General features: G+C 40.1%; 2 protein-coding genes and 1 long non-coding RNA gene across 10 annotated transcripts; 2 read left to right on the top strand and 1 right to left on the bottom strand.

Annotated features, from left to right (window-relative positions):
- The first annotated feature begins 54,383 nt into the window (after window positions 1–54,383).
- LOC121144319 lies at window positions 54,384–65,982 on the top strand. The gene is made up of 2 exons (XR_005881647.1): window positions 54,384–54,433; window positions 65,320–65,982. It is a non-coding gene; the product is annotated as an uncharacterized LOC121144319 (long non-coding RNA).
- A 33,480-nt stretch (window positions 65,983–99,462) lies between these two features.
- Window positions 99,463–163,300, top strand: Osmr (oncostatin M receptor). 4 transcript variants are annotated; one of them, XM_040757582.1, is made up of 19 exons: window positions 99,466–99,740; window positions 110,978–111,062; window positions 118,501–118,670; window positions 124,706–124,877; window positions 127,446–127,724; window positions 131,123–131,258; window positions 131,918–132,069; window positions 135,205–135,347; window positions 135,965–136,118; window positions 146,702–146,778; window positions 147,550–147,772; window positions 148,364–148,579; window positions 150,088–150,267; window positions 151,253–151,357; window positions 152,423–152,596; window positions 153,464–153,631; window positions 159,421–159,502; window positions 159,918–159,990; window positions 160,614–163,300. In XM_040757582.1, exons 2-19 carry the CDS (start codon window positions 110,990–110,992, stop codon window positions 161,172–161,174), a joined length of 3,138 nt encoding a protein of 1,045 aa, XP_040613516.1. In that variant the 5' UTR covers window positions 99,466–99,740; window positions 110,978–110,989; the 3' UTR covers window positions 161,175–163,300. The 4 variants fall into 4 exon arrangements, 3 of the variants coding, with proteins under 3 accessions (XP_040613518.1, XP_040613516.1, XP_040613517.1); XM_040757583.1 differs by lacking the exon at window positions 148,364–148,579 and having other exon boundaries at window positions 99,472–99,740; XM_040757584.1 differs by lacking the exons at window positions 152,423–152,596; window positions 153,464–153,631 and having other exon boundaries at window positions 99,464–99,740.
- Window positions 163,301–166,911: 3,611 nt separating this feature from the next.
- Rictor (RPTOR independent companion of MTOR complex 2) lies at window positions 166,912–270,534 on the bottom strand. Of its 5 annotated transcripts, none has more exons than XM_005077984.4 (39): window positions 270,436–270,534; window positions 270,225–270,272; window positions 234,329–234,426; window positions 229,880–229,944; window positions 228,873–229,004; window positions 227,574–227,637; window positions 222,726–222,852; window positions 219,329–219,498; window positions 215,925–215,992; window positions 215,057–215,124; window positions 211,841–211,923; window positions 210,525–210,612; window positions 210,004–210,094; window positions 209,844–209,910; window positions 209,635–209,715; window positions 207,801–207,901; window positions 206,006–206,171; window positions 205,271–205,372; window positions 205,109–205,155; window positions 203,625–203,760; window positions 202,070–202,269; window positions 201,581–201,707; window positions 200,912–201,076; window positions 200,676–200,752; window positions 199,712–199,790; window positions 195,176–195,285; window positions 194,671–194,758; window positions 193,386–193,478; window positions 192,895–193,001; window positions 192,341–192,570; window positions 188,947–189,955; window positions 188,598–188,669; window positions 181,857–182,034; window positions 181,069–181,153; window positions 180,128–180,361; window positions 172,612–172,767; window positions 172,147–172,270; window positions 171,355–171,493; window positions 166,912–171,226 (listed from the first exon to the last, which is right to left on the bottom strand). In XM_005077984.4, exons 1-39 carry the CDS (start codon window positions 270,482–270,484, stop codon window positions 171,152–171,154), a joined length of 5,199 nt encoding a protein of 1,732 aa, XP_005078041.1. In that variant the 5' UTR covers window positions 270,485–270,534; the 3' UTR covers window positions 166,912–171,151. The 5 variants fall into 5 exon arrangements, with proteins under 5 accessions (XP_005078041.1, XP_040613514.1, XP_040613513.1 ...); XM_040757580.1 differs by lacking the exon at window positions 270,436–270,534 and adding an exon at window positions 256,812–256,894 and having other exon boundaries at window positions 270,225–270,241; XM_040757579.1 differs by lacking the exons at window positions 270,225–270,272; window positions 270,436–270,534 and adding exons at window positions 256,812–256,894; window positions 259,755–261,627.
- Between the last annotated feature and the right edge of the window lie 10,568 nt (window positions 270,535–281,102).

Below are 281,102 nucleotides of genomic sequence, written 5' to 3'. Positions count from 1 at the left end.
AACTGGGTACTTAGTGGAAATACTGATCAGGAATCTATGAGGTGTGGTCCTGGACTCTGGGTGTTAACAAACTACTCCAGGAGTTTTGCAGTGATAAGCTCCATACATTAGTGGTACTAGCAGACATAATGTTCATCAATAATTAAAGTACCTTGTAGGCAATGTGTGTGCAATCAGCTCCAACACAGCCAAGAAATATCCAGGATGTTCAGATTAGGTGCTCATGAAAATCCCGTTAGGGGAGAGCTTGGAGAAATGGTTAAGAGATTAAAAATACTAGCTGATCTTACATAGGATTCAGGTTGTGGTTTCTTATCCCATATGGAAGTTAGGGCTCAAAGAAACAAAAGCCAGATGAATAAACAACCCTCCCCCCAAAAAACCCAAAGCAACAACAAAACAAGATAGACAGGGCCTGAGGTGCAATGCCTGAAGTTAACTTTCTGGCGTACACATGTGTACAAATGCACTCTCACATACAAGTGCATCCACATAAGCACATACACCCATGCACATATACCACACTTAATTTGGGGAATCTAAACTGGAAGTGGGGTGTAGGTATTCTAAATGTTCCCCAGATGACTGAATTGCAGAGTGGGAAATACAGGAAGAGATGATACAAACCCTAAACCAAGAATCCATGACATTTCTGAGAAATGAGAAATAAATGCAGAAACTCTCAGAATGTCATTTTCATATATTTAGTGATTGATCTAAACTGCAATTAACCTCAAAGATCATGTTAGGACTTGGTGACTAATAGCTATTTCTGAGTCAAAAATGAAATCACGTTTATTTTCATGATGTAATAAAAGTCAAGTGAGCATTAACTCAGACCCCATGAATCAGCAAATGCAGCCATTTGAACAGAGCCTGAGTCAAGTAATCTATGAAAATAGATGTGAGGTTGTCACACAAGATTTTGAGATTTTTGGTAGAAATTTTTAAGCTATTTAAGAAAAAAATTGAGAAGGGGTCAGTCTGCTAATTAAATGAGTAACATCAGCCTTATGTTTGAAACTATAAGGAATTATAAGTAACTGACCAATTAGATTTGGTGGGGGAGAGGGACCTTTGTGACAGCCAAGACCCCTAAAAAATGAAGTCTAATTAGCTCATAGGTTGCAGATTTATGAGCCTGAGTCAGACTAGGAACCATTATAATAGAGATATAAATATAACTACAGAGTTACAGAGAAGGGGCCAGAAAGGAGTTTCAAGAAGGGATAGTTTCAACAAGGGGTGATCATGGAAACATTTTAAAGGATAGAGCTGTTTTCATCATTCAGTTTGATTTTAAAACATGTTTCATTCTGTGATTATTTCACACATGAACAGAGAAAATAGTAGGAATGCCTGTGTGCTCCTTATTAAGATTCTAAATATTAGCATCACCACTAGCAAATTTTCTCTGATATAGTAGTATTATCTAATCGCTATACTTAACTGTCACCAATTGGTAAAGCCCTTATGCCTGGAAACATAGGTTCAATGCCCAGTACCACCCCAAAACCTAAACCAACCAAACAAAACCCAGATAACACCAACTGCCCTGTGCTATGATGCCCTTTCTTGTTCAAGACCCATGTCATGAAAACTGTCCTTCCAAGTTTCCTTTAGTGTAAAATAGCTGTTTGTTTTGTGATTCATGACCTTGACATTTTAAAGGGTGTTGCTCAGTTATTTTGTAGAATAGCCCTTAGCTTGGGTTTTTCTGATTGCTTACAATTTAAAACCAAGTAATAAACTTTAGGGACAAGTAGTGAGGGTAATACCCTATCTACCCTAGTGACTTATAGCCAAGGAGATGTTATGGCATGTGAATTTTTATTGTTCTAGGAATGTTGGTTTTCCTTTGCTATTAATATTGCACTGGTCGGTAGGTATTTTGAGATTATATTGTCATTATGTTTCTTTTTATAGATGTAGATATTTTTAGTTTATATATGTAGGTGTGTTGCCTGCACACACATCTTTGCACTATGCATGTACAGTACTTGCAGAAGCCAGAAGGCATCAGATCTCCTGGAATTAGAGGTGGTTGGTACACTTAATGTGGTTGCTGGGAATTGAACCTGGGTCATCTGCAAAAGCAACCAACACTCTTAATCACCGAACCATCTCTCCAGGCTCCAACACTGCTTTTTATACTTTTGTCTAATAATTTTGTCACCCATAGTGAACCTTTCTAGAAATAATTACAATGGTGTTTACAAAAGGGTGATTTTTATATGGTCATTTATAAGATTAAATTCTACTGTATCATCTTTTTTTATGCAAGGGGTATTTATTCATTCTATTTCAGTATAGTCTCATGGCTACAAGTACCAATATATTATTATCAATATTTGTTTTGTGGCTTAAAGTGTCCCAGATGGAACTATTCTAAGTTCCTTCAAGGATATATATGGGTATGTCTTTGGCATTGGGCAACATTCCATGTTAATCTGTATTTTTTCCTTTTAGGCCTAACATCACTCATTTTCCAAGGAACATTGGTAGTTTTTATTGGAGAATGAATTCAAGTACCAAGATCTGGATCATCATTGTGTTTATTAACAATGGACACCATTGGTCCTAGGCTTGGTACAGAAAGAGCTAGGGAGTATGTGGTGAAGACACAGAAATGCAGCTATATTTACCCATCACTATATTTCTACATGTGTCTATCAACTTACACATCTAAAAACCATGAGTTCATACTTCTATCTCCAATGTTGATCTAACATCAGAGTTCATTCTTATTTGTAACTTCTCTAATTGTGAGAAACCTGGCTCTCTTTTTCCATTACTACATTAATTTAATCTTACATACGCTTGAAATGGTTAACAAAAGTTACATATATTCACTTTTCATAAACACATTTTCAAAAAATGTTCTTTTCTGTGTAAATGACACTCATGGTATGCCTAACAAATAGACAACTAAACATTCTACAGTGCTTTGACTGTATAGATTGAGGCTGACTTGAGTAAGAAGAATTCTAGTAATACAGAGAAGAATTGGGTAAACACGCAAATGCACATACAAGCATACGTGTGCCTGCTCACATATGTGCACACATATGCATGTGTGTACATGCACATACACATTAGCCATAAGTATCTACAAGACACAGTTCCCATGGGATGGACTATGACTTGTGCATGGACTATGACTTAAAGAAGTCCTATCGGGGTGAACCTTCAAGCTAACTTGAAAATGTCAGCCCTGGTGATACTCGCTCTTTCTTTCAATATCATGGTCTCACAAATATCTGGCCCTGCAGGCATATTTTTGGCAGTCAAACTGGCAGCTTCATTCTTTCTTTTCTGGGAGCTGTTTCTTTGTCCATTGACCTCTATAGCCATTTGTGGAGTTTTCCTTCAAGTTGGCTGTATCATTTGAACATCCACTTTTCTGTGAACATGACTTAAAACAACCTAAAGTTTCTTAGGACTTGTTACTCACAGACTGGTTATGTAGGACTTATTTATCTAGTAGTGGTTTAAAAGAAAACAGAACAAAGGCAATGGCACTATTAGAAGGTGTGGCTTTGTTGGAGTAGGTGTGTTCTTGTTGGAGGAAGTGTGTCACTGTGGGGGCAGGGTTTGAGATTGCCTATGCTCAAGCTACGCTATTGTGACACAGACTCCTTCTGCTGCCTATGGATCAAGATATAGAACTCTCAGCTCCTTCTCCAGCACCATGTCTGCCAGCATATCATCTGCCATGATGATAATGAACTAAACCTTTGAAACTGTAAGCCAACCCCAATTAAATGTTTTCCTGTATAAGAGTTGCTGTGGTCATGGTGTCTCTTCACAGCAATAGAAACCCTAATAAATACATCTAGCAATACAGATCCATCAAAAATTTGCTCACCACTGTTGACTAGTCACTCTTCCAGGATAGGAACCACAATCACAGAGCTTCTCTCTGATGATTGGCCACAGAGGTGAAATATCATGGGCTAGAACAACCAATGACAGTCCTGCTAGTCATGTTGGAGAACAGTTGGAATCTGATTGATAAAAGGAGACTGGTAGAAACTGGGAAGTATATTCTGATACTAGTAGTCTTTCAACATTTTCTCCTGCCTCACAACAGACTCTGTTGTATTGCCATCCCTGAGAGCCTCCATGTAAGGTTACTGCTTTTCTATTGGCCATTGTCTCTGGGAAGTTCTCACAGTCATCGGGAGAATAGTCAGTTTCTCATAGCCGCCGTGTCTGCTGTGCCATGTGGAGGGTACTTAATGAGAAATATCAGGGAATGGCTGGAGGAGTTAGGTTTGCTTTCTCCCCAAATCTTAGTTTCTGACTGGACTTATTCAAACCTTACTTTGGAAAGGACTTTGGTCTTTGTTGACTTCTAGAATGTAGTCATTTTGGCTTGCGGTACATGCCTAGGAAGGGTCTCCCTAAGTAAAGCCATGCATTTTTTGATTTGCTTTTAGATGGCTATACAATTTTGAAATTATATCTTTATTTCAGGAGTCTCTCATAATTCAAAGTCCTGAATCTCTCCTACCATTTTCCTGGATGTACCTTGTGGGCATACAGTCTGAATCTCAATAGGTAACCTCTGTTCAGATAGGTCCACATATTGATGGTTATATTTAATAGCATCCCACTCCTGGGACCAAATCCTGTGTCTGCTAGAGAATTTTATATCTACAATAAACAGAGGGCTTGGATCAAATCAGCTTCAGCAGAGATGAGGCAAGACTCTTACTTCTTCCTTCAGTGACGGATTAGTTTATCTATCTTTCCCTCTATGTTAATTCACTCATAAACTTGCTCCATCCCATTGACAAAATAGCTCTAAGAGTTTCCTTAACATCACCATCCTCTAATTCTGTGAGGAAAAGCATAAATAATATTTTGATCAAAAGCACTGCATACTAGAGACTGGTGGGACTGCCTAAGTTTCTCGAGCATGGTAAGTAAATGGGAGGTTGAACATCATGGATTAAACCAACCAGTGGTAGCCCTCCTCATGGTAAGAATAGTAGGAATCTAATTCAGAAAAGGAGACTGTTAGAAATGAGAAAGTATATTCTGGTTGGTAGCTAGTATTCTTTGTTAACAATCATTATGTTATCAGGCCTTCAAAAATAGATTTATATTATTTTATAAAATGATGGCATTGGAGGCTCAGTGGATATGATGCTTGCTGTGCAAGGATGAGGACCTGAGCTCAGATCCTATCACCCTTACAAAAGCTGTGTGTGGTGTGCACATCTGTAACCCTAGCCTTAGGGAGCAGAGATGGCATATCCCAGGAACTTACTAGCCAGTTAGGCTAACATGAACAGTGAGGAGCTCCAGATTTAGTTAGAGGACAAGTCTCAAACAATAAGGTATATAGCAATAAGAGACACACAACATCAACCTCTCACCTCTGCATGTGCATGCACAGGCAAGGGTACCATCATATTCATGGATACACACACAGAACCACATGCACAAAACACATACAATAAAACTAAATGACAGAAAAGAACAAAATGACAGTAATCTATACTTTAAATGATCTTAGTTAGTCTCAAGACCCCCTGAATCTGGGTGTCAGTGAGGAGGCCTAGGTAATCTATTGAGCCTTGGGCAGAAGATCAGTACCCATCCCAAGTATACACACGGACTTTGGACTCCCATAGAATAATGTGAAGTGCACTCTCACCCTGAACTCTTGGGGAAGGGTCTAGGCCCTGCCCTATATGAAATGACAGACTATGGACACCCCCATGGAGGGCCTCACCCTCCCTGGGGGAATGAGGGGATAACGGGGGGGGGGTTTGGGGGAGGGCACGGGAGGAGGGGAGGGAAAGGGAGAGGGACCTGGAACTGACTTGTGAAGCAACCTTGTTTCTTATCTAAATTTAAACTGGAAAATAAAATAAAATAAAATAAAAAGAACCATAGCTGCTATTAATTTGTTTATAGTACAATGCCTAGCATTCAATAACCATTTTCTTTATGAATGAAAAACAATGCATTGTATTTACCCTGAATCTCTGAAAGCACAGTGTCTCAAACCTCCAGTTCACAAGGACTTCATTTGTGATGTTTGCACATAAAGCTTCCCAGCTGGTAAGTAAATAGCTAAAGCCTGGACTCAGACTTGCTGACTCTACAAATGCATGTCAATGGCTCTAAGCTGCTCTGATGTGCTAAAATAAGCCCTCCGGACTTTAGCACAGCTGTGTTCAAAATACATGAAGGAAATACATAAAACTTCTGACAGACAGTATCCAAAAAAGCATTCTGGAAGATCAACAAAAGTCTGAAATTGGCTTAAACTGATCTTTGCTCTACTGATCGGTAGCTATCAAAGCAAGCAAGAATATTGATACAAAGACAGAAATTATCAAAGCTTTTTTGCCAATAGGATGATCAGAGCTTGTAGACAAAGCAATATATAGAGAAAGAAGAAGCAGGATGGATTCTGCTCACACACTGACTCAGAATATTTCTTTGTCTCTGACTTCAAAAATAAATGTGTTTCTTTATTGGCTCAAAGTTAAAAATTGTATCCTGCCATGAAGTTAGAAGAGCAGAATTTACCTAGTGTGGTTTCTCATTTTGCTATGGCAATGACATCAAACACACTACAATTTTGATGACTGTGTTGCTTCTGTTGACAATAACCCTTCTGATATTTAGTGGAGAGACATGAACAATAGAGAAAAAAATGTAACTCTAACTGATCGTCCAGCATGAGTGAGGTATCTCATTCACTCAGTTATACATTTCCATATATGTCTATTCATTGAGTATTTATTGACTAACTTCTGTGTGGTGGCCATCATGATAGTTGCTAGCACTCTAAGATGACAACCATGCTTCAGTTAAGATGCTTCAAGATCAACAGTCCCAAATATCTGAGCTCAAAGGCCAGCTTTGACATAGGCTGTGAGATGCTGGGCATACATGGTCAATCAACTTACCTATGTCTTATTTTCTTCATTTCATGGAACTGCATATGCAGTTGCTTCATGTGGCTTGTGAGATAATACGTTGTTGTGCTTGCTACTTCTAAAATCATTCCTAACCCTTAGTTCCATGTTATTTGTGTCACCAGCTGGTCCCTAACCTCAAAGAGCTTACAGTAAAGTAGAACAAACAGAAATAAGTTTGGACACTTAATATTCCTTAAAATGCACTGAGATAAGTGTTACTTTCTCTATTTTTGCATGCAAGGAAATTGACATTTCTGTAGTTCATTCAAGGCCTTGGTTCATGAGAAAATGGGCCAGAATCTTAAAAATTGCATTTGAGTTTGAAGCCCATATTTTCACCAACTTTCTGAATGAGAAATTGAGAGATAGGGCTTCGAGTCTTCATATTAGACCAATAGAAAAGCCCTAGAGAGCTTTTGTAGAGTAACAGACACCATTTGCTTAAATGAGGATATCAGAAGTAAGTTCAAAATCTCCTGGAGATTCGAATGGGCACTCAACCCAAGAAATTCCCTTAAGAAAAAGCCTGATATAAGATAGCAATAATCAAAATGAGACTACTCTGGTAGAAGCAGTAATATTCCAGAACTTTTTTCCTCTATGGTTCTATGGTCTGGTCACCTCTACACAAAGTAGGAAAAAAATCCATTGTAAATAGTTCTACCTTTGCTGAAAGCTATTGCTATGAGGTTACAATGGATCCTTAAGTACCCGTGCAACACCCCCAGCACTGTGTGGGTGGGTGGGAAAGAAAATGGTGGGAACCCTCTCTCCCCCATCCATGTTGGACTGACAAACTAAACATCATCCTTCCTTCACACTTGGAGGAAGGAGCAGCTTGGGAAATGTCCCAAACAAATGCAGCTGTTTTCTGTTTCTGGAGAGGATGCCAATAACATTTTGTTCCTTGGGGCTCCCAAGAATGAAAATGCGTGCATAGCCATAAAAACAAATAAACCCATAGGGATAATTATCATATTAACCAATATGTCATATTGACTTTTATTAAAGCTCATTAAATAATAGCTTATATTCTGATCTTTATTCTTTCTGAACTTTCTGATGAGACCCAACCAAAGGAAAGAGAATGGTTTATCAGTCACAGATGCCCTCTAGGATACACAGTCCCTCAGGGGTTAAGTTTCTGTAGCTTCTTGAACTGGGATCATTTCAGGAACTCATACTGGAGCCTAGTTTATGACAGTCTACACAGCTCAGGATGACCTTGAGCTTCTTACTCCCAGCCTCCTCTTTCTGAGTGACAGCATTACAGGTATGTACCATGCCTGGCTTATGCTGTGCTGTGGATCAAATCCTAGTGCAAGCTAGGAAGCACTCTACCAATTGAGCTACATCTCTAACCCTGCCTGCAGACTCTAAATTCTCAATTTAGTCATTTGAGTAAAATGAAAACAGAGATGTTCCAATACAAACACAGGCATTGGGTTCTGGTAATTGTTACTACTGTGGTCTTCACTATTTCAACTCATCTCTGGCATCCAAGAAGGATACACATGAGGCTGACAGGTAACTGCTAATATGGTGGGGATGATTCTTCCTCATTACTTGTTGCTTCCCCCTAACTCAAGCAGTAAACAGTGCGAAGATTTATAGAATCCACAGTTTCAGCACAGACCAACCCCGCACTATTCAGGGGTTGATTAAAACCATGGTTACCCATAAAAATCAGCCAGCCAGGGAAGAGTGTCCACAAACAGAGATGGGTTAGAATATTCTCTAGACCAGCACTATCCAACAATAAAATGATGTGTGCCACATGTATGGCTTAAAATAGTCTAATAATGGTAATATAATGGCAATAGTGCATTTTTTAATTGGCTCAACATATACAAACTATAAAAATGAATAATGAGATAGTTTGTTGTTACTGGGTCTTTAAGATCCAGTGTGCAACTCTGGGATCTCCTGGCCTGGGGACTGCAGTCAGGTCTACTCACCCCCGGCGGACCAAGCAACTGCAAGTCTGCTGATACTGCTGTGCTACTTCCACCCCCACTCAGGGGAGTGGTGAGCTTGGGCCCTTGTCTTAGGCCTGACTTCTACTTGCCCACTCTGGGATCTTCTGGCCTGGAGAATGCAGGCAGGTCGACCCCTCAGCGGACCAAGCAACTGCAAGTCTGCAGACATCAGTGTCCTAGTCCCCCTCCCACCCATTGGGAGAGGGAGTGCCTCAGACCCACCTGCACCCACCATGAGACCCATCAGAGTACTGGACCTGCTTGCAGCCACTGGAAGAGAACCTTGGACCAGTATCCACCAGGAGATGAAGAGACCCCACCTGCACCCACTGGAAGAAGGGGTGGGAAGACAACAATATAAGAACACATTTAACAACAGAAAAACCAATATGATGCGACCAGAGTCTAGGGACTCTATACCAGCAAGACCCGAACCTCTCAACACAGATGAAGGAGAAGAGAACAACCTTAAAAACAACTTTAGGAAGATAATAGATTAATAGATACCCTAAATTAGGAAATGAGAAAATCCTTTAAAGAAATGGAAGAAAAGACAAACCAAAAATTGCAAGAAGCAATTCAAACAGTGCAAGGATTAAAAGCTGAAATAGAGACAATAAAAATAAAGCATAGTCTGAGGGAATGCTGGAATTAGAAAAGATGGGTAAATGATCAGGAACGACAGATGCAAGCATAACCAACAAAATACAAGATATGGAAGTCAGAATCTCAGGCCTTGAAGATACACTAGAAGAAATAGATTCATCAACCAAAGAAAATCTTAAGTCCAACAAATTCCTAACACAAAATATCCAGGAAATATGGGACACCATGAAATGGCCAAACCTAAGAATAATAGGTGTAGAAGAAGGTGAAGAAACAGACCTCAAAGATGCAGAAAACATATTCAACAAAATCACAGAAGAAAAATTTCCCAACCTAAAGAAAGACATGTCAATGAAAGTACAAGAAGCCTATAGAACACCAAATAGAACAGACCACAAAAACGTCCCCTCGTCACATAATAATCAAAACACCAAACATACAGAATAAAGAAAGAATATTAAGAGCAGCAAAGGAAAAAGGCAAAACTATCATAATTACACCTGACTTCTCCATGAAAACTCTGAAAGCCAGAAGGTCCTGGATACCAACACTACAAACACTAAGAGGTCACAGATGCAAGTTCAGACTCTCAATAAAACCTAGAAAAATTCTCAACAACTATAGATGGAGAAAACAAGATATTCCATGACAAAACCGGATTTAAACAATACTTATCTGCTAATCCAGCCCTACAGAAAGTACTGGAAAGAAAACTCCAACCTAAAGAAGTAAACTACACTCACAAAAGTATAGGCAATAGATAATCCCACTTTACCAAAAGCCAAAAGAAAAAGTGGAGTCAATCCACACACAGTACCACCACCAACAACAACAAATCCAAAACAAACAAGAATTAACACTCAATGGTCCTTAAATCTTAACTTGCCTATAAAAAGACACAGACAAACAGAATGGATACAAAGACATTATCCATTCTTCTGCTGCATACAAGAAACACACCTCAACTTCAAAGACAGATATTACCTTAGAGTAAAGGGTTGGGATAAGATTTTTTCAATAAAATGGACCCAAGAAACAAGCTGATGTAGCTGTCCTAATATCTAATAAATATGACTTCAAACGAAAATCAATGAAAAGAGATCAAGAAGGTCATTTCATATTCATCACAGGAAAAAAATCCGTCAGGTAGAAGTCTCAATTCTGAACATCTATGCCCCAAATACAAAGGCACCCACATTCATAAAAGAAATATTATTAAAACTCAAATCACACATAAAACCTCACACAGTTATAGTGGGAGACTTCAACACCACACTCTCACCACTAGACAAGCCCACCAGACAGAAACTTAACAAAGAAGCAAAGGAACTAACAGAAGTTATGACCCAATTGGTTTTAACAGACATCTATAGAACATTCCATACAAACACAAAAGAATATACCTTCATCTCAGTGCCACATGGAACCTTCTCTAAAATTGACCACATATTCGGCAACATATCACACCTCAACAGGTACCAAAAAATTGGATTAACCACCTGTATCTTATAAGCCCACCATGCTTTAAAGTTAGAATTCAACAACAACACAAATTGCAGAAACACTACAAACTCATGGAAATTGAACAATGCGCAATTGTACCATTCCTGGGTTAAGGAAGAAATAAAGAAAGAAATTAAAGACTTCCTAGAATTCAATGAAAATGAAGACAGACACAACATATCCAAACTTATGGGACACTTTGAAAGCAGTACTAAGAGGAAAGTTCATAGCATTAAGTGCCCAAGTGAAGAAACTGAAGAATAGTCACACTAGAGAATTAACAGCACATCTGAAAACTCTAGAACAAAAAGAAGCAAACTCGCCCTGGAGGAGTAGATGACAGGAAATAATCAAACTGAGGGATGAAATCAATAAAGTAGAAACAAAGAATCAATGTAACCAAGAGTTGGTTCTTCCAGAAAATCAACAAGATAGATAAACCTTTATCCAAACTTACCAAAAGGCAGAGAGAGAACATGTAAATTAACAAAATCAGAAATGAAAAGGGGACATAACAACGGACACTGAGGAAATCCAGAAAATCTTCAGGTCATACTTTGAAAACCTGTACTCCACAAAATTTGAAAATCTAGAGGAAATGGACAATTTTCTGGATAAATATCACTTACCAAAATTAAATCAAGAACAGATAAGCCATTTAAATAGACCTACAACCCTTAATGAAATAGACACAGTTATCAAAAGTCTCCCAACCAAGGAGGGCCTAGGCCCTGCCCTGGATCATACAACAGACTTTCGAGATCTCCCATGAAGGGCCTCACCCTCCTTAGAGAGTGGAGTGGGGATTGGGGGAGGGGTTTGGGAAGGGCTGAAGGGGGATGGGAGAGGAAGGGAACAAGAGGGACCTGGGATTGACATGTGAAACTTGCTTCTAATTTAAATTAAATGAAAAAGAGGGGAAAAAGTCTCCAGCCAAAAAAAAACCAAAAAACAAAAAACAAAAACAAAAACCCAGGGCCAGATGACTTCAGTGCAGAATTCTACCAGAAATTCAAAGAGCTAATACCAATACTCCTCAAAGTGTTCCACACAATAGAAACAGAAGTTTCATTGCCAAACTCTTTTTACAAGGCTATAATTACCTTGGTACCCAAGTCACACAAAGACACAACTAAGAAAGAGAACTACAGACCAATATCCCTCATGAACATTGATGCAAAAATACTCAATAAAATACTAGACCCCTGATCTAGATACCCTGAACATGTGTGTCAGTAAGGAGGCCTTGGCAATCTATGGGGTCTCTGGTAGTTGATCAGTATTTATCCCTAGCATACTAATGGACCTTGGGAGCCCATTCCACATAGAGGGATACTCTCAGCCTAGACACACGGGGGGAGGGCCTAGGCCTTGCTCCACATGATATGGCCGACTCTGAATATCCCCCATGGAAGGTCTCACCCTCCCTGGGGAGTAGAATGGGAATAGGATAGGAGATTAGTATGGGGCAGGGGAGGAGGGGAAGGAGAGGGAACTGGGATTGACATGTAAGACAAGCTTGTTTATAATTTAAATTAAAAAATAGAAATAAAATAAAATCCAGTGTGCACATTAAACATACAGCATATCTCAGTTTGTCCCACTGTAATTCACATGTGCATTAACCACTTATGCTTAATTAATACCTTATTAGACAACACAGGCCTAACCCATCTCAACACAGATGTTAGCAGAAGCTCTTAATACATACAACCATGTAGCACATGAAAATTTATGATGCTTTCTCATCATTTGGGGTTGAATTTGCAGCAAACTGTTCTCTGATTTGGTGTGAAGAATTGGGCTTCAGCTTTGTGAAAGAGAAGAAATTTCATTGTTAACAACCGTCTGGAAAATACAGTTGGCCCTAGGATCACAGTAGTGATCAAAGACTACAGAGCTGAGGACTCTCCTGGATGGATGTATTCTAGCAAAGGAAAACTGTCTGTCTGAAATGTTGAGCACCCTGATCCAGTTAGGAGCACTTGAGGATGCAGAGAGAGCCAGAAGTGGAGAGTATCGAGAGTTTAAAACCAACACGTATCTGAGCACCTGTTGTGAGCTCCTCACTGTCTATGAATGGTGGTTTATATGAAAAATGGATAAGTTCAAATGTTAAGAATCTATTGGACTTGCATGAAAAATAAAGGTGTCTTGGGTTTGGTTCCCCAAGGTTCCTCTCTAAACAAGGATTTGAGTTTATAGACAACATGATCTGAAGAGACCAAGGAATGGAGAAGTGAGAGCAGATAGACTAATTCTGGGTGTATAAGTAAGATACTGCCCTGGGCAACCTGTGCTTGATCCCCCTGGGTTCTTCCTAGTGATCGTGTAGAAAGCACTTCAAATGGGAGCTAGTGAGGACTACAGGAGTCAGGGTATTTATCCTCCACTGCTTCTCTCTGGGTTAATGCTAAGCACTTCTGGCCTGGTGAACTCATTCAGATGGGGGCCAGCCCCCTGAGAAGAGGGGCCTCTGTTGACTGGCCTCTCACAGCCTCTCAGGCCCTTGTCTGCTTCCTGTAGGCAGAACCTGGCAGAGGCGGGGCCTGTCAGATTGACTGTCCCCTAAAGTTCCCTCTCAGTCATTGAAGACAGCCTTGCCCGCTATCCATGAGCATCCCCTTCTGAGCCTTACCAGTGGGTAGGGTAGCCCCATCAACCTTTCTCCCATTGAATTTTTGCAAGCCCTGTACTTTCCCCAAACTTGGGAATGTTTAAGAACTTTCTGACTCCTTGGCAATATTGGGATTCTGAAGTTACACACATGGCTAGTTTAGGGAGAAGCAGACAGGGCTTAGATTTATCCTCTCCTCTGGTCAACACCTCACACTCTTCCCCTTCTCCTCCCCCATCATGCATGTGGTTTGAGTTCAATGACAGGAATAACCAGTGTGTGCAAAGTAGCCCTCTCAGAACCTCCCATCAACATGGTTATTCTACATGCAGGTGAAGGTACAAGGTTCTCTATGGGATTCAAAGAGGTTTCTGTCCTCTTAACTTAGTATTTGTCCGGTCAAAAATCTGTGGACATCAACTCTGGGACATGTGTCTGAAGTGGGACTTGATCTGTGGGACATCCTATGACAGACTCAGAGACAGCTACCTATCCAGGTCAACATTTTAAGTGCAGTCCTGCTTAGACGTACTGGAAGTAATCCAGCTTCCTCAGTCTCTCACAACTTTCAGGTTTAATTTTCATAAATTTAACATGCATTACTTTCCCCTGACAATTAAAAGCAATTCCTAAATTGTTTTAGACGTGGGAAAGGTATTTTTCTTTCCTTTAGGCTTATGAAAAAAATAAGTCAGGTGCAATATAGAAATCAATCTCAGAGCCCTTTCCTCCACCAATATCCTAGTCATTTAGTGATTCAGAAATCTTACCATAACTGCGATATGAACATAAGCATTGGAAAACAGCCCTCCCTTTCTACAATAGTGCTTAGCCACAAGAAACTTGAAATGAATTAAGCTGGATTCTCACACTAAAATATTTCCATTTCTACCCCCAGGGAGTAAAGGGAGGACTATACCATGAGAATATATTTTTAAATGCCAGTGAGACTTCAAATTCAAAGTAATATAAAATCTCTCCCTTTTTTTGATGTATGTCAGGGAGGTCTATGCTAAAGCCATTCCCTGTGTGCTTTCTCCTTTTTCCCTCAGAGTCTGTGTGAATCATCAGAGCTATAAAACTATTATGACTGGACACTGATAATTACACGACTTCTAACTGGCAGAGAACAATGGCTTCAGCTCTCGGATGGAGCAGACTTTACTCAGCCATAGATTTTCTGTCAGCATGCAGTCACAGGGTCTGATGTTCTGTCTCTGTGGAGGACTTGGTATAGAGGTCTGGTTACCACCAAGGCCAGGAGGGCAGCTGGCTGGAGCCTTCCCAGAATTCCTGATCAAACTAGGCTGCTCCCCAGACAAGGGAGGCAGCTCTTTCCAGAGCTGGCACTGACCAGACTCCTGCACCCCCCCCCACAGAGTGCTGAAGCCCTCCCAGAGACGTGCCCTTTGAGCCAGCATGGTGGCAAGATGCCCAGCCATGGAAGGACAAGCCTTCTCTCCTTCCGCTCTCCCATGACATCAGTCAGCACAAGTGCCAAAACCCAGGAGATGGGCTTAATAACTATGATTTAGTCTTTCCCTCAAAATAAAAATAATGTGTTTTTCAATGACAACATGTCCCCTCAACAATATTTAGCAGTACATTTGCAGAACAGAAGGGCTGGTGTTGACTACTAGCACGGCATCTTCCCTCCCATGACTTGATCCTGCTACTCAATGGCTAAAGCCGATCAGGTGTGGGTCCCACTTCCGTCACCCTGCTTAAAGACATGGCAATGTGTGCTTGCTGGGGATGAGATTTCCTTCCAGTCTCAGAGCCCGTAACTGTCAAGAGGCGGTTCTCCTCCCTCACCCTCAGAGTTCCACAACCTTGAGGGCAAGAATGCTCTGCGCCATCTTTTAAAGGAATGGTTTATTTATGTATGTATTTATTTATCATTTGTTATGAAAGCAATTTGTGTTCATCATAGAAGACTGGGGAAAGACAGAAAGCGTGAGAGATGAAAGGAAAGTCATTCATTTTCTCAGCTAGACATGATTACTGGCAACGCTTGAATGCACCGTCTCATAGGCTTGTTTGAAAGGGTGCTCACATAATGTACACGGGTCTTAACGACTCTTTTCGTCTTCTTCCTACCTATAAAAGTAATACATGCTTATTACAGAAAAGACAGGAAAACCATCATAAAAAAAGTCAAAAGCATCCAGCAGTCTCACCCAATAAGAGGTAACAATTATAAAGCAATTTCATTGAGTCTGACATTCAAAAACTCAAAGTTGCAAAAACCTCCCAGGCAAGGTCAAGAAAATAGTCCTTTGCCATTTTGCGTTTAGAAGCCTGACGGATTTGTCTAGGATATCTCTCTGTTTCCTAAGTATAGGCTAGAGTTTCCAATTAACTTCACAAGACTCTTTTTGGGATCAATACTATGACATTAGATGGGAATTTACATCGTTCTGAAAGAAACCTGCAATCTCGAGGTCATGAACTGCATTCGTTCAGTTTGGGTTCCTTCTTGCCAGGCCAGACCACAAGAATCTGCATGAAAACAGAAGAAGGTGGTGTGGCCAGAGATGCACAAGCAACCTTTATCTAGGGCAGAGAATGAAAGGAGCTGACACAGCACGGGGGTGTGTCAAAGCTCATCATGTCCCCCTGCATCACCAAAATCACACAGGCCAAATTCCAGAGCAGGTGCTGGAGGCACTGGGAAAGGAGTCAACTTCCTTTGCTCAGGACTTGATAACTAAATGTCTCAGAAATTATTTTTCCTTAATTTCTAACATTATTTTAAAAATTGATGGTAGGTGAGGCGATAGCTTAGTTGGTAAAGTGTCTGTCTTCCAAGCACAAAAAGGCCCAAAGCTGATTCCTAGAACTACAGTTTAAAAAAATGTTGGGTGTGGTAGCATGCACTTGCAATCCCAGTACTGGGAGGGGGGTGGCAGACACAGGAGGATCCCCAGAGCTTGCTGGCTGTCCTGCCAAACTTCCATGGTAAGTTCCAGATCAGGCCATTGAGAAGCCCTGTCTCAAACAGATAAAATAAAAAATAAAATAAAATAAATGGTGATGGCATCTGATGAATGACATTTGAGCTTGTCCTCCAGCTTCCACATTTGTGCCCATACACATAGACACACACATACATACACACACCTATACACACATACATACACACCCATACACACACACACACACAGAGGGAGAGAGAGAGAGAGAGAGATGGTAGGCATGGATAATGGTTCATCATTACGCTGAATAACTACCTTAATTATGTGTCTGTCCATACATAAACTGGCCTCTGTGACCTGATCCGCTAAACAGAAAACAGCATGTTTAGAAGGTCAAAGTATTCTGCTACTACAGGACAAGAGGTCGTCACATCAATATATAAAACAGATGGCATTTTGAGACATGACTCCCAAGACACACCTAGATATTCAGAGACACAGTAAACTAGAGAAAAAATAACCAAGAAACAATCAAATAGATGAAAACATTAGGTACATTGCCAACATGTTCCAACCCACTGCCCTGTCATGTAATGATTACCAGAGTTTCTTACAACCTGACGCCTTGTAGCATGTTCTGTGGAGACAGAGGGAGTGGTGTCACCATCCGCACTGCTGCACCCAAGTCAAATCCTTTGTCCTCATTCTGGACACCTTCATTTCCGTCTTCCATATCCACTCAGTTTCCTGATCCCGCTTCCTAGCTATTTCTCAAATGTTTTACTTTATCCATGCTAGCTCTAAACAGCGTCCCTGAAGCTTCAGCCCTCTCTCTAATGTGTAAAGTCCTCACTGGTTTTCATCCTTTTCGCCTGAGCCACCCTGATTCTTCGGAAACAACCTGACAGTGTGACCCCACCGCTGAAAACTCGCCCATGGTTTCCCATAATTGCTTTAATTAAAGAGTAATATTCATTTAGAAAAAAAACACTTGAATGTGTGCTTGTGCCTGTTTTGATAGATAGAGTCACATAGCCACCTCCATACGAAAGTGGTTCTTTTGAGTAGTTAAGATAAAGCAGTTATAAATACTCACACAGTTTTTGGTGTGAGTATAAGTTTTCATTTCACTTGAGTAAATACTAGAAGTATCTATGGGTTGTCTGGTTAGTGTGGCTTTAACTTTGTAAGAACCTGCCAAGTTATTTTCCAAATGACTGTACCAAGCTTTTTCTTTTGGACCGTCAACCAGCTCCCAAATCATGGTATGGAGACTGACTAGTTTTGAATGCCTGGCCTTAGCTTAGCTCATTTCTGGCTAACTTTTTTTTCTTTAACTTAAACTACTCTGATTCTCTTCATCCATGTTTTGCCTCCTGGCTTTTTACCTGTGTTTCCCTCTGTCCTTCTGTGTGTCCTACTCTACATAGTTGGCTGATGGCTGCTTGGCTTCTGACCCCAGGCATGTCCCTCCCTTCCTCCCTTGTTCTCCTTTTCTCCTCTTCTCTAGATTCCTCCTCCTATTTATTCTCTCTGCCCATCAGCCCTGCCCAGTCATCTTCTGCCTAGCTATTGGCCGTTCAGCTTTTTATGACACCAGTCAGATGCCTTAGACAGGAAGGTGAAACAAAGGCAACACATCGTTACAAAATTAAACAATTATGCAGCACAAACAAATGCTACCCATCTTTACATAGTTAAATATTCCACAACACTTGTATCGCCTTGTTGGTAGGATAGAGTCCTAGCCCCTCCTTACGTTTTCAGGGTCCTCCACATCTTTCTCCTATATGTGTTTCCACATGTTGCCGTTGTCATTCTACCACACTTGACGGCTTCCAAGCTATTACGTATTTCCAGAACTCATTACATGCCACATCTGCAGAAAACACTGAAGCATTATTCTTTACCTAATAAATGTATTTGCTTAAATGTCTCTGGCAGGACTCCTACGTGGTTTCCTCCCTGTGTTTCTCACACTCATTATTTAGCAAATGTTTGGTGCGTGACAACAAACTGGCTTTTCTCTAGGAACTGGAGCTATAGCAATGGACAGAACAAAGTCCAGGTTCTCATCAAACTTACATTCCTATGGAGAAGATAGACAAGGGCAGGGGTGTGTGTCGCAGTAGTACAGTGCTTGCCCAACCCATCCAAATGCTTAGGTCCAATCTCCATACTGCAGAGAACAATAGACTTTTCAGTGCCACATGGCAGCAAGTGCTATCGAAAGAAAGAAAGCCGAGTGGTGGGAAAGACTAGAGAAATGCCTCCAGCCTCTGTTTTAGTTGAAGGACAATGTAAGTGGGTAGGCCTGCAGACATCCTGGGAAAAATCATTCTGGGCAGAGAGAGCAGCAAACACAAAGGTGTCAAGATGGAACACAAGTTGGCTAGTATGTTCAGGAAGCAGCTTAGAGTCCAACAAGCAGGAGCCTAGCAAGCCAAAAGAGGGGTGAAGACCATGTGGCCAGCCAGAGGACAGATTATGAGTGGCTAGCACATTTGCCAATCTTTCAGGGTTTTTAACACTTTGCATTGTTTCTGCTTTCTGCCTTGTTTTTCTGGGTTTTTTTACAATAATTTTTATTTAACTTATGTAAATTAATTTTTATTTACAATTATTTACAACAATTTTTATTTAACTAATATTACTCTCAGTTCCCTCCCCTCCTCTCCCGGCCCCCCAATTCTCCCAACTCCCTACCCCACTCCATTCCCCCTCCACTCCCCAGGGAGGGTAAAGGCTTCCATGAGGGATTTTCAGAGTCTGTCATATCATCCCGGGCAGGGCCTAGGTCCTCCCCCATGTGTCCTCCAGGCTGATAGAGCATCCCTCCATGTGGAATGGGCTCCCAGAGTCTATTTGTATGCCAAATACTGATCTACTCTCCAAGGTCCCACAGATTGCCGAGGCCTCTTCTCTGACACCCAGGTTCGGGGAAGAGGGTGTCTGGATCAGTTCCATGCTGGCCTCTCAGTCATCAGTCTGGGGTCCATGCATTCCCCCTTGTTTAGCTGTGCTTGAGAGTGTCTCAGACCCATGTGATCTACCTTGTTTTTCCTTCCCTCCCAACCTAGGTGCGCTGAGACCAGGTCTGTGTTTATACTTCAGTGCCTCGCATTGCAGATTTCAAGCACTTAGCATGATGTTTACTGCACTGTTGTTTTAAAATAAATATTTGAATGAGCTGATGGAATGACACAATGATGTTCTGATTGAAGGACAAGTCCCTGAGAGAGCATGTATTGTCAAGGAAAAAACAAGGCTCATATTATTTACCTGGTCTTTCTGAGGGTAGAAGTAAGTGTCTGAAGCTGGAATTCTGAGTCTTGCTCAAAGCTCCTTTTGCTATATTGGAACCATGGTTCCTAGGTCATGAGTTAAGGTATGAGGAGATTCCATATCCAAAGAGCTGTCAGTCCCTCCTCATTCTGTCACTTTATTTGAATTTGAAATAATCTCTTATGGAATAAATGCTGTGTCTTTCCAAAAGTCATATGCTGAAACCTTATCCCCAAATGTTATTGTATCAGGAAGTAGGGATTGTGGGAGGATGCTAACTGAGGGAGATGCTATCACAAATAAAGTGTCCCTGTAAGAGTCCTTAATGTCCACTGCCCCTTTTCTGCCGCATGAGGACTCAAGGAGAAGTGAGTCTGCAACTACAAGGCACCTAACACGAGCGTGGCTGATCTGTCTCCTGGTCTCAGACTCCTAGTCCTGAGATGTCTGAGAAATAAAAGCCTGATGTTTAGAAGCTCCCCAGTCTGTGGTTATTGGTTCTTACAACAGACTAATACAATGTCTCAGCCACTCTTGGGTAATGGTTGGAGGAGAAATAAAGTAATCTAGGATCTCACAAACATGTTTTATTAAACCGATATATATGGTCATGGAATATAGCTCAGTGGGTAGAGGGGTTTTCCACCACTGTGAGACCCTGAGTTCAATTCCCAGAACCACAGTAACTATATGTAGTTCCACATATAGTCATAGACACACATATATGTCTATAGTATGAGCACTGAGAAGATGGAGCAAGCAAGATCAGGAATCCAAGATCATTCTCAGCTACTTAGAGAGATCGAGAGCAGCCAGCAATATGTAAGACCCTGTATCAACAATAATAGTAATTGATGATGATGATTATGGCAGCAGTCATGATGAGGATTTGACCTACATAATGACTAAGAACACTAGGACCCATCATCTTTTTTAAACAACATCAACAACAACAAAAACATCAGATCATGCAACTGGAGAGATAGCTCAGAAATTAAGAGCACTTGCAGCTCTTAAAGAGGACCTAGCTATTTCCAGTCCCCACATCAAGTGGCTACAACTACCTGTGACTCCAGCTCCGGGGGATCTAAGACCCTCTGACCTACAAGTACATGGTGTATATAAACTCACTAAGGTATGCACACATATACAAAAATAAAAATAGCAAGTAAATCCAAAAATCATGTTGTGTGGCTTACCCAGAATATCTGAAGATGTGGTAATATTGATTCCTTAGTGCCTCATGGGAAACTATGGACCCGAGTAGCTACTGTCCCTTTGTAGATGTCCCATGTCTAGTTGCTATAGTTCTCAGTACTATTTTGTGTTTTTACCTGCTCCATGTAGACCCCTCCCATGTGGGTTGATAAAATGTAGTTAAATGCCCTATAATAAGAATCTTAAATGCCCCAGGTTTATGGGCTTCGGAGACTAGGATTGGTCTACTTGTGCGCTCCATTGATCTTTGGAATACTCTTGAGTGGTTGAATTCAGACTGGAAGGACTCTGCAGCATAGCCTATAGATCCCAAAGTCAGGACACAGGGTTCTGTCCTCAGAGCTTCACACAGTACTGCAGTTTGGAAGACAGTGGTGAGAGACATCCCCTCCCTTTAGCACTGACTCTGAGCCTCATTCAAGGCACCTACCTGCCCCATGATCGTTTAACTCAGCATCCCTGCCCTTGTACCTGCTACATCACTGTTCTGCCCAAGTTGCTCATTAAAATTGTGTGTGTCAGGCAGTACTAACTCATCAGAGATAATTCTAAGGGAGTTAGAAGAAATTTTCCATGCCAGGTTATGTAATCTAGGGTCTACCACAAGTCCTGGCACACAGTTGCTGGATAAATACTTCCAGGAGATGAATGAACTCTGTGAAAATTATTTCTCTTCCTACTTTTTAAGTTGTGAGGTTTTACTTAATCTTTAAGACCCCACAGTGCTCTGAAGTTCAGGTTCCAGCTACTCACATATAAAATAGAGGTCAAGTGCTAAGTGTCAGGGGCCCAGCCATTTCTAGGAGGGTAATGAAAGCAGCATAGCCAAACAGGTTTTAATGGTGGTAGAAAGGAATCAGGAAGGCTCTAGTTTTTCACTATTGAGCTGAGATAATGCCATTTGTCATAGCTGAGTTTCTTAGCATTGATGTGAGAGCAGATAAATCAAGAGTTTACATTCTGCACACGAGTCGAGATTATTTGCCAAAAATGAATTCATCACAAATTTGCCTTCAAGACTCAAGGAATGTGGCTGTGATGAGTGTGAAACACAAAGGAGGCCAGCCTGCAAGTCAGGGCCAGGTGACTGGGTCTGCGTGACTAGTATAATTTAAACATCACAGACCAACCCCATGCCCATCAATTTGCTTCTGCTACCCCTGTCTCCCAGCCAGAAATCCCCAGCATTAGTCACACCTTTGAGTTAAGGCCTTGAATGATGGACTCCACATGCTCCCATATGCTAAGAGGGATTTTAAATCAATGAAGTTGTAATTGTTACTGTGTGTGTGTGGTGGGGCTATATAGTGATTCTTGCAATCCATTACTGAGCTGTAAACACTATACCAAGCACTTTACCAGCTGGGCTTTATGTTATCCACACAAACACCTGTGTAACACATACTACACCCAATTCTGTTTCAAGAGGTCACACAACCCTGACAGGACTTGTCGTCATACCTCCTGAAAGCCTTGCTCACATCCTAAAGAGCATCTTATAAACTGTGAAGTGCACAATGCTAAATACACAACCCAGTCAGTGTTCTCTTGCTCATGTCTTCAAATCACCCTGATCAAAAGATTGAACACTTATTACTCTATGAGATTCCTCCAGGTTCCCTCCTGGTCAATGGCCCTAGGCATGGGTAGCTCAGGAAAGGTCGGAAGCATGAAAGTGGGTCAAGACAAAGACGGTGGTGGGCGTGCAGGAAGAGCCTTCTTAAGCTAGGCAAGGGTTTGGTCTAGGTGCCACCTACCCTGCAGTACCTTCAGCTACCGCAAAGGTAGCTGAGACAACCCAAAGCGCCCTTTTAACAAGCCACAGCATCAGTGCGGGGCTCTGAGCCCTCAGAGATTATGCAGGGGCTGTCCTGCATATCAAGCAGTGATGGTCTCTCCCACTGCCGGGAATCCCGGTCTCTAACAAGAAACAGAATGCTGACAAATGAAAAGGAGATGTGTTTGCTGGCAAGGAGTCCACAAAGTGGGAAGGCGGGCCAAGCCTAGGATCCCACAGGAAGTCTTGAACCCACTCTCTGATTCTTAGTTTAGCTATCATTAACTCTTCCCAGATCCAGGGTCGTGTTTTTCAACTGGCAAGTTTGAATGACGCTTCTCATATTGTCTTTCCTTCTGCACTGCTCTTCAGGCTGCGGGTTTGACGTTTAGAAGCCCCTGCTGTACAGCTTTGTGCCATTAGCTGTGTCCTCTTCAAGAGAGCCCTCTGCAAGTTGTCAAGGCCTTGTCAGAAAGCTAATATTTGATTTTTTTGATATCAGTTCCCCTATCTCCAGATCTGGAATCCTAAATAGTTGGCATGCTTAGGAGATGCACCTCAGGGAAACCCTGTGAGTAAGCCTGAGCACAACTGGAGGCAAAGATCAAAAGCTCTGGGCGTAGATTTCTGCTGACTGGGAAAGCACTGAAGGAGGGAAGAAAGGGGGAAGGGGAGGGGAGGAGAGGGGAGGGAGGGGGAGGGAAGGGAGAGGAGCGGGGAAGGGAGGGGATAGGAGGTAAGGGGAGGCACGAAGAAGGGAAGAGGATTGAGAAAGGAAAACAGGGATTTATGGAAAAGATAATAGATGAGAGTGAGAAAAGCAGAGCAAGCCTGGGGACAACAGTAGACTCTGTTAACACAGATGGATAGACGTTCTAAATCTTAGTTATCTATGTTAATGGTCGGCAGTAACCAAATAGCCAAATATGCTGAATGTCTACGTCTATGCCTTTGTGTAACCGTCTCCTCCAAAATTGAAACAGTCTATCCTGCAGGGAAGCGCCTTGAGCGGGAAGGTAAACAACTTAAAATAGCTTCAGGAATTCCCTGAAACCCACCAGATTCACTAGCCCCTCCCTGACAAAGTCAACAATAAAACCTGAGAGACCCCTCAGACAAAAGTGAAGCTGAGGGGCAGAGCAGACTCTCTGAGGAAAAAAAAGCCATGAAGATCATGTGGAGACCAGGGCAGCTGCCTGGACGAGGTTTAGTACAATTGTGGCTCCTAGAAAAGGCACTCTCCAACTTGCTGCACTGTCTACAGGCTGAGCAGTGGGCTCCAGGTTCCCAGCTTTGTGAGCTGTCACCCATGCTCGGGCGGGCGTTGGTGTTGTAGCTGTCTTTGAGTCATTTCTGCTCCTCTAAGTAATCCCTAACCCACGTTCGTGTAAGCAACTCCAATAAAACTAGCTAGCCAAGTTGGCTAACCAAGTTGGACTCTGGTGGCATCCATACTTGGTCTGTCATGTTTTCTTTATCTGGAGTGAAGAGATGTGTGTGTTGTATCTCCCCAGGAAACATTTTGTCACATGACAGTGCCTATTGAACACTACCCAGAAAAGATTCCCGACGTCAAATGTCTTGCCCTATGTCATCTATAAATACCAGTAATGAACAGATAAATAATCATGAACTCTGGTCTGTTCATGAGTTACCTTGTTTTACATATCTTAAATATTATTACACATAGGAAAAAGAAAAGAATATCAGAGGTATCCATTCTCTTTTTCATAACGCCATCTGGAGACGTTCTTTTAGATGAATCAGCTGTACTAAAACCAGCACTGCCTTTCCAGAACATCCTATGGAAGAAGTCTGTGAATCAGAAATGTCCAGTAAAGCTGAACCCCTCAGGTTTATGTGTGCCCCAGGAGTTCCCAAGTGTCTCCCCACATACACATCACGTATTTGCCCTGGTGTGACATGTTCTCTGGGCAAGTCATATGTTTACTGGTTAATTCCTGAAAGATTTTGTTGATACATGTTGAACACAGACTCTGTATCCATCTCTGAGGATATGGAGAGTAAGGTCTCGTTTTCCACCTGAATTTCCTTGCAGAGTGTACAGATGACTTAGAACTAATTGTTTCACAACTCACTGATGTTCTACCTATCTCCTCACTTCACAAGTTAAGTGACTCTGATGTTATTCATCTCTCAGTGCTATCTGGAGCAATTCATGCCACAGGGCACTTACTCAGAGTCTATGTTCATCAGAAGAAGGAGGTTGATATGAAAAGCTAGCATTTATCTACTACTTACATCTACTATCTCGTTTAGTCCCACAATAGTCATAATGAGGTGGTTCCTGTTTCCCTCATGTTGTAGAAAGGGGGGTTAAGAAATACCAAAGGCCGCATAACACAGCCAGCCTCATATCCAGGTGCTCTGTAGTCAGAATCCATATTCTTAGCATCTGTGGTGGTACATGCCTATGTTATTTTCCCAACATGAGAAACAGAGACCTGATATTTTTTAATCACTCTACTAAGCTACTAACTAATGTAAACAAATGAAGAGATTAATGATGGATTCATTTAAGTAAACCACAGGCCCTGGGTTTTCAGAACATGAAGATATTGGGCCAGAATCAATATTATTGAGCTAGTCCACCAAAATTTAGGAAATGTTATGTAAAGTGGCTTGATAACTTTGCCAGATTTTCGCCAGACACTTTATTTAAAATTATCTGGCTATGGGTGTTAGAATTCATGGCTCATAGGCTTCCTAATATATCCCTTCATTTCTGCTACTATCATTTCAGGTGCTTTATTCTTCAACCTGTTTATATCTTTAGTAACATATAATGACACACGCTAATTAAATATTTGGATATGCATAGCATGCATACAAAAATTAAGTTCAGCCACTGTTTCTATAAAACTAAGTTGAGAGGGTGGTAGATGGTTCATATACAAGAGTAGATTTTTGTCTGTATGCTTGAGACATTTTAAAATGAACAATGACTGTTAAAAGCTAAATGTTTTGCAAGTTTTTGATTCATGCACGTCATTAAACATTTTTTTCCTGATAATATGTGAAACAATTGTAATGATTGTGGGAGACCTAAAGACCTTTTACTTCATTGAGTTCTCTGGCGGCTTCGGTTTCTCACACAATGTACTGTGATCAGCAAGAGGGACAAAGGAGGAACTCCAGCTGATAAATCCAATGGAACAGAAATCCCCTGGGCTGATGGTGAAAGATAAAGTAACTGAATTGGAATTTACCAATCCAGAGATAAAAACCATAACAGGCAAGAGTGCTTTTCCTTCTGATTCCTCTATTTAGCTAACATTATAGTGGCTGAATATGGGTTGCAAGAAGACTTACTTTTCAAGCTAAAGATTAAGGATATTGCACCCCTCTTTATGAACCCCATCTGATACTGATCACCAAGGACTGTGAGCACACTGTAGAGCACCTCTCCTTGAAGACCAGTGGTTTCCTGTGACATGCTTTGACCAATAAAATGTGTCTGCAAATAGCAGATGCCACTTCCAGACATCTGGTCCATAGCCTACTCCTCTGAAGCAAAAGGACAAGTCCTGGACATTTTCCTGACTCTGGATCTTGGGATGAAGACAGTTTGGACCCAGTTCCCAGATGACCCTGTCAAGCATATAATATACATGAGAAATAGGTTTTGATTCAAGGCCATTAGGTTTGGAAAGTTTGCTTACTGAAGCATACATAATCCACCGGATGATTTAGCTTACAGGCATAATGTAAGTGTATTTTCCATGTGTCTAGATAGATTTAATAGCACTTTTGAGTGAGAGGCCACATTAATGTAGGCATTTGTTATACTATCCATACTGCTTCCCCAGTGTGAAAAGCACAGCACCCAATATTCCCTATGGACAATGTTTTCAAATGTTGACACCATGTCATGCTATGTAAGAGGACAAAGCAGGTCTGTAAAGATTGTGCTTCTGTCATATACCTAAAGCATATAGAGTTAAATTAATTTGATTAGCAAGATCTGGTTGTGAAGCAAGTGATTAGATTGCCACAGAGTCAATCTGATTTGGCTGCTATTGTTTCAGTTGATTTGATGAGGGAATTCAATGCACAGTGAGCCAACTGATTGCCTTGGCCATTGTCCTACCAACTGTTGGTCACATAGCCACACTTTGACCTTAAGACAGGATGTGGAATTAATTGGCCTGAATACTAAATTCAAGATTTTTTTCCTGTAAGCAGTTATGTGTCAAGTACTGTCATGCAATGAAACATAGTTGTCAGCTGTAAATATTTAAAATTTACAATCTTCTTTGTATACATGCTACACCAAGTAGCTAAATACTTTATAAAACCATAAACTTCGGGTCAAGTATTAATTTTAAACCCTGTGCATCCCTCAAGAGCTTCAGGTCATCATTCTTTATGGTCAGAAGTCAATCATTCTCTACCATTCATGACAACTAATTCTGATTCCATTATTCAAAATGAAAGTGGAAGAATGGACTGTAGATGCCAGGACTGGTGACTTACTGTTATATGCATGCAAACAGCACCTTGGTTTGTTTTATTTACTGGAAAACTGCAGCATCTGTGGATAGTGAATAGATGAATAAGTGAACAAGTAGTAATGACAGAAAAACATCAATTTGTCTTTGTTTCAGTTCTTTTCCAAAAGTGCAGGAAGTGTTCTTCTGAACATTTAAAGCAGTACCATTTCATGTTTAAGTAGGACTCAGCTCTTGGAGAGTTGAAATCTGGAGGAGAAAACAGGTGAAGAGAAGATATTCTTGCACAACAGACACACAGAAACTGAGCTTTAAGTTACGCAGTAGGGAATGGGGTAGTGGAGATGCTAGAGAGAGATGCTCATGAGAGAATAGCAGGAGGATTGAGCTGGCTTTTTCTAGGCAGCCACATTGACAGACAGAGAGCTAAGAAGTCACCATACTTAGAGGGTGGTGATTGCTTCTAAGGGACAAAGGTCTGTGCTTCCTTGGGAGAAGTTATTTCTGACTAGTACCAAGCTTTCCTCTTGGTGACAGTGCCACAGCAATGTCTGGAATTTACAGTGCTTTCCATTCTCTCTCTCTCTCTCTCTCTCTCTCTCTCTCTCTCTCTCTCTCTCTCTCTCTCTCTCTCTCTCTCTCTCTGTCTCTCTCTCTCTCTCTCTCTCTCTCTCTCTCTCTCTCTCACACACACACACGCGCATGTCTTTTCTAAAATAGAGAGTTGGGAAAAGGAGTTAATGATCCTCATTTCTTCTTTAGCTAAACTGTGACAAGACAAAATATAACCTTTCTGAAGGTTATAATTAGAAGAAACCTTAGTTACCACAAATAATCCTGACAGTACCTCCCCAATTCAGGCACATGTTGTCCAATTGTGAAGATATCTTCTGAGAAGTTCATTTTGTCATTGTGTCATCATCACAGAGTACATCTACAGAAACCTAGATGGTATCCATCAACCACACCATGCGACTTCTTGATGCAATTGAGATATAACAGACATGAGAGGTGTTGAGGCTGGTGCCCCCGTGGTACACATTTTATACGTAAATGAATACATATTACAGAAATGATTAAATGTGAAGAACAGTAAACATGTAAGCCTGGAGCATAGCTCCATCATCAAGGATTATGTGCTACACTTAATTTCATGTGTTAAACTTGTGTACAGAGCAGTGCCCAGTGTCACACAAACACCTGAGTAATATATCAGATGTTACAGCAGTCCCACATCATTGGGTGATTGGAAATGTTCACTTCTACTATAGCCTTTCTGGACCACTAGTATTGATTGAGCTATGATGATATGGCACGTGGCTACAATTATTTAGTTTTAAATGGCCCTCATTTCCTTTCATTATTCCTTATGCCTTATAAACAAAAAAGGCAAGTGTCCACTTCCATTTCCGTTTTAAAGATAAGAAAATTGAGTCTTGGCATAGTGTGGCTTAACCAGCTCAGGCCATTGGAAACAGCAGAGCAAAGGTGGAAGGAACCTTGGTCTTTTCTCCTGGTCTCTTCGTGGGTTCACATATATAGCAGGAAATTAACACATGATCTTTGGAGGTATAGGCTTACACAGCACATTTGCTACTTTTCTCATCGCCGTAACCAATGTGAAGCAATGTGAAGAAGAGGTTTAATTTGACTCAGATCGAAGTGATATGGACCATCACGGCAGCAAAGCTGTAGGGGTAGAGGAGTGAGGCCAATGCTCACATTGTGTCTGCAGTCATGAGGCAGAGACAGGCAAGCACTCTGCGCTCCTTCTTTTACTCCTTTTATTCAGCACGGAGCCCTAGTCTGTGAGATCATTCTACTCACATTCAAAGAAGGTCTTCCAGCTGAAATTGAACAACTCTGGAAATATCCTCATTTAATGTCTGTTCCAAAACAGAGGGAGTCAGGAAACAGAGTAAATCATCCTCATTTCCTCAACTAAATTGTCTTCAGGTGAATCAAAGTCTAGTCTAACAGACAGTGAAGATCATCAACCTTCACAAATCCACCCCTTGTCAACTTGATACCTCAGCATCACTTTTTTTAAATTGATGATTTACATTATTTTTTTATTTTAATTTTAAATAGCTTGTTTTACATGTCAATCCCAGTTCCCTCTCCCTCCCCTCCTCCTGCACTCCCCTTCCACCCTCCCTCCCACCCTATTGCCAAATCCTTCCACATAGGGGATGTCTAGAGTCTATCATTTTACTCTTGGTAGGGTCAAGGCACTCCCCCTAAGAGTCCAGGCTGAGAGAGCATCTCTCTTTGTGCTATAGGCACATGAAGACAGATTGTATACCAGGGATAGACACTGATCCACAGCTCAGAGCCCCATAGGTTGTCCAGGCCTTCTCACTGACACTCACATTTGGGGGGTCCAGATCAGTCCCATTCTGGCCTCCCCACTGTCGGTCTGGGGTCCAAGAGCACTCCCCCTGTTCAGATCACTTTTTAAAGTATATTCTGCCCTGGCTTTCATGGTCATCTCATAATGAAAAATGTTGAGCTGTAAGTCTCCAAAATCTTTAATAGTTCTCATTGTCCAAAAGCCCAATGTCCAAAGTCTCTTTTGAGATTCAGTGCAATCCCTCGTTAGCCCTTGTGAAACAAGATCTTTCAATTTACGTACCTTTAATATAACACAATGGTACAGAGTTATCAGTACCATTTCAAGTGGAAAGAACAGAGGATGAAAATGCAATGTAATAGGCATCCAACCTTTCAGGTCTGTGATGTCCAGCATCTGAGACTCATGATGATGCTCTGCTCCAGCATTCTGTGCATCTCTGCTCATCCAGTTCAGTTACCTATGACACATGTGGTTTCTTTCTTAGGCTTGCTTGAATCAGTGCCTACAGGTTCTCTTGATGAACATACCTTTCTGCCATCTCCAGTATCTTGGAGTCTTTACTGAAACATGGGCTTTATGTTCATAGCTTCATCCACAGTTTGCTCAAGAGCTCATACAAGGAAGTCAACTATACATTGCCTCACTTCATCTGCTTTCTGGAACCTGAATACATGTCTCCAGGACCTAATAACTTTTGCATCTTGTATGCCTGAAAAGAAATAAAACAATGTGAAAGATAGCAAGCTCTGCTATCTGATATAGTCTATCCTACTCTACTTGGACCACAACTATGGTGACACATGGGTATCTTTACTGCCAACTTGGGACAATACTTTCCTTTGAAGCAGAAAGCTCCTGTAGTGACATTCTCTGTTCAGACTCTTTCTTTTTTTAAAATAAATTTGTACTTTAACAAGCTAGAGCCTAGGATGGATGGTCTTGTCCTCAATGGGTATTTTTTATTGTCCAAGTACAAAGGAGACAACATGAAAACATGAAAGTCTTCTTCTTCTTCTTCTTCTTCTTCTTCTTCTTCTTCTTCTTCTTCTTCTTCTCCTCCTCCTCCTCCTCCTTCTTTGTCTTCTTCTTTTCTTCCTTTCTGCTCCTCATCTTCCTCCTCCTCCTTGTTTTTAATGTCTATGCCTGTATGTATCTGTGGAGGGTAGGGTACCTTCAGAGGCCAGAGGCCACTATATTCCCTTGAGCTTGAGTTACAGGTGGTTGTGTGTTGCTTACCATGGGTTCTGAAAACCAAATTTGCATCCCTGGAGTAGCATCAAGTGTTCTTAACTTCTAAGCCATCTCTCCATCTCTCAAGCTTTCCTCCTAATATTTTAATCCCTTCAACCATCGTGACCACACTGTCAACACCCTCTCTTATCTGCTCTGACCACAGTCTTAACTGTGCTTATGTTCCTTTCCTCACAGAACTGTGTAGTTTTTCATATTTTCCTGCTTTGAATTCACATTATAAGTCTCAATAAATTCAGTGAGCAATAATCATGTACCACAATCTGCACATTAGGATGTCTTGTAATTTCCTCCACCAAGAATTTTAACCATTACTTTTGAATTAATCATGCATTCTGGGGCTTCTTTAGCTTGTATTTCCAAGTTCTCCTACATTTCTCCTACAAACCACTTTGAAAAGCCTATGAATCACATGCTCAGATTTATCTCAGCAACAAGCCCTCTTGATGTCATTTTTCTGTGTTAGTTATTGTTCTTATATTTGTGAACAAATACCTGACCAAAAAAAAAACAACTAAAGGGAAAGGGAATTTATTTTGGCACATAGTTTAAAAGTATAGGTCATAGTGGCATGGTGCATATTGATAGGAACACACAGACCACATCTTGACATCTCAATAGATCAAGAAATAGAAAGTGAGGAAACCTGACACTCAGGTGGCTTTCTTCTTTCCCCTTTTTATTCAGTCTAGGACTTGAACCCACGGATAGTGCCATCCATATTCAGGGTTGTTCTTTCCTCCTTGATTAAACCTCTCTCAAAATAGTCTTGTAAAAATGCCAGGGGCATGTCTCCTAACTTAACTCAAACCCCAGTCCAGCTGAAAATGTAGGTTAACCATCACATACAGTCACTGAGAAACTCGTGATTCACGGGAAATAATCAAGAAATACATTCTGGGGTAGTCTAGACTTCCAGGTAAAAGAAATGTTCAGGGCTGTTTTCAGCCAAGCTGTGGCAGTTTCTGATCATTTGATGTGTGAGTTAAAACAATTTGCAAATACAGAATGGTTGTTAATGGTTCAGAATTTAATATTACCAAATACTTAAATTGTTTTGTGACTCAAATTGCCCTAGTCTGGTTCTAGGATGTCGTGGGGACTCACGCAGAAGATAAGTGTAATAAGTAAATGATCAAGGTATCAAGTTTTCCTACTCTCCATGTACTCCCCTGGAAGTAATCTGCAGTTTGACCCAGCTATGAAGTGGTATGATCACTTCCATTGTCTTTTCTCTTGCCTCTCCTAGACTAGAGTTTTGGCATCTTTATTGTGTCGTTAATTTCCGTAATGTTCTGAGCACAGAGTGAGGAGGTCTTCAAGGCTACGGGTGACTGACAGTGTTTAGACAAGTCCAATTAAGTTTCTCGTGTTTGGAGAATCTTGGGAGGATATATAAATCACCAGACTTTAATTATGAAAGCCAGCATTTGGCAGTGGAGACATTCCTCCTGGGAAAGTGATGAAGATTTATGTTGGAGAGAAGGGTACAACTAGTTGATCATACCCTGCCAGAAGAGCATTTAAGTCACGGAATTAACTGAATGAGGGTCCAGTTCAATGTTCTTGGTGCATATCATGGCTCTTCCTGTCTCTTCCACATTGTCGGCTTTGTTTTGTTTTTCTAAATTTGGATGGGAACCAAAGATGCTTCCTTCCTTCATGTTCTTAAGGCAGTCATTTAGTGAGAAGGCAGCCAACTCACACAAGTCAGTCGCCTGATACCCAGGGTCATTCACCCATCCTGGGCAATTCACCATTTCTACTTTAAGAACAACCTTAATGTTTTTAAGTCTTTCTTTGGGAAGTAACCTCCTTTCTTTGACTTCTATTCCAGGTATCTTCTTATATCTGCTGGGCATCTGTGATGTATGTATTGGCTTCAGAAACCCTGGGAGGAAGAGAGAGATCTGGATTTAGACCAATTATTAAATGCCTTAAGGCATCACATTAATTTTGTTAGATTTGATAATTCATTGGTGATTATGTAAAGTTTTTGAAAATTTATAGAATTTGAAGGTGCATTCTGAGCTACCTGGAGCTGAAGTGGCATGATGCCTGAGTAAAAAGGAAAGAGAGTCTGGCAAAGGTGGCACGCGCCTTTAATCCCAGCACTAGGGAGGCAGAGGCAGGCAGGTCTCTGTGAGTTTGAGGTCAGCATGGTCTACAGGGCTAGTCCAAGGACAGCCATTACTAAACAGAGAAACCCAGTCTCAAAAAAACAAAAACAAAACAAAAGATGAGAGGGAGGTGTAGCAGTTGCTCTTGTTTAGAGATGGTGATACAAAAGCTGTAAGACAGATTATAAAATAGCCAATTAAATTTAAATGCCAAGTAAATAACAAATAATTTTCTTGAGCAAGTATACCTCCATGCAGTACTTTGGTTTGCATGTAATAAAATTTATATTTATTGTTATCTAAAATTGATATTTGACTGGGTATCTTATTTGTTTTTTTACTAAACCAGACAACCCTATGTATTAGATGTTGAGAACAAAAGGCTTGGTAAGAGAATAAAGCAACAGGAACTCAAAGTGAGGTTCACATCCAAATAGACAATGGCCGTTCAGTGTCATGAGTGGTAGGATGGGCACATGCTGACTTGGTTACACAGATGAAGGGAAAGAGGAGACACTTAAATGATCCTAGGAGTTTGATGGGAAGAATGCAGTTAAATTATGGAGAGATAAATTGGGTAGAGTGTTAATTCAGGGAAGATAAAAAATGTACGAAGACTGCAGAGTTAAAAAGAATACTTGAGAGGTTCTAGTTAGTATGATGTAGACAAGAGTAAAGAATATATGAATGAGAGGAACAATGCGGCAAAAAAAATTTCCAGATTCGTGGGGGCTTACATCCCATGCTAGGAACTTTGGAATACCCCAAAGGTTATGAATCTCCATGGGAAGGTGTTAGATTTAACAACTTACTGTTTTGGGAAGAGTGGCTGGAATGTAAATAGATTAAAGAGGAACCAGAGTGGGTACTGGAGAAAGAAACAAGACTATAAACAATATGCAAGGTAAATGTAGATAGGGAACTAACATGACATAATGGCTAGGAGTTGGAAGCAGCCTGAGAGATAAGGAGGTAAAAATAGGGTTTTACCCAGACTCATGGCTGAGAGGCCAACAGGGGACTGATCCAGACTCCATGAATGTAGTGCCTGGGAGGAGGCCACAGAAAACACTGGGGCCTTGGGTAGTAGATCAGTGTTTACCGTGGTTTATGAATGAGCTTAGGGAGCCCATTCCAAATAGAGGGATGCTCTCTCAGCCTGGACACATGGGGAAGAGCCTAAGTCCCGCCCAGGATGAAATGACAGACTTTAGAGATCCCCCCAAGGAGGGTCTCACACTCCCTGGGGAATGATGTGGGGATTGGATGGGGGCTGGGGGGCTGGTGGAGAGACAAGGGAGGAGGGGAGGGAGAGGGAGCTGGGACTGACATGTGAAACATTCATGTTTCTAATTTAAATAAAAACATATATTGAGAAAAATAGGGTTTTATCATGGGTTGGGAGTGTAGCAATGAGAGAGAAGGCAAGGTGAAAACTTACTCTCACATTCCCCATTTGTAGCTTCAGCTGAGTGGATGGTGCGCTTGTTCACTGAGATAGAAAATGCAGAAGAAAATTTTGAGGAAGTGGATGCTAGGTTGTGTTGGGGGTGCTTTGGTGTGAAAATTCTGAGGTCCAGCCAAGTAAAGGAATACATTATGCAGTTGGACATGTGGCCTGTGAGTCCTGACTTTTCAAGATCTCGAACAAAGATGTAGCTTCGGAGTTGTACTTTGATTTTGGTGTTTAATTTACTTTCTGCTTCTCAAAAACAAATATATTTGAGTTGTGGTAAGTTTCACCAGTACATTCAAATGAACATTATCTCTTGAATACCTTCCCCTATCATTACAACTTGAACCTGAAAGATGCCCCCCAAAGTTCATGTGTTGAAGGCTTGACCCCCAATACAGTGATGTTTGCTAGCGGAGCATCAGGGAAGTGATTCAACCATGAAGGCTCTGTCCTCGTCAAGTGGATCAATGGATGCTTGGAAGTGTGGAGTGGTTGACTAGATTTTGTTCCTGGCCCCTTCCTCTCTTCCTCTTTCTGCTTTCTCAAGAGGTAAGTAGCCATGGCCTCCCATCATGACCTTCCACTGTGATGTTTCTGCTTCTCCATGGTGTCAGACAACTATGGACTACCCTCTGAAACCAGAAGCCCAAACCAAATTTTTCTTCTTTAAGCTATTTTTCTCAAGTGCTTCGTCATAACTGATGAACACATGCCTTGTGCTTGTTCCCCAACAATAACTACTATTATTGCTTTCCCCTGCACTCTTGCAAACCTTATATATCTGCGTATCCTTGCTCTGTTGTTTTATGAGTTGTTTGCTGGCTTGTTTTCTTAAAAGGTATTGGACTACCTTTGGTCATATCACTGAAGAATTAGACTCTGAGATGGAGAGAAATGTGTAGAGGTGGGGGTTGGTGGGTATTTCTGGAATAAGACTGGAAGAGAAAGGAGGAAGCAGGGTTAGACAGAACAAGTTGATGTATGACACAATGTCTCAATTACACTTATGAGCAACAAAGCTAGGATAGGTCTCCTGAGTTGACTCAGGTAGAAGCAAGAGCCCAACCCCTTGTATTCATTAACCATCCACTGACTGGAGTAGGAGGCATAATCTAGAAAATATGTCTCCCGTTAGCCAGAGACAATTCCCATAAAGAGACTCTGCTTTGATCCTGCAGGAGTCTGTGCTCCTGGAGACTGGAGAAATAAGTACACGAATCTTGAAGGGGGGATCTGGTAAACTCAATACAGCACCCCTCCCAGCTGGACACAGAGTTCTGAAAGTTGTTTTAAGTTTTAAGTAGGTCCTGAACAGCTATACCATTTAGGAGCAAGAATGCCCTTATTTTCCTTATCTACTACAAAGAACCCCAATAGTGATATGCCATAGTGTTTTTAGTCATATTCTTCATGAGACTCCTTCAAGTTGCTTCCAACATGCAATGTTACAAACAATACTACAGGTCAAACAGAAGCCTAATTTCTGGTAGTGATGGAATACATTCCTCTCAGATAACATCCTTTTCTCTCCACCTACCCCACAAAGAAGCAGTGATAAGAGATACAAGACAAAAACTACTACCTGAAGTCCCTAGAGCATGGAAACTGAATACTTGACAAAGGAAGTGTTATTAATATAAGGTCCCCATTTCTGCAGCACAATCCCATTTGGCATTTAGCAAGTCAGGAATAAAGGCACTTATGGAAAAAAATCACAGACTGTCTAGGAAAATCAGCCAAGGAAGCTGGGAAAAGACTACTAAAGCAAGCAAGCAATCCTGGAGAGCAAAAGCGAAGAGACAGAGTAGATCTCTAGTTATGCCCATCTGTTTCTCAGACTGATGGTTCAACAAAAGAGCCCAGCTGAACAAATAGTTTGAATCAAGGCAGGGGCTGCTGCCCAAAGAAGCAGAACTCAGACTTTGAGCCCATCCAGGCAAAGTGCCTGTTAAAGCAACGAAGTTAGCAGTTTGAGCGTCTCCATACTTCACATTCATACAAGCAAAGATATAATCCAAACAACTGTATATATGAAGGGTCAAGAAGATGAGGCACCGTCTCGGGAGAAAAGAAGGCCACCACATCTGACTCTGAGATGACCCCATGTTGGGGCTGTCAGGAAAGGATCTCAAAGCAGCTGCTTTCAGTATCTCTGATAAAGTAGAGCAAAAATGTGTTCTTGATGGATAGAGAGAGAAGAAAACTCGGCAGACATTTAAACAATAAATGTAGTCGAATGGAAATTGTAGAAATGAGAAACACAAAAATCTCCAAACTTGGAGGACTATTGGAAGATCTTAGCATATGGAAAATTTGGAAGAAAGTAAACTCAAAGAAATAAATCAATAAAAATCATCTGAGGAAATGAGCAGGAAGAAAAAAGTGTTGGGAAAAATTAACATGAAAATTGTCACTGGGCGTTGGTGGTGCACGCCTTTAATCCTAGCACTCAGGAAGCAGAGGCAGGTGGATCTCTTTGAGTTCGATACCAGCCTCATCTACTGAGTGAGTTCCAGGACAGGCTCCAAAGCAATACAGAGAAACCCTGTCTCAAAAAAACAAACAAACAAAAGAACAAAAAAAAAACAAGAAAATTGTCATGTCATGTCATCCAATTCCACATACAAGCAGCTCCAGAAAGAGAGAAGAAAAAAAAAACATTTCTTAAATTTGTTGGAAGACAGAAATGTAAAGATTCAGCATTCCCTGTCAACACCAATGATAGTAATCACAAAGACTCTGACATTAAAACACTTAGCATTTTTGAAAGGAGGGGGCAGGAGGTGGCAGTGCTGTTAGCTCAGTGGTAGAGCGCTTGTCTAGCATGTCCCAGGCTCGGTGTCAATCCCCAGTGTGACAGCCCCAGGGAAAAAAAGTTCCCATCATATACCAGCGAAATGAGTATACGTGAAAACTGAATCATCATCAGAAAATTTTAGTGTCAGAGGCCCGCCCCTTTCTGAAGAAAAATAGAGGAAGAGGAGGGGATGGGGATGGGGGACCAGTGAGGGAAGAAGGGAGGGGGAACATTGACTGGGATGTAAAAACAAACACATAAATATACAAACATTGAAAGGAAATCATAAAAAGAAATAGTCATAACCACTTTTTGAGAGGTGTTAGAGCCTTTTATGCACACTGTTAGAGAATAACTTCTAATCTGTAACTTTTTTCCCATTTGTTTTCTTACAATTTCTTTTTTGTCTTTTACTCAATTTTTAAAGACTTTCTTCATGTTCTTTTTAAGGAACTCTATCATCTTAAAGTAATTTTAAGGTCATTTTCTTGTGCTTGCACTGTGTTGGATTGTTCAGACCTTGCTGTTGTAGGATAGCTGGAGTCTGATGATGCCATATTGCCCATTCTGATATTGATTGTGTCCTTGCACTGTTGTTTAGACATCTGGGGTTCCTAGATCCTGCCTGGCCTCTGGTAAAGCCAAAGACTTCTTCCGAGTAGTAGGCTGGAATATGAAGCCCAGGGGTAGGGGTGCGTTCTGGGGTTGTTGAACAAGTTTAAATGAGTTTATGGGCAGTAAGCAGTGGGGCTTCTAGTACCAGCCTGGGCTCTGGTAAAGCTTCGCTCATTTGATTGTTGTACACCACGCATATCCATAGAGTAAGATCATTATATCACCAATGGTAATATTTCTCCAGGCAGGTTTTTTGTTATCAAAGTAAATGTTGATAGAATTTCAGATTATATTGCAACCGAATTAATGTTCTCCATAAATACAAGCAACAAATTTTACTATCACTGTTCATAACTGAGTTCCTTCTTTTAGAAAGTAAAATTTTCAGTTAAAATTGTTTTACTCACAAATTGAACTTACTCCCACTGCTGAGTTCTAGAACACTCCAGCAAAGCTACCTGGGACTTTTCTTGTTAGTGTTTCGGGTACTGAGGATGTGAATTTTATAAATACATTCATCTCATGTTAGTAGATATCCTGTCAGATGAGCTGAGTCTACTTCAAAATCATGGGGGAGGTAGACGCAGTGTTAGAGGCACGGCAGGCACATGTAGATGGAACAGGAAATAGAAAAGCAAGGATTTATCCTGAAGGTAACTTCCGGCTCATTGTGGACTCCAGTTGTGCCCATCAGAGATTTCACATGGAATTTCATGGAATGAGGGCCTGACAGGTGTTTGCCCCTGGACCATGCATTTATTTGCCCCCCCCCCCGCCTCCTGTCAGAATTCCCATCATTCACAGTCCCCGACTAATGCTGGCCCTCTCAGGCATTCATTACCCCTGCATTCACCTTGGGTTCTATTTCCAGACACTGGGTCTGTATCTCTGCCACTTCCCTGTTAAACTAGAATTACGAATTCAGGACTGTCTATGACAGAATGCTAAACATAGTACTTCGTTAGGCATCTGAGCACTTCCAAATAAACTGTAGACCCTGGCTGAAACTTTGTACAAGTTCCATTAAACTATAAGTAGATCATATTTTTATTTAAAAATGATAGCTTCATCAAAGACCCATAACTGGTCAAGCTGCGTAAAATAAGGGACTGGAGTGCTATGCCTAAATGGGACACCTATATTACATCTCCCTCCCCTCAAGGCCTAGGGATTATTGCAGGATGGAGGTCAGCATGATTCTAAGAGTCAGAGGTCGTCAGGGAGCCAGTCACGGTGGCTGTGACTGCATACACAGACCTGCATGAAACCGGGACATACCCAATTCCAATTTGGAGGAAGAAATCCTCATGAAGTCCTTCTCCTAGCTGAGGAGCTATTGGCAGCTAGCAGTTGCTGGGGAAGGAGCATCCATTTCCTTCGGATGCGGCCCCCAGATGTTTTCCATGCTCCAGTGGATGGCCCTACACCCATGCATATACAAGAAACAACTATTGGACTCTGATTTTAAAAATACACAAAGTTGAGAGGAAGATCAGGTAGAGGAATTTGGAAAAGGTTGAAAGGGTTGTTGGAGTGAGTCAAATAATGGTGTTCCTAGTGTAGGGATGAGTGGTACAAAGGCCTGCTCAGCACCTCTGAGGGATCTTTGCACTCTTCAGCATCTTTCTCTTCCTCTGCACCGTTTGTGTGGTAGTACTCTGGCTGCAGTTATGTTAGTGTGCATTTCCTGCTCTTTGTCCTGTCCGAATTTTTTAGTAGAAGATCAGTAGCTGAGAACTGGGAAAAGGAAATGAGGTTCCATGCCTCTTCCAACAAGCTCCCATTCATAAAAATACCTGCTTCATAGTTCAGGGGCTTTCTCCCTGAACATATGAGACATAACACACACGCCAAACACACATGCACATGCTGGTGGAAAGATAAAGCATGCCCCCCCCAAAAAATAGATGCCATAGTAGGCGTTTGGACCCATGTTCCATATGGCTTCTAGGTGATAAGGGTGTTCTGTCAATGTCCAATAAGATAGCTGAATGTTTATTCACTGTCTTTATCAGAATCATTATAATAATATGGGTTATATTTAAAGAAAACCACAAAAATGCTGGTGCTGTACTGCTTATTAGGTTTGGATTTGCCAAACAAATCTGAAGGTCAGAAGAACAGTTTGACAGCAAGGGAATAGAGGACCTTTTTTTTTTTTTAAATCAACATTCTTTCAGAGCAGAAGGCAGTAGGAGAGGTACATGGGAGTTCCAGAAATGGATGGTTGCATGAAGAAGATGGAGTCAATTCAGAGCACAGCCGTGTACATGGAACAAACCTCATTTCCCTCTGCACTTCACAAACATTTGCTTGGCTGGTATGCAGCTCCCTGCTCTGCTTCAGAAGGCCATTGTTTATCTTTGCAAGGAAAATTAAGTGGCAGGAATGTGTAATATAGGGAAGCCCTGCCAAAACAAATGGCTCTCTTCAAACTTTATGGAGAGGTGGGTATTGTTGCTAGTGCTCCCACAAGTCAGAAACCACTTGCTAATAGCTTAATTCCATTTCTCTGCAGACAAGCTGATTCTATTGCAGAATAGGGACCATGTGGTCTGTTGCCTAGAGGAAAGTCCTGGACTGGGAATAGACCGTGTTTTACAGCATAACTGAGTGACTAACTCACTGTGCTAACCTAGGGGTACGTTGCTTAACCTCATGAGGCTTGTTGTCCATCCAGCTGGAAAATTTGGTAAGATGTGAGGTTAGGCAGAGAATCATTTGTGGTGCAATGGAGCTGCATTTTCACAGGGTACAGGACAATGATGCCCATGACTGAGCTTTTTGGTTTTTTGGGTTTTTTTTTAAATACTGTGGACTGTGGCTGGCAAAAGTTAGACTCACAAGATGCAAGGAGAGTCTGTTCAGGTTGGCAATAATATTATATAAAGGACGGAAGGATGCGGAGAGATGCTCCTCCCTGATGAATAGACAGATGAGTATTTTTATCTCTGCCCACATTTTGGTTGCAGTAAAAAAAATATATACTTTTATTTACAATGGATATTGCATCCAGGAAGTTACCCTGCTCCTTGTCTAGCAGGGGGTGCGTTCTGAAGTGTTCTATGTGTTCGTTGGTACTGGACCAGGGGAGGATTAGTTCTGTTGATACAGGGATGAGCTGACAGTCACTGCAGAGTAAGTCATTCCCTTCTCTCTGAAGGGGAGGTAGTTTACATTGAACAGATGTGCCTGTGTGTAGTAGATTGAAAACTGGCTGCTTAAAAGAGAAAACACATTGAGGAAGGGAATGTTTGTCCTTCTGCAAAATTTGCAATTAACATTGCCTTTGGGTAGGGCAGGGACACTAAAAGTTATCCCTGGAGTGTTGGCTGCAGATCTAAAGTGTGGAATTTATATTTTTGTAGGTGCAGACTGGCCTTAAAGGTGAGGTTTCTGATAAAACTCATAAAAGCTCAGCTTGTACATCGTGCTAAATCATGAAGAGGGTTTCAAACAAGCCTGGGAAAGTGAAAATGGTACTTGAGTTGACACCTTACTCCCAATATAGATAGCATTTATTCAGTGTTTAAAATAGTTTTCAGGTGAGATGGGTCAAAGGAGAATTCTGTGGGACAAATAGATGGAAACAGAAATAACACAATAGATGTGACTACTTGGTGATAGAATTACAGACACCAGCTGACAGTGTGGACCATATTTATGTCTTCGGCCCACTGCAGATGAAAACTGCCTCTCAGCTAAAAAACTTAAAAGATTTCAGTGGCCAAAAGAAGTCTTCCCTCTGCTTCATTCATGCATTCATTCATTAATTCATTGATTCATCCCTTAATTTAGCAATTGCTGATGGAGTACCTTATGTGCCTGGCCCTTTGCTAGGATTTGGAAATTTAAGAACAATAAGAATGTGTCTTTGTCTTTAGTACATTTATAGCCTAGCCTGGAAACATGTGCAAACAAGCAATTGCTGAAAAGTACTAAGGTAAAAGTATCACTTAATATTAGAGATAGCAAAAACTATGCATAAATATATAAGCTTAGTTATCTGTCACAGTCACATGGGGCAGAACTATGGATATATTATCCCAGGATTAGATATATCCTAGGATTATATGAGTAAACCCACTGAGGATAGATAACAGCACTAGATTTCTCACTGTCAAAATAGGCATGTTGGAGGCATCAGTATGAACTCATAGTTAGCACTACATTTACATAAATAAATATCTTAAATCTACTTAATACATGCTTGGGTTTTTAAGAACAAAAAGTAGAAGTAGGCATACATTTATTTTATTTCTACATATCTATGTTTATATAGATGATATACGTGTGTGTGTGTGTGTGTGTGTGTGTGTGTATGTGTGTGTGTATGTGCCACTGAGAAGTCTTAGATGCTATGATCCCAGTAGCAATCCTGGGTTTGGATTCTAAATACCCACCATTCTTCACATAAGAAACCAGGATCCCGCCGGACATCGGTGGCACATGCCTTTAATCCCAGCACCTGGGAGGCAGAAGCAGGTGGATCTCTGTGAGTTTGAGGCCAGCCCAGTTTACAGAGTGAGTACCAGGACGGACTCCAAAGCAATACAGAGAAACCCTGTCTTGAAAAACCAAAACAAAAAAGAAACCAGAATCATTTAAAGAATGGATAAATTCATGACTAGACCCAGAAAAGTAAATGAACTTAGAATGTCATTTTGTGCAATAATTTGAGGAAATTTTCAAGGAATAAAGGCACAAGAAGTATGAAGGATCTCATGTTGCCAAATTTGGAATAATTTGAGCATAAGAATAAATAATATTAGCCAAGTACAGTATCATACACCTGTAACCCCAGCACTCAAGATGGTAAGACAGAAGGATGATAAATTTTAATCTATCCTGGGCAATAAAGCAAGTTTGAAAACATCGGGCTACATAATGGTAACCTCCCTAATAAATAAACAATACTTACAGGAAATGGTAATAAATTAGTTCATGGGATATAAATAAATGCATACACGAGGGCAACATTCTCCTGTGTGGAATGCTATGAAATACAGAGGCAAAAAAGAACTTTCCAAGTCACTTTAGAGTTAAGTACAATAGTATATGCCTATAATCTAAGCACTTGGTCATCCAGAACTTTCCAAGACACTTTGGAGCTAAGTACAATAGTGTATGCCTATAATCTAAGCACTTGGTCATCCTTAGCTACATAGAGAGTTTGAGGCAACCTGGGCTACATGAAATCCTATCTCATTATAAAGATATATTGTGATCATTTTTGTAAGAGCCAACTCAGCAAGAATTATCACTAGATGCTAAAACTATCAGGCAAGAGTTTGATGAAAAATGGTAGATTATACCTAGTCTTTTATAAAATTAACCTTTTTATTTTTATTTCTGTTATTGGGATGCTCTGCCTACATATGTATCTATGAAATACATACATGCAGTGCCCACGGAGACCAGAAGAAGGCATTATGATCCCCTAGGACTGAAGTTACAGATGATTGTGAGCTGCCATGTTAGTGCTGGGGATTTAACCTAGGTCCTCTGGAAGAGCAGTCAGTACTCTTAATCACTCAGTCATCTCTCCAACTAGGAAATGGTAGCTCTCTATAGCCTTAAACATCTTACTGTACACATGTGTATAGATTACATACGCAGGCAAAGTATCCATATATATAAAATACAAATAAAATCACAAAAGTATCTTCTTGTAGAATACTTAAATAACAAATCAAAATGGTAATTTAGAGAAACAAAAACTTCAAAAATGCCTTTTGATCCTTACAGCCCAACTAAATGACATCAATAACAGAACAGACTGACACAATTTACCTTCTTAAACAACGTATTAAGAAAGATAGCTCTGATGCTGTTGAAGACATATGCTTACTCATGGTCTTCATCTGCAAACACTACAGAACCCTACATCAGATTCTCCTTGTTGTGCGGCCATAATACTGACTCTGTTACATGTCTAGTATTGCTTTTGTTAAATGAATTATACAAATTCATGCATAGAGTTTGCTTTCACCTGCTTTGTGCTTCTAAGGGCAAAGAAGAGAGTGTTACTTAGCCCCGAACACCTCTAACATGTAGTGTCTTCTCAGCATGACTCTGTGATAGCATTAGTTACCCAGTGTTCTCTCCTGCTTTGTATTCGTAGAAAAACAAACTGTGCCTCAACTGAGAAAGAAGGTCATTTTGATTATTCTATAGAATGTTAGGTCTGGAAGTAGACAAGCAGAAAGCTGTGTCTGTAGTTCAATGATGAGGGCACTTGTAATCACTTCAGTGAGCGGGCTTTCCTTAAATCCTAAGAAGACTGATACTGCTCCTATCATCATGGTCTCATATAACAGGAACCCAGGAAATATGGGTGTCAGTTTTTCTTTCTTGCTTTAAGGAAAAACCTTTCTCAAGCCATAGACATCTAGCTCACTTTCACTCATATGTTCACTCCTGAACAATTATAGGCCACCCAGTGTGAACACATCATTGACTAAAACAGGCTCTATTAATAGGAAATGCAGGTACATACTGAGAAGGAAGCATTTGTTCCTGCCATCCTCTACTTGACTACAAATCCTTTCGTGTTAGAAATTGATTTTTATCATTTTCCTCTTGCCTACCCAGAGTATAACATGCCACACAACAATAAATGTTCAATAAATGTTTGTTGAATGAAATATACATTTCACACCCAGAGATATCCCATTCAGCCCTCTCTGGCCCAAAACCTTTTAAACCCACAACTCCTCTCGCCTTCTGACTCCTCATATCTATACTTCTTACACACCCACCTTACATAGCTCTCATGCCTTGAGGACTCACCCCTATAGCCCTCCCACCCACAAACGCACAGAGTTCTCATGCACCCCTCACACCCACAGCTCATGCAGCTCTCGTGCCCTTAACCTTCAGTCTGCTCCTTGCACACCCCTCTCACATGCAATGCTATCATACTCAGATGTCATGTACTCACATAGCATAGCAGGGAGATGAGTTCTGAACTTTAGGATCAAGGAGATAATTGTCAGAGTCTGGCACATAGGAAATGCCTCATCACTAGTCTTTATATACAATAGGATGGCATGCCCACTCCTGAGCCAGAGAAACAGTATGAGCTTTACCAGCAGAGTGGCTACCCAAAGGAGCATCTGTCTGGATGTCAGTGCAGACTAGAAGTCAGGCTAACAGGCTTCAGAGCGTGAACTTGTCTTGACCATGGTAAAAATAGTTCTGAAAGTGGGGTGTGAGAGATATTTTGAGGAAACAGCAGTCATTAGTTTACTATGGAGGACAGAGACTGGGTAAAAAGGGAGGACCCAAAGGCTTTGAGGTGGAATTTCTTTTCTAAATGGATGCACAGTAACAATATAAAGATGGGTAGCCATTTACTTGCTATTTCCAGAAACTTGGAATCCATTTCCAGACTTAGAGTTCAGTTGTGGTTAACAATGAACAAACAAACAAGACTCAAAGAAACCAGCAGAATGCAGGGCTCAGAGGGAGCACTTTATTATGTGGTGAGAAAGGGGTAAGGTCAGCTAAGAACAACACATGCAGTAAATTCATGCAACTCACAGCCACTTTATCACAGAAGTTTGAAAAATGATAAGAAGACCAGTGTTGGGCCTGTTAATTAATACAAGTTAGTTAAGAAAATAGCAACTGGGAAGATGTTCCCTTAAGGTTTTTGAGAAGTATCAGTTTGGGTAGGTATGTCTTTAACTATATACTGTTGACCCAACACTGTAAGAGGAGTCCAGAGAGTTAGGTGGTAGTTCAAGATGCTGGACAATAACCCCAAATTTTACAACAGGGTCATAAAAAAGGGAGAAGTCATCATTTCAAGGAAAAAAGTTGAGACAGAAAAAAAAAGCTGGTGGTAAATCCAGGGAAACTAATTGTGTGGCTTTACATATGTTGCATAATTTCTGCTTTGTTTGCTTTCTGTGGCTGTGATAAACACCATGACAAAAAGCAACTTGGGAAGGAAAGAGACTTTGTTTCATTTTTGAGCTTGTGATACATTGTGAGGGGGAAGCCAAATCAATACTTCCTGCAGACTGAAACTGAAGCTGAGACCATAGAAGGATGCTGCTTATGGTATGTTCACTGGGCTCTTAGCCCAGAGGGTAGCGCTACTCACAGAGATGTTGGCGCCTCCCCATCAATCATTAAACAAGAACCCTTCCCCATAGACTTGCTTGTAGGACAGTCTTATAGAGGTGTATTCTCGATTTCAGGTCCTTCTTCCCAGGTGATCCTAGTTTGTGTCCAGTTTACCAAAAACGAAGTAACACAACTTCTCTGCACAATTATTTCATCTTTAAACTACAAGTAGTGGGGAAAGGGGCTGGAAAGATGGCCCTATCGGTAAAGTGCCTGCAGAACCTAAATTTACATTCCCAGAGTCCATGTAAAGCCAGACACAGTAGACACTGTAATTCCAGTATGCTCTTCTGGGGAGATAAGAATTAGAGACAGATGAATTGCTAGAAGTTCATGGGACAGTTACCCTGACATACAAAGGCGTGAACAATAAGAAGGACATTATCCCAAACACGGTAGGAAATGAGGGACACAGCTGAAGTTGTCCTTTGGCTCGATCTATCTATCTGTATGTCTGTCTATCTATCTACCTATCTATCCTTCTCTATCTTCCTCTGTTCCTTTCCTCTTATCTCCTTCTCTCCCTCCCTTCTTTCTCCCTTCTTGTCAAGGACAAAAACCAAGTCTCACAACCTGAAATTGCTACAGACTCAGTCAAGAGAAGAGCTGATATAGGGATTTGGCAGATCTGAATAAAATCATGCTGAAGTTATGCTATCTTTTATCTCAGAGAACTGGGAGAAGAGGATCAGGGATGAAACAACAAAAATGCTGCTCATTGTATTTAAGGAATTTTGGTGATGGAGGGAAAAGGGATACCAGTTTTCAAAAGGGAGTCATTGTGAATGGTCCAAAAATTCACTACAAAATGAAGCTACAAGTTGTTTCTGTAGCTTACTAAAGGTGATGTGAGTGATCTCATCCTCTTTTCTGAGAGGTTTTCTAAGGCTAGAGTCAATAATGCATATGAATCTAGGTTTCATGAAATAGCTGTCAATGCTGTTTTTGATCTCCCTTCGAAAAAGAGGATCTGGTCTAAGAGGCAGAGATTTGTGTGCCTTTCTGATAGGCTCAACACGTTGAGAAATGGCTGACAGTAGTGAGATTTGGATAGGGTGTCCCACTTAGCAATATATGCCTTCTGGGGGAGACTTTAGCCTAATGTGCAAATTAAAAATAGCTTAAAATGCACTAGATTGTTGATCGTTCCCATACCTGTCAAAATAAAGTTATCTAAGTGTAGGAGGAAGTCTGATGCCGCCATTAAACATGTGACTTACTAGAGGCGCATACAGATGAGGTAATAAAAGGGCGGTTTACCACACCGCTAACCACACCCACTTTAGGCAGGACTAAAGACGTATATGGCTGGACGTAAAGACGTATACGTACGTAGGCGGAACTACGTCACTAGCCAAGCCCACTTTTGGGCATGGCTAGGGGCGTTACGGGGAAGGCATAAAAGACAGCGCACAGGAAGTCTCGCTCTCTTTTCCTGGAGTTCGGCTTCCGGTCCAGTCGCTAGCTGAGATCTGCTGGGCTTCTCGGGGTTTGGTATCTTGTGAGTAATTTTCTATATAAAATACTTAGCCTTATTTTCAGTAATTGTGTGTCGCGTATCGTTACAGCGTCCGTAAAGCCAACAGTTTGGTGTCGGAGCGGGATTGGAATCGGGACCCAGGGCTTCTCTCGGCCCGACCAGGCACACGTGGACTCTCCTTTCGCTAAGTTCCTCACTACTTCGCTCGGCAAGGCACGATTCCTGCCGCCAGGAACCAGCACCTTCTACCTGCCGGTAAGGTTAGGCAGAATTCCAAGGTTTCTCTCGCGGCCACGTGCTGTTTTACTGGCGGCCAGCTGACTCCGGCCACGTGCTCTTTCGCTGGCAGCCTGTTGATTTCGGCCTGAATTACTCCATTGGTAACAAACGTAACTGCTTTATACAATGTCAACAGCTAACACTATGATGCAGGATGTTAAGAATTTTCTTGTTTTTTGTATGGATGGGATTTTAGAAAGGGTTGAGGACCTACCTGAAAGGTGCTTCCTACCCATGATGGTGATTATTAGCTTCATAATCAATATAATTTTGTTAATGAAATGGCTCAAAAATAGGAATAAACTTATACAGGTCATGCAGTCATCGCAGGATAGTTTTGAAATCTTAATACAAAGGATTCAGGAAATGCAAAATTCATTGCAGGAGAGTAAGAAAGGGTTGGTAGAAAATATTCAGGATATTAAAAATGATAATGTAGGTCTGACGAACAGGTTTAAAGAGACGGAACACAAAATTGAATTATTTTCAGGAAAAATGTGTTCCATAGATAAAATTGAAAAATTGGAACATAATGTGGAAACATTTAACGACAAACACGGTTCCATGTTTGATGATTTCACTAGCAAATTACAAAGACTGGAACATAAAATTGAAATGCTAGCAGAAAAGAATTGTTCCATGTCTGAGAGCAATGGTAAACTAACTGATAGAATATCATTTGTAGAAGGCAGTTTACATGCTATTGAGGTACTTGCTAAGGATGAGACTATTAGAAATTTGGAATCACATGTAAACGATGAATGTAAAAAAATGAAAGATTCCATGACATCCTTAGAAAATCATTTGTCCCAAGAACTTCAAGAGCTCAGAGAAACAATGATGAATAGACTGCAGGATTTAGAAGACGCTCAATCTGATACTTCAGAATCAGAAATACAGGCAACAGGTCAGGACAGGAGTTTCCCAAAGCTTCTCAAATGCCAGAATGATTTCCCTAAGGTTGCTATGCGTTCCCCTATGGTTTTTCCGGTATCTGTAACAGAAAAACCAGCAACGAAAAAACAATCAAATGGTCCCATTGCTTATCACTGGGAGCCTATACAGATGAAGGATCTAAAAAATATTAAGGAGGCCATTGTCATGTATGGTCTTCATTCTCCCTTTGTCAGAGAGCTCCTAACCTCATGGGCTACTGTAAATAAAGTAACCCCAAAAGACTGGGCCCAATTAGCCTCTGCAGTACTCGAAAATTCTTGCCAAATTCAATGGAGAGCTTTATGGAGGCAAGAAGCAAAAGCAATTGAGATTCAGGAATTGCAGAAGGGTCATGAAGTACCCCAAGACAAGATTCTTGGGGAGGGTCCTTACGCTGACACGCAGGTTCAATCTGCATATGACGAGCACATGTTGTCTTTGTGCCGTACAGCTGCGTTAAATACCTTGGATAAGGTTTGTGAAACAGGAGAGATAATGCAACCCTACACCAAGGTATTACAGGGCCCAAGGGAAAGGTTCACTGAATTTTTAGAGAGATTATCCAGAGCAGTAGAGGTACAGGTAGCGAACCCAGAATCCAGGCGTCTTCTTATAGAATCTTTGGCGTATGAGAACGCGAATCCTCAATGCAGGCAGGTAATTTGGCCATTAAAAATAAGATCAGTGCCATTGGAGGAATGGGTTCTGCATACAGCGAACCTGGAATGTAAAAGTCAGGATACAGGAGCTTGGGTAGGTGAAGCTATTTCTACAGGTTTGAGGAGGCACCAGGATGCCAAATACCCTACCTGTGATGATATAGAGGCATGGGTAGGGAAGGCAATCTCAAAGAATTTAAATAGGCGTAAAGATGCAAAATGCTTTAACTGTGGTAGAATAGGACATCTTAGTAGGAACTGTAGACAACGCATTCCTAGGAATAATGCTTTTACCAGGAATGTATCAAACAGAAGGCCTAAGCCTCCTGGTCTATGCAGGAGGTGTGGGAAGGGCGCCATTGGACTGATGAATGCTTTTCCACAATAGACAGACAAGGTAGATCTTTACAGCAGGGAACGGGCTTCCGGGGCTCCATGGAGCCCCGAAGAGAAAGATTATCCGGTCATTCCCAGTGACAGTGGAGGACAGCCTCTCCCAGGACAATTAGAAGATCCACTGCCCATTGTAAATAATACGGCACTGGATAATACATTAGCTCCAGAGGATGAATCAATTACATCAGGAGGAGATACAAAACATATATTTTGGCAAACTTCTATACAATATCATAGACCCAAACTTCCGGTTAAGGTAAATAATAGGGTGATTTACGGATTACTGGACACCGGAAGTGACGTCACTATCCTTAATCAGCAGTCCTGGCCACAAAACTGGGCTTTAAAAGAGGTTAATGTTCAATTCTTAGGGATCGGAACCCTATCTGAAGTTAAACAGAGCGTTAGATGGATTGACTTTATTGGGCCAGAAGGACAGAGAGGAAGGTTAAAGCCATACGTTGCAGATATTGCTATAAACCTCTGGGGTCGTGATCTACTCCAGCAATGGAATACGCAGATTAAAATTCCTCCTGTATCAGCTAGGAATTATAGACAAGCTCTTAGTGGTAGTAAGAATATAGTAAGACAGTACAGAAAACAGATGCCAAACGTACAGGCTGTGCAGAAGCAAGATGCTAGTGCCAAACCTACAGAGCAACCAAAAGCTCTACCATTAAAATGGCTGACAGATGAACCCGTCTGGGTGGGTCAATGGCCTATGACATCTGAGAAGTTAGAGGCTTTGGAGAAGTTAGTTCAGGAACAGCTAGATGCTGGACATATTGAGGAATCAACTAGTGCATGGAATTCGCCTGTTTTTGTTGTCAAGAAGAAGTCTGGTAAGTGGAGAATGGTTACTGATCTTAGAGCCATCAACAAGGTAATTCAGCCTATGGGGTCTCTACAACCTGGGATGCCGTTACCTTCTCTAATTCCTAAGGATTGGCCAATTATAGTTATAGACTTAAAAGATTGTTTCTTCACCATACCGTTACAAGAAAACGACAGAGAAAAGTTTGCCTTCACAGTACCTACCTATAATAATTCCCATCCGGTACAGAGATTCCAGTGGAAGGTACTACCTCAAGGTATGTTAAACAGTCCAACTTTGTGTCAATATTTTGTGAATAAACCTCTAGAAATAATTCGTAAAAATTTCCACATTCGTTAATATATCATTATATGGATGACATATTATTGTCTGATTCAAATAAGGATACTTTGGAAAAGATGTTTGAGGCAGTAAAGGAAATTTTGCCTCGCTGGGGATTACAAATTGCCCCAGAAAAAATACAAAGAGGAGATTCTATTAACTATTTAGGTTATAAAATAGATGCTCAGAAAATTAGACCACAGAAAGTACAGATCAGAAGAGATCGCTACCGGACTCTTAATGATCTTCAAAAACTATTAGGAGAAATCTCTCAATTACAGACGATTATTGGTGTAGAAGGGCATGATTTAAAACACCTGAAAATGGCTTTAAAAGGAGGTAAAGACCTAAACAGCCCACGAGTACTATCAGCTGAGGCTGAAAAAGAATTAGAATGGGTAGAAAAGAGAATATTAGAAGCACATGTGGACCGTGTGGATCCAAATCTGGACTGTATTCTGGTTATTTTACCATCTAGAGAATACCCTCAGGAATATTAATGCAGAGGGACGACATCATTCTAGAATGGGTATTTCTGCCACATAAACAGAATAAAAAATTGAAAACCTATATAGAAAAGGTCTCAGATTTGATATTAAAAGGTAAATTAAGGCTTCATCAACTGACTGGGAAAGACCCAGCTGAAATTATTGTACCTTTAACGAATGAGGAAATTTCCTCCTTATGGAAGGATAATGAGTATTGGCAAATAGCTTGCAGTGACTTTTTGGGAAGTATTAGTAATAACTATCCCAAAACAGAGAGAATCAAATTCATAAAGAAAACAATTTGGATTCTTCCACGTATCGTGAGGCAAACACCTATTTCTGGAGTTCTTACCTTCTACACGGATGCAAACAAATCAGGTAAAGCAGGGTATAAATCAGGAAATATAAGTAAAGTAGTTCAAAGCCCTTACAACTCCGTACAAAAGGCAGAGTTATATGCCATTCTGATGGTACTTAAAGACTTTACAGAGCCTCTCAATATAGTCACGGATTCTCAGTATGCAGAAAGAGTTGTCCTGCACATTGAGATGGCAGAATTTGTTCCTGATAATACAGAATTAACCTCATTGTTTTTACAATTGCAGGAAATCATCAGAAACAGGACTCATCCTATATATATAACACACATCAGATCCCATACAGGTCTGCCAGGTCCTCTGGCACAAGGCAATGATGAAATTGATCGTTTATTAGTAGGTAATGTGTTGGAAGCTTCAGAATTTCATAAGAAACACCATGTTAACAGCAAAGGTTTAAAGAAGGATTTTTCTATCACCTGGCAACAAGCCAAAGAAATAGTAAGAAATTGTCCCAGTTGCTCATTGTACACTCAAACTCCATTACCAGCAGGTTGTAATCCTAAAGGTGTTCACAGAAATGAACTTTTGCAAATGGATGTATTTCACTTCCCAGAATTTGGCAGTTTGAAATATGTACACCATACTATAGACACGTACTCAGGCTTCCAATGGGCTACTGCCCTCAGCTCTGAAAAAGCTGACTCTGTTATTACACACCTCTTAGAGGTAATGGCTGTTATGGGTATACCTAAAACAATAAAAACTGACAATGGTCCAGCATATGTCTCCAGTAAATTGGAACAATTCTTCAAATATTATAATATAAAACATGTAACTGGTATACCTTACAATCCCACAGGACAAGCAATAATTGAAAGGTCTAACCGAACCTTAAAGGAGATGCTTCATAAACAGCCAGGGAAAACAAAGACACCTAGACACAGGTTACACAATGCTTTACTAACGTTGAATTTTCTTAATGCTGATGAAAAAGGACAAACTGCAGCAGAAAGACACTGGACTACAGAGAAGACTTCTGAACTGAACCAACCGGTGTATTTTAAGGATGTTATGACCTCAGTCTGGAAACCAGGATATGTGTTACGTTGGGGAAGGGGTTATGCTTTTGTTTCCACAGGAGAAGAAAAGATTTGGGTTCCATCAAAATTAATTAAAATTCGATCAGAACAGAAAACATTTCAGGAGGAGGAAGATAACAGCCCATCTACAAATTCATAGTCCACCATGGGTAAAGGGACCTCCTAAAAGGAAAGAGAAGTGTTTTGTTTTTTGTATTCACAGGTAAACTCAGCAAAGAATACTGGACATATGGATTCCTGTAGAAGAATGAATAGCTACCCTGAGGACCATCAAACACACACTGTGTGGTATCAAAGTCTAAATCTCTCTATATTGCTTTTTCATAGTATCCTTTTATCTTTATTTCTTCACATACCTCAATTCCCATTCATTTAACTGAAGCTGGCTTTGGAGTTGGATTGGCTCTCCTACTCTAAACCCAAGCATGTTATTTAAATACGATTCAGAATTTCTGTATTATATCAAAGAGCCATTGATATAAGACAGAAGAAATAAAATGAGGGACTATTATCTGTGGATTTCTTTTTCTGAACAGTCTAATTTCCTCCAGGTTTTCCATCTTCCCTATTGTCACCTCTTCTGTATGCTTACATATGAAAGTTAAAATATTTCTTTGTTAACAGTAATGTTCGAGTTTTCCAGAGAACAAGGGATTTCCTGACAGCAATCTTCAACTGCTTCCGAAAGAGAATGAGGATCCACTTCCTTGACTTCACCTGATTCGACTGGAGGCATCTGAATTGCCCCACATCATTGACTCCACCTGACAAGCACTATCCTGAAACTGGCTTGAAACTACATCACTCGACACAACTCCAGACCAAGGAACAGAAATAGCACATCTTCTACAATCTGACCAGAGCTTCAAGATAAGAGCTTCAATCAACACTAGAACCTCAGTCAGGAACTTCAATCAAGCATCTCCTGCCATACTGAGACTGTCTGATCTACTTAGATTTTATTATACTAACATTTTCTTTTCACAGGTCCCCATGAGATTATCATCGTCCCATCTCAGCAGGAAGTAGTTTTGAGAATTCCACGCCCCCTTTCCCTACTATTGATATTATAAGTTTACACCTGTTAGTGTTAGTTTTCCATTATTTTAGAGTTGGGATTGGAAGGAGGTGTTCATATTTGGGTGTTTCTTTAAGATAAGTTTAGGTTTAGATAGAATAGATGTTTGATACATTTTGTTCATGGACACAAGTTAGTTGTCCTTTTTTAGACTAAAAGGGGAATTGTAGGAGGAAGTCTGATGCCGCCATTAAACATGTGACTTACTAGAGGCGCATACAGATGAGGTAATAAAAGGGCGGTTTACCACACCGCTAACCACACCCACTTTAGGCAGGACTAAAGACGTATATGGCTGGACGTAAAGACGTATACGTACGTAGGCGGAACTACGTCACTAGCCAAGCCCACTTTTGGGCATGGCTAGGGGCGTTACGGGGAAGGCATAAAAGACAGCGCACAGGAAGTCTCGCTCTCTTTTCCTGGAGTTCGGCTTCCGGTCCAGTCGCTAGCTGAGATCTGCTGGGCTTCTCGGGGTTTGGTATCTTGTGAGTAATTTTCTATATAAAATACTTAGCCTTATTTTCAGTAATTGTGTGTCGCGTATCGTTACAGCGTCCGTAAAGCCAACATCTAAGTCCCTGTGCAAGATTGTAAGTAAGGCTACAGTCACCCATCCTTTCCTGCACACACGTCTTTGAAACAAGACCTTAACAGTATCTCCCATCACAAGATGGTCTACATTTCTGTCCTTTAAACAGCAAGTGGTTACGTAACTTACTATGATCAACCTATGGCAGAAGTGATAGCATAGCAGCTTCAGAACTTGATCCGAAGTGTGTACCTCCAGACTCCTCTCCCTGACAGTATTACATGAACAAACTCAGGCTAGCCCCACCATGTGATGAGAGAAACGTTACCTCCACACCTAACTGCTAGCCAGCCAATTATCAGCATGTGAGTAAGACTATTCAAGACTAGTCCCACATTTGACACATAGACAAGCCCAGTAGTGGTCAGGCAGGCTTGGACCGGTTGGGTAGAATCCTGCAGATGACCCATTGATGACTCATACACATTAACAAAGCTTGAGGTTACTGAGTTTTGAAGATGGTTTGCTATAGAGCAAAAGGCATAAGAGAGGAAAGAGATTCAGTTGTGGAAATGCCTCTATGAGATCCAGCTGGAAGGTGTTTTCTCATTTAATGATCAATGATGGAGGGCCAGCCCATAGTAGGCAGTGCTATCCCTGGGCTGGCAGTCCTGGGTTCTATAGGAAAGCAGGCTGGGCAAGCCATATGGAGCAAGCCAGTAAGCTGTTCTCATTCAAACTTCTACACACCTCCAGTAAAAGACTCAGTGCAACCCAATCTTATTTTTCATTTTTTGAAAGGCAGTCTTATAGAAGACAATCCTATTCTCTTTGGTACCCAAAAATAGAACTCAGGCCAATGGAGTCTAAATTTAAGACAGACATGTGCATGAATTCCCTAAGGCACTTTTCAAAATGAAGTATACAGCCCTCAAAAAATAATCCCCCTTTTTTTCTCAGAGATGATGTTCAAACAGGGATTAGCTGTAAAAGTACCATCAAGTTTGGAAGAACATTTCATGTTATAGGAAGAAAGGGAGTCTCTGTGTGCTTGCAATTCATTAAAACTTGTTTGTGTTTAGACATTTCTTGGTACCACTTCCCACCAATTGCCTGCATTATTATAGCTACCTGTCCTGTAGCTGTAATGAATGTAATTTAAGACAAGAAACGAGAGGTTCTTTTTGAGAACAAGAAGCCAGAGGTAGGGAGACGGTTCTGTGAGTAAACTGCTTGCCATACAAGCATGAAGACATGAGCTTGGATGCCCAGTGCCCACACCAAACAGCGCCTGCAACTCCAGCACTCAATGCAGGAGACAGGAAGAACCTGGGAGTACTTACTGGCTAGTCAGTCTTGCTGAAATAGTGAGCTTTTAGGTCAGTGAAGAGACCCTATCTCAAAAATTAAGGCATAGAGTAACAAAGGGGACACCAAGTGCTGACCTATGTCCTCTACATAAGCACATATGGACAAGTGCATCCACATTCTTGTACGTACACACATATGCACAGCACACACACACACACACACACACACACACACACACAGAAGCCATGGACATAAGGAAACATTCCTCACTCTCATTCCACATATCCTGTCTCTAATTTAGACTCTCTGGTTTTCATTCTATAATAAGGAAGACAGTGAGAAGCTGCTTCTTCCCCCTACCCCCAATAATGACGATAGTAGGTCAAAGAGTTGCATGATGAAAGGTTTTATGTTCTCTGCTCTATCCAGGTTTTATAATTTAATATTTCTACATCATTGAATGATAAGGAAGTGTATTCTCCACCCTGCCTTATAGTGATAAATAACACCATTTCAAAACAAGGGCAGGAGCACATGAAACAATTCAAGACAGAGATGTTGTGGTTTGAGATGAGTTCAGAAAATTGTAGACAGTGTCAGGGCATGCTGGGGTTTTCCAAACAAGGAAAGGGGGAGCTGTTTGGATGGCAAAAGGGTACAGGCCTTGGTACAGTGGGTATTTGATCCTCCAAGGAACTTCTGTTCATGGGGCTTTCGGCTTTGAAATCTTCAACTTATTAAATAACAGATAGGAGAAAGATTAAAATAACAACCATTTTGCCAAATCTGCTTTTATTATAATGACTCCTACAGTGAGATGCAGATCCTATTTCAATTTTGTACTTACTGATTAATTTCCTGTTGATCTGAAGGTAACTGAAAACCTTTCTGGATGAAATAGGAACAGCGAGTGCTTTTTGGTAATGGGATTGAGTCACTGGGGACCAGCCTCTGGGGGGCTTCCTCCCCACTTCAGGTGGTTCGGAAAGTGATAATTTGAAGCTTTTGTTAGTGAGAAACGTGTTCATCTGCAAGTGTGTTTAGCATAAAGTCATTTTTCACCTTCTTCTGGTGTCCTGAGAGTGTCTGTCTCATGTTTGTACATGTCATAGATTTTGATGAATAGTTTTGTTACTTGAGAATTATTGGCCAACATAGGCATCATCTTTAGATCTGGACTAGACATCACCATCCTGAAATTCAGCAGCTATAGAAAATTCTAGTAACATGGAATTATTATTATGGCAATAGCCATTCTGTTCCACCAGTCTGATTGTGTCACAAAATTCAGCTCTCCACATCCAAGGCTGAGCTACCTTTTTTGAGCTGACTTCAGCACATCTATTTGCTCCTTTGCTTATCCAGAGGACCAAAAGAACAGAGAGGGATGGGTTGATGATGAAGATTACACTGTTCCTTTTACTTGGTCACCTTTACAAGTAGAGTTGTGCTCCTCAGTCATGTCTGCCAACTGCCTGTTCTCTTTGTCTCGGTGTTTCCAATCTACTCAAAAATTTTCCTTGATTTCAGTTTTTGCAATCAAATTCATATTGATACCACATACCACGTAATCTCTCTGCTAGATGCTGATGGGCCAGAACTGGAGACTAGCCAAGCTCTACTTAGTGATGAATAAAATTAAAGTCAGCCTCATACTAGCCGGGAAAATGATTGGCTTATGACTGAAGCTCGGATCTCCTGGGTTCTCAACTAGAAGCACAGTAGAATGACCTTAGCCCCATTACTTGACCTCTCTGTGGTATTAGTTCTGAGGGGGATCATGGATCTTGTTTCCCTAGGATAGTAGAATAAATAACTAATGCATACAAAACAGTTGCAACAGTGCATAGTGAATGCTGAATCTCATGATGGCCCAGTGTCTCACGGCCTTTAGGCAAAAGCAAATGAAGAGCCTGTCATTGTGTAGATTTGAAGCCTTGTGAATTTTGCCCCCATTTTTGTTTGGTTGGTTTGGGGGTTTCGTTTTGTTTTGATGCAGGGTCTCCTGTATCCTAGTAGCCCGAGTTAGCCTTGAACTTTTGAGTTTATTATCTCTAACCCCTGATCCCAAGTTCTGAGATTATAGGCATGTACTACCACATTCAGTTTTATGGGGTGCTAGAGGTCAAACCTAGGACTTCAAGGATGTTAAATAATCATTCTATCAACTCAAATTGATATCTGCCAATATCAACTCTTTATCTGCCCAAGATTGTCCACCTTGATGGGAAATTTCAGCTCTAAACTGGTGAGCATATTTTCTCTTAAGCCTCACAAATACTTTGGTAAACCAAACCTTGATAAATTTCATGCTTCTTTATTCAGTCAGGTTTTGTTTGTTTGTTGTTTTGTTTTCAGAGCTGTCATTGATTAAGAGTTTATTATGTACCAAATTGATCACTTTTCACCTATTACCTCACTGACCCAACACAATAAAACTATTAGATAGTATTATAACAGATTCCATTTTACACATATGGAATCTAAGTCCTAAAGACATGAAGTCACCTGTCCACTGTGACGTAGGTGATGTCTGTGAGATTTCAGAGTCAAACATAGGCCAGTAGAACCAAACTGTTGACTTGTTCCAGCATTATGTCCACTGGTTAGCCTGTCTTGGTAATGTCTCTCCCACCATCCACCCATACTCTGAGGGCAGCATGTCCCGAAATGTCTTACCAATACATGACTGCCACCTTCTCAGGGAAGAAGATCTGGGCATCAGGTTCAGGAAGCAAAGAGCATAAGGTTACCTTAGATTGTCCAGAGCAGGATGGAGAAGCCTTGCTTCTGCCATTTCCCACTGTTTCCTTTGTCTCCAAACCTACATGCACCACTTTTTAGCCTTTGTTCTGGTTGTCTAGATTTCAAAATACAAATGATAGTTAAATTTAGGCTAGCTCCAGTGTGTGTTTAAAGGTTTGGGGAAGATGACTGGATCAAAATCTAGCATCTGTTTGTTCAAGTTTGGCAGTGTTTCCCAGGACAAGGAAAGGCTGAATCCCCTTAAAAGGGTTCCAGCACTAATTTGCATGAAATAATCAATGTATGTGGCTAAGGGAAATATGAGTTTTTCATGATAACCAAGTGCTTTACTTAAAAGGAAAATAAATAGACTATGATGATGCCTGGAGCCTTCAAAAGATGAGAAACAGCATTGAGTGGGGCTTGATTGTGGCTGTATACAGTGATGAGTTTTGCCTTAGGAAAGAAAAAAGACTGTATCATAACTAATTTCATCTGTAGGAACATAATTTCTGAAGAGGAGGTGGCATAAACAAGCAAGATTATTTCTCTCTCGTGTATAAGAGGCATGGAAGTAAACCACTCAAGGTTGTCAAATAATCCCCAGCAGGAAGACTTTTCTGTCTTTGTCATGTTCAGTCACTCCAAAGGAAAATTCTTGATTTGAGTGGATGGCAATACCTAATCTCTATACCTACTTTCAGCATGGAAAATTAAAAAGGAACCCATGGCTTCCATTTAAGAACACAACGTGGAATTTACACACACACTTGTGCCAACATCCTATATGGGAGAACAGAACCACATAGCCACACCTAGCTGCAAGAGAATCAGAGAGATCTGGTCCTACATTCAGTTAAGCATCTATATTAAGACTGAACATGTAAGCTGGGCGGTGGTGGCACACGCCTTTAATCCCAGCACTCAGGAGGCAGAGGCAGGCGGATCTCTGTGAGTTCGAGGCCAGGCTGGACCGACAGCCTCCCAAACAATACAGAGAAACCCTGACTCATAAAACCAAAAAAAAAAAAAACAAAACAAAACAAAACAACAACAACTGTTGGGGAAGTCCTGTGTATATGTCAATAATAAAGCACTGTTGGCCAATAGGGAACAAAGATAGGTGGGACTAGGAGTCCAGGAGGACACTGGGAAGGAGAAACACAGAGAGTCAAGATGTAACACCATAGGGTAGGAAGCCCGGAACTATTCTCTGGTAAGAGAAATACTTAGATTAACAATTATGGGGTAATTACTTAAGTCAGAGCTAGCCAACAGCTTCATAATTAATATAGACTCCTGTGTGTTTATTTGGGAATGATGCAACTCTAGAACCAGGCTGGCGGGAAGGCTTCACTCAAAGGAAAAAGCTTCTCTTTACAAACAACAAAGACTGAACATGTAAAGAGTAAAATGCCTTCTAGTGGACAGGTTTAGTGGATATGAACATTTACCAACCAGCTTCCATCTCAAGGAAAGACTCTGCCTCCACTGAGCATGATACAGCTCTAACCTAGGCTCACTTGTATTGATGACTGAAGAAGATGGGTACAGAGAGTCTTCAGCTTCATGAAGGACAACTCAACAATACCAAAAGGGGTGAAAACTTGGAAGCAGCTGAGGCATGTAAAGAGAGGAGAGAAAGAGGAATGAAACCCAAATTAGAGGATGGGACACAGTGATGGGAAAGGGAGGCTGGAGGTGGTCTGTGGGATACCAGAAGGCATGGATTGGGGGGAGGCTGCAGCTGGTGTTCTGTTACAGTCCTGGAGAAGACCCTGAGGACTGGGTCTCAGGGAACAGAGACCACAACATCTATTAACGCACACTGACCAGTGCCAACAATGGCTCAACATCCTTCTTAGATGTGAAAATGTCAAGATCAGGATTACATCATTGAAAATATAAATTTTACTAGAGAGCACAGAGGTAATAAGTTACCATGAGTTCCCAATCAAGGAATTATAAATAATAGTGGGAGATGGGACGGGACATCAATTACTTCTGTATTTCCTTGCTAGGGTGGATCCAGAACACAAGAAATGAAACTTACAAGTCTTAGCTGATAGTTGAGAATCAAGCAGGCTTACACTGATTATGAATATAAACAAATAAAAGTAGCCTGATCTCTCTGCAAATCCAAGACTCTGAGAAATAACATGATTAGTCCAAGCCTCAACAGCTAGTTAGTCATGGCTCAAAAGTCTTGACTCCCATGATGACACCTCCTAAGCATAACTCAAGTTTTCTTGGCACCCCACTTTCCTCCAGTCAAGCCATTTGTCTCATAAAAACAGTATCACATGCAAGTGGGACTTTCCAGTGTTTCCTGATGGTCTAGCAGATTGAATTAGTTACTCTACACTTCTCTTTATCACATACATATTGCATCCTCAGCACTCTTACCAGGCGCAAAACAACAAAGAGGATTCTGCTCATAATCCCCATGGCTTTGGGGCGGGCTCATAAGGCTCCAACATTTAGGGATTTATCATTCCTGATGCTTTACTAGATTATACACTAGACATTTCCTCCAACCCTCAGCCTCCCAGTACAGTGCAAAAGCACTTTAATAGAAGCGGCCAACTCTACCTTCTGGAGATGAATTTACTGATGCTCCTGGCATTGCCACCTCACAGGGGGTCCTCACAGCCCTCCCTACTCCCAGGAAAGTTAATAATCCTTGATGATTTTCAGAAATTGCTAGGAGCAGGACACCCACTCTTTCCAGATTCCCTTGAAGAACACTGACTTCTTTCTGACAAATGTGTTGCTTGGTTGGTTGGTTGAGTTTTAGAGCTTTGCTAATGTTTCCCATTTTATCAAAGCATTTGTGAAAAAAAGAACAAGGAAGCTGGCGAGAGAGCGCTCAGTTGAGGACACTCAGTGCCAAGCCCGAGGACCTGAGTTTATCACAGAACCTACATGGTGGGGAGAACCAACTTTGGAAGCCGGCTTCTCGTTCCCACAAGCCTACTGCTGCAAGTCAATGCAATATTTTCTTTTTTAAAAAAGAGTTAACAAAGTATCCTGTGCGGCGTTTTGCGTCTGGTTTGTGCAGAAATGAGGGTCTGTAACCCATCATGAAATCACCTGGAAGAGGAAGAGGACAAAGCAGTCCGAAAGGCGCACACGGGCCTGGTGGTGACCTCTTCCCATTATCCACTCCCGTCCTCTGGGTGACAGGAGAGCAAGCATCCAAACTCCAGCTCACATGCATGGAGCCTATTCATTTCCACCTTTTGCAGAACCGGACTCTTTCACCCCTCGGAGGGATTGCTCCTTTACGGGAAGAGTCAGTGAGTTAACTGAATTGCCAGCTCGGTTGGTTGAGTGCCCTTTAACATTCAGGAGTACGAGAAAACTCCATCCCACAGATCACCTGGCTCGCCAGACAAGCAGAAGGACTCTGCTACTCTTCCCCAGGCCCTGTTTCCTGACCCAGCTCCCACAGCTCGCTCCAACCTTCCAACCAGTGCCTCCCCTCACCATTCCCTCCCATGGCCCCCTAGCCTCATCTGTCCTACCCCTGCAAACCCCCCTCCCCCGCGTTTCCCATCTGCTAAGATCTTTATGATGGATGCTGTCAGTTGTCTTTAGCCAAAAACACTGTGTCCCCACCCTTTCTTCCTGTCACCTTCCAATTCATTTCCTGTAAGCTATGACCCTTTCTCAGGAACATTAATTAACGTGATGGGTTCTTTTTCTTTTTTTTATCAGAATTCTAGGAACGCCGTATCGGTATGAGTCACACTCCTGCTGTTTAAAATAGGATTTAGTTCATGTTCACGGGCAGATGGGATTCTTTTCCTGGATGCTTACTGTATAAATTTACAATCTCTAACATTCTGGGAAAGAAACACACCCCCGCTTGTTTTAATGCGCCTTTACCATACCGCCCCTGCTTTTAGAGTGTAGACATCTGGAGGTACGCCTTACCTTCTCTGCTAGGAGCGCAGCGGATTTCCTCTACGGCCACAGTTTCAAGAGTAAGGTAGACCTCACCCTTAGCTCCAGTTACTGCCACGCTGCCTGCTAGAAGACTGCGTCTATCTACAAGACTTCACAATCTGAACAGTTGCAAACTGTATTAAATATGCCACGTAAATTTATGTGGACTCAGTTTTAAATTAATTTGGGCTGAAATAAATCAAACTGTAGCTGGGCCATAATTTAATTAAAAATTGAAAATATGACTCATGGCACTTAAGTTACTGATGTTTACTGCCAAAAGAGGTATCATGGCTGAGGCAGAGATAAATGTAGGGAGGCTGTAGATCCCTCGAGGTTGAAACAGATAGATTATTGGGGTGAATATGACATTGTAGCAATGCCTAGCTTGACCCAAACAAATATCTTCCAGGCAGTTTCAGAAGAAAGGCACACGCTGACTCACAGAAACCGGCGCACGTCCATCTTTATGCCTGCTTTTTCCGCCTCTACTTCTTTTGGACTTTAGCATTTTTTCTTTACTTTCTCATGATTATAAATCAATCAGTCTCTCACATGCTCCTTCTCCCTTCTTCCCCTCCTCTCTCCTTCTATCTCTCTTCTTCTCCCCCCCCCTCTCTCTACCTCTCTCCTTCCCTCTCTCTCCCCCTTCCCCTCTTCCTCCCTCCTCTCCCTCCCTCTCTTTGCTGCTGTTGGCAATTTCCCCCAATTTCCTCCTCCCTACTTTAACATTTAGTACACTCTGTGTAGTGTTTCCTCCCTTCTCTCTGTCTCTCAGCGTGTTTTCTCTGCTCTACATTGTATAGGAATTTGTATTCTGCCTCTAGATAGGCACCTTTGTGTCTTAAGGAAGTCTCCTTTCTGGAACGTGTGCTGATATTTCCTCTCTGCCTAAGGCTCCTCTTCAGTCTCGAGTCTGCATCTTCAGATCCAACCAGCAGACCCAGTGACATCCCCCAGGCATGACTGGATCTCAAGGGAGAGTGATAGGGAATGAGAAAGAGCCTGAACACAAACCTGGACACACCCATAAACTACACACAGCACTTATGGGCACCCTGGATGACATCTGAACTTTGGATTCCCCTGGGCAGTTGCCACCGGGGTCCTGCTCTTAGGTTCTAAATGCACTATGGTTCTGCCCAGATTGCAAACCTGTCTTCATGTTCTCCTCTCGGGCCAGCAGCCTGCCTAGACACTGGAACTGAGACCTGGTTCCTCCCGGGGTTCTTCCTGACCACTGCCCTCTTGCCATGGGCTCTTTCTCCAGCTTCTCCAGGTAATACCTTCCCATCACATCTGTATTTAAAGGAATCTTTAACTCCTTAAGGCCAAGAGGTCATCATGAATCTCAGAGCTTCAGGCCTCAACAAGGTGGAAAGGGGATTCTCTTAAGTTACTAGATACCCTCCAGACCACACAGGCCTCCTGGGACCTCAACACCAGGATGGCTCCTAAAGCTGCAGAGCCTGAGAAAGGCTGTCCCAGACCCTGATGCATCAGGACAACATCAGTTGCTCAGGAAAAGACAGGTGGGACTCTCCCCACTCCAGCCCAGAGCTTGCTCAGAAGGTTGTGTATTGGTACAGCTTTGACAGTACTAAGTTAGAAACACAGACAGATAGTGTGTTTTTCTATAATGTAATAACTTTAAAAAATAGCTATAAATAAACAAGTTGTGTTGCTTTGGTTGGCAGCAATTTGCCAAGTAATCTGATTTCCTTTGATAGCTATCCATTGACAAACACAGATTGTTTTATTGCAATCTTGATTGGTGATATTAACTCTTAAATTACATATTACACCTCACACAGTCATTGTAGCTATCCCTATATGTGCAGATAGATGTACAGAATGATTGCAAAGGGGTCAAAAAGGTCAAGCAGGGGTGTGGAGTTCATAGAAACTGCACTGGAGACAGAGAGCTGATGTGGATACAAAGAGGGCCAAGGCAGATGGTTAGAAAATGTTAAAGAACCTGTTGTAGAGCTCACAACTGCTGCAGGTTTGAGCCTGGGCTACAGGTCTGAGTCAGATGCAGGGGACCAGAGAGGTCATAGAAGCAAGGTCCAGGACCTGGTCCAGACTGACATCAGGACGGATGGGAGGCACTGAAAATAGGCTACATTGTGTAGTGGGTACTGAGTCAAGCTAAAACCCCTAGAGACAGCTGGGAAGTTCCTGCCTGTCAGTTGCCCCCACACCGAGAAATCGGTGCCCAGGTTGGTGAGGCCATTGCTATTTCAATGTTCAGTTCCTGTTTATGGGGCCCAGGTGATGGCGTTGCATGCTTTCATTGTCGGGTATGTTTGGTAAGTTCTTGGGCCTGAGTTTTCTGGTATGGTTTGAATGTACCCACGTGTCCATATGTGCCAATCTACTGTGATAAGTCTGTAAGTGGTATCTCTTTTTAAAATAAGGGTTGAGGGGCATGGTGGAGCACACCTTTAATTCCAGTACTCAGGAGGCAGAGGCAGGTGGATCTCTGTGAGTTCGAGACCAACCTGGTTTATAAGAGTTAGTTCCAGAACAGCCTCCAAAGCCACAGAGAAACCCTGTCTCAAACCCCCCCCCAAAGGAAAAAGATTTATCGGTCTGTCCTTTGTAGGCAGACGTGGACAAGTTATGCTATCTATGTACACTAGGAGAGGCAGAGGCAAGGCTGTCACAGTGGAGCAGAAGGCACCTAATAAAACGCAATCACTCAGGGCAAACATGCTCTGAAAGCCATTGTTTTCCACAATGAGGAATCACTTAGAGCAGGGTGCAGCTTGATTTCCCCCAAACCTTTGAATTATGATGTCTTCCTTTGTCTCTTGGACCTTCCTTCCACAGTTGCAGAACACCTTTTGGAAGATTCGGACAGAGAAAACCACAGCATTTCTCACTGAGCTTAAGTGCCCCAGAATTTCGCGAGAGACTGTCAAAGCACGTGGTCAGGAAGCCCCTTCACTGCCAGCTGCAGTCTGTCCAGAAGAAGGGAGTGCTTCCTAAGCTGACAGAGGCCAAGGCTTGGCTAGAGCGCCTCTCCTCCCTTCCATGGTGCTGATATCCTGACTGATGGAAGCAGCAGAAGCGCTTCCTTCCCTCCTCCTCCTCCCACACAGAGGCCTGCCGGGAGCTATCCGACCCAAGCGTTAGCCTGCAATGCCACCTAGCAGACACAGAGTGAACTTGGAGAAGAAGAAGGCAGGTTTAGGGAGAGTTGTTTTGTAACACCAGAAAAGGGAGTTTCCATTTCATTCATGGAGTTCTGGGAAATGGAATTTGTATAAAACCTTTTTTGCTCATGATGGAAAACATTTATTCGGAGCTAATGAGGGAATTTGGCCCACAGGCAATTCTAATCCAAACTTAGGAGGACAGGCGTTAGGTCTCCAAACTTGACTCTCTTTTTAGTTCACCGCTGTGACAATGCAGTTTGTGCATCCAGAAGAACTCCACTCTGCCTTGTGTGACAGGCTGTGACATTAATAAAGGGCTGAATGGTCTTTGTCTTATTTTCCCGTTCGTTTCTTTCCTTTTTCTCTTTTCTTTCTTTGTATTCCTTTTCTTCCCCGGGGCAGGTTAAATTCTGGGTGATGATGTCGTCATGGGAACTGCAGCCTCCAAGAGGTATGGAGACAGTTAATCTTAACTGTTTCCTTGATTGGGCTGAAGTACCTAACACTTTTTAGTGTGTGTGTGTGTGTGTGTGTGTGTGTGTGTGTGTGTGTGTGTGTGTGTAGGGGATCTCAAAGAGGACTGACCAATGCCAAAAAAAACCCTGCACTGAGTATACACAGCACTGTCTGTAGTCTGGGAGTCCAGATGGGCTAAAGTGGAGAAATGACCCCCCCATCCCTGTCCCTGACTGCCATGAAGTGAACAGTTTTGTTCTTCCATGACTCTCTGCCAGTCACAGAACCAGAAACAATGAAGCTAACCGACCAGGCACTGAAACATAGGTTAAAATAACCCTCCCTCCTTTTGTGCTGTTCTCAGGTGTTTGTTACAGTGACAAAAAGACTAACACAAGGGGGAAAAAAGGACAAAATTGCTGGAAAACTCCTGTTTCTGGTGCCCGGCTCATGCATCTGACTGATAATCAGGGACAGCTGACTGATCAGTTGACACTTGGGATAGCTGACTGGTCAACTGACAATCAAATAGCAGACTGATGAGCTGACAATCAGAGATAGCAGACTGATAATTGACAATCAGGGATAGTTAACTGATGAATTGACAATCAGAGATAGCTGACTGATCAACTGACAATCAGAGATAGCAGACTGATAATTGACAATCAGGGATAGTTAACTGATCAATTGACAATCAGGGATAGCTGACTGATTAACTGACAATCAAAATAGCTGACTGATCAATTGACAATCAGGGATAGCTGACTGATCAATTGACAATCAGGCACTGCTGAATGATCAACTGATAACTGGGGACAGCTGAGAAGCTGGCAATCAACCAGGGATAGGTAAACAACTGAAGTTGTTTCCATTATGATCATTTTTATGAGACTATTTTTCTTTTGTCAGACTGGGGTGCAAAGATCCTAGCACTCTGTGCTTACTAGCAACTATAAACAGTTGTGTAGTTTTGAATTAACACCCAGTTTAAAAAGTGATGTTTTTAAAAATCAAGCTAATATGCTCAAGACCCAGCTATTATCAGTCTGTTGAACAGACCGTTCAGTCAAATGAAAACCCAGCCTTCACTCGGGGCATATGTAGATCTGCTCTGACCACTGCCATTGGCTGTGATGCCCCATTCTCAGTCAGTGCCTCACAAGAGTATAATATGATACAACTTAGGGAACAAAGGTTCAAACCAATTCCTGTCTCACAAAACAAGCCTGAAGGATTTACCAGGAAGACTCAACACTGAGTAATGGCAGTGAGAGCCTGCTTTACCTACAGAGGCACACACTGTGTGAAGTAGAGCTGCCACCCAAAGCACAACCCTTGAGCTTCCAGGACCAAGATAAAGGAGGCTGTGCTCAAGCAATGACTGGAAAACAACACATTTCCTCTGTCTAATGTCACCGTAGTGCCCATGACAATTATAGTTAGATATAATTAGGCTTCAAAACATATTATTAAGATTAATTTTCTCTAAGAGCAGTCTACATAAAACAAATGTTTCTGTATGTGTGTGTATGTTTGTGTGCACACACAAAGTCAGAGATCAACCTTAAATGTCCTGTTGGTTGATTGATTGGTTATATGATCTCTTACCAAACTCATCAAATAGGCTAGGTTGATCAGTGTGCCCTTGGATCTGCATGTCTCTCCCCAACGCTGGAATTACAAACATGTGTTACAAGACTCAGCCCTTTTAAAAACGTGTTTCTGAAAATAGAACTCAGATCCATAAGCATTTTACTGACTTTGCAACTTCACTCACATTTATATCAGCACATATAGTTATCAGTCTTATCTGAACTGAATCTACTGACCTTAATCCGGGGAAAAACTTCTGACAAATTCCAATAAGAAGACACAGATAGCTGGGTGTTGGTGGCACTTGCCTTTAATTCCAGCACTCTATGAGTTAGAGGCCAGCCTGGTCTATAGAGAGAGTTCCAGGACAGCCTCCAAAACAATACAGAGAAACCCTGTTCGTAAAACAAAACAAAAAAAATAGGACATAGATAAATTGTATTAAATACAAAGAGCCTTTTGTTGTTGCTGCTGATTTGTTTTTACTACTATGACACACAGTAGTTGCTTTCAGGGCTAGTTGTGATGTTTTCTCCTAGGCACACACACACACACAAGTGCAGCCTTAATGGGCTTATATCAATACACTCAGGTAAAAACAGTATCGAGATTTACTATAGTTTCACTTTATCACAGTTCTCTATAAACGAAGCCTCTCCTGACTGAGCACAGCATCTCCTTCTATGGTATTATCAGACTGTGAGAGATTGAAGCTGGTGAGGAGCCAAAAAAGACCTTGTGAAATACAAGGCTCTACCAATCATAAGTTCTGTGAGCACCTAGGTATGGAGACATATGACTTCATGTGTTCAGTAAAATCCCAAAGTTCCTATCCACTATGGGGGAAACTCACAAGTTAATCCCAACATGTGAATAAAAGATCAAAGGACCGAAAATGGACACATAAAAAGAAGACAATGGGAAAACTGTTCTTCCAGAGACTAAAATTTGTCTGTCACACTTAGGATGGTGTGGTACAGCATAGAAAATATACAGACACACAAATGAGAGAGGAGAGCACAGAAGTATGCACACCAATGTATGGGGTGTCTTCTCTGGAACTGGCATTGGAGATGCTGGAAGGGAATGTGAATTTTTTCAATATATGAATTTAGGGAAAATAAGTCATCTGTAAATTGATAAAAGGAAATTCTACCTCTCCCTCCACAAGACAAGTCAAATGTTGGTGTATTAAGAGTTAAATATAGCCGGGCAGTGGTGGTGCACGCCTTTAATCCCAGCACTCGGGAGGCAGAGGCAGGCAGATCTCTGTGAGTTCGAGGCCGGGCTGGACCAACAGCCTCCAAAACAATACAGAGAAACCCTGTCTCGCAAAACCAAAAAAAAAAAGAGTTAAATATAAATGTATAATTATAAAATGTATTCAAGTTTAATATAGGGTAATAATTTTAACCCTTTCTTGTTAATAAGGATTTTTTTGGAAAAAATAAAACTGTTTTACAAAGGAAATTATTCTAAAGGACAGGGCAGTTACACAGACAAGCACTGGATTGAAAGAGAGGGGGGAGGGAGGAGGTAGGGAGAGAGGGAGGGAGGGAGGCAGAGAGAGAGAGAGACCGAGAGAGACAGAGAGAGGGAGAGAGAGGAAACCTTAGGAAAGTTACTGGCAACATACAGGATTCATATTTAAATTAAACAAGAAACTTTATCAACGAGTAAGAAAAAGCAAAATAATCTCAATAACATGTGGGCTAACACGTGAGCCTTGGGTGTAGCAGCATTTTTCTCATTGCTGACTCTACCCAGCAGAAACAAAAGAAGCAAGGCAGGGTTTGTGTCCCCTCACAGTTTAAGGTGGCTCAGACAATCACAGTGTAGAAGACATAGCTGACCTCATGACAGCTTGTAAGTGTGGCAGTGACAGTATGGTGTGGCAGAACCAAGGAGAGGCTATGATCCATAGGGACCATCCTCACTCCCCTAGTAACTCCCTCCCTCCAGCTAGATTGGCCCAACTTCTAAAGGTCTCACATCGTCTCAAAACAGCAACGTCAGTGGGAACCAAACATTCAAGCATGTAAGTCAAAGGGGGGAGTTTCACATGCATTGAAACTTACCCGGAGTAGAAAAAGCAATGTCCTACAAGCATGGGAAATGACCGTGCTAAAAATTCAGGAGAAGACCACAGTAGAGCTGCAGCAATCAAGTACCTATTTTTAGTTACCACACACAGGATTAAAAATGGTTGAGAATGCACTACAACTTACACTGTTTTGAGAAATGATACTACATTGCCTAACAAACTGAAAAAGAACTTGAACTCTGACCAAATAAGTCTATCCTAGAGAAATGCTCGCACTGCCTTCTAGAAAAAGATGGAAAAGCTGACCAAATAAGGCTACCCTTAGGTATATTCCATAGAGAAATGCTTCTAGAAAAAGATGTAAAAGAATGTTTATGCAGTACGGTTTATAATTTTTTAAATGTTGGGTAGTAGATAAGTTATGCTGTATTCACAGTAAGTACATCAGTGAAATGAGCACAAAGCTACTCACAATGTGATTGGAATTCAGCAAGGACGTGTTAAGTGGAAAAGCAGGCAGTGCAATATGCCAGAATGAGAGCCAGGGAGACAACATCTTTGATAAAGTGCCACGTACACACGTATGAGGACCTGAAGCACAGATGGCACGTGTATGAAACCCCAGCGCAAGGCAGGCAGAGACAGTTGGACCCCTAGAGCTGATTGATCAGCCAGTCTAGCCAAATTACGAGCCCCACATTCAGAGGCAGACCCTGCGGTGGTTTGAGTAAGAATGGCCCCCATAGACTCATAGACTTGGATGCTCGGTCACCAAGGAGTGGCACTATTAAGAAGTGTGGTCTTGTTGGAGGAATTGTGTCACCGGGGTGGGCTTTGGGGCTTCAGAAACTCTAGCCAGGCTCTCTCTTCCTGCAGCTTTCAGATCTATGTTTAGAACTCTCAGCTAGTTCTCCAGCACCATGTCTGCCTGTGTGCCACCATGCCTCCTGCCATAATGCCCAAGGACTAATCCTCTGAAAGTATAAGCAAGCCCCAGTTAAATGCTTTTCTTTATAAGAGTTACTGTGGTCATGGTGTCTCTTCATAGCAATAGAACACTAAGACAGACCCTTTCTCAAGAAATGCTGTAAAGAATTATTGAGGAAGACACATGAAGGCAACCTGGGGTCTCCACATGCATGCATGCATGTGCACCTGAACATACACCTGCATATACACACATGTACAAATGAGCACACACATCACACACACATGCAAACAGAAAGAGTATGTCATAATGGTTTAATTTGCATCACATTTGAGACCATGCAAAACCAGACAACAGATTCCTTGGGGACAGACACAGCTGGGGTAAACATCTAAGGCAGGGCAAAAGGGACGATGAGTATTAGAATCCAGATAGTGGTTAGCAACAGGGACGGGGAGGGGATAATAAAAACATTTTAAAGGTTTGAAAACCAAAGATAATATTTCCTTTGAAGGTAGCTGATAACAGATATCTGCTGTATTCTTACATATATTCTTTAATATGCATATTAGTTCTTTGATCATATTTACACTTATTACCCAAGTCTCCCAAGATCCAGTCCCCTCCCCTATCTATCCAACTTTGTGTCCTTTTTAAAAACCCATCAATGTCAATGTATGCCGCCCAGATATTCTTGAATGTGGGTCCTCCCACTGGAGCATCCTTGACTTACCAGAGCTATATTTTCGGGAAACCGACTCTCTCCTTCTCCCAGCAATAGTTTCCAAAAGCTATTGGTGGGACTTTACACCCATCTCTCCTTTCCATGTTTGGGTGTGGTTTATTGGTCTTGAATGGGCCTTGCCCGTGCCGTCCAGTCCCAACTGCTCTAAGTTCATGTGTGTGGCTCTCCAATTGTGTCTGGAAGACAGTCCCCTTGTAGTTATCTATTTCTCTTGCTCTTACACTTTTTCCACTCCATCTTCCACAATGATCCCTGAAACCAAAGAAGGGGGGGCTGTGATTTAAATGTCCCATTTATAGCTAGGCATTCCATAGTCTTAGTCTCTGCACTGTGGCCAGTGGTGGGTCTCTGTGCTTATCACCATCTACTATAAGTAGACACTTTTCTAATGATGGCTGATTCATTAATCTATGAGTATAATGAGAAATCACAAATAGACATGAGTAGAAGAAACAAAACAGATTCACACAGCAGCACTAGATCTTGGCTAACCAAGCCAAATGCATAAGTCCTGCCTTGCCTTTTATACCTTTCCTTATCAGACTTATCAGCCCTTGAGCATACAAAGTCCCTGGCAGATCTTGGCCTCTTGGTTATCTGGCTGCTCCCAGCACAAAACCATCAGGTCCACCTAAACAGCAGTCTCAGTGCCTTCCTTACTCAGAATCCACCCCATCTGATCTTTAATGAGCTCCTTTTCCTCCACCCAGCCTCTTGGGGATGAAGCCTTTTCCTTCCTTGTGCCTTTTAAATCTAAAAACAAACAAAGCTGTTTCCCTTGCAGGCCCTTTGAAGCTGTTTCCATCTCTCAAACCTGACTCAAGCCAGTCTTTGCTCATTTCACCCTATTTACCCCCAACCTTGCCCTTTTTATAACTAAAGAGTGTAGATCAGTTTTGTTTCCATTTGATAGTCAACAATCAGGCCGGTAGAGGCAAATTTGCCACAGTCAATCGATTGCTTGATTGGTTCTTGGAATCTCCCTCATAAGGGATATGGTATTTCCTCCTACGAACAATGCTAGAATTAGAGGTTGCATTCCTAAGAAAGTTTAGCTGGGATTAGTGAGCTGAGCCTATTAAAGTGTGCTCCTTAGAACAGACATGTGTGTCTTGGAAAAGGATCTCTTGGACAAATGTGTCTGTGTGGATATAACAGGTAACCTTAAACCTGGACTTTGCAAGAACCTTCGGGTCTTCTCTTATTGTTTTGGGGAGGAGTGTTCCTGCAGGGAGCCATCTTGTGCAGAGCAATCAATGACTCAGCAACCCTGGGATAATAGTGTGCCGTTTTACCACACAAATCTAGAAGGGCAAAAGACATCATCCTCCAATTCCTACAGCAAAACACAAACACATTCATGAGCAGACACTTCTGTTCTGCAATGAGATCCGCTTCCACCCTGTCACTTCCCCACCCCCTCTGTGGACCTCCAGGCACAGGTCCCTTCGTGCTTCTTCAAGTGTTGATACCAGAAAAACTTCCCTCATCCATGTGAAGGTCTAGTTTTCATAGAACTCAGCCTGCAACCAGAGTCAAATACCTCTATAGCTCTTGAAGGAGGAGGAGGAATCTTCCTTGCCCTCATTCAGTTTTCCAGAAGAATAAGCTTCATCTCCTTTCATACATTCTACCCATATTTCTGGGGCAGGGATGTCTATGTTACATGCTTTCTGTTATTCTGTTTTAGACATTGACTATTGCCTTTTATCCATGAAGACTGAAGATAGTATTGCATGAGTATATTTGTCGTCCACCTGTCAACCCAACAGACCTAGAGTCACTTAGCAAACACATGATTATGACTACACATAAGCTATAAAACTCAGAAATGGAATCTATGCAATTGCCTTCTTCCTCTCATATTTTCTTTCCTTTAATGTGTCTTGCTTCTCTATTTGTTTACTATTTCATGTGTTTATCATCAGTCTGTTTCCACATACTCTCCCTATAAATCTTTGGATAGAGTCAAGCAAATTAATTGTTCTGCCAAACTCATTATCTTGAAATAGTTTCTTTTAGAGCCCTGTGGACAGGAATTGTTTAGAAGGATTGATCCCTTTGCCTACTTCCTGTTTGCAAGAACCCTCCCTTCCCATTAACTCAAGGACTTCCTGTATATCTTTCTTGCATGAGATCTCTTGCTTCCTATCTTCTTATTCTGGTATCTCACACTTTTCAGTAGATTCCTCTGGGGGGGGGGGGGATGCACAAGAGATAATTTTTGTTTTCTGGAGACCTTGACTGCTTAAAAACTAACATAGTTATCTTTGTACTTGGGGAGTGGCAGATGTTTACTTCCTCCTCCTTTAAGCACATGTCCTTTGGTGAAATCTCATCTCCATTTTAATCTCCTAACGTCTCCATTATTGAAAGCAATCCCTTAATAGAGACTTAACTTCATGGGTTAAACATAGCCTCAGTATTCACACACTTGCAGCTGTTATGCACCAGCATTAGTTAAGTTGAAGGACTAGGCATTTTTTTTTAGAACTGACTACATGCTTATTTCATGATTAAGTTTAGATGTTTTATTTCATTGTCAGTTCTCAAAATAATATACTACATTATATAGATATTAATAACGAACTTTAAATTCCTTCCTGACATTCAGAGGTTAAAAAAATCAAAGTGTTGCATTATTGTGTTTCCTTAGATATTTAATACCTGTTATTCAGCTAGGACATCTGTTGATAATTTTAAAGAAAAGTCAAGAATAATTTCTTCAAAATGGAGTGGACAGGAAAAATGGATAGATAGATAGATAGATAGACAGATAAATAGATAGATAGACAGACAGACCAAAATTTATAGGCTACAACAAAGGCAATTCTGAGAGAAAATATTATATAAATGGATTTTGCCTATATTGAGAAATAAACAAACTAATTTTACAAATCCATGAGCCATTAAAAGAAAAACTAAACTAAAAAGTAAAGATCAGAATAGAAGTGATTGGAATAGATACTGGAAAAACCAATAGAAAAGATCAACAAAAGTAAGAGATGACTTTTGGAAACATAAACAAATTGACAAAATCTTTAGCGGGAGCAACTAAAACAGCACAACTAAAATTAGAAATGAAAGGGGAAATGTTACAACAGATACTACAGATGTGCTAAGCATCATAAGAGGAAACTCTGAAGATGCCAAAATTTGGACAACCTAGAAGAAATGGAGAAAGTCCTAAGAATACCCTCCAGGACTGAATCCTGAAGGAAAAGAAAAATCCAAACAGACTGGTGATGAGCATGGAGCTTGAATCAGTCACCAAATATCTCCCAAGGAAACCCAGGACTACACAACTTTCCTGTAGATGTCTACCAAAAATGTTGAAAGAACCCATAGTTCTTCTCAGGCTCTTTCAAAACAGCAAAAGGGAATGTTCCCAAGATGATTTAATTTCCCTGACACCAAAGCCAAAGACAATACAAGAAAAAAATGCCACAGACCAATATCCATGATGAAAATAAAAATTCTTACTTGAAAAACTCAAGCAATCTGAATTCAACAACACATTAAAATGATCATATACTATGATTGAGTGTGAATAGTCTCTGGGACATAGGAGTGTTCATGCTCAAATTAATAATTGTAAAATACCACATTAAGCCAGGCAGTGGCAGCACACGCCCAGCACTCGGGAGGCAGGGGCAGGCAGATTTCTGTGAGTTGGAGACCAGTCTGGTCTACAAGAGCTAGTTCCAGGACAGTCTCCAAAGCCACAGATAAACCCTGTCTCGAAAAACTAAACCCAAACAAACAAAAATAGAACAGAGGATAAAAAAATATGATCATTCCAAAAGATGTGAGAAAGGCATTCAACAAAACTCAACACTGTTAGCATACAGGCACAGCTGGTCATACTTTGGGGACCTGGCAGAGTGCCCACCCTTGCACGAATGTCAGGCAGTACCCTAGCTCTGTATGCAGGTCCAATGGTCCCTTTACGAGAAGTGACTCTCAAATTCTCTTCATGTCTTCTTGCTGTGGGATCATCATAACTCATGTGCGAGACTTCGCTGAACCTCCCATATCTGTAGTCCTCTTTGCTCTGTGTCCCATGCAACCCAACCCATCTCTCAGGCACCTTCTTTGTGCTGTAGTTCATGCTAATGCTCACATTATACTCACAACTATCAGGTCTTGAGCTTTTCTAGTTCAACCCATTCTTGGCTCCATGAGCTTGGTTCAGAGTGCTAATACTCTCCCAATATCCATCTTGACTTTCTTCAAAAATTTCAAACTTACGTTTTTTGACTTTATTTTGTGTACGGGAAGGTACGCCATGGTACACAAGCGGAGGCCAAAAGATGCTTGTGAGAGTCAGTTTTCTCCCTGTGCCATACAGATCCCAGAGCCTGAGCTCAGGTGGTGTGGTTTGGTGGCAAACACCTTTACCAGATGAGCCAGCTCACTGTCACACAGCTTTCCTTTCAATTTTTAGAAAAAATAAACTTTAAGTCTCAGCCACCAACAAACAAAAAATACCACAGGTGCCTTAGTTAGGGTGTCTATGGCTGTGACGAAATACCACAGCCCAAAAGCAATTTGGGGAGGAAAGGGTTTAGTTGGCTTACCCTTCTATATTGCTATTCATCACTGAAGGAAGTCAGGACAGGAATTCACACAGGGCAGGATCCTGAAGGCAGGAGCTGATACGAGGCCATGGAGGAGAGTTGCTTGCTAGCTTGCTTCCACTGGCTTTCTTAAACTGCTTTCTCCTCCTCCTCCTCCTCCTCCTCCTCCTCCTCCTCCTCCTCCTCCTCCTCCTCCTCCTCCTCCTCCTCCTCCTTTTCTGTTTTTTTTTCCAAGACAGGCTTTCTCTGTAGTTTTGGAACCTGTCCTGGGACTTGCTCTGTAGACTAGGCTGGCCTCAAACTTAAAGAGATCCAAGTGCTGGTGTTAAAGGCATGTGCCACCACCAGAACACAGGACCATCAGCCCAAAGATGGCACCAAAAAATGTCCTGGGCCCTCCCCATTGATCACTAATTGAGAAAATGCCTTTCAGCTGGTTTTCATGAAGGCATTTCCTCAACTGAGGTTCCTTCTTTGATGACTCTGGTTTGTGTCAAGTTGACACATGAATCTAAACTGGTTCACTTTCTTTTCTTTTCTTTTTCTTTTTGGTTTTTTGAGACAGGGTTTTTCTGTATTGTTTTGGAGGCTGTCTTGGAATTTGCTCTGTAGACCAGGTTGGCCTTGAACTCACAGACATCTGCCTGCCTCTGCCTCCCGAGTGCTGGGATTAAAGGCATGCTCCACCAATGCCCAGCTTACTGGTTCATTTTTCTATTGCTGTAACAAAACACCCAAGGCTATAAAAAAAGAAATTTAGTTACCTTACTATTTAAAGGCTTAAATTTGAAGATTCAGAAGCCTCGCCTACTAAACTTCTCATGACATACTTCTAGCTCCATCACAAGATGGCCTATGACATCACAGGAGGAAGCAAATGACATCACATGGGCAATCTAGCTCTATCACAAATGCCCTATGACATCACATGGGGTAATCTATCTCCATCACAAGGAAGCATATGATATCACAAAGGGGAAATCAGATGGCAGGAGAGGACATGGAAGAGATTTGGGGGCCGTTTGTACTCTTTTTAGTAATCTACTCTTGTGAGAAATATCTTTTGAATACACATTAAATCCTTCTAGGCGAGGCACCCTGTGGTTGTAATAGGACCTAGCTAATAGGTTCCACCATGTCCCCATATTACTTTATTGGGCACCAAATTTCATAACAAAAAATAAAAAATCCTGACAGAGTAATGCAAAATATATCTCTATAGAGCAGTTTCTCATGCTGAACCAAGGCTCTCACTCCAACCGCTTTCTTCCCGAGATGAAAGAAGCCAGCTGTAGAGATCTTGAGAAACATATATTAAACATGTTGGAACTGTCCCATCTCTCTGAGCTATAATATTAAAAGAAGGTAAAAATGAATGCCTCGGGAGACTATCATATTAGAAAAATTAAGTGGGACTCAGGAAGACAATTATCACATTTTCTACTGATTGTGGGTCCTAGATTTTACATAAAACATAAAATCATGTGTCTATCACATAAAAATAATAAAATCAAAAGTGAAGAGGAGAATGGAGTGGGCTAGCAGAAGGGGGGATTAAGAAGGGAGAGGATGAGCATGTTAAAGAGAACATGGTCAAAGTATAGTATATACTTATATGAAAATGTCTTTATGTGAGCCAGCATTGAGTTGAAGCTAATAGTAAATCAATCATCAGATGCAGTAAGAGGTCTATGCCTTCACTTTCTCTGCTTAAAGATGAGGCATAGATGTGTAAAGATATTTTTACAAAGGGCCCAATACACCAGATACACAGAGTTGGCATAAACAAGCCTTATAAAAATAGCCCTTATCTTCCAGCCACCCCTACCATGTACTTCCTGGTCTTTTCTTCAAGACCTGACCTTGTGAAGTGATATAACAATGCCTTGGCCTGACCAGTTCTTTGAGTTTTGCTTCTTTTCTAACAACATCCTTGTCTGTAAATATTAATCTAAAATTTGCATGTTTTTCTCCCATTGATCTCTCCTTCTGTTAGTTTAAGTCACACTCCTCCATATACAGAACCTGAGGATATAGTGGAAAAGCTTTGTCTCCCCAACAGATGAAACCTGAATGCAAAGGACACAAGACACACTGCTGCCCGACTGCTGCCACACAGCTCAGGGTGGCTCCACTGTAACCATGGTGTCCTAGTATGGCCTCCACAACTCGTTCTCTTCCTGCTACCAGTCTCCTCTGACTCAAATCCTATATAAAAACATTTATTACCAGTGTCCCTTGACATTGGGAGACTCTGGACCAAGACTACACAGTGCCTATGAGTGTTCCTGGGATCCTTTTCCCTTTAGAAAGAGTATGCCTATTATGCAAAACTCCTCAATAAGATACTAGCAAATCAAATCCAAGAACACACCAGAAAAATCATCCACCATGATCAAGTAGGCTTCATCCCAGGGATGCAGGCATGGTTCAACATACGAAAATCTATCAGTGTAATTCACCATGTAAACAAACTGCTAAAGAAAAAGCACATGATCATCTCACTTGATGCTGAAAAAGCCTTTGACAAAATCCAATACCCCTTCATGATAAAGGTCCTGAAGAGATCAGGGCTAACAGGAACATACCTGAACATAATAAAAGATATATACAGTAAACCAATAGCCAACATCAAACTAAATGGAGAGAAACTCAATGCAATTCCTCTAAAATCAGGAACAAGACAAGGCTGTCCATGCTCTCCATATCTCTTCAATATTGTACTTGAAGTTCTAGCTGGAGCAATAAGAAAAAAACGAGATCAAGGGCATACAAATTGGAAAGGAAAAAGTCAAACTTTCACTATTTTCAGATTATATGATAGCTTACATAAGTGACCCAAAGAACTCTACACAGGAACTCCTGCAGCTGATAAATACCTTCAGCAAAGTGGCAGGATACAAGATTAACTCAAAATAATCAGTAGCCTTATTATATACAGATGATAAATGAGTTGAGAAAGAAATCAGGGAAACATCACCCTTTACAATAGCCCCAAACAACATGAAATATCTGGGGATAATGCTAACCAACTAAGTAAAAGACCTGTATAGCAAGAACTTTGAGTCTTTAAAGAAAGAAATTAAAGAACATACCAGAAAATGGAAAGATCCCCCATGCTCTTGGACAGGTAGGATCAACATAGTAAAAATAGCAATATTGCCAAAAGCAATCTACAGATTCAATACAATTCCCATCAAAATACTGGCACAATTCTTCTCAGACATTGAAAGAACAATACTCAACTTTATATGGAAAAAAACAAAAGACCCAGGATAGCCAAAAAACCCTGTATAATAAAGGGACTTCCATAGGCATCACCATCCCTGACTTTCAGGCTCTATTATAGAGCTATAGTCCTGAAAACAGCTTGGTATTGGCACAAAAATAGATAAGTAGGCCAATAGAATCTAATTGAATACCCTGATATTAACCCACACACCAACGAACGCTTGGTCTTTGACAAAGAAGCGAAAATTATACAATGGAAAAAAGAAAGCATCTTCAAGAAATGGTGCTGGCATAACTGGATATTGGCATGCAGAAGACTGAAGATAGACCCATGTCTATCACCATGCACAAAACTTAACTCCAAATGGATCAAAGACCTCAACATAAATGCAGTCAAGGTACCCTTGAACGAATTGGTATAGGAGATCACTTCCTGAACATAACTCCAGTAGCTCAGACACTGAGATGGACAATTAATAAATGGGACCTCCTAAAATTGAGAAGCTTCTGTAAGGCAAAGGACACAGTCAACAAGACAAAACAGCATTCCACAGAATGGGAAAAGATATTAACTAACCCCACATCTGACAGAGGGCTGATCTCCAAAATTTACAAAGAACTCAAGAAGCAAGTCTCCAAAACACCAAAGGATCCAATTAAAAAGTGGGGTACAAAACTAAATAGAGAATTCTCAGTAGAGGAGTCTAAAAAGGCTGAGAGACACTTGAGAAAGTGTTTAACATCCTTAGCCATCAGGGAAATGCAAATCAAAACAACTCTGAGATACCATCTCATTCCTTTCAAAATGGCTAGAATCAAAAACACCAATGGCAGTTTATGCTGGAGAGGATGTGGAGAGAGGGGAGCACTCCTCCACTGCTGGTGGGAGTGCCAACTTGTACAGCCACTTTGGAAAGCAGTATGGAGATTCCTCAGGAAAATGCGAATCAGTCTACCTCAAGGTCCAGCAATTCCACTCTTAGGCATATAACCAAAAGATGCACATTCGTACAAGGACATCTGTTCCACTATGTTTATAACAGCACTATTTGTAATAGCCAGAACATGGAAGCAACCTAGATGCCCCTCAACTGAAGAGTGTATAGAGAAAACGTGGTACATTTATACAATGGAGCACTACTCAGCAGAAAAAAAAATTGCAGGCAAATGGATAGCACTAGAAGAAACCATCCTGAGTAAGGCAATCCCCTCACAAAAAGACAAACACAGTATGTATTCACTCATATATGGATTTTAGGCTCGAAACAGGGGATTTCCAGCCTACAATCCCACCGCCAGAGAGTCTGGGAAACAGGGAGGACCCTAAGAGAGATATGCATGGTACTCCAGAGAAGGGGAATGAGACAGGATCTCCTAAGGGGAATGGGAACATGGGGGAGGGAAGAGGAGAGAGGGAGCTGGGAGAAAGAGAGAAGGAGAAGAGGAGGGGAGAGGAGAACATGGGGGAGCAGGAAGGTTTAGTCAGGGGAAGAATAGAGGAAAGCAGAGTGAGAGATACCATAATAGAGGGAGCAATTATAGGTTGAGGAGAGATCTGGCACTAGTGAGATTCCCGAGATCTACAAGGATGACACCAGCTGGCAATCTAAGCAGTAGTGGAGAGAGTACCTTAAATGCCCTTCCCTGATAATGAGACTGATGACTACCTTGTATGCCATCCTAAAGCCTTCATCTAGTGACTGATGGAAGCAGAGGCAGACACGCACAGCTAAACACTGAACTGAACTCCTGGAAATCAGTTGCAGAGATGGAGGAGCGATGAGCAAAGGGGTCAAGACCAGGCTGGTGAAACCCAGAGAAACAGCTGACCTGAATAAGGGGGAGCTCATGGACCCCAGACTGAGAGCTGAGAGGCCAGCATGGGACTGATCCAGACCCTCTGAACGTGGGTGTCAGTGAGGAGACCTCGGCATTCGTTGGGGCCTCAGGCAATAGACAAGTATTTATCTCTGGCATCCAAATGGACTTTGGGAGCCCATCCCACATGGAGGGATGCTCTCTCAGCCTAGACACATGGGAGAGGGCCCGGATGATGACAGACATTGGAGATCCCCCATGAAGGCCCTCATCCTCCCTAGAGAGTGGAGTGGGGACTTGGTGGAGGGGTTGGGGATTAGTGGGGGAGGGGAGGAGGGTAGGGAGGGGAGCTGGGATTGACATGGGAAGCAAGCTTGTTTCTAATTTAAATTTAAAAAATCCAAAAACAGTATGCCTATTGTCTTAGTTTGGGTTTCTATTGCTGTGAAGAGAGAGACATCATGACCCCTGCAACTCTTATAAAGGAAACCATTTAATTGGGGTGGCAGCCTACAGTTTCAGAGGTTTAGTCCATTATCATCATGGTGGAACATAGTGGCATGCAGGCAAACATGGTGCTGGAGAAGAAGCTGAACTTGGAGAAGGAGCTATACCTTAATCCACAGGCAAAAGGAAGTGAACTGCCTCATTGGGTATAGCTTGAGTACAGGAGACCTCAAAGCCCACCCTACAGTGACAAACCTCCTCCAAAAAGGTCACACCGCCTAATAGTGCCACTCCCTTTGGGGATCATTTTCTTTCAAACCACCATGTCTATTCTCCATGATCTGCCATTAGAGTCAGCGAGTTTGCAACAGATCCAGGTTCAGCTGTTCCCAATCATGCTGTGTCTCCACCACAAGGTGGCAATAATAATTGCACTTGTCCCTGTACATCACTATAACAATAAGTTTAAGTGGAATGCTTATATTATTCTGATGTTATATCTTAATTAGCATAATATCACAATTTTAGGACAAAATAAAGCCATGCGAACCAAACCGTGGCACTCTCCTTGGATCCTGGGATAATCTTCGCCATTAGTTTCACAGTAAATCCAGGTGTGCCTACCTGAGAGCACTATTGGGGCATGATGTGCCGCACTCACAAGGCCACCAGCACTTAAGGTACCATAAGATTACTTTTCTTGTTGTTGTGATAAAATATCCACTGTAAAAGTTAGAGGACACAATCGTCCTGGAGGGAAAGTCCTGCAGCAGGATCTTGAGGCCATTATTCTCATTGCATTCACAGTCAAAAAACAGAAAGTGATGAATGTTTATGCTCAGCTTTCTTTCTCCTTACCATGCAGAATCGGATTCTGTCCCAGAGACTGGTGCCACTCACAGTGAGTGAGTCTTCTAACATCAACTGACTTAACCAAGAGAATCCCTAAGGCATGGCCAGAGGCTCATCTTTCAGATCTCAAATTGGAACCAACCATCATCGCAAGCACCTTTGTGCCTATTACACCAAGACCATGTTTCCAGAACAGCCCAGGCTGGGGACAAGGCCAGAGGAGCCAGGGCTGGACCTCTGCCTGCATCCATCCTCCTTGCTAGGTGCTTGATACGCTGCAAGAACTCAAAGTCGCTGAGTTGTCCTATGGTTGAATGCACTCTGCCAAGACTTCCAGTTAGTACGCTGTGTCTCTGCAGCTGCACACATAAGAAAACAGGGTTTCTGGACCGTGAAGCCTCTGTCTTCATGCTGAGCCCTGAACCCACTATCTGCTAATATGAACGAAGATTCCTTGGAATTGGGTGGCCCAGCATTTGCCGCTGGCATACGGAATGGTCACCACCAGCTTCAGTGAGCACTTCACAGATGTAGAGGCTGCTTTGGGGTCCTCAGTTCTCCCTTATCTGTGTGCTTCTCGCTGTTTGCTCAGTCTTTTATTACTCAAGGTCATGTTAAAAGTTAACTTTGAGTTTGTCCTCTGTCTTTCATAGGGGAAAGGATCCACAGAATTTGCCATCTGTGAGGCATCTGCCTGCGTTCTTGACTATCTGTATCCATCCTTGCACTATGATAAAGACTCTTAGCCAAACCTGAGGCAAATCCGTGACCCTTCTCCCCGGCACAGGTGTATACTTCTTTGCAAAACCCAGTTTGACCAAAGAATCTTGCTGAGTTACTGCGGCAAAACAGCCCACTCCTGGCAGCTGAACTGCCTGGTTATCTGATCATGTACCTCTGCCTCCTCCATGCCAGGTAATGCTAATCACCCAGGTTGTCTTCACCAAGAACACTGTGAGGCCAGTCTAGCAGAACGCCATGGTATTTCCCCAGTATTTTTCCATCCACTGACCCCACTCTTCATCTTAGCCATGGAGTCCCATTTCTCCATGCTGTATTAGGAGTTGAATCTGCTCTCTTCCGCGAGGCTCATACCCCTTGCCCAGCCCCTTATGCCAGACTTGATGGTTCTGAACTGTTATCTTTACTCTTCAGCAAATGTCAATGAGTGTGTACTTCTTTCACAGTTCATTGAAATGAAATTGAAGTATACCACCCAAGGAATGCTTTTTATGGGACAAGTCAAACAGAGGCTGTCCGTGGGAGTAGGGGCTTACGATAGCTAAGTTTCTTTGCTGGCCACAATCAAGCTTCAGTAGCCTGCTTTCTAAAAAGCAGCCTCTAGGGGGCTCTTTTCTCCTCTCCCTATTCCATCCCCTGCTCTCCTTGTGCACAATTTCTCCATTAAAATAACTACACATTAAAAATATAAGTTGATTAAAGATTAATTGATATTCCTACTTGTTGCATTTGAAAATTAGCTGCCAACACAGGATCTCATCAGCATCAGAGATAGTCACTTTTATAAATTGTTCCAATACGGTAGATTATAAATACATTCTTAGCAGGTTTTCTTGATTTTTATCAGCTGAGTGTATTTTGCCTGCTGAGAATCTGTCATAAATTTATGCCCTGCACAAACATTTTGAATAATGTCTTTCAATCGGTAGTCTCAGTTTACAAAAAAAAAAAAGTGGTTTCTGGAAAGCAATTCCATTCTGAACTTTCCAACCCCCCACCTCCCCTTGGCCTGCTCCTCGGTTCTCTTGCAATCAGACTGTTTGCTAAAACAGTACTCCTACGCTGTATGCTCCCTGCATGGAGGTTAGCTCTTATCTGCTTCCAGTTAGAACCTCCTTAAGGCCAGACCTGATTGTTCGCTTGTTTTGTTCAGAAAAAAAAAGTACACAATTCAGAGACAATCTTGCCCTGCGTAGGGTTTGGCTCCAACTTCTGGAGGAATGCAGCACAGCTAATGTACAGCTCAGAGACAGCTCAGAAAAGTTCCAAGAGGACTGAAACTGAGTGCTGCCCTCTGCTGACCAAACACTTCCAGCGTGCCTAGAAGTTCCTCATCTCACTAAATGCCTTCTTAGAGGAATTTGACAACAGCTTCACTTCCAGGATCACTGGGGATTTTTTCTTCACTTAGAAAAACATAACAAGACAAAGCAAAATGAAGCAAGAAGTCTACAAAAGTATCAAGTTTGTCTTTCACTATCCAACTATCAGGAAAACAAAATAAACAAAAATTGGAAGTCAGCAAGACACTTCAAGAGATAGGGACAGATGACAACAAGCTTAGCAACCTCAGCTCAGCCTCATGACCCCACACAGTGAAACATCCACAACTTGTACTCTTGCCTCTACACAGCGTGGCACACCACACACACACACACACACACACACACACACACACACACACACTAAATGTAAGAAAAGAAAATTTAGCAATTTCTTGGAGAGTATAAAATACATAAACTAACATATAACTTCATCATCTAAAGGAACATAAATTATATGCTTTATATTCTCTCGTAGTTCTTACTAATAGCATGAACATATGAATATACAGGTAAGATATTAAAATATTATTATTGTTTCCCAAAATTAGAGTGACAGGAGTCTATTACTTGCTCTTTTCAATTATCATTGACACTTTCCTGTCATTAACTGCATTTCAGAAACATAATTTTATGAATAAATTATATTGTACTACTAAAACTGTACCACTAATTTTAGCAAAGCTCTGTCTTTGCCTAGACAGTGTGTTCACGTACTCTGTTCACCTTTATTCCTTTGGGGTACACGGCATGTTTCTATCTCCCAGACCCCCTTGCACCTCAGTTGGAGCCATGTGTGTGACTGTGCACCAGCCAATGAAATATGAGTGACAATGACTGGCTCAAGCCTTCAGATGACTCCTGCCAGCCTCCAATCCTCTCATCTCCTGCTCCGAACTCTGAAGGCTGCCTGTATATGGTATGGGCAAAATTATAGAAGCAACTAGTTCCTTCAGCCACCACCTTCCAGAGTGGCATCAGACTTCAACCTGAGGAAGTGACAGATGTCTGTGTGCTGCTGACCTAGCCCAGCAATGTGAATGCACTTCATAGAAGTCTTGCAAGTTGTTCCCGACCTTTCCTTGTCATAAATAAACGGCACTGCATTGTCTATTTCCAATTATGTTGCTATGAAAAATAAGAAGTAATTGGGTTATTTTTTCCAATTGTGAGTGAGAATTAATATTTTCTTTCCGTTTTCATAAACTTTTATCATTTTCTACAGGAATGCATTCTTAAACAAAAGCAAAGCAGTTATAGAAGTAGATAGAAACATGGAAATGTGTCTATTGAATGACCTCTGAAACTTCAGGCCATGGGTCCCTTATGAATGCAATGTTCTCTATGAACATGATTTCTAGAACTGTGACCAGGACCTGGGGGCCAAAATCTCAGACTGCTACTGCACAACACACATGTGACCTTCGCCTCTCTGGCACCCAAGGTCTCCCTGTGTTACAGGGAACCCACCTGTTAGTAAATTTTAGTCTACACATGTAGCATATAGTACCGTAAGCCAGACTTGACCTTTGACAATCATGAAATTTGCTTTTGTTTGGTTTAATTTGTTTTAGGGACAGGTTCTCACTATATAGCCCACGCTGGCCTCAAACTAACAATTCTCCCTCTTCAGACAACTGAGAATCTAGGACCGGAGTAATATATTTTTTGTAACAGGGTCTCTTCTATAACATCTCAGGCTGGCCTCAAATTCAGTACATAGTGGAAGATGGCCTCGAACGTCAGACCCTCAGCCTCAGACTCCTGAGTGTTGAGTTCTGAGGTTGCAAGCATGTGGCACACATATGGTTTATGCCATGTTGGGAATCCAAAGAGGGCTTTGTGCCTGCTAAGACCAAGCTACACCTCCAGGCCCGGATTATACTTTTAAAATTACTTTCATGTGACTCGAAATTCAGTAGATAGAAAGGGTAGAATTGGAACTGCCCACTGCCCTATAGCCCCTCTCAAAAGGAAACTAACTCCCTTCACTCACCTAGCAACATTTTATTCTTTCATTTGCTCTGTTTCCCTTTTCTTTTTTATTGTTTTTTTTGTTTGTTTTTTATGAGACAGGGTTTCTCTGTATTGTTTTGGAGGCTGTCGGTCCAGCCTGGCCTCGAACTCACAGTGATCCACCTGCCTCTGCCTCCCAAGTGCTGGGATCAAAGGCGTGTGCCACCACCGCCCGGCTGCTCTGTTTCCCTTTTCTAAAAACAGTAGCATGCTTGTGGCACGGCAAGCTTGTATTCGTATCCTACAGAATTAATTTAGTGTCATATCTCTAGACAGAATCTGAGATTCGGACTCTGTCAGTATGACTGGCATCAAGCCTTTTAAAAGAACTACAACACTTCAGTAATCAAGACAGGGTGAATACCAAAAACTCACACAAAGTTCAAAACATGTAACTAAATTGTGTGTTTAAATGTGTCAAGTTCTTAAAAATCTCCCAAATGGATTCAGTTTCATGGATGGGAGCATTAATTGAGAGGAGAGGGTGCTGTTGCTACTTTCTGGCACTGATGAGGGCTTTCATGTACTATAACCTGTGGACACCTCAGATATTTTAAGACCATTTTAAGACTATTTGAACAGGGAGGTGTTCAAAAGGATTGTAAACAATCTCAAAATAGTGAATGTGTAGCTAGCAATGTCTCTGGCCTTCTGATAGAATGTTCATGGTTGTCTTCACTTTAAAATACCAAACACGGAGTCACGATGTAGCCCGCCAGAGAAATAAGATGTCCGGAACTTTGATCCTGTAAGAGAAATACTTAGAATAACAATTATGGGGTAAATACTTAAGTCAGAGCTAGCCAGTAAGAAACAAGCAAGGCCAACAGCTTCATAATTAAAAAAAATACCAAACACAAGTCTAATGCTAGGAATCTACCAAGCATATCATAGCTGAATACGAAGTGGGCTAATTAATGTTCGTGCCAAGTTATATTTTAAAAGGGGCTTCAAATGCACCTCCACAGTGCCATAGAAACACCAGACATGAAAATGCCAAGGAGGAGTAGGATGGGCACAGTGGGTCCACCTCTGCCATCTCCCTCTATCGTAAGCTACCTGGCACTCAAGTGACAGAAGTAGGCCAGCCACCGTTAAAGCAAGCACTGCAGTAATCCTTTGTAAGTGTGGGACACATGTGATGATCACTGGGTCAATCAAGTGACACAGTCCGTGGGATAGTCCCCTTCTGCTTTTGTGAAGGAGCTGGGGTATTTTGTTCTAACTTAGTTCACGATTCACCACCGGAGGAAATTTTTAGATGAACAGTAAGGAAACAGTACCTTTATGGAGTGAAGTGTCTACACACCACCTACACAGGATTGACTGCAGACAGGAGCCTTGTGGACCAGAAAAGAAATGAAAGCCCAGTGCATTTTCCCAGACAACCGACAGTCCAACTTGCCCCTACCAGTGTGTGCAACCTTGATGCTGGCAGCCCAGCTCTCTCTCTCTGTCTTCTGTTGGGTCCCTCGAAGCTGGAGTCTGGACCTGAAAAAGATGGCTGCTCTCAAAAACCTTCAGGAATACTGAGAAATTTATTCTTAAGATAAAAAGAAATTTTCACATAACACGCCAAGTCCCAAGAACCTTCTGAAAGGAAAATTAAATAACTAAATTTATTCACAGTGTCAGTAAAAAGTCCTGTGTCAGTAAAACATTGACTTTTAGAAAGGCTGGAGTATGCACACTCAAAACAGAGGGGTAGTTTTTACCAAGGGTCAGATGCCTGCCTTCCTACATGCTGACATGAAAACAAATTCATGAACGGTTTCAGAACTGGTTCCCTTACTCGAATTTTAAAAGATGGAGGGTGTCTGGGAAGGTAGAACAGTGTATGGTGGAACTCAGTGAGGACCGAAGTTTGCTCTCTACAACCCACATTAAAAATCAACACCAAATAAAACAGCTTTTTTTAACAAATGAAAAGAAGATAAAAATGTAATTTTACTCATAGTAAAATTAAAAACACAGCTATCCCCTGGAGACTAATATTACAGCAAAGAGTTAAGAACTGAACTAAATCCAAATAAAATGTCACTGGAGGTTAATAAACAACCAGAGCCTGGGGGACTTGGAATTCATAAAGCAGTGCTTACACTGCACAGACCTTTCTAACACCGGCAACATCACACCCTTTCCATTGCAGGAGGGACAAAGGTTCAATGATGTCCCATGCCCTTCTACCAAAGAAGCTGATGATCTCAGGATGCCAGTCACTCCTTGCCGGTGACTTCAGCCATTTCAGTGGCTGTGGTTGTTCATTCCTTATGCTGCAGACAGCTCACTTTAATGTTGCCACTTGCCCCTTGACTAGTTATTTTTAGTTGGCTTTCTATAAAGGATGTCTAAGTAGACTCCATAGCTAGGAATTACGTTCACATCCACATGAAATGGCGGAAGGACAGCTGAAGAAGCTGGGTTCTGATGGTGACTTAGGATGGCGGCGGCAGCAGCAGAATAGAAGGCTTCAGCAGCCAGATGCCACAGCAGGGCAGTCAAGCAACACTACCCTTCCCTCAGACCTTTTGTATCTGAGCCACCCTCAGGAAGGTGACCCCCTGGACGAGGTTTGGTCTCCTTCAGTCAAGCCTTAGAAATGTCCTCAGAGACCTGCACAGTGGTATGTCTCTAGTTGGATCCAGATCTAAGCGAAATAGCAAACAATGTTCGTTTGTCACAGGTACTCTTGCAGCAAATGGAATGAATAGTGTTCACACATGAAAACGTATTGCTATTCTTCACAATCACCACTTCATCCTGATATTTACTAAATGGAGCAGCATGTGGGACATCTGCAGCAGCTTCTGCGCAGCCCTTGGTGAAGAATGAATGTCTTGGGTCTCCCTGGAGCAGTCTCCTGAGCTCTGCCGTGTTGTAGGCCCCAAATAACACACAAGACGCTGTATTAATTATGAAGCTGTTGGCCTTGCTTGCTTCTTACTGGCTAGCTCTGACTTAAGTAATTACCCCATAATTGTTAATCTAAGTATTTCTCTTACCAGAGAAAAGTTCTGAACTTCTTACGCCTATGGCAGCTACATCTTGACTCCCTATGTTTCTCTGGCCCAGACTCCTCCTGGACTCCTACTCCCACCTATCTTGCTTCCCTATTGGCCAACAGTGCTTTATTGATATATACACAGGACTTCCCCATCAGCTGTAGACTTTCCTCTCCATTCATCCAGAAGCCAAGTGTTCTTGGTACCCTAGAACTGGCAATCTCCATCATCAGCTTGGTCCAGGCACCAACTCGCTGCAGGTGAACCTGGTGCCCAGCAATTTCTCTGCCAGTACGGACCCAGGACTGCAACTTTGTAGAGCAGGGAACCTCAAGCATGCTTCAAAGGCTGCAGCCTCACTTCACAGGTGTGGGCGGGCAATGACCTACAGCTCCAGTCACCCGAGGCAGGTAGTGCATCCATCCTGGACACCTCTGCACTTTGAAATTTCCCTCTGTAAGTCCTTAATCCAAACAGATAAGAGAAGCTCAAGTAAGACAATTTTAGGCTGTTAGCACAACTCACTGGCCTATCTTGAAGAGAGATCTTCGTCCTCTTTGGAGAAACTAAGATGACTTCCATGGGCAGTAACAGAATTTCCAGGAAATTCCTCAAATGAAAAATTACTGGAGAAATGGCTATGAAGTTTAGAGTGTTACTGCTCTTGTAGAAGACCTGACTTGGTTCCTGGCCCCCACTTTTGTGTTCTCACAAATGGCTGTTACTGTAGCTCCAGGAGATCCAATGTTCTCTTCTGGCCCTCACAGGTACCAGTACCCATATGGACATAGGCACAAATGTACATATAAATAAAAAACTGTTCAAATCTTTAAAATATAGTTGTTGACTTGTTTCTCTGTGTAACAGCCTTGGCTGTCCTGGGATTGGCTCTGTAGACCAGGCTGGCCTGGAACTCACAGAGATCCACCTGCCTCTATCTCCGGAGTGTTGGGACTCAAGGTGTCTGCTGTCACCACCTAGCCTAATTATTGACTTTTGGAAACAGTAAAAACAAAAATGTTGTTTGTGAAGAAAGTTTATTCATACCCACCCCCCCCCCAAAACCTGGACTATTCAGCCAGGCCTGCGTTTGCCTCCCTAATACACTCTGCTTCCCTGAATTTGGCTCCTCCTCTGAGCATGGAATGGCTGCCTCTCTGGCTATGAGTAGAAGAGAATTCTTCAAGTCTTCTATGGCTCTCAACAGCCCATTTAACACCAACTTATGCTGAGCTGAGGAGTACCATCTGCCTCCAGGCTTGAGGACCATAGCAGTGTCTGTGCTGGTATGCTGTGCTCCGACCACAGCCCAGAAACTCTGTTTTGAGTAACTATTATACACAATGCTATTCTAGTAAGCACCAGTGTGCTTGTGAAAGCCGTGATTTGGTAAGCATGAATACTGTAAGCCTAAATCTTCGGTCGACTAAACAACTCTGTATTTTTGTTTCTGAGAACAAGAAAAGTATTCAGAAGAAAATCATGAGTTTTGGAAACACACATGTCTTCATCTTTAGGCTCATGCTCCAATAATTTCTAGGAAGACATGTTCTTACTGTTAACAGGGAATTAGTGCTCCAGTTTGTGGACTCATAATCTCGTAAATCAAAGAATTTAAAAACAGACTCAGAAGGAAGCTCGAGGACCATTTTATTAGCATTTGAGAGAGAAACCATGGGGCAAGCAAGTTGTAAATCTCTGCAACTGCTGGAATGGGTGTGGATAAGAATAGGAAAAAGTCCCATGAACATTAGCCAGCCAACGTGTTCCAATGAAGTGAGACTAGGCTCCTCCTCTTCTATTAAGGCTGGATGAGGCAATTCAGGAGGAGGAATGGGTCCCAAAGCTGGCAGCAGAGTCAGAAGCAGTCCCTGCTCTCACTGTTAGAAGTCTCATAAGACCATGTTACACAACTGTAACATATGTGCAGAAGGCATAGGTCAGTCAGTCCCATGCAGGCTCCCTGGATGTCAGTTCAGTCTCTGTGAGCCCCAGTTAGTCAGTGTCCTTGACCCCTCTGCCTTCTGCTAGCCATGGAAGACCTGCCTGTATCTGAAGAAAAACAGTGTAGGAGAAGTAGATGGGGTTAAGGTGGGAAGATGGTGGGAATTGGAAGGACAAAAGGGAGAGGAAACTTTGGTTGGGTTATAAAAACAAAACAAAATGTTCAATGCAGAAGAAGGAGGAGGAGGAGGAGAAGAAGAAGAAGGAGAAGGAAAAGGAGGAGGAGGAGGAGGAGAAGGAGAGGATCCAAGAATAACAGGCAGGTTCCACAATGGAGGAGCAAGCAGCAGGTAGGTAGACTTTGGAGAAAGAGTGAGAATCTTGAGTGTAGGGCCAAGCATGCTGAGTGTTTTGTCTTGTGACCAAGAAGAAGGAGAAAGGGGGGAAAGGAAGACTTGCCCTATTTGAGTTAGAATGTGGAGCAGGCAACCTTAATGAAGATTTGTAAGCAGCTGTCTTAAAGAGGAGCTAACGGTGGTGAAAGTTGATTATCTAATTTAGGGAGTAACTATTCCTCTCATCTCCTCAGCATGCCTTCAGGTGAATGGGCTTCCCTGAGTGGTGATCTTATGGTCAAGTGATTGACAGCCCCAGTTGGATTAACTGTTAAGAGAGGGGATAAAACTCTCTTGAGAGAGTTCAGATTGTCCTTTCTCTACACAGGGCCAGAGGAGAATTGTTCTTGTTTTTTGTTGTTGTTGTTGTTTTTGAGATAGGGTTTCTCTGTATTGATTTGGAGCCTGTCCTGAATCTCTCTCTGTAGACTAGGCTGGCCTCGAATTCACAGAGATTCACCTGCCACTATCTCCTGAGTGCTAGGATTAAAGGCATGCACCACCACCACCAGGCTCAGAGTTTTTTCTTTTGATCAAGAAGTAGGCTTCACTTAATGAGCTTCAACAAAGCCCTGATATCTCCACTTTTTCATTTGGCATCTTAAGTCTCAAGGATGGGCAAAGCTGATTGTAAGGGAAAGGCCCATCCTCCATGCCCCCACCCCTAGCTTCCTACTGTCTGCTTATATAACCAAAATTATGATTACATTGCTTTGTAAGAGCTAAGACAATGGATGGCATGACATTCCTCTTTCCTGGGTGTGCCTTTTTAGCCTGTTCCACACTAAATTCTAAGAATTCTCCCCAGTAGGTTTCCCACACACTTCCCCTGAGAGTGTGCAAATTTAAAAAGTTAAATGCATTATCACACAGCAATATTCTGCAATGGACAAGAGTGCTGTTGTGTTCACATCAGATAGAAGAGGCTGATAAGATGAGTTCAGAAAGTTTGCATTACAACCTAATTAACTTAATCAGAAATGGAATCACAAAGACCTCATTACTTCCTCAAACACTATTTAGCACTCACACAGAGTTCAATGGGGTAAATAATAACATGCTTAACTCACCTCTTTGTTGTTTAAAACTTTCCTTCTAGTCCAGTGCTATCAATGTTTACCCATCTTCATTGCAATGGGTTGTTTAACCCTTATACATTGAACCTTATGTGACTTCAGCAGATTTTTATGTGATTTGTTCTGATCCACTTCCATGTTTAAGTACAAGATAAATATATTCCAATGTTTAGAAAAGAAAGCGAAAGCTAGGCTATTATTTCCTGCTATTGTTTGGATATTAAATGTCCCCTCAAAACCCATGCATTAAAGGCTTGATTCCCACAGTAACAGGGGCATTGGGACTTGTAATAGTGAATGCTTCATAGAAAGCCTTTAGTTCCTTGGGAACACGACCTTGAAGGAGATAGTGGACTTCCTTCCCTCAGTCTCTTCCCAGAAGGGAGAGGTGTGCTTGGTCACATTCCCAACAGGATATGTGGTTTTTGACACATGCCTATCATCAATTAAGTCCACTGATACTAGACCAAAACATCCAAATTATTTCTCTTTATAAGTTGACTAGCTCAGATTTTTGTGACAGTAATAGGAAACTAAGTCGAAAAACTTAGAGGAAAGAGCTAGAAATTCCTACTGATAGATGCTTAACAGATCAAATTATAGATGTAGGAAGGGGCACCCCTAGTCACAGCTGAACAGCTCTGTTAAACTGACTATCCTATCATGGGGGTGCAGGAGAGTGAGTCCCAGAGGCATGAACATGGCAGAGCGGAGATTTGATCTAGACCCTTGCCTGGCCAGAGGGAGAACCAGCTCTGGTGACCTCAGTGCAGGAAATCTGGCAGGCTTACCAACCTCAACTACCACCCAGGCCCAGATCCAAGCTTTTAGGTTGGCTCACCCCAACATCTACCCCATCCAGGTGCTGTTAGAACACTTGAAGGGGCTAACCCTTTGGATTCATACCTGCAGGATACCCAAGAGTCTCTATGTGGGTTGAAGAGACCTAACTCAGTTGGCAAGTCTTGGCAACAAGCATCTTTACCCACTGAGACATTTTACCTATCTCCTTCATTTTCTTTAAAAACTTATCATGCTGAGTTTTATCTTGTCTATAGAAGTAACACACTTTATAACTGTAGTGTAAAGGATACAGGGTGTGAATAAATGTACTTACCGTGTGAACCAGTCCAGTACTTTGTAAAACAGTGAACATGAAGAATATATGTCATAATCTGTAGAGAAACACTAAAGCATGATGTAACAAGGCATATCGAAAAAGTAAAGGGGAATTCTTTTTTTTTAGTTTTTTCTCATATTTTTTTATTTAATTTTTTACACATGTCACTCTCAGGTCCCTCTAACTCCCCTCCTCTCCCATTCCCCAATCCTCCCAACCCCTCACCCCCACTCTATCCCCCCTCCACTTCCCAGGGAGGGCAAGGGCTTCCATGAGGGATTTTCAGAGTCTGTCACATCAACCCGGGAAGGGCCTCGGTTCTTCCCCATGTGTCCAGGCTGAGAGAGCATCCCTCTACGTGGTATGGGTTCCAGGGGCCATCTGTATGCCAGGAATAAATACTGCTCTACTCTCCAAGGTCCCACAGATTACCAAGGTGTCCTCTCTGTCACCCAGGTTTGGTGGGAGGGTGTCTGGATCATTCCCATACTGGCCCCTCAGTCATCAGTCTGGGGCCCATGTGATCCCCCTTGTTTAGGTCAGCTGCTTCGGTGGGTTTTGCCAGCCTGACCTTGATTCCTTTGGTCATCACTCCTCTTTGCAACTGGGGTCCAGGAGTTCAATTCAGTTCACAGCTGTGGGTGTCTGCTTCTGCCTCTATCAACCACTGGGTGAGAGGTAAAAGGGGGAATTCTAAAAGAAAAAAATTTAATCAAATCTAAGAGAAGAGGGAAGAATAGAAAAGCAAAATTAGAACAAAACAAATGAAAAAATAATTAAGGAAGCACATAATGAATGGCAAGCAAAATATAAATGTATTTACATTGCCCTAAATATAAGAGTAATAAAATATCTATCAAATTAAATTGCAGGAATTATTAATAGACTTTTGTAAAAGCCACAGCTACATGCTGTCTATAAAGAGAGACAGATTTCAAAAGTTCGATTGTAGACCTGTGTTAGTCAGCTTTCTGTTGCTGGTACAAAATACCTGAGATCAATAGCTCAAAGGGGAGAAACATTCATTTTGGTTCAAGATAGAAGAGAGATCAGTCATGACTTGGCCTGTTAACATCAGGGCTCTGATAGCACAGTACATCATGTTTCTGTGACAACACATGGTGGAGAAGATCTATGTTCATCTCATAGTGACTGGAAAGTTGAGAGAGAGAGAGGAATGGGCCAGAGTCCTAACAGTCCCTCCAAGGTTGTACACCAGTGACTTAATTTCTTTCAATTGATCCCAACATTCAAAGCTCCTATCTCCCAGTAGCACCACTGGCCAGTAAGGAGTCTTTAACACACGGTCTTTGGGGAATATTTAAGGTCAAAACCATAGTAAGTCATTTTTTTTGATCAATGATAAATAACTTTCAAAAATCCCCCGAGTTCCTATCTAATTCTCCAGAAAGAACTTCTCTCCTTGTACCAGCAATCTGCCTTCTAGCAACCATGACTGAACTCATTTATTAAGTCCCACAATCAAAGGCCTAGAGCATAGAAGCAGCTGTCTAAACAAACATATAGCTAACATTTTTTCTAAAGGTCATGGGAGAAGGAAAGAAATACATCAAAAAGTTCTCCATTTGATCTTATTTCCAGTGATCTCTAAAACAAGATGTGAGCATGATTACAACAAGAACACTTTGAGAATTTCAAAATGATGCTTTCCCTCATGTAAATTCCAAAATGATGCTCTCCCTCATGTAAATTCACCTCTGCTCTGTTCTTCCCTTGGACTCCGTCCTCTGATTACATCTTGGTTTCTGTAGGGAAATTTCAGAAGAAGGACCAAGAGGGTCTTTGTGGCCTTCTCCCATCCAACAGCTTCCCTTTTCATGCCAAGCTCTTCTTTTAGATATTTAGATGGGTAAGATGTCCATAGCTAAAGTTTATGTCTTGCATTAAGATTTAAAAAATTGGAGAAAGCCTAATTATTTTTGCAGTATAGAGAGACAGATTGATAAAATCATAATTTAAGTTCTATTAAGTTTTATTATTAAAAAATGTCAAGATCACTACTGGTCATAATTATAGAAGTATGTTTCACTGAAGACCTAAAGACAATCTATGAGATGTCAAATGTGGAAACAAAATATTCTTATAGATGAAGGTAATTATAAACCATTATCCATTGCTGAGTTATAAAGGCACTTTCTTTAGAAAACTCTCAATTCCTTCAAATTTATCAGTTTCGTGACATATCACCCCATGTGAATTATATTTACAACAGTTGAAAAATCATAGCTGTATTTTACAATGAATTTTACATGAATTTTCATATTATGTATAGCTTTATATTATAGTACATGTGTCTATGTTATGATTTGACTGTAGTAGATCTGCTTTCCCTCTGGAGACGTTGAATATGGTAGCAGTCCATTCCACACATGCCCCTCCTCAGATGACTCCAATGGAGACTCCAATGGAGACAATGACAGACAATAGGTTAAGGACCATTGTTGGGATATGAGCTCCAAAAGGCACTAAATTAAGGCTGGACTATTAATAATGATTGAAGGTTGGAACACTCACTTATAGTAAAAGAACCATGTGAGAAACAATGCAAAATTTGAACTACAGCATACTGACTTTAAGGTAGAAACAAATTGGTCTGGAGGGCAAATGAAGTAATCTCAATGGAAAAGAATATTATAGGGTCATCTGTACACATGTGATCACTGACGTCATACATGAATGTGACAAATTATGAAACTTTGAAGGAAGAGGCAAACATCAATGGTGGGAGAGGATCAAATTCTTGGAGGCAAGTGAGAATAAGAAGTCCAACAAGGTAATAGAGAGAAAAGCACTGTGTGTGGTGACACATGCTTTTAATCTCAGCAAAGGCAGGCAGATCTCTGGGTTTGAGGCCAACCTAGTCTACAGAGTGAGTCCCTGGACAGCCGGGGTTACATGAAGAAACCTTGTTTCAAAACCAAAAAAAATGGGTGGGAGGGTCAGAGACACAAGAAATGAAGAGTGATGAGGGTTTCCCTACAAAAACCATGAGGCAGCCAGAGGACCCAGGAGGAGAGCTAAGAGAAGAATGTACTTCAGCTGTACAGTTATATCTGTGCTAAGCAAGGATGGAGATTACAACCTTCAGTTTAAAACCTCACTAGCATTTTCATCTCCTTTTTTGTGACTATTTTCAGCCCACTTAAAAAACTGACCTTTGGCATATAACCTATGAATATGTTTCCTAGGCTGCTGAAGCATCACAAATTCAATAGCTTTTAACTGTAGAAGTCCATCTTCTCTGGATCTCTGGAGGCCAAGAGAGTGAAGCCAAGGTGTGACTGGCATAGGCTCCTTCTCAGGAACTCACAGGACAATATGTTACATGCCTCTTTCTGGTGGGTGTCAACCATCCTGTCTATCCTTAGTATGAGATAGAATAGATTCAGATTCTGTCTTCACAGGCACACAGTGTTCATCTTGGTTACCTATGTCCAGATTTACATATTCTTAAAAACATAGTCATCGCTGTGTTAATCCACAGTGACCATGTCTCAATTCAACCTGAGAGACCGCTATTTCCAAATATGGTCACATTCTGAGCTTGATGTGAACTTGGGGAAGGTAATACTCAACCCACTACATCCACTCTCTGAGTAGGAACACAAATGTACAATGTGTATAGCTACTAGAGTGTTCATTAAAGGCATATATTTAAGAAATTAGAATAGGATAAAAATAAATTATATGTAGTCAGTATTTTTGACAAGTTATTATGTAGAACAGGCTGACCTGGAATTCACAGAGATCTGTCTGCCTCCCAAGTACTGGGATTAAAAGCATAAGTAATTACTAAAATTTGACATTTTGGTTTCTTCCAACAATACTATTAATAGGAGCCCAAATTAAGTGGGTATTTACACAAAGAACTTAAAGTAAATATTCCACAGAAATCCTTGGATGTCAGTGTTTTATTGAAGCTCTGTTATCAATAGCTGTTATGGAACCAACACAGATGTCCAACAGAGGAATGAGTGAGAAAAACCTGTGTGACTGCACACACAATGAAACTTTTTCTTACAGAAAGAAAAAGACCGTATTACTTGCAGGACAATGAATACAAATGGAGATAATTATACTCAATTAAACCAATCTCAGGAAGACAACTGCCACCAGATTTTCTTCCTTGTTTGTGACTCCTAGATTTTTACATAGATACATAAAATCAAGCATTCATATATGACAATAAAGAGGGATTAGAGCTGGCTTGGGGGACACGGGTGGAGGAGGAAAGGAGGGGAGTTCTGAGGGAAAATATACTCCACATACACACATAAAAACTAAAAGCATCCTTCACATCAATGGCTTTCATTTAACGTGGCTTCTGCTATAAGAGATGCCTCTCTCAACTCTTCCTACACAAGGAGATACTGATACACTCACGCACCATTTTTTTCTGAGTTAAATAGATCAGAAGGCCTTTCCAGTGAGTGAGAACTTGGCTCGAAGGTATTCCTAAGACTGTTCACACGGCCACACTAATGGACTCCTTAAAACTAAGTAATGAAAGGTGTGGCAAATTTATTCACTAGAATTGATGCACCTTTTCCTATTTGTCTACAAATATTTACTGTGCACTCCAGTCTTTGGAGCACCATTAGGTATTAGGTAGTGAGAAGATTAGGATCTTTAAGAAAAAAAAAAACCTTCTCTGACAAGTCATTAGGGAGGAGGAAAAAGCATACACAGACAAGGAAGTAAGGTTTTTGTAATAACTAATGTTTCTGACATTGTTCTGAAATGTCCCATTAACTCAATTACTGATTCTAAGACCTCACCACGTCCTGACCTATCACAGTTCTCAGCTAGCTTCCATTTGTGACTTTTAGGTGGTTTCCAAATGCGAACCGAACGTAGTATTAGCTCCCAGGAACAAGGCGTAATTGTGCAGGTGGGCGGTTCTCCCAGCTTCTGGGCCTGGGTAGAGAGATCTCGATTGCTTCCTGCCAGTTCCCAGAGTCGATCTGATTGCGGACATTCTACCATACAACTATAAAGAGAGGCCAAAGTGTCTTTCAAACGCCTGAATTGGAGAGATCGAACAGCATTTTAAGGAGAGAAAGCAAACCGACTCTCCCTGGACCCAGCCTTCAGGTCTGTGGCAGCAGGAGGCGTGGTCAGTCAGACAGGGCGTTTTCCAGGTTGTTCAGGGGAAACACGCTGGGTAGATGGCTGTTCCAACACGTTTGTCTGGATCTCAACGCCGAAAGTTAACACGATCCTAAGTTTGACCCAGGAGTTTGTCCTTTCAATCACCTTTCTGACAGATGGCGCAGGGTTGGGGCTTGCAGGCAAAGTAGGTGGCTCGGTGCAGGAACACCTGGCCCCGGGCACAGGGTCCCGGCTCCTCCCCTGCCCTCCAAGAGCAGCAGGATGCTACTCTCTGGGCGCAGCTTTCCCTTCCCAAGCCTCTCCCACTTGCCTTCCCACCGGTCCCGCCCACCGGGTCCCGAGAACAGCGCGTTGCAGGGTCCAGGTCATTCCCCCTACATCCCCCATGGGACCAGGAGGCAAATTCCTGTGGGTCCCAGGAGTGCCAAAAGCGCTCGGCGAGACGGGAAATTGCAACAGTGCTGCCCCTCGGCCCTCCCCACATCCCCCCCACCCCGTCGCCTTCCCGTAACTCCCGCCCCTGGACACTTGCCCCGCAGCTGATTCATAGCCCGGGCGCGGGGCCGCCTCCACAGGCCGGGACAGACGTCCGCACCCGCGCCCCTGCGAGGCCCAAGAGCGGCCGGGCTCCGGAGCAGTCGCCAGGCGGGTGAGTACCGGACCCGCGCACCCTCGCCGCCTCCTTCCGCTTCCCCGACGGGGCGAGCCCGGAGTTTAGGTGCCCCGCAGCCTCCTGGCTCCGGCCCCGCGCAGCCACCGCTCCGTCCCGCGTTGGTTTTGCCTCCCGAGACTGCACTCTCAAGCCAGACAAGTGCCGCCCACCTCCTGGGTAACTCTGAAGGACCAGATCCCCTTGGAGTGCCAAGTCGCCGAGTCCAGGCCTGCTTTGAGGTTCACCATCCCCTGGCCTGTCTCTCCAGTGGTTAGGGAAATGTTTACTGAATTAGGATTCCCGTTTCGGCCTCTTTGGCTTCTCTCCCAAATTATCCTGTGGGAGCTGATGGCTGCCCCATCTTCTTGCATTCCCCGTAACTCCCACGCAGCCCTGCCATTTCTCTGGGAATAGGTTCTTCCCTCTCCACTCAGAGGAGCGCTCCCGGGTGAGACAGCTGTGGGGGCAGCGCTTCTGCCCAGGTGGAGAGAGCAGGTACCTCTTCCCAAGCTGTCCCACCTTTAACAGTCAGGGATGCCCAGTGATAGGCTCCGAGACTAGAGGATAGCAGGGGTGTACTGAAATCAGAGTCTGAATGCAGCGATTCTCTTTAACCGTTCTTTGCTGGCTACTCACCCATTGCTGTTTCCACCTGCCCTGCCTGGCATGTGAGTGACTAGCGGCACATGGAGAGGGATCGCTTTCAGACACAGGCTGGATACCGCAGCCGCCTCCTGCAACACCTTGTAAAAGCACTTTGAGATCAAGCTGTTTCCTCTCAAGACACCTGGATGCGAGGGTGGACATAGGCACAGCAAACAGAGTTGTGTAGGTGCGGGCCAAAAGCACTCTGCTGAAGAAGGGGGGGAGGGGCAGCCACAGGTCCAAACCCTGATGTAAATAGACCTGGACCAGGGGCAGCTTACTTTTTATTACTTAATTTCACTTTTCTTGTTTACATAATAATAATGTTTCCTATTACTCTTGACCAAGAACCGTGTACTTCATTTTATCAATGAGGAAAACCGAGGTCCAGAGAAATCAAGTGAAGATGATGGTCAAGTAGCTAGTCAGGTGACAGAGTCACGATTTCACTTCAGAGTCTCATAGCCTCTCTGTTGTACTTCCTATTCTAGGGTCTTTTGGAGTAGGGACTGCGGGTGACCAGAGTCATGGGGGGGTTCCCACCCCCTAAGTTCACAGCTTCCCTTCCCTCAGTGCATAGGAAGTCCATGGGTGCTGATGTTCTGTATGCCTTTGTCGTGAGAAAAGACCCGTGTCAGGAACACGGCTGTGCTTCTGAGTGACGAGGGTGCTGCCTTTGACAATAGAATGGTTTGTGTTTTCCCTGTGAGACCTGGCTGGGTGGTTGCTGACTCTGGAAGGAAATCACAGTGCGCATTCTCCAACTCATTTATGGGAACAGTAGGTTTTGGCCCTCCTCTCTAGACAGGAAACCTTTCCTAGAGAGGAGGGAAAGAAAAGCAAAACAAATAAGCACACCCTGTGAGATCGGAAACAGAACACACAGCTTATCAGGATCTTTGGAGAGCAAACCCTTGCCTGAAGCAAGCTCCCTTGTCCTTGCTTGAGGTTTTCTTTCCCAGTGGTTGATCCCTGCTTCAGTCTTCAGTTCCCCCCCCCCACATTTTACTCCCCGGGTTTTACTTACTTTGCATCACATCTGACTGGTGTACTTTTGAAATAACACAATGACCAACTGCTGACATTCCGACAGTAGGGAAGTAGACGCGATGAAACATAGTCTTTCGTTGTCAGCTGGTGCCAGTCTAGACTGACCGTGAAGTACAGCGGATTGCTTTCTCTTTGTTGTGACAAACACTGGACAAGAAGTCACTTAAGAAATGGAAGGTTGGTGTTTGCTCATTGTTTGAGAAGACAGTCTGCTAGGCAGCAGCTGGGCACGTATTGGCAATCAGAAAGGAAAGAGGGGGATTCTGTTGCCCGACTAGCATCTCTCCCCCAAGCCTCTCTCTCTCAATGTCATACCATACGGGATGCCATTACCCACATTAACAATGGGTCATCCCTCATCAGTTGCCCCTTTTTGTAAAACCCTGAAGAAGCATACCCAGAGATGTGTCTCCTAAGTGACACTGAAGTCAGTCGAGTTGACAATGCAGATTAGCTCTTGCGAGTTTACCATTTCAACATCTTGACACCCCAACATCACTTTTAAGTCATACATATGATAAGTAACACTACAAGATACTTTGTAAAGATTTGAAGAATACACACAGGTTTTTAAAATATCTTTAAATAAGTAAATTTGCTATCTGTAGTGTAAAGCTTTCTTCTTTACAATCCAAGTTGTAAAGCTTTCCCATACTATTCATAGATCTTTTGTCAAGGACTTCATGTTAATCCAAAGCAGAAATAGAATAAAATTTATCTGCCATTCTCCTGATTAATGGGTATTGTGCTTTAAAATTAGTAACAATGCTCCAAGGAAGATAATGCATTGGTCTTTGAACTCAACTGTGAGTGTTGCGAGGGTGTGGAATTCCAGGAGAGCTTTTTATGAGCAACAGGCTTGCCACATACCTCTACTCCATAGATATGTGTACAAGTCAGGGTATGCATTTCTGACAACCCTCGCCACAGTTAACACAAATACATGCATTTTCAAACTTGTAAGTGGGTGAGATCCAGCACAGCATTTTAATTTGCATTTTGCTAATTACTACTGCAATCTAATATCTCTATATATTTAGGAATCATTTGTGTTCTACAACAACCTTTACTCGTTCTTACATTGAATTGGTTACTCTTATTCTTTTAATAGATTTTTTATTTCATTTATGTATTGGGGAGGGGGGTTGTTCATGCCATAGTGGGCAGGGGAAAGCCAAAGGAAAACTTAAGAGAGTTGGTTCCCTCCTTCCACCATGTGGGTCCTTGGTAGGCACCTTTAGCCCCTGAACTACCCCTTTGCCCCCATAGTTGTCTTGCTTTGTTTTTATGGTTGCAGAAACTCTGTTCTGTCCCAAATCATAATAGTCTGTGTATAACAGGTAATGCAACCACCTCCACCATAATGCTGCCTTTCCTAATTTTTTTTAATTGTGGAATGAGGCACATATCATAGTAGTTTCCATCTAAACCATTGTAAGTATAAAGCTCGGTGCCATTGAGTGTGTTCACAACTCTCCCGCAGTCGACTCTGGATTTCTCCCCACTTTTGAGAACTGCAAGTCTGTGTCACGAAATGGCAGTCACCAGTTTCCTTCTCCCTTTCTTGCATCTACTTTCTGTCTTTCCAACTGGGCCTAATACCCATGTAATATAAAACAAAAAGAACCCTGGCACGGTGGCAAAGGCTTCTAATTCCAGTGCTGGGGAAGTAGAAACAGGCAGATTCCAGGGACTCACTGGCTAGCCGTCCTAGCTTAAATCATCTAACCTGTCTTAAAATAAAAGATAGACAGCTCCTGAGGAATGACACCCAAGGTTGACCACTGGCTTCCACATGCATGTGCATGCACATTCACATATGTAACCATGACAACATACATAGAAGTATTACATGTTAAAGAACTAAATTAAAATGGTTTGGACTAAATTAACTTCCCATGTAAATTCAGCATCTCTGTCAGAGGATGGCATTTAGAATGCATTGTTTCAGTGCCTGTATCCAGAGCTCACAGATATTAAACATAACAAATAACACCCACCTAGGCTTATCTAGGTCCTAAAGTTGCTAACCTCTTTCAGATCTACTCAGTTACCATGGGTTAGAATAGAATCAGAAAACGACATTAACTAATTGGTTCTCCTGAAGTATATTGTGAAATAATAGAATTCTCACTGCTTTTGCAAGTATGAACACATGCATGCACACATATACACATACACACACACTTTAAAGAATGCTTATGTTACAGGACCATGTAACGTGAAAAAATGTTTGTAATTCCTTCATCCCCACCTCTTTCCTTCAATCCAAGCTCTAGGTTTGCAAGTGTGAGTAGATAGGTGTTTCCTTCCAGGCCCATTTGAATTATTTAATTAGAAAACCAAAAAATAGTAAAAAGTGTATAGAGGCACTATGGTGGTTTGAAAGAAAATGGCCCCCAAAGGTTGTGGTTCTATTAGGAGGTGTGGCTTTGTTGGAGTGGGTGTGACCTTGTTAGAGAAAGTGTGTCACTGTAGGGGTGGGTTTTGAGGTCCTATATATGCTCGATATAGTGCCCAGTGTGTTAGACCTCTTCCTGTTTCCTTCTGATCAAGATGTAGCCAGCCCCATGTTTGCCTGCAAGTCACCATGCTCCTTACCATGATAATAATGGACTGAACTTATGGAAACTATAAGTGAACCTCCACTATTGAATGTTTCCTTTATAAGAGTCGCCTTGGTCATGGTGTCTCTTCACAGCAATAGAAACCCTAACTACGACAGGACAGGTCGTTGGAGGGACAAAACAAAATGGAGAAGGGGCTGTCAGGCCAATGCCTGCCAGACACCTATGCAGTTAGGGAAGAGGAAATTGAGGACCTCTTCCCACCCCAGAGCAGTTCCCAGAAAGCTTTTGTTAGAGGAGGGGGAGACCTGATGAAGTTACTGCTCAGAGTAGTCCATTGCAGGGAACACCTTTGCTTAGTAACCGGACAGTGTGACTATGGGGATGCTGTTAGTCATGGTGTCCACATGTTAGTTCTTTTGGGAAGGAGCTCTGAGCAGCCCTGTGGCACAGCTGCCATGCTTTTCCTGCAGAGATGCTCCTGTGGAAACACTATTGCAAAACTCATCTTTCCACTCAGTATTTTGGAACATCCTTTCATGTCAACACATATGTCTGGCTTATCCTAAAATACCATATGGTTTCCCTTGGTGGAAATGCATACTAATTAAGATTTCCAGTTCCTTTGAGTGGGCATTTGATATATTTATATTATTTGTAGGGCAAATCTTAACAATAGAATTATAGATTATTTCTGAATCAAATAAAATGCACACTGAAGTTTAATAGATACAGTCAAGCATACTTCTTTGATTCTTAATGAGCAGTGATGTTTGTCTCATGAACGCTTATGATCAAGTGGTATTGAGACATTTTTATTTCTGACAATTTGATGTTACACAGATGTTTGCATGATCAATTACTGCTTGGGTTTGTTTGTGGTAACTGTTTTGAGACAAGGTCTCACTGCATATCCTTGGCTGTTGTGGTGCTCGTTGGATAGCTCAGGCTGGCCCCAAACTCACGTGATCCTCTTGCCTCTGCCTCCCAAGTACTGGTTAGTGGACATCACCACATGCCTGTCTGAAGTTGGCTTTCATGAATCCAAGAAATCTTTCTTAATTTGTTTTCTCTCTTATTATGTGCATTTTCTTCTTTTCCAAAATGACATACTTATGTTTTTCTATAGCTATTTGCATTTTAATCTTATTTTTAGCAGATTTTTGTATACTGGGGACAGCAACTCTTTGCCATATCTATCTAGTTAGTATTAATTCTTAAAATGCATATATATATACATATATATATATATAGTCAGGATAGCAACCCTTATATTTACTGCTTGGGGTTTCATATCATGGCTGCCAGATTACACTAAAAAATGAAGCTATGTTTTATTAAGATGTTTTTAGTGGCTTGTGTCTTGTATTTGTGCTTTTTAGGAGTGTATTTTGCTTGAAGGAGTAAAGCAGTAACAATAATATAAAACTTGCTGAGGTCACTCTTAACCGCGCTATGTCTCCTGTCTAAGGCAGGCTCTTCCGTTCTCACAGAAGAAGCGAGATAAAGAGCTGGTGCTTGGTTACGCAACAACTGACTGCCAGAGTGGAGCTTGACCCTACGCGTCTCCTACCACCGTCCAATACATGTTAGACAGCCCACGATGTCTAGCTTACTGTTCCAGTATCATTTATGCGAACAGCATTTCCCTTCTCAAATGACTCAGACACCACCTTTTGCATTTGGTGTTACCATTTCTTCTTTTGGCTTTACCCATCACCCAAAGACCAAGCTTTAGCTGCAGCTGAGGTCGTTCTCACATCCCTGAAATGTTTAACTGGACGTTGTTTTAAAATGGGATCAGTTGTACAGGAGCTAATTCAACTCCTTGTATCAGGATTTGTGCACTTGGTGGACACGGGTTATCCATTGGAGCGATTCAAAGCTGGGATGGGGAAGAAATGTCAGAACCTTCAGGAGGCATTTGTCCTAGGTGGAGCCTGAGGAGAAGGGGACTGGAGGGAAACTTGGGTCCTTGGTCTTATACAGAGATACTGAGAGCCCTCAGAAGGACTCAGCAATCCTAATGGCAGTGCCCTGGAAAAAAGGAGATGATGAAGACCTGCCCCCAAAGCATGCCCCTCAACCCTGCAGCACAGAGCTCTGGGTATTGATTCCCACTTTTCCTCACTGAGGTTGAAAACAACTCTTGCTATGATTTCAATTTTCAGAAATTCATTGAGACATGTGGTCTATCATATAACCTCTCCTGGAGACTGTTCAATTCTAAAAACAGAACTTTCATAAATGCACGCACATCACACCACACCCCCCCACACACACAGGCACACACCACTCACAAGCGTTTTTAAATGGCATTTGCATATGATAGCAGTGGGTCACCCAGCCTGTTTTGAAGAATTTGGCAACACACCCAGGTTCTGGGAAGCAACCAACCGTTGCTGTTACTATGCCTCATGAGGATTGTCTGTGGTAGAGAAACTTCCCATGAATAAATATTTCAGTCATGGCTGAGCAAGAAATTCCAGTAAGGCAAGGCCCACTATGTATTCCTGAGAAGCGCACTTCATGGCCCATGTAGTAGTCACACGGAAGGACAGTCAGAGGATCTTCAGTGAGAACAGGAGTTTGCACATACGATATAAAGAGCAGCTATGACATTCAGAGAACACAGTAAAGCAAGGCACGTTTCCACAGAGGTTGATAAACACTGAATGGAGCCCAGAGACGAGGAAAGATGTGTTGAGGCAGGAGTGAATGCTCAGGTAGAGTGTGACTATAAAACACACAGCTGTTTTTCTCCCCACCTCCCAACCCGTGTGCCAAAGGTTAGGAACTGGGTAATATTTGGTGACATGGGAAAAAAGGCCTGAAAGGGAATGAATTTGTATTTTCATTAAAATAAGTTGAAAGCAGAGAGTAGGAGAAAACTGGTATCCATTTTTCTTCATTTCCCAGATGTTTCCTGGTTGACAGTTATATCTTAGTACTCTGATGCACAGTGCATCTTAGACTCTGATCTGCTCTCTCTAGTGGTACAGAGTCTATTCAGGAATGATAATATTCAAGAAATAATGGATTGGGAAGAAGGCCTCAGTAGTGCAGACAGACACACCTCTCCTTTCCTTTCCTTACTGGAAATCAGGAGTAGACTACTGTTCACTGGGGTCTCAGAGTTTCTCAGGCTGCTGGGTGAATTTGAGGCTGGGTGCCTGGATGTGACATCCCCTGAGCAATGCTCCATGGGCAAGTTCTTATCCACCAGCACACTCACCCACCTACGGCCATTGACATTGAGAGTGCTTGAAAGTCAAGCTTACCCTGGGTTTTCATTTGTATAGTGCATGTGTGGTCTGGGGAGTTCGTGGAAGCTGTGGAGTATCCCAAAGCTCTGGGCTTGGACTTGTCCTTTTTCTGTACTTATTTCCTGGCTTGGCAATCACATGGTACCATACACACCTGACTTCTTCACTGATGGACAGGAATTCTGAGTATTCAGCTGGCTGGTTAAGGTCTTTTTTTGCAGATCAAATAAGCGTCTTAAACTTCTGTCTGAACCTGAGCTTTTGCTAGAGAAACCCAAACCATCCAACCCAGTCTTCTGCCTTGCTAAATGGTCACACTGTTCTTCAAAGGGCTTGAGGCAAAATTCTTGTAGCTCTGCAGTTAAATTATCTCACTGACCCCACCACACCCTACGACCTCCACCATCCAAACCCTGTCCTCTATTTTCACCTGGACTCCATCTCTCCTTCCACATCTGCTCCTGCCCCCCTTTCCTTGTGAATTTCTGGGCTCTTTTCTGGGTGCATCAACTCAGTACACCTCTGTGATATTTTTGCAATGCTTCACCGTGGCAGCCCAAGCTATTCAAATATAATGCCTTTTCTTTCTGCTCTGTCCTCCACAAACCCTCAGTCTCACCCCTGGGCTTCCTCCGTGCTCATCCCCTCCCCTCATCCACACCTTCTTCCTTTTGGTTCTGGAATCTTCTGGGCACTCCCCCTCTTCATGGTCCCATCGAGAAACAAGTGGTGCCCTCAGGTTGGGGTAACTCGAGAAGGTTCTGTTACACTGCATGATGCTGTCCCCCAGGGTTTGCAAGTAGGTGATGTCTGTTTCTCCACACACTGGCAGCCTCATGCTGTTGCATGGTTATTCCTGAGTGGTTTCTGAAGAAATGCTCCACTGAGTCTCTGAGATGTTGCAGCTGCCAACTCCCATTCTGCCCATTTTCAAGAACTTGACTGATTTTTGCCAGGAGGAGTCCAGACGACGATGAGGACTCATAGTCCTGCTGCCATGGTCCTCAGGTTAATGGTGGTGGTCCAGTGAAGCCACTACAAACTAGGCAGGGCTCCTCTATGTCCAGAGAGTGCACACTCTAAGGTCCCCAGTGGATAACCCAAAGCAGTGGTAGACTCACCCTCTGTATGCACCGTTTTTTCCTGTATTGTACAAGATTATCCAGTAAGATACTGACAGCCCCAATGGCACAGAGCAAGTGTAGCATTAGACTGAAGTAGGAGCCACTTAAAATGTATTAGATCAGGGGGTAGGGGCCCTCGCTGCCAAGCCTGGCAGCCTGAGCTTGGTCTTGGAGTTCACGTGGCAGAGCCTGTTGACTGACCTCCACATGTGCACCACAGTATTAACGTGTACACACATGTACACAAGCACACACGCATGCACACACACATATTCTCTAAATAAATAAATAATTGTAAAAACATATAAACAAGGTAATTATTTCTGGAATTTTCCCAGTTGTATTGTCAGATAGCGGCTGGCTGAGGAGAACCAAAAGTACGGGCACTGAACCAGCAGAAAGGGGGATTACTGTAGCCACTGGGCTCAGGTGAGGACAGTGACTGCTGAGTGGCAATTGCTACCTGTCTGGTGGATGACAAGAAGGGAGGAGTATTGCTGTTGCTCTTTCTCAGTCCAACAGGTATGAGAGGGCAGATGCTGGGGGCACTCCTGTGATACCCTTGGTGGCCTTTTGTGACTACTCATGGTTTCCATTAGCCTTGCCTGGTGACCTTTACCCTCTGATATCTACTCACAATTACTTTTGATTTTACTTCTTGAGATAATGCCATATATTTAGAAATTTTTGTTTGTTTGTTTGTTTGTCTTTCCAGACAGGGTTTCTCTGTAGCTTTGGAGGCTGTCCTGGAACTCTCTCTGTAGACCAGGCTGGTTTCAAACTCACAGAGATCTGCCTGCCTCTGCCTCCCGAGTGCTGGGAGTAAAGGCATGCGTCACCACCGCCCAGCCTAGAAATGTTTTAAATAGCCTAGTCATAGAGAAATCATTTGATGTGCACACCAGCTCCAGAGCCTTATGCTTTCAGACTGTGACATGAGATTTTCTTCCCACAGTGGCCCATTTGTGTTCCAAGAGAGGGTGGGAAGAGACAGTGACAAGTGCCTGGACCCAGGACTGAAGTTACTCTCAACAGAGTGGCAGACACTTCCTGATGGGCCTCTTCCTTTGCTCCCTGGTGTACACACACACACACACACACACACACACACACACACACACACACACACACACACACGCACGCACGCACGCATGCACACGTGCACGCAGAGTCTCTCCTTGGATTAGCTTTCCCTCTGGTTCTGGCATTCAGTCACACCATGTGGTTGTAAGTAGAGATCAAGTATGAATGGACTGATGTGTTTGCCAAGAGTAGAGAACAGTCTGACAGGAAATGTGAAGAAAACGCTGCCTACGTCTTCAGCATCCAGGCAGGCACTGTTGACCCCGTGTAATTGCTTACTTTACCCAGTTCTTGTCTCTGCTGTGGTTCTAGTTTACCTATAAAACACTATTTGAAAACAACCAGAGATGATGGCAGTGGGAACTCATAGCCGGACTCACAGAATTTCTAGCTCTGGATGAGATCCGGGCAATAGGACAGGGCAGAATGGGCTTTCTATGAATCCTCCTGTGTGTCTCCCTGCTGACTCAGAGTCCTGAAGAATAAAGGGAAGATTAACGCTTCCCTAACTAATGGGCTTGCTGTTAAATTGGGAACAAATTGGTCTTTTTCAGATCATCTAGCCTTTCTCCCTCTGCTCTCAGATTGTCCTCTGATCAAAACACCTTATGACTCAGTGGAACTCTTTTGGCCTGCAATTTGCAATTCTCTTCAGAAGCAAAAATAAAAAAACAAAACAAAAAAACATGGAAACCAAAAAAAAAGTGGAAATTGTATTGAACAATGAGAATGACCATTCCCCCTGGAATATGCTAACTTTTCCAGGTTGAATTTCAGTGAGAGGAAGGGGCAAGCATGGAGATGGCTTAGGTGATTCATTTAGTTTTTTAATTTATTTTTTAGAAATTTTAAATAGTTGGTTTATTTTACTTTTTGTGTAGCTATTTTGTCTGCATGTAGGCCTATGTGTCATATTTGTGCCCAGTGTCTGCAGAGGTCAGAGCAGGGTGTTGGACCCCTGGAACTGCAGGTACAGATGATTTTGAGCCACCAAGTGGATACTGGACATGAAACCCAGGTCATCTGCAGGGGCTCCCAATCTCTGAGGTATCTCTCTGGCCCTAGCAAGTGATTAACTAAAACCCAGCCCTTTGGGATTGTATTTTTCCTTTTTCTAATCAGCGTTCCTTTTGTTTAGTTTTTCATTTTTAACTTGCATTTTTGCTTTAATGGCTCTGCTTTCATGAATCAAACGAACTGGCTAGTCACTGAGCTCTTGCCACCAAGCCTCAGTATCCCATGCAGAGGAAATCTTCATGGTGTACACAGGCCCCTTGAGGCCAGGGCTTCTGACTCTTGTCAGTCGTCCCTCATTTACGACCCAAGGAACATTTCACAAAACAGGAAATGTGAATTCTTCCTCGATAGGCAGACGACATGGATACAAGGGGAGAAGATGAACAAGAGTTTAGTCCCATCGCTGACCATGGCTGTCCCGAAAAACCTACCCGCAGTTAAAGCTAAATAAAATTCCCTTTCTTGCAATTCATCTTTTTCAGACAATCAGGCCAATGGCTTTCTCTGCGGTCCTTCATCCAGCCTTCCTCTTGGTAGTGCTGCCCCTGAAGGCATCCCTAAGTGAAGGTAAGAGTCCAAAACAGAAGTAAAGAATGTGTAAAGATGAGCCAACTGGTGCTTTGGAGAAACATGAAGCAATTTCTTTTCCCTGGAAGTTGGTGATTAACTCCCATGAGATGTGGTAAATCTCTGGAAGCCACAGTTGCCTTGGGCATGGCCTCCCTCGTCCTGATGGCACCATTAGTAAGCCCACTCCTTAGCCTTGGTTTTCTGCTCAGTGCTCTGCTAACTTGTGTGGTTGTAAGTGGATCTAAGACCGCAGCGTTTCAGGCTTGCTCTCTGTTATATAGACCATTGCCAAGGTATTTCCTTCCAAACCCTGCTGAGCAAAATGGAGCAGCCCAGACTAGTTCTGGTGCCTGGGTTAGAACAAGTTCTAATGCCCCTTAACCACACTTGCTGAGAGCTGTTTGGCTTATAAAATATGGCTGAAAGCAACTGTGGTCTGGGAAGCACTAGAAACTCTCTCAAGTATGTACAAGGTAATCTGAAGTGCTGAAATCTGTTTACAGCATTGGGGAAATGTTTGTCAATTAGCTGTCCCTAAAAGACCATGGTTTGGAATAAATCAACTTCGTAAATGCACATGCACGTGACTACTTTATCAAATGTGTGTGGATACTTTATTTCATTCAACTTATTGAAACACAGATTCTTAGACTTGTAAGCGTTTCTCTTGGTGAATAAATTTATCCCGCATTTGTCCATATTGTATAAAACTACATTTTTTCTTCCTGTATTTATTCTTTGCTGTGTTTTCTTTTTAACAAAGAGTTCCATGTGTGGATTTGCGAAATTGACACTTGCAAAGAATATGCAAAGAATTCCTCACTTGTCTCTTAGAACTGCAAGAAAAGTTATGTGGGAAAAGGGGAGATTTAGTTCTGCTAATAGCTCGAGTTCTGCCTTCCATCCTTTAGGTCTAGGTTTGGTTTTGGCATGGGGAATATACTATTTCTTCTGGCTTCTTAAGCACCAGTTAATTGAGCTCTTCCATAAGCTGGGGCTGCCAGGGGCCAGGGCTCTCTCACTGGTCTGTCTTGCTGCTGAAGTCAAGTACACTGCAACTAATTAGGGAGGCTGAGCATGAAGAATGTTCTGGCTTAGATCAGAGCCCCTGGTTCAGAGACAGCCTAATGCACCAAGTCCTTGTGGAGAGGCACTCCCGAGCGAGCAAGCATTCACTATGCTTTTGCCAGTTTGTTCCCCTATCAGAGTCCCATGATGTGACCTGACTGGTCATGGCATGTCTTCCGCATGTGAAACCTACTGCCCTCAGGTCAGTCTTTGCAGTTTAGTTTCTATTGTTTAGATCAAACATGTTTCCCTAATTTCCTGGCAACCTAACTTCCGTTTCTGTTTCCAACTTTCTTTACAAAGCAAGGTTTCCTTGGTAGATCTTGTCTTCATCAGAACTGTAGGAACTTTTTTTTTCAATGTCTGCTGCCTGGTATACCTCCACTCACAATAGTGAGCTCACCACTTAATCAACTAACCAGGCTCAATTCAGAGACTGCAAATAATCCGACCTAACCTCTTCCAAGCACTATTGCTTCACTTGGCCCCGTGCACGTTTCCATCAGCCAGAGGAGTTGACTGCAGCATCCTGCTGTACTTTTTTTCTGTCTTTTGTGTACATATATAAAAGTTGTAAATATGTGGAGATTAGTTATTTTACATTCATTTAGAGGTGTCTGTGTGTGTGTGTGTGTATGTGTGTGTGTGTGTGTGTGTGTGCATGTAGATCGGAAGACAGTTGTGTGGGTGTGTCTCTCCCTCCATCATGTAAGTTCCAGGGATGGAACTCAGGTTATCAGGCTTGGCCGCAAGCACCTTTACACACAGAGCTGCTTTGCTCTCGTATATATTCTAATGAAGACTAAATCATGCTGTGTAGAGACAAATATATATATATATATATAGAGAGAGAGAGAGAGAGAGAGAGAGAGAGAGAATAATCTGCCTCCAGGGGATTATTTTTTAATTTAAACCATTAAGTAGAATGAATGTTTCCTTTTGATGTCAAATGTTTTTGGAATCACATTGTTTTAAGTACTATTACATGGTATCCCACTCTGGGAATTAGCCACACATTATTTCCTCCAGCAGTATTGGGTTGGTCAGAGAAACTGTGGGGAAAGTGGGACGGTCTGTGACTAAGCCTAGGATGGAGTCCCCAGTTGGCTTGGTCATACTCCAGTGTCGTGGCATGAGAGCTGGCCTGGGAGCCAGAAGCCCTGGGTCTGGTCTGGTGTGAGCCTAGGCACAGTCATCCATCTACACATTAATCTCAACTAGCTTCTCGGAAAAGTTGGCAGGATGGCATTTATTCATCTCCATGGTCCTTTTGACCTCTCTGGCTTCAGTGGGGAGGAGTTTTAGTTCTTTTCCCCACCACGATACTTCTAATGGATGTTACTCAAGTACCCGAGTCATCCCACACTTGCTGATAATTTCAGGAGCTTCCCCTTTGTTGAAACAACATAGGACAACTGGGTAGAGCTTCCAGAAATAAGGTTAGACAGGGAGTTGACTCATTCATGTGTCAATTGTAGAACTGTGTGTTGCTAATCTTGATTTCCCTGTGCTAAGTAAGACTTAGTCACACTCTTGTTTCTGTTACAACCCTCGGCAGAAAGGCAGCCTATACAACCTGTTGTGATCATGGGTGAGAAAAGCCAGGGGTCAGGCAGACACAGAGAGAGAGCATGGGGAGTATGCTCTCAGGTTACTATACTTGAAGAAAGCAACTGAAGGAAGAGTTTGTTTTGTCTCACAGCTTGAGGCACAGTATAGGCATAGAGGGAAGGAAGGCATAGAGGCAGGACTGTGAGGTAGCTGGTCACATTGCATCAGTAGCCATGGGAGACTGGCTCAGTTTCCAGTACCAGGTGTGATTTCCCTCCTTTTGAGTGGTCCTGACATCTCATCAGGTGTTGATTTCCACTAGTGTGTTAGTTAGACCCCCACCTCTTAATCGTTCTACCATCTTTGACCATCCCCACACTAGAGCCAAGTTTCCAAGAATCTCTGTTGGACACTCAAACCATACACAAACCACAACGTGGAAAAATTTAAGTCAGAACATGTGATTTAAGTTTGACACGTTAGTGAGAGTGAGAGATGACAGGATTCTAGAAGCTCAGCTTATTTTTGTTTTTTATTGTAACCATGTATCTTGAAAGTTTCTATTGAGGTAACAGTCCCATAACATAAAATTAAGTATCTTTATGGTTACAGTGAGTCAATCATCAGTGACACTTAATATTTCATAATATTACTGTAACCATCCTGTGGGAGCAAAGTTACTCTAAATTTGTGCCCCTCCCTTTACCTGTCAGATTATTTGTTCCTCAAGGAATTGGAATTTCCCTGGGAGTCACAGGGGAGAAGAAAGGAAATGCTGAAGCCCAGTGTCTGCCAGAGGAGGAGCTTGTTTCCCAAGAAGAGATTTCCCAGTTCTAGCAACTGTTAGAACACCTTGCAGAGAGACTGGTGTACCAGGATTTTGCCTCTGGGCCACCAACCAGCTCCCAAATCATGACAGAGATTTAATATTAGTGATGAATGCTTGACCTAGCTGAGGCTCGTTTCTGGCTAGCTGTTTTTCTTTAACTTAAATCACCTGTTTCCCTTTCTCTACCTTTTGTCTCAAGACTTTTTACCTTTACTTCTTTCTCTATATTTTACTGTCACTGTTTCTCGTATCTGGCTGGCTGGCAGCTACCTGGCTTCTTGCTCCTTACCCCGGGCATGTCCCTTTCTTTCTCTCTCCTCTTCTTTTCGTTCTTCTCTTGAGCCAAGATTCCTCCTTCTACTTATTCTCTCTGCCTTCTAACCCTGCCTATCCCTCTCCTGCCTAGCTACTGGCCATCCAGCTGTTTATTAGAGCAATCAGGTGCCTTAGGCAGGCAAGGTGAAACAAATGCAACACATCTTTACATAATTCAAGTGATATTCCCCAACAGACTGGAGCTGAGGCAGTGATGGACAAGACCACACTTGACTGGGATGTCTTAATTATGATGATACATGCTTCCTGCCTTCTGTTTAAACCTGTGCCTCATTTCAGGATAGAGTCCCTGGGCCTCTTTGTTCCTCTTCCCAATATAGACAAACTAAATAAACATGCTTTCTCTGCTATGTGCTATTATTTGTGTATTTATTTGGCCTACTGGGGCTGAATGGTTCTTCATGCTGCTAGGGCCCAGATATTCTAACAACTCCAGAAACACAACCTCTGGCTGCTGGAAACATTGGCATCTATCACGCAATAGCTCCTGATTCTTCACTCCCCCATGCCAGACCACTGACTGTTTCTATGACTTTACCTATTCTGGATATTTTGAGTAAGGGAAACCATATAATACGTAACTCTGTGTCTGGATTCTTTTACTTATTACAATGCTTTTGAGTTCCATCCAATGTGTCACATGGATCAGAGCTCTATTCCTTTTCACTACTGAATTATATGTCATTTGCATGCAGAAATCACAGCCTTCAATGTGAATGTCATCCACTGATGACATGGGACTTATTTCCACCCTTTGGTGACTGTAATAGTGCTATTCCAAACATTCATGGGCAGACACTTATTTGAATCCCTGGTTTCATCTGGGACGTAGGTGGGATATAGACTTAGGAGTGAAATTGTGGATCACACTATAATTCAATAGTAAGTTTCTGAAAAATCACCACAATGTTTTCCACAATGATGGGCCATTTTACATTCCACCTGCAGTGTACAGGAACTGCAAATTTCTCCATACCCTCATCCACATGTGTTATTTCCATGCTGTTAATTATTTCTCCATACCCTCATCCACATGTGTTATTTCCATGCTGTTAATGAGTACAGAAGCCTTCCTTGAGAGTGTGAGGTGATATCTCATTTGAGATGCCATCCTGGGTTTGATCTTCCTTTCTTAGTGACTGATAATGAGCATCTCTTCATGTTGCTTTTTGGCCATTTGTTTATTTTATTTGGAGAAATGTCTTCCATGTCCTCTGTCCATTTTTAAACTGAGTGTGTTGCTTTTCTGCTGTGAATTTGTAAGAGTTCTTTATTTAGTGGGAACACTAGAAACTTATCTAACACATGACTTACAAGTATTTCTCCCATTTTCAGTCTTATTTTCTTTATAACACTCTTCAATAGGCAAACTTTAATGTTGATGAAGTTCAGTGTATCTGCTTTTCCTATGTTACTTGTGCATTTCATTTTATATGGAAGGACCCACTGCCAAATCCAAAGTTGAGGTGCCCACACTGAGAATGTCCATCCTTCCCACACTGTATTTGGGAAAATGTCCCACAGGAAGGGGAACCTATAAATAGCTGTCTTTCATGTTATGGGTGTTCTTATTAATGTTACTTCCAAGGAACCTATATCTGCAACCTTCTGTCATATGTGGGCAATACCTTGTCTGGATGTGAAGTCCTCCACTGTGGAAAAGTCACACGAAAGCACTTTATTCCTATCTCCACTTCTGTGGCTCCATCCGGGATCTCATTCTGTCGGCAGTGTCCTGGATGCTGCTGAGGCCATGAAGCATACTTCTCTGGCATTGCATCCCATGAGACCGTGGATCAGACAAGGGACCAGTTGTGAAACAGTGCAGCAAAGGGGAGCACCTGTTTGATATCAGGGAGATCACTATTTAAGTTTTACAGAGCTTTTGTAAGTTACTTAATCCCATGGGGGTTCTATTTTCTTATCTATTATAAAAATTGTCTTATGGTTTTACAGTGTTACCTGACACATCAAAAGCAAAGCAGCTGCTACCATGCCTAGTAAATAACACATGCTCAGGATTGTTACTGATACCCTCCATGAGAAAAATAGCACATGTGCACTGGTGATTTGGGGACCCTCCTTCTTGTTTTGCAGACTGCTAGCATTTTTATTAGGAAGATACTCCCTTGCCTTTGTGGAGGGGAGAGGCTGCAAGGGAACTGAACTGTTGGCTTTATTCATGCTGTGTGTGTGTTTAGTTACCAAGTCACTCCTCCCGTAGATACTTTCTTGCCTTTTAAATATGGTACAGGAAACTTTCAGATCACTAATAGCTAAAAGACTGGGAAAATGTATGCCAAGAAGCACGTGTCTCTTATACATGGGTCAGCATACGCCAGCTGATTTTAGAAAGGGAGTCTTTATCTTTCCAAAACCTTTATAACATCCCCAGTTTACTTCAGACCCTCCTCAGTCCAACAGCTGGAATAGTTGAATTTGCAACGCATAATCCCTTTCTGTTCTCTGTGGTGTTTCCCTCTCTTAAGCGGAAGTCAGTCTCTGGAATTGGCAGTAACCCAAGTGGATTCAGGCTCACACTCTCTCTTGTAGCTGATGCCTGTGTATGTGTGCTATGGCTGTGATGCTATTTAGGGTTTAAAGACAGTTGGAGAGACACTGGGCACTTCTGAAGGTCAATGACCTGTACAAATCTGTTCATGTTTGAACTCCTGTTCTTTTAGAGTCATTACACTGTACACTGTTCTAAGCTTGCAATCTCACCGATTTCTGTGATTTTGTTGTGTCTCTCCAATTAGGCTCTTCCTCTGATTGGGGAACCTTGTCAAAAGTGTTTGTTTCACATTAAGTGCCTATAATTATTGCTGCCTCACCCAAAGAGTTCACCAAATTCTTACTGGAGGTGTGCAGCTCAGCACGTTGAAATACATGGAACCATGTCTCTATACATTATACATGGAACCATGTCTCTACACATTATACATGGACCCATATCTCCATACATTATACATGCAACCATGTCTCTATACATTATACATGCAACCATGTCTCTATGCATTATACATGCAACCATGTCTCTATACATTATACATGCAACCATGTCTCTATACATTATACATGGAACCATGTCTCTACACATTATACATGGAACCATGTCTCTATACATTATACATGGAATCATGACTCTACACATTATACATGGAACCATGTCTCTACACATTATACATGGAACCATGTCGCTATATATTATACATGGAACCATGTCTCTATATATTATACGCTTCCACTTTCAAGCCTTCTAATAAGCCATGGAACCCTGAATTTACAAAAAAAACTGATTTTTAGTTTTAGATTTTAGAGTATGAGATTTTTAAGGGAAAAATCTCTTTGTCTCCATTATGAATTAAAATCCATTAGATTACCCAGGAAAGAAACATTTGTGTAGGTGTTTACCAGCTTATTAATACACTGTGCATTGCTGAGCAAGTTTTCTGCTTCACTGTGGTGTTAATTTCTTCCTCTGCTGATGTAACTTCTAACTGCTTCTCGGTATCTGATGCTAGGAGGTGTACGTAAGCGTACTCTCCAAAGCTCACCAGTGAGCACATTGAATGGTGTCTCTCTTAGATGTGTGCCTATTTAACCATGCCTCCATTGAGAGTTATTTTCTACCTGTTTTTGGCCTTTCAGTCTTGGGCGAGCCTTTCCAGTTGATTCCTGAGATTCTTACTGTTTCTATTCAGTCTAAACTTCAGCAAGTGAATTTACAGTGGACTGTTCCAAACCTTACTCATCAAGAATTAAAAATGGGATTTCAGATAGAGATTAGTAGAATGAATGCATCCAACATCATCTGGGTGGTAAGTATTTTTTTACTTAATATTTTAAAAATTATTTTCCCAGGCCATGATTTGTCTTTTATACCATTCAAAAAAATCTTATTTTTCCAGAACATTCCCCTCTCAGTACAAGTTTCCTAAAGAATTGCATCCCTGTATTTTAGTTAAGACAGTCGTTCTCAACCTTCCTAATGCTGTGACCCTTTAATACAGTTCCTCATGTCGTGATAAGCCCAACCCATACATTTATTTTCTTACTACTTCATGACTGTAATTTTGCTACTGTTGTGAACTATAATAGATATCTGTGTTTTCTGATGGTCTTAGGTGACTCCTGTGAAAGGGTCATTCGACCCCTAGGTTGAGAACTGCTGAGTTAAAACAAAGTAATATGGTCCATTGGGTTTGATGGATTTATTAAAAACAATAGATTCTCTCTGTTGTACTGTTTGCCCCAAGACATTCACTGGGCCTGTCCCTGTAAATACTGGATCTATGTATCCCCTACAGATCAATTATCTTGCTCTTTTCTCCTCTCTTCTTCTCTGTCCACTTAGGATCACCCAGAGCTGGGTTGTCCTGAGTATGATATAATGACTTACTCAAACTTTTCTCACAGTGAGGATTCTTGGGATTCCTTTTACTTGCCCTGTGCTGAGGGCACAAAGGAGTAAATCCCAGCACTTACTATCTGGCCAACACAGAGGTTCCCATGGACTGCATTGGACAATAACTTAGTGCCCTCTGTTTCCTGGAATGTGGATTTGCTAATACATAAATTCATTGATTAAATCTTTCTTGAGAGGTGGAGGCTGGGTGATCAGAAGTTCAAGACACCATATGCTACAGAATAAGTTCAAGGTCAACTTGGACTTCATAAGCCTTTGCATTAAACCAAATGAAAGAAAACCTTCAACTTTTTTTCTGTTTTGAATTATTTGGGATAGACACAATGGATGTGTCTGACACAGTCTCATCTAAGGGCACATTGGTCACAGACATTAGATATTATTATGTGATGCTTCAGGACAGTTTATCAAGGCAAGTTAGAAATATTCTGGAGATAAAGGACACAGAGGAGTGATCTGAGGACCCATCAGCCCTATTGAGGTCCCTCTCCTCTTGGCAGCAAATGCTTGGCATTTAGTAATCAAGAATGTCTGTCCTTCTAGTTAAGCTTGTCACTAATGTTAAAGTCTTCAGTTCTTTTCCATATCCGTCACCAAATATGAAGTCTGAGCAAATGACTCAAGATAAATAAAATCCAGCTCAGTCCACCACTTATAGCAGGTCTGTTGCTTGGCTGTCTTTCCGAGGGCAGTTTCCCACAGTGGTAGCTGTTGAACGTGTGATGTCACCTTAGTAATGCATGTGTGTAATAGTTAGCTGTGCACTTCCCACCATCAGTGTAGCTTCTCATCATCCCACCTTCTGCTAAGAAACCTGATTGCTGCGATTTTGACAGGTATTGGTTGGTGGTTTGGGCCTAAAGAAACATTCAACAAAGGTCCCATTGGACAAAGAATGGTCCCAAAACAGAAGGTGGGGAGAAGTGCGGAGGGGAATTTTGGAACATTAACATTTATCACCATAACAAAACAGCAATAGAACAAGGGAATATTATTTCGTATATCTCTAAAAGACCATACTTATCAGTTCTCACGTCAGGAAAAGCAAGTAGTGTTAGTCATGGAACAAGTGGACCCCATTCTTTGTTTTCTAAATCTGGTTCCCTATTAGATTCACGGAATATAGTCTCTTTGAATGGGAAAGCAGAATGTGGAAATTATTTTTGTGTTTATGAGGGGTTAAAATTCCCAAGGGTGGACTATTACACCATCCAATTATGTCATTTAACTCAAAACATGCAGCTCCAGCCTCAGTACAGCAGTGAGGACAACCACCACACAGATAATTGTTAGCAGTTCCGTCAAAGAGAGGCAGGGAAATAACCTCATTCGTCACCTCCGTGGTCAGACAGGGAAGATGGTCACATGCTGACTCTTCTTGTACCTGGACTTGAGCAGAGACATGAGATCTTCTTCCATTAAGAGTGGGAACATACTTCCTTCTGGAAATTCTTCTTTGCTTGGGCAGTTCCTTGTAGTGCAAGCAAGGAACCCCATTGCCACTTATGCTGAGGGAGACAGATTACAATCCCATTATTCATTGTGACTCCAACAAGCCAGATGAAACCCACACTGGCCTAGATGCTCATAGCTGGGATAGGACACTTCCCTGACAGTGCTAGCCATACAGAGCCCTGCTGACAGCCACACTGTATGGTGCTGCCCCAGGTCAAACTTTGCTCTTTTCTCTAGGACATTATCTGTATTCTTTTGTCAACAGCAAGAGAAAGCAGAATAGCGGCTCAAGCTTGGAAAGATGCCAGGGATGTGAATCATCTAGGGATAGGATTCATGCTTCAGCAATGAGTCATTGACCTCAGATATATTTCTATGCCTGTGTATATGCCAATTTCTGTGACCTACTAGTGTCTGCAAGGGCTATATTCAGATCGCCACTTCAATGACAAAAAAAGTCAAATTCATCACTTTTTTTTAAATCAGTAATTTGATTAGCATAGTCAAAATTTATCTTCTTCATTGACAAAACTATGAAGACTGCAGTGCATAAACTTGAGGTTAGATAGAATCCACAGTGTCTAGGGAAACGTGACTAAATTAGTTAGTTCACAAGGTTGGACTGTGGGCCTACCTCAGGCATTGTGTGAGCATTTAAAAGCTGAGCACACAAATGGGATGTGTGGGATGTAAGGGCCCCTTGTGAATGCTGGGGCTACAGGCCTAATTTTCTGCCACAATTTGAATGAAAGAATCTTTGAGCCAAGATATGAAAGGGGAATTGGAGTGAATTTAGCATGGAAGATGGGAACAAGATCCCTGAGGAAACCCAATGGGAGCTATCAGAGGCCTTGAGAAAAAGGCGTGGGGTGGCTACCAGATTTGAAGGCAGGCTACCATGCGTGAGCTAGGAGCACATGGAAACAGGTTGGGGCAAGGAAGTGCAGGGCAAGACCACCCAAGGCCGTGGGAAAACAATCAAATGTGTTTACCTGGAGAGCAGTAAGAAGGGGCGTGGCAAGATGTGAGAGTTGGCTGTAGGAGACTGCCAGGGCAGAAATGGGTGGATCTAGGGAGATACACAAGGGAACCCCAATTCTGGCCGGCTGACAGAGTAGCAATTCACTATCGTCTAGTTTAGTTTTCTGTCTTCTGTAGTTGTCTAGTGTTTGCTTTATGTTTAACAATATCCAAAACTAATTCTTAAGGCTATTCATTAAGTAATGAAAGTTTCATGAATATGAAACAGGCAGGCAGAAATATGTTTTATGAACCAAGAATAAAGCAAAATAATAAGCTGATATGAAATATTAACACTTTCAAAATTCTGTTCTGTAGAGAGTAGAAAGGAGGCACAAAATTAAAATTACCTGGGTGAACCACAGTGTTCTTGTTCCACAGCTGTGTGAATCTGTTATCGCCATGATTTAAGAGTGGTGATCTGAACAGGACAGGGATGTAAGAATTGTTGTCTACAAGGGTGACATGTCACTCCTGGGCTCCATATACTGAGTACAGACTCGCATTAGCTTCCCCAGGAAATTCAAGGTGCTGTAAGGAATGTGTCTTCCCTAGGGTTTCTATTGCTGTGATGGAATACTGTGACCAAAAGCAAATTAGGGAGGAAAGGGTTTTTTTTTTCTTGTTTGTGTTTGTTTTTGGTTGCTACCCTTCCATGTAATAGTTAACATTCATCATCAAAGGAATCCAGGACAGGAACTCATGCATGGTAGGAACCTGGAGGCAGGAACTGATGCAGAGGCCATGGAGGAGTGCAGCTTACTGACTTGCTCAACTTTATTTTGTATTGAACCCAGGACCACCAGATCAGGGATGGTACCACCCACAGTGAGCTGGGCCCTAAGAAAATGTCCCACAGGCTTGCCTACAGCCTGATCCTATGGAGTAATTTTCTCAGTTGAGGTTCTCTTTTTTCTGATGACTCTAGCCTGTGTCAAGTTGACTTAGAACTATCCAGCACAGACTTGGGGAGAGGGCAGGGGTTCTGGAGGGACACACTAAAGAAAATGTGTCGCGTCTGCTGCGCAGCCTGTGTCCGAGACCGTGCGGAGGGTGTCGGGGACTGACAACACAGAGACTTGTTCAACGATGTAATGAAAACTTTAAACAGGCCCCAAAAAGGTTCAAGAAAACTTCCTAAGAAAGGCTCCCACCAGAGAAGCTTCTGTTCTCTCCTCTACCCTGGCTGGTTCTGCCCTGACCCCAAAAACTGATCTGGGAGTGGCAGAAGAGGCAGTTAGTCTTTGGACAAGGTCGAGGTCATGGCGGTTTCTGTGGGCAGGCCTTTTCTAGGAACTTATTGCCCCCAGGCATTGTATTGTTTTTAGTAAACATGTTTTTAGTAAACATTGTCTTACAGCTGCCTACTCCCAGGCAGAAGGGGAAGTGGGTCTCTGCTCAAGGTCTGGTGTTCCCACAAAAATGAGTTCCTAAAGCTATGGGGGACTCAAAGAAGAAGCAAATATGATCTCTGCTCTCTTGGGTCCATACCAGATTCACAGGTAAATTCCAGGAAGGCATTATGGTGTTTGGAGATGGGAAGAATTTAAAAGAAAAAGCAGAAAATTCTCATAGGAAACTGATGTACAGTTCTACAGTAGAGTTCTCAGTAACCATGTGTGAGGCTGTGGCTCACACATCAGGAGAATGTCTGAGGTATCAGGAAATGAAAGACAAGACGTCTGGCCATTTGTGCTAAGAGAATGTGTGTGCATGCGTTTATTGCAAGAGAATGCACATGTGTGTCTTTATTGCAAGTGCTAAGAGGTCTATCTCTATTGTAGAGAGGGAGCAGCCTTATATACAGGCTTGCAGCACAGTGGAAAAACCCCAAGTGGAAGAGATCATGTTTTCAAAACTAGATGTTGATGTCAGTGGGGCAAGGCCAGGGCAGTAAGCCAGGACTAGAAAGCAGGATGTGCTTGGACTGGAAAACAGGGTGCACTTGGACTAGAAAACAGGATATACTTGTTGGCTGACCAGCAACTCACAGAGACCCCCATGGGGGCTGGGACCCAACATGAGGCACCAGGTTCCATCTTCAACATTGGGATATTTAAGAAGGCTTCATGAAGGAGATGGAATATGACCTGGGCTTCAATAAATGCAGCTAATTCTTAATGCAGAGGAAAGTGGAGAGCACTAAGCCAACAACGCCTTATGAGCAGATACTGAGATGCCCAATAAGCCATCAGAAATGTTGGTAGACTATTGGATCCAGAGAGAGGATACCTTCAGACTAATGGGAACCAAACTGTAGAAGCCTTGAAAGGTAGAGAAAGATGTCATGGAACCATTGAAGTTGATCAACTTTGAGACTAGAGATGCCAATGTCTTAGATAGATTAAGACCTAGTTCACCTGGAGTAGGTCCTTAAAGAACACTATGAGGAAGGAATGCTGTTTGATTTGTGTCTCTAAGTCCTATGGTTCTGACAGAGGGGACTTTATGGAGGGATGTAGTCCATCTGGCCACCACCTTTGAAAGGACAAGAGAGAAAAACAAGGACCACTTCTGGAGATGTTAGTGTTCCCAGAGTGCCATGGAAGATTTCCCTGTTTGTTCAAATTTAGTTGGTCTAATCTAACCCTGGCTAAAATGAGTTTAAAAATATTGCTTACTTCTAAAAGGACAATTCAGTTAATTAGTTTTCTAGAATTTTCTTAGCATGGTCTAAGTGACCAGCATGGTTGAATATCTGTCTCAGATCTTTGGTTCAAGATTTGAATGACTTTTCTTTTCTCTCACTTGATCTGTATGGGCCACTGGGCAATATGACAGTCATAGGGATCGAGGAGACAGGAGGCCATAGCTGCCATTACAGACATCAGAGCAAGGAAGTGATGGATTAGGAATGGACTTAACTTAGCAGCGTGGTGGAGTCAAAGCAGGGTAGAAGTTTGTCTTTTGGAATAATAATTTTCCAGGATGCAAATATTTCATTCATTTTAGGAGGATTACAGCACCACTGTGAAGCGGAACCAAGTTCTGCATTGGAACTGGAAGTCTGAAATCCCCTTGGAATGTGTAACACATTTCATAAGAATCAGGGCTATGGTAGACGATGCCAATTACCCTCCACAGAATTCTTGGAGCAACTGGAGTTCCTGGAAAGAAGTCAGTGGTAAGAAGTAAAATGGTTACAAGTGAAGCGGTCACAACAATAATCAGATTTAGTGTAACTCAGAGATCAGTAGTCAACTGAAGGATATTCCAGTACCTCTAAAAGCCCCTGAGTTGACACGCATTATTTTCATTTGGTCGCAATAGAACTAAAAAGTGTCTTTGAAATTCCCCATGGAGCTCTAGATGGCTGAAGTTTTATCCCTGAATTAATTTAATTATGTGATTTAATTTTGTGATTCAGATAATTTTGCATTCATTTTCCAAATATGCAAAATATGTTTACTTTAAAGTTGTGTATGCGTTTTTATTAAAACAGCACACACATTCAAATACATGCTTGTGTGTGCACATGCGCACTCGCACACACACACACACACACACACACACACAGTACATGTATTGGGAATGTTTCCATAAAGGACCCAACAGTTTCTTTTGAGACTATGGCACTTAAATCTTCAGAAAGCAGCCTTAGACAATGTGTAAACAAATGTGAGGGCAGCTGTGTATCAATAAAACTTTATTTACTAAACAGATGGCACACTTGACTTGGCTCATTGGTCAGTCCTCAGTTTAGAGGCAGGGAGCAATATGAGGAAAAGGAAAGCAGCCTTTCATTACAGTGACAGAACTGTGGACAAATAACCTTAACTCTCTTTTCGTGTTGATCATTGAACAATGTTGTAGGCAAAATTTAGAGTGGGCCATAGATTCTCATGTTCCACGAGGCTACAGGCCAGATCTACAGCAGTAGCATCTCTACTCCTTGCTAGATAGCCTGACATGTTATATAAATTCTACTAATATAATCATTCCTTTGCCAAGCATCAATGCAAATTTGTTAACTGAAACTAGCAACTTATTAACCCAGGAACAGCTTAATGCATACATTGATAGCATTAAAAATAAGTATACATTCTGCAGTTTCAAACACTAAACATTGGTTTAGCTATCACATTAACCCTAAGAAATAGGCTTTATTTTTATTCCCACTTGACAAATACAGAAAATGAGGTCCAGGGAAAGTAAAGAACCTACATAAACCTTGTATTTCACAACTGTGTCTTACTGCTGGAACACACACACACACACACACACACACACACTGCCTAAAATAGTAAAAAAAAAAAGCCATGCATATTAACACATAATCAGTGCTCACTAGGTGAGTCAGAGGTTAACATAAATGCCTTGTATGAATTGAATGTACTATATAGTGAGTTCAAAGCTGGCCAAGAATATGTAGTGAGATCCCATCTCAGAACAAGCAAACAACAGCAAGAGAAAATGAAATAAATGTGCTATAAACAATTTTGGTAAAATGGACTAGATGTCTTCAAAACTGTGACAGTAAAATTTATAAAAGAATAAATGAAAATCCTGACCCTCAGGGGGATGTTTCTCAATCATGGTTGTTCAGTAGAATCATGTGGAGGAAACCTTCAGAGAAGCTAGGCGCAGGGCACTTGGCATAGGTGAGGTCAGTGACAGCAATATCTAGTGGCCTAATAGGTGACCAGCCAGGCTAAATCAGGCTAAGGACAAAGGTGAGGCAGTGAAGTCTGAGTCTCAATTAGGGGAAAGCTTCTTCTAAAAGGCCACCTAGGGGGAAGGTGGCAGCAGGGAGGAAGTTCCTTCAAAGAGGGAGAGCCCTAAGGATTTTTGATATGTCACAGGTCACAGCAAAGAAAAGACTGGAGTAGGAGATGGAAACTGAGTGAGCAGTATTTCTGGGAAGGGGGAGAAGACGTGACTCAGTGTGATAGAGAGAGGCATGGCTTTGGGGCTGGGCAAATTTTAGCTGTGTTTAAGCCATTCAAGGGGGAGATTGTTTGTTCAGGGGTGTAGTCCATGATGGCATGGGTGGTCCGGTTGGTAGGAGCTCGCAGCAGCTGATTGCATCTCACCCACAATCAGGAGACAGAAATGCTAGTGCTTGGCTCCCATTCTCCATTTCATACAGTCCAGGACCCCAGCCAGGGACTGGCGCCACCTGTTGTTCTTTTGTTTAAGTACGCGCTAGATGGGACACGAACCACAGATAGTGTATTAACTATAGAGTTTATTACAGGGTGGGAGAACGAGGGGGGGCAGAGAAAACAAGAGAGACAAAGAGGATAAGAGAAGAGAGAGAGGAGGAGAGAGTGAAGTGGAAGAGTGAAAAAAAGGGAAGCTTGCATATGCGTACTGAGTCCTTATGCAGCCCAGTAACGAGTGATGTCCCGGGTACATGCCCCACCCGTTGTCAGGGGGCGGGGTCAGCCTGGTGTTTAGTTCCAACACCACCCATAGTGAGAAGGTCTTCTCATCTTGATTAACCCAATAGCAACGTCCAATAACCGGAAGTGATGATAGTGATGCTGTTTTAGATGGAACAGTATGACAAAAGGTGATACGGCGGAAAGGATTGGTTTGGACCCACAAAACGGTCCAGGAATCATGTGAAAGCTTAGGCTGCTATTTTCCCAAGAATATAGAATAAAACTATATTAACTACAGGGAGTGGGAGGGGATTTGTCTTGAAATCTGAGTAAGACTCTAACCAAGGTTTTTTTTTGTCTTACAGTACAAGTTTCAGTTGCACCTAATACATTATTAATATTTCCTAAAAGCAAGCTGTTGGAAGAAGGCTCCAATGTCACCATCTGTTTGCTGTATGGACAGTATCTATATAATGTATCCTGTATGTTGCAAAAAGAGCCAATCCATGGAGAACAACTTGATTCACATGTATCATTAATAAAGTTGAATAATGTTGTTTTCCATAGCCACTCAGGGACAAACATCTATTGTCAAGCCATGAATGCCACTAAAACGCCATTTGGTACTGTTCTCTTTGTCTCAAGTAAGTTCTCAACCTTTCTAACGCTGTGAAACTTTAATACAGTTCTTTATGTTGTGGTGACCCCCCCCCCCCCGCCATAAAAATTATCTCTTTGATACTTCATAACTGTCATTTTGCTTCTGTTATGAATTGTAATGTAAATATCTGACATGCAGGTTATCTGATATGCAACCGCTGTGGGTGTCACAACCCACAGGGTGAGAACCACTGTATTAGGTCTGCTTCCTTCTTATTTCCTATGAAACACCTTGGATCTCATGTACCAGGAGGCACAGAAATATGTTCACATGTGGTTTCAGTTTCCTTCAATTTTACAAGTCTTCCAAAAGAGGTTTTGAAAATAATACCCAGAGCAATACTCCCAGGATTTCCTATTGTTTCCTGTTTTATTGCTAACAGTTTTATTCCTAGAACCAATAGTATTAAAGGAGAGAGGTTTCAGGATATGGTGCACAGAGGTCCAAAGACCTATGTTGACCCTGTCTCTTGGCTATGTCTGTCCTCTTGGTCATTTCCTTGAATGGGTATTATGATGGTAGAGAATCCATGAATATTGGTAGCTTCTAGTCCCAGTGTATTAGTTCAACAACAGTGGTCAATATCATTTTCTCTCTCTCTCTCTCTCTTTTTTTTTGTATAAAGCGGTTGGCTGGTGAGTCAGGCTTCTTATTCTTAACCCATAACTACATAATCTATGTATTTCCATGTGATCTTGGCTTACTGGGAATGCTGGGCCTGCAACTCCTTTGCCTGCTACATCTCTGCAGAGAAGAGAGCGGTTTTCTGATTGTCCCTGCTTACATACTGATTCTGCACAGCTATGTCACTTCCTGAGATCTCATGATGACTCCTCTCTGCCTACACTTCCCTGAATCCTCCTTGCCTCCTAATCCTACCTATCATCCTGCCTGGCCAATCAGCATTTTATTCACTAACGAATAAGAGAAACATATATACAGAAGAACATTCCCTATCATCTCCTCTTTTCTGTCTAAGAAAAAAGAAGGATTTTAACTTTAACATAGTAAAATTATATATGATAAAGCAGTTATCAAGTATGAACAGTATTTAGCTCATTAACATTTGGCAAAATTTATAGGAAATATTTTATCATCTATCCTATCTTTATGAATCTAAAGTCTTATACGTAACTTATCTTTAATCCTAGCTAAGGAAAACTATAACCATAATTATCTGTCTACAACTCCATTAAAGACCACAGAAGGATAGTATATAAACTCTAGAACTGACAGAGACATGTCGATACCTGAACAGTCACCCAAAGTTCTTATGAAATGTTGGGGCATCCATCTTCAGCCCATAGGCCATAATGTGTCTGGCAGACTTCTCAGTGAAGCAGGAAATTTTAAAGTGTCTGCCTGCGTTGGCAGTTTGTCAGTCATTTTTCTCTGTGTCCTGCAGAATGTCTGGCAGATTCTTCCATGAAGCAGGAACCCTTCAGGACTGTTCCATTTTGTTTTACAAATCAACAGTCACTTTCCTGTGGGTCCTATATATCTACTTTATACAGCATACAGTCAGACATTCTAGGCAAGAACAATTTCTTGCCCAAATGGCTAGTCTCATCATATTGAAAGCAAATTCCATAATGAGTTTCTTCTATGCCCATCTTCCTCTCAGACTTAATTGGTGTTACCAGGAGCAGTTGTGTCTCACTGTCATGAAAAACCCTAATAAACCATTTTAAATGCTATATTTTGACTGTCTTTGAAAGGTTTGCAGACTATCCACTCAAATTATCTCTGTATATCTAGAAAACCTAACTATAATAAGTTTTTACTATTATAGGTGACTATATACAATCTGTATTTAATTATGCATTATATTTTAAAAGATCTGTGTAAACACAATGCCTAAACAAGAGAAATATACATATCACAAAATTGACCTTAAATTTGTATCAATAAATGAAAATCCATTCCAATACAAAGTATTCATTTCTATGTCATATTCCCTTTTTTCCTTTTAGAAAGAGATTGGTTGTGACCCATAACCATTTATAACCAACCAAATTTAAATGAAAACAAACACTTGTAAACAATATTTGGTATTTTGGGCATCTTTCTCTCCAAACCACTTCCTGCTGATAAGGGGCGCTATCTTGGGGATTCTAAGAAGACCCAGAACTCCTGGTTCTAGTGGTTGGCAAGGCTGCCTTGTTCCAGCTGTTCTGAATGTTGGATCACCTGGGCCACTGTTTCAGGGAACTTGTTTCATCAAGCCATATTAGTCTGGAAGGAATCCATAGCTTTTAATTTTCTGTGGAATCACAAGTAAAATCTCTTTTCCAAAGTAACATATCCTTATACTTAAAATTTGAAATCAAGGCATTTTTAAAGTATATAAATTGGATTAATCAAGCATATTTTCTTTTAGCAGTTGTTGCTATTTCCCCAGTAGTCAAACAACTCAAGACAACACAATAGCATGTAGTATCCAGACTCTGTGTAATTTCCTTCTTTACATGGTTTTTTTTATTACTCTATTTCTTTTACTTTTATTTTTTCCTGTTTTGAGACAGGAATTCTCTATGTAACTATGGCTGCCCTTGAACTCACTCTGTACACCAGGTAGCTTTGAAATCACAGAGATCTGCTTGACTCTGCCTCCCAAGTGCTAGGATTAAAGGTGTGTGACACCACACCCAGATATTCTATTTCTTATTTTCCTTTTTCTTTTCTCTACCAAGCCTACACATATTTTTAAACACACTGTAAAATTTTCTGAGGTTTTTCTTCATCTGAATCTGTCTTTACTGTAAATCTTTTTCTTTTTCTAGCCATGAGTCTTCTACCTGCTAAACATCATTGTTAAATTTAAAGCGCAGCTGTTTTAATCATTGCCATTAACCATAACCATTTAACAAGATGGTGGGGGTATGTTTACTGCCAGCACTGGGAGCTGTGTTCACTGCCTTGGTCTATGCTGCCATCAAGCAGCATGCTGTTGGCTTTGAGCTGTCATTGCCAGCTTCTCATACACATCATTCAATTGTTATCAGGGCCTCTAAAAATAGCTGTGCAGTTTTTCCATTTATGCCGAGTCAGGAAGACTCCCTTAAGGAAGCCACGCAAGTTTCTGCTTGTCTCTATCAAAACAGAGCCCACCAAAGAAAATGCTGCTACTAAGAAGCCATGCTTGACTTTGTTCATTTCTAAAATCCCTTTTTAAGGTTTTGTCAAATTGAAATTTGTGCCTCACGTTGAGGGTGCCATTTTATAATGTGAGTTTTCTTGCCTGGCTGGTCCCATTGCTAGTCTCTGCCCCAAAGAAACACATGGACGCTATATTACTATAAATCTGTTGGCTGGCAATTTGAGTTAACCCATAACTACTAATCTATGTATTATCTTTCATCTTTTTCTTTGTATGGACAGAGGTACTTGAGGAACCCAAGAATTTTTCTTGTGAAACCCAAGACTTTAAGACTTTGAAATGTTCGTGGGAACCCGGGGTAGATACTGCTTTGACCTGGTCTCAACAAGATTCTCAAAACTACACTTTATATGAATCGTGAGTCTACTCTGGTTACATCATCTGCAGGGTCTTCCTTGTTTAATCATGACAGGACAAGCAATTCTCCCTTAGCGAATCGCCCACCCTTAGAGAAGACACACATAATCTTGAATATGTCTTCTTTCTTCTGGATGAGCTTCTGACTCCTACCCTTTTTAGTCAACCCTATATGAAAGTGTCTTTAGAAAATGTCCAAGTCTATTTTACAAAACAAAAAACAAAAAACCATAGAGCACAATGAGAACTATATTGCAGAAAATGTGTACAAATATTTTAGAACTGCCTGCTAGAATCACAAGGAAATCTTTTAGTGTCTATAAGGGGAATAGGACTTTCTACTTGATGTGCTCTGAAAGAACATGTACAATAAAAATAAGAATAATCAATCGTGTATCTTTGTATTAAGATAGTATAATCTATTGATATGACTTTCCCTAATTTTTCTAAAATATTAAGAATATTGAACTAGATTAATACCCACAAGAAAATTTCATCCCATATAGAAAATGCATAGAAATGTTTTTATTATTGGCAACAGAACAATGGTGACAGAACAGTGTATTCACAGCTTAAAAGTTCTAAGGGATCAGGATAAATCTGCTTTGGTGGAAGTGTTTAAACTGTCTTTGTTGTCTTGTTTTGTTCCATTTTTTAAGGTTCTCTGGAAGAAGTGAGCTTTCTGACCACAGAAATTCACATAACTGGAAAATCACTGAAGAATCACAGGAAACATATAACTTCACACTCACAACTGAAAACAACCTAAGGAAAAGAAGTGTCAACATCATTTTTAACTTGACTCATAGAGGTGAGACAGCGATGCCACAGTCCATGATGGATATTAACATACCATTTTGTGCAATGAGATCCAATGAATGCACAGTAGATGTTGGCCTAGTGCACAATCCTAGTGAAGCTCATCTTCATTCATACTTCTATTTGCTCACACATACTCTCTTGAATGTGTACATTCACAAGCACTTGTTTTGATCATATCTCAAGTATCAATGAGTTTTCTAACAAATTTAAAACTAGCATTCTGATGTGTACTTATTGCACAGTCTATTCCAGAACCACTCTCTTTACTCTTCTTCCACCAAAATTGTCTAATGCTTGTGCGTAGGAATTTAGATTTGTGTTCTCATTTCCTATTTGTTCTAAAGATCTTGGAGGTTTTGGTCTTATTGAATATCAAGCCATCTATAGCTATCTAGTAGTTACTTCTTATATAATAGTAAGTTGCCATGATCTGCAAGAACTGGGGCACATTGCTGTGCTCTCTTTGCTGTGCTACTATGTAGCACTTCATGGAAATGTACACTATTTCATTCATCTCTTTCAATGACTTGCAAATTGTATCATGTTTTGCTTGGGGTACTGTTTTTATTACTATTAGAATTTTACATGTATCCATACACATGGACTTCTTTTTTAGTGTGTACCTAAGAATGAACAGGTAGAGACATAGTCTTCCTGAGTGCTTACTTCTCAAACCATGTTCCAAAGTTGCTTTCCTGGTTACACCCTCATTCTATGGACTTACTTATTCTCCCTAAGCTTGTTGGATCACTTTTTATTTTTGCCAATTGAACTGGGCATAAAATGGTATTTCTTGATGGTTACAAATTTAAATATCTCTTCTTATACTGGAAATATATCCATTTTCTCTTTTATGGTGTGCTTGATTCTGTTATTAATTCATTCCTTTATGAGTTGTTAAGTTTTTCCATTGGTGAGAGTTTTTCATATATTCTTAATGCAGACCCTTTGTTATTGGCTCCTATATTGACAATATCTTCACTTAGTTTGTAGTTCTTAATGCATGCCTATTGACAATAAACGATCTCAATTTTAACATAGAAAAGTGTAACAAAATTCTTTAAAGAATTCCTTTCTCATCTCAAGGTCAAAGTCAGAAATACAGTCATTTATAATCTTTTACTGAGTTTTAAAAGTGTTTTTAAATATAAATGTCTTATTTTGTATATCAAATAAAGTTGGGATGTAGCAATGAAGTTTTTGATTATAGAAGAACCACTTGTTCATTTCTATTTATTTAGTAGCTTTTATTTCCCAACTGATTTAACAGGCCAACTCTTCCTGTTATGAACTCTCATATTGGAGTCATAGACTCCTGGACAGTTTCTATCTTCCCACAATAATACCCCCCTCTAATTTTGTGGACTTCAATTGCAGTGGGTCTGGATGATGCTAAGTCTCTCGATGCCCTTTGCCAGGTAGGTTCCTGTCATTGCAGTTGTTATACTCTCTCTTGTACATAAACCCTGGGGCTCACTTGTCAAATTCCATGAAAACCTCTTCTGGCACTTTTTGATTTACATTAAATCTACAATTGTAACTTGGATAAATTAGTGTCTTTGTGATACTAAGCCTTCCAATGCATGGAACATGATGATTTTTATATTTGTTCATAATACTTTAAAGTTTTCACATTTAAAAATTTATAACCACTCCAGCAATTTCTCTGTAGACCAGACTGGCCTCAAACTCACAAAGATCTGCCTAACTCTGCCTTTGCTGGGATTAAAGGTATGAGCCATGACCACCCAGCTGACTCCAGAAATTTCTAAAAGATAATAAGTCTCTCTCATCTTATCTTACAATATTATATTTGTATTTATATTATTCCTTTAAGAAACATTGTTGGGTCTTTTAGCTTATGCAAAAATTTGTCTACACATGTTTGTTATTTGAAGTTCTCTCTCTAGGGTGTTCTTTAGAAATGGCTGATGGAACAGTAGTCCCATGCATCCTTGAATGTCAAAGTTGGACTCTTATCTTTGCATTTAAAAGTCAGGCTGACTGGGTTTAAAATTTAACACCGTCTCCCTTGTGTTTAATGAACTCCATTTCTGCACTTTCTAGTGACATAGAGAAGACGATAAATATCCAAAAGTACTGGCCATGTGGTTTTACCCATTATTAAACACTTGATCTTTTGGGCTAGCTACCATAGGATTTATTTCTTTAAATTCCAGCAATTGTACTGGAGTTTGTCTGTTTTAGGTTGATCCTTTTAGTGTCATGGAATGTCCTTTCAGTGTGTAATTCTGAATGTTTTAAAGAAAGATCTTTGAGTTACAGTTTTCCACATTTGCTCAAGAATCTGCCATATTGCCAATAGGGAAGATTAAAGGCTGAACCATACTCTTGTTAGCTCCCTTCTGAGGTGTTCTTCAGAAAGTCCAATTATCCAGATATTTCATCTTTACCATGCACCACTTTATCTTGAATTCTTCTTGCTTTGGAAGATCATTCCTTTCCCCTCCTAGTTCTTAAGAAGTCATTCCTCAGCATATCTCTTCTCACCTAAACCTTCCCCTGCATTATTTCCCCATTTCTTTTTCCCTTTATTAGTTCCAGTTTCTCTGCTGAGAACTGTTTTCCTTCCATGCATTTCATCTGTTTGACTTTGGCTCATGAACCTATTTCAAACACTTGTGTAGCAATTTTATCACATGGGTTATTGGAGCATCTGTTGAGGATCTTTTCCCTTGGTGACATTATTCTGGGATGTTTTGTATATTGGATTTTTAAGGGTTATTTCCTTTGACACTGTTAATATTATTTTAGTTAGACTCAGGTCACATTATAATGTTCCTCCACTAGCTGTTTTCTTTAAGTTTTGACTCTTGCTCCACAACCCGATTGATAATACTTAATTTTAAGAGTCTATGTGTAGTTACTTTTTGTATTTTACTTCCGTGTTTAAGCCAACATAATATATATAATGTAACTGGTGAGTGAGTAAGATTGTATACTGAACACAGTACATATTGTCAGCAAGTCCAGTGTTTGTGTCTTCTTAAACATAAACAAAAAGCACTGGTGAACAAACAAGTGGCAGAATGAATTGCTTCTACTGAGCTCTCTTTGTATCTGCTTGATTCTCTCCTCTGTTCCTTTTTCCTCTTATTGGCAGTTCATCTAAAGGCTCCCCATGATGTCACCCTGGAAACTGTAGATGCTAAAAAAGCCAACATGACCTGGAAGATGCACTCCCGTGGAGACAACTACATACTATTGTGTCAAGTTGAACTCCAGCATGAAACAGAAGTGATACATGTAAGAACATTTATTTGTCTCCTACTTTTACAAATTCTTGATATTCCTAAACCGAGAGATAGCCACATAAGCCTTTTTTTTTCCTTTTTTATTTAACCTCAGTGTCACACACCTATAATCCTAGTATTCAGGAGGCTAATTTTGGGAGATCACAAGTTTGAAGCTAGCTTTGGCTACATAATGAGACTCCATATATAAGAACAACCAAAATACAAACAAAAAAATGTCTTATTTCAGGACAAACATGCTGGGTAACACCTGAAACCTTAGCATTTGAGAGGCAGAGGCAGGAGGATTACTGTAAATTGGAGGCCAGCCTAACGTACATAGTGAGTCCCAATTTAACCAGGGCTACCTTACAAGACCTTACCAAAGCCAAACAGAACAATCTAAAAATAAGAAAAATCAATCAATCAGGCCTTTATTTCAACATTTGTTCACAGTATGGATTATCGTTTGAAAGGGGTCCTGACATTGATCTAAACATTTAGCGCTGAAAAGAAAATCTTAAGGAAAAAAATTTTCCCTCTGAAGAAGACTCAGCCTTCTAAATCAGAGATGGCCATGTTCTGATTCGGCTTTGCAGTCTTTGTTTTTCCTTCACCTTCTTGACTCAGGAGTGCAACGTTTCTGTCCACATGAGTGCGAGCTACCTCTTCAGTGATCTGGAGCCGGACACAGAGTACAAGGCTCGTGTGCGCTGTGCGGATGCCAACCATTTCTGGAAATGGAGTGACTGGGCTCAAAAGGCGTTCAGCACACCTGAGGCGGGTACGTGGGGCTCCCTGGCATTGAACTCACAGTCTAAGCCTCACGATACGCATGGGTCAACTTCCTTCAGAGCTCTGATTTGTGCCAAACACCAAGAGGAAAGTACTAAGGCAAAGGGAAGGGAGCATGGGCATTTGATAAGAGCTTTATTTCCAGTGTACGTTTTCTCAGGTAGTTTCTTTGCTACTCCTGGGTTCACTTTGGATTTGAGTGTGGATCTTTGACTCAGGACTGGGGACAAAAGAATGTATCAGTGTCTTGGAAATCACTGGCCTCACATCACACTGCATCAGACTGTCCTTGGGAATGCATGGTCTTTGGGACAGTCATCTTTACTAATAAGTGATTCATCCCAGTGCTAGTACTCTGGGTTCCCCTCTGATTGTCTTTGGTACTTAAGGTCTCTTCAGTTCTGAGTATTCTCCAAATAACTATGTCACAGGACTTAAGTGGGTATCGGGAGATGAAATGGCCTGGCCCAGCTCTCAGACCTTTCCAGTTCAAGATAATAAATCATGGCTGTCATCTGTTTTTTGGATAAGGCAACTTGTACCCGAGGATTGAAGGGACTTGGCTGTGTTTGTGGTGTTAATGAACAACAGACACACCATAAAGCAATGGGAGCAGCTAATCTGTGATTGCTTGTGATGCTTTGTACTCCTTGTTACAAAGCTTTGTAATAGACCATCAGGTGTTTCAGACAGGCAAAGAATCACAGCTTTACAGAGTTAAACAAATGCAGCATAAACAACAGTTACACTCCTTAAAATAATATTCTACCAAAGGAACTGTTCTAATTCTAATGTTCTATAGGAGACTACTAAGGCAGAGAGGTAGAGTGAGTGATTGCCCTGGGATTCACTCCCAAGTTGTTTTAAAGGGAGGTACCCAGAGTAGTCTTGAGTTAAAAGACTGGTTCAGCTTGCTAGGGTTGGGGGATGGTTCAGTAGTAGAATGTGTGCCTAGTATACTCAAGGACATGGGATCAATTCCTCACACTGGAAAAATACAGATAGATGATAGATAGATAGATAGATAGATAGATAGATAGATAGATAGATAGATACATACATACATACATACATACATACATAGATACATAGATAGATACATAGATAGATAGATACATAGATAGATACATACATAGATACATACATAGATACATAGATAGATACTTAGATGCATAGATAGATAAATGGGAAAAACGAGTCTTCCTAATATATCAATGGAGTGAACACAGATGCAGTGCAAATCAACTCTCAGTTTAAATAAATTTCTGAACCAAGTCCAGAGAGAAGAGACTACAACATTTAAGCAGGTTGTTTTCTGGGCCTTTACTTCCCTTTTTCAATCTCCAAACTGTTTCTGGAGCTTGCCCAGAGCATGGCTGCAGTAGTCCCATCTTTCAGTTTATTTGCATGGAGACTCTTGGAAGCAGTACATTGTGCATTGTGCCATGACTTGGGAACCAGGCAGCATGTCTCCTGTGTGTCCACAGGAGATAGTTGACAGGATCAGGAAGCAGAGGGAACAAAGAAGTATTTTCAGGTTATGACTCCAGAGAGGGGGCCAGCTGGAGGAAAACCTGAAAGCCAGTAAGAGCCCCTAGGCTTCCTGTTCCCAAAGGCCCAGGTTAGTGTTTCTCTATCTTACCCTTTCACATGGCAATGGGTTGCTGTCTAGAAAAAAAGAAAAGGAGTCGGGGAGGGGGGACTGACCTAACTCCTCTTAGAATTGTTCTGACAAATGAAAATTCTTTGATGACTTCCAGGTGCTCTGGGGCCAATTTATAAATTTCAAAGTTTGGTACTGTGTTCAAGGGCAGTTGATCTTTGATTTTAAAGAACCTACTATAAACTTCTATGGAAATGTTTTTAATGTAACATGGTATCGTGCACAATTAATATAGACTGAAATGTAGTGACATCTTGCCTGTGAACCTGTAACAGTAGCCGTGCCCTTAGGACATGGTTACAGGTGGGATGTGACGATTTTAAGGTAGAGGAGCTGGGGTTTGGGATCCCTTTGGGTCGCAGAAGAGCATCAGGAAGGCAAGGACTGCATCCTTTGTGCAGGAACACTGCGACAGTTACTTGCTGTTACCTGTGTAAGTTCTTTCCCGATACACACCTATCATTCATCTTGGTTCTGTAAACTCATTATAATGCCTTGCCTTCATTTGACACTCCAACAAGAGTGGGTGGATCCCCACGACTGACCCACACAGTTGGCTTGGTAGTCTAGCTGGCCAGAATTCCACGACCCAGGATCGACTGCGCACAACCTCACCACATTTTAGGGTCCCACAAAGGGACAATTCACACTTCTGTAGTCTGTGCCGCCCGAGTCTGCTATTACCCGAAGCCCGGCGTGCATTAAAGATCACTTGTGCTGAGGTTTAGTCTGACCAGTGTGGGGATTTTCGTGCCAGCTCAAGTAGGAAGTAGTGTGTTGTGATTTGCCTGCACAAGCACGTGGGAAGTAGGCACAGTTTTTCTATCTACTGCAGGTTTGCAAGACTGCACCCGGTCTCTATGCTCCGCCGACATTTCCGTGTGCTCTTTGCGTGACTGATTTAACTAAATCCTTAGAAGTCTATACTGCCTAGGAAATTCAAACACTCCGAGAAGCAATGGTGAATAGATTACAGGCCATAGTAAACCGTAAAACTGAGTCTAAGAGCTGAGGGACAAACGAAAGAGAATGAAAGGGATTTAACATCACCAGTACCTCCCAGAGTCAGATGACTTACCAAAGGTTGTAACATCACCACCTGCTGTGGTCTATCCTGTTACCATTACTGAAAAGCCAGCAATTAAGAAACATCCACAGGGATTCATGGAATGTCATTGGCAGCCAATACATATGAAAGACTTAAAAAGGTATTAAGGAAGCAGTAGTTTCTTATGACATGCATTCATCATATGTGAGGCAGTTAGTAGCGTCATGGGCTATAATTTAAAGAATAACCCTAAATGACTGGAGCCAATCAGTCTCGGCTGTCCTTGAGATCAGTCCCCAGATTCAGTGGCATTCATTATGGAGCGAAGAGGCCAAAGCACTTGAACATCAAGACCAAAAGAAAGGTTATAAGGATCCCCAAGATAAAATTATTGGTGAAGGTCTTTATGCTGATGCAGAGACTCAAGCTGCATATGATGAACATATCTTGTCCCTATGCCATACAGCAGCTTTGAATGCTTGGGATAAGATTCAAGAACCAGGTAAAAGAACTGAACCATATACTGAGGTCATACAAGGCCCAAAAGAACTTGTTAGTGAATTTGTGCAAAGGTTGACTAAAGCAGTACAACTAGGGGTACCAGATCCAGATGCTACACAAGTACTCATTGAATCTCTGGCTTTTGAAAATGCCAATTTAGAACACAAAAAGGTACTTGGGTCTTAGAGATCAGATCAGCACCAATGGATGAGTGGACCCTGCACACAACCAATATTGAGTCTTTTGGGTAAGAAAAGCAATCTCCAAAGGTATGAAAAGATATCAAAATATCAAGTGTTTTAATTGTGGTAGATTAGGAGGTCTGAGAAGAAATTGTAGACAAGGCATTCCTAGAAATAATGCTTCTTCTAGAAATAACTCAAACAGAAGGCCCCAACATTCTGGATTATGTAGAAGATGATGCAAAGCCCGACACTGGACCAATGAATGTAGATTGACCAGAGACAAGCAAGGAAACCCTTTACTATTGGGTAACTCCTTGGCGGGAGGAGGGGCTCTCAAAGGCTCCCATGTCGAATATGGTCCAGGCATTCCCAATCACTGGGGAGGATAATTCACCCCAGAACAATTAGAAACTCCAGTGCCTATTGTAAAAAATCATACTGCTCTGGGTGGTAGATTAACTTTGGATGATGAATAGAATATTCATGGAGAAAACAAAAAGCATATATTTTGGCAGACTTCTGTAAATGAACAAAGACCAAATTTAAGAGTACAGATAAATAACATTATGCTTGAAGGTTTGCTTGACACAAATCTTGGCATCCAAGTTGCCCTCTTCAGGAGGTAAACGTTCAATTCTTAGGAAGTGGAACCCTATCTCAGGTAAAACAAAGAATGAGATTGGTTGAATGTATAGGGCTAAAAGGACAAAGAGGAAGGCTGAGGCCATATGTGGATAATATAGCAATAAATCTATGGGGTAGTGATTGATTGCAGCAATGGAATGCTCAGATTAATATTCCTTCAGTAGCGGATATGAACCATAAACAAACTCATGTTTATGGAAAAAATATTGTAAGACAAGATATTAAACAGACACCACCAACAATCCAGGCTGTACAAAAACAGAATACAAGTGTCGAACTGGAACCAAAAGCCCTGCCCTTAAAGTGGCTAACTGATGAATCTGTCTGAGTGGGGCAATGGTCTATGACTTCTGAGAAACTAGAGGCTCTAGAAAAACTAGTTCAGGAATAGCTAGACATATTCAAGGATCTACTAGCCATTGGAATTCTCCAGTATTTGTTATTAAAAAGAAATGGAAAATGCTTACAAATTTGAGAGCCATCAATGAAGTAACTCAATGAATGGGCTGTCTACAGCCTGGAATGACCCTGTCTTTTCTGATACCTAAAGAATGGCCTATTATAGTTATTGATATAAAAGACTATTTCTTTACTATACATTTACAAGAAAAATATAGGGGAAAATTAGCCTTCATGGTGCCTTCCTACAATAATTCTCAGCTGGTCAAGATATGTCAATGTAAATTCCTATCACAGGGAATGGTTTTTTTGTTTGTTTGTTTTGTTTTGTTTTTACGAGACAGGGTTTCTTTGTATTGTTTTGGAGGCTTTCAGTCCAGCCTGGCCTCGAACTCACAGAGATCCGCCTGCCTCTGCCTCCCGAGTGCTGGGATTAAAGGCGTGCGCCACCACCGCCCGGCATCACAGGGAATGTTAAATAGTCTCACCCTGTGCCAATATTTTGGAAACATTTCATAAACAGTTTCCCCAATCTGTAATTTACCATTATATGGATGATATATCATTGGCTGATTCTAAGGCAGAGATATTAGAAAAAATGTTTGAGGAAGTAAAGAAAGTTTTGCTTCATTGGGGACTACAAATTGCCCCTGAAAAAATACAAAGAGGAGATTCCGTCAATTATATTTTTATATAAAATAGGTCTACAGAAAATTTGATCACAGAAGTACAGATCAGAAGGGATTGATATCATATTCTTAATTATCTTCAAAAATTACTAGGAGAGATGTCCCAGCTACAGACTATTATTGGAGTAGAAGGACATGATCTAAATTTTTTGAAAAAGATCCTAAAAGGGGACAAGTACTTAAATAGTCCAAGAATATTATGCTGAAGCTGAAAAAGAATTAGAATGTGTAGAAAAAGAAAATACTAGAGGCACATGTGGACCATGTGGATCCAAAGCTCAACTTCATTCTAGTTATATTACCATCCAGGGAATACCCTTCAGGAATTTTGGTGTAGAGGGAAGATATCATATTAGAATGGATATTTCTACCACATAAACAGAATAAAAATTAAAAACATATATAGAAAGGATTTCTGATTTAATTTTAAAAGGAAAATTAAGATTTCATCAACTGACAGGACTGGATCCAGCAGAAATCATAGTGCCTTTAACTAAAGAGGAAATTTCCTCAGTGTGGAAAGGTAATGAGTATTGGCAAATAGTGTGCAGTAACTTTTTGGGAACTATTAGCAACAATTATCCCAAAAGTGAGAGAATAAAATTTATAAAGAAAACCATTTGGCTCCTTCCATGCATTGTAAAGAAAACACCAATCTCTGGAGTTCCTACATTCTACACTGATGCAAACAAATCAGGTAAAGCAGGATATAATCAGGAGAAATAAGTAAAGCAGTTCAAAGCCCTTATAACTCTGTACAAAAGGCAGAATTGTACACCATTCTTATGGTACTTATGGATTTTACCGAAACTCTCAATATAGTTGCTGAATCTCAATATGCAGACAGAGTCATCTTACACATTGAAACTGCTGAATTTATTCGTGGTGGTACAGAATTAACTTCATTATTTATACAACTACAAGAAATAATCAAGAGTAGGACTCATCATTACCGATCCCATACGGGTCTCCCAAGTTTTCTAACACAAGGCAATGATGAAATTGATTGCTTATTAATGGGAAGTATGTTGGAGACCTTGTAATTTCATTTTAAAAAACACCATGTGAATGGCAAAGGTTTAAAAAAGGATTTTTCCATCACTTGGCAACAAGCTAAGGAAATAGTAAAAAAAAAAAAGTCCTACTTGTTTCTTCTATAACCAAACTCCTTTACTAGCAGGTAGTAACCCTAACGGTATACATAGAAATGAAATTTGGCAAATGGATGTGTTTCACTTTGCAGAATTTGGAAAATTAAAATATGTACACCATAAAATAGACACATTTTCAGGATTTCAATGGGCAACTGCTCTGAGCTCTGAAAACGCTGGTTCTGTCATTACACACCTATTAGAGGTAATGACTATTATGGGTATACCTGCACAAATAAAAACTGAGGATGCTCCCACATATGTCTCCAATAAATTTAAACAGTTTTTAAATATTATAAAACGAAGCATATTACTATTATACTACACAATCCTACCGGACAAGCAGTTGTTAAGAGATCTAATCATACTTTAAAGGAAATGATCTATAAACAGACAGAGGGAACCAAGACCCCCCAAAAAAACAGATTACACAATGCTTTATTAACCTTAAACTTTCTTACTGCTAATGAGAAAGGAAAAACAGCCACAGAAAGACATTGGACAATAGAAAAAAACTTCTGAGCCAAATGAGCCAGTATACTTCAAGGGTGTGTTGACCTCAGTATGGAAACCAGGATATGTACTATGTTGGGGAAGAGGTTTTGCCTTTTTTTCTACAGAAGAATAAAAGCTATGGATACCATCAAAGTTGATTTGAACAAAAGAAACTTCTTGGTGAGGAGAAATGATAGGTCATCTACCAAAGTAAATCCCACAAGTTCTACAGAGACCTCACAAAGGTCAGGGGAATGTTCTGTTCTTGTCTTTATAGGCAAACAGAAAACACCCATCTTCAAAAAGCAAAAAGACATTGGTGGTGTAGATTCCTAAGAAGAAAGGATAGCTACCCAGAAAGAATCATCAAATAAATAAGAATCTCACTTATGGTATCAATATCTATTCATAGTAAAATCTCTCTACCTATATATCCTTACTTCCCAGTACAGCTATAGTCCCAATTCACATAAAAATAAATGCTGGATTTGGAGTTGGATTTGGCTTTCCTTCTCTAAACTCAAGCATGTTGTTAAAACAAAATTCAGTGTTTCTGTTTCATATCAAAAAGCCAATTGGTATAAGACAGAAGAAAACAAAATATATCTAGAGATTATTATTTGTCAAAACTCTGTTACCTTTCAAAAATTCCCAGTATGCATACCTATAAAAGTTAAACTTTCAGCTGGGCGGTGGTGGTGCATGCCTTTAATCCCAGAACTCGGGAGGCAGAGGCAGGCGGATCTCTATGAGTTCGAGACCAGCCTGGTCTACAAGAGCTAGTTCCAGGACAGCCTCCAAAGCCACAGAGAAATGCTGTCTCGAAAAACCAAAAAAAAAAAATTTTAACTTTCTGTGTTTATATTAATGTTTAAGTCTTCCACAGTAAACAATAAAATTTCCTAGCAGCAATCATTGAAATCTCTGGAAAGAAGATGGAGCTCCACTTCATCAATTCCACTTGATTCAGCTTGATGTCTCTGAACTAGTAAACGCTGCTCTACACAATTCCAGATTAGCTAGCTGAGATGGTGCACCTTCTTTTAATACTCTGGCCAGTTCAGATATGAACTTCAGACAAGCATCACATGCCACTCAGAGAAGTCCAAAGACATTGGAGGTGTAGATGCCTGTAGAAGAAAGGATAGCCAACAAGAAAGAATCATCAACCAAAGAAGAATCTGACTTATGATACCAATATCTATCCATGGCAAAAATCTTTATACTAAACTTGTATCTCACTTCCCAGTGTAGTCATAGTCCCGATTCACATAAAAATCAATGCTGGCTTTGGAGCTGGATTTGGCTTTCCTTTTCTAAATGCAAGTATGTTTTTAAAACAAAATTCAGAGTTCTGTCTCATATCAAAAAGCCTATTGGTGTAAGACAGAAGAAAACAAAATCTAGGGACTATTATTTGTCTCTGTTATCTCTCAAAAATCTTATTTTCATCTTTATTGTTACATTTCCCAGAATTCTCCTCATCTTCTAGTGTGTATACCTATTAAAGTTAAACTTTCTGTGTTGAAATTAATGCTTATGTTTTCCACAGTGAACAATAAACTTTCCTAACAACAATCTTTGAAGTCTCTGGAAAGAAAATGGGGTCCCACTATATTGACTCCACTTGATTCAACTTTATGTCTAGTAAACACCACTCTAGGACCCGTTTGGGACTAATACTGCTCTAGACAATTCCAGGTTAGCTAGCTGAAATTGTGCACCTTCTTATAACACTCTGGCCAAAGCTTCAGGTAAGAACTTCAGTCACACATCTCCTGCCACTCAGAGACTAGCTACAAATGTTATAGCTAGTCCTCTCCAGACTTTACCATTGCTTTATTTTTTTTTCCTACAGGATGCGATAGAGTCACCATCACCCCCATTAAAGCAGGAAGTAATTCTAAGAAAACAATGCTCCCTTTCCTTACTGTTGGCTTTAAGGGTATTTTTTTTTCTTTCTCGTCGCTGAAAAAAAAAAAAACCTGCTTAGGGTTGGCCTTAAGTTGTGTAGGGTTGGGTATGGAAGGTGATGGTCAGACTCGGGGTATCTCTTTTTGAAAAGTTTAAGAGTATGGTTAGGATGGAATATAAGTAGATTAACACATCTTCTTGAGAACTAATTTTAGCAACTATTAGCTATAGATAACTTACATTGTTAGATTCTTGTATGTTGACTGTGTAGGGTTTGCTTCTGTTTACGATGTTTTGCACAGAAATACAAAACTCTGTGTGTGTGTGTGTGTGTGTGTGTGTGTATTGTATATTGACACAATTTAGGATATTTTATCATGTTGAACTATACAGTTTTACCTCTTTTCTAGACATTTCAATTCTACCTCTGTTGTTGATATATATATTTACATATTTTAAGTCATTGCCCTTGCTAAATTATTTTGGAAAGCTTCAGCCATTGAGCAATTATGTTTCTGAGAATTACAGATTGTAGTTACCCATGCTTCTTATACCTATGAGGTTAGTCAGACATAGGTATTTGATCTTCAAACACTTCAAAGACCTACAGAATATGACATTTAAATGTTTTAATAATTTAGTACTCTGTTGACATGAGGCACAATTGCTCCTGACAGCACCAAGCTATTCCTGAGAGTATGAGGGGCACTGATGACACTCCTTCTGGAGTTCATTCTCTCCTCAGCTACTGGCCCCTTGAACAAAGAACTGCCCCTACCTCAACTGCTGACTTTGAACATTCTGTCCTACTGGGCTAGCAGGAGATTTACTTAAAGAGACTGCTGAACCCTGCCAAGTCAGGGTAAGACAGTCTTTCAACTTCCCTGCCTCTGTGTTGGTCTGTCAGACTTGGGTATCTCTTTTAGAAAAGTTTAAGAGTATGGTTAGGTCTCAGCTGCTGTGAGACCTTGGGTGACTGTCCAGGGAGCCTGCTGTTTCTGTCTTTGCTGCACCTTTTGGGAGTCACTCTCTTGTACTTCCTGCCTACCCTAGTAACGTTATCTTCAGTCTCAGGTCCTTGATGAGGTTGAAGAGTAGACTATCACAGCTATTGTCCTTTTTTCTTAGATAGAAATGTTAGGTAAAAGACTTAACTGTCTAGTTTAGGACAGCTTTGCAGTAATCTGTTATCATGCCTTTACCCTGAGACTGGACATGTAGTTCATACCAACTGCTCTATGTTGCTTCATTGGCAGTAGGTCTTAAATTGTGTATGTTTTTACCTTTCCTTCTTTGAGAGCATACTTGATATTTGCTATCATTGTATATAGTATCAAGCCTAGACCACCTTCTTTAGACTAAAAGGGGAATTGTAGTGACATCTTGCCTGTGAACCTGTAACAGTGGCCACACCCTTTGGACATGGTTACAGGCACAGACGTGACCCATTTTAAGGTAGAGGAGCTGGGTTTGGAGACCTCTTGGGTCACAGAGAGCATGGGGAGGCAAGGACTGCATCCTTCAAGCAAAAATGCTGTGACAGTTACTTGCTGTTGCCTGTGTAAGTTCCTTCCCAATAAACACCTAATTATCATTCATCAGTGAACTCATTATAACACCTTGCCTTCAATGAAAACATTTGAAGTCCACACTCTGAGTACTTAGTGAGCAGTATGGACAGAGGTCACAGAAATGAGAGGGTTGACCAGCAAGTCCCAGGGAGGACAAGTAATCGACAGGACTTAGAACAGTGATGTTCAACATGCGGGTTGCAACGCCACCAGAGGGTCATGTAGCACTAGGAAGGTTGATAACCATTGTCTTAGAACATGAGAAACAAGGCACAGATATGACCCCGGGACTTTTCTTTGATTAATTTCAGCTCCCTCACAGGCTCTTGATGTGTGGAGACAAGTGCGGTCAGAGAATGGAAGTCATGTTGTGACCTTATTCTGGAAGGTAAGGCGTGCAGCTTCAGGTCTGACTTGCTGCCTCTGCATAGCAGTGTACTCCCAGCCAGGAGAAACCATGGTGTCAGTCTCATAGGACTGGTCATCAGACAGAAGGAGCCACTCCAAACCCTGTCCTAGTGCTTAGGCTACAACTTCCCTGAGCCCATCTGATGGCCAATTCTGATCTCTAGAACATTTCCTGTATGTTCAACTCAGACCCACCATAACTTTTGCAAGGTTTAAGACCAGGAACTATGTCTAGAGTCACATACCCTACTCCTAACTATATGTAAACACAAAAGTTTCAAATCAAGCTATTAAATTATAATGGAAGATCAACATTATCCTTCTGCCTGGCCCAATACGCTGCATGACAACCTAGAAGGCTGGCTTTACTGTCTCACACCAAAACACGGTGATGGGAGGCAGTTGGCACAAGGCCACAGCCCCTCCAGCTTTTCTTTTCCCCTCAAGTTTGTGTCCTGGGCCTCTGCATATATATGTGTGTGGCTCTGCTAAGTCTATGTCTGAGTTCTGTCCACGTCCTGAGGGGACAGGTGCTGCTTGATCTGAGATCTCAGGGTACACAGAGCAGGATACAGTCTGTCCCAGGGAGAGCAGATCTTAGGAGTCACTGACATAGGTGTGTGTATGCATGTGAGAGGGTATGTTCTTAGGTGTATGTGGATTGGGCAGCTAAGGGATGGGTAATGAAAAAGTAATTAGAGAGTAATTTTACAGTAAAGCTCATTTTGAAAGGATCACCTTTTTTTTTCAGCCACTATTAAAATCACAGGCCAATGGCAAAATCGTATCCTATAATATAGTTGTAGAAAACCAAGACCGACCATCTGAGGCAGAACACTACTCTGTCCAGGCACCAGCCCTTGGCACACAGCTGAGCCTTGACATGTGTTCTTACAAGATTCACATCACAGCCAACAACAGCATGGGTGTGTCGCCTGAGTCAGTGATGGCCCTCTCTAATGATTCAGGACATGGTGAGTCAGCATGGGTCAATTTAGCTTACATTCTTAAGCAAAATATTAGTGATATTTCCAAGTAGTGACAGACAAATAAAACAGTAACTTGAGGCAACAATGTGCTATTAGACACTTCCTTTGGAGCTGGGTGTATCTACAGGTTGTAATGTGACTGTGCCTTCACAGTGACCCAAAACACTCTGTCCCTAGATATTTCAGCACATTTAAGAGATGATCTAAAATTCATTTAGTACATTCAATCCCACAGCAAATCCTCTCCGAGAGTCAAGACAGTGCCCTAGAGATTTGTGACTTGTGGGATATGGACCATATTAACTGTGCTGTAACCACTATTTGCCCACTGTTGTCACCTATATGGAATAGCCATATGGAGTATGCCTGTATTCACAACACTCAGGAGGTTGAGGCAGGAGGATCATGAGTTTGAGGCCAGCCTGTTATCATAGTGAGACTATGCTGAGGGAAAAGAGTGATGGGGCAAAGGAGCCCATAGACATCACACGGGTAGCCGATGTGCTCTTCCAGGAGACATTGTAATTTGACCAAGTTTGTAGAATAACAGCAGATGATAACCTGCTAATCTCTCAGCCAGCTACAGAGTGAACAAAGTGGAAGCGATCTCACATCTGAAACCAAGACTGACATTAATGTCCCTCTTGACTGAGCTGCAGAAAAATCCTGGCATAGTAAATCCCCAGTCACCTGCTATGAAAAGGTACACATGTGGACAAAAGGCAAACGGAGTTGACATGCTGAGGTCACACACCTTGCAACAATGCTATCCTTCAGTTCTTGCTGCTAAAGGTACCAGGCCTGTGGGGCTATGAAAGACTGTGTGGTTCCATTCGTGAATCATATTAGCAGACATTTTATTTTTAAAAAGAACTGTCCTGTGTGAAACCAGTTCTAATGCTCTGGAGTAGGGCAACACTTGGACCTTGAGGATGGTGAATGTTACCCATTCTCACAGAATTACACCAAATCCTGCACTTTAGACTCCTTGGCATCATGTGACACCGGGCAGTTCTAATTTCTAGTTAACATTGGCATGAAACTAAGGTTTTGTTCATACATCTGGGTCCTGACATTATTACACAGCAGGAGCACACAGCAGGGTGTACAGCTCAAGGCATAAGGTCTTTGAGCTGGTTTCTTCAGGATGCTGGTTCCCAGCTCAAGCTTACCCACACAGCTTCTTCACCTTCCTCTATCAAAGAAATAAATCTGTCTCACACCAAAACTGGCATTTCTTCTTAATTTTTTCATACACATGAGAAATGCACTTTGTAAGAAAAGCATTGGAAACTCAGAATGGTGGGAACAAGGCAGTTTATTTCATGACTTTACAAAACTGGGTGTGAACCCATGATGGCCATTGATGGAGCATGGAAAACAGTTTTTGTAACCCTACATGTCCTCTTTGGCTGAACAATTGGGTCTTACCTTTCCCTCTGCCGTGTACTGTTGTGTACTGTTGTCTTTTTCCAAACACAACCTATGCTGGGCTAATCTAAATATTTTGCATTCTATTTATTTAAAACATATCAGGTAGATGGCCTTTCAGGAAAGCTTGACTCTTAGTAGTTTGCTACTTCATGCTTTTCATTTGGCTGGTAGTGTCTTTAGCAAGTTGTCAGCAAGGCTCCAGTGTTTCCTGTTCTTTGTAGCTGAGCCTATGCTTACTGGAGGCACTTCTGAAAATGAATCATACAAATACATTACAAATGAACCACTTAGAGAAGACATTCCAAACTTAGGGCCCCAATGCTTAGCAAGCTATGTCCTTGAAGCTGCAAATATGATTTGAAGAATGGAGATAGTGAGGAACACCTGCACTCATCCTATATAGTCATTAGGAGCTCTCACCTGTTTGGATGAAGTACCAGAGAGAAACAACTTTTAAGAAGATTGAGTTTGTTTAGTCCATAGTTGTAGAGACTGATATCATGGTTGGTTAGCATTGTGGGAAGGATGGATATCATGGCGGGTAGCTTCTGGTGGAGCAAAAGCTGCTCACCTCAAAGTGCTTGGGAAGCAGAGAGAGGACAGAACCAGAATCCCAATATCTTCTTTTATAGCATGCTCAGTATTCTAACTTCCATCTTCCAGTGTCAACATTTGAAGGGTCTCTCTGCTTCCAGAAAGTGCCATAATCTGGGGACCAAAGTTTTCGGTACAGAAGCCTTTAAGAGACATTTTAAACCAAAACTATAAACAAACATGGCATGTGTTGACTTATGTCCTTACTTGGAAATTGCAAAAGAAATACAATGAACTGAATCAGGAGTATTATTCCATTTGTTTCTGTACAGAAGAGGTCCATGAAAAAAGAATTAAAGGTACAAAGGATGGATTCCATATTTCTTGGGAGCCTTTATCTGGAGATGCTTTAGGCTATGTTGTGGACTGGTGTGCACATTCCCGGGACCAACACTGTGATTTGAAATGGAAGAACCTAGGTCCCAATACCACAAGCACCAACATCACCTCAGGTGAGAACTCTCAGCCCTCCTCTTTGCATATCCCCCTTGCAGCAAGTTCAACTTAGACTTCCGTTCTAATGTACAGGTACTCTGTCCTAGGCTAACAATGCTGAAATGAATACAGCATGGTTGTTTGGAGATCAGATTTAATGAGAATAGATTCTGATCTCTGGGCTCAAAATCTACTACAGCAGAATATGCAAATGTAGACCCAAGTACAGATTTTAATAATCCCCCCCCCTAAATTAGAGGGACAATGGAACCATGTGCAGAAAGCTTTTACAGATGCAGAGAACAGCACATACTTGGGATATGTTTAGGGCATGGAGTTGACAGAAACAACAAAAAAAAATCAGCTTTCAGTTTCAATAAACTTGCAGACATGAACGCTCACCTCTTTTACCGAATCTACAATTTGAAGACTCCTGATGTTTTAGGGAAGTCAAAGGGGCTCCAATGGGTGGCTTAAGCAGGAGGCACGGGTGCATCATCTATGGCTGAAGGACTGATGTGGGAATTGTCTAGACCCAGAAAGTGGTGCAGGTTCCTGCAAGATTCCGGGCCCAAGAGCTTTGCAGGCTGTCTACAGGGCTGCAGGTGAAAGAGGACCAAAGGGAGGGGAAGTCAGGCTTTCAAGATTCTGAGTGTTAATGGGAGGACAGAAGGCAAATACTGTAAGGACATTTGATATCAAGAGCGGTGTTAGAGTAGTTGGTGAGTCTGGTCCAGTTCCATACCAGTTCTATGCATGTAAGCTGAGGGTCCTGGCTCCAGAGTAGATGGCAGTCTCTGTAGAACTTTCCAGATAGCACCATGGTCACAACATAGAAGATTCTGAGGTCTAGCAGCAAGAGGGTAGGAGTAGAGGAGGAAAAGATGAAAGATTTTGAGAAAGAAACTACTAGGAAAGTGCGCACTCATTGGTCGTCCTTTCTTTTCAACACAGATGATGTCATTCTGTCTTGTTAAAAAACCCTTGACTTCTCTTCTCCAGATGCTTTTAAACCAGGGGTTCGGTACAACTTCAGAATTTTTGAAAAATCTGTGCAACAGAATGCTCAGTTACTAGAGAAACAAACGGGATACACACAGGAACTGGGTAAGTAGACGGTGTTGGCTTGCGTCAAGAAGACTTGTTCTGAGCCATCCGTGTACTCATAGCTTTGTGTTTAGGAAGATTCCCTTCCCAAGCTTAGTTTTATGGTCCCATTTATTTTAGAAATTACATTAAAATTTTAAAATCTTCATTAAAGGAGATTTATAAAATGTTGCATGAAAGACGGTGTATCATTGATAATTTTAACACCCTAAAAGACAATACCCATTTCTCTATATGGATACACACGTTTAAATAAAAATAGGATCTCACTCTACAAAGTTTGTTAACTGCTTTCTTGATTAATGCCACAAAATACTAATTGACCACAGTGCTACTTCTGTGACTTGAAAGCACCTCCCTCTGCATATGCCAAGCCACCTATCATTGGACAATTTAGAATGATTACAGTGACTTTCACTGAGAAACTATACATTTTATCTCCAAGCAGCTTCTAGCTTCAAGTTGTAAACCTCTTGTGCCCAGTCTAATTTTTGCTAAGTATTTCTCTCTCTCTCTCTCTCTCTCTCTCTCTCTCTCTCTCTCTCTGTGTGTGTGTGTGTGTGTGTGCCCATATATCCACGTGCATGCATTCGCAAGTGTGTGCATGACGGGGCCAGGATGCACCCTGTACATTCCCAGAGTGTCTGGTACATGCATTGCCTTGTCCCTGGCACTGGATTCATCAAATCTCCTCTCACATCTTTGATTACATCTTGACTCTCCTGTTCCTTCTTCTTCATGTCTGTAGATTCTAGGGATCAGAAAATACTGTTGAGACTTCGAGGCAGAATCAGTACTAAGACAGACCTTTTGTTTTTACTCCCCCCACCCTATGACTTTTCTCTAAGTTATTTAATCTCTCTGGGTGTTTAGGTCTTCATCTCCGGAAGCCTTGAAGGAGGCAACTGCACATCCCCTCCCAGCTCTCCTGTATCTGGCTATACATTATCAGGGGGAAAAGACAGGTCTCCTTAACTTGACACAAGTTCTTAGTGTTCAGAGCTGCCTGTGGTCTGATTAGTTTGCATGCATGCTCTGAGTCCATTCCCCATTTTTCTTTCCTAGCTCCTCTGGAGAACCCGAAAGTGATCATTAATAACTTTACCTCCAACTCCTTCATCCTGAGCTGGCCGGGTTATGACAGCGACTTCCAGTCTGCTTTTATAGAAGGGTACCGTGTGTACTTGAAATCCAAGGAGATGCAGTGCCACCCAAAAGGGAAAAGGACGAGTCTTTCAGGTGATGCTTGCTTTTGTCACCTAGACTTATCGCACCATTCAGAAAGCAATGAAATTGATGCTGAGTCTGCCCTGGAGCTAGGAAAAAGCATGAACAGGTCCCTATGTGACCAGGCCAGGCTAGGGACCAGGCCAGGGACCAGGCTGATGCTCCACATCATTTTAGAATCAATAGGCAAACAAAAGGGGTGTGAGTACAGGAAGTGGTATTTTAATTCACTTCAAAAATAATGCAGACATGGCCATCAGCCCCTTAAGAAATCCTTCTACTTGGAAAACTTGCTTGCTTTTTCCAGGCCCTTCTTAAAAAACACAACAACAACAAAAAAAAACTTTGGCAAATGTTATAATATTTTATTCCCTTATCTGTTTGTGGTGCTGAGGAACAAAGCCAGGGCCTTCCGTATGTTAAGAGTATAAAGTGTGTCTGTAAGCCACATTTCTGGTGTCGGTTTCTTTTCTTCCCTGGTGTGTGCTTATTGTATTCGGCGGAGTTGTAGGACCTGTAGTGGATATTTTGTTTACTTAGTGACACATCTTTGAAATCGGTGAGATTATAATTTGGTTTTGCGGTTGGTCCTGAAATAGCTGGGGTTATCCACACTCAGCCCTCCCACACGGTCTCTGCTCCTCGTCTCTTTCTTCTTCTTAATAAGTCACAGTTCCATGTATCCCAGGCTGGCATGAACTCACTGGTTAACTGAAGATGGCCTTGACCTTCTGCTCCTCCCGCTGGGATAAAAGGCACGTGCCATCATGTCCAGAGTGTGCGGTGGTGGGAACTAAACCCCGGGCCTCTGTGTGCTAGGCAAGCACTACCACACTCTTAATATGATTCCTCTGATAACGACATTGTTTTTCAATTCAGATAATTCAGTGCTCTGTGAATATGAAATCAAAGACCCCGAGCAAAAGTCATTCACTGTGGAAAACCTTCAACCAGAATCCCTCTATGAGTTTCTCGTCACTCCGTACACCAGTGCTGGCCAAGGCCCCAATGAAACATTCACAAAGGTCACGACTCCAGATGAGAACTGTGAGTTTCTCCAAATCAAATGTTGCCCTCAAGATCAAGTTCTTACATTTTGTCTAGATCAGCAAATTTCAATAATTTCTTCTCTCCATCTCTTCCTCTCTCTTCTACACAAAAGTGTTACCCAGAATCCTGTTCCAAACCCCAGGTAAAAGTAGCAGTAATCTGACCACTTATGATCTAGAACCTTTTTCTCATCTTTCTCACTGACCCTGGGTGCCTGTCTCTGGGAGTCAGTCTCGGGGTGACTTGAAAATCACAGCACATTTTAGAGTTGACATCAGAAGGGTTGGCAGTTTCTCTCTCCAGCATGGGTGGTCATGGGCTGCCTTCTGCTTTGGCCTTCTACCTGGTTTTCTGGGCTGACCGGTGGATTTTTGCTCTGCTAGGGTCTGGGGAGGACAGTCAGAGCCTGGCAATATGAGGTAGATTGGGCAGGTATGTTACCAGCTCTGTGATTGTGAATCTTGTTGGGGAGAGGGTCAGGTGAAGAGATAATGTCTTTCTAAAATGCATTTGGCTTGAGAGATAGAGTAAGAAGAGACATAGTAGGAACTGTGTTTCCAAAACAAACTCTGGCAGCCACTAACAGAAAGGTGGGGAGAGAATGCAATCTAATACAGGGTGCTGGGGACAATGTCTTGGGATGGCTCTCCTCAGATAAGCCCACACCAGGTTCTTGAGTGTCTCTTAACTTTCTTCCCAAATGCCTTTCTTTCTTTTACACCCAATGCTCAACGTCTATAATAAATTTACTGGAAAAACTTTAATTCTGCTTCACTTGGTTCATACTGAGATGCTTTGCTGATGTGAAATCAAGATCCAGTCTTGAGTGGTCCTAAAAGATGAAGTCTTGCTGGAGGCACTTCTAGGCACTTCTAGGCCCTCCATTGCTGCAATAGGATTTGGAGCATTGTATGAGTGTTTGCGCTGGTGAGTGGGTGGGAAGTCACTGAAGGGCCAGGCTGAGGAGACCTTGAAGACACTTCGAGAAAGAAATAGGCTTAAGCTGGAAGTTCCCGGCTTCCCCCAAGCAGCATCCATTCACTGAAATCTGAGCTGCTAGGATGGGACAGGACTGTCACAATAATTAGAATGGTAGACCCACAGTGTCCTAACTGGTGATGGGACAGGACTGTCACAATAATTAGGAGAGTGGACCCACAGTGTCCTAACTGGTGTCACAGACACATACAGCTGCAGGTCAGATCAGAATTCAAGTAATTCTGTAATTCAAGTAATTTCGTTGGATGGGGTGATGCTTTTGAGATTGGGGTGTCATGTAGTACAGGCTACATAGCTAACTTGAACTCATGACTCTCCTGCCTACACCTACCTAATGCTCGAATTGTGGGCATTGCCATGACTAAGTCTTATTTTGAGTTTTAAATTTATTTCTGTATTATTTTTCCCCACCTTCTGAGTTTATATGGTATGCAAAATGATAACTTTATATTTTTAAGATTTCATTAATCTTTGTGGTAAACCTTATGACCTTAGCTTTACTAATCACATTGACTGCTATTAATAAGAAAGTATTTCAACTACTCACAACTTCCCTGACACTTGGTGTACATATTAAAATAGAATGTTATATGAGTCTGCTAACTACACCTCAGCCCTTGATACCTAGGAATTAGAAAAATTTACATTTGCTAGGAGACTTGTTTGATAAAAATGAACAAAAATGCCAAAACTGTAATGCTGAAATTCTAAGTTGTGTAGAATTTTTTGCTCATTTTGTGGTACCATTTAACAGCAGGTCCCTTTCTGAGCTGGTACTTTGTCTTTGAATGATGACTAGCATACTAAGTAAAGATAATGAGGCACAGAGGTCAGGAAGTCTATTTAGAGACCTCTGGTGCCCTTCTCCCCTACCATTCCTGCCTCTGCTTCTGGACATTTGGAACTATGTTTCCACTGGATTTAACAAGCACACTGGCTTCAGCTGTTTCCCCACCAAATGATGGTCAACTTAAGATGCCTTTGGGTTGATGATGTGTAAAAGCAGGACACGCTCAGAAGAAAGTGTTCCTTCCATTTTGACCTTTTCCAGGCTGGTGAAATGCTGGATGGTGGCACAAGCCACAGCTCCAACAGCCAGGCCCAACCAGAGGGTGGCCAGTGCACTCTGTGGTAGGTAGCTGCTGTGAAGCCAGGCTGTTAGCAGACAGTGTGAGTGGGACACATCTTCTGTAGTACTTAGAACCTACGGTCTGTTGTCATGACGTAGAACTGGGAGTAACTTCTCAGCCTCAGTACAGAAGTAGATTATGTTCTGAAGGTTTGTTTTCAAAATCGACCTGAAAAGTAGTTGAACTAAACTAAAACAAATGGAAAAAAATCAAACTCAGTCTCTCTCCTCTCTCTCTCTCTCTCTCTCTCTCTCTCTCTCTCTCTCTCTCTCTCTCGCTCTCTCGCTCTCTCGCTCTCTCGCTCTCTCGCTCTTTCTCTCTCTTTTTAAGACAGGATTTCTCTGTGTAGATCTGGCTGTCCATAGGTAGGGAAAAAGTTGGCATAAGCAACTTAGGAAAACTGGTAGATTTGTGTCTTCTAAACAAAGTGTGTGTTCAGGCTGGGTGTTGGTAGTACACGCCTTAAATCCCAGCACTCGGGAGGCAGAGGCAGAGGGAGGAGGAACTCCTTGAGTTAGAGGCCAGCCTGGTCTACAGAGCGAGTTCCAGGACAGGCTCCAAAGCAATACAGAGAAACCCTGCTGACCCCAGCCCCACAGAGTGTGTGTTCAATGTGGAGCTTAGACCCTCATTTTTTGATAAAAAAAAATGTCAGCATCCCCTCCCAAAACCACCTACCGACAACTACTAGAAATCCCACATTCATGAGGCTCACAAACTGGAAGTATTCACTCTTCATCTCCTGGGAAGGATACATAACTCTGCTATAGTCACACAATTGAGTATCGTAATGAAAACAAAATCTCTACAGTTATAAAATAGTACAGAGAAACCTACAAGCGAATGACAGGTGTGAGTTCTGCTATGCTGTTCTATTAGAGTGCAGAGAAAGAATGCCATCACTCTGAGATCAGCCTACGGGTTGTTTGGAGATAAAGAGTGGTTGGATCCTGGGTGATGCTCCTCCTGCTCGGTATACTGGTTCGATGGGTGTGTCTATGAGTGAAAACTCAGTGGGCTGTATGTTTATCTCTGTTTCTCCCTCCACCCCCCACAAGTTGAATATGCTAAATGTGAAATTCCAAATTCCAAATCAAAGCATTTTGAGGGCTGTCATGCCATGAGAGGAAAATTCAACTTCTGGCCTTGTGCAGTACACTGCACTAAATTACCTTCAGGCTATACAATGCACATGAATTTTGTATGAATTTTGTAATTAGACTTTCTTCATACACTTCACTATGAATGTGCAAATATTCCCCAGTTCAAAGCAATCTGAAATGCTAAAAGCATTTTTCAATAAAATATGTAAATCAATATTTTTTCCAGATTTTTAAAATTGATTATAACACTCAAAGGGCAAGTCTTGAGAGCAGGTATCCTCACCACACTAGTGTGGGTCTCTACCCAGGGCAGCCTCCCTTCTAAAACTGCAGCACTGCCCAACACCCAGTGTCCCTAAACCAACACCCAGTGTCTCCAAAGCAACACCCAGTGTTCCTAAACTAACAACCAGTGTCCCCAAACCAACACCCAGTGTCCCCAAACCAATACCCAATGTCCCTAAACCAACACCCAGTATCCCTAAACCAATAACCAGTGTCCCCAAACCAACACCCAGTGTCCCCAAACCAACACCCAGTGTCCCCAAACCAACACCCAGTGTCCCTAAACCAACATCCAGTGTCCCCAAACCAACATCCAGTGTCCCTAAACCAATACCTAGTGTCCCTAAACCAACACCCAGTGTCCCCAACCAACACCCAGTGTCGCTAAACCAACACCCAGTGTCCCTAAATCAATACCCAGTGTCCCCAAACCAATACCCAGTGTCCCCAAAGCAACACCCAGTGTCCCCAAAGCAACACCCAGTGTCCCCAAGCTACTTTTTCTGGTCCAGGAAGTCCTGGGAAAGGAGTGAGAAGGGCAGGAGAAGCATATATAGGAGAGGACCATGTGTCCTCAGAACCTTCCAAGTCATTTGCTTAGGAGGTTCATTACACACAGCTGAGTGACCGATTAGTTGAATTGCCAGCAACTGAAACAAGGAGAGCATTTTTAAAACCTAATAATGTTTGATATATTTGAGAAATAAAGCAGAATTATAGAAGGAGGTTAAGAGGGACACAGGTAATTTAATGTAAGCCTAACTAGAAGTCTTGTCTCCATATCCAGTCTGCAGCCCGTAAGTCACATGTGTAGTTGGTTCTTTTTTGACTCACTGGGGGCCCACCATCCAGCTCCAAATTAATCCATTGACACTTATTTAAGAATGCCTGACCCAGCTTGGCTTGTTTCTAGCCAGCTTTGCTAACTTAAATTAGCCTGTCTACCTTTTGCCTGTGGGCTTTTACCTATCTCTATTTCTGCATATCTTTTCTTTCCTTCTTGTCCTGTGGCTGGCGGTGGTACTGAGTGGCTGGCCCCTGGCGTCCTCCTTGCCTTCTTTTCTCATTTCTCCCCTTCTCGTTCAAGCCTAGATTTCTCCTCCTATTTATTCACTCTACTGCCAGCCCCACCTACTCCTCTCCTGCCTTACTATTGGCTGTTCAGCTCTTTATTAGACCAGTCAGGTTTTTTAGGCAGGCAAAGTAACACAGCTTCAAAGAGTTAAACAGATGCAACATTTAAAAAAATGCAACACATCTTTGCATTGTTAAACTAGTATTCCACAGCATAAAAGAATGTAACACATCTTAAGTATTCCACCATACACATGTACCCCAGGACAGTACTGAATATGGCCCAATATACTTAAAATATTGTGACTTTTTAATCTGTGTGTGTGTAACTCCATTGCTTAGTTCCTGAGTGTGAATCTTTGTCAGATGACAATGTTGTCACAATATCAAAAGGTAGGAACTTCTGAACCCAGCCAGTTTTTATTGTATGGTAAGCAACCTTAGAGCTTCTGTGGTGGACAAGTATTTGCCTTCTGACCAGGGGTCCCATGTCAGCATGACTTGGATGACTGGGTCACCCTGACTTCCAGGCTTGGGTCTAATGCAGGTATGTTTCATATAAAGTCATGTGCTCTCTGGTAAAGGGCAGCAGTAAGTACACTGGGGATTTTCTTTTCACGGTGGATGAAAGAACGCCTGTGCAAACATAATGAAGCCCCTACCCAGACCATAGCTATGATGCATCGTCATCATACTGGCCAAACTAAGGCCCCAGGTGAGAGGCAGGAAAGCACTCGACCTACCACAGAGCTAGGGGGTGGGGAGTGAGGACATCAGCAGTTATGCTCTATTCTATCAGACTTAATGTGTTTGACCTATGGAGTGTTGGCTGATAGCAAAAGGATCCCTGCATTAGTTAATGTCTCATAGGGCCCATGCTGGCCTTGACCTTGAACTCCTGTTGGTTATGCTCCACCTCCTGGGTTAGGAGTGTTAAAGGTATGCACCATCATACCCAGCTCAGTTGGTCTTTTCTCTGTAAATTTCATCCAGTTGAATTTCTATAAATCTATTTAATAAGATCTATTTATTAATGAGAAGCAATTTTTCAGAATTAAACTCATACTGAGTCTTGCATAAATACATACATTTGAGGAGCAGTAAGCATGGAAAATTCTTCACCCTCATACGCTTTTGTTCTTTCAAGGAGGCCAATGCATATGTGAAAATGATCCCTTTCCTTGTTCTTCTTTAGCCCACATGCTGCTGAAGATCATATTACCCATGACTCTCTGTGTCTTGCTCATCGTCATTGCGTGCTACTGGAAAAGCCAGTGGTAAGTTCAAAGGGAGCTTTTGGAGACAAACCATGAGAAATGGTACAGAATCATATGGGGAAAGAATAATGAAAAGAAAGGTTAAAGAAACGTAGGTGAGCATATGTAATGTAGTTGACAATTTTGACTTCTGGATCAGTAAACCGGGAAAAGAACCATTTCAAAGGTTGCTCCATGGCCATAGCTACTATTTATGCCACCTTATGCTTGGCAGATATCTGCATGCTTTATATAGAAAGAGCCATGGATTGCCTGCAACAATACTGTTGTTAGCTTCATGTATCATCCTACAACATGGACATTAAAGCAAGGGAAGTGTTATGTTTTTTGCTTCATAGATCCTTCAGAGCTTTGACTCCTAACCATTCCACTGAATTGTGCATTTGCTCTGAATTTCACTGTTCTGTTCTTCTAGGGTGAAGGAAAAATGCTATCCTGACATTCCAAATCCATACAAGAGCAGCATCCTGTCACTGATAAAATCCAAGGTAAATGTGGGGTGTTGTATGTGTAACACAGAAGAACTAATCCAGCTGGGCATGTTGGCACATGCATGCAATTCCTAACTTTGGGAGGTAAATGGTAAGAGGATCTTCACGAGTTTGAGGCAAGTCTGAGCTATATACTTAGTTCCAAGCCTTCCATGCTACATAGTGGGACTCTCTCTCAAAAACCCAAACAGTGAGTGTGTGAGTTTGGGGCTTCATTGAACAAGGTTTCTCATATCTCTTCAGGAAAAGATAATAAATTAAGAGGCACAAACACAGACAGGCAATTGGATAAACAGCTCAGTGGCAGAGTGCTGGCTTGCCTAACATGAGGAAGGCCCTGGTGTGGACAGACCAAACAAACATGATTGTGTCGTGCTCATTGTGGGCTACCAGAAAAGTCAGTGGGTGAGAAAGCCTTTATCCAACGGAGAGTCAGACACAAACTCTGGTGATAAAATGATCTGCTCTGTCCTGGTGAATCAGCTGGCTTTTGTCACAACCTTCAAGTTAACATGTGGCCAGGAAGGGATGGGAAGGAAGCTCTCAGTGCACACTACATACATGATACACTTGGATACTCCCACATATACATTTATATTACTTGTTTTATTCCTTTGCAGAAGAACCCCCACTTAATAATGAATGTCAAAGACTGCATTCCAGATGTCCTTGAAGTTATAAACAAGGTAGAAGGCCCCAAGACACAGTGCATAGTCTCTGGGAAACCACACAATGAAGATGTATCCATTAAGCCTCCCTCCTCAGTGCCAACAGAAGACGGTTCCTCTGGCCCTGTGCCCTTCATGTTCTTCGAGAATTTTACTTATGATCAGTCAGCTTTTGATTCTGGTTCCCATGGCCTCAATCCAGGACCCCTAAAAGACACTCCAGGTCAACTTGGACTATTGACTCCACCTGACAAGTTACTAAATGTTCTAGAAAAAGACTACATGAAGTCCCTGGCAGAAAGCCCGACTGAAGAAACTAGCTTGATTTATGTGTCTCAGCTGGCTTCACCCATGTGTGGAGACAAGGATAGTCTTGTCACAAATTCACCCAAGCCAGTGCACTGTTCAGGTTACAAAAGACAAATGGCAGTTCCGGGAAGACTCCCATCACTTGCTCTGAGTGAGAGTAACAGCCTGACCTCAATGATACTCTTGGGTCAAGGTGAACAGTAAAGTTAACCACCACCAACCCAGTTAATAGGCTACAGGCACTTTTGGGGATGTGGCTGGTACCATGCCATCACCATGTGCCCTGGTCCTTGACTCCAGCAGCACTAATTTATAAAAGATCATTACAGGCTGACAGAATAAAGACCAGAGCTATACAACTTGGCATTTACCCTGAAGGCTTCCTTAGAAATGGTGCATGCTGACCTTGCTAGTATTTGCTCCAAGCTCTTCCTAAATCAGTACCGGTGACCCTTACACAGGATACTCATCAGCGATTTCACAGACCCTATCTACTCAAGACTGCACAAAATGCCTGGGGCTCTAGGATTTCGGTTTGTAGGGAGAGAACATCGTCATGTAAACTTGACCTAATGTTTACTATTTTAAGGATAAAGCAACTGGATTAAATGTTTTAATGCCACAAGAGATTTATTACTCCAGTTGTGTACTTATCACATTTAATGGAAAGGTTACAAACTAGATTTTGGCCTTGCTTTGAAGTGAGAATAGGTAGTCATGGATAAAGTAAAGTAACTTTGTTGGTGCCTACACTGAACCTAACAGGTAAGACATACAAATGGGACAGCAAGTCTTCACAGGTCTCCCGCCATCCAACTTACTGTGGTAAAACAGGATCGCAAAGAATTCCAGACTTGGTGTGCAGGTGACAACTGTCTGTTCAGTAGACTCCAGTCTTCCTCCTTAATTTTTGACTACCTCAGAATAGGAAAAAGGACATTTTGTTGAGTGATTACTTTCACATTTAATGTCCCCAACCCAAGGCTGTATCTAAATGACCTATTTTCACATATTGACTGGTTCAAGAGAATTCTGTCTCATTTACATTCCTGTTATGCTATATAGCTGCAGTATTGGGTATAATTTAGCTCTAAATTTAAGATATTCTATGGAGTTAGAAGTTAGTTCAGTGTTGGCCCCAAATCATGTCTTGTCAGACAATACACTTGGTCGTCCCTGTGGCTTCTACATCAAGATCCAGACAACTCTAGGAAGAAAATATTCAGAAAAAAATGTCTGTACCAAACTCTCTGTATATAGAGTTTTCCTTGTTATTCCTTAAATGCAGTATTAACAACAACCATAGCACTTACATGCATCAGGCATTAGGCCACGGCACACAAAAATACCCACTGTATAAAAACATAATTTTTAGATAAGGCCTGGACTCCCATGGAGCTTGGTAGCAGCCTAGCTCCTGTAAACAATCTTAGGAATGTGTTATATGTAATAGCCAGACACCTACACGTTTTCAATACATTAGCTTCTTCCTCTTGATGCTTGTCACAATGTAAAATAAGATAAAGAGAGGTTCCTTTTGTCTTGTTTGCTGTGAATATGGTGGGAAAAATGACTTTGTGTACATGCATGGCAGTTACCAATACTGTAGCAATATCCATATGGCATGTGGCCTCAGAACATAGCTAACACCAACCGTGAATGTTCTGTTAAAGCTGTCCAATCTTTTCTTACCTATAACCATGCCTTTTGATAGAGAAAACGGTTCTGACCTAACCTAGTATACCAGACAGTATCCTGAACAGTCTAGATGGGAGATGACTTTGGTCAGTACTGCCAATACCATGTCTGCTTTTCTGTCAATGTATTTCTCACTGGAAATTTGTACCCAGAAATGTTAATGACATTGATTGTAAATGTTTTCTTTCATTTCCATTTTGTTTAAAAAATAATCCATAAAACATTAATTTTTGCTGTTTCGATAAAGCCCAAATTAAAACATTTCACAATCATTTCAACAGAATGAAATGAGCCAATAAATCACCTCATAAACTTAACAAAAATGTAAACTTCTAGGTACCCCTTCAACCTAAAAAGGGTTGCTTCAGCACTCACTCGGAATCCACACATTTCATCAGTCCTGAAGTGAATCACACACTTCAAGGCGCCTCTTCCCTCTTGTGGTCCCCTTCCTGTCCCTGTTACAGTCCTTACTCCAACAGCAACAGACTAAATCTAGACGTTAAGAGGAAAGTGATATTTTGCTACATCTGGCTTATTTCAGTACCATAATGATCTCCAGCTCCATCCATTTCCTGCAAATGTCTTATACTCTTTAGAACTGAATAAACCTCATTTTCTTTATTCATCTACTGATGGCTCCCTAGGCTGGTTCCTATCTTAGCTTTCGAACAGAGCAGCAATGAATATGGATATGCAAATACTGTGCTATGCTGATTTAAGAGTCCTTCGCCTGCACATGCATTAGTGGTGGAACTCAGTCATATGGCAGATCTATTTTAATTTAAGGAACCATAGTGGTTGTTATTTACACTTCCACCAGTTGTGCAAAAAGATTCTGTATCCTATTCATCTTTCTCCACATCCCCACCATGTTTTCCTTTTATTTTTAAATTTAAATTAGAAACAAGCTTGCTTCACACGTCAATCCTCCCCAAGCCCCCACCCAGTCCCCCCTCCACTCTCTAGGGAGGGTGAGGCCCTTCATGGAGGATCTCCAAAGCCTGTCATAACATCCCGTGCAGGGCCTAGACCCTCCCCCATGTGTCCAAGCTGAGACAGCATCCCTCCATATGGAATGGGCTCCCTAAGTTCATTTGGATGCCAGGGATAAATACCGATCTATTGCCCAAGGCCCCCAAAGAATGCAGAGACCTCCTCACTGACACCCACATTCAGGGGGTCTGGATCAGCTGAGAGGCTATCAGTCTGGGGTCCACGAGCTCCCCCTTGTTCAGGTCAGCTGTTTCTGTGGGCTTCACCAGCCCAGTCTTGACCCCTCTGCTCAACATTCTTCCCTCTGCAACTGGTTTCCAGGAGTTCCGTTCAGTGTTTAGCTGTGGGTGTCTGCCTCAGCTTCCATCAGACACTGGATGAAAGGACTAGGATGGTATACAAGATAGCTGTCAATCTCATTATCGGGGACGGGAATTTAAAGTAGCCTCTCCACTATTACTTAGACTGCCAGTTGGTGTCATCCTTGTAGATCTCTGGAAATCTCACTAGTGCCAGATCTCTCCTCAAACTTATAACGGCTCTATTATGGTGTCTCTCATCCTGCTCTCCTTTATTTTTCCAACTCAACCTTCCTGCACCTTCATGTCCTCCTCTCCTTCCTCTCTCTTTCTCCCAGTCCCCCCCCCACAATCCTCCAGCTCCCATTCCCCTCAGGAGATCCTGTCCTGTTCCCCTTCTCTGGGGGTACTACACATCTCTCTCTTAGAGTCCTCCCTGTTTCCCAGACTCTGGCAGTGGGATTGTAGGCTGGCACTCCCGTTTCATGCCTAAAATCCATATGTGAGTACATACCGTGTTTGTCTTTTTGTGACTGGGTTTCTGGCTTGAGCTGGAATCGCAAAGCATTTTAATTTGCCTTGCTCTGATGGCTAAGGTTGTACGTTTTTTTCAGACAATTTTTTCCTCTTCCAAAACTATCTACTCCGCTCATCAGCTCATTATTGACTTTTAGATGATTTACATTTTGAAGTTCCTTATATATTCTAGATATTAACCCCTAAGACTCCAGGAGAAAATTCTTAGATTTGACAAACACATTCAGCAAGTTGCAGGATACAAAATCAACATCTAAAAATCCAGCAGTGTTCTATATTCCAATGAGCCTGTAGAGAAAGAAATCAGAAAAAACCTCATCCGTGACTGTTTTTTATGGACACTGGTGTTTTGTCTGAATGCATGTCTGTGTGAGGGTGTCAGAGGCCCTGAAACTGGAGTTGTGAGCCACCATGTGGGTGCTGAGAATTGAACTCAGGACCTTGGAAGACCAGTTAGTGCCCTTAACTGCTGAGTCATCTCTCCAGCCCCCATAACTAACTTTTAAAAATCCTTAAAGAGAATCTGGGCGTTGGTGGGCACACCTTTAATCCCAGCAGAAGCAGGCGAATCTCTGTGAATTCGAGGCCAGCCTGGTCTACAGAGCGCATTCCAGGACAGTCTCCAAAACAATACAGAGAAACCCTGTCTCGAAAACAAGACAAAACAAAACAAAACAAAACACTCTTTAAAGACCTGTCATTATCCTGGATTAATAGAATGTTGTTTAAAAAAAAAAGGCTGTTAGTCAATGTGATTACATGTCCAATGGAATTCTCATCAAAATTCAAATAGCATTCTTCATAAAACCAGATAAAATAATCCTAACATTTGTAAGTAAGTAAAAAACACTGATTACCCAAAGCAATTCTTAGCTGGAGACATCACAATACCTGACCATAAACTATTTTATACTCCAGGCCATATAAACAAAAGCATATGATATGGGCACAAAGGAGACACAGAGTTTTGAGATACAGTGGAGGACTTGGAAACAAACCCACACAGCTACAGCTACCTAATATTTGACAAAGGTATAAAAAATACATGAAAAGACAGGCTCTTCAGTAAATGGTGCTGGGAAAACTGGCGTTTCACATCCTTAAGACTGAAATTAGGTCCAATCTCTTTCACTTTGTACAAAAATCAATCAATGGATCAAAACCCCCAGTGTTAGATCCCAAACTTTGAAACTGCTAGAACACAACGGCAAAACATGTCTAGACAGAGGTATCCGCAAGCACTTTCTGAAAAGGACTGACAGCAGAGACAATTCCAAGAACTGATAGATGAGATTACATGAGTTAAATGTTTCTGCACAGCAAAACAATCAGTAAACAGTATGCAGAGTGAGAGACAGGATTCCAGGAGCTCACCAGTCATAGCCAAATCATGTTCTAAGTTCATCAAGAGACCCTATCTCAGAAAAAAGGTGATTTAGATATTTGATCTTGGCCTCCACATGTAAAGAAGTTGTCCATGTACTCTGTGTGTGTGTGAAAGAGAGAGACATGGCTAATCTTATTTTCAAAGTGTGCATTTATAAGAACACCAAGTTGAATTAAACTTAAGGTTGAGGCTGTGAGCTGTTGGTTAAGCTTGCTTTGTCTCAAAGATACTGCATGGAGTGCTTCTAAAACCCTTAAAGATAAAATGGAGACGAAAAGTCCTGAGAATTAGCAAATAAGACCATGAGTTATCTCCAGTAAGGAAGACTAAGTGTATGAAGTTGGCCTAGGGCCACTAATAAGCACTAAGAAAAACCACATGTGGATCCTGGGAATTGAACCTGCATCCTCTGAAAAAAAGTCAGTGCTCTTAACCACTGAGCTATCTCTTCAGCCATTTGAATACTTTTATACGGTAAAGCTTTAAAAATAAAGACTGTCATTTTCTTATACTACTGTAAATTAGGCATATCTTTTACACTTCTGATAAAACACAGTATAAGGACATACATACAGGTGTCCACAGGCCTGGGACAAGTTTGCTTAAGGTGGGGAATATATTTTAGCAACTTTAACAGACCATGGCGTTCACACTGAATTCTCAGCTGGCTTCTCTGCTCAGGCCAGTGTGTGGTAACGAATGAGCATCACTCCTCTTGAATGTCATTTTTTTATGACCTCAGAAAGTCAAAAGTTGTTCTAACTAAAGCATTTCTCTTTCCAAATCCTTCACAATAATGATCTGAGATGAAAAAGTTTAGTACATCAGATTAAATTCTGAAGAATGCCACTGAAGTACAACTACTTTAAAATTGAGAGCAGCCTCTTTTCACGACACAAGATCATCCTCATTTGTAGGAGCAAAAAGCCAATTTCCTGGAAATTGCACTGTCAACATCAGTATCATGTGATTTAAGTCAAGGCCCAGTAACACACATTTTCAAATAAAGCAACAATGCCACAAGTTTAAGAATTTTAAGTACATTTTATTAACAATGAATCCCTTTGATAAGATTATGTTTCAGGAGGCTTTAATGCCCTTAACATAAACTGTACACATTATACAAAAACAATAAAACCACAACAACAACAAAATCAAGGTGAGCAAAACCATTTGGGAACAAATCTTATTTAAATTATACACAACTCAATGAAATATTCTTAAGGAAAATATATAAATACTTTTTCTTTCTATGTTACAGTTATACAATATAAATCAGATTTCAATGTCTGTTCAGTGACCTACAAACACCAGAACCTCCAAAAATGTAGCAGCGTATTACTAAATAAAAAAAGGTCATGTGGTCAGAGAGCATTGAGTCTGAGATTCTCTTTACGATCCCTTACCACTTTTCAAAGCTAATTTAATTTACATCATTTGTTTCACAATGCATTGTTAGGGTTTCTGACAGGCCAGTAATGAAACATTTTTCAACAATCATACATAAAAAATTTTCATCATTCCCTCTCTGCCCTAAGACTTTGCATTTTGTGCTAGACCAACCTAGTTACATGGGAAAATTGTAAGATATGCTTCCTTTTTGGCATATTTTCATATTAAGTATCTTACAGAGTCAAATGTGCAATCCATGCATCTGTGGCAGAGTTATCCACCTAACTATAAAAATACTCCAAAGGGGAGGAATCCCACATTCTGTGAGTCGTATAAATGTACTGGAAATGAAACCCCTCATGGGGAACTGTAATTAAAGAGAAAGGCCTCTGGAAAGCCCTGTGCAGACTGCTGTGCCCTTCTAAGTTCACTGGCATGCCTGAAGTGGGACTCAGTGTAGTGACACTCTCAAGGTTAAGATGGGACAGCAGACTCTGCCAGTACAGAGGGAACGGAGCTCTTTGCCAACCCACATTTAGGAAAATCTGAAATGTTCATTACAAGCAGCTTTTCTTAGAAGTCTCTCAAACAATTCTACTTTTCTTTCATGGATTGTGAATTTGAGACAAAATGGAAGCAAAAGTCTAAAGGAGGAAGGGAAAAAATCTTACTTCCAAAATACATTTCCCAAGTGGTCACGAATTCTTCTCACACAAAATTAGCACCTCACTCTTACCATACGAGAATAACTGCAATTATAATTTGAATGACAGACAATTTTGTTTCTTATTGCTTAATAATCTGTGCTTTGATATGGGGAATAAAAGGCATCCTCTGAAAGGAATGAAATAAAAATTTTATATAAATAGCAGTAGACAAATTAAATAAACAGTGACATCCCACTTTGAACACTCCACCATGGTGACATGGAATTCAGCTTTAACCATCTCATGCTCTGGACAAGAGTGGAATGCTGCTGAAGACACTGCTCGCAGTGACCTGTTACATCACCACAGCAACTGTGCATACACTTCCAACAGTCTTGTAATATCACTGTCTCAGGGATGTCTATTTGTTACTCTTTATTAGAAATACTACAGTCAGGGAGAACACTTTCCTCCTCCAATATACCCTAAGCACAAACAGAAAATAAACGGACAAGAAATTTTAGAGCCTATTTTCTTATAAATACTAAATTTCTCCTTATTTGTCAGTATTTACTTAGTATGCGAAGCTGAAATCTGTTCTTGAAAAAATTCAATTAGAAATGACAATTTACGATTAGAAATTCACAGTTTACAACCAGCTTAACTGTTCAAACTCCTCCAAATTATTAAATAATTACCAATAGTACAAATTTATGTGACTAAGATTAATTCTAAGCTTTTGAAAAACTACAGTATTGACATTATTTTGGTAATATCTATTTATAGATGATTTTTCAATGATTTCTATTACCATTGACATCATTCCTAACTTTTTCTGCTATAATTTAATAGTCATAAAACACCTACACTAATCACTTGGCACTGCATGTAGTTTTCATCATGAAAGTCTACTTTTATACAAGCACTTAAAGGAAATGTATTACACCTCCTGGTGAAACCATGGTTAAACCACATAGCACTATAAATTTAAGCATAGACAATTTCCTCCAATAGACTTATCATCACAAAGCTCCAATATCTTCCCAAAGTAAGTGCTATAGGCAGATATCACACACACACACACACACACACACACACACACACACACACACACACACACACACACACCTTTCAAAGTAACAGTCAAAAGTCAAAACAAAACAAACACCTGCTTAGGACACTAGGCATAGTCTTAATTTAGGGATGGCTGACTTAGGTGCGCAGGATGGGGAATAGTTTTGTGTGATGAAAAATAAAAATAGTTACTGTTAATTTTTGAGGGATGAAACCACAGATTTTATACTCTATGTTAACTGAGGTAGTGTTTAAAATGAATGTCTAAAATGTTAATCCCATTATGAGTAAGATTACATTCCTTCCTTTGGGATTGTAACCACATTTGGTCTAGTATCTCTGACATTTGGTTCTCTGGGAAGGCAGTTTTATTATCCAATACCAAAGACCAAGGTGATAGGCAATGTTCTTAGAAGTACTGTTGACATTTAAATAAACACTTGGGTTCAGTGATGAAGTTCAAAGTTTTACCCTCACTGGATTTTCTGAGTGAATGAGAAGAACCGTGTAAGCAGCAGCTTAGAGCCCTTGTCTGCTTTATTGTCATGGAAATTGCCACACAGTGCATGTAAGAACAATTTGCTGAAGTGCAGTCAGAGGAGTTAGGAGGGAGATGAAATGCTTCATCCTAGTGGGAGCTTTCAGTGCCAGTTAAAACAATCTCTGTGAGTTCTGTTTCCCAGGTCTCACAAACAAGCCCATTATGAAAAGGGTGTACAGCATGGGAAAACATGGACTGATGTATATGATGGTGTTCAAGCTGATGTGTAACTGTAAAAACAGGCCACACAAAGCAGTTACAAAACGGTAGTCAGTCCAGCTGGATGTTTTTGTTCTATACATATTATTCCAAGAAAAATAACCCTTTCACTCACAAGCATTCTAGTAATGATGTTCATGCTACCTTATGTACAAATTTGCATATTTCTTTAATTTCTGTAAAGATTTCCAAATATCTTTATACATACACAAATTAGACAGACAGACAAAACCCTGCCTTCATCAACTTCACACATGTGATAAAGGCAATGACTGTACTCTTCAACTCACCTACAACTGCAATTATTTTGTGCAAAACAAGAACACTAACAAAAATGACATTGCCACGGCTTTAAAATTTAGTAATTAAGGCTTTTCACCACAATTTTTAACCTTAATGAGTCTCAATAACTTTTTAAACACAAATATGGCTCTTCTTTTTTACATGGAATGTGTAAATTTTAGGCAAACTTGTCTTTTCTTTAAGAGACTGAAAGTATCACTTAATGCTTTCCTTTGCTTTGGATGCAGACTACCAATAACTTGCTCAGTCTGTTTAAAGTGGTGAGAGGAGCTCATGAGGATGGCAGTCCACTGTGTGTGTGTGTGTGTGTGTGTGTGTGTGTGTGTGTGTGTGTGTGTGTGTGTACTCGGACATGAGAAGCATTTCAATTGAACGATTCATTTTAATCAACAACTGTAGTGAAAACCCTTAATTGGTACAAATAACCTTTAACAACATATTGCAACAACCTGGAGAGATGGAAAACAAAAAAGCATCTTTAAGCAGTCTAACAACATAAAATAACATTATAGTTCCAATTGCTGAGGCTCTTCTTTTGCTCTGAGGTCAGAAACCTCTGAAGTAGTGTTACAAACATTAAGGAAATGTGGAAGGGCCAGCGAGCCCTGATACCAGCAGTTACAGCACAGCCTATGGGATAACAGGATGCCGCCTCAGAGACAGTGACTCCTGGTTCCCATGAATTAGCTAACAAACAAGGCGTCCTTTTGATTTACCCTAGTTAAAAGCATTCAGAAATAACTATGTGAAGGGTGCATCTTCATGTCCTGTTTCTGTTCCACTGTCATTATGCTTTTAAAATAAAAAAATAGAAAACCTATGTAGGCATTCAGTGCTTGGCTCTTGCATATGATGGTAACCGAATTAACGGTGGTAATGAATCACAGCCCCGAGAAGGGCCCAACAGGGAAGAGGAAGTTGGCTTAGTTAGGGATGACAGCAGTTGCAGCTGTTCTGTACCAATGACTGCTGGGACAGAAGATACTCCCGTCTCGCTGACAGCCAGTCAGTATTTCATGAGGCCTTTAGGAAATCCACAAGTATGGATAAATATATAGTATCTAGCTATAAACATCATAAATATGAGGTCAGGATTCGTCAGATTCATCAACTATAGGTTGTTTTGGTGGAATTGCCAACACAGCCTCTGCTTCTTCATGCATCTAGGAAAAAGTGGTAAATTGTTAATTTTTTAAAATAAAAGTGACATATAATGTAGATATACTCTTTCAACTTCTTCAAGTACAGAAGAATAATTCTGGGAGACAAATTTCAGAAATAGTCTACTTACTTGTAAAAATTGTACGTCCTGAAATAACTCTTGTATGAACCTCCGGCATGGAAGTCTAAATGTGCAGTGTGACAACAAATGAGAAACTTCAGAATAAAGGCATATGTCATCAAATGTTTGAGGATATTTCTCTTTAATTCTAAAATGAAAAGACAGATTATGCTGTGATAAAAATTATAACCATAATTAATTCATTTAACCCTTCAAAATGACACTTTCTGCTTTTTTTTTTTCAGATATTGACTGGATGGAATGTTAGAATTGATGGCTTAATAATATAAAAAGTAAGTCAGTCAGTTTGTCTGTCTCTTTTTTTTCTTTTTGCAACAGGGTTTCATGTAGCCCAGGCAAGCCTTGAATGTGATTCCATGTCCCTGACATCCCACATCTTCCTGCCTGTACCTCCCAAGTGCTGAGATTACGGACATATGCTGCCATATCTGGCTTATTACAAAGTACTTCTATTTCCCACTTCTTTTGAAAACCATTATTTTAAATAGTGCCAATAGAGATGATTTGCTCAAAATAATTTTTTTCATTTATCAGGCTGTTCTGAGTTAGAAGGGGCCCTGCTTTTAGATACAGTTTTTCATTTTTGCAGATTTGTTTGAAATTCTCGCTGGATTCTCACTTTCTCTTCAGTGTGCTCTCCAGACTAAGGTACTATCTTTGAGCCCCGCCCCACATACAGAAGGTAGCCTGTGACTACTGTTGTGCAACTCTAAGCAGTGCAGGTGTCTTTCTGTGACTAACAAAGCAGGATAAGTTGACAACCTTCACGCAGTTACTCACGTCAAAAGCCCTGTTTCATGACACTTGGTAGAAACAGAACTACTCAAATTGACGACTAATCTTAGCACTTCTTTACGAAGCAGGATACGGCACATTGGTGTATCATCTGGAATGGTTTTCACACCTGAAATGAAGGTGTCAGTGTGAGGTCACTTATCGTATCACAATGTACAAATGACTATGGTTCTTGGTATTTGTTTCCCAACTACAAAAGCAACTGAAATTGGAATCAACTGTACAAAATCTACTAGTGATTTAGGGGCAAAGCTCTAATAGAAGTAGACCATGGAGAGAGAATGGTCTGTGAATGGCTGGCATAGGTGAAATATTTAAGAGTCTGCTAAATGTCTAACACCGACCTGTCATAGCTCTGGGACAACTCTACAATACAGTACATATGCTGGCAGGCAAAACCAACTGAATACAGTTTTATTAAGGATGCAGAAACCGAACCTAAAGACTCACCCAGTAGCAGCTCTGTGCTTTTGGTGCTGCTGGCTGAGCCTTCTTGAGATGCACCATCGCTGCACCCAGAAATCCCCGAGAACTTAGAGGGAACCACTTCTAAGGGATTGTGGATCGTCTGCTCACACCAATCAGAATATGGAATATCTTGAAGGTCTGAAGGGAAAAGTATTTTGATTAGAGCTCATTCCTGTGCTAGGACTGCGCACTCTAAGAGAACTCCTTCTCTGTTCTCAACAGTTTCCTTTCATGAAGATTTTTAAAGTAAATCTAGACTGCTCAGATGATGAGAATTCAAACAAGGGAACCTGCTATATTCTAGAGTTGATTTTCCTAGTAAAAATGTAGGAATAAGTCATTAATTTTCAAGCAAATATTTATAAAAAGAACACATCTTATTATCTTCTATTCTCCCACCCTCTGAATGCCTCACCCAACAGTAAATGCAATTAAAAACATAATTATTTCAGACCTCTCCCATTTTTTTCTTCTTGTTCTTCTCTCCATGCACTCTGCCCATGATGGGATTTTGAAGTCAACCTAACATTAAATTCTAAACTAAAATGCTCTTTTGGTTTAAAAATGCCCTGGCCATGGACTACCTGCATGGTTCAATGGGTCAGAAGGGTGCTTGCTGCTAAGTCTTACTATCTGAATTTAACCCCAGAACCCACAGGGTGGAAACAGAAAAGCAACTCCATTCAGTTGTCCTCTGATCTTCAAGGTCCTATGGCACTTGCACAATGGCACACATGTGCATGCATGTACACAAACACATGAACAAAATGCAATAAATTAAAAATCCCTTGGTATTAAAATCAACGTTGAAAACAAATGTGAAAAAACTGTTGATTATCCTTTCACAACTAACACTGGACATCCTACAAAAATCACAAGCTTAGTACTATATAACACAGTGGAAGTTAGTCAAGCATTCATTCTGCTCATGAAAAGTGCAACTCAGAGAAGATAGACATTCAGTTAGAAAGTCAGACCTTCTAAAAGCTGTCCTGCTGTCCTGTCCTCATCACACCAATATGGAAGAAAAGAGGTTCAACGCCACCCAACCTTGGTTCCCAAAAAAGAAACTTTGCATTACTTTTTATTCCACCTCCAAACACTTCTCAGACTACTTCCATGTCTATTGTGCTGGATAGTTTTATGTCAACTTGACAAAAGCTAAGTTATCTGACAGAAGACAACTTCAATTTTTAAAAAGTGCCTCCATAAGACTGGGCTTAGGCCAGAACACCAATAGCACAGGAACTAAGATCAACAATAAATGGAAACTCATGAAACTGAAAAGCTCTGTAAGGCAAAGGACACCAGCAACAGGACATCCAAAATATAAAAAGAACTCAAGAAACTAGACATCAACAAACCAGATAATCCAATTTAAAAATGGCATACATATCTAAACAGAGAACTCGCAAATGGCCATGAAACACTTAAAGAATTTTTCAACATCCTTAGTCATCAGGAAAATGCAAATCAAAACAACTCTGAAATTCCATCTTACGTCTGTCAGAATGGCTAAGATCAGTAACACAAGCGCCTCATGCTGGCAAGGATGTAGAGCAAGGGGAACACTCCTCTCTTGTGGGTAGGAGTCTAAACTTGTACAGCCACTATGGAAATCACTATGGAGATTGCTCGGGAAATTGGGAATTGATCTACCTCAAGACCAGCTACACCACTCCTGGGCATATACCCAAAGGATGTTCCATCCTACCAAAAGTACATTTGCTCAACTATGTTCAGAGCAGCTTTATCTGTAATAGCCAGAAACTGGAAACCACCTACATGTCCCTCAACCAAAGAATTGATAAAATAAAATGTACATTTACAAAATGTTAAAAAAAAATCATGAACTTTGCAGGAAATCATTCTGACAAACATGGTATTACTCACTTACAAGTTACCATTAGCTGTAAAGTAGAGGATAAATGGCTTTCCCTGGGAAGGGATAGACTGAGGGCAGGTGGGGACAGTGGAGGGAGCGTACTGGGAGATGACTGGAATCGGGGCATTTCAGAGGTGGGGGAGAAACCTAGTACAAGGCAAACTCCTAGGTATCCATAAGGGTAACCCTGAAGACTCCTAGTAATGGGGGTCATGTAGTCTGAACTAGCCATCTCCTGTAACTAGGCAAGACTTCCAGCCAATAGTCTTTGAGGTACCGGTCCCTTCTGGACAGGGCCTCAGGTGCTACACGTAGACTGAGAGGATAGCTCTCTTGGTTGGTGATGGCAGATGGGATTTCAGTTTCCAAGGCTCTGGCAAGAGACCTTGGCTCTCTACCTTATTTGTTATTTGTGAGTAATTTACCAAACAGTATCTGACTTCCCTTTTGTGGACTCTATTACAATAATCTATTACAGAACTGGGATACCAAGCCAACCACGAACCTGCATATAAATCTGTCCTGCCTGCAAGATATGCTAAGGTAAAGGTGGTACAAATCTTGTGGGCATGGTCAACCAATGACTGGTCCAAATTGAGACCCATGCCTAAAGGGTGTCCAGGCCTGACACTACCAGAGTCAGGAACCAGAGTCTGGATAGTCCAGAGACCAAACATGATCGGGGGGGAATCAATAAAATGCTTCTTAATGATACTCACTATACTCATAGACCAGAGCCTAGTACAATAATCAGAAAGGCTTCATACAGCAACTTATGTGAGCAGATGCAGAGACCCACAGCCAAGCATTAGTCGGAGATTGGAAAACCTGCAAGAATGAGGAAGGATCGAAGGAGCCTAAGGGATTAAGACCATAAGAAAATCCACAGAATCAGTTAACCAGGGCTTATAAGGGTTCAGAGACTGAACCTATAATCAGGAAGCCTATATGGGTTTAACCTACATCTGCATAGATGTTCTGGTTGTGTAGCTTGGTCCTCTCTTGGGACTCCTAACAGTATGAGCAAGGGCCATCTCTATTTTTTTTTGCCTGCTTTTGTGACTCTTTCTTTTTCTACTGAGTTACCTTGTCTAGCCTTAATATAAGAGGGTGTGCCTAGTTTTATTAACTTGACATGCCATATTCAGTTGATATGCTTTGGAGGCCTGTTCTTTTCTGAAGCGAAAGGAAAAGTAGATGTAGGGTGTGTGGGGGGGGGAGGGGGAGGAATTGGGAGGGAGGAAGGGGAGGGAAGGAGAGAGGGGAGTAGGGAGGGAAGGAATAAAGCTTAATAAATCAAAAAGAAAAAAAACAAAGACTGAACTTAGGCAAGCCTTTGAGGTATTTTTCTTAATTAGTGACTGATGGGGAAGGGCTCTGTCCATTGTGGGTGGGCCCATCCCTGAGCTGGTGGTCCTGCACTCTATAAGAAAGCAAGCCATGAAGAACAAACCATAAGCAGCTCTCTTGAATGGCTTCTGCATCAACTCCTGCTCCATGTTCTTCCCATTTGAGTTCCTGTCCTGACATCCTTTGATGATGAACAATGTGAAGCGCTAGACAAGCAAACCATTCCCTACCCATGTTGCTTTTGGTCATGGTTTTGTTGTGCTCAAATTTGGAACCCCAAAATCACTAAAAGGCACATTTCGATGCAAAAGCAAAGAGTATCTTATTGAAGTTATTTATTAAGCTAAACCCATTAGCTTGGGTCCTTCATCCATCCACCATGGTGGATGGCTGGAGAAAGACCTCAAGAAACCACAAGCTGGAGATCTTAAGGGGGGCAGTGCAAGGCAGTCTAGGTGTATGAAACAGTCTCGGGATTGGTGCGCTTCCAGGTTTGGGTGACCCGCCCTGTGTTGATTGGTCAACTGGTTGTTATGGCCCATAGGCCCTCCCAGGGCAGTTGCTATGTTCTGCAGGTCACTGTTGTGCACTGTCCATAAATCACACCCAGAGCTGTAAAGCACAGCCCCACCAGCTAACTTCTGATTGGCTCCTTGCCACGAGGAGGGCATCTGACTTCCTAGTGACCAGGACAGGAGCAGCAAGGTCATGCAAACACATGGTAGCCTGTCATGGCTGCTAAAATGGGGGACTGGTCACTACAGTTTTCACATAGCAATGATAACCCTAAGACATTTGCTAAGCATCTAAAACATTCTACTTAAATTTTATAGTGATTTTAAAATTAAACTTACAAGGAAATATTTTGGAATCAAAGATATAACTGAAAGCAATGTTTTCATCAGTCACAATGGAAAAAAGTATATGTAAAATAAAGTACTATTTTACACTCACTTGAAGAGCTAACCTAGGGAATAATGGAAAGCACTTGTGAATAAATAATAGTAAGGGACACTTTCTCCAATCAACATGTTTCTGAAAAGTAATGAACTAATTTAGCACAGCCTTACCTTCAACCAGTGACAATTCCTAACCCTAACTTGTCAGAACTGTCCCCCATCTTTAAAGATTTCAGTGAATTTCATTAAGCATTCATTCCTCTAGGTAACCAAGGTTTAAAATAATGAATTGCTTTCTAAGTCTGTAAAGTGCTCTGACTCTGTAGGATGCCACTTGTGAAATGTGCTGAATCATGGAGATAATGTTTTAAACAAGATCATGACCGCTGTTAACTAAAAGCTTCAGACAATATAGGCACTTTTTTTTTTTTAAATCAGCAAGACAGAGAACTAAACATTCTTGGAAAAGGAGAAAGGAACAAGTAGATTATTCTCGATTTTTCTTGTAGATGAAAGCTGTGTGCATTGGTAAGAGGAATACAGTTAGATCACCATCACCCACTATCAGAATTTGTGAGCATATTCTATACTAAACAACTTTTATGTAAGTTACTGTTCACAGAATATTTATTGATTCCCATCCTGGCTAAATATACTATAAGCTATTCTCATTCAGAGGTTTAAACCAGAACATAAGCTAACGTGTAGATATTAAGTACTAAGTACAGATAGTAAGTCCAAGAGTATTCTGTTTCCTTTTCTGAGAATATAATTTTATCATTTTCTCCTTTCCTCCTTCCAAACCCTTGCATATATCCCTCCCCACTCTGCTTGAAACTGATGACCTCTTTTTTTTCATTATTATTATATGCATACCTCTAACTGCTCAGTCTATACAATGTTATTTGTATGTACACATGTCAGGACTGGTCATTTGTTATTAGCTAACAACCCATCTGTTTGTTCTCCCTGATTCTGATCTTGTAGTTCTTTGTGCAGGGTTGAGGCCTCACAAGTTTTCTCTGTCCAACAAGGACAATAGCCCAGTTTTTGTACCAGCCTTCCTGGTACTTGAAGCCCAGGCCTCTGCTGTTTACACCTGTGCTCTTGTTGTCTGGCTGTCCTGGACTTCTTGGCATTTCCTCATCCACTGTAACTTTGGGAAGGTCAAGTGGACAGAGCTCTGCTTCATGACTCCCTCAACACCCCCATTCACACAGCAGTAGTCTTCTAACATTTAAAGCATTTAGTTCTGAGATCAAAATAATTTAGAAACCATCTCAGTCTCTTGGCTCCTCTGTCCTTGAGTTGCAGTCTTAGGTACTCCACCAGTTTGATTTAGAAACTGGTCCTCCTCCCAGTGCTTTTTTGTTGTTTATTGAGACTGTTTCTCTGTGCATCCCTGCCTGTGTACATGTACCACATGTTCTCTATCCATTCATTTATCAATTATGTGCAGTTCACTAGGGATGGCGTGTCTTCTACATACTGATTTCACTTCCTTTATCTCTCTAAAGTAATGGGATTCGATTGCTGGGTCATATAGCTTGTATCATTTTGTTTCTCTGGTAATCTTCCTTACTGCTTTCTTCAGTAGATGTAGTAATTCACATTCCAACCAACAATGTGCAAGGATTTCCTTTTCTTCCTGATACCATTTGGCATTTTGAAAAGTATTCTTGCTTTTGTAAGTTGGTAGCTCATGGTGACTTTGATTTGCATTTGACCACTTTTATGTCCTAGGGAGTATTTTTAAGTCTGTTGCAACTTTTATTCCTATATTCTGTATATTAATTTTTCTTTTTCAGACAAGGTTTCTCTGTGCATCTCTGGCTGTCCTGGAACTCACTCTGTAGACCAAGCTGGTCTGGAACTCATAGAAATTTGCCTGTCTCTGCCTCTCAATTGCTGGGATTAAAGGCATTCGCCATTACACCCAGCTTGTATATTAGGTTCTTACTAGACATATAGTTTGCAAGCATTTGCTCAGTTTCTGTATGTTCTCTCATTCATTTCTTTTTCTCTGTAAAAATGGTTTGGACATTCTAATTTTTGTTTTTTATAAGGATATTTTTTTAAGGGTATGTAGTGGGTGGCAGGTGGGATTCCAGAAAAATCCTCACTCATCTGAAAACTCAGTTCCTCAGCTCACTTTCACTTTCAGACTCACACTAAAGGGCTCTGCCAAGCTGACCTTTATTCAGAGTGAAAGATATCTCACCTCATTTATCTCTAGGAGGATATCCAGCTTTTCCTTTAACAAAGATATTGTCCTCTCGAGGGGCATTGGTGGTGCATGCCCTTAATCCCAGCACTCAGGAGACAGAGGCAGGCGGATCTCTGTGAGTTTGAGGCCAGCATGGACTACAAAGCGGAGTGCCAGGATAGGCTCCAAAGCTATACAGAGAAACCCTGTCTCGGGAAAAAAAAATATGTATGTATGTATGTATTGTCATACTCCTGGCTGGATGTCTCAGCACTGTCATCTGGCATAGTTCACAAGTTGGAAAGTTATGAAGTCCTATGGAGAACTTCACAAGAACTATCCAGAGAACTCTGGTCATCACTAGACTCCTGAGTGATATTCACCAAGAAAAGGTACATATACGACACTTTAAGCACTAATTGAAACTGTTAATATATACACCTACTGATTCATATTAAGAAACTGACACTGGTGTCCACTTTTTTTAAATCTCTCTCTAATAAATGTATACTGAGAACCCACTATTCAAGGCAGCAGCTGCTATCAGAGACAGAAAAATGAAGAGACAACAGATCACGCTCTGAAGGAAGTCACAGGGTAGGGCTAGAGTAATAACCAGTGAACAACGGCAGTGAGAGCAGAGAGGGAAGAGCTTCCACGCCTGACTTAGGAATCAGGACACTTCTCAGACATGAGACTTAGGATGAGGCAGATCTTCCAGAGAGATGTGTGTTTATGTCAGAGCATGGACGTGTGGGGGGACAGGAAAAGATAAGGAGAGAGAAGCAAGGAAAATATAGTTTTCATTTCCAGTAACTGTTGGAAACGTCATGTAGTCAGGTGCATGGTTTACCAACTATAAGAAATGAGAATGATGAACACGACAGAACACAGAGCACAAAGACTCTTATGTGTTGGGCTACAGAGTAAAATCAGATTTTACTCTGATTTTTACAGAGAAAATCAGATTAATCTCAATAATATATTAAAAGATAAAGTAGAGAGAATCAAAATTAGAGGCTAAAATCCTAACAGTGTAATAGGAGGCTGCAAAAGGGCTAAACTGTGTCTGAGGTCGAGATAGAGTAAGAAAGCCTCTTGTCAGGAGGGCTGCTGGACAGCTTGTGACTGGAGCAGATTCGTCATCCTATCACCCACCTGAGTGACTACATATGGAACTTAGCTGGTTACTGGGCTGGAAGCCCAGAATTTCGATGCAGACACAGTAAAGGCAATTGTCATCTGTGTGCTCCTGTAGTCCAGTGTCTTCTGTGCTCTCTAAAAACAGAGAGGCGTCTGAATGGACAGAGTTCATTATTTCCGTGAGACTCATCTGCTGCCGTAGCAAGTGAAAAGAGTTTTTTACAAGACCGCCGGTTCCAGATGGAAGACCTGTATGTTTAAGTAAATAAAAATACAATCTGATAAAGATACCATTGGTATCTTTCTCATGATGTCTTAAAATAATACTTTTTTAAGATGAAAATTTAGAACTCTCTATGCCCCAACATTTAATTTTATTTAGGAAGGAAAGAGAATAATTTGTTTTAAATTGTAAACATAAAAACAGACAGCACATATACCTTTATTATTTCAATAATGTGTTTTTCTAAATAAAAAAAAATCAGGTTATATGAACGACCATTTCAATTAACTCTGATTTAACTGCCTAAACAAAATCAGTACTTCTGAAAAGTATATGTTGAAACAAGATTATAAAACTATTAATATGGTTCATATATACACATTCACTAAAATGTAACAGTTCATAGCACACAATAACATGTGTAAAAACTAAGCAAATTCCCATCTTCCTTCACTGTAAACAAATAGCTATGCCTCTGACCCATGAACTAGTTTTAACATTACTCTTGCACTTTAAGAAAGAACTATTCTGGGTTTTATCAACTTGAGAGGCTAGGATCCTTGCTGGAAAAACAACTGCACTTTAATTTTAAGTTGATTGAATTATTTTGGTTTAGTGTTTAAATGTTGGTTTAGTGTTTAACCCCAAAATTTAGTAAGCCTAATTTTTATTGTTTCCTCACTAAATTTCATTTTTAAGGTAAGAAATCGCACGAGAACAAAGAATACATTACCTCCTGAATCTTGGGAAAACATTTTTGTACCTCGGTCATCTGGTGGAGGCAAGTACTTTGACTGAAAATAAGGAATCTCCTTTACCTAAAATGCATACGAAACATGGTCAGCGTCATCATACAAAGAAATTCATCTTAAGAACATTAAGGGAATTCAGGGAAATGCAACAAATAGAATTACTGTAGCATAAATCTATAAGGTAAAGTTTATTTATTAAACATGCTGGGTGTGGCCATGTGTACATCGCTTGTGAATCTAAGCTGTGAAGGGATGGCCACCTGAGCTCCAAATTCAATGAGCAATCCTATTGTGGTGATATTGTGTTTATGATCAAATAAAGCTTTCCTGATAATCAGAGTGTAAAGTTAGCCAGAAGCCAGGTAACGGTGGTATACACCTTTAATCCCAGCAGACACACTAGTTAGGCAAAGAGGCAAGGCTGCTCTGGGCGTGAAAAAAATCAATGACTAAAAAGACAGTAAGTTACATGAATCTAAAAGACTGTTAGGAATTTATTAATTACAGATAAATCAAACAAGATGCTAATTTATTACAGTTGGACAAGGTTAACATTCCAGAGAATGGATACTTAACAAGATTCTTACTCATAAGAGTTGAGTAAACGTACACAACAGCTAAGAATGTAAGATTCTCAAAAACCTTTATTTTTCCCATAGTAAGTGTATCCACTATAAACTAAGGTTCTAATAAGCAGTCACAGAACAACAACAACAAAAAACCTAGCAGGAAGCCAGTTGTAGGAAAACAGTGGTACTCTGGATGTTACCTGGAATATATCATTGATGTCCACTGGAAGGGCAAGTCCAATGTAGTCATCAGAACCTCCATATGTAGCACTGGATACCATGGACCTAACTGAGGAAGATCGCTGCAGGGTATTTTGATTAATAGGACTTAATAAATCTTCTTTATCTAATGATGCGTAACTTAAAGCTTTCATAAACCTGGAACATCACAAAAAACCTTGAATTAGTTTGATTTGCATTATTAAGTATATTAAAAACAAACAAGTATACAAACAAAACCCCCTAATCTTATACCACCATCAAAGTAGCTAGTCAAACACAAAGCAGTACCCATCTTAGTCTGCTGGAAACACATAAGCACTTTAACATTAGCTGCTATTGGCCAATACACAGGTTACCAGTAATGTTAAAGTCACCAAAAGAACAACTGTTATGTTCTCCCAGGTGAAGATGAGAAGGTGCGTAATGAGAGCAACATCAATATGCAGAAGTAATAAAGGAAACTAACCTACAGACAAGTACAGCTCAAAGACTACCCGTGCAGTCAGCAGAGGCTGTTGGACTTGCTATACTGCTAAAGGTGTATCTATTAACACCAAGTAATTTACTTATGAAAAATGAGATTAGTCATCAATCTTCTGGGCTAATTAATGCTTTCTTATCACATAAGATCTGTATAACATAGAAGGTACACATACCATAATAAATATTACAAGGATATCATTTGTAAATATTACAGGGGATATCTCACAGAACACTAGTCTTGCTTTATAGGACACTCTTCACAAATGATTGCCTAACCATGGTATGTGGACATCTCTATAAGATGCACTTCTGTCATACAGATCACTATTCATGCAATAGACACTGTTCACTCTGTATATGCTTTGTCAAATATATGAAACAGTATTCAAAGTCTCACATTACTAACTAGAAAACCAAGTCTTATAAAGTGAAAAATATAAATCAAAGGATTATTTCACATAAACACAAAAAAGAAATGTGCTTTAAATAGTAGATTCTAAGGTTATAGCAGCAAAAACAATTCCTAAGTTCCAAAAGAGTATTCATATCTGAAATTTATGAACTGTATGAAAGAAGTCAATGTTTTTCAAATGGTGTGTTCTTGTTTCTTTGATTCTAGTAAACTCCCTAAAGACTATATGAGTTGGAGGGATTATGGGGGTATTTCACTTTTCAATTCTATTTTAATCAGCTGCAGTTCCATTTTAAACTGTCTTATTTATAGGTTTTTTTTTTTGTGGAAAACCTTCAAGAAGAAAAAGTTTGTTTCTGCTTAGAAAGTAACATTTTAAGAGTTTACAAGCACTCATCTAGCCTAGTCTCTGCCAGACAACTCATAAGCTCTGTTTCTTCGCTGGAGCTCTACACCCATGGCTTATTGACAGGCATGTGGTTCTGTTATGGATTCACAGAGATGCCAGAGATAGTGATTTCTAGTTACACCAACTGTTACTGTACCATTTTATGAGAGGGAACAAAATTTACTATCTGCTATCAGCACCTTCTTTATAAAATATTCCACTAAAAATCAGATGTGAGAGACTGATAGATTATATAAACAACTCCCAGTTCTGATAGTGAGAATATCCTGTAAGCTAATGTTTACTTTTTACCAGATACTAGTCTAATTACTTGACACCTAGTAATCGATTTAAAAGGATATGAATCGCCCATTTCCGGGCCGCTTGCCTGTGCTTGGGGACTGCCACTGCAGCTTCCATCCCAGCTGCTTCCATCCCAGCAGCAGGAGCCAACGCACCCCAGCATCCTAGTCTCCTTCTCCACCACTTGACTAAGACTATCAGTACCTGTCTCCAGGCCACACTCCTGTGCCTGGGGTCTACCACTGGGGCTCCCATCCATCCCAGTGGGATTCAAAGCACCCCAGCATCCTAGTCCATTTCTCCACCCACGAGACCAGGAAGTGGAGAGCTACCAGAACAGTGGACTTGCCTACACCCACCAGAAGGGAACCCTGGTCCCACACACACCAGGAGAGGAAGAGGAAGCATCTGAAACCCACTGCAAGAACGGATGGGAAGGAGACAATATAAAAACATAAGGAGCAACAGAAAAACCAATATGACACTGCCAGAGTCTAGAGACCCTACACCAACAAGACTAGAACACCCCAACACAAATGAACCAAAAGAGAATGACATTAAAAACAACTTCATGAAAATGATAGATGCCCTCAAAGAGGACAGGAGAAAATCCCTAAAAGAAATGGAAGAAAAAACAATCCAAAAAAACTGCAAGAAATGGAAGAAAGACAAAGCAAAAAATGCAAGAAACAATTCAAACAGTGCATGGGCTGAAATCTGAAATAGAAACAATAAAAATAAAAATACAGTCTGAAGGGATGCTGGAAATAGAAAAGCTGGGAAAACGGTCAGGTATTACAGATGCAAGCAAAACCAACAGAATACAAGAGATGGAAGATAGAATCTCAGGTGTTGAAGATATACTAGGAGAATTAGATTCATCGACCAAAGATGAATCCCTAACACAAGTATCCAGGAAATATGGGACACCGTGAAAAAACCAAACTTAAGAATAATAGGTATAGAAAAAGGTGAAGAAATACACCTCAAGGGGGCAGAAAACATATTCAACAAAATCATAGAAGAAAACTTTGCCAACCTAAAGAAAGACATGTCAATGAAGGAGCAAGAAGCTTACAGAATAGCCAATAGAGTGGACCAAAAAAAAAAAAAAAAAAAGAAAGAAAACATCCCCTTGATACATAATAATCAAGATCCAAAAACATACAGAATAAAGAAAGAATATTAAGAGCAGCTAGGGAAAAAGGCCAAGTAACATATGAAGGCAAACCTATCAGAATTACACCTGACTTCTCCGCGGAAACTATGAAAGCAAGAAGGTCCTGGATACTCTACCAACGTTAAGAGACCACGGATGCCAGCCAAGACTACTATACCCAGCAAAGCTTTCAATCAATATAGAGGGGGAAAACAAGATATTTCATGACAAAACCAGATGTAAACAATACATATCCACTAACCCAGTCCTACAGAAAATTCTGGAAGGAATTCACCAAACCAAGGAAGTTAACTACAACCAGAAAAACATATGCAATAGATAATCCCAGTTTACTAACAGGCAAAAGAAAAAATGGTGGAAATCTACATACAATTCCACCACCAACAACCATTCCAAAACAAACGAGAATGAGCTATCAATGGTCATTAATTTCCCTCAATATTAATGGTTTCAACTCGCCCATAAAAAGACACAGGTTAATAGAATCTATCTTTCTGCTGCATACAAGAAACACACCTCAGTTTCAAAGACAGACATTATTTCATTGTTAAGGGTTGGGAAAAGATTTTCCAATCAAATGGACCCGAGAAACGAGTGTGGGTAGCAATCCTAATATCTAACAAATTAGACTTTAAACTAAAATCGATCAAAAGAGATGAAGGAGGTCACTTCATACTCATCACAGGAGAAATCCACCAAGATGAAGTCTCAATTGTGAACATCTATGCTCCAAATTCAAAGCCATCTACGTTCGTAAAAGAAACATTGCTAAACTCAAAGCACATATAAAACCTCACAATACTTGTAGTGGGAGACTTCAACACCCCATTCTCACCAGTAGACAGGACCACAAAACAGAAACTTAAAAGGATACAAAGGACCCAATAGAAGTTATAACCCAACTGGGTTTAACAGACATCTATACACAAAAGAATATACCTTCTTTTCAGCTCCACACGGAACCTTCTCAAAAATCGACCACATACTTGGCAACATAGCAAACCTCAATAGGTACAAAAAAATTGGAATAACTCCATGAATCATATCAGACCACCATGCCTTAAAGTTAGAATTCTACAACAACACCAATCACAGAAATAACTCCATGAATCATATCAGACCATCATGCCTTAAAGTTAGAATTCAACAACAACACAAATCACAGAAACCCTACAATCTCATGGAAATTGAATAATGAACAACTGCACCACTCCTGGGTCAAAGAAGAAATAAAAAAAAGGAATTAAAGACTTCTTGAATTCAATGAGAATGAAGATACAACATACCCAAACTTATGGGACACTTTGAAAGCAGTGCTAAGAGGAAAGTTCATAGCACTAAGTGCCCACATGAAGAAACTGGAGAATAGTCACACTAGAGAATTAACAGCACAACTGAAAGCTCTAGAACAAAAGGAAAAAAAAAAACAATGGAATCTTGAAATTTGCAGGCAAATGGATGGCACTAGAAGAAACCATCCTGAATGAGGTAACCCAGTCACCAAAAGACAAACATGGTATGTACTCTCTCATATATGGATTTTAGAATGCATCAGGGGAATGTAAGCCTACAATCCCAGTGCCAGTGAGTCTGGGAAACAGGGATACCCCAGAGAAGTGGAATGAGCCAAAATCTCCTGAGCAGATTGGGAACATTGGGGCAGGGGAGAGGGAACCAGGAAAAAGAGAGGGTGATAAGAGGAGGAGAGAAGAAGGCATGGAGGAGTAGGAAGGCTGAGTCGAGATAAGAATAGAGGAGAACAGGATGAGAGATACCATAATAGGTGGAGTCATTATAGGTTTGAGGAGAGAGCTGACATTAGTGAGATTTCCAGAGATCTACAAGGATAACACCAACTGGCAAACTAAGCAATAGTGGAGAGATTACATTAATAGCCCCTCCCTGATGATAAGTTTGGTGACTACCTTATATGCCATCCTAGAACCTTCATCCAGTGACTGATGGAAGCAGAGACAGATACCCACAGCTAAACACTGAACTGAACTCCAGGAACCCAATGACAGAGATGGAGGAGTGATGAGCAAAGGGGTCAAGACCATGATGGTGAAACCCAAAAAGACAGCTGACTGGATAAGTGGGAGCTCTTGAATCCCAGACTGATGGCTGAGAGGCCAACAGGGGACTGATCCAGACTCCATGAATATAGTGCCAGTGAGGAGGCCACAGAAATCACTGGGGCCTTGGGTAGTACATCAATGTTTACCATGGTGTATGAATGATCTTTGGGAGCCCATTCCACATAGAGGGATGCTCTCTTAGCCTGGACACATGGGGAAGGGCCTAGGTCCTGCCCAGGATAAAATGACAGACTCTGGAGATCCCCTCAAGGAGGGCCTCACCCTCCCTGGGGAATGATATGGGGATTGGGTGGGGGGCTGGTGGAGGGACGAGGGAGGAGGGGTGAGAAAGGAAGCTGGGATTGACATGTGAAGCATTCATGTTTCTAATTTAAATAAAAACATATATTGAGGATAAAAAGGTATATGAAACATTTTAATGAATATAATTCAACTATGCGAAGTCCAACAACAAAAACAATGTAAGTGGGGAACTTCTGTAAATTTCAAAGTGTATCATTAAAAAAAATACTTTATAGAGGCCTATGTCCAATGGCTGCAAACAGCAGCCTCCTTGATAGCACATTTTCCTGCTGCCTGCGTGGGTTGCCCCATGACACAGTGGCCAGGGATCACATTAGCCAGGTCATTGTGTCCACCTGCAATAAGTTTCAGAATAAGAACATGTAATTAAGGACAAGTTCAGTGAGCTCTAGAAGACCAGCATCTCAATGATGTGGGACTTTACCAAGATTAATGCCGATGAATTTGAAAGCATGATAGTTGAGAACCAGTTCATCCCTGGTTATGGGGTCAAATACATCCCCAATCATGGTCACCTAGACATGTGAAAGGGTAAACTAAACTCAAAGGCTTCATTCACTTCTAATAAGTTAGAAATAAAGCGACTAGACCCTCGGTCAACCCCCTGCTTTAGCAGTAATTACAGGCTACAGGAAAGACACATAGGCCTCTGACACAAGGAAACTCCAGATCCTTTGGCCTCCCAGAGCCTAGGGCCAAAACTGAACACAAAGAAACTCCAGATCCCTGCCCCAGCCTCCTAGATGATTGGTTCCTGGGAACTGTTTGGCCACAAAAGAAATTCCAGGGGAGACCAAAACCTTCCTGTAGTCTCCAAGATATGGTTATGAAAACTATTGGTATCTATGTACAACACAGGCCACCTGCAAGTAACTAGACAATGCAATAGAAACCACAGAATGTTCCGTCTCAGCACTGACCAATGAAAATAAGTGGTACACAGGTATTTCATGCCAAAATATGACTTTGAGAAATTCTCTTGATTGTTCCCAAATGTCAACCAATCATAAACCAACCCATACCTACTGATGTAATCCTGTAACTTTTGTCTTTAAAACCTAGCAGTAGACAGGGAACTTCACTCCCTCTGGAGGGCTGCTGTGACAGCTAGCCAGACAGGGTCCCTGTCATGGTTGAATGAACAATTAAAACCTTGCATTTGCAGTTTGGTTGGTCTGTCTTCCTGGTGATCTCTGGAGATCTTTGCAACTTGGGCACAACAGTGGGAGACCCTGCAGTCCTGATGGCTTCCATTGTGCTTTCCTACACCCCCACCAAATCATGGTCAGTAATAAATCTCACATCCAGTCAAAAAATGAAAAAAAAAAACCTAAACTGCATACTGTTAATACCTTGATATGATCTAAACATGGAATATTTAATATATAGAAACTTTTGATTAGTATTGAGGAGCCAGGAATTCATTTTTGTGTTTATTAGGTTTCTATTTAATAATGACATGTACTTAAAGCAAATTAAAATTTAACTGAAATTTTCAGTTATTTTAAAAAATATTAAGAGGTCAACTTTTGGAGCTTTAAATTGACCTACCTGAAAAGGTTGTTTGTTATTGTAGGTCTTAAGCTCCTGATTCCCCCGACATGCTTCTTTTTAAAATCGATCCTTACAGAAGCGAGAAATAAATTAAAAAAAAGCTTGTGACTTGTGTAACCTTGCAAAACAAGTTTATTTTCAGGGCCTAACGGAGTTTATTTTCCCCCCTTGCAGCTGCAAGAATCCATTTCAAATCATATCAGGTAACAAGGAGCTCAAAGCCTAATGTGGTAAATGGGTCAGTTCTGAGACTTGGCCTCTGTGGTGATCAAGCTGACTAATGTCTTATGTTTCTATCTGTTAAAAGTCAACCACTTTCACTTATTTCTAAGCATGTATTGCTCACCTGCTTGGTGTCAGTCTTGACTCAAAACTGTTGGCCTTCATGGTGATCGTATCAGTAAACAGTACGTCTTTTGCTGGGGATGCCAAAGCTTCGGAGTGTGATAAGGATGGGTGCATTCTTTGCTGTTGTAATCTTTTCAATGTAGCATAGCCAAAGGCATCTCTGGAACTTGTGTAGCTAAAGTTGCAATCTGCTAGACTTTTTATTGTTGCAATGGAGGGCGCTTTAAGGGACTGTGCTCTTCTAGGAAGTGTATGAGAAGAACCTGGTGGCACCAGGGACACTGAATTCGATTTGGAGAGAGACAGATGGTTAGACTGTGGTGTCAAATAGTTGCTTGTCTTAACAGTTTTAGTACTTACCACAGTACTCATACTTCCACAGTCTGTGTCCATAGTTGTAGGGTCTGTACCAACTGTCTCTCGAGAGGGACTTGAGCTCATTGAACTTATGCCACTTGTTGTAGTGTCTGTGTTGAAGCTTTGGCTGCGGATCTTCATATGTGAGCTTGTTGAACTTTCTACAACCAACTTCTCCCGGCTTGTGTTTTCTCTGTGATTCTCTGTACCAAAGCTCTTGGGGAATTTCAAGTCATTCTCTCCAATACTTGGAGTGCTGCCAGTGTCTTCAAGGTGCTTATTCCCAACAAAGGAAGTTTCTAGCTGTAATGTTTTCTGTGCTGTGGAGATGTGTGTAAAGTCATCACTGTGATTAAAGTCAACACTGGGCTCTGTAAGTGTTCTGATTCGCCGGTTGCTTGTCTTATTTTCAGACGACAGTTTTCCTCCTTTTGGATCACTGCTACTACGGTGCTTTTTATTAGGCAAAGTAAGTGAATTTAAGATACGATTCTTTACAAGTTTGCTAGAGGCAAAAAAAGGAAATGAATTTTTATCCTTTATGGGTCCAGGTCGGTCATAAAATGCTGGCTCTGCATCTTCATTGATGTCAAGGAAAAATGTACTGGTGGAGCTGCTGCCGAACCGGTCATCCTCCAGTATGAACATGCCTGTAATTGGAGAACCCGCTGTCAGAGTATGCAAACGTGAAGAAAGAGTTCATCACAGTGCTCAGTGCTATCCCACCTTTAAGCAGTCTTCTGGGGGACAGTTAAGAAATAAAAGTGTCCCCCTAAAGATCAGATTTAGGGTATGAATAAAATACAAGATTGTTGTCATGTGAGGATCTGTCATTTCTAAAGAAAAACTTCAGGCTTATTCTAGTATAACATATGTTAAAGTTTCTTTTGATTTTTCCAAATATTCTGGATAAAATTAAAGAGAAAGCAGAAGACATCTACCCTTTGAGCATACTCATTCTGTTAGCACAGAATGGGATGGTTTCTTTTTTCACATCACCGTGGCAGGACATATTCATCTTAGAAACAAACTCCTAAACTTAAAATATACTGCAGCCTTCTATGTCAATGAACTGTGCATGTATGAGTTCAACTAAATATATTCATAGAAAGGTGCTTAAATTAAATATGTACATATATTTTTCTTGCTTTTATTCTTTAAGAATAAAATTTACCATTAAGTGTCTAGATTAGGTGTTAAATGATCTTAAGATATAAAGTATTTGGAAGATTTGTATATACGTTAAAGGATTTTAGCATCTGGATTTGGGTACAGAGTGGAAGTATGAGATCTCACATAGGTATGAAAGGATAACCACACTTACAGATGACAAAGACATACATGTGAGCTTTGCATTTAAACCAATTACGTTTACTGTCCATGTACTAAGAAACTCACCAAACTTAGTGTCTAACTGTAATACTTCAGTTATCTCAGGTGTCTAACGGTGCCAATAAGATTTATTCTATTTGTAACTGTTCTATTAAGTAATTATTAAGAATTTTGAATATATTTTCAAAAAAGACAAAGTAAAATCATAAATGAACTTGCCTATTTTATTAGCTTTCTGTGTCTGTGAACTCTAAGATATATCTTTTCATATGCAATCTCTCAAAAACCAAGTTGCACCATGTAATAAAGAGTATGAAGTAGTGTAATAGACAAGATATTTTTCCTCTTTTTTGGGGGGACTATAAATATTAGTACTTCTTATAACTCAAGGCATCATGGACCTGATGAAATATGGTCCAATATATGTTAGATTATCTTTATATTTTGAGACATGATTTTACACTGCTGTCCAGGCTGGCCTCAAGCTCAGAATGTATCCCTGACTAGTCTTAAACTTTCAACAGTTTTCTTGCCACAGGCTTAAACACTAGGAATTACAAAGGTGTATTTGTAGACCTAACCTCTCTCCTCCCCTTCCTAACAGATACTGGTAAGTACACAATACCTCTGACAGGTACCCAACTTGGTCTTGGCCTTATCCTTCAGACTGAAAAAGCCACAAGAATCTCCTGCATGAGCCTCCTGAAGAGCTGGAATTAAAGGCATGCACAACCAGGCCTACTCTATTACCACGTTTTCTTTTTGTCTTTTTTTCCCCCCTTCCATTGCATTCTTTGAGACAGGGTTTCTCTGTATAACAGCCCTGGCTGTCCTGGGACTTACTCAGTAGACCACGCTGGCATAGAACTCATGGGGATCCACCTGACTCTGCCCACCAAGTGCTGGGATTAAAGATGTATGCTACTACACCTGGCCTGTATTTATCTTCTTAAATCTAAGAAACACTCCTTGAATTCTGTGCAACCCATAGCACTCAACTCTTGAAACATGCATTTCGTGCATCATTTATTTCTGACATCCTATCTTTTAACACTTCCACCAATTTCTGTTTCTCCTCCAGTTCTGGGGCATAAAAACCAGAGATTCACCTGAAACAGGAAAGTGCTCTACTATTGAGCTACCCTGTGCTTCCCATTCCATATAACATCTAACGAAGATATGACTCTCTTGGCAAATACATTCTCCTTCACTTGTGTATTCTTAAGAAAAAGAAAGAAAGTATTAAGTAAATGAAAGTAGGTAAAATCTGGCTAGGCTTGCTTGGTCTGAAAGCAAGCAGAAGTGGTGTCTCTGGTGTGTGACTTATTATCTGTGAGCACACAATTCCCTCAAGCTATTTAAAAAGCACAGGAGAGACCTAGTTAGGCTGGAGGCTGTTATCTCTGTTGTGAGGTCAGAGCAGCCTTTAATAGGATATCAACACCAAGCCATTATCTTTGAAAAAGTAAACTCTGGCCTGAGTATGGCTGCATGCCTGCACTCCCAGCACTCACGAGACAGAAACAGGAAGAAAATCATCCTTGGCTGTTTAGCAAGTTCCAGGTCACATGATACTCTATATAGTCCACAAACTAAGTAGAAAAGAGAAATGTGAACTTCGAATGTAACAATACATTTAAGCTTTGAACTCACAAATGAAGTCACCAATGGATTAGTTTATGTGAATGCATCACAATACTCACTTGATGGTGCAGACTCACTTTCACTGTTATGTCTAGAGCTGGTTGACTCAGAGTTCAAACTGAGGGTGCTTGGGACAGAAGAGAGCTCATTGCAGAGCTGTTCCACATCATCTGGAACCACTGGCCACAGATGCTTGCGACTGTGCCTCACAGAATCCCAGCTGTGACATTTTAGAATATCACAGCCTTGCTTGGTTTTAGCTATGAGCCCAAGAACATATACACAGGTCCTGCAAGGAAAAAAAAAGTTTATAATTCCAAGATGAGATTTTTAAATGACCATAAAATAGTAGGCTATATGGATATCTACATTTTCCTTAAGAAGACATTTAAAAATTGTTTGATTGTGGAAAACAGCATATTAAATGTAGTGGAGAAAATGAATGAAAACCATGTAAGTCTCCCTAATAAAATAATTAAAACAAAATACAGTACAGCAGGATCCTAGCAAAATATATTTAAATTAACAATATGAATCTTGAAATACTGAACCGTACATCTATTTGTGAATAAGAATATATTCACTAGAAAGACTTCTTAGGTACGTAACATACCCTCTGATGGAAAGAACCTCACACTGTTTTGCAAGTTTTAGTATATCTGGAATCACATTTTCTTCCTGTAGCAAATTAAGCCCCCAATTCGATGAGCCAATATTTCCCTAAAAGAAATAATATCAAATATTTATGACTAATATTTTGAAGAAACTTTGAAAGCCACCAAAAAAAAAAAAACACATTTAAAGCCAACTATGAGAGAGAAAAGACTATGCAAGGTAAAAACAAATCCTTAACCGAGGTATGCTAGGAGTAAGCAAACATGCTGTTTGTCTTAGAAGGAGAACAAAGGCAAACACCACTTGCTTAATCATCTATTTCTTCAGCATAAGAATAACCTTTAAACTGGTAAGAACAATTTGGTCTTTGAATATTAATCTAAGAACATGCTCAAGGTGAAGTAATTTTAATTTATTTAATATTAGTGGGAGGACCCTAAAAAACAAAACCCATAACCATTGAAAAGATCAGAAATGTTTATTACAAACCAAGGCCCAAAGAGCGGCTTTCAGTTTTTTAATTTCTTCCCATTTATCCAAGTCTGGAGTGCGAACATTGTGACAGAGTTCTGTGATAACATTCTAGAGAAAAATAAGAAGTATCATGTAAACAACAATATATTATCCTTCTAAAGTATTTTCTCATAGTTTGGCAGAAGTCAACCAAGGGTTTACCTTCGTCACTTCTGCACATTTAGAATTCCAAGAGTGACTTTACATATAGCTTATTTAGGAGCCATATTAGTGCACAGGTACTGAATTCATATTCTAGAAGTTTTGTCACTTGTGGTGATATATTGTTTACAAGTTAATAAAACTTGCCTGAAGGATCAGAATGCAAAGCCAGCCACACCGGACAGACATAGAAGCTGGGCAGTGGTGGCACACATCTTTAATCCCAGGACTCAGGAGACAGAGGCAGATGAATCTCTGTGAGTTCAAGGCCACAAGAGTGAATTCACACCTTTACCCCAACACTATAAGGAAGAAGCAAAGGGTCTCATGTGGCAATTATTCTCCAGCCATGTTGAGAAGAGCACAGTAGTCTAAGGTTCTGAGGCTTGGTGGAGAGCAGTGCAGTCTGGAGATGCAATCTGAGGTTCAGTGGATCCCCTTAAGTCTGAGCATTTGGTAGAAATGAGCTCTCTCTAATGGCTAGCCACTTTGCTTCTGCGATCTTCAGTTTTAAACCCAATACCTGTTTCTGGGTTTTATTATTCCTACTATAGTCACCAACTAATCTGCATTAAGGTTCAGTTCAACCTCTGATTCGAGGAAGACGGCAACTTAGTTTTTTCATATTATTTGATTATAATTTCTTCAGTAAATCATGAAGAATACAGACCTGAGCTGAGGTTAACTCAACACAACAAATCAGTTATTCAGTTACTGAACTTCCCCATGCCTTGAATTTCTAATCTAAAAGGAATAACGGCACCTGCCTTACAAAGTCTCTTGAGTTAATGAATCATTTACATATGAAGTACTTGGTACCTATAAGTCATGTTTTAAACAATTTGTGTGTGTGTGTGTGTGTGTGTGTGTGTGTGTGTGTGTGTGTGTGTGTGAATGTCACAAACCCCTTGTAGATATCAGAGGAAAACCCATACAAGTTGGATCTTTTCTGCCACCAAATGGCTCCTGGGGATCAAATAAACTATTAAGCCAGACAACAAGACAACTTTTGAGAAATCTTGGCAAAGATATTTATTTAGCACTACTAAGAGTTGTCTTTTACTCTTTTTACAATTTACAATACATATTATGTTTTTACCTGTACTTCTAGTAAATGACATCCTGTTTTGTGGTGTACCAGTTGTCCATAAAGATGTACCGGCAGATAGACATGAGGTCGTTGTAATCTAGTATGATGAAAAGAGGACTGAAAAAGTTACTAGCATACTTAAATAATTAAGTAAAAATTATCAAAAAGCAGGATATGATTTCTAACAAAACAATAAAGATATGACAGTATGAGGAGTTCTCTGAAAAAAATAATAGTTTTGTAAGTCTCACAGTTAGTTTATGGTGAAAAAGCTGGAGCTAGAAAAGCCGACTGGATTAAGAATATAAAGTATATCTAAGTCAGGTGACACAAAGCATGTTTAGCATGCAATAAACACCACTGGAAACTTGGGGCAAGCACTGCACTGCAGAGATTTTTCCTCTATCAGTGTATGGAAGGTCTCAAAAACAGTTTTTAAATGACCTATTAAAAGTTGATTTTAAATTTGACATTTGAGAGGCAGTAATACATGGACCCACTGACTGGACCATACCTTTGGTTACTCCGACGAACGTAGTTATCACCATCAATAGGTTTTCTGTATGTAGTGAGTGCTTCATTAAGTTGTTCCTCAATTAAGTCAACATATTTTGAATTGTATTCCTAGAAGATAGTATTGTTTCAATTTTATGTTTTCATAATGACCCTGTCAATACATTATGTCAGATATTTAGCAATTTTTGAAGCATAAAAATGAGATAAATAAAAAGCATGTTCACAAGATTTTGAAAAAGGACAAGCATGAGTCATGAAGGCAAATGTTCTATCCCATCTACAAGTGTTCTGACTAGCTTCTCTCTCTTTCTGAGGTTTCCTTGAAAAAGTTGCCTTCTTATTAAGCTCTAAAGATATTCAGTATAAATTTAAAAAAGAAAATTAATTGTACTATATAATTTCAGTGTTTTTAAATTAAATTCTTTACCATACCAATTTAGATCAGGTAAAAAATAAATTTATTTCCTACATACCCTTTGAAAAAAAATCCCAGTTCAATGGTTTTGATTTTTGTTTTGCTTTTTTTTTTTTTTTTGCTGTTGTTTTTTGCGACAAGGTTTCTATGTGAAACTGTCCCAACTGTCCTGGAACTCACTCTGTAGACCAGGCTAGCCTCGAATTTACAGAGATCCACCTGCCTCTGCCTCCCGAGTGCTGGGATTAAAGCTGTTAGCTACCACTGTCCAGCCCAGTTCAATGTTTTAGGCTAAGTACATCATGTTGCTATGTGTATTACAAAAGTTTTCTATTCTAAGCTTCAGCAAAAATTGGTAAATCCAAATTTGAAAGGCAATTCAGCAGTATTTGTTAGAAATTAAATTATGATTCATTTTTGTAGCAACAATTACATTTTAAAAATTTAATTCAATTTATATGTTTTCAGAATTATAAAATATATACTTTTATACATACCTGTATGTAATAATATTGAGCAAGTAATAACATTTATTTAAAAAATTAAGCTGGGTTGGGTACAATCTAAATATACATTAATAACAGGATTGACTATATTATGTAGCCACTAAAAAAATAAGGGAGTAGTCAGTGAGTTATCTTACCAGGTAGACACTTGCTACCAAATCTGACAGCCAGTTCAGTCACTAGAGGCTACATGGTAAGAGGATATGAATAACTCCTGCAAGCCCTCTGACTTCTACACAAGGTTCATAGCATATGCATCTACCTATCCATCCACCCCCTTAACACACACACACACTTAGTTTAAAAAAAGAATGCGGTAGATCTGAATAAATTGCTCTGGAAAGATAAAATAGTAAATGAAAATTTTCAGTTTTATATACATTTGCAAACTGAACTCATCCATTTATCTTTTGAATAAAGAATATTTATATACATTTGCAAACTGAATTCATCCATTTATCTTTTGAATAAAGAATATTTATAAGTATATATGTGTGTATGTATGCTTGCAGCTGTACACAGCATCCAAGTGCATAAAAGAACATTGTGAAGGTACAGCATGTTCAGAAAAGACTCAGGAAGGGGTTACAGAAACCTGTCTGCACTTTAAACCACACAGACTATGTCAGTCAGGCACGTAACTTAGTGCCCTGCTAGGTTCACGGAAACCTTTTCCTGGTCATGAGGTTTTATATTTACTCTACAATAGTAAAAATTATTTAAATAGTATTACTATACTTGCCTCTAATATAAATGTCAGTACAAAAACTTCATTAAGGCAAGTATTTGAGTTCTTTACAGAATTAGTTATTATCCATGGAGTATATATACTCAGTGATCTCTTAACAGTGACAACTGGAAAATACTAGCAAAAGCCAGTGCCATTGCTGAAAGTCATGAAACAGATCAAGTTTCTGATTATGATTATCTCGAGGATTCAGTCCAAAAATATTGACCTGGAAGGGCAAGGAGACACTCCTCCATCTCAAGTGTGGATGTCTACTACTAGGAGACGTGAAGAGGACAGAAAACACTGCCTTTGTCAGTAGCTGTACATGAGAGAAGTAGATGAAAGCAGCTCCCAAGAAAGACTCAATATTATGAAGCATCCCATGTAGAGCCAACAAGCCCAGATGATTGTACCAAGTAAGAAAGAATGTAACAGATTCCTTCGTCCTTCTGTTCCAAACCTGGAAAGGTATGAAACTTACAATCCAAAAACAGAAGAAGGCTGCAGAGATGGCTCACTGGGTAAAAGCAATGGCTACTGTTTGGACCCAGGTTTGATTCACACCACCGACATGGAGGCTCCTATCTATCTATAACTTCAGTTGTGGGGGATCTGGTGCCTGCTTCAGGTGTCTTCAAAGGCACCAGATACACATAGATACATATATGAAGCAAAATACTCACATACATAAAATAAAAGTAACTGACACAAAAATAGAGGAAGAAATGAGGGGTGGGGAGAAGCAAAGAAAGAACTCTTACTCTTTCTCCACTGGTATTTTTAAGCCAAATGTAGGCTTGTCCTGGGTGAGAGAAGCATAAAATTGCATGACTAAAATTGAATAGTATGCTGACTTGGACACTACATTACCTTAAAAATAGACAAACTGTTTACTAGCTGACAAGAAAAGCTGTAGGATCTGCCTAACACTTCATCTAGGAGCAAGAAGAAATGATCACAATTAAAATAGGTTGAAAGGCACAGTGATAAGATCTTTTATGCTTCTAAATCAGTTTGTTGAATAAAATACCAAAGAAATAAAGCAGCAATTATAAAAAGTCATGCTTTCCAAAACAGCAGCTACATCTTAATTAGAAGAATCAATGACATATATGATGAAAGCTAATACTCAATAGCTGGATTAATTGCATAAGCAATTATCTACAAGGTTTTGAGAATTAAAACAGCTCTCCTCTCAAAAATCACTATTTTCATGAAAAGCAGATAAACTTTTCTACAAAATGCCTGAGAGTAAGTACTTTAGTTTCTACGGGCCACACATGTCACCCCCCAAACTCCAAATCCCCAAAATGGCAGTACCAATGACAGTATCCTAAACGACAGTCTGGGTTCAGCTCAGGCTACACTCTGGTAGTTAAACAGAAGGACTGATGGAGGACAGACTGAAGTTAACATTTAGAATTCATCAGAAACCCGTGAAATGGGCTGAATTAAGTTTTTAAAGTTTTTGCCTGCCAGACAGCCACTTCCTTTATCACCTCCACTTCCATCAAATGGGGCAGATGTCTAGTTCCCTATTGGCTCACACTGAAACACAAATCCAAGTCCCAACCCTTTCTCCCAGACTGTTCTGGACTGCACACCCCCAGACCCTGTAGCTACCTGCTCTCCTTAAAACCGGCAAGAATTTATCCAGCCTTCTGCTATCTTCTCTGCCTCCTGAGAAGTAGCCATGGCACCTTTGGACTCCCCCAGAATGCCTTTGGCTATTCTTGATCTACCACTGGAGAGAGAGAGAAATGTGGCAGTTTCTTAATTCCAAATACACCTTCCTTTCCAATCATGGAGTGCTATATAATTCGATGGTTTCCCTGTGCCACTTACAACTATGCCAGCAGAGGTTTGCTCTCAGACTCATGAAAGGTAGCACACTAAAATAAAGTGCAAGTAGATGATTATATTGCTTACACAGACCTGTTTTCAATCTTGCCTCACTTGGAAAATTTTATTTTAGTAGAGAATGGCTAAAGCAAAGCCAGTATGTATAAGGGACCCAAGAACAAAAGGAATGGTGATTATTTGGGTCCAAGAAATCATAGTAGTAAAACACACAATCAAGGTTAAATTCCACAGAATGCAGTCAAAATAAACAGGGACAACAAAATGGCTCATGTAAAGAAAGGTCCTTGCTCCCAAGCCTGATGATCTGAGTTTAATTCCTAAGATCTATAGGATGGAAGGAGAGGACCAATTCCCACAAGTTGTTCTCTGATGTCCATGTGCCTGTCGTGATATGCATGACCACACAGCATACACAAAAATCAATCAGCCAATCAATCTAGCTTAAGCAAGCAAACAAACAAACAAACCAAAAAACTACAATTAGGAAATAGATGAGTATACATATCAGTATAACATTGATAGAATTTAAGGTTACACATGTGTGGTAATATGAATCGGTATGGCCCCTATAGACTCATGCTTGGCCCAAATGGAGTGGAACTATTAGGAGGTGTGGCCTTGTTGGAGCAGGCATGGCCTTGTCAGAGGAAGTGTGTCACTGTGTGGATAGGCTCTGAGGTCTCATATGCTCAAGCTATGCCAGGTGTGGGATAGAGTTGCTTCTGCTGCCTGCAGACTCTCAGCTCCTTCTCCAGCACCATGTCTGCCTGCACACTGACATGTCCCACCATGACAATAACAGACTAAACCTTTGAAACTGTAAGCCAGCCCTAATCAAAGGTTTTCCTTGTTAAGAGTTGCTGTGGTCAGGGTGTCTCTTCTTAACAATAAAGACCCTAAGACAATATCAAGTATTGTTTTTGTTTGGTTTGTAGATAAGGTCTCAAGTAGTGCAGAGTGGTTTGAATTTCCAAAGAAAAAAGTATACAAATTAAATCTTATTACTGAATAAGAAATTACCTTGTGCCATTTTTCCAATTGTTTTGCTACATAACCCCTTTCATTCAGATAGGAAAATCCTTTTGGAATGGAGAGAAATCTGTAAATTAGAAAAATCATAGCTGAACACCGAGTCAAAAAAAAAAAAAAAAAAAAGAAGATCTAAAGTAACATAAAGAATATGCTTAAGAAACAAACAGATTTGGAATATTTCAGTGTCTAAAATAAAAAAGGTTTACTATAATTTCAAACACTAGGACTTCCGTTTCTCCCTACATCTGACAGTTGTACAAATAAAACCGCTGGTGCATTTTTGGGATGGCTTTTAGATAGATAGACATGCTGAAGGAATACCCTGACCTCAGTTGGAAGAAATCCTATCAGCCATCACCCAAACCCATCAGTGGCTCTCAGACCCATAGCACTGCAACCATGTAGCTTGTACATCTACCTGATTCAGAAACCTCATGTTTCTCTTTCTTATTTTTCTTTCCTAAGTACGCTTTCCTTAAAATGTGTGTGTGTCCTCAGCATTCTGGGACTTCTCACTCTGAAGTTTCCCTCCCCACAGTGTGGCTGCTTATCTGCCATGTATCTGATCTCCATGTCAGATTAAGGTATGGCCTTTTATCCTTCTCTCCCCCTCTGTCTTCCTCTGGGCAGGTGTTGAAGTTTTACAGCTTGTCTGCCCTGGGAAATTTCTCTTTAAACTCTAACAACATTGTCCTTGACCTTCCAATTTTTTTGTTTTCAATTGTAGACAAATGCAGACTGAGCCCGTTAAAAATAAAGAAAACTTTATGAAAACATGAGAGAAATATTAACCATAAGCACACAAATAAGTAAGGACAAGCTCAATTCTAAAATAGGCATAGTTCAGACGTTTAAAATAAATTAAGAATATTTCCTAGTCAGATTTGGATCCAACATAACCAAGAAGACACAATAATGAATATCACCACAAGGAAATGTACTTAATACTTACCTCAAGAGGAGAAGCAAGCCCTTGTCACCAAGGTGGGATAAAGCTGGTTTCATCTGAATAAGAGCATGAAGATTGGCCTAAAGGGATGATCGAGTTAATAATAATGCAATGACACTACATTCTCTGTTCCAAAATGCTTATGCATACTGTACTCTTGTAACATTGCCAATTAAAATGGAGTATTTTAATAAAATTCAGCCTAAATGTTTCATTATACCAATACAGCTGAAATTTACCTTGTCTTCACAAGCTTCATCAAGGATATCCAGAGCTTCAGAAGAAATTGTTTTGTTTTTATCATGTAGCTGAGTCACTAGTAACTCTATTCCCCAATTGTTGAAGAATTCAACATTAGCTCTTAATAAAACCCTTAAATGTTTTGTTGCATACAATCTGCAGGCCTAGAGAGATAAAGGAACACATTAAAAGTCATCATAGATATTTACTAATGTCTTGAAAAAGCATTTACTTACAAAGGACAGAAGGACTGGAGTTGAGGTATGTATAGTTAGTATCTGATATAAACATTCCCTTTCTAACTAGCAGCCTCATACAATAACTTAAAAGAATTTTATAAATTCTCAAGACAGTAAAAAAATGTAGTAAAGAGAATATGTCAATGCAATGCTAAACTACTACAAATTATGTATCAAACTTCTTGTATTCTGAGAAATCACAGGGGCTGGCATAGGCAGAATATGATGGACCCTAGAAAACCATTTTTGTGATCACAGAACATCCCTTGCCAGGTAAGTACAGCAACTAATAATGAAGGTTAACTCAACTTCTACCCCATATTCTTAGTTTACTTAAACTAAACATTGTAGTGACTTAGCCTATGGTTTATAAAGTACTGGAACAGAATGGTTAAAAAAACTACAGCTTATCTCCCATGTTATACTCACATCAGTAGCTGCAGTGAGGATTTTTGAAAGAATGACTCTAGCTAATCCATCTCTGCTATAGTCGAGGCTAGAAACAGTGAGTTTCAGCAGGTGATCTTGGTTTTTCAAAGAGCAAAGATTAAGAAGACTAAAAAAGAAGAGTTATTATAAATCATTGTGTTGATTCATTAACTCAGTAAATTTTTTCCAGTACAATTGAAATATGACTGTCATATGGAAAATTTAGCACATTCAAAGCAGACTATCCGATTAGATACACATCAGGTAATACACTCAGTAATGAATCTATTAACACAGATGACTATTATTTTAGAAAATGGGCATGGGAAAACAATTCAACATACATTTAAAAAATCCTATATAAGTAAATACTTCTGAGAAAAAGTATTTACCAAACACATGTACACAGACTAAAAAGCACACTGTGTATCTGTATTCATTAAGACTAAAGTTTAGGTTTACATTCCAACAAAATTTGAGAATGCTCACCACTGAAAGACACTGCATTTTTCCAGCATTTTTACTCCATGAGGATGACAAGAAAGTGTTCCAATAAATAAGAAGTAGTGTTGACTAAGGGTGGTCAGTAAACCATTATTCTGAAGGCTTCTTTCAGGTTTCATCCCAGATGAAGCATTGAGCCACTGAACAATATCTTTCACAAGATCTTCTAAGTATCCCTGCCCATCCTGCAATTAGAAAGTCATCTCTAATAGTCATAAAAATATTTATTTTAATTTAAATTAGAAACAAGTTTGCTTCCCATGTCAATCCTAGCTCCCCCTCCCCTCCCCTCCTCTCCCGCCCCCCTTCAACCCTCCCCCAATCCCCACTCCATTCTCCAAGGACAGTGAGGCCCTTCTTGGGGGATCTGGAAAGTCTGTCATATGATCTGGGGCAGGGCCTAGGCCCTTCCCCAAGTGTCCAGGTGGAGACAGCATCCCTCCATGTGGAATGGGCTTCTAAAGTCCATCTGGATGACAGGGCTAAATGCTGATTTATTGCCTGATGGCCCAAAAGATGATGAGGCCTCCTCACTGACACCCACGTTCAGGGGTCTGCATTATTCCCATGCTGGCCTCTCAGCCATCAGTCTAGGGTCTATGAGCTTCCCCTTGCTCAGGTCAGCTGATTCTGTAGGGTTCACCTGCCGAGTCATAACCCCTTTGCTCATCACTCCTCCCTCTCTGCAACTGGGTTCCAGGAGTTCAGTTCTGTGTTTAGCTGTGGGTGTCTGCCTCTGCTTCCTTCAGCCACTGGATGAAGGCTCTAGGATGGCACACAAGGAAATTGTCAATCATGTTATAGGGAAGGGCATTTAAGGTAGCCTCTCCACTATTGGTTAGATTGCCAGTTGGTGTCATCCTTGTAGGCCTCTGGACATCTCACTAGTGCCAGAGCTCTCATCAAACCTATAATGACTCCCTCTATTATGTTATCTCTCATCCTTCTCTCCTCTATTCTTCTCCCAACTCAATTTTCCTGCTCCCCTATGTCCTTATCGCTCCTCCTCCAATCTTAGTGAAGGTAAGTCACTGGTAACATAGGATCTCTGAGTATGTGGAGTTTAATCCCTTTGAATTAAAAAGAAAAAAAAGTTACCAGGAGATCCTCTATTTTCCTTTCCCCATCATATCTCAGAGTAAACCAGGCCCTAAGGTTTCCTAATTAGGTAAGACTAAGTCAGGGTTCAAATACAGGCCTAAGTTTCTATTTCAAACAGCACTTATAACAACTAGGAAAAAAAAAGTAAACCAGAAGGGCAGATGTGGTGGTGTACACTTTAATACTAGCACTCTAGGCAGACAGTTGAGTTCGAGGCCAATGTGGCCTACATAGTGAACCCAGGCCAGCCAGAGCTACAGAGTATGACTTTTCTTGAATGGAAGGAAGGAAGGAAGGAAGGAAGGAAGGAAGGAAGGAAGGAAGGAAGGAAGGAAGGAAGGACGGACGAACGTGTGTATCAAAGGGTGGCAACAGAGGTGAAAAAGAGGGAGCAGGTTCAACAAAAAATATTTGCGGCCAAAGTCTCTGGAAGGCTTACCTCTTCAGACTCAAGAAGAAACTCTGTAAACTGACAGCCGACAACTGTGAGCTGCTTGGACTTGGCAAAGTCCAGATCTAGACTGGCATACAGCTTACTGCTGGGCTTGTAAAAATAAAGAAGTCTGCGCACGAACCTAAAATCAAGATGAAATTAGCAACAAAGTAGGGAATAATTATTAAAGAAGTACTGAACAATTTTTTAAATAATTATTTAATAATACAATTGCTACAAACAACTACTAAACAACTATTAAAGAATCGAGCACAGGTTAGGAAGTTTACTAAACTTGGTACATTTCACATTTTACAAAGAAATCACTGGAAAAACATATTGGTAGAATTAAGTATTTTATGGTGCAGAATAACCCAGGCATGGTCATATATTTGAAACCCTCAGCACTCAGGAGGGAAGGAGGGAAGGACAGAAAGAACAGTAGCTCAAAATCAGGGAGGTCACATAGTGGGTGTCAGCCTAGCCTGGGTTACATAGTGAGATCCTGCATCAAAAAAAAAAAAAAAACAAAAAAAACAAAAACAAAAACAAAAAAACCAAAAGAACCAAACTAAAAACAACCACCACATCTCCAACAACAAAACTACAATCTGAGATACGACATCTAGACTGGAAGGCTGGAGAGATGTAAGGAAGCCTCTTACAGACAACCTAACTGAATTTATGAAAATATTCCAATAACTTTCAATGTTGTGCTCACTTAATTTAATGTTGTGTTCATCTTAATTTCATGTACTACAGTGTAACCCAGAGAGGTAGCTATGTACAGGAGTTATAATACAAATTTATTAAGATATCATTGTTTTACTCTTAAAGAATATCAACAATACCATGCTTCAGTCTCACTGTAAATTGTCTATGTATTATCAAAACCTGACAGAACACTAAGTTACATATTATTAAATGTGAATACAATATAAGAAATGTTTATGATATGGCCTTCTCTAGACAAAGTAAGGCCTTTTTATCCAGGAGATTGGTAACAGTGGCTGTTAAGTCATTCAGGAGTAAAAGCACACAGGTGTAACAGAGAGTGGCTTCACGTGCTGCGTGTGCCATGACGCCGGCATGCTTTACAGTGTGTCAGCTTCATGTGTTCTGTGTGCCATGATGCCGGCATGCTTTACTGTGCAGGTAAGCAGAGTTAGGAAGAAGAGACAACTCTCAGAAGATGACTTGTGCACAAGCACAAGAGTTCCAATAAAAACATGACATTTCTTATTGCTATGCTTGTGTCAGGGTTAAGACCATGACCTAGATAATACTACCCCAGTGTAAGAAACTTATTATAAACACCAGAGCTGGAAGAAAAATATAGGTAACAAGAAAATTAGCTAATGCATTCTGATTACAAGACTTCGCATAAAATGTATGCATCTTTTAAAAACTCAATGATTACTTTTAGCAGTCATTAGCCATAATACAAATTTAAGTTCTTCAAATTTAAATGTATAATAGTTCTTACATACCTGTGCAACTGTTCATCTTTATAGTTTCTTAGATTTACATTTGGCCACTAGAAAAACATAAGATCTTATATTAAACAGTATATATTTGACAATGACTATAATAAAAATTATAGTAATAAAATGAAGACAATTTAGCAATCTCCATGAAGTACTCTATCATACCTTAAGAATGGTCCCAATAAGATTCCAATTCCATTCAAGATTTTCCTTATGTTGAAGGACTTGGCTGTCCCTAAGGTTTACTAAAAGAGTTTCCTCTGTATCCTAAAATTACCAGATAGTAAGAAGGTCAATTAAGCAATCTATGTTCACATCAGAAAACTAATTTCTAATTTGAAAAACGAAAAGCAGGGTATCATCAATGATCCTCAATAATTATTTATTTTCAAAAGCTAATAAAAATAATAATAAAATCTAGGGCAGGGAGATGGTTCAGTTAATAAAACGCTTGCCTTGCAAACAAGAAAACCTGAGTTCATTCTCAAGAACCTACCCATGCTGAGACTGGGGACACACACTTGTCATTCCAGCACTGTGGAATAAGTTGCAAGGGGAATGCTGAGCTGCTGGCCAGTCCAGCCTGCCTAGCCTATGTGGTGAGTTTTTGGTCAGTGAGAGACCCTGTTTCAAAAGCAAACAAAAAACAAGTAACTCAAGGTCCATGGTGTCTTGACGAACAGCTCACTGTTATCCTCTGGCCTCCACACACATATGCACATTCTCATACAAACATCCGCAACACACACTCTACCTTTAACATACACCTAAACCCAGCTCTAGGGTTGTTCTTCAAGGTAAAACTAATAATTTGAAAATCCATATGCTTGAATGAAATTGAAAACCCAGACAAGCCAGCTGTTGAGAATTAGGAAACTAAGTTAACATTCATGTCAGTACCTTAAGAACAAATATATCTTTCTGAACCCGAAGATATTGATCCCGTTTCTGGTGTGTTGCAATTGCTTTCTGAATGATGTGATCTAAATGAAGGCTATAAGGCTTAGGTCCTCGTTTCTTCATTTCATGGAAGCGTTTTAAACAGTTCAGGGCTGCACTGGCTCGACTGTGAGGAAAGAAAAATCAATACTGTAGCAAGGCTAGCAGCATACTTTTAAAGTAATGGTTGCTAAGTTATTTAAGCTTACATAAATTCAAGAATAGAGATTACTAAGCAAAGTAAAATATTTACTCAGGCATGGAGCATAATGACAACACAGGTCAACACAGGTGACTTACATAAAGAACCCATTTTGGGTTCAAACTTTCACTTATGGAGTACTAGTGAGACGCATGGCTCAAAGGCATTTGCTTTACTAGCATCAGCGGTACCTGAGTTTGGAACCCAGTGCACACAAAAAAGAGCTGGCACTGCAGTGTACACCCGTGACCTCAGTGCTTGAGTTGTAGACAAGCAGACCCCAGGCCCTGAAAATTGGTGGCTACTCAACCAGCCTAGCCAGAAGGGTCAGCTCTAGGTTCAGTGAGAAATCCTACTTCATAAAGTAAGGTGGAGAATAACAGAGGGAAAATACCTGGCTTCTACATATATGTAAAGTGAACCATTACCACCCCCAAAAATACACATACTGAGAGGTATTAACAAAGTCAAGAACCCAGTTTTCTTATTAATGTTTTAAAGCTTTTGTTTTTCACATGTAAATTTTTTCTACTTGAAACTGATGTTTGTTTACATGAAGTTGCAATAAAACTTCACTGTCCATCAATATACTCAATTATCCTAGTAACGACTGAATTGTCTATTTTCGGCATTGACGGATAATCATAACTAGAATCTTTTAAATTATTTAATTACTTAGTAAAAACTACAGTACTGAGGACATTGGCAACAACTGTGTCTCAAATTTAGGACTTTTGCTAAGTAGAGTCTAAAATCCTTAGGATGCAGTCATACTGGCAATTGCTTAATCTGTCAGTAAAGACAACTTAGGGAGCTAAAAGAAAAAAGAAAAGAAAAGAAAAGAAAAGAAAAAGAAAAACTTAAGAGTACCACTATTTCTGTTATTTTAGGAATTTTTAATTCTCAGGGATGCCTGAGATTTGTGACGTTAATTTCAGAGAGTAGAACTACCAGGCTTTAAGAAATAAATCATTCCAAAACAGAACTACTAAATAAAATGGAAAACTTCATTATACTACAAGCCTCCTGTTAGAACCAAAATGTTCTGCTAATGTCTCAGGTGAACAGTATGTCTCCAGTCTATTTATTGGAAAAATCAAAATGAATTGTTATTGATGATTAGGTCCAACTGCAAACATTTGTTTTACTAAAGATAATTAAATGTTTGAAAAATGTGTAATTTTAAAGAAAAGTTCATAGTTCCAAACAGCTAATGAACTGCACTTCACTTACATTACCAGTGGGGGAAATGTGGTTGACATCTATAACATTTTCCAATTATAAAAGCAAGCAAACAAACAAACAAAAAAACCCCTCACTTTAGCTCAGGGACATAAAAGAAAATAAGTTAATTTATTATTTACTAACACCTTGTGGTCTCAAATACAAATTATTAAATACTTTGAGAATTGTAATTTTCCGTTGAGGTTTCCAAAAGGAATTTCCAAGCACAACCTATCCATGCTCCTTGCTTTCTTCCCCTGTTCAAACAGAAGGTTATCTAGGAAGGTGTTAAATATATTAAACACAATTTGCTAAGGCTCTAATACTTACAGTCTCTTTTCCTTGGGAATATCGAAGGATGCAGCCATATTCATAAGGGTTGGCAAGCAATGCAAATGATGGCTATGCGAATGAGGAAGAATTGTGTTTGCCTGTATGGAAAATGATGTTTTATGAGATTTTAGAAACAAATATGGTTACTTAGAGACATAATGTAGTTTGTCAGATTAATAAAACTCAAAAGTTTTTCATTAAATTATTTCCACTCACACATACTTATAATTTTTATTCCCATCAGATTCCAGTAAGGAGGACAGGTTGGAGCCAGTGAAATGGTTCTGCAGGACTGGGTATTTGTGATTAAATATGAGGACCCATATGTCACAAAGTGAGAAGCAACTCCTCCAAAGTTGTCCTCTGACCCCCAATTTACCAGGGCAAGATTGCACCTACACATATGTGTATACACACATACACTATTGAAAACAAATTTTTAAACAATGAGAATGAAAATTAATAATAAAGCAACCAATTTTCCTATTATTAAATATGGCTTCTAAAAGGCACCAAAGTCACTTTTTAAATGACCCAAAGACTTATGTAGCAAAGCATCGTATTTGAGAAAAGTACAGAAACATTATCAATCTTCTCAGAACATGCTGGTCCCATGGCAACAACCCCTAAATAGAAACATTATCTCTGGTAGCCAGGCAAAATTTCACTACCCAACCAGCTTCCAACCAATAAGTATGTTTATTAAATATAAGTAAGACATGATAGTAAGAAGTAAACTAATATTGCTATCCTTTAATCTGGCCAGCTTTTCTGTTTCATCAGAATCACAGAATTCTGATGCTCTGTATAAAAGAAATGAATATGATATCTTTGTAGAAAATGGTATAAAAGAAATGAATATGATATCTCTGTAGAAAATGGTGTCTTGAAACCTAACATACAGCTCATCTGACTTGAGAATCCGCAGTATTGCTTAGAGTTTCAGATAGACTCAATGAAATTAGCCACTAAGACATTGATGAAAAGACAGATTTTTATACACTGTCCAATTTTTAACCTTACACACATAGCTTAGGTGCAATGTAAGGGAAAAAGTTGGGGGAAGAAAGGAGGAAACAGACATACGTTTTTGGTTTTGGAGACAGTGTCTATTATGTATCTCTGGCTGTTCTGCCATTCAATGACATTCATTATGTAGATCAGGCTGGCCTCAAATTCAGAGATCTACTTGCCTTGTTTTCCATGTGCTGTGTTTATGATTAAATCATGTGCTACCAAGACTAGCCAGAAACAATTAAGAAAATACAAAACAAAAAACTGCAAAGAAAAGCAAGCCATGATGTATATAAAAATATCTGCAAAAAAAAATCACTTTTTCCTAAACAAATTCAAAGTTATTTTAATTTAGTGTTTTATCAACTGGTAATGACCTACAAGTACAAATTTTTATAATGCACAATTCCTCAGTTTACAAAGAGTACAGAAAGGTGCCCAGAATCTCTAGTTTCTAGTAGTTAGTAGAGTCATAAAAACCATCTACCCAAAGAATCTCATTCTCTGAACCTTAAACTGAAATAAAATTCATAGTTTTGTAATTTTTATTTCTTGCTTTCTTCAGTTAGGATGCCTTCTGAAATGCAATGAAGATTTACATCAAAAGAGGTTAAAGGAAAAAAAATCAATATTTGTTACAATTACAAAGGCAGTTAATATAGACACATAACATCTCTATCATAATAAGTACCAAAGACTTTAGCAAAATGAAAATGTACTGTCTGGGCTATCACAAAGTAACACCAGTCAAATAACCTGTTTTATCATTTAAAGTTCTAAAAGTCCAACCCATATAACCAGAAATCACTATTCTTACCATATGTAAGAGCTCTCCTAAAAGGATGGTGGCTCTAACTGAGATGTGTTCGTCACTGTTCGTTATCACTTCAACCAGGCCCTATGAAGGCAAGAAGAAAGCATCACTGCTGCACAATGATGTGTATGGACACATTCTGCATCAGATCGGTTTTCCACTCTAATACTTTTGTTAACAGACAGAACAAAATAAAGGTTTGTAAATATTACCTCTAAAAGTCCATTACGAATAAATGTAGAAAGTATCAGTGCCAAGTAATTGTCCATAAGGTCTGGCCTGGAAATAAAAGCACACAAACAATTTAAATGTTCGACATAACATAAAAGCAGTAATGGTGATAAATTAGTCATTTTTATATCTACACTATACCTGGATCTAGCACGATGGGGAAGAATAGTCTTTGCCTCAGCTGCCACAAAGCCATCTGAAAGCCTCCAACTGTCCTGGAACCTTCCTGGATCTAAAGGAGTTAAAATAGGTAATTACTAGATTAAGTAACAGTGACACAGATGAGTGTGAGACTATCAGCTATCTAGGCTACAAAAAACTTCTATGGGGTTTTTAAAAATCAATCCCCTTGTGGAGTGGTAGAGACTGTACCGGGATTGGAAAGGGTGTGGCTACCTGGTTCTGTTATGTGGACAATTCTATAATGCCACTGCTTGTCAAGTAGTGTGTGTGCCTACAACAGTGGCATATGGGAGTGAAGACAGGTAGATCTGGAGAGCGCAAGGGTCAATCAGACTAGCTGAAACAATCATTTGGGGACTTAGGCATCTTATGAATTACATAATTCTCTCCCTTCCAGAAAGAAGACAAAATGATACTGAGATGAGTATGTCACCATTTAGTCATTTGTTCCTATCGATCCAGTGCATGTTAGTACTCACCTACACTGAGCAGGGCTTCTATGAACTCGTCTGTCACAACAGGTAGAGGGAGACGAAATATGTCATAGAGCACCTCAAGCAGACCTCGCTAAAAGAGCAAATACAGTTCATGTATTTCTACAGAAAAAGTCTGTAGTGACTCTTAAAAGATCATATTCACAGAATAACAAAATTAATAAAAACATACCTATCACATTTCTACCAAGATTGCTTTAGGGAAGGGATAATTACTAAATATTTAATACATGTCATTTAAATTTTTTCAGAAAAATATTTCCTTATCAGTATTGTACAAATTTGAAAACAGGCTTTGGTTCTTCCCATTTACAGGGATGAAAGTCAGTTGATGGCAGGGTATGCTCAGTGGCAAACTACTAGCCTACAATGTCCCAAGGTGTGACTCCCAACATCTCAAAAAGGATCAACAAAATTGCTCCTTTTGTTCCTTGATCAGAGATGTTCCAGTTTATAAGCATACCCTTTCACTTCCATGATCTAGTGCACTTTATTTCACATTTTAAGCAAGGCATGCCTCGACAATGTTTTCTTAGTTTTTTTTCAGTAACAAGTATGTTTCATTTAAAGAAACAACTAGGAGGTAAAATGAACAAAGTTAAAAAAAAACATTTAAAGAAAAAGATAACTTAAAGAGTTAATGTTATTTTTCCCTTCATTCAATTTAGTTTTAGCTACTTAATATAAATGTCCTAATTATAATAATTTAGGAATATATCTAATAAAACAACAATAAGGAACTTAGTTTTAGTGAGAACCAACATCTTTGAAATAAAAACATGGTAACATGGTATCAAAAATACATAAATTACAAAGCATGACTATATAAATAATATATTTACTTTTTTATTATTGTATTTCTGTTTGATTCTTTTAAAAGAACACCCTTCTGTTTAGCTGTATTATTTTAATAATTTATATTTTAACTCAAGTTTTAATAAAATTGTCATTCATTCTTAACAGTATTTTAAGTGATTCATATATTAAGTACTATTTACACTATTAAATACACGTGTACTGAAAATGCTCTCAACTGAAAATTACCAGCCTGAAAACTTCACCGGAGATTTCTAAAAATTATACATGTGTGCACATGAGTGCAGATGACTGCGGAGGTCAGAGGCATTAGACTTTACTGGTATCAGAATTACAGGTAGTTATGATTTGTGTGCTAGGAAGCTGGCCTGAGTCTTCTGCAAGATCAAGACACAGTCCACTCTTCAGAGTGAGCCCTCTCTCCAGTCCCTAATGTTAACTTTTAAGGATTCAGGCATGTAAGAATTACAATAACTGTTACTTACCCTTATTTCCATATTTGGTATGCAAAGTACTCCAATTAGAGATTGGATCCCAGAGTTCCCAGGTTTACATAAATTAATAATACCTAAGGAGGATTAAAGTTAAAAAAAATTAAGAAAGAAATTCTACAATAATATGTCATGACATAAAGTCTGTGATTATTTTCCAAGTTAAGAGAGAAAAGAATGGTATTTTCCTTACCTAACACTCCTCGGATTATAACTAAAACACACACACACACACACACACACACACACACACACACACACACACACACACACTCGGATTATAACTAAAACACACACACACACACACACAAAACCATGACATTTGTCATACTTATTTCTAAAATCAATTGAATGCACTTACGAAATTAAGTTAACATATTCCAAATAAAATGGATGGATCAAAGTGTTTGTTTCTTTTTTTCCCCCCATAAGACAGGGTTGGTTTCTCTGTGTAGCTTTGGAGCCTGTCCTGGAATTAGCTCTTGAAGACCAGGCTGGTCTCGAACTACAAGAGATCCACCAGCCTCTGCCTCCCAAGTGCTGGGGTTAAAGGCATGCACCATCATTGCCCGGCAAGGATCACAGAGTTTAAGTTACTAAACATACTAAATTTTATGTCATAAAAGATATGTAAATATATAAGAAAGCATAAAATGCTCAGTATCATTATAATGAAACACAAAATGCATCAGTGACAGACCACTCCACTACACTAAAAGAGCTAACACTAACGTCTGCAACAACAAACACTGAAAAGGATTCAGAGCAACTGAGCTCACACAGGCCAACAGTGCACAACAGTACACATACACTGAGCAGCTAACCATGAGTGTGCACATACACTTTCAGGAATAAAGAATGCCAGCACCTGCAAGATTCTTCATGGTCAACAGAAACTCAGATGGAATGATGAAGACACAGGGGTAGAAACTGACACACAGATAATGGAGACAGAATCTACACAGTAGGAATATATGTTAACCACTGAAATTTTCAAGATTCTTTCAAATGTTTTATATTAAAATGCTAGGGAAAATGTGTTTGAATACTCACACAGGACTCTGAAGCTCTCTGTTCACAACTACAATGGCCAGTATCCATTAACAAAAATCCTTAGAACCAGCTATGTTTCAGATCCTAATTCTTTTCTTTCAAATGTCTCCTGTGATAACTCAGGTATGGGGCCAACATAAAGTCATTTATGTTTCAAATATACTTTATGTACATATCCTGGAACACAATGTTCTTGTGTTATGACTGGAATTAATCACATGAGGTCACATGTAGAATTTTCTATTTATGTCACTGCTCAAAAAAATCTCAAATATAGTAGCATGTTGGATTTCATGTTAAAGATGCTCAATGTGTATGTCTGTATGCAAGAATAAAACTTATAATTTCTCTTTGGACTTACAATCAAAATTCAAGTTAAATACAGCAAGCAGAATTAAGAGCTTAAGTTCTTAAGTGCGCTTCTCACACTTTGATATCTGACAACAGTTTGAGAAGGCTGAGATTATTGTAAGGGTATAAACCCTCCTCTCTGCTACCCAAGGAAAAAGGCTGTTGATACTTGTTGACAATCTATGTTGCTGAGGTTACTGCTCCAACAGTTATGTGGGGCTTGAAATCTGTCATAGAATTAACACTGCAGTACTTTATTTCATTCATCAATACTGCCACAGACTCTAAACATATTTAGGAAAATACTTCTGTTAGAAAAAATATTTTTAAGGTTTTCACTTGAAATGCTATTATTTTTCTTAATTCAATAGAGGGTAGAAAGCATGTAACGTTTAAAGTTTCTAGTCAAAAATCAATATATAAGGGAACTAAGAAAAAGTCATGAATGTATGAGGTGAATTTTAAAAAGAGACTGACAACGAGAGTCAAGTCTAGAAGGAAAGTTGGAGGAGTAAACAGGCTATCTTGGTGGCTAAAGCACAGTGCAATGCATTTCTGAAAAAAAAATACCCACACTTAATTACAGAAAACAAAACCATCCTTGAGTAAGGCAAGATGGTGAACCTTGGCAGGAGGACCTAAAATGTGTCTATGTTAAAAGAGGACCTGGGTGTTAGTGATGTACTGCTCTGCAATGTCAACTTGAGGGACCTCAATGACCATGCGCCAGAAACTGAGGCCCCAAATACTCGTTGATGGTTTCTGAGAGGTGATTAGGACTAGATGAGGACATCGTAACAAATCACCAAATTAACTCTAGGGGAGCAAACAGCCCAACATTCTTACCACATGATGCTAATGACAGTTTCTTGAACATTTCAGACTGTAGAGGCAAAAACTACCTAAATCTTAATTTTAAAATAAATTACCTACATTTGGTATTTTGTTTTGACAATAAAAAATGTATTAGAGTAACTTTTGAACAATGCTGTTTACTCTTAGGTCCACATACAACCTTTCAGCTGCAAATGAGAAGGTAAGTATAGTAAGGCTGATGTACCAAGAGAGCAGAAGCACACTGGAAACACACTAGCTAAAGCCTGGTGACTGGAATAAATATTCATATGAAAGAGATATTTGTAAGGTAGGATGACTGAAATACACACAGTATTTTAGTAAGTTTCCTTGTTCTGCTTACAGTTAACATTCCTTTATAAGCTCTCTCTACAGTAATACTGTGAAATTTAGAGGCTAATCATTGACAGAAAACAAGTCAATAGACATAGTACTTAATGAAAAAAATTGTTTTTAACTCCATAGGGGGATGAAACATGTATAAGCCCTATACTAAAGAAATCTGGTGAGCTGGAGACCAGGCTCGAGACTATAGCTCTTGCTTATCACGCCCAAAGCCCTGGGTTCAAAACAAATAAAAAATTCAGACTCCTAACACTCTGCCTAACATAGCTACTATTTATGACATTACTATACTATGTTTAAGTAAGAAGCTTCAATAATACATACAACACACAAGTTTTGCCTTTTACTTTGGGAATCTTCTTTGGGAATGTAGATCATGCTGGATTTTCTTAAAATGTCCAGGCAACCATTAGCACACTGACTTGCAATTATAAGGAGTATGTAAATACAGAATGCAATATCCTACTTATTATAAACTTCCTTCACTGTGTTTTAATCATTTTGTGTAAATTTCCTTGGTTATAATACCATAAATGTAAAACTACATTTATTTAAATTAGATGCTATCACAATTAAGCACTTGAAAAACCAAGTAACAGAACCTACCTGCCCATGAGCGGAATGTTGCGATGATTCCCATTTTACTGGCTAGAAATCGTGCTTCTCTGTCTTCTCTGTTGGGGTGGAGGAGGGGAATTAGTAAAGACACAAGGTTTAAACTGAGGTGAGGTTTTTTTTTTTTTTGCTGGTAATAATATATCAGAGTAAAATCCATCATTAATATTATTCACTCTTGAAATCAAAGCAAGATGTTTTGAAAAAGACGAGATTATTCTAAAGCCAACTACTCAACTATTAGTATAAATTGCTCTTCAATTTTAAGTTGACAATATAAGCCTGGTGTGGCAGTGCACATCCACGATCTAAGAACTCAGGAGGCAGGAAGCAGGGGAACTGCTATAGGTTCAAGGTAAGGCTGGGCTACATAGCAGGTTCCTGGCTAGCCAGAGAACACAGTAAGGCAACAATAAATAAATCAGTGAACAAATAAAATCCACACCATGATTTATAACTAAGTCATAAATCTACTTTTAGTTGTTCTTCAAATGAGCAGAAGAGCAGTCAGCTGAAGAAGCACCCATGGAGCAAGGATGCTGGAGAACCAAGAGCCCACCAAGAAACCTAGTCGACCTGCATTCTCTTTAGCTTTCCTACACAGCACGTGCAGAAATCTGCAGTCATCACACAATTACTAAGTAAGAGAAACCCAGTACTAAATAACTTGGGAGATCACAAGTTAACATTTCAATTTCTCAAAACTTTCTTTTTATTGTACTATGTAACTCTGAGAGAGTGCAGCATAAGCTGTGAGATAGGACACACTTCTACTCCCGCTGCCCTACCTCTGTACACCTCAGCATAAACACAGCGCACACAGATACCCACCCCCTAGAAACTCTTTTGTGGCACTTACTTGAGCTGTCCTTCAGCTGTGTCTGGACTATGTCTGTAGTGGAAATCAGTATAGGGTGCTAAAATTCGCTAATTTGAAAAAGAAAGAGAAATACAAAGAATTTTGATTATAGAAGCCATTTTTTCTATAACACAAAACTAATTCCATTTCTCTATATCTTTAAGTGGAGCAACTTTCAGATACTGGTTCTTCAAAACCATTATTAAAATGCAGTGTGATTTTAGGTACAAACTGAATTTTTAATTCATTAATTAAGGTATAAAATGCATCTAAAACAAAGCAGGCACAGGCATAAATGTGTTTCTGGACGGGGATGGCAGTCTTCTTGCATCACTTAATATGATGCTCCCTACCAAATACGCCTGTTACCATGTCTGCTGTTGGCACCCAGTTGTCAGATCTGTTCTTTGAAGCAATGTGTCTTTCTGTTGGTTTTTTCTTCTTAAGTTTAAGTGATGTGGATTTAGCAGTCTTATGATGAAGTCCCTAACAGTTTATTTTCTTTTATGTTCTATTTGCAAAATGTAATTGACTCTAGAAACGAAATTTTAGTCATTGTATCTCTGGATCCTTGCTCCTGCCAATCCCCTCTCCTTTCTAAGGGCTGAAGCTTTTTTTATCCCATGTGCTTTGTCTTGCCTGAGTGCTGCTCACCCCACTGTGGTCTACTCTAATTATTTCTATTCATTTTGCTTTTGGATTCCTATTGATGTCTCTTTGTCCACAATGAAATCTTAATGTCACAGAATCCTGAATTAGATATATTTTTCACACTAAAAATTCCATTTGACTCATTTGCATGTCTAATTATATAACAAAATTCTTCATATTTTCCAGAATAAATGAACTATGTTTTACTTAAAATCTTTTCTGCTTATCTGGATTATGCCTGAATAAGTTCTAAGACATTTTTTTTTCCCTTTGGGGTTTTCAGTAATGTGACCGTATCTTTTTGCATGAATAGAAATCATATGTGTGTACAAGTGTATGTTGGGAGTTGACTTGTCTGTGCAAGCACATGTGCTTTTCCACCTTATCTTCTGAGGTAGCCTCCCAATGAACCTGGAGACCACTGTTTATGCTAGTCTGGAAAGCACTGAGCTGCCAGGATCCATCAGTCTGTGTCTCTGGCACATTCTACCATACCCAGTTTGTTCATGAGGGTGCTGGTCATGCCAACTCAGGTTCCTCTGCTTTCACCAAGCACTTCATACACTGAGCCAACCTGCAAGTCCATGACTAGAAAATTCTGACTGAATGTTCCACACGGTCATTTTATAAAAAGAATTATCTGATGTTATCTCCCACCAGTGGAGGGTCATCTTTTCTTCTATGCAGATAGATGAAAGCAGCTAATAATTCCAGTGACTGTGATAAACAGAAGTTACACTGCAATTCTAGTAACATTAAGTCCATCTGTCTGTGCTGTTATCCTAATATATTCTGCCAGTGTTTTCAATAGAATGCAGGTATTTTTATTTAATTCGTAGCAATGAGAATGAGAACAGGATTTTCAAAAAGATTTCTTTTTTTTAAGACAAGGTCTCACTATGTAGCCTTGGTTGATTTGGAATTAACTATGTAAACCAGGGTTGTATAGAACTCAGATCTGCCTGCCTCTGTCTCCCAAGTACTGGGATTAAGGGCATGCACTATTCTAAGAGTGATATTTTTAAGACTATATCTTATATATTTAAACTGAGATCTTTATCTATTCTGAAAATTTTGAGAATCTGGTAAATGTCAATAATAGATTAGTTACAAGTTATTTTAGTACTACGCACCCACCAAAGGCTCTTGATTTTCTGATATCAAGGAAGAGCATACGTGAACTTCCCCTTCCAACACAGTCTGAGTAGCAAATAGTCTAAGAAAAAGTAAGCACTTACATAACAACTTGTATACATTCACTACATATAAAAAAAGGAAAAGGTATCGATTTAGAATGAAAACAAAATCGATATGTTGTAATAAAAAGATTACATTCTCTTAAATGATTCCACAATGAAGACAGTGGTGAAGACGGAAGACAGTAAAGGAAACCAGTGGGTGGGGAGGGAGGGTTCTAATAAAATCAGAACTACAACATTTATAAGGCTCCTTCCCTAAAATGGTAATAATCAAAACAAACATTTTAATTCTTAGATAATTGTATATTTAAATACTTGATTTACACTTATTTTGGATGCTATCTTCAACAGATAATATTGTACTACATTCAAAACAAGCTGTTAAGCTCTAACTATGTGATAGCTGCTATGTTTGATGCAGTCTCACTAGGAGCCCTGGCTGGTCTTCAACTCCCATGACTCCTCCTCTGCCTCATGAACGCTAGGATTCATAGTCAGGTGCTGCCATCCCTAATACCACTTTACAACAAGACGTATATAGGAACTTTACTACTTTAAATAACTATAAAAATTTTCTACCTGAATTAGTAAAATATTTTACATGTATCATATTTTTAAAGGAACGCTCATGTTTTTAAGACACATTCACTACAGAGAGTTCTGTTGTGTACTATTAATTTAGTATGTAACTGTGTGTGCATACGAAGGAGATGTGAGTATGGGTGCACACGAGCCATGGTGTGCATGTGGAAGTTGGAGGAACACCTTTTGGGGAGTCTCTTCATTCTCTCACCTTATTTCTGAGGCAGATTCTTCTTGCTATTTCTGCTCGATTTTCCTACTAGAGCACACTTCTTGTGCTTCTCCAGAAATGCTGGGATCACAGAATTGAACCACACCCAGCTTTTAGGGGTCCTGGGACCATACTCATGCTGTCAGGTTACACATTAATGTTTTTACCCTCTATACCATCTCTTCAGCCCCCAAAGTGATTCTTATGTTAGACATTTTTTTACTGTATTATTTAACGAATAAACAACATAATCAGCAGGAGATAGACAATATTAACATACTGAAATATAGGCACATGTCTTAGTGTAATCTTACTCAACCTTTAGTTTTTTTTTTTCAGGAAACTTAGAGTTAATACAAAATGAACTATTTTGCATGTTGCTGAAAAATTATTGATAACATTTTAAATCCATTACTAAACTAACACAGGTTATATAATAATGTAGCACTTGAATCTAGTATTTCAAACTTTCAAAGTAAGGTTACGTATCTAAACTTGTATTTTAGTGCTAGAGAGATGGCTCAGTGGTAAAGAGCATTGACTACTCTTCCAGAGGTCCCAAGTTCGACTCCCAGCACCCATATGGTATCTTACAAGCATCTGCAACTCCAGTTCTTGGGGTTCCAATGCCTTCTTCTAGACTCTGTGGGCAATGTGCACATATGGTGCACAGATATCCATGAAGGTAAAACCCCCCATACACATTAAATAACTGTTATTTAAGAATTGTATTTTAAATTAGAAACACTTGAAGTGCCTACCTCTAATTCTACATCAGCTCGCACATACTGTCGGGTCTTTGGATGATTAAGAAGGTGCAAAATTGTAGTAATGAGGGCCTCATTTATTCGACTTAATTGGCAATCAATCACATTTTTCAGGATGGTGTTTAGTCCGCCTCGAAGGGCTACCACCTCTGGGTTCTGAAGTGCTAAAATGAAAGAAAAACTAATTATATTCATAGTACTAAGCATTTAAAATCTGTACTTTTACTTAAATCTTACGTTTCCTTTTGGATTTGAAAATTTCTTACTAACTATATTTACAAATAAAAGATATTAGCTAAAAGTCATTTACTATCTCTTCCCCAAGCCTGATTTTTAAAATGTCTTTGAACAACTTTGTCATATTCTTCGGACACATTTTAATGAATGCTTTTTCTTCAATTTCAGAGTTCATTTTACTGTGGAGACATCGGCCCCTTTATAGGATATGTTATTTTACAATTTGCTTCAAGTGGTGTATATGATTTACTTTTATAAAAAAATCACATATGCATGCAAACATACACACATACATCTTTGTAACCTTAAGATGAAAAACTTCTGTCTCACTTTGAAGACCGAGACTGTTCCTTGCATGTACTTTGTGCTTTTTGTTGTGGAACTTGTTTTGGAAACGGTGTCAAAAGTAAGCACAGAGCCCAGACAGTCTCACAGGCACTATTCTGCCTGTAGCCTGAATGCTGGGAGTACAGGTGTCTGTCACCACATGTGAGCCTGACATGTAAGCATATTCATGAATTAAGTTCCATTTGTTTCAATATGTCATGAAATTGAGATTCACTAAGAGAATAAACTCAATTTTCCCCACAAATATTTTACTAATTATCCCAGCACGTTTCTCAAATTGATTTTTATACTTTTTTCTTCCTTTTTTGGAGACAGTATTGCAAGCTGGCTTTGAACGTGGTATCTTACTGGCTCTGTCTCCCAAGGACTGAGATGACAGGCATGTGTTATCATGCCCAGCTTTGGAAAATGTATTATTAATGATATGCCAACATGTTTTTCAAAATAATATTTACAACTTTTAAAAAAAAGCTTTTCTCTTAAGAAACGAGAGTGATAGCTGGGCAGTTGTGGTGGCGCATGCCCTTAATACCAGCACCAGGAGGCAGAGGCAGGCGGATCTCTGTGAGTTCAAGGCCAGACTGGTCTACAGAACGAGTTCCAGGATAGCCTCCAAAGCCACAGAGAAACCCTGCTTAAAAAAAAAAAAAGGTAATATTAATAGTTCCTAAAAATAATATGAAAAGAAGGTTTCCTTTCTCCTTCACATATTTTTTTTTCCAAAAATCTTTCTATAGTTTCTTCTGTCATGTCTATTCTCCTGGATGATTTTAGAACTACGTTTTCTCAAGTTAGGTAAAATCACACAGAACCATGGTGCATACATCTTAATGGCATGGGTCAGTGATAATCTGAACAGTTATACCGACTGCCCAAGACTGCTTCGTGTGGAACTTAACTGTGTGAGAAGTTCCAATGTGCTCCCTCTAATGTCGTCACTGCTCTCATTCTCTATGTACCTTAGTTGTATCTTCTTGAAACACAATTTGATACACTCAAAAGTATCTCATATACATGTATCATCGTATTTCCTATGTATTTCTTATGTTTAATCTATTTTGATTACTTCTGAAATATATCAAATTTAAATTTTCACGATTCCACCAAGTACTCCCTTAGGTCATTTCTTCACTGGATTCAGTTTTCTCAATATATGTTTACACTGACAACTAGCTGCTTTCCAATATCTAAACTTCATTTATTACTTTATTGATAACATGGTAAAAAGTTTTAGACAATGTTTACTAAGAATGGGGTCTCAAAACACCAGGTGCAAAGTGACTAAGGAAGACGCTGACTGTCAACCTCTGCCCCTCACATGTATGTGCACACACATCACACACACCCATACGAAAAGGCTAACGCCAAGTGCTGATTGAATAGGAATTATCCTTTCTCTTCCATTATTCTTTTCAAAAGTGTCCTCATGGTTTCTTCGATGACTTTCAAGATGAGTTCCTTCTCTGTTCTAAATAGCACTTTAATAACTAACATATTACATTACCTTACCCTAAGTATAGCTTTTCAGGTATGCCAGGCATTGGCATGCAGCAAAATATTTTTGTCCATAAAACATTTATGACTTCCGTTCTAGGCTATCAAAGAAGTAGCCTTCTAATTGCCTTTCTAGATATAATGTGCTCTTTTAGTTTATTATTTTACAAAGGTATGTCATTGAGCTTTTTAGAGCCAATAATCTGACCAGTGTTTGCAATCACACCTTTGGACATATTCTACTTTTGTGTGACTAGATACTAACATTTATTTTAAAAATCCCATTTCTTTCAGTGAGTTTTCAAGCATTTTTGCTAAATAATAAAAAAAAACCATCTGTTTAAAAGAACAACTATTACATTCTTCTACTTTATTAATGAATTTCTCAATTTTACCACTGTTTGAATCCTACCTATAAGTCCTCTTGGGTATTTATTTCCCTTCTTTCTTACTCTAGGTTGCTCACCCATTTACATTTGCTTCATTTTAAACATCAATCAATATAGCTTTCTAGGCATCCGATACATGGGTATATTGTAAAATTTTACAATTTTCATACTAATTGTAATCATATTTCTGATCTTGTTTCTACACCAGGTATTAAAGAAAGTGTTTTTGGTCTTCTGTGGCTCTTTTTTTTTTTGTAACTTAAACTTTATTAATTTATTTATCACACCAAGAAGAAATATGATCTCCAAAATTTGTACTTTTGGTAATACAAAAAAAATCATCTTAAAATTATATTCCACTGATAACAAAGGAGGTTGAATTTTTACAAATCAGCCATGGAGGTATTTAGGGATTATCTGTGTTTAATATTTTATTTTACGTTTGTCAATAGTCTTTTTTTGGTTCCTTAAACTGTGTAGCTACTAAAATCCATTTATGATTTATTTGATAATTCAAAATTAACTTTCCTCTCAATGCCCCTATAAACACAGATTCATGTTTTTACTCTGCCCCTTTTTACTCTAATATCAGATCTGTAATAAAAAGGGTTACCAGAATTCATTTTTTGTTCTGTAGACTATTACTTTAAACCATATCAAGATATACTATCATCAATGTCAGAAGGATAGACTACTAGACATCATTATCATTATTACTGGATTACAATCATATTTCATGATAATACATTTGAAAATTTATAAATAATATGGATTTTGAATTTTTAAATAACACATCTTCTACTTTCCATTCAGAAATGAACATTTTCTTATTTTTACAGCAATAAAGCATTTTTCTTTTAAAGACATTAGGGAATGTTATATACACTGTATAAAACACTTCATTACTTCAAGAAAATTCTGACCTAGTTCACAGATAATGGCAATGCATGCCCGGACCATTCTGTCTCTTTCTTGAAGTCCATCATTTCCAACTGCAATTAATGAGTTGGCCACAGAACTAGGAAACAAGGAAGCGTTCACAGTAATCATCTGTAACAGAGAAGAAGCAGAAGATAAGTCATTTACTTTTTAGTACATTTTAAATCTTATTTTATTCAGATGGAGATAGTTGAGGCACCAGGAATCATTCAGCTTTGTATGAACATCCCAAACAACTGTTTTAACCATGAGGGCCTCTATCAATATAACCAAAAGTAAATATTAACAATAATTACCATGGAAATGTTCCTGATTCTTTACTAATAATCTAAAACTAAACTAGTTGCTAAACCATATTGTTTCTAAGACTCCAAGTCCCTCCAGAATAGGAGAGGCACTTTACACAGCTCCTCAGTGTTCAGAATGCCGCTCAGGGACATGCCGTGGTGGACATATAACTGCTGCTCTATCATCACCATGCCCCTGCCACTTACCTCTACTCCTGTCTCCTGATCAAACTGAGTTGAACCTCATTTGTCAATAATCTTTAGCTACCATTACTTGTTGCTATGCCAAAAGGTAGACCGACTAACCCAGACTCTTTTCTTTTTTTTTTTGGTTTTACGAGACAGGGTTTCTCTGTATTGTTTTGGAGGCTGTCGGTCCAGCCCAGCCTCGAACTCACAGCAATCCGCCTGCCTCTGCCTCCCAAGTGCTGGGATTAAAGGCATGCACCACCACTGCCCAGACAGACTCTTTTCTTGATACGTGAAAAATTCTGAGGTAGGTCGTGTATGTATCTTATGATAAAATTCTGCGTGAAACTCAAATCAAGGGTTGAATTGGCAATAACATTAACTGCACTTCTAGAAACAGGTCCAGAATATCTACCTTTGATTTAAAAAGCTGGAAGAAAATAAAGCATGTGGCAAACTACTGTTTAATACAGACTCTTTGGTAGATCAACGATTCCAAAATAACAGCCTAGGGTAGGAAAAGAGAAAGTTATATTTTGACAGGGAGAAAAGAACTTGTTCTGGATGTTACTGGAGTTAGAAGCCTACTAGAATTAAAATTTGTGTTCTGACATAGGGTACAAGATGGCTAAAGAAAGACTGTCAGGTAAGGTTATGAGGACCAAAGGAATAATCTGTGCTGGTCAGCCTGGCTGTAATACAGGGGATTTATGTCATTTAAACAGCAGTTAAGTAATACTACACAGTTCAACTGAAATTAAAGAATACAATTTCACAATCATAAAATAAACCCATTTCCAATCACTAGAATCTAAGTAAGGTTTCCTAGTTATTTCTCAACCAATTCTTCCCACTAACCAGATAAAGGGAGGATGAAGGTAGCAAGCTGGAAGAAAGTGGTCTTCCCGGGGAGGAAGAATCTAAGCCTCTCATATTTAAATCATACATTTTTACTGATGCATTAGTATGTTATATATAGTCCTTGTGTTCATAAAAAGACTTCCACTAAAAGACTCGAAGATGGATCAGGAGTTCCAAGTACAGCTACTCTCCCAGAAAACCAAACTCATTTCCTAAGACCCACTGTGGACAGCTAACACTCACCCATGACTCTAAATGCAGTGGCATCCAGAACCTCTGGCTTCTGTACTTGTAACCACGTGCATATACCATTTGCCAGCTACATACATAACTATTAAAATTTGTTTTAAAAGAATCATTGGGCAGTGGTGGCACACGCTTTTAATCCCAGCACATGCATGGTGTCCTAAGACTACAGCTTAGATAGATACGGTTGGCAGAATCAAGGTAGACAGGTTGTTCTTAACACTCATTGGTCAATGTAGCTTTGGAAATTTGGACCCTGGGTTATCACTGTGGCTTTCCCACTATCTAGTGATGTAGTATATCAAGGAGCATGTGATTCCACCAAATGAAATCCTTACAGGTACAAATGAAAGAAAACAAGAGTACTAATTCCTATTAGTATTAATTTCTATTTTATGAATAAAGAAATTCCACATAGCAATGATAAACTAGCATGGTAAAAAGTAGACTATATTGGTGTGTGTGTGTGTGTGTGTGTGTGTGTGTGTGTGTGTGTGTGTGTGTGTGTGTGTGTGTAGGGATACGCATATGTGTACATGTCCCAGTATGTGGAAGCCAGAGGCCAATGTTGGGACCTTTTCCTCAGTTACTCTCCATATTATGGTTTGAGACAGGGTCTCTCATTGTTATCTGTAGCTTACTGACTCAGCTAAGCTAGCTACCCAAGAACTCTAGGGATCTGCCTCATTACCCTCTCTCCACCACTGGGATTATGCATGCAAGCCACTATATTCAACTTTTTACTGGAGATCTGAACCCTGGTCCTAATGTTTGGGCAGAAAGTGCTTTACAGACTGAGCCACCATCTTGCCAGCACTAGTAGAATTTTAATGAGAAAAAGAAGCAGGAACAGTTGACCAGTGGCAAAACTATGCAGAAAATATTTATGACAAAACCAGAAGGAATACCAGCTAGAAAAACATCAGAGACATTGAAGAAAAAAGACAAATAGAACCTTCAAATAAATGAGACAGGTAACAGAAAAGGGAAAGTACCATAAGTATTCCCTAATTATTCATGGACTCAGTTACCCTATGGCCAAAAGAAGTTTTCAAACATGCTTGCATGCATATAAAACAAAGAACCAACAAAGTAATAATAAAATAAATGTTTGGAAAAAAAGAATTAACGAAGCAGAGAGATAGCTTAGTGATTAATGTTGGCTGCAGCTAAGTCTGAATACCTGAGTTCACACCCTGGGACCCACACAGTGGATGAAGAAAACTCACTCTTGCAAGTTGCCTTCTAGCAGCCACACATGCACACATGCAGACACACTATCAACGCATACATTTTTTAAAAAATTAACTTTAGGAGGAACTGAAGAAATAGTTCAGCCAGTAAAAAGCCTACTGAGTAAGGATGAGTTCCTGAGTTTGATCCCCAGCAACTATGTTATAAGGCTGCAACAGAGCCCATCTCTAACTCTAATGTTGGGTTTAGAAAAAGGCAGCTCTCTGAACTTTATTGAGAAGCCAGTCTAGTCTAAAATTTAAGCTCCAGGTTCAAGGAAATGCTGAACAGACAAGAATGCAATTGAAGAAAAGAATAGACACAGATCTCTGGCCTACAGCTCCCCTGCATGGTCAGCAGAAGAGTACTGTTAAGATAGGAAACATACACCTTTGATGCTAAAAGTACTGATAAAAGGAATAGTTTCTATGGCCCATAAATTTATTCATCAATCATGCCTTACTCTTAGCACTATTAGCTAAATGAAAGAGAAACCAAACACTTGAGCTCCTTCACTTAGCCTATAGCTACTACCAAAGTACTGGTAATTTTCTGGATATTGCATTTTTAAGTAATACCAGATACTAATGATCCTGTATCTCCAGGCTTATTATTTTTAGCAACATAAAGAGAGGCACTATTAGGAGGTATGGCTTTGTTGAAGTAGCTGTGGCCTTGCTGGAGAAAGTGTGTCACTATGGGAGTGGGTTCTGAGGTCTCTGCTCAAGCTACACCAAGTGACACAGTTCACTTCCTGTTGCCTGTGAATCAAGATGCAGAATTCTCAGCTCCTTCTCCAGTACTATGACTGCCCACATGCTGCCATGTCCCAATACAGATAATGAAATAAACCTCTGAAACTATAAGCACCCAAATTAAATGTTTTCCTTTTTAAGAGCTGCGATGGGTCATGGTCTTCAGAGCCAGAGAAACGTTAACTAAGAGACTCTCCAATATCACTTATTGGAATTTCAATCTTTTTTAAAAAACAAAACAGAACAAAAAAATATGCATTTCCTTATTCCTTAGTATAGGAGAAAAAAGAAGGAAAGGAAAAAACAGCATATTAACTCTACAGTCCATCATCCAGAACATACAATGAATTTAAAGGTAAGATAAAGAAGAAACAGTTAATAAATTCAAGTATAAAATAATTTTAAGCTGAAGACAGTGGTACACACCTGCAAGTCTAACATTAAGGAGGCTGAGGCAGGAGGATCAAGAGTTTGAGACCAACTTGGGCTACAAAGTGTATTTCACCCAGCTAGAGCCATATAGCAAGACCCAGTTCTAAAATAGTATTAGACATTTTCATATTCACAAAAATATAACTGCATTAGTTTTATGAATTAGTTTCCTTCAGAAGAAAAGATATGGTACTTGTCTTAGGATGTGTCCCAATCAAATTTACTTTCTCTTCACTTTTCCTGGCTGGTCACAAGGACATCACATCATCAACAAGTGAAAGTGAAACCTGTGAAGGAATCCCAGAAGCTTTGTGGATAGCCTTGAATCAAATTCTTTCCTCAGCTTCAACAGTGACATTTTATATAGGAAAGCTTCTGTGCGAATTGTTTATCACTTACATAGGAAAGCACCACAATTTCCCATGGGCTATCTACAAACTTATCTTGAAAGCAGTGCACTCCCGTTTGAGACATTTTATACTGCTAGATAGGAAAAAAATCACACAGTAAAGGATGACAAAGAAGGGTGGGGGCATTACCCTTTCTCTAACAATAAAGCAGTAAGTACATTTATATGTCAGCTACAGACAGAAATATTGCTCAGCAGAGTCATTTTCTAAGAAGCTATCCTCAATCACATAAACCAATTAAAGAAATACTCATGCTTACCACAATGTTTAACAGATCAACTTACTTTATAACAAATTAAAATGTTTACTGAAAATTTACTCTTCAAATCTTAATAAAAATTTTCTACGACCATCTAAATACGGAAGCATTTAACATAGAAGCACTCATTTGTCTTGATGCTCTTACATATGACACATACCTTTCTGACTAAGCGAAGTGCTTGTGTCCTCTCCACCTCATTGCTCTGCTGGATGTCAATGCACCTAAATAATGCAAAACATCAGTCACTGAGAAGCCTTATGTAACAACACCTTGTAGAATGTTAGATCTGATTATTCTCCTAATCCAATATAGTGAATCAAAACTTCAAAAAACTATAGCATACATGTTTTCCCAGTAACATCAAATATTTAACTACTTATCTCTAGTAATAAATGTTACCAGACACATCAGTTAAAATATCATAGGAAGCTGGGCGTTGGTGCCACACACCTTTAATCCCAGCACTTGGGAGGCAGAGGCAGGTGAATCTCTGTGAGTTCCAGGACAGCCTCCAAAGCCACAGAGAAACCCTGTCTCAAAAAACCAAAAAATAAAAAATAAAATATCATGGGAAAAAAGGTGATACATCTATAAAGAATCACAATATACAGAAAAAATTTACCTACCTGATTAAAAAAGTCATAGTAATATACATAAATTATATAGGGAAATATTTCCAGCTTGTTTTAATCAAGGCTTAAATTCTGTCTATAATGACTATCTTATTCAATGTAAGAATCCTATTTTAGCTGAGCGTAGTAATGCACCTTTAATTTCAGCACTGGGAGGCAGAGGCAGGAGGATCTTTTGTGAATTCGAGGCCAGCCTGGTCTACAGAGTGAGTTCCAGGACAGCCAGAGCTATACAGTGAGATCCTGTCTTGAAAAAAAACAAAAAGAATTCTGTTTTACCAAATAATTTGAATTCAGAATTCTCTTCAAAAACATTTTATCACTTAGTTAATATTTCCTTTTAAAATGTAATAACATAAAATTTGAAAGAGTGTTTTACATAACAAATTTTCTTTTCAATATTTACATTAGGCAGTTTAGTACTTTAATCAATATTTTATAGATAGGTAAGTTATTCAAAAGCATTTCTGTTCTGTCTAAATATATTTAAAAAGTAAGTGAAGGAGCACTAGAATGTGGCCACTTATTCAAGCCAGCAATACAGACAGACAGACACATACACACACAGACATAGACACACACACAGACATAGACACACACACACACACACACACACACACACACACACACACACACACACACACACACACAGAACATCACGCCTACCAGATTTATGCTAAAAATGCCCTTAGGCTTATGTGATCATTTGTTTGTAAAACTTACCAAGCTTTATACCAAAGTCTGTACATATTTGATACTATGCTGAAACGCAACACGAAACTTTATAAAAACACATGAAACATAAGCAACTCTAGGAAAATTACCTAGCTATTAAATAGTCCACTTTCAATTTTAGCACCTTCTGCAGAATACTGGAATCTTGGATGAGATATCGCAGTGCTCGCAACCCTGCTGCTCTCACTTCTTTTGCTTCGTTTAATAAAGCTAAACGCAAACTGCATGAAAACAAAACGATTTGTTATTGCAACATGAGTTTCAAAGACACACAAAATTTCAGTAGTTTACTCAGTCCTCATCTGAAATGCTTGGGATGAGATGTGGGATTCGTGGTATTTTTATTTTTTTAACAGGGACTACATTCAAGGCTATGCCAAACTGAGTATCTCTCATCTGGAAACCTAGAACACGAAAACTTTTTGACACTTGAGATAACTAACAAAGTCTCAGACTTTGGAGCATTTCAGATGTTTTCATACTTCAGGATATTCACCCAGATCAAGTTCTTCCTCAGCTGAGGTTATCCCAAACCTTTAGTTATGTAAGATTAATTCTATAAAACAAGACAAAAACAAGCAAACAAAAAACTTTACTTGTTGTATCTGTGTTTCCACAAGTCCCAAAGAATGATTAGTTTAAATCAATAGCCAAGATCTTTAATTATAGCAAACACATATCACTAGTCATCGTAACTCTTAAGAACATCAAAAAGTAGTAATGAAACTGCCTAATCAATAACCTACTAGCATGTAATGAATTTGTAATAGGTATACACTTTCTTAGAGAAAATCTAGATTTATTGGTTCACATTATTCCTTGGAAAAGTGAGAGAAATTCAGTCTGCAAATTCAATATTTACTTTTAACCTTTAAAGAAGTCTGGGTATTTTTGACCAGTAACTTTAGTTCTTTGTATCTAGCAATCACAAAGGCTCAACTAAGGCTCATGACACAAAAAAGTCACTAAAGATCCTGAATTTTTCTTCTGGCTAACCACCATTTCTACAGCATGTGGTGCTGTTATCCTACCTTTAATTGAAGCTGTTAAAATGGAAATTAATAAAATAAGGGAGGGGAGACTGAACTAAACTTACCAAATTATGATGTCTTCATAATTAAAGCCCAGTTTTTCTTCGCTATGGCCAATATCACAAAGAAGCTGTTAGAAGAAACAAAAAGTACCTTGCATATGAATTTAGATTTATACACATTTATATGCACAATTTTAGGCTCAAATTGAGAGCACTAGTTACAAGTAAGCCACACGGGTGACTGACTACATGTGGTTCTAATTTAGGTCTGAAATTTGAAAATTGGTTTCTATTCAAAAACTGGATAAAACTTTCTCATATATTGGGACTAACTGAAATGGATTAAAGAAAAAGTAACAACTCAAAAAGGTCCCCAAAGTGTTATTAATCTTCTACATTATGATGTCCTTAAAGTAAAATCCTAGGTGATCTTGGTATTTGTTACTATGAAAAGAATAAACTCTAATAACAAGTTGACAATTTTACTATTCTTTCAGTAGCATACAGGTAAAACACCTTCGCAATCTCTTCACAGATAGAAAAGGAAGGAAGGAATGGGGTAGATTATCAGGGAATTTTTTTTAAAGCTCAAAATAGAACAGGTGAAGATAGCAATAAAATGGCTACTGTCAGTTACTGCATTATTACAGAGTCCTTCGTTTTAGAATATGATGGACAAAGATTTCAGGTTTTGTAGTTGTTGTTTGTTTGTTTGTTCTCACTCTTTGGGAATCTATCACCCAGCTCCCAAATGAATATATGGAGACTTACTATTACTTGTGAACGTCCGGCCTTAGCTTGGCTTGTTTCTAGCCAGCTTTTCTAACTTAAATTACCGTTTCTCTTTAACTACATTTTGCCTCTGGGCCTTTACCTTTCTTTATTCTATATGTCTTTCTTTCCTTCTTACTCCATGGATGGCTGTATAGCTGAGTGGCTGGCCCCGGTATCCTCTCCTCCTCCTTTTCGTGCTCCTTTTTCTCTTCCCTAGATTTCTCCTCCTATTTATTCTCTCTGCATGCCAGCCCCACCTATCTTTCCTCCTGCTGAGCTGTTGGCCATTCAGCTCTTTATTAGACCAAGCAGGTATTTGAGGCAGGCAAAATAACACAGCTTTACAGAGTTAAAGAAGTGCAACATAAAAGAATGCAACACATGTTTTTGCATCATTAAACAAATCTTCCACAACATCAAAGAAAGGAACACATCTTAAACCAAGGTTTTCAAAAGAATAAGATTTTTTTTAAATTTTTATGTTTTAATATATAATGCTCCTAGTAATTAAAACTAAAGAAGGACAATTTTAAAGAAATACACATATACTTAAAACAGTAGTATTTTTCTAAGTTTTAAGACCACATGAAAATATTCTGTATCTTCACATGTCTTTTCCCTGTACACATCTGAGTCCTCATCCCTTCTAAGGACAGAAGTCATAACGCATTAGATCGGTCTTTATTTCCTCATTTTTTCCTAACTTGCCTTTTCTAAGGGTCCTAATCCCCAAATATACTCCTATTTTAAGTTCTTAAGGGCCAGAACTTAAAATAAAAATATTTAGAAAGAACAAAATACAGAACACTAACTTCACCTGGAAAGTTAGCATAGATGCTTATAATATGAAAATGGGGAAAAACTATAGTAAAAAGCAGAAATAAAAATGCACAAGAAATTTGAAAAATAAAGTAAATTTTAAAATTCCATTTAAAATTGATTTTTCAAAGACTTGCTTTTAAACATAATACCATATAAAAACTTATTTCTGAAAAGGATATAAACTAATAATACCTTGCTAACTTTGGAAAAAGCATCAGAAGCAAATGTACTTTTGTATATTTATAAACATTACATATATGCTATTAAATTCTAATACTAAAGAACTGCCCCTTCATTAAAGACTTCTCTTTGCAACAGATGGAGAGCATTACAAAAAACACAATGGATCAAAATGCAGAGTTATGGAGCCCAGTCCCAACTTATGTGTCAACAACAAAACTCCTACACCCAAGATTCAGAGGTGGAAAAATTTTAAGAGCTACAAGGACAGGTAGTTTGCTACGAGATTGTGTCTCCTAGGAGTGTCAGAGACACTATCCCCAGGAAGTCTCCCAAATATGGCTGCCTAACCATGCAATGAACAAGGAAGACAACCACAACTAAATAGGTTATAGAGGAAGGTGGAAAGCTCAGGGGACCTCATCCCTGGACAAAGAACTGTACAACTAGGGATTGCTGAAAGTCATATCCAGGAAAAAAATAGCAAAAAAATTAGTCCTGAACATAAACATACAAGAAGCATTATACAGATAGAGCAGCTTATATTCATGTAATTAGAAGTGTGTGTGCTGTAATTAGAAATACACGTGCACACCAATTAAAGGAAAACGTGTGCAGCTTGCACGCACACACACACACACACACACCAATAATTAAAGGAAAAAAGGCCATGTATTTGAAAGGGGTACATACATGGGAGGGTTTGGAGGGAGGAAAGGCGACAAATGATGTAATTATATTAAGATCTCAAAAATGTTTAAATTGGACATGAAATTCTAATAAAAGAACCATATGCATTCATTACTATACCATGCCAGAACTGGCCCCAGAACCTATCATGCTAGGCTAGAGCTATATACTACAGTCACTTCTTCCCCCCTCTTAAACTTTGAGACAGAGTCTGACTAAAGTGCCAGGATAGGTCCTTCAATTTCAGTTACATGTATATGTTCTTATTTATTTATAGTTTGTGTGTAGATGTGTGAACACACATATGTACCACCATTAAGTGTGTAGAGGTCAGTTCTCTCCTTCCATCATTTGGGTCCCTAGGATTGAACTCAAGTCATCAGGCGTGACAGCAATACCCACTGAGTCATCTCACTAGTCCCAAGCTATTGAGATCCTTTTGCCTTGGCCCTCAAAGAAGCTGGAATGACAAACTGCACCACCACGCCCAACTCTTAGAAGGTAATTTACACATACACACACACAGAGACGAATATAAAAATTAGAATATTATTTAGAAAAGGAAAGCATTTTACGGTATACTGCAATGTGAAAAGAATTCATGCTGCAAGTAAATATACATAGGTTTGCACATATAAACCTATATTTATAGACATTTACATTTTAAACTCACTTAAAAATACATGGTATAGTTGGGCAGTGGTGGTGCATGCCTTTAATCCCAGCACTCAGGAGGCAGAAGCAGGTAGATATCTGTGAGTTCAAGGCCAACCTGGCCTACAGAGAGAGTTCTAGGACAACTAAGGTTACACAAAGAAACCCCCCCCAAAAAAAGACAGAAAGCATTGTATATACTTAATAAATTGTAAATAAAACTGAGCATGTTCTAAAACACTTTCAGTTCGTTTTATTCTTATAACATAAATTAAAAACGCTCACATAAACATATTCACACATTGTTACCAGAAAAAGGTCAGTATCTTCTAGCCATAAGCTCCAAAAACCTGATAGAATACTTTGAAGGGGGAAGGATAACAAAGGAGAGAAGGCTTTCACTCTTTACTGTAAAATCTCTATACCATTTTCATATTTTATAAAACAAGCACGCGCACATGCGCGCACACACACACATACACGCACGCATGCACACCTGCCTTAATTTTTTTAATTGCAAATAAAGATGTTTTCAGAGTGTTTAAAAATTTTAGAATGGAAATGGCCTAACATATTCTCATCTTTAGAAGACAGGTCTTTAGATTGTGAACATGTTGTCTGTCTTAAAAATAGAGCACTAAGATTATATTCATCATCAGTCTACTATACACATTGCTATATCTAGTAAGATGATGTCAGAGGACAAGCATGGTGTGGCATTCACATAATAAAAAGATCACACAGGTATGAGAAGTTTTAAAGAAAGAAGTTAACCCTGTACAACATTACCAAATTCAATATGTGCTTGGTAAATGAATAAATTTTATAACAAAATCCAAACACATTTACTGCAAGTTATTCCTAGAGACATTTTTGCTTATCACCAATGGGGTGTGTAAGTAAATATTCCAGTCATAGAGTGGGTAGAGCCAGAAACTAGGCTCAGCTTCTCCAAAGTAATTACCTGATACATTAAGTCAAGAGTGCTAACACTGAAAACCCCTCATCTACAGCCTACAACTCAACTACTAAACAGGCTTATCTTCTTAGAGTTAATGAAAAACTAGCAAACAGCTAAGGAGTAAAAATCCAAGTAAGACAAGCCCCAAGTTGCCATGCACTCTGCTATAGAGCTATCTCACAGGCCCATGGTTCCACATCTAAAGACATTAACATTCTTGTGCATTCCCCCAGGACTGCTTTGCTAGTTTCTTGGGTTGGACTGTAAATTTTGAGCTAAAGCTTCATGCTTCCACTATATTACTAAGTAGTCAAAGTAAATTTTATCAAGTTTAAAGCTAATGAGTTTCTTTATGAAGCAGTGCTTTAGACTCGGGACTTGTTCCTGTAGATATTTCTCTACTGGTTTCACAACCCACAAGTGCTACTCACCTTAGTGAAGTTATTCAGATGGCCCAACTTTCTCATATTTGATACTCCTTGCAATTTGGCCACATTTTGGAGGATCTCCCTTAAGTTATCAGATGGTTCTGGCAGAAAATACAAAACCCTTTAACATAAGTTTAAGAACATTAACATAATCAAACATAGAAAATATGCTGTGTCAAACCTCCACAATGTTGGTTCTCAGATTATAGTCTAATCCTTCACCCCAAAATCCACGCATTTAGTTAACTTCAAAGTTCAATTCCCTTCATATGTCCAGTGTACTCACATATACCTATTGTTCAGTACTGTGTATCACTTGGAATTATTCAACCACAAAATCATAAATCTCAACATAACTTTCATTTTTGGTTGTTAGGTAGCAACAGAGACCAAGTATAATGCCCAGTTTTAATTAGCCAAAACATAAGATAAAATATTTTTAGGGTATAGTTTTCACAACACTGGACATATTCAATTAACAACAATTCCTAAAAAATGAGCTAAATGCTTTAAACGTTTTCAGGTATTGTAACAGGGAAGGAAAATCTAGGCAAACTGAGTTAAAGACAAAAAGCTAAGTGTTCAGAGACCACCAATTACTAGAGAAAGGCTCTGCACAGACAAAGAACTCTGAAGATTTGGCAAAGGGGCTTGTGGAAACAGTCACTGCAGGAGTGTCAGGATAACGAGCAAACCTGGAGGATGAATATCCTTCCTTACAGCCAAATTAAAAAGCACTGTGACAAACAAGTGAGTATTGCCAGTTTAATAAAAACAGTAAGTCGTAAATTCAGGATTCCAAGCAGAGGGAACATGAAGAAATTAGACAAAGACATACCATAAATAAATTGCTCAATACTGCTGAAAGAGGATCAGCAAGATGGCTCAGCAGGAAACCAAGCCTGATGGCCTCACCCGATCCCCCCATGCCATGTAAAGGTGGGAGGAAAGGAACTTCATGCATCTGCCTTCTGACCTACACACGTGTGCTGTAGCGTGCACACCCAAGGGCTCACAATAATAGAATTCCACTGAAAGTCTATGAGTAGAAAAACGTATCACAGTTCACCTGCTTTACAAAAGCAGGCCAATGACCAGATATGGTTCTGCAGTAGTTTACCAAGTCCTCAAAAACAACAGAAAATTTCTCAATCTATTAATACTTTCATATCTTGTTTTAAATAAAACAAGGGCAGAGTCTTTAAAATTACATTATAACTTTGCTCATATTTTAGTTAAGAGCCATTGTAACTTATTTTAAGGTTTTAAAAAAGACTTAACTATTTGTTATAATTTGTGTTTTCCTTACCAAATGAAACTGTCCTGCATTTAGCTTCTTATTCTACCTGATTTCACTATAATATGTGGTGTTGGCCATCACAATGATGATACCCCAGTTTTAGTACCCAAAACTGCTAATTCCCTTTGCTTTGACAATGAAACCTGCTAAAATCATTCTCTATCTTTCTATCTTCATCTCTTATAAATTTAATTTAGTTTTATGTGGGTTGGCAATGGGCTGAATTAATGACTTACACATCTACCTTAAAAGTAGAATGAAAGCATAACACTGAGATCAGAATCTTTTAAAAAAATTATAAAGGCCTGACTTAGATCACTACTGGTACCCTGTAATATCGCTTTGTTGTTCTAAATTGTATCTATAGAGAATGAGGAAAGAAAAATGTTAATCATTTAAACAATGTTTGAGAAGATCAAGAACTTTTTAACAATCTTTAAGATAATATAACTTAGAACCCATGCAGCTTTCAGAGTCAAAGAGCAAAGTCCAAAAAAAAAAAAAAAGTTAGGAACCAAAGAATTCCTCAAGTGACAAGATATTAGTCACTCCTGCCTAAATAATACAGGAGACTCAGCTTTAAGACGACTGCTGTAGAGAGAGGCATCACAGATGAAACTGTTGACATTTTAGAAGTACAGTCTGTTATTAAGGGTACAATCTTCTCACAGGTCACTCATCAACAACAATCAACTGAGAGCTTAGTTTTCTCAGCTTCCATCTCAGGCACTGTGGACACAGGCATGTGCAAAAGCCTGGTCTCTTCTTATACATATACTTCCCACATAAGAGAGAAAAAGGCTGCATTCAACAAGCGCCTCAGACTATAAGAGTGTAACACAAAAAATAAAAACCCAGAGACAGATAATGGGGTTCAAGCTGAACATCAGCGAAACAAAGCAGCTGGCCACTAGCTCTTACCTCTACCTCAGACTGAAATGATTGGTCCTGTCTCAATGAGCTCTCACCAAGCCTCAGACCACTGCTGCCTCCTCACAATGTGGCTGGAGACTGTCTCATGAGACCCTTTGGTTCTTCCCTTTTTAACATTCAAATTCTAGGACTTGAGGTGTGTAATCGGAAGTGCTGTGATCACCTTTGTGTGAGCTGTTTCTCTTTAGGACTGGATCGATTCCGGTAGTTCAGTATGGTCTTGAATTAACAGAGATGCATCTGCTTATTTCGAGTCCTGATATTAAAGGTGTATGCCACCACTGCCTGGCTCAAAGGCTCGCTAGTATGGCTGCTGGGATTAAAGGTGTATATCATCACCATTGCCTGACCTCTATGGCTTGTGGCTGGCTTTGCTTTTCGAACCCTCCAGCAAGCTTTAATAAATCATAAATAATATATCACCACATAAAAGTATTTCAGTTTCTTTGTAAATAGTTGGTGAAAACAGTTCCCCTAAACAGCATGTTACTTTCCAAGGCCAACTCAAAACATTAAGAAGGCCTTTCAGACACGAAGATACTATGTAACACTCACATGCTACAATGTTGCAATCAGGGAATGCCAACTTATGTCAAAGATCCCCTGGTAATGAAATGAGAAATTTCTAGTTTCTTCTTTCTCTGTTAAACTAGGATTTGATAAACCTTTTCTGTAGAAGTCTCAGATAAAAGCCAAAGTAGACTTTATAGATCATAAAGTTTCTTGGTATGTAAATAAATAAAAATAGTTTTGTGTTTTAGTCCAAACTTCCATGAAACAGAAACACTGTATAGGTGTCTTAAGAACCAACATTTTATTCTTACAGTTTTGGAAGCCTCAAGCACAAGGGCAGAGTCAATTTGGTGAGTTAGAGGGAGGCCTCTTTTCCTTTATTTCCTCACATGGTGGAGAAAAGGGACTAGACAAAAGACCCTCTCACTATCTCATGATCTAAGTATCTTCCCAAGGTTCAACCTCCTACAGCAGCAGGGGACCAGGGTTTCAACACAGAAATCTGAGGTGGATACAAACATTTCCTTCATTGGACTGTACCTCAGTAAAACAGACTTGGAATAAGAGCAGTAGTTTCAGCATGTTTTCTTGATGGTCTACACCTATAATTCCAGAAAGATTAGGAAATCAAACCCTATCTTGGCCACACTGAGAGAGTAAGTGGAGAAGATTATGTAATGACTAACAATATTAATTCAGACTTTATGTTCCACAGCATGTGCATTCCTGTTGTGTTTTTTTGAGACAGGATCTTGCAAAGCAACTCTGAATGGCCTTGAACTCCAAAGTAACTCTCCTGCTTCTGTCTTGTTTGCTTTTCCAAACAGAGTGTCTATCACTACATAGCCCAAAACTGGCCTCAAATTAACAATCCTCCAATCTCAGCTTCCAAGTACTGGGATTACAATCCCTACCATGTCCAGCCTTTCCACATTGTTTTTTTATGAATATAAGTAAAAAAGAGAAAATGTAGTTTCAAAATAATTATAATAAAAATGTTCTATATATTTTACTGTGCTATATAAGAATCACAGTATACACACATGCAGCTTTTGCCAGAGTATCACATATTATTTTATTTAAATTAGAAACAAGCTTGTTTCACATGTCAACCCCAGCTCCCTCTCCCTGCCCTCCTACCCTGCCCCCAACTCCCCCCCAACTCTCTACCCCATTCCCCCTCCACTCCCCAGGAATATCACCTATTTTTGCCACCACAAATTTTATCTACATATGATAAAGCTTGTTTTGTATAGTGCTTCTGAATAGAAAAGTAACTTTTGGTAAAAGAAAAATTTTTAAAAAGGAAATAAACGAGAATATAAAACCATCTAAAGTTCCTGGGATAACTAATTTTACTTGCCAACCTGACTAGATTAAAGACGGTGAGCGCATGTGAGAGTATGCATCACATCCACATTCATACCAACAGACTCGTATGTGAGTCTGAGTAGACTAACTGGGGAAGATCTGGTCTAGGTGTGGCAGAAGCCCTCTCCAACTGGCCAGGCACTGGACTATAAGAACTGAGGAAACAAAATGAAAATAAGAGGAATCACTTATATGAAGGGCAAAAATGAAAAAGTCAGGCATCACCAAATGCTGGAGAGGAAGAGGCCATTAAAGCTCTTATGTAAAAAGCTGCATTCCTGTTAAAGAGCTACTGACACAATTGATAATTCAGAGTTCCACTAATAAAACTGTATTGCAGTTAAGACACTGAAATACTAATCAACAAAAATAAAACACCTAGGACAATATGGATCAGTCTCAAAGTCTTACAAGAAGCCAGCAGACAAAACCTACGCTGTCATTCCAGGTATTCATAGTTGAAGTATAAAGCAGTGTAATGGTGAGAGGAATGAATTAGATAGTGGCTGCTAGGAGAGGAAGTAACCAACAGAAAACAGATGGAAAGATTCAGGGTTAGGGATGGAATTTTTGTCTAATTTGGTGGTGCATACACCTGTCAAATTTAAGGATACACATAAAACAGACACTGTACTAGTCATCTCTGGAACCTCCATTATGAGAACATACCTTCTGTCACACTGGACAAGCCTATGAAACATTTTCTTGATTGTGATCCATGAAGGGCCCAGCTGACTGTGGATGGGGCCACCCGTAGGCTGGTGGTCCTCACTGATAGATAAAAGCAGGCAAAACAAGCCAAGAGGAGTAATCCAGTTAAGGAGCACTCCTCTATAGCCTCTGGATCAGCTCCTGACTCTTAGGTTTCTGCTTGAGTTCCTCCTGCCCTGACTACTGGACTGGACTGTGAGACGTGAAACAATAAACTGAAATAAACCTTTTCTTCCGCAAGCTACTTTTGGTCATGGTGTTTTATCGCAGTACTGTGGTGATATCTGTTTATGATCTGACAAATAAAGCTTGCCTGAGTATCAGAGGGCAGAGCTAGCCACACTAGTTAGCCATAGAAGCTGGGCAGTGGTGGCATACACCTTTAATGCCAGAACTCAGGAAGACAGAGGCAGACGGATATCTGTGAATTCAAGGCCACCCAGGGCTACATGAGGTTGAATATATCTAAAAGAGAAACAGTCACACAAAGGTAATCCCACGCCTTTAATGCCAGCATTAGGGAGGTGAAGACAGGAGTGATATGGCTGGGAGGAGAGAGGAATACAAGGTGGAAGGAGACAAGAGAGAGATGCAGTCTGAGGACAGGATCACGCCTTTGGTCTGAGCATTGGTAGAAGTGAGAACTCTCTAGTGGCCAATTTGCTTCTCTGATCTGCTGTCAGCTTTCTCCCTACCATAATATCTGACTCCAGGCTTTTATTATTAAGACCAACTAGAACTCATGCTACACAGCACTAGAAACCCCAACTAAGGCAGATACATTTTGCTTTGTGTTAATTACAGTACAAAGTATAAACGTTTCCCAGATAGACTATACTCATCTGAAATACCTGGAGTGGCCTGGATTTCAGATGTCTTCAGATTCTAGAACACTCATATATATAAAATGGGATTTCCCTAGGAGGAGGGCCCTGAATGTAAACATGAAATCCACTTATACACACTTTATTCACACAGTATAAAGACAATCATGTACCACTACCTGTATTTTTACTGGAACCTGTCACATGATGTCAGATGTGATCATTTTCATTTAAAATTTCCAGATTAGGAAAGCTCAATCTATACTTAAGGAACCAAAGATAACTGAATTAAAATTAAACTAACAAAAACAAGGATAACTATGCAAAACAAATTAATTCAGTTACTCTTGGTTCTGTTCGCACACATACACCCTAAATGAACAAATCCACAAAACAACTAGGAGAAAATCATAATAAACTAGACAGTCATTAATTTGTACATTCATTTATTTGCTCAATAGTCCATTTAGTCTCACATAAGCACCTGTAAACATTAGTATTCGAATAAACATTTAATTTTTAAATGTTTTACACTCTATTATAACTTGCTGCAATTAACTATGCTAGTATTTTATCTGCCAATAAATATATAATATACATCTTATTTTTAAATTTAGCTTATGCACTTAGAAACCATGTAATCTTGCTAAATCATTTAACTTCTCAGGAATCTATTTTTTAATATACAGTAGAAAATAGTAATAGCTACTCCATAAAAGCTAGCTGTAATTAAAAGTTATATGCTTAGGAATAACAACGTTTATGGGCCAATCATGTGAAAATTATGTGGTTAGCCCAAGCAAATGTTTCAGTCATGTCCTTTTAAATTAATGGATGTTATTACAGAGTACTTTGATGCATTGCTTTCATGACCCAAGACTTGTTCAGATTTAAAGTAGAAACAATTACCTTTCAGAGATGTATTAGTGATTATATAGCCTGTACAGAAATAGTAAAATCACAATGCTGTCTTAGTATTATAAAATTATAATGTTCTTTTTCTATTTAGTGTAAATAATTTAAAGTCATTATTTAAAAGCAAGGAATGCCTGCTTCTGTGAATATAGTAATTATATGAATAAATTTAATCTAAAAGTTATTATGTAATAAAATCTCTTAGGAGAGTAAATAATAAATTAATATACTTAATGGGTCTGAATAGCAAAAATAAGCAGACCCCAGTACTGTTTTTAACTGTGCATCCTTGTATATATTTAACAGCATCAAGAATACTTTGAAGATTCAATTCTTAATCTACTATCCTACAGTTTACCTTGCCCTTAATTTCTCAACATTCTTTTTACCTAAACTCACTATTTTGGAGTTGTTGCACGTACTAGAACATTATCTGTATATATGCTGTTTCTAAGGTTTCCAATACAAAATGAGAGTAAGAAACCAGGTGAGCATTTACAGGTAAGGCATGATTTTAGAAAGGCTTTCAAGTCGCACAGGTCAATAGCATATTTACAACTATATCAAGAGCCAAGTACAGTCCTGATCACATAGCAGGTTTTCAAGAATTATTTTCTGTACTACAAAACAACTGAGCATGGTAACTCAGCATTTAAACTGCAACCCTTGGTAACTAAGGTAGGGCTGCTGCAAGGTAAGACACGCCTGAGCTTCAGAGACCCTGCTGAAAGAGAGGGGAAAAAAGGAATGTCAGAAGGCAGGAAACGTGGAAGAAAAAACGGAAGGAGGAAGTAGGTATTAGTTATTTTTGATAAAACTAGGTTGCTGTTGGTAAAAGTAATCATGGTGGGAGGGGGGGAGATGACCAGTATTTCTATGCCTGTGTGTTTTACTACTTCTGGCAGCCCTAGGAAGCAAGCTAGTGAAAGGACAGGGATGTGGGAAGTGGTCTAAGAAAGGTAACATAATAGTGCACAAAGAAGCAAGACCTAAGAATGCTTTCATGCCTCCCAGTATCTCTAATGCTCAAGACTCCATGCAAGTTTCCACACATTCATGGGCTCCTTCTAATTAAATTATTAGTAAGATGGTTTTTAAGGGTTGGAAGCTGACCAGAATCCTAAAACAATTTTCTAATTGTATCTTCTTTTATCTCCTCAATCCATAGCTGTTAAGAAACAGTAAATATTTTACTTTAATTACAGACCAAGCTTGCTTACAATGGCTCTAAAGAGGCAGAAAGAGTTAGAAGCAAACTGAGTGGTTCCAGTCCATTAAGACATTCACCAGCACACAGAAAACTTCTCCTAAATGGTTATTTTCGCTTATTCATTCACCTTCAAATGACCATAGTTTGCCCCTTTTCAAATTTTCTGAAATCATTCTTTTTATTCCACCATTACACTTCAACTGTTCTCACACATAAATGATGACAGAAGTAACAAAAGCCTAATCTTAGCTTAACCCTATGGTCACAGTATATTCCTGTCTCCAATATTAATTATGCGTTGTAAAATTTTGTTTATGATCTAACAAATGAAGCTTACCTGAAGATCAGAGTGCAAAACATTAGCTAGCCATTGAGGTCAGGCAGTGGGGGCACACACCTTTAATCCAAGAAGCCACAGTTGTTAGCCATAGAGTCCAGGCAGTGGAGGTATACACCTTAACACCAGCAATCAGGAGACAGAGGCAGACAGATCTCTGTTAGTTCAAGGCCACCCTGCGCTACATGAGATTGAGTCAGTCTAAAAGAGAAACAAAGCTCACACAAAAGTGACCTCAGCACTTGGGATCCCATGCCTCTAATCCCAGCAGTAGAGAGGAATAGAAGGTGGGAGGAGACAGAAGCTCAGAGCAGTCTGAGGTCTGATGGACACATGCAATCTGAGGCAGTCTGAGGAGCAGTGCTGTCTGGAGATGCAACCTGAGGACAGGATTACCACTTCGGTCTGAGCACTAGTAGAGGTGAGAAATCTCTAATGGCTGGCTGCTTTGCTTGTCTGATCTTCAGCTTGAACCCCAGTATCTGTTATTATTATTATTAATTATCATTATTAATGTGTTTTTATTATTCACGCTACATTCCTATGGACAAACTTAAATGGCTAAAGGCATATGGAAATTTCTTTGGAATTACTTTTGCAAGGAGAGAGGCAAAACCATTTTCCCACTGTGAAGACAATGATGTGCATCAGATATGGAAAAGGACCTCTTCAAACCACCTCTCTAAGAGATTCTGAGACTCTAACAATTATTAATTTCAAAGAGTTACACAATTTAGTAAAAAATAACCTAGCCCAATGATAGCACCCTGGAAAAGCCTTCAAATGATGCTAAAATGTAAGAATTTGCCAGATATGCCTAGTCCATCTTTGGACAGAGAATTAAAAAATTTATTATACTTTTTGCCAAAATATGATACTAATTTCAAAACTTTATCCTTTGTAATTTTGATGTTTCTTCTGGTACTGCCATTCAGAATGCATAATAACCTTGCATACTAAAAACAATGTTTTCTCTCAAGCAACAGTAGGGATAATAACCTTTGAATTCCTGCTACATTATAAGTATACTGATGGAAATAGGAAAGAAAACCTACAATCACAACTGCAGGTAAATTAAGTTTATTCAGTTAAAGTGTTTCTAAACACTTGGTTGGGAGTCAAATTAAAAACAAATTACATAAATACTTGTTCCATATATATGGGCTTTTGGAAGTAGCCACCCTGCTTTCTGAGTAAAAGCTAAAAGACTGAAAATCCGACAATTCCTCTTGGATTCCTAAAAGAGAGGGCATTAAGGTGAGTCTTCATCACCTGGAGACCAGAGATAGTTCCATGATTAGAGGGAGTCACACATCTTAATTAGGGTTTTAAAAAAAATGATTTGGAAACTAGTTCAAGTAAAAAAACCATAAACTTCATTTGATGAATTGCTGGAGATTCCACATAAACAAGACTGAGATTAAAAGAGAAAGGAGGAGGGATACATGAGCAGGTTTAGGTAGGAAGGGAGAGGGGGAAAGATATAATCTCAAACACTAAAAGAAATAATTTTAAAAAGAAGTAAAGTATTACCCATTAAATTGGGTTACTTTAAGGAAAGATAATACCACTGAGGGCTGAAGAGATGACTCAGCAGTTAGGAGCACTTCTAGAGGAGCACATCCATACATAAAAACTAATAAAAAAACAAAAAACAAACAAAAACCACAGGAAGCCAAGCTTGGCTGGCATATACCTGTAATCCAGGCACTTGGGAGGCAGAGGAAGGAGGATCCATTGCTGTTCAGAAGTCAGCTTTAGCCAGAGTGGATTCAGGGCCAGCTTGAGCTAGCGGCACACTAAGAAACTGTCTAAAAGGAAACAGTTTGAACAAAAACAAAAACACCTCACCTCAATAAACAAGCAAGCAACACACAAAGAAATAAGAACAAATACCTAAAAAATAACAGGCTAGCATCATTAGTCACTCAAAGTTTTAATGAGTACATATATTACCATAAATAAATTCAAAAAATTAGAAGGTATCAAGCTCTGTTTCCTACCCTGGCTACTGGTTTCTGGTTTCGCTGGTGGGTGGGACAATGTATGAGGATTCACAGATCTAAATGCTGATGACAAGTAAGCAGTTAAAACAAGAATGAAAGACTGTTTTATTATATTGTTAGATACCAGTGACTACTAGTCTCCATTACTTTGAATTACAGCCATTTCTATAGCCTGAAAATTGGCCTTAGTAAATTTTCTTACTTGTGTACAAAGTAAAAGTGCTTTGTGTGTTTGGCTCAATTCTTTGTTACAGTTGTCTTTGTTTTGAAACTTTGTCTCATGTAGCCCAGGATGATTGGAACTCACTGTGTTGCCAAGGTTGATCTTAAAAATCTATGCTTTTATCCCCCAAGTACTGAGATTACAGGGACAATCTTTTCATAGGAATTTATTTGGTACCTAGGTGTACTATACTCTCCTTTTATTATGACTAGAAGGAGGCAAAATTTAGGAAATGACTCAATTATTTATTCATTCATTGAGCAGCTCTTTCTACCTTAAACACATGCGCGCGCGCCTGTGTGTGTGTGTGTGTGTGTGAATTTGAGTGAGTACATGTGTGTTCCTTACAAGGTGAACATCGAGTATTTTTCTTATTTTTTGAGACGAAGACTCTCATCTATTCTACTAGGCTAGCTGATCAATGTGCTCCAGTGTTCACTTGTCTTCTTTCTGTCCTTAAGCTCTGGGATTATAGACACATCTGCCACACCTGGCTTTTATGTAGATTTGTACTGGAGATCGAAACCAAGGTCCTCATGCTTGCATGGAAGGTACCAATTCAGCCATCTCTTCGGGCCCAGGAGTGTGATAGTCTGAGAGTATCACAAAATTTTAGTGATACCCTTAGCTGGGCCTGAATCCACTCTGTGGCTAAAAATTTTAGTCTTTTTCTTTCTTTTTGTATTCCTAGAAATTGCTATTTAAAAAAAATTTATAATTGACAAATACGAGCAAATAACATTACATTGTTAATTATACTAAATTAGGCTTGCTCCTTATCTGAAGATACGAAGCCTTTTCAGTGTTGGGGAATTATATAATTTAATTTTTTTGGCTTTTAATTTATAAAATTGATGAACTTTTAAGTAGTATGATTACTTTCATTGTTCCTTTTTTACATACACACTGCTGCTGTCTTTATAACTTTTCATAAGATTAGTTTTCTATTCCTATTGTAAATTCTTATATTTTAATATTCACAATTCTGACCAGGAATACATGTCAGATTGTAAAAAGACAATTTACAAAGGCCAATTTTCAGGCTACAGAAATGGCTGTTATTCAAAGAAATGCTGGTAACACATTGGTTTTAATATTTTTTTCTCATGAAAATATGAAAAAATGCATTTCTTTGCTTTAGTATTACAATTACTGCATGTCCTGCTATCTTTTCTGTGTCAACCTATTATATCTCACAATGATAACTGTAAGGTAATTAGATATCCACAGTCCTCTAATTAGGAACACATTATTATAAGAGAAAAATTGTCTTTGAAATAACTCACAATTTAAATGAACCCCATGAAATACAGCATGTGTCTAAGAGAAGAAACAATTAACTATGATACACCCTGATAATGAGATTAATTCTACACCTAATGAAACTAATTCTAATTTCACTAGAATCACTTGTTGTTTACACTCACGCGTCCGCACGTACACACACACACACACTTTCGCTTTTGTTTTTCTCTATGAAACAAAGCTGCAGTCAGACCATGTGTCTAACAAGTGGCAGTGGCATCTATAAATGTAGGGAGGAGTATCACTCTGGTAAACCAATAACAGACTAGAGATACAGATACACCTCAGCTATACAGTACCATTTGAAACCTGAAGCAATGTCACCATGCTACATTCTACTATTTCCACATATTTGTCGTTCCTAATGTTCCTAATTCACTCTCACTCTTATACTTCTAGTAATTCTTCACTTTCTCACATATTTTTCAGTCTCTGAATTTTTAAATCCTCTTTTGAAATGTTTCGTTTGAAACATAGCTCTTTACTGCACTCAGACACAAAGGAATGGCTTCTTTCCTTTTCAGCTCCTAAACTTCACCAACCCACTCTCTACCCAGTCTGCTGAAGCGACTGCCAAGTCCATGTCTAACCAAGCTCATAGGCTGCTTGCTTTTCCCCCGTAGGTCTTCAAGACTTTACTGTACTGGCAATGCTACTCACATACACTTTCCCGGAGTTCTTTCCACAACTACTTCACTGCCCCAGCTCCTAAAGGTTTGTACTCCCCTTGTGGTCTCAAGTTCTATTCTCTGCCTCCAGAGTTCTCTTTCAACTGTCTACACCAATTCTAATAACAAGAAGGTAAAATCTAACATGGAGAGGACCAATGCCTCGAAACTTCAATTATTAACTGTATCTCCAATCAGAAATACATCTCAGGTATGTAAGTTGCAGGATCTGTCAATTTTAATAAAAACCCCACAATCAAAATAATTCATCCTAAAAGAAAAAAAGCTTTCCAAAATGTCTTTCCTTATGTAATATGTCTAGTGGAAATTCTAGACTCCATAGACTCTACTTACAACTATGGATGAAGTTACTAAGGATCATTAACACACCTTACTACATATATCTTAATCATCGTTAAGTAAGTCTGCTATCATAATTACATCTTGCTTTCATATTCTAAGTTTTAATAAATGCCTTGTAAATGTTTTCCTATTTAGTATACAGCTGGTGTCTTTTGTGTAAGCACAAGCATTAATATACATCAAAGAAGTCATCGCATGCTCAAAATCATCACAACGAAAACCCTGTGGCTCATCCATCTCAAGCCCAACATTAAAAGGAAACATGTTAAATCAAGCCTTTCCATTGGACACACACCTTTAATTCCAGCACTCAGGAGGCAGGGATGGGTGGAACTCTGTGAGTTCAAGGCCAGCCTGGTCTACAGAGTGAGTTCCAGGACAGGCTCCAAAGCTACAGAGAAACCCCATCTCAAAAAAAAAAAAAAAAAAAAAAAAAAAGCCTTTTCATGGCTGTCTTAAATCAGAAAAAGAAAAAAAAGTATAATTCAAAATTAATAGTATGAATGCCAAGTTGATCCACATAATTCAAAATTATTGTTTTTATTTCCCAACATTTCACTTGGACATTCCTAACAACTTTAAGGCATTGAAAATCAAAAATCCAGAATTAACAAAATTTAACAATCCAAAAGCTTTGGGGTATTACACATAAAATCAGTATGATCCATTTCTAGGTATATCTTCCAAGAATAGAAAGTTAGCATGACATACTGTGTGGTAGTTTAAATTAGATGGCTCCCATAATCTCAAGCATTTTAATACCTGGTTCCTAGTTGGTAGCATTGTAGGAACAGTCTTGAGAGATAGGGCCTTCCTGAGGAAGTATATCTCACTGGCGGCAGACTTTGAGGTCACAAAAGCAGCCCGAGTGCCCAGGTGGCTTTCTCTGCTTCCTGTTTGTAAATCAAGATGGGAGCTCTCAGCTGCTGCCCCATGCCGACACTAGTCAACAAGCTGCCACACTCTCTGTAGCGATTGTGATGGACTACTTTCCCTCTAGAACCATAAGGTCCAAATGAATCCTTCCTTCTCTAAGTTGCCTTGGTCATGGTGTTTTATCACAGGAACTACGGAAACACTGTTAACATTTCAACACGTATATATTCTGACAGTGCTTTTAACACATATTTGTTCCCCATGCTTACTGTTGGCTATAATCTCTCATCTGAATTGTAGTGATTAGACAGGACAAGAAATTCATTTATTATTTTAAAATGTAATTTATCAGAATATTCCAAAATAATATTAGGGACAGCCTTGCTTATTAACAAAGTATAATTTTCTGCTTGAGGTAAAACATGGAACTAGATAACTACAGGAGATCAACATCAATAATAAAATTCTAGTCAGGCTCAAAACCAGTGAATTTAAGTCAGGTTAGGTTTTATCAGGATATTGATTGAGAAAAAAATAATTTTCAGAGATCTGAGGTTTCCAAGGTTTTAAAGTGATCGTGAGCCTGTATAATTAACATGAACACATTACAAATCTGGAACTTTTTCTAACACAAAGGTACATAAATAAAAGATGTGAAATGTACAAGTGATTTCCCTCAAACTTTGCGTATGAACCATTCTGCTTGGGCTCCAAGGAGCACGGCTCTACTCCAAGTACAGCAGTGTGCAGAGGGTGCAGGTCAGGTCTGCGGGGGGCAGCAGAGGAGCAAGAAAGACTGCCAAGAGCAAGAAAAATTATTTTGGAGTTTTACTCAGAATAAAAAAGTTAAAACTATAAAAGCAATAATTTCACTGACTCCTTTTTGGCCTATTTTACCATATTGCCAAGACTAATTTCAACATCTAGAAAGCACCTAGCAGCAGCAACATAGCAAGACGGATCACGTGAATAGATAAAAACACACTTTACAGAGGTGTGTGTGTGCGTGCACGTGTGTACACAAAGCAGAGGGAAGAGGGAGAGAACAAGAGAGACAGGCAACGCTGGGCATTGGCGCACGCCTTTAATCCCAGCACTCGGGAGGCAGAGGCAGGCGGATCTCTGTGAGTTCAAGACAAGCCTGGTCTACAGAGTGAGTTCCAGGACAGCCTCCAAAGCAATACAGAGAAACCCTGTCTCAAAAAAACAAACAAACAAAAATGAGAGCCAGACAATGCCCTTTATGGCCCCTGCTTTGTCAGTCTATCCTAACTAATCTTTCAGAATTCTTTTATATATATCTGAATCTTGAGTATGGTCAGCACTGTCTTATAATCTCAACCAGAATCTGGCAGACAACTCTGCCTATGGTATTCTACATAGTAACTACCTGAATAACTGAATGAGTGAATGAATGAATGCAGCATTTCTACTACAACAGAAAACTTTCACCAAAATTAATGTTATTTCAGTTATTCCTTGATCACTTAAAATATTAAAATTCAAGGATTTACAAAATCCATAGCTTACTAGTTCAACCATCATCCCACCAAGTCCATTTTGGTTTGTTTTCCCCAAAGGCTTTATATAAGTCTCAAATGATGCAAACGGAAAAATATGTAATACGAATAACACAAACCCAGAGACAGATATTGCAGTTGAAGCTAAAGATCAGAAAAGCAAAACATCGAGCCAATTGCTCTTACCTCTACCAAGGCTGAGATGGAGATCCTGTCTTTCCTGTGACTGGAAACTGAATCTCACAAAAGACTCTTTGCTTCTTCTTCACATACCTCTCTAGTGCTGGGATTAAGGCTATGATTCACTCTCATGTAACCCTGGGTGGCCTTGAACTCACAGAGATCCATCTGCCTCTGACTCCTAAATCCTGAGATTAAAGGTGTGTGCCACCACTGCCCAGCTTCTATGGCTACGGCTATTGTGACTGGCTCTGCTAGTGTCCTGATTTTTAGTGGCTTTATTAAATCTTGCTTGTCTTGTGATCAAAATGAAAGGATAAATTTCATTTTGTGGAATATTATTTTAGCTAGGTAAAGATGTGTTACGTGTTAATGCTACAGAATTACTTTAACTGTGCAAAAGTGTATTATTTTTGTTTATGCTGCATTTGCTTAATTACATAGAGATATGTTGCATTTGTTCACCTTGCTTGCCTAAGGTACCTGATTGGTAAAATAAAAAAAAGAACAGCCAATAGCTAGGCAGGAAAAAGGACAGGTGGGGCTGGCAGGGAGAGAGAATAAATAGGACAGAGAGGAGAGAAAAGGAAGAGAGAAATCAGGGAGATGCCCAGGACAAGAAACCAGGCAGCTGTCAGACAGCCAGATACAAGAAGCAGTGAAGGTAAGACACAGAAGAAAGCAAAAGTAAAGAACCCTGAGACAAAAGGAAGATACAGAGAAACAAGTTAATTTAAGTTAAAAGAACTGGCCAAAATGAGCACAAGCAGGGCCAAGCATTCCAAGTTAATTGTAAGTCTCATGCAATGATTTGGGAACTGGTTGGTGGTCCAAAGAAAAGGCCTGGTACATTGTTCCAAGGGCAAGTGCATTTCTCCAAACAGCGATCAGTCTAAGGCAGGTCACAATTCCCTCAAAAACATCATCTTACCCAAGTTAATACCTGTCTGCCTGTCTTGTCTGCTCTCTCACTCCTTTGCTGTCCCTCTCATCATCACACACTAGCCATTCCAGTTCTTTCCATCTCTGGGAATTTGTACTAGTCGTTTCTTCTATTTGGAAGATTTCCATCCTACCACTTACAGTGTCTCCTAAATACTGCACCTCAGAGTGCATTTCTCAACACCTCTTCCCCCATCCATCGGTCAACATTTCACGTGCCAAATTTTATATGACTAACAGACAGCATTGAACAGTACCTAGAATTCCACATTCACATGTCTGCAGTTTGTGTCCCTCAAGAACAGGGGCTCACTCTGTCATCACTGAATCAGGCACAGCCAAAGATCAGTGTCCAGTGCACAGTAAATAAATATTTGCCAATTTTTATTAGTAAGATAGACACATGAAAAAATTAAAGCACATCATAAGGTGACATACACTATTGAATCTCAAAGCCAGAACTCAACCTTATTTAGAAGTTATTATTGACTTTCCGAAGTGTTGGCTGCAGGAGAGAAGAAATTGGGAACAGAACTTCTGGAGTGTTATAGAGCTATCCAATCATCCGACAGAAACAAGGCCTGAGGAAAGTATGGCAGCAGAGATGAAGTACCACATTTTAACTGTATCTCAGAAATAGAAATCAGTAGCACCATCCCACTGAAGATTTGACTCTTGGAATAAGGACAAGAAACAGGGTTAAGGTGGCTTTAGGGCATCTGATTTGGCCCAATTAAAGTACTGTTCTTAACCTAGATGAGAAATAGGAAAAAAAAATTGAGAATAGGATAATTAGTCATTATCTGAAGCTCTCAAACTAAACATAAATGTGATGGTCACCTTTACTCAGTCAATAAATATTAGGCATATTCAACATGCCAGAGCTGTTCCAGTCATCAATAACGAGACAAGCAATACTTATGCTCTCAAAATTGACCTTGCAGGAAAACAAACAATAAACACATACTACAATGTCACCAATGGCAAGGACTATGAAAAAAGATGTGTAATCATCCAGGGGTAGAACATCTGCCTACCATATGTGAGGTCCTAGGTTCAATCTCAGCCAAACAAAAAGGAAAGGGAAAAATGAAAAAAAAAAAAAAAAAGAAGATAGGAGAGGTAAGAAGAGAGAGTAAAAAAGAAAGGAGGGAAAAGGGGTGGTGGAGGAGAGAAGAAGTAAAAAGGGATGCAGATAGGCTCCTTTGCATAGAATGATCAAAAGCCTATCGATAAGGCAAATAAAATTAAGTGAGGGAGAAAGTCATATCAATGACACAGACAATATAATCAGAGTACATATGCACTACAAAGAAAATATCATTAGAAACAATAAGGAAGCCATTTTACCAAACAGCAAGTAAGAATGAAAACAGAAAGTGAAAATGGTTACTATAGAAAATGGTCATAAGGATAACAGGGGACCAGTCTATAATGGCAGTCATCAGAGGGCTAGCTACTTTAAACAAAATTATGTCTACATTCATATCCTAGTATTCAATATAGTACTGAAAAGAGATACTTACTATTTGTTTTATAATACTTAGTTAAACTGATTTTTCAAATTTGGATCCAAATTATACTTAACCATATCAAACTTCATCTCCAAAAGACAATCCAAGCAATTTAAAGTGTGTTTAAATAAATATACCTTAGTGATCTTCAAAAGCAGTTTTTGGAAATTTGTTTATCTGGTGGTGGAGGAGGGGAAACCCAGGACCCTGTACATGCTAAACAAGCATTCTAGCAGTGTGACAGGACCCCAGCCAAAACAGAATCTTGAAAGTGCTTGACAGCAGAGACATCACTGAATGAGGCACCTGAGCGCCACAGACCCTGCATAGGAAGGAATGTCTACTTCAAAGTATGTGATTTCTGGAATACCAATTAAAATACTGGAGCACTTGACAAGTCTTCCACACTCTGTCAATGTCTTGGTAATTAAGATATTGTTTTGGACCAAGTTTGGCTATGCTGAACATTAAGCTCTAAGAAGTCACTGACAGCAGTTGAGGGAAATGTACTAGCTACACACCAGAGCAAACATTACCATTATCTTAAGACAATCATGTTGGTTAAAAATAGATTTACTGCTGGGCGGTGGTGGTGCACGCTTTTAATCCCAGCACTTGGGAGGTAGAGGCAGGCGGATCTCTGTGAGTTCGAGGCCAGGCTGGACTGACAGCCTCCAAAACAATACAGAGAAACCCTGTCTCGTAAATACCAAAAAAAAAAAAAAAAAAAAAAAAGATTTACTGCACTGTGTCACTCTTAGCAGCATTTATCACTTAAAATTCATCTCTAACAACAACTGTCCTTTGGGGCTAATCTATATTGCATTTACACTTGTTCAATGTTCAATTTAAATTTACTATAAGTTAGTGATCATAAATACTATTAAATGTCACTAAGGAAAGATGCAATCCATCTCTACAGAATATTCTATTACAGACACCAGAAAAATGAAAACTAGCCAAGAGAAATAGAAACCAAAGAAAGACATAGAAGAAATATGAGAATAAATGAGTAGAATATGATATGTTGTTAACTACCAATGTGACTTTAGACACTTTCATTTTCATAAAGTTCTAGGGTGTCTATTAGAAATCATAAAAAATTCACCAGGCTTCATTTGCCTGCAATTCTAGCCCTTGGATGGTCACAAGTCTGAAACCAGCCTAGGCTACAGGGTAAGACTGTCTTGAAAAACCAAAGTGGGGAGAGAGGCTTGAAGTCATCTGGCATTACTTTATGATTTCCTGAAATGACTATAATAAGAAGAACAATAAGGATGCTCCCTTTGCAATCTTAAAGAAAATCAGGTAAGATGTTTAATCATGTATGAGCTTTTAAGAAGAAGCCTCTTTGTGTTCTTCCTTTTCAATCACAATGACTGTGTTATAAATCTAATGCTAGCATATATTGATATATTTCCAAAAAAACCATGATTTGGGAAAGACAGGGTATTACTATGTAGCTTGGGTTCGCCTGGTATTTATAGTCTTCCTATCTTAATGCTAACATGACAGGAGTGCCAATGTCCCATGAGAGTACTATTGACTTGAGGACCAAACACTGTTTATTATCTTTCCTTTTCCTCTATAGGAATATTAAATTATTTTAGTAATTAGCCTACAAATTTTATTGGGGTATGATGAAATTCTAATTGTTCAACTTTCTAGACAAACTAATTCTTTTTCTTTACACACTTTTTTAAAAAGTGTGTGTGTGTGTGTTCAAGAGCAGGTTGATCTACTGAGATATGTTAATTGGATAAAACTTATTAAAAGTCTGTTAAGTTAAAAATTCATTGAAACGGGAGGGTAAGTTCTCTTACTGTCCTCTTTTAGTTGTGTTTCATGACTATCTTTATTCACTCCCTATTTCCTCTTGATTTAACTAATTCTATCTATCCAAAATTGAAATGTCATTTGAGTTTTTTCAAAAAGGGCATCTCTTTTGCTTTTATTGACTATTCAAAAAGAAAATCTACAGCGTACTCTAGATTAATATTTGCATGCCAAAACTATAATGCCTTACAAACATTTCATTCCTGAAATTAGTCTCAGTCTCTACTGTTAATGAAGCAACATGTTTAGAAAAGGCAACTTGTCCAAAGTTACAATCTTACTGAGGTAGAATCAAGAGTTAAATGTTCACTTGCCTGCCTCACAGTTATACACACTAAAGATTCTATCCTCCAAATAGTGTAGTTAAAACAGCAGACTTTCATTTTGTCTGGAAGTCATATTTTTACCTTATTTCCTATCTACACATACTCCTATGCTCCATATTCACACATATATAGCAACTTTTTATCAGCATATATTTCATCTATTTCAAATTATGTTACGAGGCATAAGTGGGAATACAACCAGAATATAACAGGATATAAAAAAACTAAAAAAAATTATTAAATAAAATCTGTAATGGATCAGAAAATGATACTCCAAAACATGCAGCTTCAGACTTAAATGACAGCCCCTGACAAGCACCAAATGAGTGCTAGGATTAAAAGAGTATGTCACCATGTCAGAATGTGTGTTTATTTTAGAACACTCAATCACTGAACATCCCAAAGGGAAAGAAAAGATTATTTGCCCCTACATGAAGTGCATATATCAACAAGTGTATTCAGTACAAATCATGTATTCTTGACATCTGTCCTAATCTGTTGTATTGCTGTGAAGAAACACCATGACCAAGATAACTCTTATAAAAGAAAGCATTTAAATGGGGATTCGCTTATAGTTTCAGAGGTTTAGTCCATTATCATTATGGCAGAAAGCAGCCAGGCACAGTGCTGGAATGGCAGATGAGAGCTATTTCCTGATCCACAGGGAGACAGACAGACAGACACACACACACACGAACAACATAACAGACTGGACCTAGCATGGGCTTCTGAAACCTCAAAGTCCACCCCCAGTGACACACTTCCTTCGACAAAGCCACACCCCCTAATCCTTCCAAATAGTACCACTCCCTGGTAACTAAGCATTCAAAATATGAGCCTATGGGAGTCATTCTTGTTCTAACCACCACAACATCAGGGCCCCCTTATTCTTTACAATTACAACTTATTTTTCTTATTTTATATATAACACTGAAAGTTCAATTTTATAAACTCACCATTCTACGAAGTGAAAGTTTGAAAAAACTAACACTGCTACATACATGAACAACTGTAATGTAGAGTGACAAAAGAAATGAAGCAAACATACCTAGTTAAAGGCACCATAGAATTGTCTTTTCCCCATCCCAAAACAAAAAGTGCTACTCATAATGATGGAATGGTTAAGGAGAAAATATTAGGGGGGGGAAAAGCTATAGTTAACTGAATTCCTAAGGGCTACAAATCCATACCTTACCAGTGGTTATATCTTCTATTGTCCTTAGTGTTAATTCTGGAAAGATGGTAAAAGGTTAAACCCATGAGATTTGGCATGAGAAACAATAAACATGTTTGAATGCCATTCTTCTCTCTCAATACAAAAGTGACCTTTTGAGCAAGTTATTCACTTCCTTGTTTTTTTCAGCAGTCACCTAAGCATGCTAATACAAAATTCCTAGGCACACACAAGACCAAACAAGTAATCCTTCCCTCAGTTCCCAATACATAGCATGATTTGTTTCTGTATTTCCCCTAATCACTGCCACTGTCTTGTATATCAAGTAACTAAAATAATGCCAATTAAAACATAACCAATATTCACCAAATACTCAATGGCCAACTGGTCTGAAACAAAAGGAAAAAGGGTAAGTGTGGTAATATTTTATGATCTAACAAATAAAGCTTGCCTGAAGATCTGAGTGCAAAACTAGTCAAACTAGTTATTCACAGAGGCCAGGCAGTGGTGGTGCACACCTTTAATCCCAGCATTCAGGAGACAGAGGCAGACAGATCTCTGTTAGTTCAAGGCCATTCTGAGCTACATAAAATTGACCCAGTCTAAAAGAGAAACAGCTCACACACAAGTGTTCCCAGTACTTGGAGAGGCATGCCTTTAATCCCAGGACTAAGGAAGAGGAGACAGGAAGGGATATGGCTGGGCAGAGAGAGGAATATAAGGTGGGAGGAGACAGGAGCTCACTGAAGTCTGAGCAGCAGTTAGTCTGAGACAGCAATCTGACGTAGGCCATCTGAGGAAGCAGTCTGAGGAACAGTGAAGTCTAAGGCAGTCCGAGGATGCAGTCTGAGACAGTTGAGTACAGGATCACCCCTTTGGTCTGAGCATTGGTAGAGGTAAGAACTCTAGTGACTGGCTGCTCTGTTTCTCTGATCTTTCAGCTTTCACACCCTAATAGGGGACTCTTGTGTTTTTATTATTAAGACCAATTAGAATTCATGCTACCAACCAGACTACAGCTATCACATTTTATGTGTAAATAAGTAAATTAATTAAGGAATTGTTTTAAAGGAAAGAACTAAAGTTATTTACCAGAAATTAATTAGTTCTAGTTCATTTAATGTAAAGCTTTATGAGCAAGCATAAGATGCTGAACAAAGAAATAAACTACGAACAGCCTATACAATGGAAGAATTTCCCAACAATGATGGCAGACTCCTGATTTATGTGCCAGCTGAGTGTGGGAGCACATACTAGTAATCCTAACCCCTGGGAGAAAGTGGCATTGAATCAGAATTTTTTTAATTTTTATTTTATTTTTTATATATTTTTTATTTAACTTTTTACGCATATCACTTTCAGTTCCGTCTCCCTTCTCCCCCACCCCCTGAATCAGGATTTTTATCCTGAGCATGGGAGCATATACGCAATCGTAGCACCTGGGAGAAGGCAAGAGGATCCAGAGTTCTACAACAGACGTGGTCTCAACCAATCCATCAATCCATTCATCAACGAATGTCTCCTAAGTATAAAAATAAACATTAGATGCTGGGCATATCACTGTATGTCTACAATTTCACCTACACAAGATACCGGAGCAGGAAGATTATAAGTTCAAAGCCAGTTTGGGAAACATAACAAGGGATATCTTGTTTCAAAATTCAAGAATTTTAAAAAGAAATGGAAGACTAGAGGAATGGCTCATTAGATAATAGCATTACTGCTTATCCAGAGGACCTAAATTCGAATCCTAACGTCCCCTTTCAGATGATTTACCTTTAACTCTAAGGAAGCCAACACTTCTAATTTATGCAGGTACCTGGGCTCACATGTGTACACACAATTAAAAATAATAAAACATTTAAAAAGTTGATACAGACCCCCCAGTGCTGGTAGATGCATAGAAAACCCAAGAGACTCAGAAGAACAGTATGTATAGTAATTCAAAACTCCTCTATGTTGTTTCCAAGCACAGAAAAAAAAAAAAGGGTTCCTCTCATCCTGCTGACATTCCAGAACACAGTTACCAGTTTCACTCCAAAGGACTGAGAATGCCTGGATCCTGCACAGTATAAGTTATATAAGGAAATAACATTAAAGAACCACGGAAACCTCAACCCACAGGTGAGGAACACTAACTACAGGACTTTGGATGTACTACCAACATTGGCCCCTTTTCTTTGAAGAAAATCAGATGGGAGCCTCTGCTTTACATGAAGACTTCCAGATTCCTCAAAAAACACAAACACAACAATACAACAAAAAAAATCAAATGGGGGGTGGTGGCAGAGATAATAAAATATTCCTATTTTTCTTTTTTTTTTTCCTTTTCCCCTCTTTCTTTAGGTAATACACTCCCTACCTTTAGATTACTGGTAATTATAGGAATTCTATGGTATAAAATACTATGCCCTGTATCTAAAATCCAATTTGGCCTTAAACTTGTTATATAGCTGAGGCTGGCTTTGAACTTATTCTCCTAATCTGCCTCCCAAGTGCTGGAATTGCAGACATAATCGTAGCTTTGACTTGGTTATTAGCCAGAAGAGGATCTCAAGATAATGCAAGTTGAAAATTCTTTCTCATATGTCTATGTGGACAAATAATGTTCGAGAATGGTATACAATGGCCTCTCTTTTCTACCAAACACAGTACTGGGTAAGACAGATCAGAGATTACTGGGGAAAGGGTCCAAGCTAGTTGTTATGTTTTATTTTCCAATAGGCAGATCTGACTGCCTCAAAGCCATACTTGGTTACCTCTGGATGAAAGGGAAGGGCCCTGAGATGAGCTGAGACAAAGAAACAATGGCCTTGTATCCAAGCAGGCAGAAATAAAGTGGAGGACACAGCAAGGTGCAAGGTCAAGGAGGAAGTCAGACTGTAGCATGAGTACTGTGAAGCTCCACCTGTGGGAATGACTGTTTACAGGTATGGGCTTGCTTCTCCTCTCCCATCAGGACACCTCCTGCCCTGTTCACCATCCTCTGAGTCTTCATTCTTCAGTGAGCTCCTAGCATAGTGACAGTCCTCCCCTTCCAGTGTGGAGGTCTGCATCATCTGACAGCTTTCATTGTTTGGAAGAAGGGGTACCTCTGGAAAATCTATGCCTGGTTTTTAACAAGTTCTGTTTTTCTAGTGTCATTCACATACTCATTGATCTTGTCTCATCAGAGCCCTTTATGAAGAGCTAAATAGTTTTTCTGTGAATTTTTTCTCCCATACACTGACTATCAACTACTCACAATGCTCTTCATGGGTATACAGCCACAGGTAGAAAGTGAAGATACTTAGGAGTAACAGAACCCCTAATGTTCATTCAGGGATTCACAGCTTAATGATTTATCTTTATGTGTTTGTGTGTTTTGCTTGCATGTATGTACATATGCTGTGTGTGTGCCTGGTGCCTGTGTAGGCCATAAAATGGTGTCACACCTCCTAGAACTGGAGTTATAGATGGCTGTGAGCTGCTGTGTGGGTGTGAGGACCTACGCCTGAGTTCTTTGCAAGAGCAACCAGTGCTTTAACCCCTGATCCACCTCTTCTTCCTTGTTTTGGAATTCCTTTTCTGTGTTTTACTCTTCAGATCTAAGCTCCCTCTCATGAGTTCTTAATGGTTTTACCATTTAATGTACATATTTTAACTAGATGGCATTATATAAGTAATGCATACCTTAGAAGACTGAGGAGAAACTAACATGTATGAACATGTATCTACTGTCAGTAAATATGCAAGCTTAAAAAAAAGACCCGGGGTGGGAGGAGTAGGGGTGTAGTGGTGCACTTATTGAATCCCAGCACTCAGCACTTGGGAGGCAGAGGCAGGTGGATCTCTGTGAGTTCCAGGCCAGCTTGGTCTACAAAACAAGTTCCAGGGCAGCCAGAACTACACAGAGAAACCCTGTCTCAAAAAAAAAAAAAAAAAAAAAAACGAAAACAAACAAAAAAAACGAAAAACAAACGCAAAGACTAGGCAATTAGCTCAATAGCAGAATGCCTACCATGTACAAGGTCCTGTGTTCAAGTCCCAATACCACAAAAAATAAACATTAGGTTCATAGATAAAACATACCTTACCCCAATCCAGGCATAAAATACCCCAAGTATACATTTCATGGCAATATATGTGTTTACAACAAAAGCCAGATGTAGGGTACACACCTGTATGCCAACACTTAGGAGACTAAGATAGAAGTCTGCATTTGAAGTTAGCTCCTGTCTCAAAAAAGAAACTATACTTTTTCTCTGTGGTACTTTTATAATGTGAAAACAATTACTGATATATGTGAAAAAAATCCTCACTAATCAAAAACAGAATTAAAATAATAATAAAACTATGAGAAGAAACAATAAAAGCAAAAGGCAAAAGTAACTGTTTTTTACCCAGGCTCTCCATATCCTTTTGTTTCCATCTGAAAATCCAAATCCTTTTTCTTTTTTCAAGTACTTTCTCTCTTTCTGCTAGGGAGAAAACAAGATTCAAACAGCTCACACCAAATTCTCCTATAAGAAAGCAAAACTGCAAAGGGAGGAATAAAGTACATACAGCAACAGCCATTTTAATGCTAAAGTACTCTTAAATTTAATTCATCAAAAATAAGTAAAATTGTATATAAGAATTCCAGATAACATATGAAACTTCTTGAGCATGAGCATCCGCCTGTCTTCCTCTGTGCCACCCTGTGCCATTTAAAAACACCACCAAGAACAGTCTAGTAATAAAACCTCCAGCAGCTCCAATACTCTGCCACTCCATCACCACCCAGTATCACAGGAGCTAACCCTGTATCACAGGAGACAAATGTGATTTGAAAGAACAAAACCACTTCTTACAAGACATATGTGGAATAGTAAGCTTCACAATATCTATTGTCCCCTAGTCACACACAGAAACTACAACATACCTCAATGTTGGAGCTCATATAACCCAAAACATACCCACCACTGAGGTCTCTCCCACTCCCAACTAGCAGGAAGCAGGTGGGGGGGGATGGTACAATGTTAGGGAGGACATCAGGAGCTTATGAGTGGAAAAAAAGCAAGAAAGAAAACAGGGCAATTAAAAGTTTTAATACCCCAGGGATGGACCAAGCACGGAAATAATTAGCACTACTATTTCAAGATGTGATTTTCTAGCTCTATGTAACTGCTGAAAAATATATGCATGCCCACATTTAAAGCAGTTAAATATCCTTTTCTCTGGCAAACTGCTCCTTTTTAAGTAAGTCACTTGGCAATCTCCTTTATTTACAAGCTCCTGTGCCTCTTCACTCTCTATTCATTATGAGAAACACATGAAATTGTACTGGATTCAGAGCAAGATTACTAAAATCTCTGCAAGTGACAATTCAAGTCCTGTTTTGGTACCCTGTAGTACAAGTCATTTCACCAAACGTTATTTACCATTTGATAAGACTAAGCAAAGTCTCTGGAATTAACAATGCAACACTGTGAATTTAAGATAAATGTCCCTTGCATGTATTCATTTATTTATTTTGTGTATTGGGAGTGTGTGTACACGTGCATGCTACAGCACATGTGTGTAGACCAAAGGACAAACTACTGGAGTCAGTTCTCTCATTCTTTCACGTGGGTTCCCAAGATGGAACTCAGGCTTGCTACTGAGCCATCTCACCAGCCCTTCAGGTATTAATTCCAAATCATCTATCTCATTGACAGGTCATATGCTTAAAACCTGAGAACAGGAAATAGTCGTTTCAGTGTAGAAAATAAGAAAAGCACTAGCTACCCCCATTTTAATCTCTTATTTTCAGGTTGCATCTCTTTAGAATTAAGTTTGCTAAACTCACAGAGCCTCTGGAACTTGCACATTACCCCGTCAATAACATACTAATGAAGAGGAAGACCAAATGCACTACACAGTAAACTGGGTTTGGAATGTAAGCAATTACATACTCATTCAAGTGTGCAATTATCTCACAGTATGCTTCAAATCTCTCAATCCAATCCAGCATTACTTTCAAAGGTTAAAAAAGCCCAACCTTAAAATATAATCATTCTTCAACATTTCGGGAAAACACTTGTCACCAACTTTCCCCAATACTATCTTAAATACTGAATGACTTGCTAGCAAGATTTTACTTCTCAACCAGGCATGGTGGCACATGCCTTTAATCACAGCACTCAGGACTCAGGAAGGCAGAGGCAGATGAAATTTCTGTGAGTAGAAGGCCAGCCTGGTCTACAAATCCCGGAAAACCAGAACTGTCATATAAAGAAACCCTATCTCAAACAAACAAACAAACAAACAAACAAACAAACCAAAACAACAACAACAAAAAATTTTGTTTTCAAGTTCGTTTTGATTTTTAAAACTGCCTCAAGCCTGCTGTGGTGGCACAAGCTGACATCAAGAAAACCACTATACATTCAAATTATCCCGTATACTGTTATAAAAAATGGAAGTCATTTAAGGTAAGTCTTTAAAATACAAGTCAATTTGTGTTTAAAGTCTTCTTAAAGTATCTGTTATTATATTCACCTGGCTCTATAAACAGGGTACACTTAAGGTACCAGCAGCAACTTCTCAATGTTCCGTCAGTTTCATTGTCATTAGGTGCATGGCACGGTGCATGAGTCTAAATGGAAGACGCACAAGGACATGAAGAACACGCTCATGTTTGAATTCTTTGTCAACCTATTACATTGAACATACAAATGCTATTTTTAGCTGGTACGCATAAGTATTTCCCATTTACTTTGGCACCTGGATAATTCTATATGCCCTTCAGTATACAGATATAACTTTCAGGGGGCAATTCTGTTTAACTTGGCCATACTAACAAAAAAAAGTACAATGATATCAAAACCCTGGGTGATCCAAAAAGCTTAACAGTTCCCTTTCGATCATTCATATACCAGTGTCCTAATAAACACATTTAGCCAGTCTGCTTTCCTCCACTATTCTGAGAGGGGAAAAGAAGACCATGTAGTCTTCCCAAACTACACATAAAGTAAGTGTTGGGATTATAGCTGTAGCGCTCTCCTATCATCACTTTTAAGTGCAGGTGAGAGTAGACAGAATTAGATGGGATAGAAACACACTATGCTCTTCATAGCCCTGTTTTCTGGAGCTTGAGACCTGGGAGGCAGAGAGCAAGTCACAGCAATGGGTCACCTGACTGTAACACACATTTAAAGAGCTATGCAGCACCACTACTCCAATACGTTATTTACTATGATTTATGGAACTATATCTCACCATGATTTTCACAGGGTTCTGACTGCCTTCTTTTTAACCCTTCAACAGCTGACAATGATCATCTGAGAATCATAGAGATGGAAGGTGAAAGTGCTGTATGCAAAAGGTATATGCATCATAGAGGTAAAATGACTGAAGCCCAGAGGTTAAACAGCCTGACAAAACCAGTCTCACATTCAGAGTAGAACTAAGTTCTACAGACCCCACCTTCAACACTATGGCTTTCAGCCCCTGCAACTGAAAAATTATCATAGATTATACCTTTATTTTCACCTGTTGGCCTCATCGTAAGGCTCCTACACAAGATATGAAGTCTTATCACATTGTCTTGGGATGCTCAAATCTTTAACTCTGCATTTAGGAGATGAACAGTTCAGCAGCAATGAACGTACTTACTTAGCCTGTGTACTCCTACTTAAATCTAATGCATACCTTCTGTGTGTGTGTGCATCCTTCACCATTCTCCCTACACCTTGTATAAAATACTCACATCATAAATTTAGGGTAACAACTACTAGACATCCACCCCAACATTTAGTATAGTACTTCTTCCCTGTAGCTGGTGCCATCAGTCACATGAACGCCTAGCTGAACTGTACAGAAAGAAAAACTCTATTTTATAGCACTATCAATTTGGTTGTCCTATGGGATTGAAAGTGTCAAAGCATTGTTTTACTCTATTCTCTGTAATTATACACTATCCTTTTTGCTCATTTCCTTCTCCATTCTTCAACTCAAACACCACTTCTGGGGCTGGCAACAAGCTCAATGATAAGGGTTTTTTGCTAGCATATGCAAGGTCCTTCAGTTCTATGCCTTAACCTTTAAAAAATTAAGATTTTTATTGATAGAGTATTGGGAGTGCATTCCTAGGTAAAGGAAGCTACAGTAATTATAAAGTTGCATGCCACATTTAAGCAACAGCATTCTTCTGACTCAAGCAAGTGCTCTCAAATAGGGACATAGTTTCCAAGGAGAAAGAACAGGAATGGAGGGAGAGTCGGTACTTTAGACCAGTCAACTAACCCTTATTTCCCTTGAGAAGTGTTCTGTATATGAAGGACTGTGCTACACACATGAGCTCTGCAAACAGGCAGATATACCTTGACTACTACAGCTGTAGAAGCACAGAAGAAAATACATAAATAAATTATAAAGGGCTTTGGATGCCAAGCTAAGAAATTTGAACTTTATTAAAAGTAAACCTTGTTTTGCTTGTATTTATTTTTAAATGAACGACAAAATCAAATCTGGATTTATAAGAAAATGATTCTGACTGTAGTACAGCAGCAAAATAAAACAAAAAAGTCTTTTTGTTGTTCAACAGGGAACAGACTATCAAATAGGTATTTCAAAGGCAAAAAGAGTAGTTTACCAACAGGACTAAATGGATGAAGAGCTGGTCTATAGTTTAAACAGATGCTGCTAGTTCCTAAATATCAGAAAGTAGGTATACTTTTGGGTGCATAGTTTTACACATTCTAACTTTAAAATGATTACTAGACACTTAGCACTCTCACTGGCCCTATGACACTGGTTGAATGAAGTACATAAGTCTCACTGCTTTACAATTTCAAAGCTTTTATTCTTTGAATTACAATGAACATTACAAACAGTTGGTGAAAAGTGAGATAATTTAGTACCTGACACAACACTGTTAATACAGTAGTCACAGAAAAAGCAGAATGCAGAATTTCAAATGCCAGTAAGTTTTACTAGAGGCCATTCTCATCTATTAAGAAAGCATCTTCCCTATAGGGGAGAGCCAAGGTAATGAAAACACTATGGAATAAAGATAAACTAATCTGCCTAAAGTCTTTCCAATCTTCATCTCTTTCTATCTTCAGTTTCAGTCCATGCCCACTCTAGTAACCTACCCATATGAAGGTACAGCAAATGTTTGCTAAGCATGTAGAAACTGAGTTGACAGGAAGGAAGAATTCAGGGTGCAGGTCTGTCAGGCTCCTCCTCCTCTTCTTTTTTTTTTTTAATTTTCAAGACAGGGTTTCTCTGTGCAACAGCCCTAGCTATCCTGAAACTAGCTCTGTAGACCAGGCTGGCCTCAAACTCACAAGAGATCCACCTGCCTCTGCCTTCCGAGTGCTGGGATTAAAGGCATGTGCCACCAACGCTCTTTTTTTGTTGTTGTTATTGTTTGTTTGGTTGGTTTTTTTTTAAGCCCACTTTTTACTTGTTAGAACTCCTATCTTCCCCCATTTTGGAGACTCTTGTGTATCCCCGCCTGGGCTGGTACTGACTAACCTTGAACTTGGAGTACTCCTGCTCTGGCCTCAATGTTGGGATTACAAACATGTGCAAGCATAGCCAGCAACCTAATTTCTTCATTAAGAAGATAAAGTCTAGCTGGGTGGTGGTGGCACACACCTTTAATCCCAGCACTAGGAGGGCAGAGGCAGGTGAATCTCTGTGAGTTCAAGACCAGCCTGGTCTACGAAGAGAGCTCCAGAACAGGCTCCAAAGCTACACAGAGAAATCCTGTCTCGAAAAACAAAACAAACAAACAACAACAACAAAAAAAAGGTGGGTTTTCAATAGGAGAAAGCAAATCAGTTGATGTCCTCCCTCTAATAGATCTTCGTTTCCATTTCTGTAGCTAACCCCCTGGTGTGCCCCTTCATCATTTCCCAGATTATATTAGAAGCCTTCTATATAGCTACTCTGTCTACTGACTTTCCCTTTCCAGACAGCCCACATTTTCTTGCATGTTGACACTGTTTTTATGGGAAGTTTAGTCCTTTAGGAGGCTTCTCTGGTCACCAGCACAGCAGACAATCACATTCTGCCCTGACTGCTGCCGCACTAATTCTCTTCCTTGCCCAGGCTGTACTAGTAATCAGCACCGCAGTCACTTCTTTTTGTCAGCTCCAATGAACTGTTTAAAAGGAGCAATATCCTTCTCGTTCCTACTCCTCCAGCATTTAATTCAGTTTCTCATACATAATAGAATCCTCTCAATGTTTGTTTGGTTTAGCTCAAGTGAGCAATTAAACAAATGAGTAACCTCTCAACTAAGGGAAGTTAGAAAACAAAAAATGTTCAAATTCACACTATTCAGACAGCGTTCTTGCTCTTCTAAATACTAACAGCAAGGTGGACCATCAACATTTCATTCTTACTAATGGAAAAGTAAAGGGATTCAATAATTTGAAAAATGTAAAACTGTAGTCTTAACGAATTTCATTTTAATAATCTCTAATACAGACACGTCCATTTTCTGGGAATACATTCTGAGCACTACACTAACAGGCTTACTCTAAAGAACACTGTGTTTTTTCAAGCCTGAGTCAGTACCAGAAAGGGATGCACTATAAAAGAAAAAAGGCTATGCTTGCTGTGGAAGTAGCTAAAGGAAGCATTTGGGGTTTACATTTGTTTAAAAAGATACACCTTGGTGTCGAACATAGCAAGTATTTAATGATATCAGTAGCTAATTGGGGACTTTCACAAAATAAGTACAGTAGGTTTCTGAATTAAACTGCAAGTAAGAATTACTAATACCTTTAAGATTTACTAAATGGGTTCCTAGATCAAAATTAATCTATCAACAATTTTTAATAGAGGCAGTCTGTCATTCCACAGCAATAACAACAGTACCCAAGCCAAACTATCCTGGACCTCACCTCAGGAGACTCATAATACAAATCAATCATTGTAAATAAAGCATTCTGATGTTGGGAAGAAAAATGCTAAGGTTCACAGTATACAATGTCATACCTAATCCTAAATACATACAACAAACTGTACTTTTGGCTAAACTTAGTTGGGTTTTTTTGTTTGTCTGATCTTGTAGACAAGTCTCATGTTGCATAGGCTGGTGTTCACTTCACAATCTTCTAAATGCTGATATATTACCAGTGTCTAAATGCTGATATGATATTACCAGTGTCTAAATGCTGATATATTACCAGTGTCTAAATGCTGATATATTACCAGTGTCTAAATGCTGATATGATATTACCAGTGTCTAAATGCTGATATGCTATTACCAGTGTCTAAATGCTGATATGATATTACCAGTGTCTAAATGCTGATATGCTATTACCAGTGTGTAAATGCTGATATGCTACTACCAGTGTCTAAATGCTGATATGATATTACCAGTGTCTAAATGCTGATATGATATTACCAGTGTCTAAATGCTGATATGCTATTACCAGTGTGTAAATGCTGATATGCTATTACCAGTGTCTAAATGCTGATATGATATTACCAGTGTCTAAATGCTGATATGATATTACCAGTGTCTAAATGCTGATATGATATTACCAGTGTCTAAATGCTGATATGCTACTACCAGTGTCTAAATGCTGATATGATATTACCAGTGTCTAAATGCTGATATGATATTACCAGTGTCTAAATGCTGATATGCTATTACCAGTGTCTAAATGCTGATATGCTATTACCAGTGTCTAAATGCTGATATGATATTACCAGTGTCTAAATGCTGATATGATATTACCAGTGTCTAAATGCTGATATGATATTACCAGTGTCTAAATGCTGATATATTACCAGTGTCTAAATGCTGATATGCTATTACCAGTGTCTAAATGCTGATATGATATTACCAGTGTCTAAATGCTGATATGATATTACCAGTGTCTAAATGCTGATATATTACCAGTGTCTAAATGCTGATATGCTATTACCAGTGTCTAAATGCTGATATGCTATTACCAGTGTCTAAATGCTGATATGATATTACCAGTGTCTAAATGCTGATATGATATTACCAGTGTGGACTACCTTGCGTGGCTAGCGATCTCTTTTGAAATGAAAAATATTTTTCAGAAACATATTCTCTATTATCAAGTATTCTATTTCAGTTACACCAAATTAATAAAGTAGACTATCTAAAAAAGAAATTCTGATTCCCTGAATGGAAAATAGTCAAAACAATAATCTGGGGCTTGGGGAAATAGCTGTGTCAAAGAAGTGTTTGCTGCAAACATGAGGAATTCAATACCCAGAGCCCATGTAGAAAAAATGCTCCTGAGGTAGAATGCACTAGACTGTCCTCTAGCTTCCACACAGACATGCACATATGTGCCTCCGTATCTCCCAAGTACATGCAAACACACAACCACTTACCATGCTTTTTACTATAAAGAGTCCCAATTTCACAATGCAGGGGAGCAACTAGCACTAAACGTTATTCATAAACTACAAGATTTTACGCTGAGTGATCAATTAAGAACTACCTTCATTTACCTTTCACTTTCTTACTAACACTAGTTATTTTTCCCCCAAGTTGGAGAAACCAGGAGGGAAGCAAAGTCAAACAACTTGTCCCAATCCCCCAACTATTGTTGCCCCTGAGATTACAATCCAGAACTACTCGACTTTACAACAGTTCTCTTAACTATACATGGATGTCTCCTTTAGGTATTACTTCTACATATAATGAACATGGTTGTCCACCTACCCAAGGAACTTCTCAAAATAATCTGAGTAAGAGCAAACAATGCCCTAGCGCTTAGCAAAACAGATACTTGGTTGCTCAAACTTGTATCTTTTTCAGTATGGTAATCCAATCCACAAACAGCTGTCCTTCACTGGTCTCAAATTATTACCAAAGCTTAATTCTTCATGAACTTTCTTCATGTGTGTTCCATAAGCCTTTAAACAACGACATGTTCATCAAAATAACACTTTCTTTAGTCAACAGTTTCACTATATAATGAATCTAACTCCTTTAATAAACTTCCTTGATTTAGGGTTCTCGTTTCCATGTGACTTGTTTCTTAGTTGTATATAACTTTTGTAATCAGCTTCAACTTGGCTGTGTACACCTTTGGAACTCTAGTACATTTTAGTAGGGCAAGTAAAAAAAAACATTGTCTGAGAACTGATTATTTTTAATACACATAAATCTGTCTTCCCGAATTAAAACTGAAGCTTGTGTATGAGCTTTTTCTACAATCTCAAATTTTGACACCAACCACAGAAGTATTTAAAGGAGGTTAACAAAATCAACATACGTACTATACAACTACACTCTATTTCCAACAGCACATCCAAGTAGGTCTTTTACTGTAGGTACTGGGCTCAAGTTTACCTATGTGCTCTTTTCACACTGTTGCTTGAATACAAATTAAATCACTGACCTACTGCATAGTTAGGTGCAACGCTAAATCTCAGGTGGCTATTATGAACCTCATTAAAACACTCGCTGGAAAAATCTACTTTGTATAAATTTTTTACGTCTACGTTATATTAAGTTCACAACTTTGCAGAAAGAAAAAAAATAGTCAAAAGCCTGCTCTTTCTCTATACTGATTCTCAAGCTATCCACTGGAAAAGAAATGTTCCAAATCACTGATTTAAATAATTGCCATTTCCAGGACTAACACACCACTGCACTGTATCTTAGGAAGGTTTCTACCTTTGAGAGGGCTTGTTTACTCAAAACTTAACTTCCTGAACCATCAGAACCAAATACTAAATATCAAATATGCACTCATGTAACTAAATCAAAACTGGTCTTTCAGTCTACACGGGAGTCCTAACAACACAAAAACTTAAACAAAACTAGGAATGCATTATGCAGTCAATACAGAGATGGGTTTCCTAAACCCCACAACCGCCAAATACTTTAATGAGTACAATACAGGGTAAAAAACAACAAACGTGTCATGTAGAATGTTTACGCCTTTTTTAAAACCTTCCTAAGGCCTTTCACGGATCTCAAAAAGTGATTCTGTACAGCAGAGCTAGTTAGTTACACACGCTATAAAGTACAGCGGTGCGGAATAGGACCGACGAAATCTGTAGACCAAATCCTGTTTATGGAGGAAGAGAAAAGACTCTTGTATCTAGCTACTAATGCTTCAGGGGGACACTGTGGAATAAACACCACCGGTACGGTGGCCGGTGACCGAAGAAAAGAAACGCCAATCGCTAGGCGATACAGTTCTTAACACTACAACAACCCAGGCTGGCCCTGCAGACAAGGTGTAAACAAACCCATCTCCACTGCAGAAAGTACACAATGAACCTGCAGCGCAGTGAGGGGGCGGTCTCTAGCCAACTCCAGACCCAGCGGGCCCGGGAAAGGGAAGCAGCAGGGACACACGGCAGAAACCAGACACTCAGCAGCAATCACCCACTGGCTCTCGATCTCACCGCCGACTTATCAAAGCTGCGGGTCCCCGGAGGGGCGCGCGGACAGGGCACGAGCAGTCAGCAAGAACCCAGCAGGTCCAGCATCTGCTCCGGGGGACGGGGAGGGCAGGATGTGGTCGCTCTTCCCTCAAACATCCTCCAGTAACCTAAATAACAGCGTCTACCTCCCCCACCTCCTCCCAGGTCGCCCCCGGGATTCGGGGGCCCGGGAGCGGTCGAGGGGAGCAAGAATGTCCCAGCGGGGGTGGCGGGACCGGAGAGCCCCAGGCCGCTGGCTGCGGCGAGGTCCGCCCCGCGCTCCCGCGCTCCCGCAGCCGCCCGAGGCCCGGAGGGGCTCAGCCGAGGGAAACGGGCGCGGGGCCGGGGGATGGGCGCGGGCTCGGCCCCTCGCTCTGCCCCGCCGCGGGTGGCTGGCCGGCCGGCCCGCCCGGACCCCCGCCCCAGCCCGGCTCCCGCGCCTCCCCGGCGGCGCCCCGCGTTACCTCGGGTCAGATCCAGCGGGACGTTCTCCTCGCCGCTGTCATTCCGCCCTGCGCGAAACAGACACACAAGCCCCGGTTAGGAAGGCTCGCAGGCCGCCGGCGGCCAGCGCCCAAGCTCGTGTCCCCCCCCACCCCGGGCCCGGGGACAGGCCGAGCACCGCGGCGGCGAGCACCGAGCGCGCGGCGGGGAGCGAGGCGGCCGCGGGCTTACCTCGTATTCGGAGGTTCTTCAGAGAGCGGCCGCGGCCGATCGCCGCCATATTGACGGGTTTCAGTCACAACACCGGAAACCTCGCCCAATCGCGCGAGAACCCCTTCCCCTCCCCGCGCGCCGCTCCCGCCCACCACCAACACCCCCCCCCCGGGCGGCAGCGCCCCCGCCCCTCGGCACCGAGACTCGTCCGCGGGCGTGGAGCACCGCGGCACGGACCCGGGGTGGGATGCGGCACCCGGGGCGCGGAGATGGGCTGGGCGTCCGAGCGCAGGCGTGGTGGGAGGCGCCGTTCCCACGGGGGATTCCCATTGATGTGGATCGGACTCGGCGCGCGCGCCGCGGTGGCCCGGGATGCGGGCGAGCGGGCGGGCGGCCACCTGCTGAACCAGCCGCCCTGCTTGCACTCCCCGCGTGGCTTTCCATCGCGTTTCCTTACTCATAGGCTGAAATTGTTTTTATTTAAAAGGGGGTGAGGGTGGAGCGCTGCGCACAGTTAGGAAGGTCTCTTTGATCCTTTCCCAGAACCGCGGAGCTCCCGGGGAACGCGTAACAAAGTTTGTTTGCCACCCACGCCCTGACCATTGAGCTAAGCGGCTCGGCGCTTGATCTCAGGCGAAGCGGCTCTCGGCCCCGAGGCTTATCCGAGAGCGGGCGGCAGGCAGGGTGGAGGTTTGCTTTCTGTCTGCCCGGCTTCGGACCTGAAAGGAGTGCCGAAGCGGGCGTGCAGGGCGCTCGTCCACGCGCGGGGCCGTTCCCGGGCGAGCTCCAGGGCCAGGAGGCCCCGGAGAGGGTTTCCTCTCCGCCTGGAGCCCCGCGAGGAGGTTGGGCGCCCCGTCCTGGTTTTCGGTTACTCTTACATCACTGGCTAATGCAGACGTCGTCGTGGATAGATTTTTTTAATGCATATAAGTAACAATTATTAGTTGTACAGGTTTTTAGAGGCGGTTTATTACATACTCATTTGGCCCTTAACCCAGCCACTCTCTTAAACTAGATTGCTTAAATGAGGGTATTTCTGTCTCCTTGAATTCCTCATCTCTCCATTACAGACTTAAACGTTAGTTGGAAGTGGAGATCTTGCCTTAATCATTTCTAACTATAAATGTCAAAACCAAATATCTGTTGGAGGAGTAAACGCCTTCGGTTCCTTCTCTCTTATAATGTTCTAAATAAAAAGGAAACAAACAAAAACAAAATCCCTCCAAAAACACAAAAAGAAAAAAATTTTGGAGGTAGAATCCCCTTGTTCACAATACTGAACAATTGCAAACAATTAAAAGCCCAAAGGTGCAACTTAAGCAAATGTAGTAGCCATTTTAAAAATGACTATGTTCATCTAATGCACGAATTGTTTCTGGTATAGGTAATCTATTACCGATTTCCTGTATTAATAAGTGTTTGAAACACATGTAAAATTCAAAGGATCCATTGTAAAATAGTTTTACATACATGTATGCAGGAAAGAAATCCAAGATGTGTAGCTGAATGTTAACTGCTATTCCTCTCAGTTGTGGGATCACGCCTGCATTTTTATTCTTGCTTGGTCACCTACACTTTGTAAGTGATAGTTTACCAAGAACAGTTGTAGGAGTAAAGATTTTTAGAGGAAAAAGAAAAGCACCAGGAAAATGAACTCAAATGACTGCTTTAGGGAAGTTCCCCAAGCCCACACATTCCAGGTCCCCAGCCTGAGGTCTGCATTCTGGCATCTGCTGCTGCTGCTGCTGCGGTTGCTGCTAGATTTAAGGACCCAACACAATTTTAAGTGCTTTAAAGAAATATTTCCTGACACTATCAGTACAAGCTTTGATAATAACAAACTTGCTTCCTTTTTTATAACGTTCAAGTCTCAGTGGAAGTTATTTACTCGATTTCCTGTCTCAGACAACAACCACAAAGCTTGGGATCTGGCCAGGACATTTAAAAATTTATCTTCCATCCCTCCATCCATCACATTCACTAAAAACAAAAGAGGAGAAACCTGTCAATGAATTTCAAAAGATCCTCTTGGTGCTATTGTTTATCTCCACCTATTTTAAATTTTATTTCTTAATTTGTTTTAACTTCCCTTTCTTGTTCAGTATTTCCCAAACGTGAGTACAAATTATCTAATTGAGTCCAGGAACCTATTATCTTCATAACTGTGTGTTCTTATTTGAAGACTAGTATTTACTTATTCCATCTCCTCTAGGAGTGGGGGAAACACACACTATTTCTATCTCTCTCTCTCTCTCTCTCTCTCTCTCTCTCTCTCTCTCTCTCTCTCACACACACACACACACACACACACACACACACAATCTAGCAATGAATGATACTATTTGTTTCCTTCTACTACTTCAGCCATTAAGGTGAACTGTGTTGTTCACTTTGTTTTTTAAGTGGATAGCATTTCTGATCAAAAGAGCAACGTCTTAATATTTATTTGCACTGGCACTCAACTAGGAATGAGGAGTTTTTTTTTTTTTTGGTGAGTTATAAGAAGGAAATACATTATGTTTTAAGTTCATTTTCTTAACAATATCAATTATAATTGACCACAGAACATAGGCTAATTATTTTTTTTAAAGCCTGGTTGTTTTCTGTGATACTTGTTAAAAGTTTCCCATGAAACTTGTTTTTTTCCCTTGTTTGCTTTAACCCACCCTAAAGACTTACTCATTTTGTTTACTTCTTACCACTTCTGTAATTTTATTTTGATTCTAATCCAGTCACTGTGAATATGACTTCCTCTTCTTAGTTTTCATTTCCCAGTTAGGTTTCATTTACTGTCTCAATGAATTTTTTTTCTAATATTAGTCATTGATAAAAAATGTCATATGAGATGGCTTCCAAGGCCACACCTCTAAATGACAGCTTATTTGAATTTGAAGATGCCATGACCTCACTGATAGTCACTGTCTGGGTTCAATTCTCTATCTTATTGCACCCAGTTAATAATTCTAAAACTATATTTTACCACTTTGAGGCACAGCTATAATGCTGAACAGAAACAAAAGCCTCCTTGCCAGATTAATCTCTTGGTTCCTTTTTAATCTATCTGCTTTCCTACATAGGCCATATGAAGATTAAAAACAAGCTGAAAACCACAAAGTTTGGTGAGACTGTTTCTTGGTAACTTCTAGATGAAGACCACTAAAATGTCAAACAGCGGGAGTCTCTGAGACCAGTGTTACCGTCCTTCTCCAGGTGGACCATGGAGGCCCGTCTTGGATCACATCAAAACAAAGTTAAAGGATGACCTACAAAACAGTTTTTATATGAAAAATAAACCTATGTTGATAAAATGGAAACAGCTATAACTCATAACATCATCTAAAAGCATGTACACTATGATTTCAATAGTGATTGTGGGGTGCTGGAAATCTCAGTGATATTTTTCTTTGTTTTTCTCATTTTATGCTAAAACAATTTTTTACTTGGATAATCTTTTATAAGGAAAACTAGAGAAATTTTCTTGGCTATTTTAAAGTCAAATGGCAAACATCTGTTTATAATACTAATTTGGGTAGCACTGAACATAACATTAAAAATTTTTTGTATCATTGTCATTAAAAAGAAAAGCACTCACACACCCCAATACATACATATATACATGCATACATATATATATATATAAGTTAATGAAACATACAGATAAAAAATTATTAAGTTACTGCTGTACTATTAATAGAGATAGTAGCAATAGAACCAAACTATACTTAATTCTTTCCTGTGTTTCTTGTTGAATCTTGGTTTTAAAAATGGAATTTAATCAAAATAAAACCTCACAACAATTAAAGCTAGTAAACAGAAAACCATCCTATTGCCTGAAGTTTTTAAAGGTCTAACCTTGTTGTCCAGTTCCATCAGAACTTACAGCAAGATTTTGAAAAGAAATTTCACTAATAAATGTCATTCTTCTTTGGGTTTGACTAGTTTCCCCCAAGAAACTAGAAGAAAAAACATTTAGAAAATTTCAGCATAAGGTACCAACATGGTTTCAGAACGACTCATCTGGAAGATGTTTACACAGATAGGAAAACTCTTGTTTCCATCATTGGTAAGAGTGAAAATATGGAAAACTGTGATATATTTATATTTTAATCGTTTTTAGAAGAAAAGAACACAGCATTGTGAAATATAAATGTTCTTGCCCTAATCTACGCCTCTGTTGAGAGTAAGAATGTGCTTAGTTATTATTACCACATTTGTCCAGAGGGGAAAGAGTAAATATTAAAAATCTGATTGGTAGCATGCTTTTGGAAGCCACTAACTGTGGCAGAGAACTCCAAACGTTTGCGTGGCACAAAATATGTATTAGTCACACCCCCTTCTTATCTCAAACTGTTAAGAAATTAAATTGTAGTGAGGGTCTTGTTTCTATAAAATAATCAGAGGTTAAATCGTCTCTATACTTCTGTTTAGATCTCTTAAATTTTCATCTATGAGACTGCTTTATTGATTTTCATAGAGCATTGTTCTTATGTAGGAACTGAGTTCTATAAGAATACATGTTCTTTGATTCTTTTTTACTTGGATGATGCAAGGCTTTGAGGAGTAATTACTTAGGCATTTTGGTACTGAAGAGAATTTAGCTGATACCATAAGCTGGCATGTTTCCATGCAGCTATGTTTCTTGCCAACTGTACGGCAAAATTTCCACAAAAGTGCTAGATATTCTCTGCCTGCTTTTACCAATGGGGCTGAGTTTCAACTCATCAACAGATCTTTTGTTTGAGTGTTGTTTCAGCTATTGTAGCAAGAAATACCTCTGTATTCCCTGAAGATAATGTGAGTTTCTGTCTATGACTACAAAGAACTCTTTCTTTTCAGAAAGTACTGAAGTCAATATATACAACTTCTAACATAAATAAAAATATAGAGATATTATACTCAATCTGCTGGTTCTTAAAAATATTTTACTAATCAGCTAGCTTTGTAGTTATCGTTGGTTAACATTTCAAGGGATAATTTATACTTAAGAGTTGAGTAATAGTGAATAATGCTTATAAATTCCTATTCACGTATTGGTAACAATTTCAATCTTTAGATAAGACATCTAACTTCACCATTATTACTTTTGTTTTCTTTTTTGTTTGTTTTTTGGTTTTTGTTGTTGTTGTTTTGTTTTTTTGGTTTTTGTTGTTTTGTTTTGTTTTTTGGTTTTTTGGGGGGGTGTTTTTTTGTTTTTGGTTTTTTTTGGTTTTTTTTTTTTTGAGATAGGGTTTCTCTTTGTAGCCTTGGCTGTCCTGTAACTCAATCTGTAGACTAGGCTGGTCTTGAATTCACAGAGATTGACCTGCTTCCAGAATTCTGGAATTAAAGCTGTGTGCCACCACCACCTGGCTGCTTTTGTTTTCTTATAAGAACACTCTTAAAATGCTAAAATCAGAACCATCAGATCTATCATCTCTGTAAACTGTGCTGTGCTTTCATTGTTTTTGTTATATACTTAATAGTTTCTTTGCAAGATTTTTTTAAAATTAGGTTCTCTGTAACCCAGGCTGATTTTGCATCTGCAATCTTTTTTAGACCATGTATACATTTTTGTGATGCATAGTTTTTAACGTTCTCTGTAAATTCATTTACCTTTTTATATAGGCATATGCTAAAGTGGAAGGCTTCTCTGGGAACTATACAATTCCTAATTCTTCCTTCCTTCATGCAAATTGTGAATCTACAGAATATCAATAGTTTACTTTTTCTTTCTTGGAGGAAGGAGGCTTAAAAACTTCTTCTAAGCCACGTGGTGGCGCCACCTTTAATCCCAGCACTCCAGAGGCAGAACAGGTGGATCTTTGTGACTTTGAGGCCAGCCTGGTCTACAAAGTGAGTTTCAGGATAGCTAGGACTACACAAAGAAATCCTGTCTCAAAAAAACAAAGATATCCCCCCCTCAAAAAAGAAAAGAAAAGAAAACCTCCTCGAAAATCCTCCACAAACAAGTAAACAACAACAACAAAAAACAAACAAAAACAAAATAAGATACAGTATTGCTCAGTGGTACAGTGCTTGCTTGGGAAGCAAAAAGTCTGGGGTTGATCTTCATCAAGGAGTGGGGGGCACAGCACACTAAAGTCTGAATAAAGAACAGAACCAAACAGAAAACAGGAAACGTGGGAAGTGAACTATCTAGAATGTAAATACTCTTGGTGTGGCTGAGATAAGTCTAACTAAGTAAACAAGGCAAGAGAGTCTGAGTCTTCCTTGACTCAGAATCAGGCGGTAAATCAAAGTGAACCCAGGTTGGTAGCGCCCCCTGCCCTCCATCAGCAGCAACTACAAGTTCTTTTGGGAGAGAAGTCTGGAAAATTCAATCATCACATGACTTGATCGAATAAAAAATAGTTTATATTCTAAAACATTATCAAAGTCACAGGGAATGTCACCACGAAACTGACACAAATGTATCACTTCTAGAACAATTTACAGGTGAAGTTGAGTGATAGTGAACTTAAGGTATCAACTATAGAAACAATATAACGTGCTTGTTCACGACGGAAAAATTTAAAAAAATAAAATAAAGCCTTCACCCACGATGGATAAATGAGTATCGGACTTTACTTCCCACAGTGCAGAACTGCTAATCTAGACAGAAATGTAAAGCAACTGTTCTTAGGTTGGACAATGGATACTGTGACCTTGAGATAAAAGACAACAAAGTGATGCACATTCTCTCTGGATTTCTGCCTGGAATTTTTCTTTTTAAACACAGAACAAAGATGTGGAAACTAGCACAACAGCGGGCTCACTGGCTCGGAACTAAAATGACTGAAGTTTGCCTGGCGTTGGTGGTATGTACCTTTAATCCCAGCACTTGGGAGGCAGAGGTAGTCGGATCTCTGTGAATTTGAGGCCAGCCTGGTCTACAGAGCGAGTTCCAGGATAGCCAGAGCTGTTTGTTACACAGGGAAACCCTGTCTCGAAAGAAAAAAAAAAAGGCTAAAGTTCAATGATAATGAGTCCTTTTCTGTTTGAGAGCAGGGTACCAGGGATGAGCGACTTCTGTGAAAGACACTCAGGAATCTGCACATGAACTCTCTCTTGCTTAGTTACTGGAATTTAAGTTTAAAAATCTTTGGGCACGACTCTGGGAAGCTTGGCACTGTTTAGTATTCGTTTTTGAAGGACTTTTAATATCTAATATCTTGGTGTGTTGGGGGCAGGGAAGGTAAATTGCCATGTTAAAAAAGAATTTGTTCTACTGGATTGCTTTGTCTAACCTTATAGAAGAGGGGGTGCCTAGTCTCCTGCAACTTGAGATACCGTGGCTGGTTGATATCCATGGGAGGCCCAGCTGTATTGGCTGGTTGATATCCATGGGAGGCCCAGCTGTATCTGAAGAGACACAGGGAGGAGTAAATGATGGTTGGGAAGATGGAGGAAGGAACTGGGGTGAGAAGAGCAGGGGAAACTGGTTGAGATGTAAAAAAGACAAAAGAATAAACAAGCTGGGCAGTGGTGGCGCACACCTCTAAATCCAGTACTCAGGAGGCAGAGGCAGGCAGATCTCTGTGAGTTTAAGGACAACCTGGTCTACAGAGTGAGTTCCAGGACAGCCAAGGCTCCATAGAGAAACCCTGTCTTGGAAACAAAACAAAACAAATCATGCATGAAACGTGAGATATTATAACATAACAAATATTAAAAGCATAGTAATAATCTTACTACTTAAATGAGCCAACTCATTGAAGGGCAGAAAATGCTGACACATGCTGTCAAGCTATTTAATAGATACATCAAATGACTCTCATATTTAGATAAAAGGAAAGGGCTTATGAAAACCAGCACAGTACCAAAGAAAAATCAATCTAGGGAGCTCACAATTTCTGATATAAAGACTTATTTAAAGCTACCAGGCATTTTTAGAGAATGGAAAGACATAAATTAATAGCACAGAGAAACATCTCAGAAAAAAGTAATATGCAATTAAATTTTGATTAATATGACAAAGTAATTCATTGTAAAGAGAAACTTTTCAACAACTGGTACTGAATCAACTGGATTGCCATCTACAATTAATGGATATCCATCTATACCTTAAACCTCACATAAAAGTAGAATCGAAGATGGATCATGAACCTAAAACTGCAAATGTCTAGAAGAAAACAGTAGAAAATCTTCATGATGTTGCAAAGAAGCATTTCTGAGACATGATATCAGGAGCATGATCAATACAAGGCTAAAAGGAGAAAGATGGATTTTATCAAAAGGCAGTATATCCCTAGGAAGGACACTGTTGGAATTAAAGGATTGGACACAGACTCCTAGGAAATATTGGGGTTGTTTGTTTGTTGCATGTCTCTTTTGTGGTACTGGAGATTGAACCAGGACCATCACATGATTGAGTTATATCCCCAACCTGGGAAAATATTTTTAATTATATATTTGATAAAGCACTTGTATACAAGCTAACTAAAGAACTCTCAATACATAATTGTTTTTTTTAAGGAAAGGAATCTAGTATGATGGCTATTCTTGGTTGTCAACTTGACTGTATGTGGAATAGACTACAATCCAGAGATGGAGGGCATACTTGTGATCTGGATCTTGAAGCAAGAAGACAACAAGCCTCTGATCTAGCTCTTGAGGCTGAATGGCTACACCTTTAATCCAGACCTTGAAGCTAGAAGGTAAATGCCTTTATTCTGGGGCCATACCTTTTGCTGAAAGGACAATGGAAGAAGGAAGTGGAGTGTATTCATTCACCTCCTTGCCTGAGCCTTGTCGGTACATCCATCCCTTCACTGGCGTTGGAGTCTGCTTCTAGCATATACGGAAGACCAGCTGAGAGACCCCCAGACTCATGGGACTGAGCAACTACTGGATTCTTGGACTTTTATTCATAGAGCGCTCTCTCTCTCTCTCTCTCTCTCTCTCTCTCTCTCTCTCTCTCTCTCCTCTCTCTCTCTCTCTCTCTCTCTCTCTCTCTCTCTCTCTCTCTCTCTCTCTCTCTCTCTCTCTCTCTCTCTCTCCTCTCTCAAACTACCACACTGTGTCTCATCTGTTGTTTTGAGGGAAGGGTTAGATATCTGATCCACTTAAGATTTCATGAAATGTGAAGAGAAAAATATAAGGTTAATCAGTAATAGAGAATCAATAGTGTGCAGAATTTGCCTATGAGTAATGGAAGGCTAGGACAAATGCCATCAATGAAGAAATAAACCAGTCTCCAGAAAAACACAAGAAGCAAGTGAAGAGCAGGGAAAGAAACTCATGAACAGAAGGCTCCATGAGACAGAAGAGGACTCCCAACATAATCACGTTACATGCATTCCACTCTCTTCCTCCTACCACTTCAGATCTCTCCTCCTCCTCTCGTGGCCCTCTTTCTTGTCTCATGACCTATTTATTTTGTTGTTTTGAGCTTTGTTTTTTTTTGAGATAATATCTCATAGTCTAAGCCAGACTCAAATTCTCTACTTAGCTAAGGATGGTCTTGAACTCCTGAGGGCCTCTTGCCTCTGATGCTAAGTACTAAGATTATAGACATGGGAGCCAGGTGTGGTTGTGCATGCCTTTACTTCCAGCACTCACGAGGCAGATCTCTGTGAGTTCAAGGTCATCCTGGTCTACAAACAGGACAGGCTCCAAAGCTGTACAGAGGAACCCCGTCTCAATGTTTGAAAGAAAATGGCCCCTAAAGGGAGTAGCACTACTAGAATGTAGCTGGTTGAAGTAGGTGTGGCCTTGTTAGAGGAAGTGTGTCACTGTGGGGGTAGGCTTTGAGGTTTCCTTTGCTCAAGCTCCCTTCAGTGTGACTATCAGTTTACTTCCTGTTACCAACAAGATGTAACACTCTCAGCTCCAGCACCATATCTGCACACTGCCATACTCCCCACCATAATAATGGACTAAACCTCTGAAACTGTTAACCAGCCCTATTTAAATGTTTTCTTTATAAGATTTGCTGTGGTCATGATGTCTCTTCACAGCAATAAAAACTCTGGAACTCCAAGAAACAAAACAAAACCCAAAAGACTTGCCTGATATTTTTTGGTAGTATATGGTAGCATGGCACTATCATACCTGGCTTTGTTGTGTTGTTTTCACTGAGGCAATGAGCAGACTTCTTGTTAATCTTCTGTTGTCCAAAGATTTATATTAGTGAATTGTAGTTAATGCTTTCAGACCTGGTCCTCCAGTTATATCATCTTAATGAGATCTGCAGTAACTTCTCTTCTTGAACAAAAATTACCTCCAACAGCCAGTTTCCATCCTTCAATGATATATGTTACCTTTTTAGCTGGGTTTACTTTTTTTAAATCTAAATTAGAAACAAGCTTCTTTTACATGTCAATCCTAGTTCCCTCTCCCTCCCTTCCTCCCTTGCACCCCTCCATCCCCCTATCCCATCTCCTTTCTGCTCCCTAGGGAGTGTGAGGCCTTCCATGGGGGATCTTCAAAGACTGTCATATCATTTGGAACAGGATCTAGAGCCTCCCCTATGTGTCTAGGCTGAGAGAGTATCCCTCTATGTGGAATGGGCTCCCAAAGTCCATTTGTATACTAGGAATAAATACTGTCCCACTACCAGAGGCCCCATAGATTAACCAGACCTCTAAACTAACATCCTTGTTCAGGGGATCTGGAACAGTCCTATGCTGGTTTAGCTGAGTTTATGCTATCAACAATAAACACTATATTTGCTAATCTTTCTTTCATAAAGGTGTGGTCAGCTA

This window comes from Mesocricetus auratus, unplaced genomic scaffold, assembly GCF_017639785.1.
Source record: "Mesocricetus auratus isolate SY011 unplaced genomic scaffold, BCM_Maur_2.0 Super-Scaffold_100015, whole genome shotgun sequence".
In the NCBI taxonomy this organism is placed as follows: Eukaryota; Metazoa; Chordata; class Mammalia; order Rodentia; family Cricetidae; genus Mesocricetus; species Mesocricetus auratus.
This window is presented reverse-complemented; position numbering and strand designations above follow the sequence as displayed.

Bases quoted from the DNA above. Each gene is read 5' to 3' on its own strand.
- Osmr (XM_040757582.1), top strand. From the start codon at position 110,990: ATGGCTTTCTCTGCGGTCCTTCATCCAGCCTTCCTCTTGGTAGTGCTG. The intron at 127,725-131,122 runs GTAAGTTCTCAA...TTGTATGGACAG, and splicing joins TACTGTTCTCTTTGTCTCAA to AGGTACTTGAGGAACCCAAG. The intron at 148,580-150,087 runs GTACCAGGCCTG...GTTTCTGTACAG, and splicing joins TTCAGTTCTTGCTGCTAAAG to AAGAGGTCCATGAAAAAAGA.
- Rictor (XM_005077984.4), bottom strand. From the start codon at position 270,484: ATGGCGGCGATCGGCCGCGGCCGCTCTCTGAAGAACCTCCGAATACGA. The intron at 222,853-227,573 runs GTATGTGTCATA...TCTCTGTTACAG, and splicing joins CACTTCGCTTAGTCAGAAAG to ATGATTACTGTGAACGCTTC. The intron at 210,613-211,840 runs GTAAGTAACAGT...TTGCTCTTTTAG, and splicing joins TACCAAATATGGAAATAAGG to CGAGGTCTGCTTGAGGTGCT.